At 47.0% G+C, this 213,351-nt stretch overlaps 1 protein-coding gene across 1 annotated transcript; it reads right to left on the bottom strand.

The window, feature by feature from the left end:
- Positions 1-61,435: 61,435 nt before the first annotated feature.
- On the bottom strand, positions 61,436-206,242 carry FAM3A (FAM3 metabolism regulating signaling molecule A). Its single transcript, XM_085629917.1, has 10 exons — positions 206,058-206,242; positions 197,892-197,970; positions 178,666-178,776; positions 174,133-174,156; positions 173,931-174,054; positions 171,504-171,562; positions 169,630-169,680; positions 162,252-162,336; positions 134,406-134,532; positions 61,436-66,396 (listed from the first exon to the last, which is right to left on the bottom strand). Exons 2-10 carry the CDS (start codon positions 197,902-197,904, stop codon positions 66,298-66,300), a joined length of 693 nt encoding a protein of 230 aa, XP_085486043.1. The 5' UTR covers positions 197,905-197,970; positions 206,058-206,242; the 3' UTR covers positions 61,436-66,297.
- Positions 206,243-213,351: the final 7,109 nt, after the last annotated feature.

The following is a 213,351-nucleotide window of genomic DNA, read 5'->3' as shown; positions in this document are numbered from 1 at the left end:
GTAGTGGAGGGAGGGCCTGCCCACAAAAAACCTCTCTAGGCAGAGCCTATGCTGTTATTATGCAGCCCTCAGCACAATGAAGCCTTGGGCGTCAGCGGGGGAAGAAAATACTACGGGGTGAAATTTGAATTTGCAAGCTTTCCCGCTCCGATCACCTCCGTAGCAGTAACAAGACAAAATTGACACCTAAAATGGCCACCACGCATGCGCGGTATCGGCCGCCCGTAGAGATAAAAATAGGACTCTGCGCGATCACAGATGCGCCGTCCTCACCCCCAGAACTCCCGCTCCACTGTAAACAGGCTCGGGTGACTCGCGCCCGGCCGGGGAGACTGACGCGCTCCCCAACCGCCACACACACGACCGGAGGCGCTACCAGAGGGGCTAAAGAGAGCACGGCTCGAGCGCTGCGGAGTACCACCGATTCAGGTACGCGCAAGCAGGGAGCCCTTTAGAGTGCGAGCGCTCGTCAAAATTGCTACAAACCAAGCTCACAACTAACCTACAATAAGGCATGTAATATAAGCATAATTATGCACAAACACAATACAGTGCCCTCAAAACCCATACACCACAAATACAAGAAAAGTAGTAAGGGAGAGGCACTTAACTGGCTGCGGAGCAGCAAAGAAGGAGGACGTGTGTGCCTCGGTTGGACATTATATAGGCACAGTCTCTATGGTTAAAGAGTACAGGGTGCTCACGGAATTTGTAGTTTATTGTGATTTGTTGAATAAAAAAGATAGTTTTTTATTGGCTGCTGTAATAAAGTAAAGAAATGAGAAGCATAATTGGAGCCTCCGGCCCTGACATAGAATTCAAACTAGGCACCATGAGATTCCTTTCTGACACCTAAGTAGAATGAGAAATTTCCTAGCACACATAAAGGAAATTTTCAGTTCTAATAAGGACGCAGAGGCAAGGATTAGGCATAAATGTATTCACTTTTTATTATTCAGCAGATTCAAAGTTAAACACCCACTCAGGAGCCCCACGGACCCATACCCCCCCGCACATCTTCCACGGAGCCTCAAGGATCATTGCTCAGCCCCACGCTCTTCAACATCTACATGGCCCCCCTCGCCGCCATCGTCAGGCAGCATGGGCTAAGCATAGTATCCTATGCCGACGACACCCAGCTCATCCTCTCCCTCACGACAAACCCCGAAGACTCCAGATTCTGCTTCCAGAAAGGAATGAAAGGCGTTGCAGCCTGGATGAGCAACTGCTTCCTACAGCTCAACTCTGAGAAGACAGAGGTCCTCATCCTCGGACCCTTCCCCACTGCTTGGGACAACTCCTGGTGGAAACCCTCCCACCAGACGGACCACGCCCGGAACCTCAGCATCCTTCTAGACTCCTCCCTCACCATGACTCGCCAGATCAACGCCGTCGCCTCCACCTGTTTCAACTCCCTCCGCATCCTCACTAAGACCTTCAAGTGGATCCCCCGCGGAGCCAGAAAGACCGTCACCCATGCACTCATAAATAGCAGACTGAACTAAGGAAACGCCCTCTATTTTGGAATAAAAAAATCCCTGCTACAGAAACTCCAGACCACCCAGAACACCTCAGCCAGACTAGGCCTCGGCACCCCACGACATGAGCACATGACCCAACACCTGCAAGACCTCCACTGGCTCCCCGTCGATAAGAGAGTAACTTTCAAGCTACTCACCCACGCCTACAAATCCTTCCACAACATCGGACCCAAGTACATCAACAAAAGAATCTCTTTTCATGCACCCAAAAGAAACCTCCGCTCCGCCTACCTCGCCCTAGCAGTGACCTGTACATCCGAAGAGCCAGAGGAGTGGAAGAGCCTTCTACGTTGCAGCCAAAGACTGGAACGAGCTCCAAGTCAACATCAGAAGGTCCCTTACCATGCACACCTTCAGGAACAGAGCAGGGGAGGAGTGGTTTGCCCACTTCTAAGCGCTCTATGACTGTTTTTTAAATTTCGATCCAGGACCGGAGGCAAGGATTATGCATTTTTTAAACTTACTTACCACCAGGGATGCAGCATCATATATAGGTTTAAAATAAAACCTTTTGAAGATGAACTGAAGACCAATCTAACGCACTGATAATGTCCTCCAGTCTGCTGTTAACCTGAACGCCCTTGAATGCCATAGCCCCCCTGCCTGAGTGGGCCCCAAAAAGTTGAGCATAGATCTCAGCCTCTGCCATAACCCATCTTACCCACCTGGCAATGGAGGGAGAAGCAATAGCCTTGAACGGCTTCTTCATTGCAATCAATAGCTGTTTTTTCACATGGAGATCATACCTCCACTGTCATGTCCTCGTAAGCCTTTAGGCACCTTACCACACAGAATTTAGGAGAACCTTCAAAAGAAGGGTAAGTTACTGACATGGTATTAGTTTTGGTCCTTAGCAAAATAGTGAATGTAACCCCTAACGGGGTGAAGACCCTTTCCGTGATGTCCAACACCCTACTATCAGAATCTCTCTTGCAAGAGATAAGGCACAATAGCATCACCAGTTTCACAGAAATTTCCGGAATACCTAGGTTCCAGGGGTTGTGTCATTCTGATACCCTTTAGCAGCTTACACTCCGATGGGTGTTCTCCCATCAGAACATTGTTGTTGGGTGTTGAGGTTGGGGTGCCCCACTGAAATCGCCGATCTGAACAGTGCACTGAATAAGCGAGCCCTGAGCAAGACAGGAAATTCAAGACGTCCGTAACTTGCTTCCCCACGGGATTCATGTGTCTCTCCATACACCAATGAACCCATCTTCTCCATGCCAATCTGTATCGCTTGGCTCTTCCTGGGGCCATGCCTCTTTCAGCCTCTTTTGAAAGTCTGCCATCCTGCAACCATCTCCTGAAATCCTCCATGCCATGAGATGCAGGTCACCTTGCAACACCATGGGATATGGACAGCTGTTGGGGTTCCGTAGGATCTAGGGAAACAACGGCAGTCATATCGGTTACGATCATGACAGCTCCAGAATGTAGGGGAACCAAGCCTGAGATTTCTAGATCGAGGTCATCAGCACCAATAAAGCTCCCTGACACCGGACTTGAGCCACCACTCTCAGAATCAAAAGAAATGTCAGGAACGTGTATGCTTGACCCGTTGTCCAATCCTGTAGGAAGGTGTCCACATCCAATGCCCCTGGGTCTGGTCTCCAGCTGACATTTCGAGGAATCTGGCCATTCAGTCTGGATGGGACAGGTTCACACAGCAGGGAACCCACCGGGCCATCAGCGTCTGAAAGGTCGCCGGGTCCAACTGCCAGTCGCTGGAGTCCGTGAAATGTCTTGCGTTCCAGACTGCCACTGAGTTCAGATAGCCCAGAAGGTACCTTGCCATCATCGGAATCTGCTGGTGGAGGCAGGAGTGCCAGAAGTCCTTGGCCAGGTCCACCAATGCTCTTGATTGGGCACCCCCCCCCCCCAACCGGTTGATGTATTGTATTGCTGTTGTATTGGCCATCTTAAGGAGGACACAACATGAGACCTTGTCGCTTGTCATTGATCTGATCGCAAAAGATCACGCCAGCAGTTTCAGGCAGTTATTATATAATATCAACTCTCCCTCCCTCCATCCATCGTCCTCCCATGGTTTCAAACTGCATCTGGCACCCCAGCACTGCTAGCTGGCATCCAACTCTATTACCAAGTCTGGGAGGGATCCGAAGATCGCGCGCCCGTTCCATGCCTCAATATGGTCTATCCACCATTGCAGTTTTGTCCTGGTCTCGCTTGTCAGGGTCACAAGTTCTGAGTAGGTGAGGCCCTTCAGGAGGTGAGTCCCTTTCAAATGTTGTAATGCCCTCTAATGCAGTGGGCCTGGAAATGTGCCTTGAATCGAAGACAATAAGCCAACTATCCTGGCCAATTGTCTGAGTGAGATCCTGTCTCAACTCTACCTTAGCCAGTTCCTTCTTGATCTCGTGAAGCCTTCAATACCTGAAGGCTCTGTGTGGCTGTGGTGGAGTGTATGAGAAACCCCAGGGAATTCATGGTCTGCATTGACGTCAATTCTGATTTCTGCAAGTTGATGACATAACCCAGATTCTGAAGGAGCGCAATAGTCGTGTTCAAATGTGACACCAGATGCAAGTGTGATTGGTCCATCATGAGGATGTTGTTGATGTATATATTCAGCCTGATGCCCTTCATCCTCAGTGTCTCCACCACTGCCAGAGGAGTTCTGTGAAGCACCAAGGTGCTGAGGACAGACCAAAAGGGAGAGTTGGGATTTAAAAAAACCTGGTCCCCCAACTCGAAGTGTAGAAAACTAAGATGAGGGGGGCAAATTAGGACCGTAAGGTCCGCGTCCTTGAGATCTAGACACACCATCCAGTCGCTTTGCCATGAAAGATCTCTGAGGAAGAGAATGGCGTCCATCTTGAAGTGATGGTAAACAAGCCACTTGTTGAAACTTCTTAGGTTTATCACGGGGCGAAAGCAGTTGTCTTTCTTTTCTACTAAAAAGAGGTTGCTGAGAAAACCCAGAGGGTGTAATACTGACCTCTGGATTAGCCCTTTGGTAAGCAGATCCTGTACCTCAGCATCTATCAGTAGCATATCTTGTTGCAAAAACACCAAGGGGCATGGTCTGGCCACTTGAATCGGAGTTCCGTAGAACTCTATCTGGTATCCCTGTACCGTCTGTAGGACCCATGGGTCCAGAGTGATTTCTGCCCACTTGTGTGCAAAGAAACTCAGTCTCCCCCAAGCCTTTGAGGGAAAGAAAGAATACTGCTTACCTTTGAAACTTTCAGGAGCGTTAGCCCGTCCACTCTGACGGTTAGCTCTGCCCTTTCCGTCACCCCGGTTGAGGTAGAAGGGTCCCCTGCCTGCCATCTTTCCACATGTTGTGGCAGCACCCCCAGTTTAGGGTCTACTTTGATTAGTAGGGAACGTGGTCTCTCCACCGCCTGGCACAGTTGGCATTGCCCAACAGGCACATCGCACTCTGAGTTCAGCCTGCCACTATGTCTCTGGGGAGGGGGGTCCCAGATTATCTTGACTGCTCTGCCAGTTCTAATTTTTTCATCAGCTTGCCTACCACATCAAGTAACTTGTCCTGAAGTGCTCTCCATGAGTGGTCGATGCCTTTCTAGGGGTCTTACACATACTTACCGATGAGCATGCAGAGTTTAGGGTCTATGTTTGGGAAGGTAGACACTTTTGCCCCCAAAGCTAACCTAGGGCACTCTGCCCGAAGGCGGTCTTGAACCTCCTTGTCTAGGGGCTGGCAGACTTTGTTGATCACATCGTCTGACACCTTTAGATTTGGGAGCCACTCTGAGGACCTCAGAGGGTAGCTCCCATCTGGTTTGCACATCCTTGTAGGGAAGGTATCACCTTCAAACGATCCAGTGGCATTTAATCTGGGATGCCAGGGCTTCCCGAAATCCTGTCTATCATCAGAGGACCTGACATCATCCGTGTCACCCGCCCATATCGCTGAACCCTTCTTCAGGGTCGAAGTTTGGTGCAACAGCGTTGCCAATTTCCACCAGTAGGCCTTCCTTCCGGAAGGGTAAATTTTTTAATGCGCACGCACTCTTACGGAAATTTTCTCTCAGTTGATCGAAGCCCCATGTCATGATTCAGGACCTTCTGGGTGTTAACTGTGGTAAAACCGCTAGCCCATGCCCCCGTGTCCTTGAAGATTCTGGCTCTGCTCGAGACCGAGAAGTCAACTTGTCCACGCTTTTCTGCAGGGGTGCCAGCGCGCTAGCTATAGCTCTGGGAAAGGAGCTTGTCCACTCCTGCAGGGCAGCGGTGTCGTGGATGCCATTCCTCCTCAGAGGCCAGCTCATGTAAGTAGCCGTGGTCCCTGAAGGATGCTATATAAACCAGGGGGGTGCGAGTACCAATATTAAATCAATACACACTCTGGGGCAGATTTACAAGCCACTTGCGACATCTTTACACCGCCATTGCGTCACTTCTGTGACGCAGCGGCGTCATAAACAATGTGCCACTATGCAACACATTTACAACTTGACGCATCTAGGGAGATGCGTCACATTGTAAAGCCCTGCGCTACAATATACCTGCGTCAGGTATAATGTATGCAGGATGGACGTTCCATCGCAAGGAAGCCTCGTAAAAGAGACGCAGTGAAATCTGCAAGATTTCACTGAATCACTTTCACAACGCCACTGCGTCAAAACCTTGCGACGCAGCATGTTAGAAATAGGCATTCCTAACCATTGCTGGAGTTAGGTCCTACTTGCGACACAACACCAGCAATGCGCTGCCCTTACGCCGAACAGATGCGTCATGCATCTGTATATCCTTGCACTACGGTGCACCGCACTGTAAATCTGCCCCTCTGTGGGTATTTCCAAGGGCATTCCGCACAACTGGCCCCGACAGGGGGTGGAGCTGGGGGACTCTTAGGGTGCTAGCATCAAGCACTGCTGCAAAAACACACCCCAGTGACTAAGCCGGCATGTCAAAAACCGGCCACCACCCTTTCGGCCTATGGGGAAAATGCCCGGGGCCAGCTACGGCCAGTCCGGCCCTGGGGGGGAAGCCCCAGCAGTCAGTCACTATGTATTTGAGAAGCTGACAAGCACCACAGCTCCCTAACGTTTGATGTGTGCCTGTGGAGCGCAGTAAACTCAAACGCGCTGCTGCACAGGCCGCAGCCGCAGTCCATGCAGGTAACAGCGGTGAGGCGGTGTGGCCAGGTAAGGGGGGATTTTGAGGGACGATTCAGTAGGAAAAATAAATAAATAATTAATTTTCCCTCGGCATCGTCCCTCGAAATCCCCCTTACCCAGCCCCACTACCCCACCACTGTTACCTGCACGGACTGCGGCTGACAGACCCTAATGCCCCTTGAGGGGGCTGCTTACACTGCGAAACAGTGCCCCTAGCAGACCCGCATGGAACTAGGACGTGCTTGAGACAAAGCCAGCTACGCAGAGAAAAATCACTGTAGAACAAATCACATTATCAACATAATAATAGCAGTCAACAAATCTCAGTCAAGAAGTGCTCAATATCCCACAAATCACCACACAACCCAAGAGTCGTCAAGGGACTGAGGGATTTAACCGAGGCAGCAGTGGAGAAAGAGGAAGGACTGCATGCGGCAGGGCCTTATGTGACAGTTACGGACAGTGGTACGGACAGTGTTACTATTGGTTAATGGTTGACATGGACACTATCCCTTGGACTCATGGGATTTGTAGTGTTTGATGTTTTTTCTGTTTAACTTTGGATCTGCTGAATAATAAAAAGTGAAGAAAGTTATGCATAATCCTCACCTCCGGTCCTGACATAGAATAAAAAAACTTTCAGAGGCAAAGACTAGGATTTTGTATTATTGTAAAGGCTTGGTTGTAAAAGTATTTCTTACGAGTGTTCTTGAAAAACTGTAGGAGGATGGCTTAGTATATGGTGCACACTTATGTAACTGTAAAACCCTGCACTAATCCAGACAACCCCATGGTGATTTTAGAGGTCTTAGACAACCGTAGAAAACTCTCTAAGTGGTAGCTGTGGAGAGCAGCCTTCATGCTCAGTCAAGAAGGAGTGTAAAGCAGCTTGTTTTACCAGTGCAGAATCTTATGGTGTAGGTTAAGTGGCAAAGAACCACACAATGTAGTTATAAAAATATGTATTTATTATAAACACTCATTAACACATTGCAATATCTCCTACACGGAGTTATAACCACAATACAGACAATACTTTGATAGTAGAACACGCAATTAGCACAAATACACAGTGGTCTCCAGGGGGAGACCAAACCATATACTAAAATAGTGGACTAAAATAGTGGAATGCGAACCATGACCTAAGTGGAGAATGGACCCAGGAGACGTGGAAGAGTTGAGGACCCAAGGAACTACCCAAGGTAAGTACCCAGCAACCCCACGGAGCCCGTGTGCAGAGTGGAAACACGACTGTATGCTCAATACAAGTCATTTAGGTAAATTGTGGTTGAAGTTTTAAAGGAGATGGACCCTTCCCACCGGACCCTGAAGAAACACTGTGGAAGATGGAAGGTTGGAGAGTCACCCCACCAGTGGATACCCCAGGAACCAGGACACCTACACCAGGGAAGCCAGGTGCATAGGTGCGAAGTGACGTCGGAAACCGCCGTTGGCCACAATGGAGAACTTCAGTGAAGATGTCACTGGCGAAGAAGGCAAAAGACTCCGGTGGAACCCAAAGGTGGATTCAAGATGAGAGGTACCTGCAAGCAGAGGGGACAGAGTCTATGCCACTCAGGAGTGAAAAGGAGGCACGGAAGACAAACGCCCACCGATGTCGGAGATGCAGGAGAGTTGACGGTGCCCTTGAAGTTACAGCTGTGTGGACCAGGCGACGCTGTGGAAGACTAGGAGCCGTTTACAAGCTGTCCCACATCAGATGTCAAGGGCCCGGGGGGTCAGTGTCTGGCAGGGGCACCAACAAACCTTAACAATGGCAACCAACGTAGTCATTACAAAAAGGTGCAGTGTCAGGACCAGCAAGGTCCAAGTGACTCACCACGAGCAGGTGAGTCAGAGCAGGCCCCGAGCAAGCAGCCTACTGGAGCCAAAGAAGACCCTCAAGAGGACCCACGGGCCGAAGGCACAGGAGTCGCTAGAGGACCTCGAGCAGCTCACCAAAGGATGAGGGCCCACGGTACAGCGGATGCAGAGCAGGCAAAGATCTTGGCTGCAGGAGATACTTGAGGGTGGAGCTTCTTTGAGCCTGAAGATCTCTGGTGAAGAGAGTCAACAAGCCTTGGCAAATGCACAGGGCTACTGCTCCAGCGGTTCCGACGAGGGATACTGGCTTCAAACTTGCTGTGAAGACAGTGCAGGCCTCAAGGGAGTTGCAGAACTATGACCTGTGTTGCTGAACCTTTCGGAGTCCATAGGAGCTCAGGAACTGCAGACTGGTCAGCTTTGTTGCTGTGCCTGCAGATGCAGACAAGTGACTCCTTCACTTCAAGGGAGATTCCTTTGAGTGTCTTGGTTGTCCACAGGTCTGTAGAAGAACCTGTATGGAGCATAGGCACAAACTACGCAGAAGACTGGAAGGACGATGAGACCAGGAGCAGCAGGAAGCTTCCCAGTTGCAGTCTCAGTTCCCAAAGCGAAGTCCAAAGAGCCCAGACGGATGAAGATGAAGAGGTTTCGGATCTGAATCTTGCACCATGACGAATCTAGGGACCCACCCATAAGTAAGCCCTTAAGTACCCTAAGGAAAATGTTGGGACGATTCAGGGGTCCCTCCCAGAGGAGGAGCTGGACAGTTGGGAGTATACTCCCATGTCCTTTGTCCAGTTTCACGCCAGAGTGGGAGCCAACGGCTCCCTGAACTGATTTCAACTGGAGTATGCAAGGAGGGCACCAAATGTACACTTCAAAACAGTCTAGTGGCACTGCCAAGAGCTCCACTCTTTTCCCTAAACACTAAGTCCTGTCTGGGAGGTGGTCTCACCTCCGTGTGACAGGAAACCTATTGTCCTGCCTTCCCCTGCTCGAGCTTGGCTCTGCAACAGGAGGGCAGAATTGTGTCTCTGGTCGGCAGCAGCCATAGTTTGCTGTCCCGGTCTAGAAGACTGGTACCGTGAGCACTGAGGGCCTCCCGGAGGAGCTTTAAAGTGCATTGAATCATACCTCCAACATGATACCAAACACGACAGGGTTAGTTCCAGCCAGTTTGGAGATAGCCATCGCGTAATGACGCATGGTCACTCTATATATCGTAATGGCTGATGCACTTACAACCCAGGAGAATGTACTCAGTGGATTATAGGGGTGACCTGCTCATGCAGGGGCACCCGCACACTTATAACCAAGCACCTGCCTTCGAGATTCAAAGGCCTGCCTTAGTGGTGGCTTATAGGTTTTAAGTGCAGTGACCTCAGATAAAAGTAAACCTGTATCTTTTGTAAGTGGTGCTAGCACCAGCGTACACAGGATGCAATGGCAGGCCTGTAGTCACACTTTGAGTGGTCTCATAGGTGGCATAATACATGCTGCAGCCCATGGGAGACCCCTGGTTTACCTATGACCTGGGTACCTCAATACCATATACTAGGGACTTAGAAAGATACACCACTAGCAAATCTGGGGTATACCTAAGTACTAACCATGTCCAATTTAGGGAAGAAGCACAGAGACTGGGGTCCTGATTAGCAGGATCCCAGTCAGACTAGTTAGGGAAACATAATGACACCAGCAAAAAGTGGGGGTGACCATGAAAGCAGATCCTACTTGTGAGAAGGTGGCCTGATATATTCCGTCCACTAGTTCTAGTGGGCACCTTGTATCAGTCCAAACAACCCTTATGGTGATAGGTTAAAGACAACCTTTATTGAAAGCTATCCTAGTGGTAGCTATGGAGAGCAGCCTTCAGGCTAAGTCTTGAAGGAATGTAAAGCAGCTTGTTTTACCAGTCTATAATCTCTTGAATGATCAAATGAAAGGACAACCACACCAGGTATATATTCAAAATATATGTATTTAGGTTAAAACACACCCCTCTAGTCTCTTTATGAGACTGGAGTTCAAAGTACTTTGTTTACAAGTTAGCAATTATCAGTAATAGCACAAATACACGTTTGGGCCCTAGGGGCGTACCAAACCATATACCAAAAAAGTGGTATAAGAACCACGACTGGAATAGACACAAGGCCTAGAGCCTGTAGAATCACTGGGACCCCAAGGAACCACCAAACGTAGTGACACAGGGGACCCACGGGGACTGTATGCAGTGTGTAAACACAACCGCGGGTTCCCGATAGCTTCCATGGGCAATGTCGCGGTTGGAATTTTAAAGATTAGGGACACTTAGAATCGAGTCAGGACCAAACCCTTTGGGACTTAAGAAGTTCTAGGGCTAGCACCCACGGGAGCACCGGAGTACTCGAGTTACCTCACCCAGGGAAGCCGGGTGCATAGGTGTCTTTTGGTGTTGGGTCACGTCGTCGATTGCAATGGAAGCCTGCAAAGAACTGCTGCTGCCGTGAAGTGGAGAACCTGAAAGCAGAGGGGACAGAGTCTGGGTCACTAGCCAGTGACTGAGGGCAGGATGGACCAATGCCCACAGATGTCGGGTGCATCAGGTGAGTTGATGGGTGTCTTGACCCTTCAGCCACGAGGTCTAGGAGGTGTCGTCGAAGTCCACGAGCTGGATTCGAGCTGTCCCACGAAGTCTGTCGAGTGCTGCGGTGTCGGCGACCAGAATGGACCCAACAAGCCTTGGCAACGGCAAGTCACTGGAATTCAGAGAAAGGACTGCGGTGCAGACCAGCAAGGTCTGAGGGACTCACCCAGTGAGGGTAAGTCAGGGCACATCTGGAGCAACCAGGAAAGCCCAAGCAGAAGAGGAGTTGCCTTCATGGGGACCTGCTAGCCAACGGGCTAGTGATCGCGAAGGAGCCTCAAGCGGTCGCACTTGAAACTGGCCCACGGGTCACTCGTGGAGTGAAGGCCAGCAATCTTCGGTGCAGAAGGTGCTCAAGGCTGGGGCTACTCGGAGCCCAAAGCACAACTTCGAGGAGGAGCAGGAAGATGCTGTTGCTGCAAAAGATCACGATGTCCAGGGGTCACAGTTCCACATCACCCACGATAGCCATGGGTCTCAGCTTTGCTGTGGACTCAGGGTAGCCTCAGGGAAGTCTGGAAATCTACATCTGGTGATGCAAAGACTTCGGCTTCTGGCAGGAGCTTCAGAGATGCAGTCCGGTCAGTTGCTTCTTTGGTACCTGCCAAGCAGGGGAGTCACTCCTTGACCCCAAGGGAGATTTCTTTAGTCTTCTAGTCAGGATAGAAAGTCGAAGGTCCAGGATTTATGTTGTAGAGTTTCGTCCAGGGTAATCTACAGTTCTAGGGACTGGATTCCTATACTTATACTAAGCTTAGGGGATGGACTAACTCTAAGGCCCCACCTATGGGTGGGCTTGGAAAGAGGGGTGGTTACACCCATTTCCAGTTTCCAGTTTCCAGTTTCACGCCAGAGCAGGGGCAGGTAGCCCCTGCAACCGGTTTGAACTGGACTATGCACAGGGACACCAAATGTGCCCCCAGTGCAGGACTTCAAAGCACCAGAGAGTGCTCCCGCCCAGCCCCAATACACATCTGCCTGTCTGGGGAGGTGGTGAAACCTCCCCTCAACAGGAAACCTATTGTCCAGGCCTCCCCTGCCGGAGTTTCAGTCAGCAGCAGGAGGCCAGACCCGTGTCTGTGGCATCTCTTTTGTGATGCCAGGGCTCAGGAAAGTCCTACCGGGTTTGACCAGAGTGAGCATGTCTCTCCCTCTAGAAGGGTGGAATGCTACCCCCGCCGCCAGAACTGGTGGGGGGGGGGGGGGTAGTATTACAAAGCGTTTGACACCAAACACGACATGTTTTGATGCAGCCATTCCAAAGTTAGCATTTACCGCGATGTTATAATGCACTTAAGAGTATATGGTATGGCTGTATAACAGCAATAAGGAAGTATTTCCGAAAACTGCAGAGGGGCTCAGCTCATGATTGGGCACCCTCTCACACAAAACCAAGCACTCTGCCTTCAGGATTGTCAAGGCCTGCCATAGGAGTGACTAGGTTTATATGTGTTTGTATATATATGTGGATATAGGTAGCCTATACCACTGTAAGGGGTGCAAGCACAGCCTTACCCAGGCTGCAGTAGCAGACCTATGGTGCCATTTTGGAGTGCTTCCCAGGGGTGGCATAATCCATGCTTCCGCCCCTGGTAGGCCTCTGAGGTACCTATGCCCTAGGTACATAGTATACTATATACTAGGGGCTTATAAGGCACTCCAGAATCCAATTAGATATGTACCTAATGTACATACAAACCATTTTAGAGAGGAAGCAGCTTGGCTGTGGTCCTGATTAGCAGGGCCACAGCCAGACTAAGGTCGAAAAACAGTGAAACACCAGCAAACCCATGTGAAGCAGATCCTACTTTCCTACCCAACCCCCCCCCCCCATACATAAGGAGACAAGACTAACCTTGCCCAGTTGAGTCTTCATTTTCTAAGTGGAAATATCTGGAGAATCCATCTGTGTTGGCATGGTTACTCCCAGGCCTATGTTCCACCGAATAGTCCATCCACTGTAGGGAAATGGACCACCTTAAAAGTTTGGGATTTTCACCCTACATTTGTTTAAGTCATAAGAGGGGCTTATGATCTGTCTGAACAAGGATGTGAGTACCAAACAGGTATGGTCTCAACTTCTTCCAGGCCCAGACCATAGCAAAGGCCTCTCTCTCTATAGATGACTAACGTTTATCCATGGGGTCAACCTTCTGCTTATAAAAAGCTACTGGTTGGTCTTGGCCCTCTGCATTTAGTTGTGGCAAAACAGCTCCTACCCCCATCTCAGATGCATCTGTTTGGACAATGAAGGTTTTGGAATAGTCAGGACTTTTCAGAATGGGAGCAGTGCACATGGCTTGCGTCAGGTCATCAAATGCCTTTTGACAACTTACTGTCCACTGAATTTTCTTAGGCATTCTCCTCGAGGTGGGATTATTAAGGGGAGTCACAATGGACCCATATCCCTTCACAAACCTCCTGTTGTACCCAGTCAGGCCCAAGAAAGCTCTGACCTGAGTCTGGGTAGTGTGAGCAATCCACTCCACGATGGTATGGATTTTGCTCTCTAATGGCTGAACGTGGCCTCCACCTACCAGGTGACCCAAGTATACAACCTTGCTCTGCCCGATCTGGCACTTGGCGGCCTAGATAGTGAGGCCAGCCTTTGGCAGGGCCTCCAGAACATTTCTGAGGCGATCCTCCCAGGTAGAGCTAAACACAACAATATCATATAGAAATGCTGCACTATAAGCTACCGGACCTGTTAAGACTTTGCCAATACCCACTAGAGGTTGAAAATGCTGTTTTTAGCTTTGAATCCTCAGCTAGTCGGATTCGCCGGTAGCCAGCAGTGAGGTCAAATGTACTCAGATATTTGGCTGAGGCCAAAGTATCTATGAGCTTTTTTTTTTTAAAAAACAGATTTTATTTGTCAAAATAGCACATATGATGCAGACCTCTGAATCCCAGAGACAACTGCCGCATGCAAGATACACATTTTTGACTTTGACCATTTTACATAGTTAAGGACAGGAGAATATGAAAGGCAATACAAATAAAATCAAATCCTGCAAACAACCAACTACCCCACCACCCTCCCCACCCCCCAACGCCCAGTCTACAAATTCCGGAACAACATATTACTATCCCAAGCTGCCAACAATCTACACTAGAGCTCACCATCCACAATACCATTGTCTACTGGGGAATCACGGGCCACACATAAAAAGAGTGCAGGGGACGGGAGAGGCCAGCCAGCTACTCTGGGCCTCGACCCCGTTCCTCCCGCCTGGACTTGGAGCGTCTGCCCCCTCTTCCCCTCGGCCCGTGTTGATTCCGGGCAGGCTCACCTGAAGAAGAGTCGGATTCCCTTCCCAGGGGAGAGTGAGGACGGAGCTGCACAATTTCATCTGTCCAGTGAAACACCTCATCCGGTGTGTCAAAGAAGTGGAAGCGGGATCGATACATTACCCGCAGCCTGGCCGGATAAAGTAGGGTGTAAGGGACATTGAGTTTGCGGAGGCGGGCCTTGGCGGCCAGGAACGACTGCCGCCGCTGCTGCACCAGCTTAGTGTAGTCCACAAAGATTAAGATTTGTGTGTTATTGAACAGAAATGGCTCCTTAGCCTGAGCTTGTTTCAGGATAGTGTCTCTGTCGTGGTAATTGAAGAGCTTGGCGATGACAGGCCATGGACGGGCACCCAGGGTGGGCTTCTGCATCAGAGCCCTGTGCGCACATTCCACCACAAAGCAAGTCGAGAGTTCCCCTGCGGGGAGCGAACCCTCGAGCCAGTCCGTAAGAAATCGCTCCATTTTCCCCTTCTCGCAATCCTTCGGAAAGCCAACAAAGTGCAGGTTGTTGCGTCGCGCCCTCCCCTCCGCATCTTCCACCCTCAAGGCTATGCCCCGTGGTCTCGAGGGACCACACCTTCTGCTGCAGTGTGGCGACCACGTCCTCCATGCCCGAAATTCGTGTCTCCGTTTCTGTAATGCCGGCTACCGCATTCCTCAGGTCCTGGCGCAGGAGCGTTACGTCTGAGCCGACCGCCCCGATCTTGGCATCCAAGGCATCCCTAGATTGCGTAATGGCGGCCAATAGGGCCGCATTATCTGGTATAGCATTTTGAGACCCCCCGGGCAGCGCCACCGGAGCCCCCTGAATGTATCCATGGTACTCTGTTTAGTAGAGCCACCGCCGAGCTTGTCCCTGGTCATAGTGGCCCGATCACTGCCACCGACCATGACCGGAAAACCCCCGGGAGGTGGGTATTTAGTCTTTGAGATGGAGAGCAGGGTCCCACACCCGGGACCGTCCAGATGGAGGCAGGCCGCCCCGTAAACCGACCTTCATCCGGCCAGCCCTGCTAGACCCCCCCTGAGACCCCCCCGGATTGGGATACCCCACTGCGGCCCGACACAGCCGCTGAACCCCTGGTGGCGCTACCCCTCAATAGGTTCCAAATGGGGGGGGGAGGCGCCGGGACTCCAAAGAGAAATCAAGGGCGCCAACCCAGGCGACGCTCCCCACGCGACCCGACTCGGTCGCCGATGTTCCCAACACGCCTCCCCAGTAATGCCAAGATCAGGAGGATTGCCCCAGCCCCAAGTTCTCACGCTGTCCGGCCGGCAGCCGGCCGATGCGATTGGGCAGTCTGTGGGGGCTGGAAAAGGAGCACAGGATCTTCCCTCTCCCAGTGATGCTTTCACCTGATTGCCCCCCCCTGTGGCCCGACCAGACCACTGACCCCCCAGGTGGTTCAAGCCCTCGAAGGAGGGGGGGAAGGACGAAGCAGCGGGGGGTGGCAGCTGCCGCCGGACCACCCCCCGAAACAATGCGACTGTACTCACGAGGGGCGCCCAAGTGACTCTGGAGGCCCCCACCCCACTAGGAGCTATGCAGGCAGAAGCTGTGGCTCGAAGATGGCGGCCAGCCGGCCGCGCCGTGAGCTCTTGAGGCCTTCACCACACTGCACCGCAGCCCGAACAGGCCGCCGACTTTACCAGCTCCCCCTACCGGGGACTACAGGGCACCAATGTTGCCGGGCGGGACCCTCTCCGCAACCACAACTGAGGCTCCCACCGCCACCGGCGCAAGGCTCACCTCCTCTGTGGCTGCAGCCGCAGCTAGGCTATACGGCAGGAAAGTCCAGGCGTCCCGCAGCTCGGAGTACGGCCGCGTCACAAGCAGGACGCCGCCACCGTTGTTCACCACACCTCCGCCTGCGACCCTCCGGTGACACCAAAGACCGGCTCCAGGGATAATGTTCAGCGGGCGACGGGACAGCCCTGGGACTCGATTCAGCGCCGAAGAGGCAGGATAAATGCAGGATCAGTGTGAGGCGGGACGGAGCGTGCTCAGCTCACGTCTGCCATGCTGGCCTGCCAAGCCACGCCCCCACTTCCAGCATCTTTTAGACCTCCGTCCTGATGCAGTCTCTGACATAGTCAGGCTAACTGTAAATTTTGTTATTTACAGGCAGACTGTCACATGTGTCCACTTCATGGGTACACCAGGTGGTTTGACTGGGTGTCAGAGAGAACATGTGTTGGTACTGATTGAGGACTTTCCTGCAATCAGCTTGCTGCTGATCAGTGAGGCTGCCTGCCAAGTCTACTCCTCTAACGGACCCATCAACAGGCTTCTGAGAGAGGAGATTAGAGAGGGTTTCATTCTCTTCTGCATGTCCCTAATCAGTGGCCATGAGCAAACTCATGTCAGCCCTGTGCACAAAAGGTTGCAGGCGATTTACATGAAGTTCCCTTTGGGGACTTCTTGGAATACCTAGGTCCACCAAGTAGGTGACCTCACATTTTTTTCAAGTATTGTGTGGGGACTACTTCATTTGTCTTGGAGAGCTACTGGGGCCACAGGCTCCAACATCCACTCTTTCTGTTTTGGCTGGTAAACAGTCAGTACAGCCTTTTGGCCATGCAAAGCTTTCTGAAGCTCCTGGCTTGCCTTAAGGTTTTTACTTGCCTTCTTCATATACTCAGCCATACGTGAACACAGGCCAAGAACATGGTCCACAATATCCTGTTTAGGGAGTTTGAGAGGTTGCTCCCATTCTTCTTTAACCAGACACAATGGACCCCTAACTGGATGTCCAAACAGAAGTTCAAATGGGCTGTAGACCACCCCTTCTGAGGAACCTCTCTGTTGGCAAAGAGAAAGTAGAGTAGTAAGACATCCCATTTTCACCCAAGCTTCTCTGGAAGCCCCATAATCATACCCTCTAGGGTCTTGTTGAACGTTGAACATTTCAACAAGCCCATTGTACTGTGGATGGTAGGGTGTGGTAAACGTATAGTTTACTACACGCTCTTTCCACATTGAAGTGATACAGCTAGGCATAAAGTTGGTACCTCTGTCTGTGAAGACCCCCTTAGAAAAACCCACTCTGGAAAAGATTCACAGGAGGGCTCTGGCCACTACATGAGCTATAGTGGTTCTAAGGGGAATAGCCTCTGGATACCTAGTGGCATATCACCACTAGTATGTAACTGTGTCCAGCTGCAGTTGAAGGGTTTAGGGGGGCCAAAAATGTCAATCCCCACCCTCTCAAAGGGAACCCCAACCACTGTGAGTGGAATTAAGGGGGCCTTTGTAGTGCCACCTGACTTGCCACTGGCTTTGTAAGTGACACAGGAGCAACAGAACTCCTTGGTGTCTTCTGACATATGGGGCCAGTGACAATAAGGGACAATCCTGTCCCAAGTCTTACTTTGCCCAAGATGTCCTGCAAGGGGAAGATCATGTGCCAGGGAGAGAAGGAAACCTCCGAACCTCTGATGTATTACCAACCTCCTGGTGGCACCAGGCTTGGGGTCTCTACCCTCAGAAAACAGGAGCCCATCTTCCCAGTAGATCCTATGCGACCCACTGACATTCCCTGCCACCTCAGCAGCAGATTGATATCTGAGCTGTTCAAGAGAGGGGTAGGATTGCTGCTCCAAACTCAAGTGTGCCCTGGAAGGGCCCTCTGCCCCCAATAACTCTGCCTGTCCAGGCCCAAGTTCCTCTGTGACAGTTCCTTCACAGGAACTGAGATCATCTCCCTCAGTAGACTGATCCTCACTGGGAGTGTGGAAGGAGGATATTCTAACCCTTCCTGCTCCTTCTCTTAAGAGCAATCTGGTCCATTTTTCCAGGATCCAGTGCTCCCTCAGTGCTGCACTGTTTGGCCTGAGACCTGGTAACAGCAAAGACACTGGCAGAGATGCCCATCATCTCTGCATGAGTTCTGAATTCTACTTCCGACCAGGCTGAAGTTTCTAAATCATTGCCCAACAGACAATCTACAGGTAGGTTTGCAGAAACCACAACTCTTTTAGGGCCAGTTACCCCTCCACAGCTGAGATTCACAACTGCCAAGGGATGATCAGTCATGGCATTGCTAGCATTGGCTACTTGGTACATCTGTCCAAGTATGATCTGTTCAGGGGACACAAGTTTCTCTGTCACCATTGTAACACTGGCCCGTGTCCCTGAAAGCCACAGCTTCCTTCCCATTGATTAAAGGCTGTTGTCTGGACTTGCCCAAGTTAGTGGGACTTACCAATAAGGTGGCAAGATCCATGCTCCCATCACAGACTAGAACAGCCTGAGTTGGAGTTCTGACTAGGCCAGAAACCACCTCAGAACCCAAGGTTAACCCTACTAATCCCTTGGTTGCTATACTTCCACTTGAACTGGTGCTAGGGGGAGCAGTTGCCTTAGGGGCAGTGGTAGTAGGTCCCTTGGCCTTTGGACAATCAGCATCTCTGGTCCAATGGGTCTTTACATAAATAACACCAAGGTTTATCAGACCTCCTCTATCTACTCCCAGGAGGAATACAGGGGACACCCTCTGTGCCATCTTCACTATTCCATGGGGAATCAGAGTTTGCCAGTGTAGAGTCTCCAGTGTTGAGGTCACTAGGGGGAACCCCTGGTGCCCCCTCTTCAGGAGCATTCCCACCCGCGTTCTCTTGTTCTTTTACTCTGTCAGGATTCTTGTCATCCTGGTAAAGTAGCTTTAAGAGGAGCTTTGTCATGGGGTTGTTACCTGCCTTTATCCTTCTAAGGCTACACAGGGTCCTTAGTTTCTGGAACTTCAGACCACTGTACTTAGCAAATGGGGGAACACTGAGATCCCCAACTAAAAACATGGTTACTAGGTGTAGTGTGGTGTAGCACCTACCTACCATAGTGGAAACTAAACTTACTAAGATTGGAGAAAGCGTTGTGCTAGACCCTTAAAAAACAATCTACAAGTTCAGTACAACGTGCTTATTCTATCAAATATTATCGGTGCCCAATGCTAGTGATGGTTTTTCGAATAATCCACACCTAGATTAGCTGGCAAAACAATGTAGGCTTGAATCCCAACCACTGCACACCAATATATGAGGCTGCCTTAGTATATGGTGCACACTTATGCAAGTGTAGAACCCTGCACTAATCCAGAAAACCCTTATGGTGATGTTAGTGGTCTTAGACAACCTTAGAAAGCTCTCTAAGTGATAGCTGTGGAGAACAGCCTTCAGGTTTAGTCCAGAAGGAGTGTAAAGCAGCTTGTTTTACCAGTAGTTAATCTTATGGTGTAGATTAAGTGAAAAAGAACCACACAGTGTAGTTATAAAAATATGTATATAATTATAAACACTCACTAACACATTGCAATATCTCCTACCCAGAGATATAACCACAATACACACAATACTTTGATAGTAGAACACACAATTAGCACAAATACACAGTGGTCTCCGGGGGAGACCAAACCATATACTAAAAGAGTGGAATGCGAACCATGACCTAAGTGGAAAATGGACCCAGGAGACGTAGAAGAGTTGGAGACCCAAGGAACTACCCAAGGTAAGTACCCAGAAACCAATACAAGTCATTTAGGTAAATCATGGTTGTAGTTTTAAAGAAGAAGGACCCTTCCCAGTGGACCCCGAAGAAACCACGTGGAAGATGGAAGGTTGGAGAGTCACCCCACCAGTGGATACCCCAGGAACCAGGATACCTACACCAGAGAAGCCAGGTGCATAGGTGCGAAGTGATGTCGGAAACCGCCGTAGGCCACAATGGAGGTCTTCAGTGAAGATGCCGCTGGCGAAGAAGGCAAAAGACTCCGGTGGAACCCAAAGGTGGATTCAAGATGAGAGGTACCTGCAAGCAGAGGGGACAGAGTCTATGCCACTCAGGAGTGAAAAGGAGGCACGGAAGACAAACGCCCACCGATGTTGGAGATGCAGGAGAGTTGACGGTGCCATTGAAGTTGCAGCTTTGCGGACCAGGTGACGCTGTGGAAGAACAGGAGCCGTTCACGAGCTGTCCTACGTCAGATGTCAAGAGCCAGGGGGTCAGTATCCTGCAGGGGCACCAACAAACCTTGACAATGACAACCAACGTAGTCATTAAAAAGAGTGCAATGTCTAGACCAGCAAGGTCCCATGGATAACAGACAGGATTTGGCAATAAGGTACACAGGAGATCTTGCCCCACCTCTCCCCTTTACGCACGGCACACAGACAGGACATGGGAAGAGCTATACGAGGGGGGCTCCCTGTGGGGAGCACAGCCCCACAGCTCCCCTCAGTGCGGCGAGCACAGCGGCCCCTCCCCTCACAGACACAGGCTCCCTCAGCCGGCTCACCACCGCTGCCCCGGTCACCAGTGCCCTCCCTGCCTGGGGAGAGAGCAGCGCCACGCCTGCCCTTCACCTCTCACCTACTTGGCATAACACCACAGGCAGTGGGGCGGGCCCTAGAGATGGATACCGGCGCAGAAACAAACGAGGCTCTGAGGGGGGCTGGGAGGGCCTCCTACAGGACACGGCACGGTGAAACCCCCAGAACCGGACACCGTGCTCCTGGCAGGAGGTCACAAGTCACAATACCTTGTTTGTTGTTCTAGCTCTGCCCGTACCTGCCTGAATCATTACAAATTAAAGACACGAGCCTGGAGGATGTCATGGAGGCCATCGCTGGGGTGTGCACTTCGTTGGAAACTCGCATTGACTCGGTGAAAGTAGAAGTCACTATCCTGCGTGCAGACCTGAAGAAAATGGACTCAAGTGTATAAGATGTAGAAGTCACCACGAAAGCTCTGGTATCGGACACCTCCACTCTGCAGGGCCAGGTGTCCCAGATTCAGGACCAACAGAAGAAGATGGAAGAGATCCTGGACGACTATGAAGTAGGGCGAGGCGGAACAACATTCGTATCCTGGGGGTCTCGGAAAAATCAGAAGGACCGGCTGTGGATCTCTCTGCGGAGGACTTGGTGCTCAACAAACTCCAACCGAAGCGCCTCTCTAGTTATTTCTCCATCGAGCGAGCCCATAGAGTCCCGGGCGCGCGCCCAAAACCTGGGGCCCCTCTTCAGACCTATAATCGCGAGGGTCTTTAACTTTCGGGATAGAGACATCACCCTCCAAGCAGCGAGAACAGGCCCTACGATAAAGGTTGACAATGCGACTATTACCTTCTTTCCGGACTCTACAGTTAAGGTTCAGGCCCAGAGAGACGCAGCTGTATGGTGGTGAAAAAAGCCCTCAGGGACAAAGAGATTAAGTACTCTCTGCTGTTCCCAGCCAAACTCAGGGTGGAATCCGAAGGGAAATCATGGTTCTTCTTTTCTCCGGACGAAGCCTGGGAATGGCTTGATGGATGGCGACGAGTGGGGAGATCGCTGGACGGTAACAACAAAAAAGATCCCAGACATTGTCAACGTGCCCCGCCGCTGTCCCAGGAACGAAGCCTGGGGTATGACCCCTTGGGTTGACACTGACCCTTTGCACTGAACTCGTCTTCTCTTCTGCGGACTTGGCTGGGGGCCCTTTTGTACCCTTGGATTGCATTCTCAGACTTATCTGTGGTCACTACGTAATATTCTACCGTTAATAATGATGTGATGTAATGGATCAAACTTGCAACCACGACACAGTAGTTGGGCTTGTAACGTGTTTGTAATCTGTCTTCGTTCAAAATTTGTTCGGCTACAGATTGGTTTACTAAGTGAGGATCTAATACACGCTAAAAAACACATTATCTCTGGTAAGGCGAGGGGTGATGGCGGCTGGCCAGACACCCTCTCAAGGATGGGGCGGGCGACAGGCACTCTGCCTAGTTGGGGTGTGGAAAGTTGTAATTTCACGGGTAGGGGGCGGGGAGGGGGGTCAAGTGTCTGAAGGTGCCAGATTTAGTTATATACACGCAGCCTGGATACACAATAGCTGGGGACAGGAACACAGATGTCTGCCGATGCAGGCCACGCTACCCCTCTCAGTTCAAGGTGTCATATACGGTGCTATTTCGCGCCTCATATATCCCCCCAGTTTTCTACTACCACCCACCATGATAGACGCCACATCTTCCAAGTTATCCATTATGACAAGGAATGTTAATGGGTTGGGCAGTTAGATTTAAAGGGGGATAGTCTTGCAATATCATAAGCGACAACTTCCAGATCATATCTTACTCCAGGAAACACACCTAGTCGGAAGCAACTGCAAGGCCCTCAATAGATGAGGATACACGCTTCTAGTCCACGCGAGTTTCACATCAGGATCTAGAGGAACAGGTATACTTCTACTTAAGAGCCTCGCCCTGACACCTACTAAGACATGGAGTGACCCGTTGGGTAGATTTGCGGTGCTCGAAGGGGTGTGGGAGGGCAGGCCTCTCAATGTAGTCTCAGTCTATCTCCCGCCCGCATTGGGTAATGGCTGCACTACAAGACCTTGGTAAAATTTTGGTAGATCTCACCCAGGGTACTCTTGTGATGAGTGGTGACTTTAATATGGTGATGGATGAGGCACTAGACAGACGCCCCCACAGACAGCCCCCCAGACAAACCACATATATGGCCGAGTTCACCCAAGCACTGGGTCTCATCGACATTTGGCGAACGCTGCACCCTAGTGCAAGCTATTTTACACACTACTCCAATGCGCATAAAAGCATGTCTCGCATTGACTATCTCTTTACCTCAGCAGACATAGGCCGGTTTCAAAACCCTTGCTGCCTCCCGAGAGGCATATCTGATCACTCGCCCCTAGTAACTGACTTTACCTATTACCACCATAGAGAACGTGGCCCCATAATTATAAATCCATGGCTCTTTATAATACCAGATATTAAGGACGACCTCCTCGAACATACAGAACATTATTTTAGCAAAATGTTGGCTCTGTCGACTCAGCCAATACCATCTGGGAAGCCTATAAGGCAGTGATCGAAGGGCGCGCACAGACACAAAAAGTAGGATACATTAGAAACCAGAATGTACATCTGATTCATTTAGAAGGTGAACTACTACAGCTCGAAACTGCACACACTTCCTCCCCCTCTGACCACACGGCCCTTGCTCTCCGCAATAAGCAGCTTGAATACAGAACTCTTGCCCGGGAAAAAGCCCAAGCTAGACTCCTCTATACACGCCATAGGGTATATGAATTGGGCGAGCGAGCCGGTAAGATGCTGGCATGGCTCGAGCGTCGGGATCAGGCGGCCAGGTGGGTCCTGGAGCTCCTGCTTGATGATGGGCGGCTAGTTACAGATCCACAGGAGGTGGCAGATTCATTTGCCGACCATCTTGAGCTAATATATTCTTCAAAAATGGTTGCCTCCAACGGCGACTCCCGTCAATTACTGGAAGAAATGACCCTCCCCGTAATCTCAGACAGCGACAGAGAGGCCTTAGATGCTGACATACCTCAGAAGAAATCAGTAAGGTGATATTTGCTATTAAATCCGGGAAAGCCATGCGGCCCAACGGAATTCCAATTGAATTCCTCATGGGTATGGCCCCCAAAATAGCTCCACATTTAAAAAACATGTATGATGAAAGCTTAGAGCTGGGTGCCCTCCCCTTGGACCAAAGACTGGCGTCTGTCGTCGTTATTCACAAACCCGGTAAGCCAGCGACAACTTGTAGTTCATACAGGCCCATTTCTTTAATTAGTTCGGAGGCCAAGGTCCTGGCTAAACTCTTCGCTTCACGCTTGCGGACGGTTCTCCCCTCCTTGGTCCATGAGGACCAGTCCGGATTTATACCAAGCCGCAACACGGCCCTCAATATTCGCCGAGTCCATAATGTCCTGGGCAGGCAACCATTCTTGCAAGAAGATGCAGTAATACTATCATTGGATGCCGCAATGGCGTTTGACTCGATAGAGTGGCCCTACCTATTCGAGGTCCTGACCAGGTTCGGATTTAGTCCTCGATTCCGACAATGGATCGTGCTATTGTATACCGCTCTATTGGCCCAGGTCCGAGTCAACAACAGCACTTCGCGAGTGTTTGCACTGCAGAGGGGGACAAGACAGGGATGCCCCGTCCCCCCTCTTGTTTGCATTGACTCTGGAGCCGCTTGCACACTGGATTCATAAAGATGCTTCCATACGTGGCCTGCGATGGAGTGAGGATGTAGAAGATAAAATATAATTGTACGCGGATGATATCTTAATTTATATGGCATCTCCACGGGCTTCACTTAATAGCCTATTCCACGTCATCACTAACTTTGGTAAATATGCAGGATATACTATCAATTGGTCAAAGTCGGTACTATATGTTCTTCATGGCCCCCCGCCTCGGCTGCCACGTGGATATGACGTCGCCGTTGTCACCGACGGTTTTAAATATTTGGGGATTTATATTACCACCGACCCCAAAACATTTTATGATCGTAATCTTCTTGACTCCCTTCGAAAGTTGCAGGATGATGTGCAGCATTGGAGGTCGCTGCCCCTATCCCTCCTGGGAGGAGCAGCCTTATTTAAAATGCTTGCATTACCTAGATTTTTGTATGCCCTCCAGAACTGCCCTTTCCCCATAACTGACTCATATTTTGCTGCCATAGAGGGAGAGATCCGGACTCTATTATGGGACGGCAGGGCACCTCGAATTGCCTTCCGCAAGCTGACGAAGGGGTGGTATGATGGAGGCATCGCTCTCCCTGACCTTCGCCTATATTATTGGGCCTCACAACTGGTGGCCACAAACCACTGGATTCACGGCTCCCCATTGAATCCAGCCTTTCATCTAGAGAAGTATCAGACGGGGAAGGAAGGCTATCTAGGCGCCCTGTATAGTAAGGTTCGGAGGGGCCGATATCTTGGACCCATGTCATTGACGGTGGCCGTCTGGCATCAAGCCACCAAACGTCTAGGCTGGGCAGATAAGCTCACAAAATCTACACCGCTCTGGTCCACGCAGAAACTGGGGTTACTCTGTTATGTTATGTTAAAATAATTTTATAATGCACACAGCTACCCAAAAAGGGTTTCCCAGCGCAGGACTGAAGGACCAAGGAAGTGAAAAAAAGAAAAGTTATTGATTAAATAACCAGGTTTTTAGTAGTTTATGGAAATTTGTGTATATTGTTTTTCTGTGAATCATTATGGGGAGAGAATTCCATAAGAGTGGGCCAAGAGGGGTAAAAGAACGACCACCCATTCTTGTAAGCTTGACCCTAGGAACCACAAATTTTTCCTGAGTGGTGGACCGCAACAAGCGGGAAGGTTGATAAAAACGGACTACCTTTTGCAGGTAATGAGGGGCAGTGCCTATCTTGATCTTACTCTGCCACCATACGGGCTTTGATAAATGGGACATGATCGGTATCACAACTATTGGCGACTTGGTACATCGAGGGAAACTCCTCACATTTAAAGAACTGCAAACGAAACACGATCTTGCTCCAAGCGAGGTTTTTCGGTATCTGCAAATTTGACATGCACTTCAGACTACTATCCTGGACTTGTCCTCTATACCAGATTCCTCTCCTCTGGAAGACCACATCCTCTCCGAACCGCATTTTAAAAAGGCGGTATCTAGCACATATTGCAAGCTCTGTAACAATTTACCCGACCCCTTCCAGACACTCCGGGACCAATGGCAGGCAGACATAGGGCCTATATCTGATGAAGACTGGCAGACGGCGTTAATGTCCCCCAGGGAAACGGCGATAAATCACCGTTTCCGTCTCATTCAATTGAAAATCCTACACCGCTCTTACCTTTCAGGTGCACTTCTTGCTAAACTGGGCCGTAGGACAAACACACTGTGCCTTAGAGGCTGTGGTCAGGTTGGTACTTTTTATCATGTTCTCTGGACATGCCCCATGATACACCCCCTCTGGGACAAGGCAACCCATAAAATGAAAGACACGCTAGGGAAACAGATTGACCTGACACCAGGTTTGGGGATCCTCAACATTTGGGAGACCACAGATTTGACTGAAACAGAACAACAATGGGTGGCACTGGGGTACGTATTAGTGAAGAGAGCTATCGCAATGTCCTGGGGCTCCGCCACACGACCCCTAACGATTGGCTGGGTGATGGAATTAGATCGCTGCATGATAGCAGAAAAGGAAGTTTATAAAATGCGGGGCTGCCCAAAGAAATGGGATCAAAAATGGAAAAACTGGAATTCCTTTAGGGGCGAGATCTGCACATCACCCACGGACGATATGGCAATGCACCGAAGAGTTGAATTATGACGCCCTTACTGATTGTGTTAAGTGATACTTAGCTGTTACAACATTGTGTTTTCGAACTGATATGTCTCTGATCTGCACTGATGACTCTGTGATTTGATTCAATAAAAAGTTTATATAAAAAAATAATGAAGACCCGAGCCTGGAAACTGCACTGCCCCGGACGACCAAGGCTGCATTCTGTATACACGACTTCTCCCTTTTCACACACGTGTGCGAATAGTTTGACTTTCTGTAACATGTGCGCCCCATGCTCCCAGGTGCTTATTTATGAGACGCAAGTAATGTGCATCAGAGTTGGGACTCCAGAAGAGACGATTTTATGACTGAAGCCTTTACAGCTCGGGACACTTCCACTAGTGAACATGGGAGCAGGGTGCTTGTGTTCCGATCAGATGGCGCGGGTGAAAGGCGGCGTCTTTAGAGGACGGCTCATGAGTATTGTGCCCGCTCATCCTAGGACTCTAAACATCCCCATCAGCCCCAACCAGAGCCGGAGTTTGCAGTGATAGCGCCCTGGCCGGTAAGACATGTTACCCCTCACTGCTACTGGAGAACTGAGCTCTGTGCCTGCCTGCCACCAACCAATCACAGAGTCGACTGCAACCACGCTGCCTTCATGCTCCAGGCGTGAAGGTAGCGTGGCTGCAGGAAGCCCAGAGCATTGGCTCATGTGCTTCACGACTGTTGTGAAGACTTTTCTTATCTGCTTGTTAAAATAAATAAGCAGATAAGAAAAGTCTTCACGACAGCCACAAAGCAGGCGAGCCAGTCCGGGTGGGCTGGCCAAAAAAGCAAAAAGGAAGCACCCTGGAAACCTTATTTCCAATGGCAGCGCACCGTTTAACATAAACGGTAACGCAAGCCAATTGGAATAAGGGGCGGGGCTTCAAGCCCTTTTCAGAAAGTACTCATCTGCAAAAAATCTCGCCCAGCGAGCTGAGCATGTGCGCAGCAACGCTAGATGAGACCTAAAAAGTCTAGTCACAACTATAGATTGATAAAACAGGGTACACTTCCAACACCACTTAATGTGTGAAGCCACAATAGGGATTTGGTTTCACTGTCAATTAGGGCAAGATTTGGGCACCGCTCGAGGTAACAGGACGAGTGCAGGACCTTACAAATGTCAAGGGACAGACCTAAGCCTTTGAGCACACTGTAGGTTAGCATGACAGTAGGGCCAAAAGAAACACAGAATACCAGATACACCCAGCCAGACACCAGGATAGGAGAACACACCTGTACACCATACAAGGTACATTCTTGTCCCATCACAGCGCTCCACCTCCAGGTCTCCACAATGTGCCGGAAGATGCACCCTCAGTGGCTCCAACTCAGAAAATCACATATGGGTCAGATTCTCACAGTATCTTTTCAGAAACCTTTCATTAGCGGTGAACTCCACAAACAGACCTGCTTAGAACTGCAGAAACACCAAATGAGTTTTGAGGGACTGGTTATATGCCTTTCTGTACGCTTCTCATCAGATTAGAAAGATACTAAACTGATTGCTCATACTTAGGCCAGACTGATCGGTTTGTTCCATGATTGTCTCAGAAGTGTTGTGGGCCAGATCTGTTCTACCTTTCACAAGAATGATACAAAGCTTGCTGTGCAGACCAGATCTTATTTTCAAGATCCAGTCCCATGTCCCCGATGTACATTGCTGAACTTGGCTACATGGCTCAAACTAACCTTAGATATAACTTGTTTACTTAGTGCTTTGTAACACTCTTTCTGCTGCTTACAAGTAGTTTAAATTGCAGGAGTTACTATTTCCCAATTTAATGGTGGTCAGTTCACTGACCTTGTAAGGATGGAAGGCGGAGTCTGTCTTGTAAGGATGGAAGGCTGAATCTGTCTTGTGAGGATGGAAGTGTTACGAGTCGCGCTCGAGCGCGCTCGAATAATCAGACGACACCTTCTTAGGAACTACATTACCCAGACGCCCCGGGCGCGCAGCACGCACGCCGAGAGATGCGTCATAACGCACAAGCGTCCGCTACAAAGACGCCGTTGCCACCACAGCACGCGTCGGAAATTCTTTCCTGCCACTGTTTTCCAGGGTCGCGATATCTGTGGAGCCAGTCAGTACCGGTGCGGAAGTCCTTTGGTGAAGGTGGCGGTTATGAGGAAATTCTCGTGAACATAGCGCCCCTTGTCTGGTGCAAGGTCCAGTAAGGGTGCAGTGCACCGAGTCCCTCACAGACCCTCAGCTCCCTCCAGCCCCTACTCCGTTGGAGAGCCTAGTTCCGGCTCATGCGGAGCAAGGGAGAAGTAGTTATTACAAGGTTTCCCTTGACGGCGGGGGTAACGCTGTCCCTGACTCCTTGACTATTGATCGATACGAAGGTCCGGAGGCTTCCGGCTCGTATCAGTATTACGGAACAATTCTAGATGTTAATCTCCTTGCTATTTGACATTGGCCAGTAAGGCAGCATTCTCCTTGGCATCATGGCTTAACACAGTATTCTTTCTCTAACCAACGTTAAAAAGCATTGAAAGGCATTATGTTGGGATTCTGACCTCAGAGGAGGCTAAGTACCCCCTTGGCGTGATATCCACTGTGGCTACTCATTTATTTTCGTTGTTGTGTTGTGTGTGTGCTCTTGACTCCATCTTTAAGGGATCCTCCCTAAGATAGCGGACAACGCGCTCTCCCTGTGAAGCAAGGTGGAGCATAGCCTTGGGTAGGTGCGGGGGGGGGGTAAACAGCTATACAGTATTGTGACATGTATTGTGGAGAGCCTGTGCCCAATGGTGACACTGTGTTATTGTTCTATGATTTCCTTGTTGCTGTGTATCCTTTAATGTAGCCAACCAAAGAGAACATCGGGTATGATCACACTTCGAAGAGTTACGCCATAAAGCTGCATGTTCTTTTATTTTACAGGTACACAAATATGGTGGTATGGTTATGAAGCATAGATCTAGGGAGGCATTCATAAGAGGTTAAGGAAGATAGGTAGGGTATTAATCGTGTCCTTTGTGTTTTGCAGATCTCCCTCCCTGCTGTCCCCTTCCTTTCCTTCCCTCACTTGATCCTCCTAATGACCTATGCCATTACGGCTATCTAGGCTTGGGTAGATCAAGGGGTGGACCACAATTAGCAACAATCCGATCCCGAGGGCTGAACCAACGTGACAGAATTTCCGACCCACGAATTGAGTCCTCCTGGTCGGATTGTGAGGATGGCCACGCTTGATGATGTTTTGACGGCTCTTGCTAGTGTTCAGGCAGAACTAACAGCTTCCCGTCAGGAAGCCCGCAGATCTTAGAGCTAGGGTAGAAAGCATGCAACGTAACCCTTTTAATGAAGGGGGAGCGTCGGCAACGGCAGTTCCCACCAGCGCAGTATTAGTGGAATTACCTGTTTCAGTACCGCTAGCCACACCAGAGAGGTTTCACGGGGAAGCCAGCAAGGTCCAGGTGTTTTTAACCCAGGTCCTGCTTCATTTCTCGTGCAAACAAAAGTCCTTTCCTACTAACCAAGCGAGAGTCGCCTTTCTCATTTCATACTTAGCTGGCGATGCCGCTCAGTGGGCGGTACCGTTGGTATCCCGTGACGATCCCCTCTTATATGATTGGGACGAATTCCGGGCTGAGTTCCTAAAAGTATTCGATAGGAGATCCGAGTCATATGTAGCGGATAAGGAATTATTAGAATTGAGGCAAGGTAATAAAGATCTAAATGCCTTTAGAAGGTTGGTAACGGAAACCAAGTGGCCAGAAACTAAACAAGCAGCCATCTTTCACCAAGGGCTAAGAGAAGACCTCGAAGATATCATAGCACAGATCGACCCACAGCCCGCTACTTGTGAGGATCTGATAAATCTGGTCTTACGACCAGACCACCGGTTAAGTGAACGCCAAGGCGATCACAAGAGGAAAGAAAGAAGGGTGCCTCAGTGGGATCGCCCAAAGACAACGGAAGCTCGAGTGGTGCAAGCCGGAGAGCCGATGGACATAGGATCAATACGAGCAGCTCTCACCCCAGAGGAAAAAGAGGCCAGACGCAAACAAGGGTTGTGCCTTTATTGTGGCAAAAAAGGGCACTTTGTCAAGGAATGTCCAGTAAAACCAAGGACCAATCGATTCAGAAGCAAATCAGCCTTGGCATTGGGGGATATGGCCCCGGAAAACTAAAGGAACCAAGAACGGAGGAAGGGACTTTTTGGGGAAAAAGGTATATCCCTTCTTTGTGCAGTCCCAGGACTGTGGAACAGGGACATTTGTTCATTCTTTTGTTATTGTTAATAAAGACGGAATGGATTAAAGTGACAGCCATGATTGACTCTGGGGCAACGGGTGTCTTTATGGATATCGGAGAAGCCAAGCGCAGAGATATGCCACTAGTACAGAAAGACAGCCCTGAACATATATATGCCGTTGATGGGCGGGAACTAATCACAGGACCAGTGGGATACAATACCGAAGACATCCAGGTGCAATATGGTGCCTCTCATCAAGAACATTTATCATTCACCCTGATTCACGCCCCGCAGTATGGCATCATTTTGGGTCTGCCATGGTTAATACGCCATAACCCCACTCGATTGGGAAGCCCGTACGGTGCTCATGAACTCGCCGTATTGCCAGGCATTCTGCCAAAGGAATCTTGAAGGACCCGCTACAGCATTAGCTTCAGGACAGGCGATCGCCACTGCAGCAGAGAAAAACGTCCAGTTACCCATGGTATATCAAGACTATCGTGAAGTGTTCAATGAGGGCCAGGCGAAAGAACTACCACCACACAGACAATACGACTGTCAAATCGATCTGGTTCCAGGAGCGGTAGTGCCCAGTGGGAGGATATACGCTTTAACCGAGCCAGAGAACAGGCACCTCAGACAATATCTGGACAAATATTTGGACTTAGGCTTCATCCGTCCCTCCAAGTCCCCAGCGGCCTTGCCGCTTTTCTTCATCCCAAAGGCCAATGGCGAGCTACGCGCCTGTATAGATTTCAGGGCGTTGAATGCCGTCACGATAAAGAATCATTACCCCTTGCCGCTCATCCCGGTCTTACTCGAACAGGTAAAGAAGGCCAAGATATATACCAAGCTCGACCTCAAGGGGGCCTATCATCTCGTGAGGATGAGGGAGGGTGACGAATGGAAGACGGCATTCAAGACACGCTATGGCCTATACGAATACCTGGTCATGCCGTTTGGGCTATGCAACGCCCCTGCAGCGTTTCAGTATTTCCTGAACGACGTATTAAGAGAAATTCTAGACCACTATGTGGTCGTCTATATAGATGACATCCTCATATATTCCGAAAACGCAGAGATCCACGTTGAGCACGTAAAAAAGGTACTACAAATTCTTCGTAACCATCACCTGTTCTGCAAATTGACAAAATGCGAATTCCACGAGACCACGGTGGAATTCTTAGGGGTCAGGCTCACCCCCATGGACAAGAGATGGCTGAACGAAAGATAGTAGCAATTAAAGAATGGCCGACACCATTGAATGTGCGGGATGTACAATGTTTTATAGGGTTCGCCAATTTCTACAGGCGCTTCATCCATCAGTTTTCAAACCTCGTGGCACCCATAACCCGATTGTTGAGAAAATCTCAGAAATTTCAGTGGTCAACAGAAGCGCAAGAAGCCTTTGAAGCCTTGAAAACCGCCTTCATTACGGCTCCTGTACTTTCACATCCTGATCCCGAGAAACCCTACATCGTCGAGGCAGACGCATCTGATGTGGCTTTAGGAGCGGTGTTATCGCAAAGACACCCCACCACTGGACAAATGCATCCAATAGCTTTTATGTCAAAGAAATTGAATGATGCAGTGCGGAACTATAACATCTCAGAAAAGGAACTATTGGCCATTAAAGTGGCATTTATGGAATGGAGACATTTCCTCATGGGGGCCAGACATGTGGTAACAGTGTACACAGATCACAGAAATCAGCAGTTCATGGCAGCGGCACGTCATCTTACACCAAGACAATTGCGGTGGATGCTATTCTTTTCAGAATATAACTTTATAATCACCTATAGACCCGGCGTGGAGAATCGCAAAGCCGATGCCTTGACTCGACAGACGTCCGCCTTGGAAGAGAACACACAGAAACATTCCATCATTCATCCCACGAAAGTAATAGGAGTAATCCAGCCGGATGTGTTCCTCAAAGGAGTACTAAGGGGAGTGAATACAGGAATATGGAGAACATGGTTGAAGAGCCATAAGGATTGGCAAACCAAGGATGGCTTCCCGATGAAAGAAGGCCGCCTATTAATCCCTACTCAACAACTCAGGAAACAAGCCTTTCAGTGGTGTCACGAATCTCCTAGCGCAGGACACTTTGGACTAGAGAAAACCCTCAGTCTGCTCAATAGACAGTTTTGGTGGCCATCCATAAGATACGACGTGGGATCATGGATCAAGGGATGCAACACATGTGCAACAATGAAATCAGACCATCAACGCCCACAAGGTCTATTACAGCCTCTCCCCACTCCTAGCAGTCCGTGGGAGAACATATCAGTGGACTTTGTAGCGGGATTGCCCGCAGATAACGGGTACACCGGGATAATGGTGGTCATAGACTTTTTGACCAAGATGGGACATTTCGTGGCTTGCAAGGCGGTTCCTACGGCGGGACACCTAGTCACAATGATAATGAAAAATGTAGTGCGATTGCATGGAATACCCAAGATCATTGTGTCGGACAGAGGCTCCCAGTTCACAGCAAGGTTCTGCAAACAATGGTGTTCAGCTCTACACATCAACACAGCCCTATCAACGAGTTATCACCCTCAAACCGATGGGCAAACCGAACGCCTCAATCAGACACTAAAGCAATACCTACGGTGTTATGTGCACCAAGACACAGAGAAGTGGGTAGACTGTCTATGGCTAGCGGAAATAGCATACAACAACGCCACCCATAGTTCCACGCACACTTCCCCATTTTATTGCACGTATGGGTACCATCCACGGTTCCTTCCATTTATTCACCCAAACAACTCCACCAGCATACCCGAAGTAGCCAGGAGATACCCTCAAAAACCAGGTCCTCTTGCGCGCTCTCGTTGAAGGGGGGGATGTACTGTTACGAGTCGCGCTCGAGCGCGCTCGAATAATCAGACGACACCTTCTTAGGACCTACATTACCCAGACGCCCCGGGCGCGCAGCACGCACGCCGAGAGATGCGTCATAACGCACAAGCGTCCGCTACAAAGATGCCGTCGCCACCACAGCGCGCGTCGGAAATTCTTTCCTGACGCTGTTTTCCAGGGTCGTGATATCTGTGGAGCCAGTCAGTACCGGTGCGGAAGTCCTTTGGTGAAGGTGGCGGTTATGAGGAACTTCTCGTGAACATAGCGCCCCTCGTCTGGTGCAAGGTCCGGTAAGGGTGCAGTGCACCGAGTCCCTCACACACCCTCAGCTCCCTCCAGCCCCTACTCCATTGGAGAGCCTAGTTCCGGCTCATTCGGAGTAAGGGAGAAGTAATTACGAGGTTTCCCTTGACGGCGGGGGTAACGCTGTCCCTGACTCCTTGACTATTGATCGATACGAAGGTCCGGAGGCTTCCGGCTCGTATCAGTATTACGGAACAATTCTAGATGTTAATCTCCTTGCTATTTGACATTGGCCAGTAAGGCAGCATTCTCCTTGGCATCATGGCTTAACACAGTATTCTTTCTCTAACCAACGTTAAAAAGCATTGAAAGGCATTATGTTGGGATTCTGACCTCAGAGGAGGCTAAGTACCCCCTTGGCGTGATATCCACTGTGGCTACTCATTTATGTTCGTTGTTGTGTTGTGTGTGTGCTCTTGACTCCATCTTTAAGGGATCCTCCCTAAGATAGCGGACAACGCGCTCTCCCTGTGAAGCAAGGTGGAGCATAGCCTTGGGTAGGTGCGGGGGGGGGGGGGGGTAAACAGCTATACAGTAGTGTGACATGTATTGTGGAGAGCCTGTGCCCAATGGTGACACTGTGTTATTGTTCTATGATTTCCTTGTTGCTGTGTATCCTCTAATGTAGCCAACCAAAGAGAACATCGGGTATGATCACACTTCGAAGAGTTGCGCCATAAAGCTGCATGTTCTTTTTACAGTTACACAAATATGGAGGTATGGTTATGAAGCATAGATCTAAGGAGGCATTCATAAGAGGTTAAGGAAGATAGGTAGGGTATTAATCGTGTCCTTTGTGTTTTGCAGATCTCCCTCCCTGCTGTCCCCTTCCTTTCCTTCCCTCACTTGATCCTCCTAATGACCTATGCCATTACGGCTATCTAGGCTTGGGTAGATCAAGGGCTGGACCACAATTAGCAACAATCCGATCCCGAGGGCTGAACCAGCGTGACAGGAAGGCTGAGTTCGTCTTGTAAGGATGAAAGACTGAGTCCGTCTTGAAAGGATGGAAGGCTGAATCCGTCTTGTAAGGATAGAAGGCTGAGTCCGTCTTAGAAGGATGGAAGGCTGAGTCAGTCTTAGAAGGATGGAAGGCTGAGTCCGTCTTGTAAGGAAGGAAGGCTAAGTCCGTCTTGTAAAGATGGAAGGCTGAGTCCATCTTGAAAGAATGGAAGGCTGAGTCCGTCTTGTAAGGATGGAAAGCTGAGTCCGTCTTGTGAGGATAGAAGGCTGAGTCCGTCTTCTGAGGATGGAAGGCTGAGTCCGTCTTGAATGGATGGAAGGCTGAGTCCGTCTTGCCAAGACTCAAACCTTCATATGGAGTCAGCGAGTGTTTAGCTGACAGAGCCACTGTGGCAACAGCATGGATATCTGAATTCAACCAGATTGTGTGGGGACTTTAAGAGGCAAGTCGACTTTCTGTCAGGACATTTCTGCTATTAAGTGGAATTGACTGTGTTTCTGTTGCCTTGAAATCCACTGATCTGAGAATTCCAGAAAGGATGGCAGTTCAACGGCATCTCTATTTGGCAAGATGTGGTTTACAGGTCTTGGCAATACGTCAGTTAATGCTGTTTCAGTATAAAAGAAGAGCTATATCTTATGTCTTTTTTCACAGTCCAATTGATACAATGTCTTAGGAAAGGTCCCCTTGTGATCAGAAAGCCCTCTTTCCTTTGGAACTCAGTGTTGTCCTTTCAAAGCTGGTGTCCTATGGACTAAAGAGACCTCCAGAGCCTATCTGGTGCTAATGGCTTCATTAGCTGCTCTCACCTTAGCATTCAAGGCCTGTGAAATGCAGGCCTTCTGACCAGCCAGATACAATTTTCATAGGAATAAGTTTGTTTTAAGAACGTGACAATCTTTCCTCCTAAATGTGACATGAGATTTCCATGTAAATGAGCATATATAAATTTCAAACTTCATTTCCACATTTGTCTTCTTCAGCAGAGGGCCCCCCACTACAACGTAAAGGAGCCAAGGATACAGACGGTCTTCAAATGGCTTCCCATCAACACCCGCAGAACTTTCACCCAAGCCCTCATCACCAGCAAGCCACGCACTCGATGCTGAAATCAAAACTCGACTGACCAGAAGACTCCAGACCGTACAACTCAGCAGCCAGGCTCATCCTCAATTTCCTGACCTGCACTCGCATCACCCGGCACCTCAAAAAGCTTAACAGTCTCCCAATCCACAAACGAGCACTCTCCAAACTCCTCATGCACACATGCAAGGCCGTACACTACATTCGCCTCACGTACCTCAACAACAGCATTAACTTTCACAAAGTTACCAGGCACGTCCACTTAGACTCCTACTCACACACAACCCCCACATATGCAGAACCAGATCTGGTGCTCGTGCCTTCTACTACCGTGCTCCTAAAGTCTGGAACAACCTGCCCCTGCAGATCAGAGCCTCCTGCGCGGTTCTTGAATTCTTCAAGGAAATGAAGACCTAGCTCTTTCCCTAGCCCCAACCCTGGCTCGGCTCATACAGCTCCTTCAACACCACGATACCCTACTGTGTGAGTTGTGCACTATACAAATACACAACAGACACAAACAGTCCTTTGAGAATTAGGTCTCCATCCATACAGGACAAAACAATCTGCAGCCTCTAGGATCGTGTTCAGTATCGCAACAGGTTTTTAAAATGATATGAAAACCCTTTTAGGAAAGGAAAAGCTGCATTCTACAATCGGCATGGCTGCTATGTCAGCCCTTCTTAGAAATACAAAAATTAGCAAGATTTACCAGGCAGCGACCTCATGATCCCTTCCACCGTAAAAGAGCAGAAACTATTATAAAGAATAGTCCATCGGGGCGATGAATTACTGCCTCAACTCACTCCAGGACGATACCGCTTTAGGCAATTGACAATTCTCTTTTTTCTCCCCAAATTTTATGGTTAAATTCCCATCACCTATGGTTGGGAAGAGCTTGCTAATCTATTCCTTGAATAGCAATGTCAATAACAATCCTCTAGTAGAAATTTTAAAAAAAGTCATTTCCTTGTAATTTTAGTTCTTCTATCATAAGAATCTTCATAATCCCCCAAACACCTCCCCATAACCTGAGGAGGATGAACTCGCTTGGAATCTACAATCCTGTTAGACACTATTGACTTCAGAATGAGTAGCCTCCAACAGACTGCTCTTGGGTGTCAGCTTGGCCTGCGTATAGCGACCTAAACGATAAAACTGTATACTATCTTTAATACCTATTTCTTTTTTAAAGAAGAGAATTACATGTTTGTACAAATTCTCCTAAACAACTTTTTAATGTTCAATTGTCTGTTTATTGAAGACCACGAAAAAGCACCTTTAGATGGGTGCTCTATTGAAAGATTGCTTGCTAAATACAGTTCCATGAACGTTGCAGAGTTATGCATCTGTTTCTCTAGTATTTTGTTGTCTGTAAGTCCTTGTAGCAGCTCCAATGTTTACATTAAACAGTTTCTGTTGAACTCACCGAAGCACATGCCTGAATGATAACGAGCAGAGAGGTCTGGCTACAGCGTGACATGACTTCCTGTTTGGTGTCAACATGTCCTTGATCAAGTTCAAGCATTTTTATGAGCCACTGAGAGTCTACATCAAGCAATCACACTTTGCATAATATGGGGGATGTTGGTCCCTCTTTTGTAGCTTTTGCAGTTTGGGTCATCATACTATCTGTTAAGGTTTTATGATGCTATTTTTGGCACCATCTTTGGTAGTGTGAATGCAAATTATCTCCCATCTGTATTACAATGCATTTCAAAAGGGCATTCAATGTCGTTCGGCTGCCTCCACGGTTTATGAATGTCAAATATATATACCAAGGTGTATTTGTGAATTAGTGAGTGTATGAGAGCCTGTATGGATGATTTAGTGGGTGCGTGACTGACTGTATAAGTAAGTGATTAGGTGTCTCAGTGAATGTATAGGCAAGTGACTGGTTATGTGAATGTCTGTATCAGTATGTTAGTTGGTGTGTAAGTTGCTGAATGGGTGTGTGAGTGGGGGTACATGTATGGCTGTATGGGTGACTTATAAGTTGTCTGAGTACTTGTATGGATGTATGAGTGTGTGTGGGTGGGTGAGGGGGTATGTGCCTGCCCGCATGGATGAGTGAGTGGGTGAGTCAGTGGCTGTATGGGTTAGTGAGTGCATCTGTGAGGGGCTGCATGGGGGACTGAGTGTGTGTATGACTGTGTCGGTGAGTGAATGGACGTGTCAGTGGTATATGGGTGAGTAACTGCATATGTGAAAGGCAGTATAGGTGAGTGTTGAAGTATATGAGTGTAAGTGTGAGTGAGTGATTGTGAGAGTGGCTGCATGGGTGAGTATGTACTTTTGTCAGCGATAGTATGAGTGAGTATGTGTTAGAATCTGTATGAATAAGTGAGTGGGTGTGTGTATAACTGTATAGGTAAGTAGGTGGCAGTGTGACTATGTGTAAGTGAGTAGGTGTGTGAGTAGTTCTGTGGGTGACTGACAGTGTTTGAGTGGCTGTATGTACATATGAGTGGCTATATCAGTGGCTGTATTAGTGAGTGTGTGCGTGTATGAGTGGATGTATATGTGTGTAGACCTATGAATCAGTTAGTGGGTGTGTAAGTACTTGTATGTGTGTCTCAATGGTTTTGAGAATGGTAGTGTTGGAGTGGGTGTATGAACGGTTATATTGGGGTGCGAGTGGGTGCATCAGATTGTCATCAGTGATGCCACTGACCATGTCATGAGTGATGTAATATGTGAGGTCATAAGAAAACGAGTTACTTACCTGTAACTTCAGTTATCCAGTATTGCTATCTTTCATAGATTCACATGCTTAGAATCATCCCCGCAGACGAGGTGGGAGTCTCGCGGTACCATAAAATATATATACATAATAGTCATAAAAAACACTACACAATAGGCTAGTATGGACAGTAAAGTCACTACATTAGCCTATCTTAGTCCTTTTGTAAAAATAACCAAATTTGGAACACAGACAATCAGGCTGCAGCACCCTCTTAGAACACTCCACAGAGAGGCAAACCCTCAGATTTTCGTAGCACAAGTGACAATAAGTATGTATTACCAATAAGGTAAGCCTCTCCGGGGAGGAGGGTGGGTCGCATGTAAATCTATGAAAGATACCAATACTGGATAACTGAAGTTACAGGTTAGTAACTCGTTTCCTTATCTAGTGTTGGGGTATCTTTCATAGATTCACATGCTTAGAATCAGAATAGTGAGCAGTAGAATCCTTAGTTATTTAGTGGATGGTGGGTATCATACGAAATACATAGATACCTCGTAATACCAATACAGTAATGCATAGCAATAAAATAGAAAAGACACACAATACATCTTGTATTAGTGAACATGTAATGACATAATCACCTCCTTACAGAGACTTACCTTATTTAAATAGGTTTCATAAAACTGTGTGACCAACACCTGATTCAGCCTCTGTCGCCAGATCCAGACAGTAATGCCGTGTAAAAGTGTGCACATTTTTCCAGGTCGCAGCACGGCAAATCTTCTCCAAAGGTACTCCGGAAAAAAGAGCAGTAGATGAGGACACTGCCCTTGTGGAATGAGACTTGGGTTTCATAGATAAATGATTTCCAGCTTTAGAATGGCAGAATTGGATAGTAGATGCAATCCACCTTGCAATAGTGGATTTTGTCACAGCTGTTCCTGGCATTTGACCACCATAAGAAATTAACAATTGATCCGACTTTCTGATGGACACAGTACATGAAATGTAGAATTTCAGACACCTTTTAACATCCAAGGTATGTAAAGTCTTTTAAGCAGAGGAAGACGGATTGAGAAAGAAAGAACGTAGTATAACAGGCTCATTAAGATGGACTTTAGAGGGAACCTTCGGAATAAACGTTGGATTAGTTCTGAGGAGGACATAATCGTTTGTGAATTTCAAATAAGGTTGTTTGGTAGTGAAAGCCTGGATTTCAATGACTCTCCGGGCAGAGGTTAGAGCCACTAGAAGTGCCGTTTTCCAAGAGTGGTACTTGAGTTCAGCTTTGTGAACAGGCTCAAATGGATGCTTCATGAGCTGTTGTAACACCAGATTAAGCCTACATTCTGGAGGAGGAGCTCTGACAGGTGGAAAAGTTCTGAAAATCCCCTTTAGAAATTGTTTGATCAAGCAGTTAGAGCAAAGGGATGCAGCTCCTGCAGTACGTCTGTAGGTCGATATGGCCGCTAAATGTAACTTAACCGATGTAAACATAAGACCAGATCTAGATAGCGAAAGAAGATAAGGCAGAACCTTATCTGGAGAACATCATAAAGGATGTAAGTCCCTGTCACTGCACCAGGCACAGAATCGTTTCCATTTCAAAGAATAAGTCTTTAAAGTAGAAGGAGCTCTTGCCCTAGCAAGAATATCTCTACAATCCTGAGGTAAATCTACCTCCTTGAATTCTGTGAATCCAGAAACCATGCCTGAAGATGCAATTGGACTGGACGAGGATGAAGAATCTGGCCCTTCCTCATTGATAACAGGGTCGGAACTGCAGGAAGGCGGTATGATCTGCGTTTGGACAGTAGGAGAAGCTCCGTAAACCAATGCTGAAAAGGCCACCGCGGAGCAATGAGAATCATGCAACATGGTTCCATCTTGAGCTTGCGTAGAAGTCTTGGGATCAATGGAAATGGGGGAAATGCGTAAGCAAAGATCCCTGTCCATCTCATCATGAAGGCGTTCCCCCACGAGCCCTTCTCCGGTTCCCAACTGGCAAAGAATGGGCACTTCCGATTGTTCTTGGAGGCAAAGAGATCCAGAATTGGTTTGCCCCACATCCGAAATATGTGTTCCATTACTGACTGATCCAACTTCCATTCGTGACAGGACTTCGAGGTCCTGCTCAGAGTGTCTGCTAAAGTGTTGTCAATTCCCAGCCAATGTTCCACCTTGATCGTGATATTGTGAGACAGCAGCCATTCCCAAATGCTTTGAGCTTCTTGAGACAGGATGTGTGAACGGGTACCTCCTTGCTTGTTTAAGTAGTGCATGCAAGTGGTGTTGTCGGTTCTGATAAGAACTGTTGACACTTGAAGCCTAGGGAGAAAGGACTGCAGCGCCAGGAAAACGGCTCGAAGCTCCAAGGAATTGATATGCATTTTCGCCTTTGCAGCGGACCACCTTCCTCTTATGCAAAGATCTTGAAGGTGTGCACCTCACCCTTCTAGGGAGGCATCTGTAGTGAGGATAAACTCCGGCACGGAAGGAAGAAAAGTGAGCCCGATTGATACATTCTTGGAGCGCAGCCACCAAAGCAACGCTTCTTGCATAAGTTGAAGTTATTTTCACTAGGTCGTCGAACGACCCCGAGATCTGCAGCCACTGACTGTCTAGTTCCTCTTGGATCGGCCGCATCCAAAGACGGGTGTGAGGTACCAACAGAATTGCTGAGGATAGTATTCCCAGGAATGATTTGATGACTCTCACAGAAGCGAACCTTCTTCTTTGGAGTTCTGAAGCCCGAGAAATCAGACGTGATTGCCTTTCTTTGGACAAGAATGCCTTGTCCTGGATAGTATCTAACACTACCCCTAGAAATTGAATTCTTTGAGAAGGACAAAGAACTGATTTTTGAATGTTCAGAGACAGTCCCAGGGATTGAAATAGTTGGAGGCATGTGGACGTTGCTCGAGAACCCTGCTGAAAGGAAGGAGCCTTTATTAGCCAATCGTCCAGATAAGGGAATAATTGTATGACTTGAAGTCTAAGGTGAGCCGCCACCGGGGCCAGGAATTTCGTAAAGACTCGGGGCTGAACGTAGGCCGAAGGGGAGGACTTTGAATTGGAAATGAGCACCTGCCACAGTGAAACGAAGGAATTTCCGATGTTTGGGCTGAATGGGGATGTGGAAATATGCATCTTGGAGATCCAATGTTGTCATGAAATCTGCATGGTCCAGAAGCTGAAGGATTTCTTGAAGCGTGACCATACGAAAAGATTTCTTTTGAAGATATTTGTTCAGCTTTCTTAAATCCAGGATAGGTCTCCATTCCCGTGACTTTTTCTTTATTAGAAAAAAGCGGGAATAAAACCCTTTCCCCACCTGAGAGCGAGGCACTCTTTCTATCGCTCCTTTCGAAAGCATGATTTTTGCTTCCTTCCTAAGAAGAGCAAGATGTGGAGGATGTTTCTTTAAAGGTGGGTGAGGAGGAGGGATACTGACAAATTCCAGGGTATGTCCAAAATTGAGAATATCCAAGACCCACTTGTCTGTGGTTAATTTTTTCCAATTGTTGAGATGTCGGGATACATTCGGAATCCTGTAAATAAGGTGTGGCAGAGCTGCTGCAGGTGCTAAAAAGTCGTCACTGTTTTCTAGCAGAATCTCTGCCTTGAGACTGTCGTCTTCTATTCTGCTGTCTATAAGCGGCAGCTGGAGGGTTCCTGTAGGACTGCTGCTGTTGCTGCTGTTGCTAATTATATCTTCCCCGATTGGCTTGGTTTTGGTATCTTTGATAGCCACCACAAAAGGAATACGATCCTCTGCCCCTAGCTCCCCGAAAAGGAGCCTTCCTATATTGTAAGGTACCAAGGGCTCTGGCAGTGTCAGTATCTTTTTTGATGTCTTGCAAAGCCTCATCTATATGTTTCCCAAATAACATATATCGCCATCGAATGGCATGTCCAAAATCTTTGTTTGGACCTCAGGGCGAAAGATGGTAGATTTCGACCATCCCTGACGTCTGAGGACTGCTGCTCCAGCAAGCTGACGAAAGCCCAAGGAAGCTAGGTCCATAGAAATATCAAGTATTTCTGATGCAGCCCTTTCTCCTTCAAAAAGAATTTTCTTTGCCTCCTGCTTCTTGTCATCAGGCAAGTAATCGAGATATGGAGAAATGTCCAACCATAGTTGTCGGTCATATCACCCCAGAATCGCCAGAGAGTTTCTAGCATGAACTGAAGCACCCGCCATGGTGGTAAAACGCTTACTAATATAATCAAGGCGCCTCCCATCCTTATTCGCCAGTGCGGTCACAGGAATGGATGGATTACGAGACTTACGTTGAACTGCCTGTGAAATTACAGAATCTGGTCTAGGATGTCCGGACAGGCAAGCAGGAGCATTATCTGGTGCTTTGTACTTTTTATCGATTCTAGGAAGGATAGCAGGGACTGAAAATGGATTTTTCATTATTTTAGTTCCTTCTTCCCAGATATGATCTATTCTAGGGATAGAACGTATGGACTTCCTACTCTGGTCCTTAAAATCGTAAAGGAAACACTCTGTTTGCTTCACAGATACAGGAAGATGAAACCGGGTTGCTGCCCTCTCCATAACTGCATAAAAACCTCCAATATCTTCAGGAGGGGAATCTACTGCCTGAGGAACTGGTGAAGATGGCGTAGGAATCAAGTATTCGTCCCATTCATCCACAGTCGTGGGCGAGTTTGGTAATTTCCCATACTCAGCAACAGTTTCGTCATCATCATCCTGGTCTAAATGTTGCACAGGTAAAACTTCCTGAGGTTCATTGATAGGGGCAGAAGGACCTGCAATCTGCAAAACAGGAGGCGTAGTAGGTTGTGTTGGAACAGGCGCTGCTGGTGGAAAGCGTGTATGATAATCCCTTAACATAACGGTCAGGTCCTGCATCAAGGCAATAGGCATTTGCACCATAGGTTCCTGCTGAAATAAAGTCTCTTGAGGACCTCGCAGAGACTCACAAGGCTCATAGTATTCTTCTTCATCGTCTTCATCCTGATATTTAATCCGGAGTTGAGAAGGGTTATGTGCTGGGCTAAAAAGTCCATCATCATCTGACTCCTCCAAATAGTGACTAGAAGGCAAGAGTGAAATATGAAAAACGTCCAGATAATAGTTTCTTGAAGATGGGAACGACGACGATAATTTTGACGTCAAAACTGGTGAAATCTGTAAAGATGTAGGTCTTTTAAGCTTCAGCGTCGACGAGATGTACATAGACGGTGAGTCAGTACCAGCCGAAATAGCCATAACAGAAGCTACCGTTGACGTTGTCATCTTCAAAGTCGTCGACGGAAAAACCATCGACGATGTTGTCGAAGCCGCTGTGGTCGTTGACGGTGGGCTCGTCGACAGAAGTAGTATAGTCGTCGACGGTGGACTCATCGATGGGAGTTGAATCGGAAGCGTCGACAGCAGGTGTATCGTCGAAGACGAGGTAGGCGTCGACGAGAAATAAGTAGTCGTCGTCGGTATCGTCAGCGGCGACAAAACAGGCAATGGTATCATCGTCGACGAAGCGATCGTCGACGATGGGATGTTCTTCGTGGACGACGAGGAAGCACTCACTGTCTGAGGAGATTTCGTCATCGACGGTGCTTTTTTCAACGTCGATGGGATCCTGACAGACTCAAAATGAGTTTTCTGCTGTTTTGAGGCAGTTTTCACTGAAATCTTTCCTTTATCACCAGATTTCACCTCTGAAGAAAACGAAAGCTTCTCTTTTCTAGAGGGAGAGTGACCAGTCTCAGAGTGAGGCTTCTTCAAGGTCTTACTCGGTCGCTCAGGGGGGGATCATCAGATCTATCCCTCTTCTTGGTTAGAGGGGTGTACACCTGAGGACTAACATCAGATGTAGCTTTCAATTTTTCCAGCCAAACCAGCAATCTTCCTTCTCGGTCTTTCAAAGTCTTAGCAGGAAAGGTTCTACAAATCCTGCAGTCTTTAACCTTGTGTGCTGGATAAAGACAGTAAATGCATTGCTTGTGGGGATCTTCAAAATGCAGTCTCTTCTTCCCACATGAAGAACAAGGCAAAAAACAAGCTTTTCTTAGAAGAATCAGACATAGCTACTCACAAAGTTCAACCAAAGGTGAAGAAAACTGAGCCGAGCTCAGGGAGACTTCCTGTCACACGAAGTGCAGTAGAAAATCTGAGGGTTTGCCTCTCTGTGGAGTGTTCTAAGAGGGTGCTGCAGCCTGATTGGCTGTGTTCCAAATTTGGTTCTTTTTACAAAAGGACTAAGTTAGGCTAATGTAGTGACTTTACTGTCCATACTAGCCTATTGTGTAATGTTTTTTATGACTATTATGTATATATATTTTATTGTACCGTGAGACTCCCACCTTGTCGGCGGGGATGATTCGAAGCATGTGAATCTATGAAAGATACCCCAATACTGGATAAGCAGTGCATTGCGGGGGCGCGAGTTATAGTTAGCTCAGCTGACTATAACTGCTGGATTTTACTGGTTTTGTAAGAGTGAAACCTGAACCTAATTATAATGTCCCTGTAACCTTTGGTTTTTTCAGCGAATTTCTAAAGGTTTTTTTAAATGCTAATTGCTAACTATAACGTCCCTGTAACCTTTGTTTTTTTCAGTGAATTTCTAAGTTTTTTTTTTTTTTTTTTTTTTGAAAAACCTTTATTGACATTTCAATCATTAACAAGTATGGGCCTACAACCCCCCGGGGCCGGCCGCTAAGCAATCAGAGCAATAAGAGCAAATGTAAACACAGGCGGCACCTCGGAGAGCAGAATCTTCATTCCAATATAGTCCGGCCAGTGAGCCGCGCAGGTAGGACACCAGGAGAAAAAGGGTTTTTCATTTTATAATGAAACAAGACAGTAGGATCAGGTGCCAAACAATTTCCCAACAGCGATAAGGGGCAAGAATAACAGACGTAAGCAATAAGCAGCAATCTATTGGGTCAATGGCGCAGACACGGGAAATTCCGGATGGGGAAGAATATCAAAAACAGTTGCGCCTGCAGGCCCCCGTACCCAACGCCCAGAGAACACCCCGGAAACTGTGGCACACATGAAGAGGCGACGATTCACAACAAAGGAGGTGTACCGCGCTGATCCCAGAAAAGAAAAAACAAGAAGAAGCGGAGAAGAAAAAGGAGGCCATGGAAAAAGAGATAAAGACTAAAGAGTCCCCTCCCCCAACCCCCCACCCTGCACCTCTGCAAATGAGTATGGCCCCCCCCCCCAGCAGTGTGCCTGTCGCCCTGGAACTAGACCCGAAATATAGAAGAAACAGGGAAAAAGGAGGAAGAAAGAACCCCACCAGACGGGGGGGTGGAGAAAGTATAGTAAACTGGAGGAGGGCCTTCAAAACATACCCCCGGCTTCTCCCTCCCGCACGGTGAAGTCTCCCCACAGCAAACAATAAGCAGCACCAAATCGACCAGATCAAAAAAAGGGGGATGGGGAGCATTATGCACCAACTATGCTAATAACCATGAGAGTACGCAACCATGAGTCCGCCCGTCTACTAGATGACCACCCCCGAAGGATCAGCCTCATCCTTGACCACTCTTTGCAATTCTGCCCATGCCTACCCCTCGACCCAGCACCATGTCCGATGTTCCAAGGTAAAGGAGTGTCCAAAAACAACCGGGAAGCGACGCACACAGGTGGGGTGGAAGACTCTGAGTACCAACACAGTCCACATCATGGAGGAACGTCTTTCCCAGTGCTGCCCCAGGATCTGCACCGCACACAAGGTCCAGGAAGGCTGAATCAGCCAAAGTAGACAAACGTTGCTGGAATTGTCCCTGGGTCGCCGGAGGCCGTGCACGGGACAAGGCCACCACCTTCCACTCAGGTCCAACACCTCCGGAACAGATCAAACCCTCAGTTAGCCGATCACACGGTAGCATACTGTCCGGAGTGTCCGGCTGTGCACTAATCGCAGGGGTGGCCGCGACATTATCCTCCTGTGTGCAGTGTGGGAAGCCCCTGTGTACCTGTGGACCAGCATGCCGCCACTGTCCCAACGCTGATGCCACACCATCGAGCTTACTCCCCAAGACCCCGGCGCCACGAGCCAAGGAGAAATGAAGGGCACCAAGGGCCTCTAGGAGGTCGCCGTACCCCAGCACAGCTCTCTGCGATCGCTCCGCCACACTCCCAAAAGTCACACACTCCCAATCCTGCTGCGACCCAGTGGACAGGATGGTAGGCTGCATCGCAACAAGATGGCCGCCAGGAAGGCCCGACTCGTATTGGGGCCGGGACCCAGGGACAAGCGCCTCGAGGTCCACGTCGCTGAAGACAGGGGTCCGGGGGCAGGCACAAATTCAGCCGTTGCGTGGTCACGGGCAACAGTCGTCCCCGCCACGGACCAGCTCCCGCGAAAATCCGGGAGCAGCCCGCAAGGATCAGGGCGAGCTAGGGGCGGCGTCCGGGCAGCTCACCGTCAAAGGCAGGGGCAAGCACCGAAGAATCTGAGAATTGCACCCCCGGGCATGTCCTCGGTCCGCTACGCTTAGCAGTGGGAGCAACTACGGCAAAATGCAGGCCGCGGGCAGCACCGCTCCGGTGGACCGACTCCACCCAGTCACCACAGGCCGCTGTTGTTAAACTGCCACCCGGCCAAGGCGTCCACTCGAGGTCCCGGCTCCGGGGCTGCACAGGCCGCAAAGTTCAACTGCAGATTTCTCCGGCGGTACGGCAGCCAGAAACCTCGGAGTCACACGATCGGTTGCCACTCTCATTTGCAAACACGATCTCATAGCGCAGACTGAGGATCTCGTGCAGGATATCCGTGCGGGATACGGAGGTTCACGGAGCCGGGAATCTACGCTGCCGTCCCGGTCGCCATCTTGGCTCCTCCTCAGTTTTTGTTTTTTTAATTCGATTTCTTAATTGTAACAATTTTTTTTTTTTTTAAGTGAGCCTCTAAGATTTTCATATTTTCTTTCTATAAGTGGTTATTGAATATTATATGTATGTCCTACACCAATCATTTATTAATAACTGGTTTTATTTGTAAGAATTTTTTTGAGTTGGCACAACAGTGTCGCATTTACTGTGGAGAATCTGTGATCAGCAAATGTATTTCACATACTGGAAAATACACTTCATTCCCAAGAGCCCAAAATGTTGTACATTTTCTTGTTAAATATTTTTTTCTTAGAATTTTTGAAAGCCGTGACGACATCGCGATCATCGTGTAGACATCACATAATCGCAAAACAAAAGCAGACATCCAACGGCCACCAACACAGCCAAAAATATTAACTAAAAAACATTATGCTACACATATTACTATATACATGCTTCTTTAAAAACATGTTTAAACTCACATTTTTGTACTAAGTTTCTTTAAAATCCATCTTTGAGATCTATTTTCCTTTTTCGCAGTATTCGGGGAGTCACGACAAGGCCATTAACCACGCCTTTTCCACAGAGTCAAAAGCACATTTATGCACACATATTACAGTATTTTACACACTAGAGGTTTATTACTATACACTTCAAACTCATGTTTTTCTAGTGTATTTCTAGACCAACCATCGCTAAAACCTATTTCCCGTTTTCGAGGTGAGGACAGAGATCGCAATGACGTTGGTACTCGTGTTCTCCGTAGATACGTCTTGAAAGCGGAAAGCAAAAGCAGGAATTCAATAGACACGACACCATCCAAAAATTCTACAGAGAAGCCACTGGGATTTCTTGGAGTTGGCTGGGAAAGGGGGCTCCTCTCTCTGAAGCATCTCTTCTTCGCCTGCCTGCATCCTGAGAATGAGATAAGACAGCAACAGACTGGAGTTCTTGGTCCTGGAGGCCTCGTCAATATGCTACGGGACTTCATCAGCTTCTGTTCCGTTGCCTCTGTGCTCAAATTGAGCATGAACTATTACTCTTCATGGGAAAAGCAAGACAGTAAGACAGAATAGCCGACAAACTAGTTTCAGTGCTGGAGATCATAGCTGACCATGACGATGGTGAACTAGCATAGGGAGAGAGTATGAGACCGGCACATCATCATTTCATTTTCCACCAGACACTTTGCCTCTGAGAGGCCAAAACTCTACCCTTTGGCGAAGTCATCGCCACCACAGACCAGGCTGGAGCTTCACAGAGACAAAGTCTGGCCGGTACATAGGGGTCCGGTACTCATACAATGACAATGAAATGACTCAGAAAAAGATTTTTAAATGGCCTCTGCCTTCGTGAGACTGTGGGGTTATATGGTTGGAGAGGATTTTGCCAGTGGAGCAGATGTGTCCGGCAGAGTATATTTTCTGATTTTCCAGTAGGGCAGAAGAGTCACACTGGACAGCTCCTCTAAAGTCTGTGGCAGTGACAGTGCAGTAGCATCTGGCTGGATCTAGGTTCTTGTGATAGCCAGAACCAGTCTCTGGGTCTTTCGGGTATTCACACTTGCAGACAGGGGGCTCATGAGTCTCATCAATGAAAAATCTGCCTGTCCATGAAGGTGTGACTGGCACCTAGGTTGTGACAATTACCACAACCTGGTTCTGAGGTGCTTGTTTGTGTCAGGGGTGCTGGGGCCATCCTCGGATCTTCTGGCCTCAGGGGTCACACCAGAAACTGCAGATGTTTCACTGGTAGAGGCGCGATCAACACTGGGACTTGAGGCAAAGGTGCAACAGAGGTCTCTATGGCCCTCAACTTTCAGTGTAGAGCATGCAGGAAGGAATCTCCGGAAGTACAGAGGACAGCATGGGGCACATTGTGCAGCCTGATCCACATCGGGGGGAGGTTGAACGGGATAGGGACAGCCACGACCGGTCCAGGGGATTCTGTTCAGAATGATTGGTCAAACTATCTGCCCAACATGGAGTCCACAGTCCCAAAGGGAAGGCCAGCTGCAGGAGGAGCCACTTGGGACTTTACCCTGCAGAGACTGGGCCGAAACAGGTCCACGCACCTGCGAGGCCAACTGCTGCTCCTAGAAAAGGAGTGCCAATTTCTGCCGGATGGTGCGTCGATGGGACTGCTCTTTTGTGAGACCCAAGGGGGTTTCACATCAATTTCCATCAAAGATGAAGCTGTCGCCTACATTGGTGCTTTGTAGGGTTGGAACTACTGTGGATGTTTCCCTTTAACCCATGAGGTCCACATTTGTCCTTGTTGTGCACGAGCCTCATCTTCAACCTCCAAGATGACCTATCCTGACTGAGGCCACAGCCATCACTAATATTAGAGTATAAAAATCAAACCACACACACCTTCTATTCACCACAGCACACCACAGCAGGTATCACTACAGAAGGAACACTGAGCCATTACAGTCTCAGACAAAACTGCTGACGAGGCTGTTTGTGAAAAAACAAAACCCCAAGTGTGTTTGGAACTTAAGAAAAAACACTTACACAGAGACACGAATGGGGTTGATTAAAACAAACCATCTGCTTCAAAAACGATTGTCAGAATTTAAAATAAGTGCGAAGTGTAGTTGTTCAGGGATCCTGGTTTCAAAAAGAACAAGCATTGAAAATGCAATAGGTCTCACCTTTGATTAAGTTAAAGCCATTTGCTTGCTAATTGTATAGCAAAGTAAATGGCTTTAACTTAATGAAATGTGAGACCTATTGCATTTTTAATGCTTGTTCTCTTTGGGAGGCGCAGCCAGGTGTTTAATTGACAGAGGCTATTTCCGAAGAGTGGAAGACGGGGATCTCCTGTGGTTCCGTTGTTTACAGCAAAGGTTCAGTTATATGACAACTGGCCAATTATGATCTAATTGGTGAACTGGGACAACACAATCGGAGGATGAAAAAAGAAGAACTCCAAGTAATCATAATGGAAACATTTCCGGTTATGTTACAGATGTTCAAGATAGGAGCAAAGGAAAACGCATGATAAAACTAAAAAAAATGGAAAGCACCCTGCTCTTAATATGACGCAGATTAAAGAGATTGCCCCATGAATGGAAAGGGGTGTTTCCTCGTGTAGCACAGTAGGACGCCACTGTTTATTATTTCACGCCTCCAAGTACCACGTCTGTTAACAATGTCATATTCAGTTAACGTGGGCGGCTCTGAGCAGATGGCTGAACGGTCAGCACTAAATTCGGTACAGAGTCAAGGGCTCCTTTCATTTACTGGCTGCATGACTCCCTAAATCAAATGAAACCTCGGTTCACATAGTGGGAGAATTATGAGGAGGCGTAGGCTTGGCTTACAGCTGAGCTGTCGGTTGCAGAACCACCAAGTAAACTCTAATCTTGGCACCCTCACCTTCTTAAACTGTGTGACCCAGGCAGATATTGTGTGCCCCTGTGTCACATTAACAGTAGGGTCCAAAAAAGGTGATGGTTTAGAAGTTCAGCACTAGAATTAAGCGTTTCTATTGCCCAACGGAACTTGACGTAATACAGGTTCTCCCTCACCTCACCTCCCCAGAACATTATTCCAGCTTTTCCAAAATATCTATGTAAAAGCGCAACAAACCATCATGCAGACTGAGTAAACACCGTTGGTTTTAACGGAAGGCACATTCAATAATTTTAAGGGAACATATTTACATTTTAAAACTTGGAAGCATTGTATGTGAATTTGTTTTTGGCCTAACCCTTCTGAAAAATGGTGCGTGTTTTTAAAATAATAATCTTGGGAAGAAGCAGGGCTTGGATTCAACATTTTCGAACACTAACGGCAACAGGGGCTACGGAAATGAAAGCCTCCTGATGGATGGACGTGGCTGTATAACAACCTACTTAAGTACACGAGGCTGTACCACAATGATAGTTTACTGGCAATAGTAAAGCGGCACACTTTACGGTTTCAGCAGCATTAGTCGCTCTTCATTTTTTTTCTTAGATACCACTCCAGTTATTCTCGGTTTCACATAAGAAGGAAAGTAACTTGAGGGAAGGAAAAGGACATTGAAAACAAACACTTCAGCATGCATGCGACAATGGTCTTCAACTCCAAACATTTGTCACTTCCGGATTTGCATAGAATAGTAAGCTTCTACAGGGAAGTGGTTTAACTCATCAGCTGTTGTTAATCTTAAATCAAGGTAGTTTTCCAGTCACAAACTCCTACAGTGCCACAGATCAAAGGACCGCCATCCATCAAATAAACACAAAACACACTTAATGTTAGTCTTTTCTACAGCGATTCGCAGATAAGGGGGATTGCGGGGTTCAAAGGCAGCCCTTTAGTGTGCAAGTCGAGAAAAGAAAAGTGCGTCAGCCATTGTTGAAGGCAAATGAGGTAATACGAAAAAATAGTGCTTAGCGGCTAATTAAGAGACACTGTCTTCCGCCGCAAGTAAAAGATCAAATCCCGGTGGGCGGGGCCAAAAGCAGACAGGGTGGCAACCCTCAGTGTAATGACTGCCTCCGGTGCAATCATTCCACTGTGTTTTGCATCATCCATGACGCAAAACAACGCGCATCAATCAAAATTGGAGGCGGAGCCGCGACACAACTTCTGGAACCGTATCGATTCCAAGAAGCCCTCGTATGACGAGAGCAGCTTTCGCCAGGCCGAGACTTAACAAGCATTTACAATGCAATGGTCTCGGCATTGGTAAAGTTAGAGCTATTGGCATTGCTCATGACATTATTTTTGTTATGTATTTGTTTTTAAAACATTTAAAGAAACGGCATGGTCATGAGCAATGCCAATAGCTCTAACTTTAACAATGCCGAGACCGTTGCATTGTAAATGCTTGTTAAGGTGGGCGGTGGGTTGGGCGCCGTTATTTTCACGCGGGAGCCTCACACTGCCTAAACTTTGGCAAATAGCGACTTGCAAGGTGCTGGCTAGTAGGAAATCGAGAGTAAGTCGGAGATAAGTAAGAGTGCATCTATCCTGTTGCTTGCCGTTGTTCCTGACCGCCTCTTACCCGCAGGTGCAGATCTCGCAGATACATTTGCGCTTCATGCTTAGGGTGATGTTCCGCACACAGGATTCGTCTGCGTCCTACAGCCAGATGAACACTTGTCGCTTGTGTGGCTGCAAGTGTACCATCTCCCCAAATTCCCTGTTACCAGGGACGCACGCCGTTGCCTGGCAACTTGGTGAGCGTCGACTGGTCAACATCGAATGGCTAGCGTGGTGACAGGAAACGTCAAGTTTGGGGCGGGCACTAAAAATGCTCCCACTCGATGGGATCATCCGAAGACTATTCACTCCCCATCAAAACGTCTGCGTGGAGGATGCGATGCATCGCAGAAGGCAACAGTTATTACAACTTTGAAGGGGCGTCACTGGTTTAATGAGACAGCTGCAAAACGTGAGCGAGCACAACCCGACCCTCCTCAATGTATTAGAATGTGTCACGAAACGGGGACAGTTCTTAATTGAAAAAGGAACTGCCAAGGCTGATCTGGGACTTCTGGTTGTCCCACTTTTCAGTCCCTCTGTCCCATTCAGGGCAGGCAGCCGCAACATTCCCAGACAGAACAGCGTAGTTCCCCGAACAGTTTGACTAACTCTCCTTAGAATACTTCAGTCCCAGACTAGCATAAACGCACCGTTCCAAAGTGGGCGGTAGCCGTCGACTGTCGGGGGCGGATCGGAGCGGAGACACGTGCAGGCTTCACGGCAAATCAGTACTCGGGATACTAGCCGACGCACCGTGATAGGGTGAAGGCATCCTTACACTTTAGCAGACTCAGAGTCTGGGAGCTGTGTGACTGCGCGACCCGGAAGTTCTAAAGTTATGGACAAGTGACATCCGTTAAACATAAACAACGGACAACGGATGTTAGACTGAATTCACTCACGGTCCGTGTAAGTAGCGGACAGGTGGTCACCTTAACAAGTAGATGTATAATGCTATTTAATCGATAGGTCATAGCTTCTTAATCTAAGTTACCGACCAGTTAGAAAAATACATACTTGTTCAGCCCTGCTTCAGAATACATGTACCTACTACCATGGAGTATCTTATCTGCTTGCTGCTGAGCAATTACAGTTATTTCCCGTCGAAAATATTGCACCAGTGTTGAGTAGTGCAGACGCACGACAATGAAAAGCACTCGTAGTGTCGCATTGTCTTCCGTGTGCTTACTTACTTTCAACGATGGCGCGCGTAGCCCTTTCATACCTGTAACATTTGGCCAGGTGGGTTCTGACGCGAGGCATGGTCACTCGTAGTATGGTCAAACTCAATTGCATTAGCAGCCATTTGGAGCTAAACTTGTAGTTCTTGTTGAAGTTAGCGGGTTGGCCGACTCTACCCTTAGTTCACTCGTTTCTCAGTAGATGGTAGTAGAAACAGTCGTCTAATGGACGGAATGTTGGGTAGCCTATATTCAGATGTTTTGAATGTGTATGACTTTAATTTGTACAGTATATCCCAATTTATAGGATTTTCTAGATGTTCTAGGTAGTTTTTTTCATTCGATATTGAGTTACTCATCGGCAGTAAGGAATATGCTACTTACCAGTATGCATCTGTTCTTGGCATGTAGAGCTGCAGAGTTGTACACTTAGCATAGATCGCCATCTGGTGTTGGGCCCGGATGTTTGCAGTTTGTTTTTGTTCTTTGGACAGTCTTTGGAAGTCACGAGTTCAGTGACTCCTCCTTCGGTCCGTACTGCGCATGGGCTTCGGCTCCATCCTCAGATTGTTTTTCGCCAACAGGGAAATGATGGAGCGTAGTAATAACAGTGAGAAACCCATGTGTGTTGTATCTAAATAAGATGGACTGGAACGGATACAGGTAGCCGGGGAGGCGGGTGGGCGTGTACAACTCTGCAGCTCTACATGCCAAGAATAGATGCATACTGGTAAGTAGCATATTCCGTTCGAGGCATATGAGCTGCAGATTGTACACTTAGCATAGATTATATAGCAGTACCCAACCTTAGCGGCGACCACCGGTATCCGTTGCAGCGGTTTGAAAAAGTGTCTTTAGTACAGCCTGGCCCACACTAGCTTGTTGCTTGGAATGCACGTCTACACAGTAATGTTTTGTGAAGGTGTGCGGTGTCGACCATGTGGCTGCTTTGCAGATGTCATCTAAGGGTATATTCCCTAGAAAAGCCATAGAAGCCCCTAACTTTCTAGTAGAGTGGGCTTTAGGTGGAACAGATAATGTTCTTTTTGCCTTTTGATAGCAAATTTGTATGCACTTTACAATCCACCTAGCTATCCCTGACTTAGAGATGGGGTTGCCTTTATGTGGTGGAGAGAAGGAAACAAACAATTGTTTAGTTTTCCTGAAAGGTTGCGTTCTTTGTATGTAGTACAGTAAAGCCCTCTTAACATCAAGGGTGTGTAAGGCCCTTTCTGCAACAGATTGAGGTTGCGAGAAAAAGACAGGTAATTCCACCGATTGATTGAGATGGAAGGGGGAAATGACCTTGGGCAGAAACTTCGGATTTGTACGAAGTATGACCTTGCTGTGATGTATTTTTAAGTAGGGTTCCTGTATAGTGAACGCTTGTATTTCACCAACCCTTCTAAGGGAAGTGATAGCTACGAGGAAAGCTGTTTTCCAGGTGAGGAACTGTAGCTCGCATTTATGCATTGGTTCGAAGGGTGGACCCATTAGCCGTGTAAGAACTACATTTAGATTCCATACAGGGGAAGGTGGTGCCCTGGGAGGAATTACTCGTTTAAGGCCTTCCATAAAGGCTTTAATAGCGGGCACTCTGAACAGTGATAAATGCTGTCTGTTTTGTAGATAGGCAGCGATCGCTGCTAGGTGTAGGCGTATGGATGAATATGCCAGGTTACACCTGTGAAGATGGAGCAGATAGCATATGATGTGCTGTATGGATGCATCTAAAGGGTTTATTGTATTATTACGGCAGTAAATTGCAAATCTTTTCCACTTTGCGGCATAGCATGCTCTAGTGGTAGGATGTCTGGCTTCCATGATGATGTTCATGCAATCAGGGGGAAGGTTAAGATATTCAAATTCTATGATTTCAGGAGCCAGATCGCAAGGTTGAGCTGAGCTGGGTCCAGGTGCCTGATTTCTCCATGGTTCTGGGTTAGGAGGCATGGGGATAGGTGCAGTTTTTGATGTGGTACCACTGATAGTTGTAGTAGTGTGGTGTACCACGGCTGCCTGGCCCACGTTGGAGCTACTAGGATGAGAGTGAGGGAGTGTTGTTGTAGCTTCCTTACCACTAATGGAATTAGTGGGAGAGGTGGAAAGGCGTATGCAAATCTGCCTGACCAGTTCTTCCATATCGCATTGCCCTTGGACAATGGGTGTGGGTATCTGGCGGCGAAGCTTGGGCATTTTTTGTTTTCGTGGGTGGCGAAGAGGTCTATGTGAGGATGCCCCCACTGTTGGAAGAATGGGTGAAGAACTTGTGGATGCAGTTCCCATTCGTGTAGGTGCTGCGTTTGTCTGCTGAGCAGATCTGCCATGGTGTTTTGTACGCCTGGAACGTGCTGCGCCAGGAGAAAGATGTTTTTGGGAATTGCCCATCTCCATATGCTCTGGGCTAAGCGGGAGAGCTGGGGAGAGTGTGTCCCCCCCCTGTTTTTGGATATAATACATTGCAGTCATGTTGTCTGTGCGAATGAGGACTGCTTTGCCTGAAATCTGTTTTTGGAAAGATTTTAGGGCTAGAAAAATCGCCAAGAGCTCCAGATGGTTGATGTGGAGCGATTTTTGCTGTGGCATCCATAGACCTTGCATTGTGAGGTGTAGGAGGTGCGCTCCCCAGCCGGAGAGCGATGCGTCCGCTGTTAGAATCACCTGAGGAACCGGGTCCAGGAACGGCCGCCCCTTGGAAAGGTTTGTGGTGTTCCACCACTGCAGAGAGTGATGTGTGCGGCCGTCCACCAACACCAGATCCGTCAGCTGACCCTGGGCCTGGTTCCACTGTTGTGCTAGGCACTCTTGAAGTGGACGCATGTGGAGTCTTGCATGGGGCACTATGAAAATGCAAGACGCCATCATTCCTATGAGCTTCATAAACACTCTTGCTGGAAGAGAGTGTTGAGGAAGGAATGTTTTGCGTAAGGCTTCAATGCTTGTGATTCTGGCTGAGTTTGGATAGGCAATACCCTTGGAGGTGTCTATAGTGGCCCCGAGATATTGCTTTGTGTGAGATGGTATGAGGTGGGACTTTTGGTAGTTCACCGTGAAGGCTAGCTGGTGGAGCAGTTGAATGGTGCTGTTTGTATGTTGCACACATTGGTGGTGGGACGCGGCTTTTATGAGCCAGTCGTCTAAGTAAGGGAAGACGTGAATATGTTGACGTCTGAGGTGTGCTGCTACTACCGCTAGGCATTTGGTAAACACCCGTGGTGCGGTGGTGACCCCGAAGGGGAGAACCGTGAATTGGTAATGCTGCCCGTCCACCACGAACCTGAGGTACTTCCTGTGAGAGGGGTGTATTGGAATGTGAAAGTATGCGTCTTTCAGATCCAAGGTAGTGAGAAAGTCTCCCTGACAGAGGAGCGGGAGGACTTGTTGTAGGGTGACCATGTGGAAATGGTCTGAATGTATGTAGGCATTTAGAGGCCGGAGGTCCAGAATGGGCCTGAGGGTCCCGTCTTTCTTTGGTATTAAGAAATATAGGGCGTAGACCCCTAGATTTTGTTGATTGACGGGGACCTGCTCTATAGCGTGTTTTTGGAGGAGGGAGAGTACCTCCTGTTTGAGCAGTGTGGAATGTTCTTGAGACATTGGACGGTGCCTTGGTGGGATATTGGGTGGGGTAGATGTTAGCTCGAGACAGTACCCTGACCGAATGATTTGGGTCACCCATTTGTCCGATGTTATGGACTCCCATGTGTGGATAAAGTTTTGTAGCCTGCCCCCGACCGGAGTGGGATGGTCTGGGGGGAGCGGAGGGAAGTCATTGTGTGGGTGGGGTGGCAGAACGGGTGTTGTTAGTTTTGCCCCTGCCCTTATTGTTGTTGCCTCTGTAACCACCCCTTTGATTGCCCTTTGAAAAGGTATTTTGAGGAGGGGACTTGTAGGAGGTAGAGGCGCTATCGGTGGAGAAGCCTCTGCCTGTGCCACGAAAGGATGAGCGTCGAAAGGAACGTTTAGAGGCTTGCGTTTGGAGTGCCCCCATAGACTTTGCTGTGTCTGTGTCCTTTTTCATCTTTTCCAACGCTTCGTCCACCTTTGGCCCAAAGAGAGTTTGTTGGTCAAAGGGGTGATTGAGTATGGACGCCTGGACTTCAGGCTTGAACCCTGAGATCCTGAGCCAGGGATGGCGACGAAGCAGGACACTGGTATTTATGGCTCTAGGAGCGGTGTCGGCTGCATCGAGGGCACACTTAATGGAGGTGTTTGTAATTAGTTTACCCTCCTGTATCAGGTCATGAGCCTTGCGCTTGTGTTTTTCTGGAAGGTGCTGCATAAGAGCCTCAAGTTCGTCGTAGTGTGCTCTGTCATAGCGCGCAAGTAGTGCTTGTGTATTTGCAATGCGCCACATGTTTGCAGCTTGGGAGGCGGTGCGTTTGCCAGACGCGTCTAAAAGTTTCGATTCCTTGTCTGGCGGTGGGGCTTCTCCTGAGGACTGGGAGTTAGCCCGCTTTCTAGCTGTGGAGACAACTAGGGAATCTAAGGGAGCAGGGCCCTTAATGTATGCAGGGTCTGTGGGTGCCGCCTTGTACTTTTTCTCTATTCTAGGGTTCAGTACCCTGGCCCTGACAGGGTCTTTGAACACCTCTGCAGCATGCTTGGTGACACCCTTAAGCATGGGCAAAATAGACGTGGATTTGTCCTGAATGTCAAATGTGTCCAGTAGGAAGTCATCTTCCACTGGTTCGCTGTGCATGTCCACCCCATGGTAGTGTGCTGCTCTCTGCACTAAGTGATGGAACCCTAAGGAGTCCTCTGGGGGAGACGGCCTAGATGGGTATAGGTCGTCTTGAGGCATATCAGGTATGTCAGGGTTGTGGTAGTCTTCCCATGGGTCTGGGGTCCCTGGTGGAGTGGGGTCCATTGGGGCGTCCGCCGGGTCATAATCCGGGTCCCCGTCGTCCGGATCTGGGGACGGGGTCGGGGAGTAATGAGGTAAAGGTGGCGGAGACCTGGGAGGGGGAGGGGGTGGAGGAGGTGGAGGAGGCAGAGGAGGAGGTAGTGGGGAGGGCACTCTGAGGGGAGAAGTAGCAGAGTCCTTCCGTTTGGGTGGTGGAGGAGGAGCCGGAGTGTCAAGGCGTCTTTTCTTGACAAGTAAAGTCAATAGCCCAGTCTTTGGATCTTTAGATAGAGTCTTTTGCAAAGGGTCTGGTGTAAACAGGGCCAGTGGCGTTGAATCGTCCGCTGGCGCCGATGATTTCGGAGCCGAGGGCTTCGATGGTTTCTGTGCCTTTTTTGGGGCCTCCGGTGTTTTCGGCGTCGAAGGAGTTTTCGGCGCCGGAGCGTCGGTGCCGACAGATTTTTGTTTGTGTTTGGTCGGCACCGAGAGTCCAGGCTTCGGCACCGGTGGCTTCGGAGTCGAGCTGGGTATTACTTTCTTCGGTGCCGGATGCTGTTTTTCGGCACCAGGCGTCGGCTGGCTCAAGCCCGAGCTGCCGTGAGACTTTTGGGGCTTTGACACCGGGCCCGAAGGTGGGGTGATAGAAGCTTTTTGCTTGGTTTTACCCAGGCCTGCAGGCGAGGGTGTAACCTGAGTCTCTTTGGTTTTGGGCGCGGGGGTGGGAGGGGGTACAGTACTCACGACCCGCTGCGCCGGTGTGTTGTCCTCCACGTCGGAGTCGTCGGCCTCGGAAGCGCTGACGACGTCGTCCTCCTGCTCGGTGTGTAGTTGCCCCGAAGCTTCGGCGCCGTCTCCGAAGATGTCCGGTGGAGCTGCGGAGGATGAGTGCGCCATGGTGCGTCGAGCTCTTCGATCCCGGATGGTCTTCTTTGATCGAAAAGACTTACAGGCGGGGCAGTCTCTAGCCCCGTGTTCTGGAGAGAGGCAAAGGTTACACACCTGATGGAGGTCGGTGTGGGGAAATTTAGACCCACATTTTGGGCACCTTTTGAACGGAGTCCTTTCCATCGGCCGGGACCGGAGTCGAGGAGGGCCCGAAGGCCGGTGCCGATGTACAGGATGGAGAAAAGTGCCGCTTCGAGAGATGAAGATGATGAAGAAAACTCGAAGAAACGAGGATTTTCCGTCGAGGCTGGAACCGTGGAAGTTCGAAGCCGGAGCACGAAGTACCACATCCGAGCCCGATGGCGGAAAAAAACAATCTGAGGATGGAGCCGAAGCCCATGCGCAGTACGGACCGAAGGAGGAGTCACCGAACTCGTGACTTCCAAAGACTGTCCAAAGAACAAAAACAAACTGCAAACATCCGGGCCCAACACCAGATGGCGATCTATGCTAAGTGTACAATCTGCAGCTCATATGCCTCGAACATTCTGTTAGGAAATGCACCTAGTCCTTGGTAAAGGGAACACAAATAGTTTCTCACATTTGTACCTGTACTTTAAGTGCAGATTATCACTGAGCCAACTCGAACTAACGGTTGGTGGTCCGCGGTACATTCTACAGCGCAAGGCACTACTGAGTTGCTTCGAGCTGCGGGAAAGAGGGGGGTCTTAGTGGAGTGCATTAGTCTAGCCTTGCTAACGGTTGGTGGTCCGCGGTACATTCTACAGCGTAAGGCACTACTGAGTTGCTTCGAGCTGCAGGAAAGAGGGGGGTCTTAGTGGAGTGCATTAGTCTAGCCTTGCAGTCCTTGTGGAGTTGATGATGACATCACATAGACCATGCACGAATATGTCATCGTGAGATGATTAACCCCGATATGATCAGACACCAGAGAAGTGCTGATTAGTGGCCTTTGACTCATGTGTCTTGAGTTTATAAACTTATGGACAAGAAGACCCTTGGAGAGGTGAGGAGACCAGAGCAGCAGCCGGACGCAGGGGGAGCGGACGAGCACACGACTGCCTTTCTCCGAGGCAGAGCAGAAATGCCTCGGAGAAAGGCAGCGGCATTTTCGGATTCGGGGGCGTGTTTTGCTGTTGTCTCCTCCTTGAGACTTCTTGCAAAAAACACGCCCCCGATCCGAAAAGGACGGGGCCTAATCTGAATGACTGACCTCTTCTCCAATGGCTGGCCAGCATTCAAGAGGCCAGCCAATGGAGAACAGGGGAGAAGAGGGGCGGGTTCAAGCCCCTCTTCTCCAAGTCATTAAATCTCGGAGCGAGACTGCGCAAGCGCAGCCTTCGCAGCCGAGACCTAAAAATGAAGAACCTCAACTGAGAGTGATGTCCGTTCTGGGCAGAGTAACTCACTGGAGTCTTAAAGAGATAACATCTAAAACATTTTTTAAAGTATTTCCTATCGGCATTGTTCATTTATTTTTTCAGGAAAAGGAATCGAATATTCACAGCTGAAGATATTGTAGCGTCAACACTGTAGTTTACTTGTATTTCATTTAACAGAATGCGGTCTTTAGACAGGGATGTGTTCGCCGTAAAACGAATTTTAAAAAATTAAAAAATTCCACTTCAAATGTTTTCAAGGAACTCTCACATAAGTGGCGAAGACCCCAACGAAGATAAGCAGCACAGTAGAGGCACTGCGAGGTGAAGGAAGTTGTGCCAAGCCACACTGCGAGACAGAGGAAGAGTCGGGTTAAACAGAGGCATGGGGAGCTCAACTCAGACAAGCACAGGTAGGCGACAGGACTCAACAGAAACTAGGCACACAGTATGCGGAGGGAGCTGTGGCTTTCAGGTCTGACACAGTGGATTCTAATTAAGCATACGCCCAACCCCACCCCCAAAATTCAACAAAAACAAGTTTGCTGCCAATGGTCGAATATCTGTCCTGGTCTTCAGCTGAAGTAAGAGTATTCACTCAACCACCAGGACCTCTGGCATCGAGAGGGAATGAGCAGCCACAACAGATGTGATTATGAAAAGTGCACACAGCTTTAATAAACCAGCATAGGAAGGCACCACATCACTTCTCGCTGCTGGGACCAGCAAGGTAAAGAGTCTCGGGCACTGTGCACTCTCTGCAGCTCCAGCCTCGGGCACTGTGCACTCTCTGCAGCTCCAGCCTCGGGCACTGTGCACTCTCTGCAGCTCCAGCCTCGGGCACTGTGCACTCTCTGCAGCTCCAGGCTCCTACAGTAGGGGCAGGTTCCACCAACCAGCCTGCCAGGGGGTTCATGTCAGAATACTGTGAAGAAACACATGGGGCGACAACAACAATGTCGTCAAAACATCGACTGCCGTTCTACTGGACTCCACATCAACATCCCTTGGAGATGTATGGACGTCATCCGTGGGCGTATATGTGGAGCTAAGAATAATACATCCATACTTCCATACATACACCCACCGTCACAGTGTTTAAATGCAACGTCTGGCAGAATATCCAGAGGGGCTCTATCCTGCCCTGTCCTGCCAGGGACCCCTTCCATTATGCAAACATGTAGAAGGGGACGGGGTCAGTGTCAACCTTTATTTTACATACCCCAGGAGAAGAAAGTGATCCAGTCTCATGCTGCTGGGGCAGCTTCCACCTGTAACCCTCAGGACACTTCTGCCTTACAGCCTGTGAGAAAGATCCTGCCAGCGGCGCTTTCACCACACAGATCAGGCCACTTTCACATCCCACCCTATGACAGCACTTTGGTCACACCCTGATAGGGCGCCTTCACATTACTGAGTCAGTGAGAGGGGCCAGGGGCAGGCGGCCTTGTACCCAGACCATGAGGGGCCACCTTAACTTACCACAGCTTGTGAGAGGCCTCAGGCCAACCGTGGCGGGTTAATCCCACCATGCACAGAGTATTAAAAGGGTCTGGTCCAACCGTCTGGGAAACAACGCGTTCACCTTCGGCCACAGAGGGACTAAGCTCAGCCCTGAGAGAGTAGAACCATCACAGACCACTCATAAAAGGGGCCTGGCCCATCCCGGTCCTGCAAGGACCACCTGCACCTTACACCGCTAGTTAGAGCCAGGCTCAGGTCAGCCACCCAGGAGCAGCGTAAACCACACACAACCCGTGAGAATGTTCAGTCCCAGCCTCAGGATGACAATGGCTGCTCCCCCCTTACAAAGGGCACCGACAAGGCCATATCCAGAGTGTACTGCAAGAGTACGCAAAACCCTAATACAACCCAAAGAGAGAGCCCTGGCCAATCTTTGGTCCTGCCAAGATTAGTGTACCATATACAACCCTTAAACAAAACAGGTGCAACCCCATCCGGTCAGCGGTGGCTTCTACCTGACACATCCTGTGAGAGGAGCTAGCTGCAACCTGTCGTACGTGAGGCTGCTTCTACCTCAACCACCATTCAAAAGGGGCCAGTACCTGCCTGCCCTACCAATACCACTGTCACCATACAGAGCCTGTTAGGCGGTACGCGAACTTCGTACGGTCAGCTTCCACACCATACAGCCTGAGAGCTCCAGTCCAGTCCATCCAATCAATACTACTTCCACCATACAGAGCCTGTAAGGCGGTATGTGAGCTTCGTACGGTCAGCTTCCACACCATACAGCCCGAGAGCTCCAGTCCAGACTGTCCTACCACTTCCACTGTACAGAGCCTGTAAGGCGGTATGTGAGCTTCGTACGGTCAGCTTCCACACCATACAGCCTGAGAGCTCCAGTCTACTCCATCCAACCAATACCAAGGCAGTATGCAAGCTTCTGCATCATAGAGTCTGAAAGCTCAGGTCCAGACTGTCCTATCACTTTCACCGTACAGAGCCTGTAAGGCGGTATGTGAACTTCCACATCATACAGCCTGAGAGCTCCAGTCCAGCCCATCCAACCAATACCACTTCCACCATACAGACCCTGTATGGCGGTATGTGAGCTTCATACGGCCAGGGCCAGGTTCTGCATCATACAGTCTGAGAGCCCAGATCCAGCCAGTCCTACTAGTGACACTTCCAGTCTATAGACACTGTAAGGAGGTATGTTAGCGTCACACAACCATGTTCCACATCATACAGTCTGGGAACCCAGGTCCAGAATATCCTGCCAGTGACACTTTCACTTTACATAGGTCATCAGCGTGGCTGCGCAAAGCCTCATCCAGCCAGAGGGAAGAAAGAGAGTGAAGTCAAAATCTTCATCTATCACTTGATCCCCCCTGAGATTGGGTGGCAGTTAGAAGCCTCTATCACGTGAGAACCCCTGAGCTTGGAGTGAGAGTTAAAAGCCTCGATCAGGTGAGACCCCCTGAGCTTGGGTGGGGGTTAAAAGCCTATCAGGTGAGACCACCCAAGCCGATCAGGTGAGACCCCTGAGCTTGGGTGGGAGTTAAAAGCCTATATCAGGTGAGACCCCCTGAGCTTGGGTGTAGGTTAAAAGCTGATCTGCAAGGGAACCGGATTAAAAGGACCCAGAGGGAAGAGCAGTTGGGATTAGGGCGCCAAGTAGCAGGCAACAGGTCAACAGGTCCCAGAGCTGGAAGAGCGTAGGAACGGAGGGTGCGTCGCTCAGGGATGAGTGGATAAGTAAGCAGGGGCCCAGGGATATAGAAAGGAGCATTGAGGCAGGGACTTTGGAATCAGTGAGAGAAGATTCTGGAGTCTGACTCATTGTAGATCCACAGGAAGGAGAAAAAGGGCCAGTAGATATGGTGAAGGAAGAAAAGCTTAAGGAATGGGGCCTGAAATCTCAGGCTCCTAAGCAAAGCTACCCAAGTACTTGAAACTGGAAACCACAGATGAGATAAACCCATGGTGTAGCACTTCAATACCTTTGACAGAGAGCGTAGAACTGGGACACTTGGGTCACAGAGGGAGAGGAGCCTAGAGTCAAACACTAGAGGCTGGAATCCATGGCGGGGGCAATCCTAGGGTCTGGGCACAGTGACTCCAGAGAAAGAGGATTCTAGGTACCTGATCTTACAGTTCTCTTGGGAGACCCTGCGCGTGGGGGATGGAGACAGGGATAGGAAAGGGGAGCTCTCATCATCAGACATCATCCGAGGTTGAAGGATACATGCACCCCAGAGGCAGGTGCACCCAAGACCCGGGGAGCCAGGTTGCTAGGGTCTGATAATGGAACACTGGAGCTCTGCAAGGATATGTTAACCGATCTGGTTGGAGCGGCATAAAGGTCATCACAGAAACAAAGCTCTTGAGCACTGTTCACAGAGTCTAAACTAGAGCAGGCATACAGTTTTTTGGGAGGTGGTGGTGAAGCGTTCAATGAATCGTGTAAGTCGGCCATTGCAGACAGCTCCAGAGTGGCTGTTCATCAAGTGTCTTTGGTTGTCACATGCACACAGCTATAGTGGAAGGAGAGTATCCATAGCTTATTTTTGCTCCTAGCAAATACACAGCTCCAGAGCGGGTGTTCACAGACGTTTGTCGCTCATCACAAGCAGACCACTCTAGAGTAGGTGTAGACAGAGTCTAGTTGGTCATCACAAGCACAGAGCTGCAGGGCAGGTGTTCAGAGGGTTGTTGGTCATCACAAGCACAGAGCTGCAGGGCAGGTGTTCAGAGGGTTGTTGGTCATCACAAGCACAGAGCTGCAGGGCAGGTGTTCAGAGGGATGTTGGTCATCACAAGCACAGAGCTGCAGCGCAGGTGTTCAGAGGGTTGTTGGTCATCACAAGCACAGAGCTGCAGGGCAGGTGTTCAGAGGGTTGTTGGTCATCACAATCAAAGAGCTGCAGGGCAGGTGTTCAGAGGGTTGTTGGTCATCACAAGCACAGAGCTGCAGGGCAGGTGTTCAGAGGGATGTTGGTCATCACAAGCACAGAGATGCAGGGCAGGTGTTCAGAGGGTTGTTGGTCATCACAAGCACAGAGCTGCAGGGCAGGTGTTCAGAGGGATGTTGGTCATCACAAGCACAGAGATGCAGCGCAGGTGTTCAGAGGGATGTTGGTCATCACAAGCACAGAGATGCAGCGCAGGTGTTCAGAGGGTTGTTGGTCATCACAAGCACTCCGCTCAGAGAGGTTTTCACTGGGTTTTGTTGATCATCACAGGCACCCAGCTTAGGAGAGGGTATTCACAGAGACTTCTTGATCATCACAAGCAGACAGCTCTAAAGTCTGTGTAGACAGAGTCTTGATTGTCAGCTCCAGAGAATGTGTACACAGAGTGATGTTGGTCGTCACAAGCACACATATCCGTAGTAAGTGTTCACAGAGTCTAGATAAGCACACAGCTCCGTAGTAAGTGTTCGCAGAGTCTAGATAAGCACACAGCTCCATAGTAAGTGTTCACGGAGTCTAGATAGGCACACAGCTCCGTAGTATGCGATCACAGAGTCTAGATAAGCACACAGCTCCATAGTAAGTGTTCACAGAGTCAAGATATGCACACAGCTCCGTAGTAAGTGTTCAGAGTCTAGATAAGAACACAGCTCCATAGTAAGTGTTCACGGAGTCTAGATAGGCACACAGCTCCGTAGTATGTGCTCACAGAGTCTAGATAGGCACAAAGCTCCATAGTAAGTGTTCACGGAGTCTAGATAGGCACACAGCTCCGTAGTACGTGTTCACAGAGTCTAGATAAGCATACAGCTCCGTAGTAAGTGTTCAAAGAGTCTAGATAACCACACAGCTCCAGAGAAGGTTCTCACAGAGGGTTGTTGGTTGTCACAAACATACAGCTCCAGAGAAGGTGTTCACAGCGGGTTGTTGGTCATCACAAGTCCTCCGCTCCATAGCAGGTGTTCACAGAGTCTTTTTGGTCATCACAAGCATAGATCTCTTGGGGTACTGGGGTGGCACATAGTCCATGAGTAGTTTTGCTTTTCACAAGTACACAGTTCAGAGGTAGGTGTTCACAGAGTCTCGTTGGTCCTCGCTGGCACACAACCCTCCAGCTCCAGTGCCTCGGGCCATCCTTCATACTTATTTGTGGCCTTGTTGTTCTTCATATGCTACAAAACAAAATAAGAAACAGGTGTCTGTTACATTAGTTTTACAGTATTTGACTTGAATAGGTGTGTTTTACATTAGTATTACAGTACGATACTTGAGCAGCCTTGTGTCACATTAGTATTAGCGTACGGTACTTTAGCAGCCATATGTTACATTAGTATTACAGTACGGTACTTGAGGAGCCGTGTGTTACATTAGTATTACAGTACGGTACTTGAGCAGCCGTGTGTCACATTAGTATTACAGTACAGTACTTGAGCAGCCGTGTGTCACATCCTTCTGGACCTCTCAGCTGCCTTCGACACCGTCTGCCACCACACCCTACGCACACACCTCCACGATGCAGGGATCCGCGACAAAACCCTGGACTGGATCACCTCCTTCCACACCGGCAGAACCCAGAGAGTCCGCCTCCCCTATTCTGATCCGAAGCCACCAAGATCACCTGCGGCGTACCCCAAGGATCATCCCTCAGCAAGACCCATTTTAAACTTCTACATGGCACCCCAACATCGTCTGATCGCATGACCTCAACATCATCTCATACGCCGACGACACCCAGCTGATCCTCTCTCTCACCAAGGACCCCGCCACCGCCAAAACCAACCTCCACAAAGGAATGAAGGCCGTCGCCAAATGGATGAAGAACAGTCGCCTGAAACTGAACTCAGACAAGATGGAGATCCTCATCCTCGGCTACACCCCATCGCCTGGGACGACTCCTGGTGGCCGGCCGCGCTGGGTGCTGCCCCAACTCCCACCGACCACGCACGCAACCTGTGGATCATCCTGGACTCATCACTCTCAATGACCCAGCAAGTCAACGCCGTCTCCTCCTCCTGCTTCAACACCCTCCGCATGCTCTGCAAGATCTACAGATGGATCCCCACCGGAACCAGAAGGACGGTCACCCAGGCCCTTGTCAGCAGCAGGCTGGACTACGGCAACGCCCTCTACACGGGAACCACGTCCAAACTCTAGAAAAGACTTAAATGCATACAGAACACCTCCGCACGCCTTTTCCGCGACATCCCCCGCCACAACCACATCACTGACCACCTAAAAGACCTGCACTGGCTCACCGTCAACAAGAGGATCACCTTCAAGCTCCTCACCCATGCTCACAAAGCACTCCACAATGCCGGACCAGCATACCTCAACAAACGACTCACCTTCTACACACTGAACCGCCAGCTTCGCTCCGCTGACCTCGTCCCCGTTCCACGCATCCGCCGAATGGCAGATCATTCTCCCACCTCGCCGCCAAGACATGGAACACCCTTCCCATCCACCTGCGATAGACCCAGGACCTGCTGACCTTCAGGAGACTTCTCAAGACCTGTCTGTTCAAGCAGTAGCAGAAGACCCCACCCCCCCTTAGCGCCTTGAGACCCTTATGGGTGAGTAGTGCGCTCTACAAATGAATTGATCGATCGATTATTACAGTACGGTACTTGAGCAGCTGTGTGTCACATTAGAATTACAGTACGGTATTCGAGCAGCCGTGTGTCACATTAGTATTACAGTATGGTACTTGAGCAGCCGTGTGTCACATTAGTATTAGAGGACGGTACTTGAGCATCTGTGTGTCACATTAGTATTACAGTACGGTACTTGAGCAGCCTTGTGTTACGTTAGCATTACAGTACGGTACTTGGGCAGCCACGTGTCACATTAGTATTACAGTACGGTACTTGAGCAGTCGGTGTCACATTAGTATTACAGTACGGTACTTGAGCAGCCTTGTTTCACATATGTATTACAGTATGGTACTTGGGCAGCCGTGTGTTACATTAGTATTACAGTACAGTATTTGAACAGCCGTGTGTTACGTTAGTATTACAGTACGGTACTTGAGCAGCCGTGTATCACATTAGTATTACAGTACGGTACTAGGGCAGCCGTGTGTCACTTGAGCAGCCGTGTTATATTAGCATTACAGTTCGGTAGTTGGACAGCCGTGTGTTAAATTAGTATTGCAGGGCCAATGCAGATGGAAAGGATATACAAAAATGGGAGTAAAGAGCCCTAGGTGGAAGATCGCTGCTTTGACTTACAAGTGTAATGTGACGGACCCAATACATGTGGCCTTGACAGCGGACTCCATCCCCCTTGCCTTACATTTCAAAGCTATAACCAAGAAGGGATTACATGTCTGCTTGACTTGTTGTCAGCTTGCTTGTTTCCTGCGCTGCACTTTCTTCCCTCCGCCAAGGGCCATTCAATGATTTTATCCACCTATGTCAACAAGCAAGAGTAAAACCTGTGGTTGAGATGGATATGGTCCGTGTAGTATTTATATTCTTTGACTGTGGAGGAGAATGCCAGAAAATCATGTACCCCTGCATGGACTGGGGTGTCTGGTAGGCTCCTAGATAAGATGCAAGAGTGATGCAGGTAAGTGGTCTGTGCATGGAGGACTCTCGAGGATCCATCTTAGCAAGTTGAGCATGCCCAATGTGAACTTAGCAGCGGTCACCTTTTCCATATGGTCAGACTGCGCCTCTAGTCATAGGCCCTTCTCGGCTGGTATCTGTAACCAAAAGAATGGGCTTTGGATCAGGAGGACCTGGCTATCTCAGAGGAACGCTCCAGTCCGAAGACACCCTCTCTTCTGGAAAACGAGCCTTATCAGCAGAAGTAAAAGTTACTAACTGGGGCACATCTGGTGTTCCTAACCCCACTGCAGTCATATGTATACAACATCTTTTTGGAGGGTGGAACTGGAGCAGGAGGAATCGGATGTCCCAACTACTATACCTAGTTTTTTTATTTTTTACTTTATTTACTGAACTGCAAGGTACGTCCAGTAGCATGCGTCGGAGCCCACACTACCTAGCAGTAATAGTAAGTCACATGATGTGCAGCCTTTTTATCCCCACCCTCATTGACCCAACAAACAAAAGGCAGATCAGATAAGGCACAATATACCATTTGCAACACAATTTATAGCAATGAGATCTATTAGATCTTACAAGCAGCGTACGTCGCATGTAACCAAATTTACCGCAGTAACCTATGCCATGTCCGGGTGCACTCGTAGGTACGTAGTGAGTGGCGCCCAAAAGTCCTTAGGCCTAGAAGCCTCTGGGAGCTCCTAAGCAGATGCGTCCATTTGTTATTTGCAGAAAGCAAGGTCTCTAATCCACTTTACCAAGGTGGGTACCGCCTTAGTGCTCCAATGCATTGCAACAGCACGTTTGGCAAACAAGGAAGTTATAGCTACACTTCGTCGATTAAACAGTTTAACCATTTTTAGAAGCACCAACAAACAGATCTCTGGCGTGCATTCAATTTTATCAAGTGTCATGTCAGGGAGAACCTTAACCACTCTCTGCCAGAAGCTGAATATAGCAGGGCAACCCCACGCCAGGGGTATAAAATCAGCTCCATCTTGCCGACTTCTAGGACATCTCACATACTCCAGCAGGCCAAATTTCAACAGTTGTGCTGGGGTGTAATATATTTGATGTAGATACTTAAAGTGGATTATCCGGAGATTACAATTAGCAGTCAGACGCCCAGTCAGTTCACAGCAGGCCTCCCAGTGTTCCCGGGACAGAGGGACCACAAGGACTTTGTTCCATTTATCTAACAAGGAGGAATCTGAACAGTAATTTTCCCTTTGGGAGGCATTATACACTCTAGTGATCAGCCCTCTACTCTCACCCCCTTTTAGCACCGCCTGTAGCGCTTTCAACACCTGAGGTTCTTGGGGGAAATCTGGTTTTAAGAGTGTAACAAGTAAAGCCTCTGGCAATATACCAGTCTCGTAGGCCTCAGCAAACACCTTCAGCAATTGTGGAGCCAAAAGCTCAACGTAGGCCTTGTAAAATTCGCTTGGTAGGGGGCGTGGCTAAGATGGCGGCGGAGTGAGACGCGTTTCCCTGTCTCTCCGGCGCCGCCAGACTTCCGCTTTGATTATCTGGCCCCCTGATTCCCATCTGAGCCTGCCGTGGTGCCCCGCTGTGTGTGCGGCTTGCCCTGTAACTATGGCTGTCCTCCTTTTGGCGAGGGACGCCGATCTGTGGGTTCCGCTGGACCATCCGGCCCCGGCCTTGCTGCGGCCTTGCTGGATCGGGTCACCTGCCGCGATCGGCTGCTTGGAGAGGCGTTGGCGGCAGCAGGGGCGTCCAGCGGTGTTGTGATGGAGGTGGCAGCGTAGCCTGGGGCTCACCTCTGGGTTGGCCGGAGTCGGTGCGGGGAAGGCGGTGAGGCCTGCTCCGAGGCCACCATTTCCATTTCTGGAGGACCCGGCCCGGCGACTTCCGGCCTTGCGACCTCTCGGCGCGGGACCGCACAACTTGATGCCCCGGCTGACAGCAGAGTCCTGGCAGCGACTTAGCGGTGAGTGCGGCCCGGTACAGCGGCACGGCTGAGAGGGGGAGTGCTCGCTGCAGGGTGGAGATTCTCGGTCCGCGCTTCGGCGGACGGTGGGCTGCGCGACTGTGGAGCGCGCGTTGGGCCTCTCTGCAGGGCCTCTCAGAGTATAGCTGAGTGGGACGGTCCGTGCCCCCCCTTTGGTGTGGCCGCATTGGGGCACGGGTTGAGATTGTGAGCTCCCCCCCTTCTCCGCCTGGATGGTCGCTGGGCCTGCTGGTGGTGGTTTTGGGCCTGGGAGGCCGGCGTTGTTGGCTTCCGGGGGCTTGCTCTCGGCCCGTGAGTCGGCAGGCGGCGTCTGCCTGCGTGCGGAGAGGCGTGAGAGACCGTCGGTGGAGTCTCCTGGGGCCTGCAGTGCGGGGTTGTCCCGCTCTCGGCGCGGGGGCAGTGCGCTCTGGCCTGCGGGGGCGCAGCTGTCCTCGTGGAGGTGGGGCTCGAGCTGTGTGTCGACGGTCGGTGTGGTGGTGGTGGGCCTGCTGTGTGCTGGAGAGCGGGCTTCGGAGGTGGCATAGCGCTGTCCCCCTCCCTCCCCTCCCTCCTGGTTTACAGGCTCTGCTGGACTCGTGACTCCGTGGGCGCTTCCCTTGACTGCCATGTCGTCCACCAAACATAGGCGAGATAAGACCCTAAAGGATGCCTTGCAGAAATCAAAGGGCCCGTCCTCATCCCAATCGGGCCCACACTCGCCGCAGTCTGAGGATAGTGATCATCCGGCCACTAAGGCTTTTATGCTTGACTTACTCTCAGCCATTAAGGAAGATATTCTGGAGCTTCGCTCCCAGATCTCCTCCGATCTCCGTGAGGTGCGGCGCGACAGGGACGCCCTTGGGGAGTGCATTGCTACTGTGGAGGAGCACGATTTGGGGCTAGAGGACGATCTGCATCAGCTCCAGCAGGATGTCATACACCTCACCGAGCAAAACCTTGATCTGCAAGCCCACGTCGAGGACCTGGAAAACCGCTCTCGACGGAATAATATCAGAATCCGGGCTGTGCCATGGAAAGGAGAAGGGGACAACCTACGCAAGTATGTTCTCCAGCTATTTCGGCAGATCTTGGGGGAGGGGGAAGAGCGGGAAATCCAGATGGATCGCGTGCACCGTGTTGGCTTGCCGAGGGGTGCTAAAGCTCCCCCGTCGGACATTCTGGTGTGCGTGCACGATTTCCAGCTTAAGGAACACATCCTTCGGAAGGTCCGAGATCTCAACCCTGTGCAATTTCGGGGTCACCAGACAACACTCTTTCAGGACTTAGCTGCTTCCAACCTGGTTAAACATAGGGAGTTCAAGCCCATCACTAGTCACCTCCGTGAGAAATGCATCCCTTATTCGTGGGATCACCCGTTTCGACTTATCTTCAAATACCAGGGCAAACTCCTACAGTTCTGTTCTTTGGATGCCGCTTACGAAGTCCTGGGGTTGGACTGGCCCTCTTCTCCGTCTGGGATGGCTGGCGCTCCCCCGTGGCGGCGCAGGTGCTCGGATGGCTGGCAGTGGGTTGGGAAATCTCCTCAGTCTTCGAGGCCCGACGTGTCCACTAGTCTCATGGAGAGGGAGGCGGCTGTCACATCAGTGGCACAGGTGACAGACAACATCGGCGTTCCATGAGATACGCGAGGCTGGCATCAGGTGGGCTCTTTCTCGGCGCCGGAGGAGAGAGGACCTTGGTTGAGCGTTCTTACCATCAACTGCCCCTTGGGGGTTGGATGTATATCGCCTTCAGTGAGCGGTGTAATTTTCAGGTCACGGCTCTTCCCTCCCCGACTTCTATGGGTAGGAGCCTAAAGGTGGTGAGCCTGAACGTTAGGGGCTTGAAAAGTCCTGTTAAGCGCTCCACTATCCTGTCCCTCCTGGAGAGCGCGGGTGTTGATGTGTGTCTGCTGCAGGAGACTCATCTCCTTTCTAAGGACACTAAGCGGTTGAGAGACAAGCACTTCCCTCTACAGGTGTGGTCTTCAGGCGCGGCTAAAAAGCATGGGGTTGCAATCCTTTTTAGCGCGCATGCTCAGTGTAAAGTTCTCTCCCAGATCGTCGAGATTAAGGGGAGATTCCTTGCGGTCCGTGTGCAATGGGGGGATATGCACTTCACTATAGGGTTGTTGTATGCCCCGAACGAACATCAGGAACCCTTCCTGAGGACGGCTTTTTCTGAGATTCTGGCTTCCCCAGACGCCCTGATTTTGGTGGGGGGGGACCTGAACGTGGTGATGGATCCGTGTATGGATAGGTCTGAGCAGTGTACCCATCGTACGGGCACCCTCTCACGGGGGGGGGGGGAAGCAATGGATGAGTGATGGCGGTTTGCATGATGCCTGGCGCGTACACACACCCCAGAGCGAGATTACACTTACTATTCAGCAGCGCATAAAACCTATGCCCGCCTCGACCATTTCTTCGCCTCCACATCCCTTTTGCCCTGCCTATCTGACGCGATCATCATCCCCGCTCGCTCTCCTACCATGCCCTCATATCGGTGCAGCTCAACTCTCAGGGTACGAGGCCCCCACCTCCCCGTTGGCGTCTGCGCGATTCTTTGCTACACTCGGAATCGGCAGTTACTCGTATACGGGACACGGTCATCGCTTACCTGGCAGATAATGACCAAGGGAGTACGTCTTTAGCAGCTGTCTGGGAGGCCCTAAAGCTGGTAGTTCGGGGAGAATTCATCGCGCTGACTGCCGCGTTCACGCGTTTGCGTAAGGCTAAACGAGCAGAGAAGGAGGTGGGAGCTTTAGAGTCTGTCCACAAAAGAACGGGTGCTCCTAGGGTGTGGAGGGAACTTGAAACGAAGCGGCGCATGCTGAAGCACTTAGACCTCGATAGGGCGGAGCATGCACTTCTGCGCTTGTGCCATAAACCTGTGTGGGGATAAAGGGGGGCGGCTGTTAGCCCATAGGTTGCGAACGCGCGCACAGCGGACAGCGATTCAGTCCATTAGGGACTCCCAAGCGGTTGAGCATACCACCGACGCCCTTATTGTGGATTGTTTCCGCCATTTCTATCAGCGCTTGTATAGCAGGGAGGTGACAGGACCAGTGGAGAGAGAGGATTATCTTGCATCCTGCCGCATTATGCCGTTGTTTTCATCCTCGGCTGACGCGTTGGAGTCCGCTATTCACATTGAGGAAGTCATATCTGCGATAGCCCGTCTCAAGATAGCCAAATCGCCTGGGCCGGATTGCTTTTCCGCTCTGTTTTTTAAAACCTTTTGCATTGAGCTGGCTCCGCTTTTAACGCGTCTTTTCAACTCTTTCCTGGATACTGGGGAAGTAACACCCTTCATGTCGGAGGCCGCGATTACGGTCATCCTTAAGCCCGGGAAGGATCCGAGGGATTGTGGCTCATATCGGCCAATTTACCTCTTAAATATAGACGCAAAGTTGTTTGCGAGTATCCTGGCGGCGCGTCTTAGCCCCCTGATGGATGGTATCATAGACCCAGATCAATCAGGCTTTATTCCTACACGACAGGGTGGGGACAACACCAAGCGCATTCTTCATCTCATAGACCTGGTTCATCGATCTCGGGCTCAGGCTTGTCTGCTTTCTATCGACACCGAGAAGGCCTTCGATCGAGTGAATTGTTTGCCGTTTTGCGGGTCTGTGGGCTCGGTGAGAATTTTATACGCTGGGTGCAATGTCTTTACGCAGCACCTAAGGCATCGGTGAGAGTGAATGGGTGTAGGTCTTCCCTCTTCCCCATCTCCAGGGGGACAAGGCAGGGGTGCCCCCTGTGCCCGCTACTATTCGCGCTCTATATGGAGCCCTTTGCCCAGCGCATACGCTCGAATCCGGATATAGAGGGAATCAAGTTTGGCGCCGACATACACAAAATTAGTCTGTATGCGGACGACGTTATTCTTTCACTTATCCATCCTCACACCACCCTGCGGTACTTGGCGAGGGAGCTTCATGATTTTGGAACAGTGGTAGGGTTTAAAGTGAATTTTTCAAAATCACAGATTCTTACTCTCTATCCCTGAGGAAGAGGTTCGCGACCTGCAGCGTGACTTTGACTTCCAGTGGGTGCATTCTGACATTCCCTATCTGGGTATCCGGTTGACCTCTTCCATTGCTAAAACTGTCAGCCTCAACTACAACCTGTTGGTGGATCAAACTATCAAGTCGCTATCCGACTGGTCTCGCCTTAATCTGGCCTGGTATGGGAGACTTGCGGCGATAAAAATGACTGCGCTCCCACTTGTCCTTTATTTGTTTCAGATGCTCCCTGCGCAGCCTCCACCGGGTACTCTCTGGAAATTGCAGGGGCTTCTTAATAAGTTTTTGTGGAATAACAAGAGACCGAGACTCACATTATCCCTTGTTACATCGCCGAAGGTCGCGGGGGGCTGGGCTTTCCGCTCTTGGGTGCCTATTACCAAGCATCTTGTCTGCGCTATATCACGGAGTGGAATAGACCGCTGTCCAGCAAACACTGGAACTTTATGGATCAGACGGTCGCCGGGTGTAATATATGGCGTGAACTCTGGATTCCACGGAAGCATAGGGCATGGGGCCTCTATTCGTCGCCAGTGACTTCCCCGACTCTCAAAGCGTGGGATCAGTTAGCTGGCCCTAAGGGTTGGACCACGTTTCCATCCCCTATGACCCCTATAGTGGACAACCCTGACTTTCCGCCGGGATGTGCGTCTCCTGTCTTTCAGCGATGGAGGGAGGAGGGGTGTAAGAGAGTGGGCTCCCTCTCTGATTTAGATGGCATGATCCCCTTCGCCCAACTGCGAAAAAACTATTTTGACTTGCCAAAGTCTGACACCTTCCATGACTCGCAATTGGCGCACCCAACCTTCTAATTTCGCTTTGATGTCCCATCCCCTGACCACTTTTGAGCGCTGGTTGGTTTGTAAAAAAGATGACCGGAAACACTTTTCAGAATTGTACGCAATGATAATGGCACGTCCTAAGCAGCAGCGGTCGAAGGCGCAGGTTAGGTGGGAGACTGAGTTGGGGCGCCCTCTGACGCGCAAGGAATGGGAGCATATTTTCTACCGAGCCCATCATACAGCGTCTGACACGGCGGGCGCGGAATCTGCTTATAAGGTGGCGGCATATTGGTACTATACTCCAGCGCGTATTCAGTCTTGGGACAACACTAAGTCAGGCCTCTGCTGGCGGGAGTGTGGTCATCCTGGCACCCTAGTCCATTTGCTGTGGCACTGCCCGAAGCTGGTGCAGTATTGTGCGGCGATTCTAGATGACCTTGATGAGGCGTTCCAGATCACGTTCCACCGGGATCCTGTGTACACGCTGTTGGGTCTTCCTCACCCCAGGTCCTTTCCCTTGCGCTCTTTGCGGGGCAGACAACTTGCGTTAGCATTGCTTGTGGCGCGTCAGGTTCTTCTGGCGCAGTGGGGCGCTCCGATTGCACTGGACCTGAGGGATTGGATACGGAGACTCTGGCACCTTCTCGCGATGGAGCGCCTATCGCTCAGCGTTAATGGGAAGGGGTCAGAATATGCAAAGCTCTGGGGTCCTTTCTTGCAGCTCCTGTCAAAGGAATTGAGGGAAGTTACGTGCCCAAAATATTTCCAAATTCTTCAGCTTATCCCTTTGGAACCGGCAGGGGCCGCTGGGGCAGTTTGACTCATCCCGGAGTAGGACTGCTGACCTCGGGGGGATTAGGCTTGAAGGTTCGAGACTGATGCGGAGAGGGTGGGGATTTTGGGGGGGTTGAGGGTTGGGGGTTTGTCTATTTGTCTTGTTTTCAATTTTTATAAAAGTGGTACATGAGCAGTTGCCCTGTAGGTCTGTTTTACACTAAATTGTTTTCTTGCGGGGTCGCCCTCCGGGCTGTAGACCTGTGCGCTGTGTACTGACCATCCGGTTTCGCTCTGCCGGCCGATGGTTGTAAGCAGTTGAGCTGTGTACTTTCGATGAGTATCACGTAATAACAAGCATTTGCAATGCAATAGGTCTCGCATTAGGGAAGTGTGAGGAGTTTGCATTGCTATTAATAATGTAATAGTATCTATTGGCATTCTAAATGATAATGGCCTGACTTTATGTGCCTTCTCTGGTAGACTAGAATTGTAATTGTGTGTATGATGGTGCCACCATGATTTTTAAGGACCACATCATCGTATAAATTTCAATGATGACCCCACAAACCTTTAATGGTTCAAGGGCTTTCTACAGACACATGACTGCACGCGTGTAAAATGGCTTGGAGTCTTAGCGTGGGCACACGATCCTGTGCTCTTTAGCAACTCACTGATTCTCAATGTCACTCACCAAATGAACAGTCGTGTGTAAAGTAAGGGATGGTCATATAAAGCCCTCTAATAATAGTTCCAGGTAGTGTTCCTTTGTTATAAAACTGCATAAAATAAAAATTGCTTGAGTATGGAGCTTGTAAACGGAAAACAGTGAGCACTCTATGGAGTGTTCCAAGATAAAGCTACAATACTTTTAAATCTTTAGAGTTCGATTTTTGTCCCAGCAGCGATATAGTTTTGTAAATCCTTCAATCTGCCCACTGTATCCTGTGTTATAAGCAGAACAGGAAACGGCTTTGCACCTACAATTCGGAAGGATGTCTGGCATTGTTTTCTTCTGGCGCCCGCGTTGTCTAGAATTGTAACACTTGCGAATGCCGCCATTAACCAAGGCAGAAGGCTTGGTCTGGTTTCAATCTCAGTGGCGCCTGTTGTCTGTTCTGTGATAGAACTCTTCCATGCAGTAAGGGAGGGGGAGGAGCGTGTGAAAGAGAGGGGGGGGAGGAAAGACTGCCATGCGAGGGCAGCTTTAAACCCCAAAAAACCCATCCTATCTTGCACTTTCATTGCCTGCTGACGTTAAATGTATAAGTACTGAATGCAAAAAATTTGTGTGTGGCACTTCGTCCTCATTGTAAACATATACTTTGACCTCAATTTTGAAAAAAAAGAGGGCTCACATGAAAGTGCCTTTGACGGCGAGCGCACGCCCCACGGTGTTTAAAGCCGGTGCCCCCCTTCTCTTTCGTGGGTGTGAGTGAGTCGAGGACAGCAGGGCGGGAGGGGTGCACGGGGGATCTTTGGCGCAGCCTGAGGCCGCGGGCACTCCATGTGCCACAACAGGGGGCGTTTGACAGACGGATGATGGAAAGGACACAGAGGCACGAGAAAAGCTCCGTCAGGTGTAGGCTGCTGTATGAAATATTGACAGCGCCAAAGCAAAAAGAAAATGCAGTGTTTAGAAATGGTTAGAGAGTGTGTGTAAAAGAGGGAGAGCATGGTGAAAGGGAGTCGATGCTATAAAGTATATGCCGAAGGCCAGAGTGAAAATACTGTGATGAAGTGGAGGGATATGACCCATGACGTGTCCTGGCTAAGGGTTTCATAAAGATAAGGGGAGAAAGAGTGCATGACAAACAATGAGAGAGTGCTTATAAATTGCGCAAAGAGGAATTTCAAGGAGGGGGAAGAGCGTGTGGGAGAGGGGGAGGAAAGGCTGCCATGCGAGAGAGGGAGGAGCGGGTGGGAGAGGCTTGTAAATTACTTCGAGCTCAGTTCCATGTAAGGGAGGGGGAAGAGCGGGTGGGAGAGGGAGAGGAAAGGCTGCCATACGAGAGCTTCTGGCTTGCAGCTGTGCGCGTGCACAACCATCGGGAACGCAAGCTGGAGGCCTGAAAAGCCACTGTTGGCACTTCCAAAACTCACTTACTAAAAGTCTCGCCAGAGCAGCGCTAAAGCGCTGGCTCAGGCGAGACCTAAAAATGATTGATTCTAAAATTAGCTTGGTAAACCATCAAGACCCGCCGCCTTGCAAGTAGGCAGGGACATTATGGCTTCCCTGACATCCACCACATCCAAAGGTTGAGTCAAATACTCACGCTGACCATAAGATAGCCATCCTAGCGCAATGTCATCTAAGTAGCCCTTGACTTCATCCTCAGTGGCTGTCTGTCTAGCCCCATATAGTTTGGAAAAAAACATCTATAAATACCTTACTAATCTCTGGAGTGGAGTATCGGGCAACAGCGTCCTCGTCCATCAATTCAACAATGTGCTCCTGTCCCTTAGGCAGCGACAATTTATGTGCCAACGAACGACTGGGTCTACCCCCCTCTCCTTAATAACGCGCTTTGCATCTCCTGGATCAATGCAGCACCACCTGTTCAGCCGTTTGATTATGTTCAAATACCAACTCTCTTATGTGGGGCAGAGTTAGGGTGAGGGGTTCAGCACATAGTCGCGCTCTAGCGCACTAATCAGCTAGGCCCCGAATCTTGTTACGAAGATCTTTCAATACACCCGCCGCCTGGGCTCCAATACACTCCCCCCATATGGTAACTTTGAAGGCTTCCCAAAGTGTACCTGCACTGTCCACCGACCTCTCATTCTCTGAGAAATAGTGATAGCACCATCAATTCTGGCCCGGAACACAGGATCCAGTAGGAAGAATGGCTGTAGACGCCATTGAAATGGGGGCCTAACACAGGCTGGCACCTTCAGCTCTAGGAGCACAGGGGAATGGTCAGACAGCGTTTTAGCTAAATGCTTCATGGAGACAGTCCAGGGGCCGCCTCCTTGGAGATCAACCAATAGTCCAACCTGGACCAAGAACCATGTACTGTAGATACAAATGTGTCCTCTCTCCAACTCAGGTTTCGAGACCTCCACATATCCATGAGACCCTCAGCCTTCATAAGTTCAGCCAGCACCTGTGCAGCCTGTTTACCCCGCCCCAACACATCGGTGGAGCGGTCAAATTGGGGGTCCACTAATATTTAAATCACCAACCCATATTACAACAGAGGGCAGAAAGGATGATATACGCCTCCAGACATCGTTAAAAAAAGCCAGATCATCGGTGTTGGGCCCATACGTGTTTACGAACAGCACTGTTGTGTCTCCTAGCTTGCCCATAACCAGAAGCACCCTCCCTTGCTCATCCGCCTCAGACTTGAGTAGTGTGAACGGAGTGCCCTTCTTGACCAGAATCATAACGCCTCTTGAATAGGAGGAAAACTATGATGACACATGCACCACCGCCCATCGGGCCCCCACACTGAGCTCCGTGTGTCTAGTGAGATGTGTCTTCTGCAGAAACGCAACCTGCACATTCTGCCTATCTAAGAAAGCTAGCACATTACAGATCTTTTTGGGGTTGTTGAGCCCACGCACATTCCATTTTATCAGCTTACCAGCATCACCCGGACCAGCACTAGCCAATATACTTGCGAAATTTCACTATATGGGTTACCTTGATGCGACCAGAGTATTAGAAAGTACACTGCATTTACAACGTTCCATAACTGCCAGATTCCCCCCCATCCCCACTACCCACTTCAGCACCCCCCCAACTTGCTAAAGACATAACAGTCTAATACAAATAAACATATCCATGCTCAAATAACCCAAAAGAACAGTCAGGGCACACCCATTGGGGGACACAAGTGTGCAATCAGCCTCCCACTTAATGGGGGGAGGTGGCCGAGTATGTCTAGGATTCGACATGGCAGACCATTAAGTGTTCAAAGTTCCTATTTCTACGGTCTGACTGGCCTCATACAACATTACCTTATAACAGCAGGACTCGGATCTGGGGTGAGGTCATCCCAGTACATTATGAATTACATGACAATTGTTCCAATCCTAAGAACATCCAGGCCCAATGCAACCAACAGAACGGGCAGGCTGCACGTTCAAGTCCTAGCTACACACTTACAATTTACAACGGTAAAGTGAGTCTCACTGTTCTTCTTCCTCTGGATCAGTAGTAGTTTCACTGCTGCGATTTTTCAGTAGTTTCGCATGTTCCTTGGCGACCCTTAGATTGGTAAGGATCTTGGAAGCTCCATCGGGGCCAATCCTTAGAAGCGCTGGGTAGAGCATGGCATAAGGATTTCCTCTGCCTGCAACAACGTTTTTGCAGGAATAAACTCCCTACTAGCAGCCTGGAACACAGAGGTGAAGTCCGGGAAGAACGCCAACACATTCCCCTGATATGTGATCTGACCTTTTTCACGGGCAAGGCGGAGGATCGTATCCCGATCTCTATAGTTTAGAAACCCTATGATGATGGGCCACGGTGGGTTTCCGGGGATCGGGCGTGCCGCCAGTGAGCGGTGGGCCCGCTCCACTATTAGCATAGGGGACAGGTTATCCACACCAAAAATATCTTTGAGCATCCCCTCCACATAAATCTTCATTTTCCCAACGGTGGTCGACTCCGGCAGCCCCATGATCCTTAGGTTATTTCGCCTGGACCTCGTCTCCAGGTCCTCATTCTTCGCTTGAATGACTGCAAGCATTTTCATATTTTCATTCCCATTTTTTTTTTACCTCCTGGCACTTCACTCCTTTTTCCTCCATCTGAAAATCAGATTAATTTGATGGACCGAGAGGAAAGTGGGAAAGTCGAGTGATGGAACAGGCTGCTGGACTATGAATGCTGGATTTACTTTTATGTGCAACCTTTACTTGTTCTTAAATCTCCATTCTTTCTGGCGTGTATGGGTAGATCCCCAGTATTCAGTACAGAGGGAGGCAGAGGCAGACGTGTCAGGTAAGTATGACCTAAACAAAGAGTGAGTCATGTCTGTAACCGGTAGTATTCGCAGTAGAAGTGAGGAGTACAACATACAGTATCTCTGAAGACAACCTGGATCGGACTACTCATCTAAAGTGTGATGAAAGCTGGCTTAGTTCATACTGCATTAGACATTACGTAAGACGTGGGCTTTCTAAGATAGTGGCCACTGTCCTACATGAAACTCAGGTTTTTCGTTGGCTCTTTACACTGGACAGCCTCTGACGGTAAAAAAATATGTACGAAACTTACAAACCCCTAAGACATGTGCACGTCTAAGTGAAAGGATATTTGACTGTCAAGATTATGGAGAGGCACTCTGTATCTAAAGACTTGGTAAGAACGTAGGTTAGTCAGTCTCTCAGGCTTCTCAGCTGACTCAGTCTGCACCTCACTAATCCTACAAGGGGAAAATTGACACCAGAACATGGAGGTGAAAGCTGCCAATATTGCCATATTCACAGTAACCACTCTGACTTCTGTAGATAGCTTTAGGACCAATAGATTTAGAAGCATATTGAGGTACCACAGAAGAGGGAAGTCGCCCACCAGTATAAAAAAAACTCTAAAAAAAGGCCTTCAAAACATAAAAACTGCAGGGGGGGGAAGCTTTTTCTTTGGTGCTTGGAAACGTTGCTTTGGGATGCAAAGAAGCCTCACAGGATACTCCCACATGACCTTACTCCAGAACACACTATGGATGTAATGAAAGAGAGACAGACTCTTTAAAGCCTTCTGATGATCATAGTGAAGCGATTTGCTATTGTGCTGCTTCCTGATGGAGCCGTTTCTTGATACCTCAATTGGTCTGAAGTTTTGGCATAGCCAGACTCCCCGGACCCCGTCACTCGAGGTGAGGAATTAAGGGGAAGTCAGAATAATAAGCCTGTCCCTCTGCGACTGTAGGTCCTTTTGGAGGCACATGTAGTAAGGAGGATCCTAGAGGTCTGGTCTTTTCTGCCTCAGAGATTCGTTGTTGCCTGTTCCTGGGCAGATTACAGGTGAGGGGCAGGCGGACGTCTATTCAGTCGGTCTTCTTGACTGAACTCACCTACCCGATGTGTTGATCTCCTAGATCGATCCCTTGGAGGATGACACAATGCCACACTTGAACTGCTATCTAGCACTTTAAGATGCTGGTCCCCTTAATTGTGCACATAAAACACTGCATTTACACCAGTCATCATTCTCAGTCCCTGTAATGATTGTAATATACAAGTCAGGCAGATTGATTGCTTTAAATTACAGCCAGAATTTTAAAGTGTGACATGTGAGAGCCCGTCCGGAGGGAAACATTGGGTTGAGAATCTCTTGTCTACGTGAAGTAGTACTATTTGTTATTTAAATAAATGCACATTACGGCCAAGTACAGCTATGGAACAAGAAAAGAGCGACTTGAAGAACGGCCAGCTCTTCACAACAGCATCAGAGGTTTTGTTTTGTTATCAGTATGCGTGTTTCTAACAGTAAGGGTCCTTGTAATTATCCCTGTGGTTGGACAAGTGCATTTGCACTTACCTGGAAACAATTGTGAAATTCAGAGCTATGGAGTACACAATGCCCTTACCATAAGAAGCCTTATGGCAAAGGCTTGGCTTCATATCTGGAAGTGGGACATTGGTTGCTTCAGAAGTAAAGTCTCGCTCAAGAAGGAGAATCTTCGTCAAAGTCCATGTTTGCCCTGCCACTATGAATTGGGTACTTTAAAAAGGAAGAAATGCGTCCTTGTGCTAAAAGACCAGGGCTAGAGAGTACCTGCAGAACTTAGAGGTAGGCACCTGAGTAGTCCGAGACTACCACTTGACCAAGCAGAGATGGACATGTGCCTGACCAGAGATGGCTACTTCACCGGTCGGAGATGGCTACTTCACCGGTCAGAGATGGCTACTTCACCGGTCAGAGATGGCTCCCTCACCGATCAGGGATGGCTACTTCACCGATCAGGGATGGCTACTTCACCGATCAGGGATGGCTACTTCACCGATCAGGGATGGCTACTTCACCGGTCAGGGATGGCCTATTAGTCAATCGAGACTGGCCCTTATCCCGGAGGGTCAAGGACCTAATCAGTCAGTCCATGAGGACAGGATTAAGATTAACTCACTACTTAACTTGATAGATCAATTGCAGATATAGCATTGTATGTATATGAGTTTACTGGTGTAGTGTGAGCAGAGTCAGCTCAGCCTCACCGCCACAAGTTATTTACTCATTGATTGGATGAAATGTATAGTGTGCATTATATGTAAATGGGTATCCACCACTACGTCAAGTAAATGGGCCAACATAGAATAGTTAAGCTGAAGAAAGCCAAGCCTTTAGCTTTTCTCCCAACACAGACAGACCATCCTCACAGCGAACATCTAAGGAAAAAGCATTCAGTAGTTAGGTACCAAGTAGGCAAAGAGCCACCCACCTCAAAGAGCCTAGAGATGGGGGGAGGGGAAGGGGGGGGGGTATCCTTACCAAGAAGCAGGAACCTGAGTGAAAGGATCGAACACGCTGGAAAAGGGTGAATCAGAGCGGTAGGAAATGTGAACGCGACTAATGGAGTGAGCGATGCATAATACTTCAAACAGTGACCATTCGGCCACTGGAAGCAAATCTAGTGCAGGAAGGTGTCAAGAAATAGACCTAGGCATAAGGCTCCCTAGGAAGAGATCGTAAACTACCCTTAGGATCACTTGCACCCTAAATACACCCTGTCCCTGGGTCTGAGAGGCGTGAGCCTGTCCCCGGTTCTGAAAGGCGTGAGCCTGTCCCTGGTTCCGAGAGGCGCAAGCCTGTCCCTGGGTCTGATCGTCGTGAGCATGTCCCTGGGTCTGACCGGCGTGAGCCTGTCCCTGGGTCTGACCGGCGTGAGCCTGTCCCTGGGTCTGACCGGCGTGAGCCTGTCCCTGGGTCTGACCGGCGTGAGCCTGTCCCTGGGTCTGACCGGCGTGAGCCTGTCCCTGGGTCTGACGGGTGTGAGCCTGTCCCTGGGTCTGACCGGCGTGAGCCTGTCCCTGGGTCTGACCGGCGTGAGCCTGTCCCTGGGTCTGACCGGCGTGAGCCTGTCCCTGGGTCTGACCGGCGTGAGCCTGTCCCTGGGTCTGACGGGTGTGAGTCTGACGGGCGTGAGTCTGTCCCAGGGTCTGAGAGGGGTGGGCCTGTCCCTGGGTCTGAAAGGGGTGGGCCTGTCTTTGGGTCTGGGAGGCGTGGGCCTGTCCGTGGGTCTGGGAGGCGTGCACCTTAAATAAAAAGTATTCCCCTGGTGCTTACGTTTCCTCGACATATGTAGGTAGCAAAAGTCGCAAAAGATCACTTTATTAATTTGCAGAGTGGAAGAAAGAGAGGAAGCCTAAATTCTGATCGTGGGTCACAGGCTCCAGCAGAGGTTGGAGTTCTCTCGGCCGCCAAGCATGGGACAAGATGGAGGCACAAGCTCAAGAATCAGAGGCTCGGTTCAGCAGGGGACTTTTCATTGAAATAAAAAAAACACTCAATGTATTCCTCCCACTGCCCATGTGCAGGACTCAGGAGCACTTTAAAAATGCCTAATATTATATATACATATATATATATATTACCTACTGGCGGTCGCCAGTAGGTAGTTATAGTTAGGACCACGTTTCCATAGGAAAACCTCAACATTCTATTTTGAATAACTTTGGCGCCGGTCGACGAATCCTCGCGAATTTCTCAAAATAGGTGGGGCGCTACGCTCCGCTCCTACCCTGAAAGTCTCGGGGGGATCCGTCAAGCGGGGGCTGAGATAAAAGGGGGGTCCCAAAACGCGTTTTTCCCATGCATTTTTCCATAGGACCTTTAGAACGAGCTACAGCCCGAACGGCTGAACAGAATTACTCAAAATTTGGCAGAGAGGTAGTCCCTAGGTCAAGGAAGTGCCTTTTGTAGGTTTGGTGTAAATCTGTTCAGTAGATTCTGAGAAAATAGCCTTTAAATCAATATATATATCTGAGCCCGCTTACGGTACGCTTACCGTACGCTTACGGTAAGCGTACGGTGGCGTGCGCGAGCGCGATTCTGATTGGCTCTTAGATCTTAGTAAACATTCGAATCGGCCGAAACCAGGAAGCGGCGGCCGCCATTTTCTGTGTTTCACTCTGAAAAAAAAAGAGTGAAAACAAGAAAAGGGGGCAATGAGGAGAGTTACAGACCCCCTTACATTTGTGAGGGGGTCAAAGAAGGACTGTAAAGTACAAAACAAACATTTATTGATTTTTAAAAAAAATCACGGGGTACGCGTACGGTAAGCTTACGGTAAGCGTACGGAAGAAACATGGCGTGCGCGAAGGAGATTCTGATTGGCCCATAGATCTTAGTAAACATTCGAATCGGCCGAAACCAGGAAGCGGCGGCCGCCATTTTGTGTGTTTCACTCAGAAAAAAAACAGAGAAAACAAGGAAAGGGGGCAATGAGGAGAGTTACAGACCCCCTAACATTTGTAAGGGGGTCAAAGAAGGACAGAAAAGTACAAAAAAAACCTTTATTGATTTTTAAAAAAATCACGGGGTACGCGTACCGTAAGCTTACGGTAAGCGTACGGTAAAAAAAATAAAAATAAATAAATGAAAAGCAGATTTAAGAGTTTAGAAATTAGGGAGCTCTAAAAAGAGCTGTTGTGTTTATGAAGTCATTTTTTAAGTGGTACCTACAAGTAAGTACCGATGCAGAGTCTAAGGTTCAAGAGGAAGACTCTGTTCCCTTCATCATTGAAGTGCACACCATCTCCTCTATAAATGTCTTGCATGTCATAACGCAAGTTGTTGTGGTAAATGGCACCCATACCATAGTCACGGAGGAAAGCAGAAACAGATTTGTTGACGTGCTTTCTTGCTTTGTCAATCTGCGGACAGAAATGATAGGACCAGTTCCATTTTTGCCTTTGGCATATGTTGGAAAACACAAAGGCAGTTTTAGGGAAAAGTGTAAACAGTTGTGCAAAGGTGTCCTTCATAAGCATTTCCAGACCTACCCCAGTCAAAGTGCCTAGGTCATTGCCACCACAGTGCACTATTATGAGGTCAGGGTGTTGGATTTGAATGAAGGATTTCACCAATGGCATCAATTGGTGCCACTTTAACCCTCTCTGACCAATCCATTTAATGTCTACATTTGGCAAAGCAAGGTCTCTCATCATACCTGTTTTCTCTGCAAACTTTTCACTCCAGAAGACATAGCTGTGCCCTACAATCCACACTGTGAACATCTTCAAAGGAGAACTGGATGCACTCAGGAGGTGTCTTTCAGTAGAATGGCAATATGAAAAGAAAGACAGTTTGGAAATGGAGGCATACATATTTTTTTCAAAACAAAAAGAACTGATTGGCTGTTTCATACCATTCTAGAATAAAAACTAGGCTGTATGTGTAAATTAATAGAAGCATGTTTTGTATTGGTACAAAAAAATGTGTAACCAAAGAACAGTACTATGGATTTGCTGTAAGGTTTGAAAAGTCAAGCACTCTTGCTCTGTGGAATTGAAACATTGTGTGTCGAACTTCTGACCTAACTCTACACAGCAGTGTTCCATGAGCTGTTGCTATGGTAGCAGGCAGAAGTCAAGTTGGGGGAAGGGTACTAGGCAGAAGTCAAGTTGGGGGAAGGGTACTTTTGGAAAAGGGTTGGTTTTCAACCAATAGAAATGTGTGATTACATTTGAAAAAAAGGGGGAAGCACTGAGATTTGAAACTTACATGTATATGTGTGGAAAAATAGAGGGAAAGTTTGCCATTATCTGGTTCTGCTGAGAGGAGAGAGGTGAACACAACAGAGATCCTGGCTCTGATAATCTGCTGTTTGAGTGTCACATTTCTTTCACAACTAACTAATTTTAAAGGTGAGTTTACAGTTTGAGAGGGGATGTATGTGGTAACTTAAGAAATGAATAATAGAAATGGGAATTGTTTTTGTTGTAGTTACACATGGTGGTTTCATAATGTGTCAGTCTGTAAAAGTGATTTACACTTGCCCCGAAAAAAAAAAGAGCAGTAAGTGTGCTTTCAAATTGGCAAAGAAATTTCGTTTTGGGACTAATGTGAAAACATGACTCTGTGTGCATAGAAGAATTATAGGCAGAGATTTATTGCGTCTTGCTCTGGTGATTTCACAGTTGCATTAGATGGAAAGGGGGAGCGAATGTTTGGGGGAAGAAGCAGAGTCTTAGCACACACCCATGTGCTTGCCATGTATAGTCATGCACAGTATTTAGAAGCGAGTGGGGTTTTCAGGTTTAAGTCTGTAATGCAAATACATTCAGCATCACTAAGGCTGGTTGCCCTTGCTGGACTGTAGGCAGTCACAGAGAATACACATGGTGGTGGTCTGAAAAAACAGCTTGGACATGTGCATTTAAATAAATCAAAAAAAGTGGTTTTATAATGTGTCAGTCTGTAAAAGTGATTTCCAATTGTAAAAAGTGATTTTCACTTGGCCCGAAAAAAAAAGAGCAGTAAGTGTGCTTTCAAAATGGCAAAGAAATTTCGTTTTGGGACTAATGTGAAAACATGACTCTGTGTGCATAGAGGAATTATAGGCAGAGATTTATTGTGTCTTGCTCTGGTGATTTCACAGTTGCATTAGATGGAAATGGGGAGCGAATTTTTTGGGGAAGAAGCAGAGTCTTAGCACACACCCATGTGCTTGCCATGTATAGTCATGCACAGTATTTAGAAGCGAGTGGGGTTTTCAGGTTTAAGTCTGTAATGCAAATACATTCAGCATCACTAAGGCTGGTTGCCCTTGCTGGAGTGTAGGCAGTCACAGAGAATACACATGGTGGTGGTCTGGAAAAAAACAGCTTGGACAAGTGCAATTAAATAAATTAAAAAAAAAGGTTTCATAATGTGTCAGTCTGTAAAAGTGATTTTCACTTGCCCCGAAAAAAAAAAGAGCAGTAAGTGTGCTTTAAAAATGGCAAAGAAATTTCGTTTAGGGACTAATGTGAAAACATGACTCTGTGTGCATAGAGGAATTATAGGCAGAGATTTATTGCGTCTTGCTCTGGTGATTTCACAGTTGCATTAGATGGAAAGGGGGAGCGAATTTTTGGGGGAAAAAGCAGAGTCTTAGCACACACTCATGTGCTTGCCATGTATAGTCACGCACAGTATTTAGAAGCGAGTGGGGTTTTCAGGTTTAAGTCTGTAATGCAAATACATTCAGCATCACTAAGGCTGGTTGCCCTTGCTGGAGTGTAGGCAGTCACAGAGAATACACATGGTGGTGGTCTGAAAAAACAGCTTGGACATGTGCATTTAAATAAATCAAAAAAAGTGGTTTCATAATGTGTCAGTCTGTAAAAGTGATTTCCAATTGTAAAAAGTGATTTTCACTTGGCCCGAAAAAAAAAGAGCAGTAAGTGTGCTTTCAAAATGGCAAAGAAATTTCGTTTTGGGACTAATGTGAAAACATGACTCTGTGTGCATAGAGGAATTATAGGCAGAGATTTATTGCGTCTTGCTCTGGTGATTTCACAGTTGCATTAGATGGAAAGGGGGGCGAATTTTTGGGGGAAGAAGCAGAGTCTTAGCACACACCCATGTGCTTGCCATGTATAGTCATGCACAGTATTTAGAAGCGAGTGGGGTTTTCAGGTTTAAGTCTGTAATGCAAATACATTCAGCATCACTAAGGCTGGTTGCCCTTGCTGGAGTGTAGGCAGTCACAGAGAATACACATGGTGGTGGTCTGAAAAAACAGCTTGGACATGTGCAATTAAATAAATTTAAAAAAAAGGTTTCATAATGTGTCAGTCTGTAAAAGTGATTTTCACTTGCCCCGAAAAAAAAAAGAGCAGTAAGTGTGCTTTAAAAATGGCAAAGAAATTTCGTTTTGGGACTAATGTGAAAACATGACTCTGTGTGCATAGAGGAATTATAGGCAGAGATTTATTGCGTCTTGCTCTGGTGATTTCACAGTTGCATTAGATGGAAAGGGGGAGCGAATTTTTGGGGGAAGAAGCAGAGTCTTAGCACACACCCATGTGCTTGCCATGTATAGTCATGCACAGTATTTAGAAGCGAGTGGGGTTTTCAGGTTTAAGTCTGTAATGCAAATACATTCAGCATCACTAAGGCTGGTTGCCCTTGCTGGAGTGTAGGCAGTCACAGAGAATACACATGGTGGTGGTCTGAAAAAACAGCTTGGACATGTGCATTTAAATAAATCAAAAAAAGTGGTTTCATAATGTGTCAGTCTGTAAAAGTGATTTCCAATTGTAAAAAGTGATTTTCACTTGGCCCGAAAAAAAAAGAGCAGTAAGTGTGCTTTAAAAATGGCAAAGAAATTTCGTTTTGGGACTAATGTGAAAACATGACTCTGTGTGCATAGAGGAATTATAGGCAGAGATTTATTGCGTCTTGCTCTGGTGATTTCACAGTTGCATTAGATGGAAAGGGGGAGCGAATTTTTGGGGGAAGAAGCAGAGTCTTAGCACACACCCATGTGCTTGCCATGTATAGTCATGCACAGTATTTAGAAGCGAGTGGGGTTTTCAGGTTTAAGTCTGTAATGCAAATACATTCAGCATCACTAAGGCTGGTTGCCCTTGCTGGAGTGTAGGCAGTCACAGAGAATACACATGGTGGTGGTCTGAAAAAACAGCTTGGACATGTGCATTTAAATAAATCAAAAAAAGTGGTTTTATAATGTGTCAGTCTGTAAAAGTGATTTCCAATTGTAAAAAGTGATTTTCACTTGGCCCGAAAAAAAAAGAGCAGTAAGTGTGCTTTCAAAATGGCAAAGAAATTTCGTTTTGGGACTAATGTGAAAAAATGACTCTGTGTGTATAGAGGAATTATAGGCAGAGATTTATTGCGTCTTGCTCTGGTGATTTCACAGTTGCATTAGATGGAAAGGGGGAGCGAATTTTTGGGGGAAGAAGCAGAGTCTTAGCACACACCCATGTGCTTGCCATGTATAGTCATGCACAGTATTTACAAGTGAGTGGGGTTTTCAGGTTTAAGTCTGTAATGCAAATACATTCAGCATCACTAAGGCTGGTTGCCCTTGCTGGAGTGTAGGCAGTCACCGCGAATACACATGGTGGTGGTCTGAAAAAAACAGCTTGGACAAGTGCAATTAAATAAATTAAAAAAAAAGGTTTCATAATGTGTCAGTTTGTAAAAGTGATTTTCACTTGCCCCGAAAAAAAAAAGAGCAGTAAGTGTGCTTTAAAAATGGCAAAGAAATTTCGTTTTGGGACTAATGTGAAAACATGACTCTGTGTGCATAGAGGAATTATAGGCAGAGATTTATTGCGTCTTGCGCTGGTGATTTCACAGTTGCATTAGATGGAAAGGGGGAGTGAATTTTTGGGGGAAGAAGCAGAGTCTTAGCACACACCCATGTGCTTGCCGTGTATAGTCATGCACAGTATTTACAAGCCAGTGGGGTTTTCAGGTTTCAGTCTGTAATGCAAATACATTGAGCTTCACTAAGGCTGGTTGCCCTTGCTGGAGTGTAGCACTCTGGACATGGGCTTTTTAAAAAATCTGAAAAGTGGTTTCATAATGTGACAGTTTGTAAAAGAGATTTTCACTTGCCCAAAAAAAAGAGCAGTTTGTGTGCATTCAAATTGGCAAAGAAATTTTGTTTTGTGACTATTGTGAAAAGAAATGTAGTAATATATTTAAATACAATAAAGGAATTTTTTTTTAGTTTTTTTCAGGTATTGCTGAAGAGCAGTGAACAAAATTTAAGATGCCTACAAAATCCAGAGTTCAAAAAACGCTAAAAAAAAAACTATATTTGAAGACAACTGGAGGACCAAAGTTAGTAGAAGATGCTCATGTTGGGAAAAAGAAAAAATCTTCTGGTAAGCAGAAAAAAGAATTTCTTAAAAAAATATTCAAAACAAAGAAAAATGTACAAAATGTCTGTCCAGGGAAGAATGTAACAAAACGAAGAGAACAGCAAAAAATTGAGAATTTAGTTAATGCAAATATACCTTCTGCAACTGAAAAGTTTTACATAAACAGAAAAACAGCGTTTAAAGAGATACGTAGAAAAATGTTTCAGAGAAGAGTTATGTCCAATTTGATAAAGGATGTGAAGAAATATAAGCAAAAGGCAAAATATTACAAGAGAAAAAAAGAAATTGAAGCCATTGCAGCAAAAGCATTAGAATTAAAAAGGAAACTATTCATATTAATTTTGAATAGGATGCGTACATTAGATAAAATGGTTAATGTACTGAAATCACAAAGCAAAAGCAAAAGAGTAGTGAACAGAACAAACTTTTGTAAAGTGTTTTTAGGAAAGTGGATGCATAGTTCAAGTAGTGAACCTTTTTTTAATGAAGAGAGCTATTTTCAAAGTAATAGTTTGCTGCATGCAGTTGACACCAGAGGTCGTTCATACGAAGTAAAAAATGGTTGCATAATGGAGAAGGAGATAATGGTTCCAAGAGATGAGGTACAAGTGATGGCAGATGAGGCAATGGGGAGACGTCCTAAAGCCCCAGTGTACACTTGGAATTGTAGTAGTATTTGCACTGTGCGTCAGGAATCTATTGACAGATTTCGAGAGTTTCTAAGAGAATATAGTAAAAAAAGTGTAAAACAGAAGATTAAGGTGCTTCAAAGTCTGGATCCATGCAGAGTGAGAGAGAATACTGGTTTGCAGGGTCATTCTCTGGCTTGTCTATCTAGAAAAGTGTGCAATAGTGTTTTCCATCATTTTAGGATGCTGGCTGTTCATCATACTGAAATGAGAAAGTTTGTGAGACGGTTGTATTTTGCCAAAAGTCCAGCAATAAAGTTAAATGAATTGAATAGGGCTCTGTTCCGAGGAACGGTATCAGATGTAGAGAAGGTTGTTGATGAAATTCAGTTTTGTTACTTTGGTCCTGAACAAAACAGTGCAGAGAAGGACACAGTAAATGAGGAAGAAGTGGAAGAGAATGTAGAACCTTCTGTAAGTAAGACATTTAATGATCACATAACAAAATTTGCAATAGTCTCTAATGAAAGACCAAATGTTACTTGTATTTGTTGCCGCAGAACTCATTATAGAAAACAAACTAGGAATGTTGATCTCTACAGAAAGAGTGAAAATGAAGATAATTATAAGTGGATGGATTTTGCCACATATATATTTCTTGAAAATTGTTTTGAATTGGGTGAAGATCAGCGTATTTGTAAATACTGTTACAACAAGTTAGAGGAAAATAGAATGCCGACCAGAGCTGTACATAATAATTTAGAATTGGATGCTATTCCTGCTGAACTTTCTGAATTAAATACATATGAGTCTATACTCATTCAATGTGTTCATCCGTTCCAGACCATAGTACGTATGGAGCCCAAAACTGGTAAATTACCTCCTTCAGATTTACTGAGAGGTTTAAAAGGTAGAGTGGTGTATTTGCCATTGGATTTGAAAAAAAATATGGAAACTATTGATGCGGATACTTTGGAAACTGAACCATTAATTATTCTGGTTAATGGTGTACCTACAAAGAATAAGAAGATTTGGCAGGAGCTGGTAGATGTGCGGAAAGTACAAAGAGCAAATTTGTATTTGAAAAAAAATAACAAATGGTATGAATCAATTTATATAGAAGAAGAAGACGAAGATTTTCAAGAAGACACCGAAACACCAACTGGACAAATTGAAAAAGTGGACAATACAAAGGAAGAAGAAATTTATGAACATTTTAGCATACATCCTCTTCATTCGAAAGAAGTTATGGGAGACAATATTGATCTCTTTCAGATGAAGAAAGCAAAAGGAACTCCCGTGAGTGTATGGGAGGAGAGCTTGGAAGCTCGATGTTTTCCCCAGCTGTTTCCTACGGGAAAAGGAGGACGATACGATGAACGTCCAGAACAGATTCCAGCTTCAGAGTATCGGACTACAAGACTATATGCTGAAGATCCCAGATTTCGACAAAGTATTCCTTATTTGTTTCATCTTTTATTTGAAAGCGACTTGTCTGCACTGTCTTATGCAGTAAATCACGTTTTAAAAAGTGGAGTACATTTACAAAATGTGTCTGCTAAGGATTTTATGGAGAAAGTGCAGCACCGAGATGATCATTTGGAAACACAACTGATCAATCTGATGGCTTGTCAGCGTGGGACAAATGAATATTGGTACCGACGCCATGGTGAACTAAAATGCATGTTACGCAATTTAGGAACACCAACATGGTTCCTTACCCTAAGCTGTGCCGAGTACGCTTGGGAAGATTTACTGGATTTTCTACGAGAGGCCAATTCAAACATTAAAAACATCGAATACAAGACAGCAGGAGAACTGTGCTCATTGGATCCGGTTAATGTTTGCAGATATTTCAATCATAGATTTGAGGCTATGATGTCCTTCATCTGCAATAAAAAAAATCCACCCCTTGGAGAAGTAGTGGATTTCTTTTGGAGAAAAGAGTACCAGGCAAGAGGTGCTCCTCATATTCATATGCTGTTGTGGATCAAGGATGCCCCAAAGTTTGGAACAGATACTGATGAAGCAGTGTTATCTTACATTGAAGAATATGCAACATGTGGTATACCAAAAAGCACAGAAGAGAACAAGTTAAAGGAGCAAGTTTTACGTTTCCAAAGTCATCGGTGTGGAAAATACTGTCGACGGAAATACAAGAGCAAAGAAAAATACTACACTAAATGTCGATTTGGATTTCCTAGACCTGTTCTTTCAAATGGAAGAGTAAACAGTTTTATGTCAGCTGTGAGACATACTATCACAAGAAAATCACCTAAGAATACCTACAACCTTAAAAGAAAAGAAGAATCAAAAAATATAAATGACTACAACCCAGTCATTTTATCCATGTGGAACGCTAACATGGATATACAGTATGTAGCTGACAATTCCATTGCTGTTGCACGATATGTAACGTCTTACATTACGAAATCAGAAAAAACAGAATTGAAGGAAATGTGGGAAGAGATTTCTCACGAGAAAACTGTCAGTAAGAAGCTGTACAGTTTCAGTTTAAAGATGTTATCGCATCGAGAAATTGGATCCTACGAATGTTCAGATAGGTTATCTTCTGCAAGTCTCTACTCGAAGTCAAGAAGAATAATTTGGGCAAGTTTAGGCCTTGCAGCAATGAGAAATCGGGTACTGAAATCTGTTGGAGAAATTGAATATTTGGCCGAGAATGACCCAGAAAGTACAGATATATTGAAAACAAACATGTTGGACACATATTATCCCAAGAGAAGTCATCATCTGGAGAACATGTGTCTCTATGAAGTGTTGCAGAACTACATTTATTCACGGAAAGCTGCAGAAGACATTAATAATGGAAAATATAAAGTTGTTGGTGAAGAAGGATGTTTGGTGAAGCAAAGCAAAGGAAGTTTAATAAATCATCGGAAGCTGAGTTGCGACACTACCGACAAGAAAGAATTTTACTACTTGGCTCTTTTACAGTTGTTTAAACCATGGCGTACAGAGGATGAACTACTGGGAGAATTTCAAAGCTATGAGGATTCATTTAATGCTTGCAAAGACAGCATACAATGCAATACATTGACAACTTATCTGCAAATGTTAAATGAAGAAATTGAACAGGAAACTACAATTGCAGCAGAAATAGCTAGAGACAGTTCTCAGGACAGCCAAAGTTCAGGAACACACAGTCAAGATCCCCTAGGACAACCAATCGTTGAAAATGAAGCATCAATAGCCATGAATGAAGTGGAAACAGCTATGAATCAAGCTCAAGAAGAATTTATAGACTTAGAAAATTTGGAAAGACAACTGAATCAAGAGCAGCAACAAATTTATGAAGAGATCAAAAACAAAATTGATCACGGATTTCTACATGTAAAAAAAGAGTGCTCATGCACATCATTTCATCCAATCAGGATGTATGTAAGCGGACAAGCAGGCACTGGAAAAAGTTTCCTAATTAAAGTCATCAGAAGCTATCTAAAGCAAAAAACGGATTCTACTTTGTCTTGTGTGGTTACTGCTCCAACTGGGTTAGCAGCATATAACATAAAAGGAATCACCTTACATCGTTTGCTAATGTTACCAGTGGAGCATGAGAACAAAATACAATTCAACAAGCTAACTGGAGAAGCATCCTTGGAAGTTTCACGAGTATTGAAGAAGATGCAAGTTCTCATTATTGATGAGGTGAGCATGGTATCAAACTTAATGCTTGCCTTTGTGCATTTAAGAATGCAGCAAATTTTGAAGACAGACTATGACGTGTTATTTGGTGGAAAACACGTCATAGTTTTTGGAGATCTTTTGCAACTTACTCCAGTTAAAGGACAACCAGTGTTTAATACTGTGACACATGAAGACACGAAGAAGTCATTGGGAAGTATCGGTAATACAAATATTTGGTCCTTCTTTGAGTACAAGGAACTTACAACTAATATGAGGCAAGCAAACGATGAAGAATATGGAAGTATTCTGAAAGATATCAGGATTGGACTACTCACAGAAGCTGGCAAAAAAGCATTACAGACTCGGCTGCTACATAATTTATTTCCAAAGGAAGAAATAGTTGCAGAGAAGATATACAAGAACATTGCAGAAAACAAAAGTGTCATCTGCTTAATGCCTACTCTACGTGAATGCTCAATATTCAATGAGGAGCTTTTGAAATTGGAAAAGGAAGAGATCAGGAAATTGGAAGCAGTGGACAAAATTGAGGATGGAAGAATTACTGTCACAGTAACAGGCAAACTGAAAAATAAATTGGACTCACTAGAGAAGAACATCTCCAAAACAGCTGGATTAGAAAAAAATCTATATGTTTGCATGAACTGTAGAGTGTTTTTAAGGAGAAATTTGGATGTTGAGAAAGGTTTAGTTAATGGAGCGATGGGAAGAGTTGTGGGTTTTATTAATTATCAGAAAAAAGAAGGAATTGAATGTTTAAAAATAAAATTTGATCAGATAGATGAAGTTAAAGATATTTGTCGTTGTACAGTTCGTTTTATGCTTGTGAAAGACTTATATGTACGTAGGAAGCAGTTTCCGTTTTCTCTAGCATATGCTGTAACTATTCACAAGTCTCAAGGATTGACTGTAGATTGTGCATTTGTGAACATTGGTTCAACTGTGTTCAAAGAAGGTATGGCATATGTTGCTTTGTCACGAGTCAAAACATTATCAGGTTTATTCATGATAGACTTTGAAGAATCAAAAGTTAGTGCTGATACAAATTGTGTTAAGGAGTACAATAGATTAAGAAGAAGCTATGCTCCTCATTTAGGTCAGTATCCTGTGTTGGAGAAACGTGTAGTTTCTCGTAAAAGAAAAAATGAGAATATCTGTAGTGAAGATGTAGAGAAGAGGAAAAAAAAGAGGAGTGATGTAATTGCAAGCAAAAAGAAAAAGGAAAATGAAGAACAGGTTGTAGGATGTCATTTTGAAAATAGCTCTGGTGTCAACTGCTACGCAAATGTAGTGCTGAATGTTGCATTTTATCTGGAAAGTTTGCAAGAGCAGATAATAGTAAATCAGGGAAAAAGATTCTGTTCAGAGCTGAGTCTCCTTTTTCAAAAGCTGAGTAAAGATAAAACTCAAATAGTAAGTGCTACTGACATTAGAAAACTTTTAGATGTATGTTCAGGACGAACACAGTTTTCTCAAAATGAACAGCAAGATGCACATGAATTTTTGTTGTATTTTCTTCAGGTAGTGGAAGAAGAAGGAGTTCCCATTGACATTTTTTTTGGTCTCTCTTATAAATGGGAACATAGTTGTGATAATTGTTATAATATATGTGGCTCTATTGTTGATAATGAAAGGTTTATTTATTTGACATTGCCAGAGAGTAAAACAGTTGCAAAATTAGTTAAAGATGCTAATCATAGCATGAAATGTGGCGAGTGTAATTCTGACATGTTTTCAACATTAATTTTAAAGGAATACGGACAGTATGTAATTTTAATGATGCAACGATGTAGAGCTGATGGTTCAAAATTGGATACTTTAATAAAGAAGTTTACAGGACAGCAATTATCAATTTCAGGAAAAACTTTTGTAACTGTTGCAATAATTTTCCATGATGGACCTACTGTTACTTCTGGACATTACACAGTTTATCTAAAATGTGAAAAAGGCTGGACACTGTGTAATGATTCCCAATTGATTTTCAAACAACGTTTGCCTTTTGATTTAGCAAATTCCTATCTAATCTTCCTGAAACCTAAATTTTAGAGAGACTTGGCAAGATCTGGACAAAATAATTTTACCATTTTACTGGATTACCATTGCAATTTTGTAAAAAAAAGATTTTTAAAATTATCATTTGGCCTAATGGAAAGATAACCAATTGTAATGTGGACTTTTTTAATTTTTAATGCAATTTTGAAAAACCAATAATTTAGAGATTATCGGTAACTTCTGCACATTTTAAATTTTGGAATGTTATTGGACTGCCATTGGAAATTTTTTCAAAAATGATTTAAAAAATTACTATTTGGCCATGTGGAAAAGTAACCAATTCTATTGTGGACTAAATAAATTATTCAAAAAATTTTCGTGAACCAAAATGTTACAGAGAATCGGTGAGATCTGGACAAATTAAACTTTAGAATTTTATTGGATTTCCGTTGGAAATTTATTCCAAAAAAAAAATTAAAATTACTATTTGGCCTAAAGGAAATGAAATCAGATGTATTTTGGAGTTATTTGAGATATAATATTGTGATTATAGTTCTGAAACAAACATATCAGACGGTATTTTAAAGAAATAAGTATTGGTATTAGATGATATTTTTTTACAATATTATGCATTTCTATAATGTTAAGTTTAATTAAAAAAAGAATCAGGGCTTTTTTAATACAATCTTTGTGATTGGTATTTTTTTTTGCCCGCTGTAAAATGATGAATGCAATTGCTTTCACAATTTATAGTGAAATGCAATATATTCTGAAAACAGCAAAAATAAGGCAAAAAGATTTTTTGGTAAAAAATGTAAATATGTGTACTGTATTATAAAATGTTTAAAAAATATTAATACTTTTTTCTTTTTTTCCAGATAGATATAGAAAATTTTCGAAAACTACAAACATTTTTAAAACTATTTTTAAAAAAAAGAAATGAATAAATATTTTTTCAGTGAGTATGGTAAGTCAATAATAATAATTGTAGTCTCTCAAGGACAATGTAATGTGATAAATGATTTTTAGTGTTTTTTTAAAAAAAAAAAAAAAAAAGTACGCGCACCGTACGCGTACGGAAAAAAAAAATAAAAAAAAGTTTTTAAAAACATATGTAAAAAAAAGATGAAAGATAAGGTTGGCTCTTAAAAGAACCGTTGTGTTCATGCAGGGACAGAGGAAAGGAAGCATGGGAAAATTATTCAAAGCGACAAATGCGCTGATCTATTTTGTTGTTCACTAGGGAAACACTGGTCTCCCTATGGCAAATTAGATCTTTACAAAATGTGCAATGAATATCAACCTTCCGAAATCGAGGGTTCATTTCCAGAGGGCCAGCAAAAGGAGATTCTCCCCCCACAGATGAAGGGCTCACCTGACCTGCAGAAGAAGGAGTAAGCCCTGCAGGTGATGGTCCAGGCTGAGCTGCTGTGGATGTACTGGCTCGTCTTTCTGAAGAGTTACCTCCAAAAAGATGACCATGTGTCCTTCTGTGTACATCCTGGAGGTGTCTCTTCATGGTGTGATTCCCAAAGGAATACTTCCTGTTAGGATTACCTCTAGAAAGTACACGCTGACACAGCTTGCAAGTAACTAAGGGTGCATTCACCTTTTGCTGGCCTTCTGGAAAAGTAAAATAATCCCAAACATAAGAAGGCTTTTGTTTCCTCGATCTCTGCCTCAAGACAGTGCTGCTAGTGCTAGCCTCACTCTCAGAAGAGCTCTGCTGTTCTGCCATCGTATCCCAAAGACAAACCAGCTCCTTCTCCCAAGGGATCACAAGCAGAAATGAGGGGAATGGGTGTGGTGTAGGAGAGTTCTAGAACTGAAAGTAGTTTCAACCAATCAAAAGTTGTGTTTCAAGATCACATGACCTACCGTACGCTTACGGTACGCTTACGGTACGCTTACGGCAAAAAGTACGCGTGCGCGTAAAAAAGACACGCGCTTGCGCGCATGCGCATAACAGTCACTCCCCGGCACTTCCGCGTAACGTGCGCGTGTGGCGTAAGCGCGCACGCGTCCCACGCGCAGTACGCGCGGCTACGCAAAGTGCGTAACTATACGCAAGCAGCGTAGATAGATTACGGACGTTGCGTAAACCGTACGCTTACCGTGAGCTTACGGTACGCGTACCAAAAAAAAATTAAAAAAAAAAAAAAGAACTGGAAATACATTTTACATGTTTATTTTAAAAAATATATTAAAAAAATATATTTAAGGATTTTAAAAATTAAAGCATAGTCTTTATAAAAGGTAAGTAAATTAAATTAAAAATATGTTTGAAAAAATTGAAGAATAAAAAAAAAATTAGCATTTAAAAAACCTTGCAAATTCACTGAAAAAACCATGGGTTTCACACACGTTATAGTTAGGAATTAGCATTTAAAAAACCTTTGAAATTCAGTGAAAAAACCATAGGTTTCACACACGTTATAGTTAGGAATTAGCATTTAAAAAACCTTAGAAATTCAGTGAAAAAAACCATAGGTTTCACACATGTTATAGTTAGCTGGACATTTTACTCGTAAAAAACCAATGAAATTGCCCCGTTATAGTTAGTTCAGCTAACTATAACTCGCGCGCCCGCAATGCACTGCTGATGACGTCACATATTACATCACTCATGACATGGTCAGTGACATCACTCATGACATCACTGATGACATCTCAAATGACATCACTGATGACATCACTGATGACATCATCCTTGTGATAGAGTGGCAGACCTCCTCTTCCCCTAATATAACCTTTGACACACACACTATAACGGGACAATTTCAATGGTTTTTTACGAGTAAAATGTCCAGCTAACTATAACGTGTGTGAAACCTATGGTTTTTTCACTGAATATATATATAGATATAGAGAATAGAGTGTATATATATATATATATATATATATAGATATAGAGAATATATATATATATATATATAGATATAGAGAATAGAGGATATATTACCTACTGGCGGTCGCCAGTAGGTAGTTATAGTTAGGACCACGTTTCCATAGGAAAACCTCAACATTCTATTTTGAATAACTTTGGCGCCGGTCGACGAATCCTCGCGAATTTCTCAAAATAGGTGGGGCGCTACGCTCCGCTCCTACCCTGAAAGTCTCGGGGGGATTCGTCAAGCGGGGGCTGAGATAAAAGGGGGGTCCCAAAACGCGTTTTTCCCATGCATTTTTCCATAGGACCTTTAGACAGGGCTACAGCCCGAACGGCTGAACAGAATTACTAGAAATTTGGCAGAGAGGTAGTCCTCAGGTCAAGGAAGTGCCTTTTGTAGGTTTGGTGTAAATCTGTTCAGTAGATTCTGAGAAAATAGCCTTTAAATCAATATATATATCTGAGCCCGCTTACGGTACGCTTACCGTACGCTTACGGTAAGCGTACGGCGGCGTGCGCGAGCGCGATTCTGATTGGCTGTTAGATCTTAGTAAACATTCGAATCGGTCGAAACCAGGAAGCGGCGGCCGCCATTTTGTGTATTTCACTCTGAAAAAAAAGAGTGAAAACAAGGAAAGGGGGCAATGAGGAGAGTTACAGACCCCCTAACATTTGTAAGGGGGTCAAAGAAGGACAGAAAAGTACAAAAAAAACATTTATTGATTTAAAAAAAAATCACGGGGTACGCGTACGGTAAGCTTACGGTAAGCGTACGGTAAAAAAAAAAAAAATAGATAAATGAAAAGCAGATTTAAGAGTTTAGAAATTAGGGAGCTCTAAAAAGAGCTGTTGTGTTTATGAAGTCATTTTTTTAGTGGTACCTACAAGTAAGTACCGATGCAGAGTCTAAGGTTCAAGAGGAAGACTCTGTTCCCTTCATCATTGAAGTGCACACCATCTCCTCTATAAATGTCTTGCATGTCATAACGCAAGTTGTTGTGGTAAATGGCACCCATACCATAGTCACGGAGGAAAGCAGAAACAGATTTGTTGACGTGCTTTCTTGCTTTGTCAATCTGTGGACAGAAATGATTGGACCAGTTCCATTTTTGCCTTTGGCATATGTTGGAAAACACAAAGGCAGTTTTAGGGAAAAGTGTAAACAGTTGTGCAAAGGTGTCCTTCATAAGCATTTCCAGACCTACCCCAGTCAAAGTGCCTAGGTCATTGCCACCACAGTGCACTATTATGAGGTCAGGGTGTTGGATTTGAATGAAGGATTTCACCAATGGCATCAATTGGTGCCACTTTAACCCTCTCGTCATAACGCAAGTTGTTGTGGTAAATGGCACCCATACCATAGTCACGGAGGAAAGCAGAAACAGATTTGTTGACGTGCTTTCTTGCTTTGTCAATCTGTGGACAGAAATGATTGGACCAGTTCCATTTTTGCCTTTGGCATATGTTGGAAAACACAAAGGCAGTTTTAGGGAAAAGTGTAAACAGTTGTGCAAAGGTGTCCTTCATAAGCATTTCCAGACCTACCCCAGTCAAAGTGCCTAGGTCATTGCCACCACAGTGCACTATTATGAGGTCAGGGTGTTGGATTTGAATGAAGGATTTCACCAATGGCATCAATTGGTGCCACTTTAACCCTCTCTGACCAATCCATTTAATGTCTACATTTGGCAAAGCAAGGTCTCTCACCATATCTGTTTTCTCTGCAAACTTTTCACTCCAGAAGACATAGCTGTGCCCTACAATCCACACTGTGAACATCATCAAAGGAGAACTGGATGCACTCAGGAGGTGTCTTTCGGTAGAATGGCAATAAGAAAAGAAAGACAGTTTGGAAATGGAGGCATACATATTTTTTTAAAACAAAAAGAACTGATTGGCTGTTTCATACCATTCTAGAATAAAAACTAGGCTGTATGTGAAAATTAATAGAAGCATGTTTTGTATTGGTACAAAAAAATGTGTAACCAAAGAACAGTACTATGGATTTGCTGTAAGGTTTGAAAAGTCAAGCACTCTTGCTCTGTGGAATTGAAACATTGTGTGTCGAACTTCTGACCTAACTGCACACAGCAGTGTTCCATGAGCTGTTGCTATGGTAGCAGGCAGAAGTCAAGTTGGGGGAAGGGTACTAGGCAGAAGTCAAGTTGGGGGCAGGGTACTTTTGGAAAAGGGTTGGTTTTCAACCAATAGAAATGTGTGAATACATGTGAAAAAAAGGGGGAAGCACTGAGATTTGAAACTTACATGTATATGTGTGGAAAAATAGAGGGAAAGTTTGCCATTATCTGGTTCTGCTGAGAGGAGAGAGGTGAACAGAACAGAGATCCTGGCTCTGATAATCTGCTGTTTGAGTGTCACATTTCTTTCACAACTAACTAATTTTAAAGGTGAGTTTACAGTTTGAGAGGGGATGTATGTGGTAACTTAAGAAATGAATAATAGAAATGGGAATTGTTTTTGTTGTAGTTACACATGGTGGTTTCATAATGTGTCAGTGTGTAAAAGTGATTTACACTTGCCCCGAAAAAAAAAAAGAGCAGTAAGTGTGCTTTCAAATTGGCAAAGAAATTTCGTTTTGGGACTAATGTGAAAACATGACTCTGTGTGCATAGAAGAATTATAGGCAGAGATTTATTGCGTCTTGCTCTGGTGATTTCACAGTTGCATTAGATGGAAAGGGGGAGCGAATTTTTGGGGGAAGAAGCAGAGGCTTAGCACACACCCATGTCCTTGCCGTGTATAGTCATGCACAGTATTTACAAGCGAGTGGGGTTTTCAGGTTTAAGTCTGTAATGCAAATACATTCAGCATCACTAAGGCTGGTTGCCCTTGGTGGAGTGTAGGCAGTCACAGAGAATGCACATGGTGGTGGTCTAAAAAAAAAACAGCTTGGACACGTGCAATTAAATAAATCAAAAATAGTGGTTTCATAATGTGTCAGTCTGTAAAAGTGATTTCAAATTGTAAAAAGAGATTTTCACTTGGCCCGAAAAAAAAAAGAGCAGTAAGTGTGCTTTCAAATTGGCAAAGAAATTTCGTTGTGGGACTAATGTGAAAACATGACTCTGTGTGCATAGAAGAATTATAGGCAGAGATTTATTGCGTCTTGCTCTGGTGATTTCACAGTTGCATTAGATGGAAAGGGGGAGCGAATTATTGGGGGAAGAAGCAGAGGCTTAGCACACACCCATGTCCTTGCCGTGTATAGTCATGCACAGTATTTACAAGCCAGTGGGGTTTTCAGGTTTAAGTCTGTAATGCAAATACATTCAGCATCACTAAGGCTGGTTGCCCTTGCTGGAGTGTAGGCAGTCACAGAGAATGCACATGGTGTTGGTCTGAAAAAAAAACAGCTTGGACACGTCCAATTAAATAAATCAAAAATAGTGGTTTCATAATGTGTCAGTCTGTAAAAGTGATTTCAAATTGTAAAAAGAGATTTTCACTTGGCCCGAAAAAAAAAGAGCAGTAAGTGTGCTTTCAAATTGGTAAAGAAATTTCGTTTTGGCACTAATGTGAAAACATGACTCTGTGTGCATAGAAGAATTATAGGCAGAGATTTATTGCGTCTTGCTCTGGTGATTTCACAGTTGCATTAGATGGAAAGGGGGAGCGAATTTTTTGGGGAAGAAGCAGAGGCTTAGCACACACCCATGTCCTTGCCGTGTATAGTCATGCACAGTATTTACAAGCCAGTGGGGTTTTCAGGTTTAAGTCTGTAATGCAAATACATTCAGCATCACTAAGGCTGAATGCAATTGCTTTCACAATTAATAGTGAAATGCAATTTATTCTGAAAACAGCAAAAATAAGGCAAAAATATTTTTTGGTAAAAAATGTAAATATGTGTACTGTATTATTAAATGGTTTAAAAATATTAATACTTTTTTCTTTATTTTCAGATCGATATAGAAAATTTTCGGAAACTACAACCATTTTAAAAACTATTTTTTAAAAAAACAAATGAATAAATATTTTTTTGAGTGAGTATGGTAAGTCAATAATAAAAATTGTAGTCTCTCAAGGACTTTATAATGTGATAAATGATTTTTAGTGTTTTTTTTAAAAAAATAAAAAAAAGGTACGCTTACCGTACGCGTACGGTAAAAAAAAAAAAAAAAAAGTTTTTAAAAACAAGTAAAAAAAAGATGGAAGATAAGGTTGGCTCTTAAAAGAACCGTTGTGTTCATGCAGGGACAGAGGAAAGGAAGCATGGGAAAATCATTCAAAGCTACAAATGTGCTGATCTATTTTGTTGTTCACTAGGGAAACACTGGTCTCCCTATGACAAATTAGACCTTTACAAAATGTGCAATGAATATCAACCTTCCGAAATCGAAGGTTCATTTCCAGAGGGCCAGCAAAAGGAGATTCTCCCCCCACAGATGAAGGGCTCACCTGACCTGCAGAAGAAGGAGTAAGCCCTGCAGGTGATGGTCCAGGCTGAGCTGCTGTGGATGTACTGGCTCGTCTTTCTGAAGAGTTACCTCCAAAAAGATGACCATGTGTCCTTCTGTGTACATCCTGGAGGTGTCTCTTCATGGTGTGATTCCCAAAGGAATACTTCCTGTTAGGATTACCTCTAGAAAGTACACGCTTACACAGCTTGCAAGTAACTAAGGGTGCATTCACCTTTTGCTGGCCTTCTGGAAAAGTAAAATAATCCCAAACATAAGAAGGCTTTACTTTCCTCGCTCTCTGCCTCAAGACAGTGCTGCTGGTGCTAGCCTCACTCTCAGAAGAGCTCTGCTGTTCTGCCATCGTATCCCAAAGACAAACCAGCTCCTTCTCCCAAGGGATCACAAGCAGAAATGAGGGGAATGGGTGTGGTGTAGGAGAGTTCTAGAACTGAAAGTACTTTCAACCAATCAAAAGTTGTGTTTCATGATCACATGACCTACCGTACGCTTACGGTGCGCTTACGGTGCGCTTACGGTACGCTTACGGCAAAAAGTACGCGTGCGCGTAAAAAAGACACGCGCTTCCGCGCATGCGCATAACAGTCACTCCCCGGCACTTCCGCGTAACGTGCGCGTGTGGCGTAAGCGTGCACGCGTCCCACGCGCAGTACGCGCGGCTACGCAAATTGCGTAACTATACGCAAGCAGCGTAGATAGATTACGGACGTTGCGTAAACCGTACGCTTACCGTGAGCTTACGGTACGCGTACTAAAAAAAAAAAAAAAAAAAAATCTGGTAATAAATTTTACATGTTTATTTTAAAAAATATATTAAAAAAAAATATTTAAGGATTTTAAAAATTTAAGCATAGTCTTTATAAAATGAAAGAAAATTAAATTAAAAATATGTTTGAAAAAAATGAAGAATAAAAAAAAAAATTAGCATTTAAAAAACCTTGCAAATTCTATGAAAAAACCATGGGTTACACACACGTTATAGTAAGGAATTAGCATTTAAAAAAACCTTGCAAATTCACTGAAAAAACCATGGGTTTCACACACGTTATAGTTAGGAATTAGCATTTAAAAAACCTTAGAAATTCACTGAAAAAACCATAGGTTTCACACACGTTATAGTTAGGAATTAGCATTTAAAAAACCTTAGAAATTCAGTGAAAAAACCATAGGTTTCACACATGTTATAGTTAGCTGGACATTTTACTCGTAAAAAACCAATGAAATTGCCCCGTTATAGTTAGTTCAGCTAACTATAACTCGCGCGCCCGCAATGCACTGCTGATGACGTCACATATTACATCACTCATGACATGGTCAGTGACATCACTCATGACATCACTGATGACATCTCAAATGACATCACTGATGACATCACTGATGACATCATCCTTGTGATAGAGTGGCAGACCTCCTCTCACCTTAATATAAGCTTTGATACACACATTCAAAAAAAGATACTAAAATTTTCAAAACAATGGACATACCAATACCAGTTACAACAACCTCTTCAGTAATTCTAAGATCAACATACACATACACTCATTCACCAACAGTCCTATACAGTCACTCATACATGTACTCACTCATCATATGTACTCATACACCTATACATCCTGTTACATAATGCCACTCATCCATAGAGTTACTCACACACATAGTCACTCATGCTAATAAAGAATCAAACATACATTCACCTGTATATACAGTTATACACACACCACCACACTTACTTCTACGGAAACTTACACATACTTAGTCTTTTAAACAATCACTTATAGAAACACATACTTATTCATACAGGAACTCTTTCAATCTCTCCCTCTCACATATACTCACATATATACACCAATAGTCACATATACTAGTTTAAAACATATGTAGTTACTCATAAAGACACTATTCAGACAGTCATTCACTCACTAACACACCAATACACACACGCATCCACCCATGCAGTCCTGCACACATGCTCTGTTCAACACATACAAACAGTGAGTCACTCATTCATGCACCTATGCACTACGTCATACCCCCCACCGAACCATGCAGACACTCAGACTAATACTCAAAAAAACCAACTAATAACCTATATAGCCACCCATGTAGCTACTCACCAACCCATGCAGCCACTTATACACAAAGTGAAAAAATGATACAGATATTTACATATTTAAATATTACTCACTAAGCCATGTATTCACCATGATACACTTAATCAGTCAGTTACACAATCAATTTTTCAAAAAGAAATCATCCATTTAGACAGTAATATACCCATTTATTCTTCTATCAACCTTGAGATATACATATATAAAACATATTTAATTTTCAGAAAAACACACATTCACTGGATGATGTCATGAGTGATGTCATCAGTGATGTCATTTGAGATGTCATCAGTGATGTCATCAGTGATGTCACTGACCATGTCATGAGTGATGTAATATGTGACGTCATCAGCAGTGCATTGCGGGCGCGCGAGTTATAGTTAGCTGAACTAACTATAACGGGGCAATTTCATTGGTTTTTTACGAGTAAAATGTCCAGCTAACTATAACATGTGTGAAACCTATGGTTTTTTCACTGAATATATATATATATATATATATATATAGATATAGAGAATAGAGGATATATATATATATATATATATATATAGATATAGAGAATAGAGGATATATATATATATATATATATATAGATATATATATAGATATAGAGAATAGAGGATATATATATATATATATATATATAGATATAGAGAATAGAGGATATATATATATATATATATAGATATAGAGAATAGAGGATATATATATATATATATAGATTACCTACTGGCGGTCGCCAGTAGGTAGTTATAGTTAGGACCACGTTTCCATAGGAAAACCTCAACATTCTATTTTGAATAACTTTGGCGCCGGTCGACGAATCCTCGCGAATTTCTCAAAATAGGTGGGGCGCTACGCTCCGCTCCTACCCTGAAAGTCTCGGGGGGATCCGTCAAGCGGGGGCTGAGATAAAAGGGGGGTCCCAAAACGCGTTTTTCCCATGCATTTTTCCATAGGACCTTTAGAACGAGCTACAGCCCGAACGGCTGAACAGAATTACTCAAAATTTGGCAGAGAGGTAGTCCCTAGGTCTAGGAAGTGCCTTTTGTAGGTTTGGTGTAAATCTATTCAGTAGATTCTGAGAAAATAGCCTTTAAATCAATATATATATCTGAGCCCGCTTACGGTACGCTTACCGTACGCTTACGGTAAGCGTACGGTGGCGTGCGCGAGCGCGATTCTGATTGGCTCTTAGATCTTAGTAAACATTCGAATCGGCCGAAACCAGGAAGCGGCGGCCGCCATTTTCTGTGTTTCACTCTGAAAAAAAAGAGTGAAAACAAGAAAAGGGGGCAATGAGGAGAGTTACAGACCCCCTTACATTTGTGAGGGGGTCAAAGAAGGACTGTAAAGTACAAAACAAACATTTATTGATTTTTAAAAAAAATCACGGGGTACGCGTACGGTAAGCTTACGGTAAGCGTACGGAAGAAACATGGCGTGCGCGAAGGAGATTCTGATTGGCCCATAGATCTTAGTAAACATTCGAATCGGCCGAAACCAGGAAGCGGCGGCCGCCATTTTGTGTGTTTCACTCAGAAAAAAAACAGAGAAAACAAGGAAAGGGGGCAATGAGGAGAGTTACAGACCCCCTAACATTTGTAAGGGGGTCAAAGAAGGACAGAAAAGTACAAAAAAAACCTTTATTGATTTTAAAAAAAATCACGGGGTACGCGTACCGTAAGCTTACGGTAAGCGTACGGTAAAAAAAATAAAAAAAAATAAATGAAAAGCAGATTTAAGAGTTTAGAAATTAGGGAGCTCTAAAAAGAGCTGTTGTGTTTATGAAGTCATTTTTTAAGTGGTACCTACAAGTAAGTACCGATGCAGAGTCTAAGGTTCAAGAGGAAGACTCTGTTCCCTTCATCATTGAAGTGCACACCATCTCCTCTATAAATGTCTTGCATGTCATAACGCAAGTTGTTGTGGTAAATGGCACCCATACCATAGTCACGGAGGAAAGCAGAAACAGATTTGTTGACGTGCTTTCTTGCTTTGTCAATCTGCGGACAGAAATGATAGGACCAGTTCCATTTTTGCCTTTGGCATATGTTGGAAAACACAAAGGCAGTTTTAGGGAAAAGTGTAAACAGTTGTGCAAAGGTGTCCTTCATAAGCATTTCCAGACCTACCCCAGTCAAAGTGCCTAGGTCATTGCCACCACAGTGCACTATTATGAGGTCAGGGTGTTGGATTTGAATGAAGGATTTCACCAATGGCATCAATTGGTGCCACTTTAACCCTCTCTGACCAATCCATTTAATGTCTACATTTGGCAAAGCAAGGTCTCTCATCATACCTGTTTTCTCTGCAAACGTTTCACTCCAGAAGACATAGCTGTGCCCTACAATCCACACTGTGAACATCTTCAAAGGAGAACTGGATGCACTCAGGAGGTGTCTTTCAGTAGAATGGCAATATGAAAAGAAAGACAGTTTGGAAATGGAGGCATACATATTTTTTTCAAAACAAAAAGAACTGATTGGCTGTTTCATACCATTCTAGAATAAAAACTAGGCTGTATGTGTAAATTAATAGAAGCATGTTTTGTATTGGTACAAAAAAATGTGTAACCAAAGAACAGTACTATGGATTTGCTGTAAGGTTTGAAAAGTCAAGCACTCTTGCTCTGTGGAATTGAAACATTGTGTGTCGAACTTCTGACCTAACTCTACACAGCAGTGTTCCATGAGCTGTTGCTATGGTAGCAGGCAGAAGTCAAGTTGGGGGAAGGGTACTAGGCAGAAGTCAAGTTGGGGGAAGGGTACTTTTGGAAAAGGGTTGGTTTTCAACCAATAGAAATGTGTGATTACATTTGAAAAAAAGGGGGAAGCACTGAGATTTGAAACTTACATGTATATGTGTGGAAAAATAGAGGGAAAGTTTGCCATTATCTGGTTCTGCTGAGAGGAGAGAGGTGAACACAACAGAGATCCTGGCTCTGATAATCTGCTGTTTGAGTGTCACATTTCTTTCACAACTAACTAATTTTAAAGGTGAGTTTACAGTTTGAGAGGGGATGTATGTGGTAACTTAAGAAATGAATAATAGAAATGGGAATTGTTTTTGTTGTAGTTACACATGGTGGTTTCATAATGTGTCAGTCTGTAAAAGTGATTTACACTTGCCCCGAAAAAAAAAAGAGCAGTAAGTGTGCTTTCAAATTGGCAAAGAAATTTCGTTTTGGGACTAATGTGAAAACATGACTCTGTGTGCATAGAAGAATTATAGGCAGAGATTTATTGCGTCTTGCTCTGGTGATTTCACAGTTGCATTAGATGGAAAGGGGGAGCGAATTTTTGGGGGAAGAAGCAGAGTCTTAGCACACACCCATGTGCTTGCCATGTATAGTCATGCACAGTATTTAGAAGCGAGTGGGGTTTTCAGGTTTAAGTCTGTAATGCAAATACATTCAGCATCACTAAGGCTGGTTGCCCTTGCTGGAGTGTAGGCAGTCACAGAGAATACACATGGTGGTGGTCTGAAAAAACAGCTTGGACATGTGCATTTAAATAAATCAAAAAAAGTGGTTTTATAATGTGTCAGTCTGTAAAAGTGATTTCCAATTGTAAAAAGTGATTTTCACTTGGCCCGAAAAAAAAAGAGCAGTAAGTGTGCTTTCAAAATGGCAAAGAAATTTCGTTTTGGGACTAATGTGAAAAAATGACTCTGTGTGTATAGAGGAATTATAGGCAGAGATTTATTGCGTCTTGCTCTGGTGATTTCACAGTTGCATTAGATGGAAAGGGGGAGCGAATTTTTGGGGGAAGAAGCAGAGTCTTAGCACACACCCATGTGCTTGCCATGTATAGTCATGCACAGTATTTACAAGTGAGTGGGGTTTTCAGGTTTAAGTCTGTAATGCAAATACATTCAGCATCACTAAGGCTGGTTGCCCTTGCTGGAGTGTAGGCAGTCACCGCGAATACACATGGTGGTGGTCTGAAAAAAACAGCTTGGACAAGTGCAATTAAATAAATTAAAAAAAAAGGTTTCATAATGTGTCAGTCTGTAAAAGTGATTTTCACTTGCCCCGAAAAAAAAAAGAGCAGTAAGTGTGCTTTAAAAATGGCAAAGAAATTTCGTTTTGGGACTAATGTGAAAACATGACTCTGTGTGCATAGAGGAATTATAGGCAGAGATTTATTGCGTCTTGCGCTGGTGATTTCACAGTTGCATTAGATGGAAAGGGGGAGTGAATTTTTGGGGGAAGAAGCAGAGTCTTAGCACACACCCATGTGCTTGCCGTGTATAGTCATGCACAGTATTTAGAAGCGAGTGGGGTTTTCAGGTTTCAGTCTGTAATGCAAATACATTGAGCTTCACTAAGGCTGGTTGCCCTTGCTGGAGTGTAGCACTCTGGACATGGGCTTTTTAAAAAATCTGAAAAGTGGTTTCATAATGTGACAGTTTGTAAAAGAGATTTTCACTTGCCCAAAAAAAAGAGCAGTTTGTGTGCATTCAAATTGGCAAAGAAATTTTGTTTTGTGACTATTGTGAAAAGAAATGTAGTAATATATTTAAATACAATAAAGGAATTTTTTTTTAGTTTTTTTCAGGTATTGCTGAAGAGCAGTGAACAAAATTTAAGATGCCTACAAAATCCAGAGTTCAAAAAACGCTAAAAAAAAACCTATATTTGAAGACAACTGGAGGACCAAAGTTAGTAGAAGATGCTCATGTTGGGAAAAAGAAAAAATCTTCTGGTAAGCAGAAAAAAGAATTTCTTAAAAAAATATTCAAAACAAAGAAAAATGTACAAAATGTCTGTCCAGGGAAGAATGTAACAAAACGAAGAGAACAGCAAAAAATTGAGAATTTAGTTAATGCAAATATACCTTCTGCAACTGAAAAGTTTTACATAAACAGAAAAACAGCGTTTAAAGAGATACGTAGAAAAATGTTTCAGAGAAGAGTTATGTCCAATTTGATAAAGGATGTGAAGAAATATAAGCAAAAGGCAAAATATTACAAGAGAAAAAAAGAAATTGAAGCCATTGCAGCAAAAGCATTAGAATTAAAAAGGAAACTATTCATATTAATTTTGAATAGGATGCGTACATTAGATAAAATGGTTAATGTACTGAAATCACAAAGCAAAAGCAAAAGAGTAGTGAACAGAACAAACTTTTGTAAAGTGTTTTTAGGAAAGTGGATGCATAGTTCAAGTAGTGAACCTTTTTTTAATGAAGAGAGCTATTTTCAAAGTAATAGTTTGCTGCATGCAGTTGACACCAGAGGTCGTTCATACGAAGTAAAAAATGGTTGCATAATGGAGAAGGAGATAATGGTTCCAAGAGATGAGGTACAAGTGATGGCAGATGAGGCAATGGGGAGACGTCCTAAAGCCCCAGTGTACACTTGGAATTGTAGTAGTATTTGCACTGTGCGTCAGGAATCTATTGACAGATTTCGAGAGTTTCTAAGAGAATATAGTAAAAAAAGTGTAAAACAGAAGATTAAGGTGCTTCAAAGTCTGGATCCATGCAGAGTGAGAGAGAATACTGGTTTGCAGGGTCATTCTCTGGCTTGTCTATCTAGAAAAGTGTGCAATAGTGTTTTCCATCATTTTAGGATGCTGGCTGTTCATCATACTGAAATGAGAAAGTTTGTGAGACGGTTGTATTTTGCCAAAAGTCCAGCAATAAAGTTAAATGAATTGAATAGGGCTCTGTTCCGAGGAACGGTATCAGATGTAGAGAAGGTTGTTGATGAAATTCAGTTTTGTTACTTTGGTCCTGAACAAAACAGTGCAGAGAAGGACACAGTAAATGAGGAAGAAGTGGAAGAGAATGTAGAACCTTCTGTAAGTAAGACATTTAATGATCACATAACAAAATTTGCAATAGTCTCTAATGAAAGACCAAATGTTACTTGTATTTGTTGCCGCAGAACTCATTATAGAAAACAAACTAGGAATGTTGATCTCTACAGAAAGAGTGAAAATGAAGATAATTATAAGTGGATGGATTTTGCCACATATATATTTCTTGAAAATTGTTTTGAATTGGGTGAAGATCAGCGTATTTGTAAATACTGTTACAACAAGTTAGAGGAAAATAGAATGCCGACCAGAGCTGTACATAATAATTTAGAATTGGATGCTATTCCTGCTGAACTTTCTGAATTAAATACATATGAGTCTATACTCATTCAATGTGTTCATCCGTTCCAGACCATAGTACGTATGGAGCCCAAAACTGGTAAATTACCTCCTTCAGATTTACTGAGAGGTTTAAAAGGTAGAGTGGTGTATTTGCCCTTGGATTTGAAAAAAAATATGGAAACTATTGATGCGGATACTTTGGAAACTGAACCATTAATTATTCTGGTTAATGGTGTACCTACAAAGAATAAGAAGATTTGGCAGGAGCTGGTAGATGTGCGGAAAGTACAAAGAGCAAATTTGTATTTGAAAAAAAATAACAAATGGTATGAATCAATTTATATAGAAGAAGAAGAAGAAGACGAAGATTTTCAAGAAGACACAGAAACACCAACTGGACAAATTGAAAAAGTGGACAAGACAAAGGAAGAAGAAATTTATGAACATTTTAGCATACATCCTCTTCATTCGAAAGAAGTTATGGGAGACAATATTGATCTCTTTCAGATGAAGAAAGCAAAAGGAACTCCCGTGAGTGTATGGGAGGAGAGCTTGGAAGCTCGATGTTTTCCCCAGCTGTTTCCTACGGGAAAAGGAGGACGATACGATGAACGTCCAGAACAGATTCCAGCTTCAGAGTATCGGACTACAAGACTATATGCTGAAGATCCCAGATTTCGACAAAGTATTCCTTATTTGTTTCATCTTTTATTTGAAAGCGACTTGTCTGCACTGTCTTATGCAGTAAATCACATTTTAAAAAGTGGAGTACATTTACAAAATGTGTCTGCTAAGGATTTTATGGAGAAAGTGCAGCACCGAGATGATCATTTGGAAACACAACTGATCAATCTGATGGCTTGTCAGCGTGGGACAAATGAATATTGGTACCGACGCCATGGTGAACTAAAATGCATGTTACGCAATTTAGGAACACCAACATGGTTCCTTACCCTAAGCTGTGCCGAGTACGCTTGGGAAGATTTACTGGATTTTCTACGAGAGGCCAATTCAAACATTAAAAACATCGAATACAAGACAGCAGGAGAACTGTGCTCATTGGATCCGGTTAATGTTTGCAGATATTTCAATCATAGATTTGAGGCTATGATGTCCTTCATCTGCAATAAAAAAAATCCACCCCTTGGAGAAGTAGTGGATTTCTTTTGGAGAAAAGAGTACCAGGCAAGAGGTGCTCCTCATATTCATATGCTGTTGTGGATCAAGGATGCCCCAAAGTTTGGAACAGATACTGATGAATCAGTGTTATCTTACATTGAAGAATATGCAACATGTGGTATACCAAAAAGCACAGAAGAGAACAAGTTAAAGGAGCAAGTTTTACGTTTCCAAAGTCATCGGTGTGGAAAATACTGTCGACGGAAATACAAGAGCAAAGAAAAATACTACACTAAATGTCGATTTGGATTTCCTAGACCTGTTCTTTCAAATGGAAGAGTAAACAGTTTTATGTCAGCTGTGAGACATACTATCACAAGAAAATCACCTAAGAATACCTACAACCTTAAAAGAAAAGAAGAATCAAAAAATATAAATGACTACAACCCAGTCATTTTATCCATGTGGAACGCTAACATGGATATACAGTATGTAGCTGACAATTCCATTGCTGTTGCACGATATGTAACGTCTTACATTACGAAATCAGAAAAAACAGAATTGAAGGAAATGTGGGAAGAGATTTCTCACGAGAAAACTGTCAGTAAGAAGCTGTACAGTTTCAGTTTGAAGATGTTATCGCATCGAGAAATTGGATCCTACGAATGTTCAGATAGGTTATCTTCTGCAAGTCTCTACTCGAAGTCAAGAAGAATAATTTGGGCAAGTTTAGGCCTTGCAGCAATGAGAAATCGGGTACTGAAATCTGTTGGAGAAATTGAATATTTGGCCGAGAATGACCCAGAAAGTACAGATATATTGAAAACAAACATGTTGGACACATATTATCCCAAGAGAAGTCATCATCTGGAGAACATGTGTCTCTATGAAGTGTTGCAGAACTACATTTATTCACGGAAAGCTGCAGAAGACATTAATAATGGAAAATATAAAGTTGTTGGTGAAGAAGGATGTTTGGTGAAGCAAAGCAAAGGAAGTTTGATAAATCATCGGAAGCTGAGTTGCGACACTACCGACAAGAAAGAATTTTACTACTTGGCTCTTTTACAGTTGTTTAAACCATGGCGTACAGAGGATGAACTACTGGGAGAATTTCAAAGCTATGAGGATTCATTTAATGCTTGCAAAGACAGCATACAATGCAATACATTCACAACTTATCTGCAAATGTTAAATGAAGAAATTGAACAGGAAACTACAATTGCAGCAGAAATAGCTAGAGACAGTTCTCAGGACAGCCAAAGTTCAGGAACACACAGTCAAGATCCCCTAGGACAACCAATCGTTGAAAATGAAGCATCAATAGCCATGAATGAAGTGGAAACAGCTATGAATCAAGCTCAAGAAGAATTTATAGACTTAGAAAATTTGGAAAGACAACTGAATCAAGAGCAGCAACAAATTTATGAAGAGATCAAAAACAAAATTGATCACGGATTTCTACATGTAAAAAAAGAGTGCTCATGCACATCATTTCATCCAATCAGGATGTATGTAAGCGGACAAGCAGGCACTGGAAAAAGTTTCCTAATTAAAGTCATCAGAAGCTATCTAAAGCAAAAAACGGATTCTACTTTGTCTTGTGTGGTTACTGCTCCAACTGGGTTAGCAGCATATAACATAAAAGGAATCACCTTACATCGTTTGCTAATGTTACCAGTGGAGCATGAGAACAAAATACAATTCAACAAGCTAACTGGAGAAGCATCCTTGGAAGTTTCACGAGTATTGAAGAAGATGCAAGTTCTCATTATTGATGAGGTGAGCATGGTATCAAACTTAATGCTTGCCTTTGTGCATTTAAGAATGCAGCAAATTTTGAAGACAGACTATGACGTGTTATTTGGTGGAAAACACGTCATAGTTTTTGGAGATCTTTTGCAACTTACTCCAGTTAAAGGACAACCAGTGTTTAATACTGTGACACATGAAGACACGAAGAAGTCATTGGGAAGTATCGGTAATACAAATATTTGGTCCTTCTTTGAGTACAAGGAACTTACAACTAATATGAGGCAAGCAAACGATGAAGAATATGGAAGTATTCTGAAAGATATCAGGATTGGACTACTCACAGAAGCTGGCAAAAAAGCATTACAGACTCGGCTGCTACATAATTTATTTCCAAAGGAAGAAATAGTTGCAGAGAAGATATACAAGAACATTGCAGAAAACAAAAGTGTCATCTGCTTAATGCCTACTCTACGTGAATGCTCAATATTCAATGAGGAGCTTTTGAAATTGGAAAAGGAAGAGATCAGGAAATTGGAAGCAGTGGACAAAATTGAGGATGGAAGAATTACTGTCACAGTAACAGGCAAACTGAAAAATAAATTGGACTCACTAGAGAAGAACATCTCCAAAACAGCTGGATTAGAAAAAAATCTATATGTTTGCATGAACTGTAGAGTGTTTTTAAGGAGAAATTTGGATGTTGAGAAAGGTTTAGTTAATGGAGCGATGGGAAGAGTTGTGGGTTTTATTAATTATCAGAAAAAAGAAGGAATTGAATGTTTAAAAATAAAATTTGATCAGATAGATGAAGTTAAAGATATTTGTCGTTGTACAGTTCGTTTTATGCTTGTGAAAGACTTATATGTACGTAGGAAGCAGTTTCCGTTTTCTCTAGCATATGCTGTAACTATTCACAAGTCTCAAGGATTGACTGTAGATTGTGCATTTGTGAACATTGGTTCAACTGTGTTCAAAGAAGGTATGGCATATGTTGCTTTGTCACGAGTCAAAACATTATCAGGTTTATTCATGATAGACTTTGAAGAATCAAAAGTTAGTGCTGATACAAATTGTGTAAAGGAGTATAATAGATTAAGAAGAAGCTATGCTCCTCATTTAGGTCAGTATCCTGTGTTGGAGAAACGTGTAGTTTCTCGTAAAAGAAAAAATGAGAATATCTGTAGTGAAGATGTAGAGAAGAGGAAAAAAAAGAGGAGTGATGTAATTGCAAGCAAAAAGAAAAAGGAAAATGAAGAACAGGTTGTAGGATGTCATTTTGAAAATAGCTCTGGTGTCAACTGCTACGCAAATGTAGTGCTGAATGTTGCATTTTATCTGGAAAGTTTGCAAGAGCAGATAATAGTAAATCAGGGAAAAAGATTCTGTTCAGAGCTGAGTCTCCTTTTTCAAAAGCTGAGTAAAGATAAAACTCAAATAGTAAGTGCTACTGACATTAGAAAACTTTTAGATGTATGTTCAGGACGAACACAGTTTTCTCAAAATGAACAGCAAGATGCACATGAATTTTTGTTGTATTTTCTTCAGGTAGTGGAAGAAGAAGGAGTTCCCATTGACATTTTTTTTGGTCTCTCTTATAAATGGGAACATAGTTGTGATAATTGTTATAATATATGTGGCTCTATTGTTGATAATGAAAGGTTTATTTATTTGACATTGCCAGAGAGTAAAACAGTCACTTTTGCAAAATTAGTTAAAGATGCTAATCATAGCATGAAATGTGGCGAGTGTAATTCTGACATGTTTTCAACATTAATTTTAAAGGAATACGGACAGTATGTAATTTTAATGATGCAACGATGTAGAGCTGATGGTTCAAAATTGGATACTTTAATAAAGAAGTTTACAGGACAGCAATTATCAATTTCAGGAAAAACTTTTGTAACTGTTGCAATAATTTTCCATGATGGACCTACTGTTACTTCTGGACATTACACAGTTTATCTAAAATGTGAAAAAGGCTGGACACTGTGTAATGATTCCCAATTGATTTTCAAACAACGTTTGCCTTTTGATTTAGCAAATTCCTATCTAATCTTCCTGAAACCTAAATTTTAGAGAGACTTGGCAAGATCTGGACAAAATAATTTTACCATTTTACTGGATTACCATTGCAATTTTGTAAAAAAAAGATTTTTAAAATTATCATTTGGCCTAATGGAAAGATAACCAATTGTAATGTGGACTTTTTTAATTTTTAATGCAATTTTGAAAAACCAATAATTTAGAGATTATCGGTAACTTCTGCACATTTTAAATTTTGGAATGTTATTGGACTGCCATTGGAAATTTTTTCAAAAATGATTTAAAAAATTACTATTTGGCCATGTGGAAAAGTAACCAATTCTATTGTGGACTAAATAAATTATTCAAAAAATTTTCGTGAACCAAAATGTTACAGAGAATCGGTGAGATCTGGACAAATTAAACTTTAGAATTTTATTGGATTTCCGTTGGAAATTTATTCCAAAAAAAAAATTAAAATTACTATTTGGCCTAAAGGAAATGAAATCAGATGTATTTTGGAGTTATTTGAGATATAATATTGTGATTATAGTTCTGAAACAAACATATCAGACGGTATTTTAAAGAAATAAGTATTGGTATTAGATGATATTTTTTTACAATATTATGCATTTCTATAATGTTAAGTTTAATTAAAAAAAGAATCAGGGCTTTTTTAATACAATCTTTGTGATTGGTATTTTTTTTTGCCCGCTGTAAAATGATGAATGCAATTGCTTTCACAATTTATAGTGAAATGCAATATATTCTGAAAACAGCAAAAATAAGGCAAAAAGATTTTTTGGTAAAAAATGTAAATATGTGTACTGTATTATAAAATGTTTAAAAAATATTAATACTTTTTTCTTTTTTTCCAGATAGATATAGAAAATTTTCGAAAACTACAAACATTTTTAAAACTATTTTTTAAAAAAAGAAATGAATAAATATTTTTTCAGTGAGTATGGTAAGTCAATAATAATAATTGTAGTCTCTCAAGGACAATGTAATGTGATAAATGATTTTTAGTGTTTTTTTTTAAAAATAAAAAAAAAGTACGCGCACCGTACGCGTACGGTAAAAAAAAATAAAAAAAAGTTTTTAAAAACATATGTAAAAAAAAGATGAAAGATAAGGTTGGCTCTTAAAAGAACCGTTGTGTTCATGCAGGGACAGAGGAAAGGAAGCATGGGAAAATTATTCAAAGCGACAAATGCGCTGATCTATTTTGTTGTTCACTAGGGAAACACTGGTCTCCCTATGGCAAATTAGATCTTTACAAAATGTGCAATGAATATCAACCTTCCGAAATCGAGGGTTCATTTCCAGAGGGCCAGCAAAAGGAGATTCTCCCCCCACAGATGAAGGGCTCACCTGACCTGCAGAAGGAGTAAGCCCTGCAGGTGATGGTCCAGGCTGAGCTGCTGTGGATGTACTGGCTCGTCTTTCTGAAGAGTTACCTCCAAAAAGATGACCATGTGTCCTTCTGTGTACATCCTGGAGGTGTCTCTTCATGGTGTGATTCCCAAAGGAATACTTCCTGTTAGGATTACCTCTAGAAAGTACACGCTGACACAGCTTGCAAGTAACTAAGGGTGCATTCACCTTTTGCTGGCCTTCTGGAAAAGTAAAATAATCCCAAACATAAGAAGGCTTTTGTTTCCTCGATCTCTGCCTCAAGACAGTGCTGCTAGTGCTAGCCTCACTCTCAGAAGAGCTCTGCTGTTCTGCCATCGTATCCCAAAGACAAACCAGCTCCTTCTCCCAAGGGATCACAAGCAGAAATGAGGGGAATGGGTGTGGTGTAGGAGAGTTCTAGAACTGAAAGTAGTTTCAACCAATCAAAAGTTGTGTTTCAAGATCACATGACCTACCGTACGCTTACGGTACGCTTACGGTACGCTTACGGCAAAAAGTACGCATGCGCATAACAGTCACTCCCCGGCACTTCCGCGTAACGTGCGCGTGTGGCGTAAGCGCGCACGCGTCCCACGCGCAGTACGCGCGGCTACGCAAAGTGCGTAACTATACGCAAGCAGCGTAGATAGATTACGGACGTTGCGTAAACCGTACGCTTACCGTGAGCTTACGGTACGCGTACCAAAAAAAAATTAAAAAAAAAAAAAAAAGAACTGGAAATAAATTTTACATGTTTATTTTAAAAAATATATTAAAAAAATATATTTAAGGATTTTAAAAATTAAAGCATAGTCTTTATAAAAGGTAAGTAAATTAAATTAAAAATATGTTTGAAAAAATTGAAGAATAAAAAAAAAATTAGCATTTAAAAAACCTTGCAAATTCACTGAAAAAACCATGGGTTTCACACACGTTATAGTTAGGAATTAGCATTTAAAAAACCTTTGAAATTCAGTGAAAAAACCATAGGTTTCACACACGTTATAGTTAGGAATTAGCATTTAAAAAACCTTAGAAATTCAGTGAAAAAACCATAGGTTTCACACATGTTATAGTTAGCTGGACATTTTACTCGTAAAAAACCAATGAAATTGCCCCGTTATAGTTAGTTCAGCTAACTATAACTCGCGCGCCCGCAATGCACTGCTGATGACGTCACATATTACATCACTCATGACATGGTCAGTGACATCACTCATGACATCACTGATGACATCTCAAATGACATCACTGATGACATCACTGATGACATCATCCTTGTGATAGAGTGGCAGACCTCCTCTTCCCCTAATATAACCTTTGACACACACATTCAAAAATAGAAACTACAATATTCAAAAAAATGGACATACCAATACCAGTTAAAACAACCTTTTCAGTAATTCTAAGATCCACATACACTCATTCACCAACAGTCCAATTCAGTCACTCATACATGTACTCACTCATCATATGTACTCATACACCTATACATCCTGTTACACAATGCCACTCATCCATAGAGTTACTCACACACATAGTCACTCATGCTAATAAAGAATCAAACATACATTTACTTGCATATACAGTTATACACACACCACCACACTTACTTCTACGGAAACTTACACATACTTAGTCTTTTAAACAATCACTTATAGAAACACATACTTATTCATACAGGAACTCTTTCAATCTCTCACTCTCACATATACTCACATATATACACCAATAGTCACATATACTAGTTTAAAACATATGTAGTTACTCATAAAGACACTATTGAGACAGTCATTCACTCACTAACACACCGATACACACACTCATCCACCCATACAGTCCTGCACACATACTGTGTTCAACACATACAAACAGTGAGTCACTCATTCATGCACCTATGCACTACGTAATACCCCCCACCGAACCATGCAGACACTCAGACTGATACTCAAAAAACCAACTAATAACCTATATAGACACCCATGTAGCTACTCACCAACCCATGCAGCCAATTATACACAAAGTGAGAGACTGATACAGATATTTACATATTTAAACATTACTCACTAAGCCATGTATTCACTATGATACACTTAATCAGTCAGTTACACAATCAATTTTTCAAAACCAAATCATCCATTTAGACACTTATATACCCATTTATTCTTCCATCGACCTTGAGATATACATATATAAAACATATTTAATTTTCAGAATAACACACATTCACTGGATGATGTCATCAGTGATGTCATCAGTGATGTCATTTGAGATGTCATCAGTGATGTCATGAGTGATGTCACTGACCATGTCATGAGTGATGTAATATGTGACGTCATCAGCAGTGCATTGCGGGCGCGCGAGTTATAGTTAGCTGAACTAACTATAACGGGGCAATTTCATTGGTTTTTTACGAGTAAAATGTCCAGCTAACTATAACATGTGTGAAACCTATGGTTTTTTCACTGAATTTCTAAGGTTTTTTAAATGCTAATTCCTAACTATAACGTGTGTGAAACCTATGGTTTTTTCACTGAATTTATATATATATATATATATATATATATATATATTACCTACTGGCGATAGCCAGTAGGTAGTTATAGTTAGGACCACGTTTCCATAGGAAAACCTCAACATTCTATTTTGAATAACTTTGGCGCCGGTCGACGAATCCTCGGAAATTTCTCAAAATAGGTGGGGCGCTACGCTCCGCTCCTACCCTGAAAGTCTCGGGGGGATTCGTCAAGCGGGGGCTGAGATAAAAGGGGGGTCCCAAAACGCGTTTTTCCCATGCATTTTTCCATAGGACCTTTAGAACGAGCTACAGCCCGAATGGCTGAACAGAATTACTCAAAATTTGGCAGAGAGGTAGTCCCTAGGTCAAGGAAGTGCCTTTTGTAGGTTTGGTGTAAATCTGTTCAGTAGATTCTGAGAAAATAGCCTTTAAATCAATATATATATCTGAGCCAGCTTACGGTACGCTTACCGTACGCTTACGGTAAGCGTACGGTGGCGTGCGCGAGCGCGATTCTGATTGGCTCTTAGATCTTAGTAAACATTCGAATCGGCCGAAACCAGGAAGCGGCGGCCGCCATTTTGTCTCTCGCACTGAGAGAGATTTTTAAAATCGGAAGCCCAAAAACATGTAAAGGGGCTGTTTTGACAACTCCCTCCCACATAGTCATGTGGAGGGAGTCCCCAAACATCCCCCAAGTGCAAAAACGGTTTTATTTTTTTTTCGGCAATTTCGCGGGGTACGCTTACCGTACGCTTACGGTAAGCGTACGGTAAAAAAATAAAAATAAAAAAAACACTATCCACACTTACCCCACCCCCTGTGCTTTTGGTGGCCGAAGGCCACCAAATGTGCTGGGCTTATTACAATGGAAAAAAACACTATCCACACTTACCCCACCCCCTGTGCTTTTGGTGGCCGTAGGCCACCAAATGTACAGGGCTTATTATAAGGGAAAAAAACTTAGCATTTAAAAAACCGTACTAATTCACTGAAAAAACCATAGGTTTCACACACGTTATAGTTAGGAATTAGCATTTAAAAAACCTTGCAAATTCACTGAAAAAACCATAGGTTTCACACATGTTATAGTTAGTGGAAATTTTACTGATAAAAAACCAATGAAATTGCCCCGTTATAGTTAGCGCAGGCAACTATAACTCACGCGACCGCAATCCTCTGCTGATGACATATGTGTCTTTATGAAAAAAAAATATTTGTAATATATGTATAGCTAAAAATGTATGGAAGAAGACATGGGCAAATAAGTGTCTAAATACAGTATTAGCATCAGCAGAGGATTGCGGTCGCGTGAGTTATAGTTGCCTGCGCTAACTATAACGGGGCAATTTCATTGGTTTTTTATCAGTAAAATTTCCACTAACTATAACATGTGTGAAACCTATGGTTTTTTCAGTGAATATATATATATATATATATATACACATAGGCAGATTACTCAGGCTGCGCCTCCAGGTGTGTTCTGCTTGGGCAGTATGCGGCTCGATGAAGGGTTTGGAAGAAACCTACTATATTTTGAAAGTGACTTTCAGGCAAAACCGAAAAAGCACAATTAGATTTCAACTCGAGAGGACTGGAATGGACAGCCCGTACTCACTAGAGATTGAAAACAACTTTCAATTGGAGGACTGTCAGTAAAAGTACTTTCAGGAATCCAAAGAACAATTTTGGGGAATGCTGAGAGATGCAATCTTTTGGAGCGGTCCCAAATTCTTTTCCAATGAGAATTTGGCTGGATGTTTCCTCCAATGACAGTGAGGCAGCATGTAAATGAAAGGTGCAGACAAACCTGGAAGTCATTAGCATTTGAAAAAGGTACACTTGCTGAAACGCGTCATGCACTTCGAAATAAAAGGAATTTCTGCAGCGCGGCTGTGTGCTCTGGTCTGTTTCCATGAAAGGGAACGATTTGTGGTTTAATTTATACATACACACACTTATATACATATGCTTACCAACACATTTTGAGGGGAACAAGGGACTTACATTAGCTCAAGATGGCCACATCGTCTTTGGGCTTTAGCTAGCCACTCAAATGTTTTGCCCAGCTGTCCTGGTCCAGTGGCTCTTGCATCTATGGAAGCCCAGAACTAATGTGGCAGTCACTTGGCTGCTTTGACCGATGTTTGGGTTCCCTGGCACCATGTGACTTGGAATCTCTGCCAACTCCAGATATCTAATCTGCAAATCCTGGGTGTGTGTTTGCCTGCGGTAGCAGATCTGGCCATCCGTCCCACTCCCCTCAGGGTATGGAGTGCAAGGCAGATAATGCTGGGAACTAGTGCCACCTTGGGTACCCAGGCAGACCATGGGGAACTGTGAAAGGCAAGCAATGCCAAGGCAGTCGGTAGGACATATGAGAGTGGTGACAGCGGTTGACGGGGTCACTGAGTTGGCATCATCATGGATAGACCACAAGCGGAACTCCACTCCTGATACTGGGAGCCTCCTTGTAGTAACAGGTGAACTTCCCTTAATGCCTCCGTAATCTGCATAAATGACGGCATTACGTGTTTCAACTGTTATTCATAATGCCCAAAATGTCATTATTATGCCTCGCTGTGTAAATGAGGCAAACAAACAACCCAAACATGAGGAGCAGTTCTTCGTGTCATTTTGCACTATTTTTAGTACCAAATGAATCCTCGTGTCCAACACGGAACAGCATGTAATTTGTTGGCATTTGGCATGATTTCTGCAAAGGAAAATATGAGAGTTTTGCCTTGGCTTACATCCCCGGACCATACATTGGTCACCCCCTCCCTGTACATCATGATGGATAAGAGAAGGAAGAAAGAGGACCTTTCCAGGCCCTGCCAGGCAGCACATGGCAAAGGACTGAGTGAGGAGGTGAAGCCTCCTGCCAGGCAGCACATGGCAAAGGACTGAGTGAGGAGGTAAAGACTCCTGCCAGGCAGCACATGGCAAAGGACAGTGAGGAGGTAATTACTCCTGCCAGGCAGCACATGGCAAAGGACTGAGTGAGGAGGTGAAGCCTCCTGCCAGGCAGCACATGGCAAAGGACAGTGAGGAGGTAAAGACTCCTGCCAGGCAGCACATGGCAAAGGACAGTGAGGAGGTGAAGCCTCCTGCCAGGCAGCACATGGCAAAGGACTGAGTGAGGAGGTGAAGCCTCCTGCCAGGCAGCACATGGCAAAGGACTGAGTGAGGAGGTGAAGCCTCCTGCCAGGCAGCACATGGCAAAGGACTGAGTGAGGAGGTAAAGACTCCTGCCATGCAGCACATGGCAAAGGACAGTGAGGAGGTAAAGACTCCTGCCAGGCAGCACATGGCAAAGGACAGTGAGGAGGTGAAGCCTCCTGCCAGGCAGCACATGGCAAAGGACTGAGTGAGGAGGTAAAGACTCCTGCCAGGCAGCACATGGCAAAGGACAGTGAGGAGGTAAAGACTCCTGCCAGGCAGCACATGGCAAAGGACAGTGAGGAGGTGAAGCCTCCTGCCAGGCAGCACATGGCAAAGGACTGAGTGAGGAGGTGAAGCCTCCTGCCATGCAGCACATGGCAAAGGACTGAGTGAGGAGGTGATGCTTCCTGCCTGGCAGCACAATGGCAAAGGACTGAGTGAGGAGGTGAAGCCTCCTGCCAGGCAGCACATGGCAAACGACTGAGTGAGGAGGTGAAGCCTCCTGCCAGGGACTGAGTGAGGAGGTGAAGCCTCCTGCCAGGGACTGAGTGAGGAGGTGAAGCCTCCTGCCAGGGACTGAGTGAGGAGGTGAAGCCTCCTGCCAGGGACTGAGTGAGGAGGTGAAGCCTCCTGCCAGGGACTGAGTGAGGAGGTGAAGCCTCCTGCTAGGGACTGAGTGAGGAGGTGAAGCCTCCTGCCAGGGACTGAGTGAGGAGGTGAAGTCTCCTGCTAGGGACTAAGTGAGGAGGTGAAGCCTCCTGCCTGGCAGCACATGGCAAAGGACTGAGTGAGGAGGTGAAGCCTCCTGCCAGGGACTGAGTGAGGAGGTGAAGCCTCCTGCCAGGGACTGAGTGAGGAGGTGAAGCCTCCTGCCAGGGACTGAGTGAGGAGGTGAAGCCTCCTGCCAGGGACTGAGTGAGGAGGTGAAGCCTCCTGCCAGGGACTGAGTGAGGAGGTGAAGCCTCCTGCCAGGGACTGAGTGAGGAGGTGAAGCCTCCTGCCAGGGACTGAGTGAGGAGGTGAAGCCTCCTGCTAGGGACTGAGTGAGGAGGTGAAGCCTCCTGCCAGGGACAGAGTGAGGAGGTGAAGTCTCCTGCTAGGGACTAAGTGAGGAGGTGAAGCCTCCTGCCAGGGACTGAGTGAGGAGGTGAAGTCTCCTGCTAGGGACTAAGTGAGGAGGTGAAGCCTCCTGCCTGGCAGCACATGGCAAAGGACTGAGTGAGGAGGTGAAGCCTCCTGCCAGGCAGCACATGGCAAAGGACTGAGTGAGGAGGTGAAGCCTCCTGCCAGGCAGCACATGGCAAAGGACTGAGTGAGGAGGTGAAGCCTCCTGCCAGGGACTGAGTGAGGAGGTGAAGTCTCCTGCTAGGGACTAAGTGAGGAGGTGAAGCCTCCTGCCTGGCAGCACATGGCAAAGGACTGAGTGAGGAGGTGAAGCCTCCTGCCAGGCAGCACATGGCAAAGGACTGAGTGAGGAGGTGAAGCCTCCTGCCAGGCAGCACATGGCAAAGGACTGAGTGAGGAGGTGGAGCCTCCTGCCAGGGACTGAGTGAGGAGGTGGAGCCTCCTGCCAGGGACTGAGTGAGGAGGTGGAGCCTCCTGCCAGGGACTGAGTGAGGAGGTGAAGCCTCCTGCCATGCAGCACATGGGAAAGGACTGAGTGAGGAGGTGAAGCCTCCTCCCAGGGACTGAGTGAGGAAGTGAAGCCTCCTGCCAGGCAGCAAGGAGTTATCTAAGTCTGAACAGACTGTACTGTGGCTCATATTCACTATCCAGTCAGACCTGGTACAAAAGACTTATGATTCTGAGGCAGCAGCAGAGAGAATGGAAGGGGTAACTGTTCATCGTTTTAGCTGCATACTGCACAAAGGTTTGTGAGGGGGTGGGCGGGGGGCGGGGGGAGTCGGGGTGAGGGACGGACCGCACCCAAACACTACGTCACTGGGAATGTCAAATGGTCAACACAGAAGTCCCGCAGACTCACCAAGGATGGAAAGTGAGAACTCTGATGTGGGCAGCGCAGTGACACTCATCATGAACTCTGCTGAAATCTGAGGGTAAGCCCACTTGGCTGCTATGCGGAGTGAGGCAACAGCCACTGTACCCTCTTTCCTGATTTGTAGTCCGACACTATGGCTAATATGAAGGATCTAGAGCCATTTAAAAATACTAAAGGTACAGAATGATCTGTTAATTTTCCAGTGCAAATTAAGTGTGAATTTGTAGGGGATAAGGTATAACTTTTTGTAGACTGAGGTGTTTCCTACATGAGCCTGGCAAGAGATGCCATGTGGACAAGGTGCAGGGGGAGATTCCTCTCCACAGCGGTCGGGGTAGAGCATTTTCTGGGGAAGGGGCTATGTGGAAGGGTGGGCTCCGCTTTGGACGTGTTATTTTAGGATGCTTTGTTTTTACATTGTGTCTTCTCTCACTGCTACTCCTTTCTTCCTCCTGTTGACATCTTTGATTAGATTCGCCTTTAGCAGATATCCTTTGGGTGAGATCTGTCTTTAATTAGATTCTCCTTTAGCAGATATCCTTTGGGTGAGATCTATCTCTTTAATTAGATTCTCCTTTAGCAGATATCCTTTGGGTGAGATCTATCTCTTTAATTAGATTCTCCTTTAGCAGATATCCTTTGGGTGAGTTCTATCTCTAATTAGATTCTCCTTTAGCAGATATCCCTTGGGTGAGCTATATCTCTTGATTTAGATTCTCCTTTTGCAGATATCCTTTGGGTGAGATCTGTCTTTCATTAGATTCTCCTTTAGCAGATATCCTTTGGGTGAGATCTAGCTCTTGAATTAGATTCTCCTTTAGCAGATATCCCTTGGGTGAGATCTATAAACTGAACATGTGATGGGACCGCATCTCCATCCGGCGCCCACACGTTAGCCTTGTTTCTGGCCGTTATCATATTCTTTGTTGATGTCTAATAAACCTGAAACTTAATAGATATTTTTCAATATAAATCAAATTTAGATGCCTGCCTGCAGGCTATACTGAGCGGACATCATTTTGTTTTTCATTGAAATAAAGAGCAGATTCTAATTTCAAAGCTACAAGTGCAAAACTAGCTGGCAGTGGGCAATTCCCTTTCTAAAAGGAAAGAGTAAAGACAGCCAGGGGAATAGAGCCAGATGGAGCAGCGCTGTAGCACAGACGGCCGTTGTCAGCAGCAGGATCCTGGATACTCCCGAAGAGGATGTGCGACTATCCCTGGAGTACGGGTAGGCAAGTTGTTTAGCACTTACGTGAAGAGTCCCGGATGCAGAAGGATTCAAGTAATATTCCATCTTCATCACAGGATCTGCATTAATAGTTGTAAACACTGAATAGAATAGCAAGCTCATTCCAATATTCATGAGAGTACTAATGGAATAACCCAATCAAAAAGAGGGAATAAGATATATGAACCCAATACACTGCATAAAGATGCACAACACCTGAGAACGTTCCAGTTTCAGACGTATGCGAACCAGTTACGTGACTCAAGACTGCTTTGCGTATGTCGAAACGGAAGCCTTGGTGGGCACTGATGTGGCAGCTGCCTTTCCCCTTCAGAAGTGTGTCCGTCATCTCCAAGGTAAGCCTGGTAAGGGATGTTTAGTTTTGACGATGTAGAATTGAGCAGTTTACCTGCAGTGGCCTCCATTGGAGCTGGGCCCGCAGTGATCGAGCCAGCATCTAGGAAGGGCTGGAGGAGCGCCCGGATACCCTCAGGGCTGAAGAGCAGCGCTTTCTAAATGATTTGATTGATTGGGGTGCGGTTATATTTTAGGAATATCTTGAGTCTTTTCTAGACAACACTCCTGGAACCTCATGACCAAATCCACCTGGGTTCCGGTTCAGGAAGCCTGGGTGTGTAATCAGAGCATTTTTCTTGTTTGTAATTGCAAATAATTCTATTTCTGAAAGACGCTAACCTATATCTGGCAACCCAACATTAAGGACTCATTTGCTGTTTTCCAGAAACATCCTGCTGAACACATCTACTCTGACCTTTGGCCTCATGGCTGATGAACGGCTGAGATCCCAGGCTCCTGCGAGTGGCCGATGTGAAAGAGTCTGAGGGATAGAGTCCTCGCTCGCAGACCTTCCTGCTTGTTCAGTTAACATGTGGTTCTTCGGTTTGCACCAGAACTGATTTATCTGGGAACAAAGGAATGGTTTTAGGACATGTACCACTCCGAAGTCCTGTTCCAGCGGTATTGTTTGATGAAATGGAGCCCCTGCAACTTGGCTCTTTTGCCAACACTACCCTGGGTATAACTAGAGCCTGCTGCAGTTTGGCTTCCTACTTCCCTTAGTTTGAAGCCTCTGGTCCTCCAGGCACTGCTGAAGACTCCTGAGGTACAGCCTCTGTTGGGTACAGTGAACATACAGGATGCTGTGGATCCCATTAGTGAAGAGATGGGATGTGCCATGGCGAGGCTTCTCATTTGGTGTGATCTCTGAAGCAGGTTAAACCAAAGAAGGGCAGATTTAGAATTTTCTGTTGTGTATCTGGTTGGATACAAGTGAAATGTAGACAAAAACACCTTTTACCAGAATCCCCAGACAAGAAGGCAGCGACTGCCACATTTGACAGAACAACAGGAGCAGGGGTGATCTGGTGGAAACCATGTAAGCGCTCAGAGGCAGCACCGACTAAAGCGTTGCGCAAGGTGCAGCGTCTAGAAGAGCGCAGGAACTCGAGTCATGAAGTCTTTGATAAACGTAAGCTCCTACCACAGGTTTACAGCTCATCAGGCCATTAAAGCTTGAGAACTAGAAGATTTCAAAGCCATGGAAAGGTCTAGATAAATGCTTTCATTCCAATGTCCAGAAAAATGCCATACTTGTCTGTGGAGTCACTAGCAGATCGCATCGTAGAGCCCTACCCTTACCTAGTAGGCAGGCCCCCACACAAACTGGCCGGTGGATGTGAAAATCACCTCCAGTTCTGTAAAAAGCTTAAGACTTATCTATTCTGTTGAACATCCTTCGGCTACCCGCTCTTTTTTTCCTAACGCAAGAACACCTTCGGGTAACAGATGCGCTATTCCAATAAATGAATAAATAAATACTTGAATTTATTGTCTAATGTTTTTTTGTAAAAGTTAGTCATGAACTAGATGTTCTATCCCAGTTTCATTAGTCAGCTGGCCGAACCCAATATCTGTGGATCTTGGGAAACTGCATGATCTCCCCCCCCCCCCCCCACCGTGACGCTTCCGGTAACATGCATCGAAGGACACGGCTTAGCTAGTGGAAAATGTGACTTCAGTGCCAGTGTTGGGGTAAATGTCCCTTCTGTGTGGGGCAGGACTGGCTGAAACCGGTGGCTGTAAACCGTGGCTACCGGGGGGTTGGCCATCGGATGGAGCTGGAAATTCTAGAGGCCACCTCATTATGGTGAGGAATAGGATTTCCACGGGGTGCAGACAACACTGGAGAAGAGGAGAAGGGGCTGGGGGCTGATCCTGGCCGAGGCATTGGCTTTGGGCATGGAGCAATAGCCAGCCTAGGAGAAGGGCTTGAGGGGAGGGTACAGCAGTGCTGCTGGACGAGGGCTGTGAGACTCACGAGGGGTAGGAAGCTGCAAGAGAAGGTAAAGCTTTGCTGGACTTGTTGGATTCCTGGAGGGTATCTAGAACAGAGTAACCAGGTTTAGGCCGCGGTGTCTTCGCCTTCATGGATGTACTGTCCCGAACTATCCACACTTTGACCGGGTGTAAATCGGGGAGTCAGAAAAAAAGATTATCCTCCGAGTTTACACACACTAGTTGGAAATGCTGACTTGGTAGGGTAGCGAAAAGATTCCGAATGAACGAGACTGCAGCCGTTCATGCACTGGCACAGCTAACACAGAAAGCCATGAGTCAGAACTGTAGGCAACATCATCCTGTCCGGTATGAGAGTGCAGATTGAGGACATTCAGAGAAACAAAGCAACTATTGGGAATCAAGAGCCGGATCTCAGAGGGCTTTCCCCGGTGCGCAGCATTGAATGCCTAGATGTGTCTGACACAGAGATAACACTCATGTACCTTTGAGGCAAGAGGAAACTGGCAGTACTGAGAGGACCCGTGACCTTCACCGGGCCAGGGGAGCCGTCTCCTTCACCGGGCCAGGGGAGCCGTCTCCTTCACCGGGCCAGGGGAGCCGTCTCCTTCACCGGGCCAGGGGAGCCGTCTCCTTCACCGGGCCAGGGGAGCCGTCTCCTTCACCGGGCCAGGGGAGCCGTCTCCTTCACCGGGCCAGGGGAGCCGTCTCCTTCACCGGGCCAGGGGAGCCGTCTCCTTCCCAGGTGAGGGGAGCCGTCTCCTTCCCAGGCCAGGGGAGCCGTCTCCTTCACCGGGCCAGGGGAGCCGTCTCCTTCACCGGGCCAGGGGAGCCGTCTCCTTCACCGGGCCAGGGGAGCCGTCTCCTTCACCAGGCCAGGGGAGCCGTCTCCTTCACCAGGCCAGGGGAGCCGTCTCCTTCCCAGGCCAGGGGAGCCGTCTCCTTCCCAGGCCAGGGGAGCCGCCTCCTTCCCAGGCCAGGGGAGCCGTCTCCTTCCCAGGCCAGGGGAGCCGTCTCCTTCCCAGGCCAGGGGAGCCGCCCCCTTCCCAGGTGAGGGGAGCCATCTCCTTCAGGCGTGTCAGATGGAAGGCAGCTGGGCCCCTTTCCAGATGCCTCCCAGACTATCTACACTGTTTTACAGGACCTTAGAGAAACTCCTGGGATTAGTGGTCAGAGAACTCATTCTGGAATGGATTTAGAACCTCGACATCCAGCCAGGAAATCATGAGGACGTTGTACTGGGGGGTCCGTCAGATCTTGGGCAATGTGGGTAGGCCTGCAAACAGTGATGCCGGTAAGCCAGAATCCAACAAACATTGGCCAAGACAACAGGTCTTGCCTATGTAAGATCTATTTATTGGTTTTGTTGGAGTGGAGTGTCATTGTGTGGCATGGAGTGGCATTGTGTGGCGTGGAGTGGCACTGGGTGGCAGGGAGAAAAGTTTTGTGGTGTGCGGTGGAGTAGAATTGTGCGGCATGAAGTGGAAATGTGTGGTGTGGAGTTGAATTGTGCGGCATGCAGTGGAATTGTTTGGCATGGAATTATGTGGTGTGGAGTGAAACTGTATGATGTGGAATGGAATTGTGTGGCATGGAATGGAAACTGAGTGGCATAGCGTGGAACTGAGTAGCATGGAGTTGAAATGTGTGGAGTAGAACTGTGTTGCATGGAGTAAAATTGTGAGGTGCGGAGTGTAATTGTGTGGAGTGAAGTGTAATTGTGTGGAGTGGAGCGGAATTGTATGTGGGGGGAGTAGAATTGTGTGGAGTGGAATAGTGTGCGGTGGAGTGGAATTGTGTGAGTGGAGTGGATTTGTGTAGCATGGGAGTGTGGCATGGAGTGGAATTATGTGGAGTGGAACATTTCTGCAAGAAGTGGTTTGTTTATAAATAAAAGTGTTTTAGACCGGGAGGGGCAAGGGGCGAAGGAGCAACATATATTGTACTGGTGGGGAATGAGATGAAGCCAGTTTGAGGCAGTGCTGTGGAGCTACAAATGTTAAAAGCCTTTTCCACAGAGGAGTAGCAAACATGCTCAGTACTAAATCATGATACAGAATAATAGTCCGTAACAATCACCTTGTCGTGAGAACAGGAGAACAGATCTGACTGTCTGGGTTTAAACCAAAGATATTCCAGAATTGAAAATCTGGAAGCTCTATGACAACTCTCTGAGACGTAGGGGAGGTGGGGGGTGGGGGGGAGCACCACGGACAAGGGGTGAGTGAATGGGGGAGGAAGAAGAAGAAATAGTCCCTCATACTCAGAGAGCGCTGTGGACAAGCCCTAATAAAGATGAATCAATCTGTGCTTGGTCCATGCTCCACAGAAAGAAAATGAAGTCATTTTGGGCACTTGCTGGCCAATTAGGAGGCAGCAAATAAGATTGACAATTATGTCAATGAATGATAAACAAAGGTTGGGCACCAGGCTGTTGGCAGGCAAGATCTAAAAATGGGCAGAGGTGACCACTGTGCACCTTTTCTTCAAATACTTAAAACAATGAGAGAGTGTGGTGAGAAATGGAAAATAAAAACAAAATGCAGATCTTAAAACCAAATATAACAGTCATGAGACCCACAAGGTGCGAGGAGTCAAGAATGAAAGTAATCAAAAGACTTTGCAATCACAAAGCAGAACTGGGTGCCCCCTTGTTCTATGGAAAACATGTAGCAAAGCAAATCTGAACCTCTGTAAAGGTTTAAAGTTAATTTACTATGGGTTTATGCATACATTTTGTGCAGCAGGTAGTAGCGAGATTGGTCAGCAGTTTAAAGAGGATATAATCCTCTCCTAGTCTCCACTGACATCAGCACTGTACTTTTACTACAGTGAAGGAAGAAAGGACTGAAGCGAAAAGAGCACAGGGCAGTGACAGGTTGGGGCCTGGGAGCACGATGGGCCTCCCGCTCTCCGGCTCCACAGGTTATTGCTAAGCTCTCTTAAAGAACTGGGACACTCTTGATGCTAAGACTCTCCACAGGACACCACATACTCAAGATTGGCAGGACCAGCAACACAAGAATAAAGTATTTGCTTTACATCTAATTTTTGCCTGTTTTTGTATGTCTACACCTGAAGCATCTTTTGAAGTAGGAGGATTTAAAAATAACAACTCACACGTAGAGACTATTCTAAAGACTTTGGACTGTGGCTTCACTTGTCTTAAGTGTATATTAATATTTTTAATTTATCTTACATACAGGAGTACTGTTTGGGGATTGGTGAGTGAAGGACAGGTGATGAAAGGGTGAGGAAACAGAGGTTGGGAAGCAGAGTTGGTGATGGGAACTGGTAACAAGAAGGGCTAGGGGGTTAGTAAGTAACGGATGGGAGACGACAGCACAGGACTTGGGGACTGAGGCTGGGTTTGTGATGAGAGGGCAGAGGATGGGTGAGTGGGGGCATGGGAAGTAAGGTGGAAGTATTCAGGTGAGGGTACACACCGTTGGGGAGGGCTGGTGACAGGGTGATGTGCTAGAAGTGATTGTGCAATTTGCACAGTGTTTGAGACTACACTCTTACAAAAGCAGTCATCCTATTGAGCGGCTGGATTTAGTGGAGGGCTCAGGTTGACTTTTGGTGAAGGACACTTGCAGTACCGCAGGTCAAGGTCCACAAAAGATGCGCGTCAGAGACAGAGAAGCATCTGCAGGGTTCATATGTTGTATGGTTAAGGGGAACCATGGAAGGAACACGACAGAGGAGTGTGTGATAAAGCGCTCTTGCTGTAACATTTTCCTGAACACAGGCAGCAATCTTAGCCTCTGGGCTCTGGTGGTTATTCAACATTACAGCCCTGTTCATGGGAGGCTGGTCAGTATCTGACATGACCAATCTTTTTGTGGGAGAGGTGGTTTACTACTGGCATAAATAAACAATCTGAACTCAGGGAGGTACAGCTATATGTTATAAGTACTCACCAGCTCGAAGGGACTTTTATCCTCAATACCCTTCGCTCCCACAAAGACCCAGCTGTCCCGAAAGGCCAGCTCCTTGGCTGCAGTGCTGCCCAGATCCATGAATATCTTGCGCGCCTCTTCATTCATCCTGCAGGGGGAGGTAGGTGGAGGAGGTGACTGCAGCTTCCTGGTCTACATTATACGCATGTTACGTCCTGCACTGCTGCACCACTCCCCACTAGACCCCTCACAACTCCACAACTCTCATGAGAACCTGCACAGCCTTTCTTTGCTCTAAAATGGAAAACATGCTCTTCACCACACGGTCTGAAACAAAATGTTCCCTGCCAAGGCCGCTTCGTGCCTCCCTGAACTATCCTACCGCAACCCCCAATCAGCACTGGCTTGCAGTCAACCAGTTCAACCGCCTCCAAAGAACCAGTCTGCATCAGCAATTCATGACGATCCAAAACTCCAGATCTACACTCCCCACTGAGCAACCTCCACCATACTCACATCCCCCTCACACACTGGGATCCCTCCTTACCTTAGCACCAGTCACCCTGCCCAGGTCCATCACCTTATCAAGGCATCAACCTGCCGCCTCGTTAGCAAGAAGGTCTGCCACCCCTCCCTACCAACCCTCATGATCACTGCCTCCTTCACTAGGTCACTCATGGCCATCCTCCTGTGAAGCAACAGCAAACACTCACACACTAAAGGCTCTCTGTAAAATTAGATTGCGTCACACTGAATCGAGCTCCAAGGACAAGCTGTAGAAAGCGCTACAGAAGGAGAGAGGGCCACACAGATACACACACCACCTCATCCTTCTTGCTCCCTCAAAGGATTCCAGTCTGTAAGACAGCAAGGTGTGCCCCTAATTACTGATCAAGAACGGACCATGAAAGGGCAAAGGTGGACCATATTTAATTGTGCGACCCCCAAAAGACCTGATGTGTGAAACAGCACAGCGTCATGATCCCTGGTCAGGAGTTGAAGGAGAGCGAGAACTAAAAGATGGAGTTTAACCCAAAGTACAACCCCTTATAGTAAAACTAACTTTCTTTGGTAAAAATATTACTGTTGGATCATTACCTGCCTGCAGATTTCTGAACTCAAGTATATGCTCCCAGGTGTTAGACTGCTGTAGCTGCCGGAACACTGGCATATAATAGGTACCAACCCACAGGTAGATACTCTTTCAGTGCTCCAGCAAGCTGCACAGGCAGGACCCAAGAAAGCATCAATGACAGCTACAATAACAGCAGATAACAAAACTACAAATCTTGGGAAGGAGGCTGTGCAGTGAGGGCTCTGCAGAACAATTATGCATCAACTAGAAATACTGTTGCCAAAGGTAAGGAATTCCTTCTGAGAGATACATCTTGCAGTATGCTCCTCACCTTAAGAATGAATCCCAAAGCAGTATCTCTCTGGGGAGGTGGGACTGAGGAGTGCCCATTATCCAAGGAAGACAGACAGCACAGCCATGGCCAAGTATCCACCACAGCGTGTTTGGGCTGTGAGGCAGGAATGTTTAGCAAAAATAGGCAGAGATGACCATGTGACTACTCAGCAGATGTCCGCCACCAGAGCACCTCTGGTGGGAGCCATGGAAGCAGCCTCGGTCCTTTCAGAATGGGTATGGATGTCCAACGCAAAAACAACAGTTGAGGGACAGAATGCAGAACAATGTCATACATTCACCCCAGTACAGAGATCTGGGCCTAAATCCATCGTTTTTTTGCTCACCATGCCGTTCCAGTTTGAACCCAGCCATATGCAAATCAGCCTTGACCCTGTGCCTCATGGGAACAGTCCAACCCGAACTGCCAAGACAGGTCCTCCCTGGACTGGAAACAAGCATCCTAGGACCGGTTTCGGGGTTTACCCGCTCTTCAGCCAGGATAACTGGAGTCAAGCTATCCTGGCTGAAGAGGGGTGAAACCCCGAAACCGGTCCTAGGATGCTTGATTACGGTCCAGGGAAGACATGGCTTGGCAGTTCGGGCTAGACTGTTCCCATTAGGCACAGGGTCAAGACTGATTTGCATATGGCCATGTCTGAACTGGGGTGGCGTGGTGAGCAAAATAACGATGGATTAAACCCAGATCTGTGACTGGGGGTGAATGTTTTGCCAATGTGCAACATTACGTCCATCATCTTGTGTGTTTTGCTGTTCGCCCTATGTGGGAAGGGTATGCCCAGACGTGGGTCCCGTGCTCACTACGCCACTGGAGTCAAGCTATCCTGGCTGAAGAGGGGTGAAACCCCGAAACCGGTCCTAGGATGCTTGATTCCGGTCCAGGGAAGACATGGCTTGGCAGTTCGGGCTGGACTGTTCCCATTAGGCACAGGGTCAAGACTGATTTGCATATGGCCATGTCTCAACTGGGGTGGCGTGGTGAGCAAAATAATGATGGATTAAACCCAGATCTGTGACTGGGGGTGAATGTTTTGCCAATGTGCAACATTCCGTCCATCATCTTGTGTGTTATGGATGCCCACCACCAGAGCACCTCTGGTGGGAGCCATGGAAGCAGCCGTGGTCACTGTTCCCGGTAACGTGCGCGCGCACCTCTGTTATCGAGAGCGCGCACTGCCGTATGGGCAGCGCGCACACACCCACGACATCCCGCGAGTGAATCGCGCCGCAGCTTTAAAAAAGCCAGCGGTGCGAAAATCACTCACTTCCTGGATGTGGTGTCGGGACTGGGAGTGAAGGTAAGGCGGGGTTGGGGGCTTGCGGCTGTCGGCACCTGCAGGGAAGATTGTGGGCTTTTAAGTATTCATGTTAATCACAGCCCCTTCACGAGCTGTGATTAACATAAATACTCATACAAAAGCCCACACTCTTCCCCACCAGGCCTGGTTCCAGCCAAACAGGAGCCTTGGCCCTCGCAGTGAGGGCTTGAAGGCATGCGCGCAACGCCATGGGGCTCAAAGTGCTCCAACTCCCCCCTCGTGTGTGTCAGCCCGGGACGAGACCGCTTCCCGGGTGCACACAGACAGCATTAGAGATTATCGCAGCCGCACCCAAGTACTTAACAGGTCTTTCAAAGACCATTTACAGGTTAACCTGGCTTTATTTTTTGTTTCACCCCTTTATCTTCACATGGCGAAAGGCGACAAATCCTTTCTTTAACAATGGTAACCATAGCCTACTGTTCTGCTGCGTGGATTTTTCTTTTTCTATGCAGCGCAGGAGAGGAACAATTGTTACTTACCTGTAAACAGGTGGTTCTCCAGTATTGGTGTCTTTCATAGATTCACATGCTTGAATATTCCCCGTCGTCGGAGTGGGAGTCCCACGGTAAATAATATAGCAATATATACAGTCATAATATATATATATATATATATACATATACATAAGTAATCATATAAAACAGAGATATAAGTAAGTGATAAACATCAAGAATGTCCCTATATGAAATCTCCATAGAGATACATGGAAAGAGAAAAAAGACATTCACAGTCTATCTCTGTCATTATGTTAGTCCAAACTACGGCCAATCAGGCGCCAGCTCCTCTCTAGAACCTTCTCCTCAGAGCTCCTCACCTCAGATTTTCGTAGCACCAAAGTGACTTTAGAGTGTATGAGGAGAAGAGAGCCTCTGAAGGGAGGAGGGAGGGTCGCATGTGAATCTATGAAAGACACCAATACTGGAGAACCACCTGTTTACAGGTAAGTAACAATTGTTCTTCTCCAGTATTGGGGTGTCTTTCATAGATTCACATGCTTGAATATAGAATAGCCAGCAGTAACAATTATCATTGTTTCCATAGTTATAACAGCACTAAACAGTTGTAATGCCAATCAATATCCTTATATATATATGATATTACTGAATATCTATATAAGTGTAAATGAACCATTATCTCAACAGTAAATGGAAACAATATGGAGGAGGGAAGGAAGAGGCTCACCTTATTTAAAAAGATTGCGAAGCACTGCCTGCCCCACTGCAGCATCCTCCTCGTTTAAAGTTGCCAAGCAGTAATGTCTTGTAAACGTATGTCTGCTTGACCACGTAGCTGCTCTGCAGATCTGATGTAAAGGCACTCCAGCAAATAATGCGGTTGAAGAAGACATCGCTCTAGTGGAGTGAGCCCTCACTGGTGACTGCAATGGCTTGTTTGCCTTTTGATGGCAGAAGACGATGGCTGCTGAAACCCAACGTGCAATAGTTGGTTTTGTCACCGGACGTCCCTTGTGATAGCGTCCATAAGCTATGAAGAGTTGATCAGTTTTCCGTAAAGAAGCTGTTCTGCTGATGTAGAATTTTAAACATCGTTTCACATCCAGGGAATGTAATCTCTGCTCCGCAGGAGTTTGAGGATTAGCAAAGAAGGTTTTCAAAATGGATGAACCCCATTAGCTGCACACCAGTGGCAGAATCTTTTCCACTTTAATTTGTACGTCTTTACCGTAGAAGGAGCCCTCGCCTGAGCCAAGATGTCTCTACAGTCCTGTGGGATGTCTAAATGGGCAAATTCACAGTGCTCAGGTTCCAAGCTGATAAGCTCAGTGAGGAGGGGTTCGGATGACAAATTTTCCCCTTGCTCATCGTCAGAAGATCTGTACGAGGATGTAGAAGGATTGGTTCGCATTGAGACATTAGGAGTAACTCTGAGAACCATGCTTGCCGAGGCCAACGGGGGGCTACTAGAAGTAGATGGCAAGGTTGCCTCCGCATTTTCCACAGGACCCGAGGTATGAGTGGGATTGGAGGAAAAGTGTAGGCAAACAGATTGCACCAGTTCATCAAAAGGGCATTGCCCCGTGATCCTTGGTGGGGATTCCAGCTTGCATAGTGTCGGCATTTGCGGTTCTCTGGTGTGGCAAAGAGATCCAGCTGTGGACGTCCCCATCGTCGAAATATCATCTCCAGCGTCGGCTGATGTAACTCCCATTCGTGGGTCGAAGAGGTGGACCTGCTCAGGGAATCCGCTAGGTTATTGGATACCCCTGGTAGATGAACTGCTGCAATCATGATGTGATGGTTGAGAGACCAATCCCAGATCGACTGGGCTAGACGAGACAGTTTCGGGGATTTTGTTCCGCCCTGCTTGTTGACGTAGTGCATGCAGGTTGTGTTGTCTGTCTGTATGAGGACTGATTGTCCTTGGATTAAAGGAAGAAAGGATTTGAGAGCCAGAAATATAGCCATGAGCTCTAACCTGTTGATGTGCCAGGCTTTTTGGCATATTGTCCATTTTCCCTTGATTGATAGATCCTCCAAATGAGCACCCCATCCTTCTAGAGAGGCGTCTGTTGTTATTGTCATGTCTGGTATGATTGACAGAAATTAAATGCCTTTCATTAGATTTAACGGTTGTGTCCACCATTTCAGTGCCGACTTCATCCGATCTGTGACGGTTACGAGATCGTTGAAAGAACCCGTAACCTGACACCATTGAACATCCAGTTCTTCTTGTATGGGGCGTGTCCGTAATCTGCAATGAGGGATCAATGCAATGCATGACGACGCCATCCCCAGAAATGACTTCAACAGTCGTACAGAAACGGATCTTTTTGATCTGATAAGGGTTACCAGACGGAGAATCCTTTGAAGACGGTCTTGGGAGGGAAGTGCCCTGGCTGGCACTGTCTCTAAAGTTGCTCCTAGAAAATCCCTGAAATGAGAAGGCTGTAGATGAGACTTCGCGGTATTTATGCTGAGCCCTAAGGCGCGAAACACCTCCTTGCAAAGACGTGTGTGCTGTCGAAGTTGAACCTCCGATTGTGATTTTAGGAGACAGTCGTCCAGATATGGGAAGATCTGCACACCCTGGAGACGTAGGAACGCTACGACAGGGGCTAGCAAATTTGTAAACATTCGCGGGGCCGAGCGTAAGCCGAATGGTAGTACTCTGAACTGGAAATCCTTCCGACCCACTCGAAAACGAAGGAATTTCCGATGTTGTCGTAGTATGGGGATATGAAAATAAGCATCTTGGAGATCTATTGTTGCCATGAAATCTCCTTGTGAGAGTAAGCGCAAGATCTCTACAAGCGTCAACATGCGAAAGGATTGTTTCTTGAGAAATGTGTTGAGAGCCCTCAGATCTAGAATGGGCCTCCATTCCCCGTTCTTCTTGGTGATAAGAAAAAAAAAAAAATCGGGAATAAAATCCTTTTCCTTTTTGAGATCTTGGAACTATCTCTATAGCTCCCTTGTCTATTAGAAGTTGAACTTGATGTAACAGTTCCTTGATATGAGCTGGTGGTGGTCCGGTAGGCGGTGTGGGTGGAGGGAATTCGGTGAACTCTAGAGTGTAACCTCTTTCTACAATGTCCAAAACCCAACGGTCCTTTGTTATGGAGGACCATTGAGAAAAGTACAGAGAGATTCGACCTCCAATTTTTTGGGACTGATACAAGTCATTGTCTCTTAGGGGTAGAACCCCTATAAGAGGATTTTCCTCTGTAAGTCTTGGAAGACTGTTGTCGAGAGGTTTGCTGTTGGTTATAGGAATAACGGTTGGAACCTTGGCTATATGATCTATACTGGTTGTTTCCTCGTCGAAAATTAGAAGAGGTGCCGCGTCCGCGTGCACCCCGAAAGGACTGTTTCCGAAATTGTAACGTGCCCAGATAGCGGGCAGTTTCCGTAACCTTCTTTATCGATTGGAGAGCTTCATCCACATGATCTCCAAACAAAGCCTCTCCATCATATGCCATGTCCAATATTTTTGCCTGTACTTCCTGACGAAAGAATGTTGAGCGCAACCAACCTTGCCTGCGCAATACAGCTGCCCCAGCAAGCTGACGGAATCCCATACAGGCGATATCAACTGCACAGTCTATCATCTCCGCAGATGTACTCTCACCCTCCTGGAGTAGCTTTAGGGCCTAACTCTTCGATGGCTCCGGCAGATGGTCAACTAACGCTGAAATATCCGCCCATACCTGACAGTCGTAGCGGCCTAAAATGGCCAGAGCATTAGCCGCTCTTACAGTGGTGGAAGCCATTGAAGAAAATTTCCGCCCTATGGCTTCCAAACGACATCCATCACGATCAGGTGGTGCCGTGATCGTTGACGCAGGGTTTCTAGCCCGACGTTGCGCGGCCTGTGTCACCACAGAATCTGCCTTTGCTTGACCAGTAAGACACGCTGGCGCTCCCGAAGGCGATTTGTACTTTTTTTCCAATCTGGGCACCTGTGCCGGAAGACTATTTGGGGTCTTCATAATCTTTTTGCCTTCCTCCCAAATAAATTCGATTATCGGGATTGTATGTGTTTGTTTAAAAGGCTGGTTTTTGAAATCGTAAAGGAAACAATCCTCCTCCTTATGCTCCGTAGTCAATTTGAATCTCTGTGCTGCCCTATCCATTAACTGGTGAAAACTGGCGATATCCACCGGTGGTGAGTCACCAGGTATCACTTCCGAGGGAGATGGTGTTTGAGCATGATAATCATCCCACTCCGTCATACCATCATCGTCATCATCATCATCACCACCATAATCGAGAATTTCACCATCCTCCCTGTCTTGAGGAATTTCTTCCTCTTGTTCAGTGACCTGAGAAGGTACTGCCCGAGTGGAGGAATGTTGCAGCGGTAGTGAAGGTGTTACCACAGATGGAATTGGGGCTGGTACCCGTTCCGATATAGTTGTTGGCACCACTGGAAGAGGCGGGACCACAGCTTCTTGCGGTGGTAACGGAAAACGTCTATTATAATCGTCCAACATGAGTTGAAGATTTGTTATGAGGGATAGTGGTAGCGTCGCAGTTTGTCTTTCTGTAGGAACTTCTTGCTGATAAAATTGTTCCTCATCCTCACTACTATCGTCTTGGCACTTTATTATTAAATCTGAGGGACTGCGGGCCGTCCCAAACGATTCAGGTAAACCTTCTTCTGAATCCTGATCAGAATCCGTGGCAAACAATGGAGAAGGAAGATGGGAATCCTCCAATAATATAACTTCACCCAACATATCAGGTCGAGAACTTGGTGGCAATGGAACCAAAGGAGCAGCGGCAAACGACGAAGTAGGTACTGTGGACGTGGAGGAAATCTGATCTGTTAAGGACCTCTGAGTAGCAGTCGTCCTTTTAATTTTTATTTGCACCGAAGAGATTGCCGTCGACGGTACCGGAAATATAGAAGGTACTGAGGACATCCTTGTAGATGGACTTGTCAAAGGAACCATCGTCGACGGGACTATCGTCGACGTAAACATAGCTGATGGAATTAGCGTCGACGGGACCATCGTAGACGGGACCATCGTCGACATAACCTTCGTCGACGGAACCTTCGTCGACGGAACCTTCGTCGACGGAACCTTCGTCGACGGAACCTTCGTCGACAGAACCTTCGTCGACGGAACCTTCGTCGACGGAACCTTCGTCGACGGAACCTTTGTCATCGTCGTCGGCAGAAACGACGACGAGGTCTTCTTCTTCGTCGACGGGTCACTCGAAGACGCACTCGTCGACGAGGACGATTTCTCAACCTTCGACGACGACGAAGTCAATGTCGACAAGATTTTTTCCTTCTTCTTCGTCGACGACGATGCAATAGGTACAATAGAGGATACAGTCTTGATGGTACTGATTAACATCGTCGACGCCGACAACGTCGACGGAACCGTCGACGACGATGTAGATGCTGTCGTCGTCGTGAGTGTCACCGTCGACGAGCAGGGAATTGCAGATCTCGTCGTCGGAAGCTTCGTCGACGACGAAGCCAGTTTTTTCTCTGAAAACTGGGTAGTGGAAGCCTCAGCAGCCTGAGAACTATGTCTCGTGGGCGACAAAGCAGTAGACAAGGCAGAAGAAGTGGCAGCTGTCATAGTCAAAGACATTTTCTTCTTTTTCAGAAAAGGAGAAGGTAATTCTTGTATGCTACTGCGCTTAGAGGCTGTGTGGGAACGGCCAGAAATAAGGCTTTCTACCTCAGAAACCACTTCATCTTTATCTTTAAGTCTCTGTAGTCACAACAAGAGACGGCCTTCCCTGTCCTTCAAAGTTTTTGTTGAAAAAGTTCTACAGAACTTACATTTAGCCACTTCATGGTCTGGGTAAAGACAGTAAATACACTTACTGTGTGGATCTTCTGAGAATAAACGTAGCTTTCCACACGAAGAACAAGGTCTAAACAAAGACTTCTTACTTGAAGACATGTTGAATAGAACAAAACTGAGCAGAGCTCAGGGAGACTGCGGTAGAAAATCTGAGGTGAGGAGCTCTGAGGAGAAGGTTCTAGAGAGGAGCTGGCGCCTGATTGGCCGTAGTTTGGACTAACATAATGACAGAGATAGACTGCGAATGTCTTTTTTCTCTTTCCATGTATCTCTATGGAGATTTCATATAGGGACATTCTTGATGTTTATCACTTACTTATATCTCTGTTTTATATGATTACTTATGTATATGTGTATATATATATATATATATATATATATATATATTCACTGAAAAAACCATAGGTTTCACACATGTTATAGTTAGCTGGACATTTCACTCATAAAAAACCAATGAAATTCCCCCGTTATAGTTAGTGCAGGCAACTATAACTCACGCGACCGCAATCCTCTGCTGATGACGTCAGATATTACATCACTGTATTTAGACACTTATTTACCCATGTCTTCTTCCATTCATGTTTAGCTATACATATATTAAAAAAAAATTTTCTCAGAAAGACACATATGTCATCAGTGATGTAATATCTGACGTCATCAGCAGAGGATTGCGGTCGCGTGAGTTATAGTTGCCTGCACTAACTATAACGGGGGAATTTCATTGGTTTTTTATGAGTGAAATGTCCAGCTAACTATAACATGTGTGAAACCTATGGTTTTTTCAGTGAATTTGTACGGTTTTTTAAAAGCAAATTTTTTTTTGAGATTTTTTGTAAACCTATGTATAAAATAATATATGTACTATATCCTGCATTATGGAAAGGTTTTTTTTTTTTATGCATTTTTTTCCGTGCGCGTACGGTAAGCTGACGCTACGCGCTCCGTACGTCATAAGTACGGTGCGCTTACGTGATAGGATGCGCGTACGGTAAGCTGACGCTACGCGCTCCGCACCTTATAAGTACAGCGCGCTTACGTGATACGTACGTGACGTACGCGTACACGCGGAAGCAACATCGCGGTTACGCAGGGGCGTGTAATGCGCATGCGCGTCTTACGTACGCGCTCCGTAAGCGCTCCGTAAGCGTCACGTTCGCGCATGCGTACTTTTTTCCGAGCGCGTACCGTAAGCTTACGGAGCGCGCACGGTAGGTCATGTGATCCACAAAGAACACTTTTCATTGGTTGAAACTACTTTCAGTTCCAGAAACTTCCCACACCACACCCATTCCCCTCATTACTGCTTGAGATCCCCTAGGAGAAGGAGCTGAATTGACATTGAGATACAATGGCAGAGCAGCAGACCTCTTCTGAGAGTGAGCCTAGCAGCACAATCATCAGACAGAGAAGGAGGAAACCAAAGGATTCTTGTGTGGGAGTATTTTACTTTTCCAGAGGGGCAGAAAAAGGTCAATGCTCCATTGGTCACTTGCACACTTTGTGACCGTGTTTTATCTAGAGGAGATCCAAGGAAGAAGTATTCCTTTGGAAATCACTCTATGAAGAGACACCTTAGGGATAGACATCCCAGGACCTTTGCTCGACATACTGGAGAAAACTCTTCAGTAAGTCACCAGAGCCCAACCTCAGAAGCTCAGCCGAGTACATCATCGGCAGCTCAGCTGAGCCCTTCCTCTGAGGTGGGAGCATCACCTTCTTCTGCTCCTCTGGACGTTAACCCTCGATTTGGGAGGGTTGTAAAGAGGTGTATAACGTGTTCTGGTCTTATTGTTTTTGGGGAGACCAGTGTTCCCCTTATTAACAATAAGATAGACCAGCACGTTTGTAGACGCTCATAATATTCCCATTCTTTCTTTCCTCCATCCCTGTATGAACCCAACGGCTCTTTTAAGAGCCAACCTTACCTCACAATTTTTTGTTATTTTTTTTTAAGCCTTCCTTTTTGGAATTTTTTTTTGCCGTGCGCGCACGGTACGCGTAATTACGCGAAGTTCGCGGAATTTTTCCTTGCGGAATTTCTCCGTTCACGCCGTGCGCGTACGCTGCGCGCATTTGGCGATTTTTTGGAAAATAAATTTAAATTAATTTTTTGCCCTTGGGGGTCCTTCTGAGACCCCCTGATAAAGGCTAGGGGGTCAGGAACTGTCCAGCCTGCCCCCTTTTCACGTTATCCACCTTTGTTTTTCACCCCCTCAGACTGCGAGAGACAAAATGGCGGCCGACACTTCCTGATTTCGACCGATTCGAATGTTTACTTTGATCTAACAACCAATCAGAATCGCGCTCGCGCACGGCACCGTACGCGTACGGTAAGCTTACCATAAGCGCACGGAGCGCGCCCATAGATATATATATTGATTTAAATGCTATTTTCTCAGGAAATACTGAACAGATTTACACAAGACCTTCAAAAGGCACATCCCTGACCTGAGGGCTACCTCTCTGCCAAATTTCACATAATTCTGTTCAGCCGTTCAGGCTGTAGCTCGGACTAAAGGTCCTATGGAAAAATGCATGGGGAAAACGCGTTTTGGGACCCCCCTTTTTTCTCAGCCCCCGCTTGACGAATCCCCCCCGAGACTTTCAGGGTAGGAGCGTAGCGTAGCGCCCCATTACTTTTGAAAATTTCGCAAGGATTCGTCAACCGGCGCCAAAGTTATTCAAAATAGAATTTTCAGATTTCCTATGGAAACACGGTCCTAACTATAACTATCTACTGGCGACCGCCAGTAGATAATATATATATATATATATATATATATATATATATATATATATTATGACTGTATATATTGCTATATTATTTACCGTGGGACTCCCACTCCGACGACGGGGAATATTCAAGCATGTGAATCTATGAAAGACACCCCAATACTGGAGAAAAGTAGTTTATTCACAAACATGAATGGTATAGTTAGAACTTGGCTTTTTTTGTTTTGTGATATAGTTCGAACTTCCGCAGTCTTTCATTATTCTAATGTTGCTAAAATGAGTATGTTCGGGCAGATATACATTTTTATCAGTAAAGCTGACCCCCATGGAATACTCTTTAAATCCCAAGGTTGTGTTTCCACAGACCAAACCCTCTTAAAATATACTGCCCACCAGTATGGATGACATGTGATTCTTACACCTTGTAATCCTCATTGGCTTATGTGACATTCCCTGTAGACTGATTTACATACTTGTATGATTCATTGTCTCTGTATGATGTGTGCGTGGTGTAAAGTACTGACACACACTACACTATGAGTAGCGCTATACAACAAATGAAATGCATATGAGAGAGAGGCTAAGTAAAGATGAGGGGTACTGTTGGAGGGTGGCAGTGAGGGAATCCGAGGAGGTGGTCATAAGGGGGAGGGGCTATGGGGAGATGAGGGGCACTTGTGGCATGTGGCAGTGAGGGAATCCGAGGAGGAGGTCAATAGAGGGGGCCATGGAGGGATGAGGGGCACTGTTGGAAGGTGGTAGAAAAGGTATTTACAGAGAAATAGGTTATTGGTGTGGCACCAAAAAATACTTTTGTATCAGCGCTGAAGCCGGCCCTGTCATGGCCTTTCTGTTTTTGTTTATTTAATTAGCAGTCGGATCATAAGGGCTACTGTGGAACATACTTTAAAGTGCGTGCTAATTATATTTACTGCTATGTTCAATGTTTTAAGTTTGTAGGCGATTTTACTAATGCTTTTACCGGGAAAAATGAAAGTGGAGTCCTATGGTGCCTGATATGGGGCTGGGGCCCAAGGTCAGCTGTGAGATAAGGTGCACTAGAGAGGAGCAGTGGATAGTCAAGCCTGTACATATCTTTTTAGCTGTGTGTGTCGTTTAATCCTGTGTAACTTTCTATGGCATTTTATATATATATGTATGTGTGTGTGTTTGAATTTAAATAGTGTTATTGTGCTACTTTTGGGTAAATAGTATTTATGTATTATGTGCAATACAAAACTTACAGTGGTCAACTACTGCACTTAGAAAGGGGACTTATCTGACATAAGGGGGGATTTTCTGGTGTGAAAATCCACGCAGTCTGGGCCCTTTTGGAACTTCAACCAATAGCTGCATTATTTTGCCACTGTGAGAAGAAAGTGGCAGATGTTTTTTCTTATGTGACAACACTTTGATCATTTTCTTATAAACACTATTTGTATTGCACTAAGTGTATTATGCAAACACAGCAGTGAAGCCTAATTTGGGACCCATTTATTTATTTATTCTTTTAGAAAGGTAAACGTATAAATATTTGTTTAAGTGTCCGACATATTGGCTGGCTGTCCTGTCTAATTTCCAAGACAAAACACATTACTCATAAATATTACTCTGTGGAGTTATTTCAAGTCTCTAGCAAATTACCTTTGCTCACCAAGGACTTCAGCAGCCAGTGAGTGCCATTTCCACCACAGCAAATAAATAAATATGATCTACATCAAGTTACAATTCTTCTACCTGGGGAGCCATGTTGTTTTTTGTAATCAAGGGATGTTTCAAATATTTGTATATACTTTTAAATTTGTGGGTAGTGTAAATTTGATTGGTCTCAAAAAATTCCTCTCACCTCCACTCTGATTTCCTCACATACCACATGCAAAGGTTTGTAATGACATTATTTAATTGAACCCAGACTATCTGAAATAGATTTTTTGGGTGTGAATCATTCCGCTTATCGTAAAATACGTTGTTCTCTTTAACACTGGTCTTGTCATAAAGATATGGCCATTGTTGAGGTTTTAGAGATTTTTCAGCTTGGAATAAGTAAAACCCTAACTTTATTTTATAGGTACTGTATATTTGTTGACCATGATTGTTATGGGTGAACCTCAAATTGATGACTCACTGTATACAATGTATGCACTAAGAGGTGGCAGTATGGAAGAAAATTTGTAAAGATTCTTTGGGCGAGGATGATCCACCGCCTGCTTTGGTCTGCTTTTGTTACTTGAGGGGGATGAACCATAAATGTGGCTTTGTGGCATATGGCAAAAGCCAAAGGAAATGATGGACGGAGTGTTGAACATTGCAAGCACTCACCCCCAGTCAACTGATCTGGGTTTAATCCATCACCGTTCTTTAGCCCACTCTGCCACCCCAGTTCAGACATGGCCATATGCAAATCAGTCTGACCCTGTGCCTCATGGGAACAGTCCAGCCCGAACTGCCAAGCCATGTCTTCCCTGGACCGGAAACAAGCTTCCTAGGACCGGTTTCTGGCATTTCAGCCGTCTTCAGCCAGGCTTGCTTGAATCCAGTGGCAAAGTGAGCAAGGGACTCACGTCTGAGCATACCCTGCCAACTTATGGCGAACAAAGCAAAGACCAAAGGAAATGATGGACGGAGTGTTGAACATTGCAAGCACTCACCCCCAGTCAACTGATCTGGGTTTAATCCATCACCGTTCTTTAGCCCACTCTGCCACCCCAGTTCAGACATGGCCATATGCAAATCAGTCTGACCCTGTGCCTCATGGGAACAGTCCAGCCCGAACTGCCAAGCCATGTCTTCCCTGGACCGGAAACAAGCTTCCTAGGACCGGTTTCTGGCATTTCAGCCGTCTTCAGCTTGCAATGTTCAACACTCCGTCCATCATTCCCTTTGGTTTTTGCTTTGTTCGCCATAAATTGGCAGGGTATGCTCAGACGTGAGTCCCTTGCTCACTTTGCCACTGGATTCAAGCAAGCCTGATAATGGTAATCGCTTTGAATTTCATGGCTCCGCCAAATCACACAATAAGCTGGTCATCCACTCTGTCCTGTCGAGTACGCTCTATGTGGTAGATAACAGCAACCCTGGGATTCAGTCTATGCAACTGCTCCTCTTCCTTGGTGGGTTGAGGAGGAGTGAAAAAAAGATGGACGGCAAAAGACTGGGCCACATGAAAGGCTGAAACCACCTGAGACAAGAAGGCTCAGCAAGAACAGAGGACCACATTACCATGGTAGAGCTGTGAAATGAAAGGGTCTGAAGTTCTCTGACGAGCTGCATTTATTGCTGCCAACAAAGCTCTTCAAGTAAGTAGATGATGACAACTGCATTGGCTCAAAAAGGGAATCCATTAAGATAGTCAACACAAGATTTAGATCCCACTGAGGAACATGCAACAGACTTGGAGGAAACCGGTAAAGCAAAACTTTGAGAAAAATGCACCACTGGAGGTGATTTAAGCAACAATGGCTGGTGAAGAAACACATTAAAGCAGACAGTGCATCTAGGGAATCCTTGGCTGTAGCCAATGCCAGTCCCAGTTGTGCAAGAGACAGTGTGAAATACAAGATAATAGAAAGCTTGATTTAGGAGCTCCAAGACTTCCGACTCATACCATTGCATAAATGTGTTCCAGAAACCACCATAAATTGATTTTATAGCAGGTTTTCTGACAGTCAAGAAGAAGTCTGCAATGTCATCAGGAATGCAAAAAAAAAAAAAGATTTTACTGGCACAGCTCAATCTTCATGTGTGCAGCCACAGAGTTTAAGGACTGAAGTAGGTCCTGATCATCCTACTGTGATAGAAGGACCAACCCGCACAGGAAAGACGACGGAGTGCCAGCAGATTGGCGCATCAGATACTCCTTGTTCAATCCAGGGTGATCAGGATCAACCGTGCCTGATCCTTTTGATTCTGCAGGACTTTCAACAGAAGTGGAATCCATTGAAGCCTTTACAGCAGGTCCTGGGACACGCAGAATCTGAAAGTATTAACCTAGGAAGCGTTCATAGAGTATGGGATGGCACAAAACTGAGGGCACTTCCTGTTGTGGACCGTGGTGAAGAGAGCCACAGATGGAGACCTCAACCATTGTGCCCACTTAGGGTCCTCCAGTAAGAGGCCTCTAAGCATCTGCTCTTCTACTCGGGAAATCTGACAGGTGGACCACTACAGGGAAAATCCACCATTGATGCGTCCACTTCCACTGGCAAAGGGCCTCCCGCAACACCCTATCTGTTGACGTAATGGGCAGAGGTGCTGTTGTCTGACAGGCTATGAATTGCACTCCGTTAGATGGAGGGATGAAATGTTTGTGGCAAGGAGAACTACCTGCAGCACAAGCACATCAATATGGATAAAAAACCCTGCATGCCGTCGTTTTGTCCAGATGGGCATCCTAGCCAAATGAGGAAGCATCTATGACAACAGCAGACAGTACTTGTGGAGGAAGGAATTGACGACCCACATAGAGAGTGGAAAGGTCCATTTTCAACAGCAGATCCAAGCAGGGCTGGACTGGGTACCAAAACCGGCCCTGGCAAAGTGCTCAGCCAGCCCCCCCGGGGGTAGTTGGGGGTGCCGCGGAACTGTTTGCAGGTCTGGTTTCGGACGATTGTGTTACAGGGGCCAATATTGCAGCTATACTGCAAAAACGTCCCTGTAACAAAAACGGCCCCCCGGGGGCCCAAAACCGACCCCCACACTGGCGGCCCACCGGGGAAATACCCGATGCCCAGTATGGCCAGTCCAGCCCTGGATCCAAGATGACCAAAAGGGAGATCTGTACTTTAGCCGAGATGCTCCCGTGATGTTGGCGCCACCAATGACACAGGAACCACTGGAAGGCCCTCATCCACGGCTGGCGTGCTGAACCGACAGGACGCACGAGGCAGGACGTCAAGCAGTCGTAAGGCCTGTAGGAAAGAGGGACGTGTTTCAGTCTGCCATCTCAAATCTGAATATCCAGAATCCTCTGAGGAGGTGTGAGAAAGTGGCTCTGTATATACTGTTCCCAAATAGGTACAGTGTGTACAGAGTCCACAGTCCCCAGAGGTTTGGCAGAGGCTAAAGTTAGATATTACCTTACCCTCTAAAGTGGTAGCTTGGTTGAGCAGTAAGGCAGAATCAGAGGACAGTGTAAAGCATTTGTTGTACACTCAGTCAGCAAATGGTCTCACACACTCAAGAACTCAACTCTAGGCCAATGGTTTATATAAAAAATATATGTTGGTTTTATTTTAGAACCAACAATAGGTATTAAAATATACTTTCTCAGGATGAGATGCTTTAGTTGAATACTTTTGCAATATGCAATTCACTTTTGTAGATAGTTGCAGGTTGTTGCAATAGGCAACACAATTTCAAACACAAGTTTTAAGTTATTTGCAATAGATTACTTTCAGGATTACTTTTCTAAGTCCAGGACTGGATCCTAGATTCAGTCCTGGGACAGTTCTTGGAAACAAGTGAGTAAAGTCGACTTAGTTACTGTTGTGATTTTTAGGCAATATTTTGCTATTTTAAAAGTTGACAGAAGAAATTTCATAGAAAAACAGTCAATGATTCCCTGTGGGAGAAAAATCAAGTTACAGGTATGGTATGTTCTCGTTACTTTTGTAATCCAGTACTGGGCTCCTAGGCTCAGTACTGGGACCTCAATCTAAAACAGGTAAGCAATTACGTTTTCAGAGTTGGTACGATTTTTAAATAATATTTGTAGTTTGCAAAAATCGACACTTAGAAAAAATTTCACAGAAAAACAGTCAATGATTTCCTATGGAATAAAATTGGGTTAATGGTAAGTACGGTTGTGAGTACTTTTCAGGGTCAGTGCTGGGCACCAAGATCCAGCACTGGGATCTCTCCTAATAGCAGGCGAGTATTTTCGTTTTCGTTACTCGGTTGATTTTAGGTGAATATTTTAAGTTTTAGAAACTCCACACTTAGAAGAAATTTCAGAAGAAACCAGTCAATGTTACCCTATGGAGGAAAATTGGGTTATCGGCTTTTGGGTCGGTACTCGACTGGCAGAGTTAAGGTTCTGAGCACAGACTCAGGGGTCTCCCAGGGTCAGGTAAGTACAGTTGTTACACCCTCAGCGGAACAGGAGCAGCCGGGTGCAGAGTGAGGCCCAATGTTATCCTATGGGAGGCAGGGGGGCCTTGGTTGGTGGCTGCTGACTAGCAGGCCACGCGGCTGTGGGAGCTGGGCTCTAGGTCACTTGCTCAGGGCAAATGGGGAATTAGATAGGAGTAGAGGTTACACTGCCAGGGCCACTCGGGCGGCTGGGTGCAGGGTGCTTTTGAGCCTTCGGGCGCTCAATGGATTTCAATGGGAAAGCTCCTGGATGAACAAAGGCTGCAAGCTCGGGGACGAAGATTCTTCAGGTGCCACCACCACTTCCAGAGGTAAGTTGGGTAGTTGGAGGATAGGTAGGTACCCGGGGGTTGGGCACAGGGGGCCACAGGGCGACGGGTGCAGGGGTGCCTTTTGGTGTCTGGAAATCTTACCCTCTGTTGATCGCGGTTGGGGGGCTACCTGGTTCTGAGGCTCCAGGCGTCGTCAGGAGCATCGAGGTGAGTCCTTGGGTGCCGGATTCGGGGTCGCAGTCACCGGTCTTTGTTCACTCCGGCACATGCTTGGTGGGTGCAGAGTGTGCATGGTTTGCGGTTACGGGAAGATGCCAGGGGTTAGAAGCAGGTTTTGAGCAGAGCCACTGCTCATGGGAGTCCCAGGTGCTGAGTCAAAAGGTAGCCAGGTCCTCCGGGGTTTGTGAGGTTGCTGGCCACAAGAGGTGCCGGGATGTAGCAGGAGCAGGTTCGAGGGTCGACAGGCCGGTAGGGCTGGGGCCAAAGCAGTTGGTGTCTTCCTCTTCTTAGCAGCTGCACGGCAGGTCTTCTTTCTTCTTGCTCTTCTTTGTTTTTCGGAATCTGGAATCTAAGGAAGGAAGATTCAGGGTGCCCTAAATACTAGATTTAGGGGTGTTACAGGTAGGTAAAGGGCAGGGACCAACGGGTCCCTGCCCTGGGGTGGGTACAACCCCTATCCTGTCACTCTCCTGTGGGAGGGGGGAAGTAGCCTAGTCCTGATTGGGCAGGGCCTCCCATCTTCAAGATGGCGTGTGCCCGGAGATGTGCTTCACCTCGCCTTCCCCACCTGAGGGGTGGGGTTGGCAGGCTGGCACATACCCTGTCCTTATTTGGGGTTTCCGGCCAGTCTTCCCGCCAGAGTGGGGGTTAGAACTGGTGGGGGCCAATTTGCTGGGTACAGCAAGTGGCCTGGGGAAGCTCACAGAGGCGGCCTGCCTTTGAAGCTTCCCCCTGTCCATCCTGGGGGAGGAGACCTAGCACCTCGCCCAGGATGTGCATTGCTGCAGGCCCAGGAGCGTGGGGGCTCTCCTACCCAGGGGTCCAGCAACATGTCTGCTGTGTGGCAGCCTAGGCAGCCTCCCAGACCAGACGTGGATTGTAGGTTAGTTTTCAGGGGGCATCTCTAAGATGCCCTCTGTGGTGCTTTGTACATTAAATGCCACACTGGCATCAGTGCGGGTTTAATGTGCTGAGAAGTTTGATACCAAACTTCTCAGTCTTCAGTGTTGCCATTATGGTGTCTGTGGTAGAGATTGAGGGCGGCATTGTCGGTCATGTCCTTGCTGATGAGCCATCTCCTTTCCAGTTATTTATAGTGTCATGAAGCAGTTCTGAGTTCTTCCGTGTACCAGATAGTCTGTTTGGTGGGCTCTTCTGTGGGTATTGTTGCTGATGGGAGTGATGCTGTCGATGCAGTTGGTGATCCAACTGTTGAAGTTTCTGACACTCTGGTCTGGGTTATTGGAGGAGATGGGATGGGTGGTGGTGAGGGCATTGATCCACATGTCCTTTGAGATTTTGCTCCAGCTGCAGTGGGGGTCGTTGAGTAGACTGGGGTGGAAGTCCATGAGCTGGTGATGTTGAAGTGAACGATGTAGTGGTCTGTCCAGGTGAGTTCCGTGATGTGGCTGTACCTAATGCTTTTGCTGGAGGTGAGGATAGGCCCAGTGTGTGGCATACAGTGTACATGGGGCCGTGGACGAATCGAGTGAGTCAATGTTTTTCTAGCTGTCGAGAAGGTTGGTAGTGTTGATGTCATTGTGGTTGTCAAGATGGAAGTTGAGGTCATCGTGGAAAATGTAGTTGTTGGAGTTTATAGAGAGTGGGGCGATGAAGTCGGAGATTAAGTTGCAGAAGGCTGGACGTTTATCCTGAAGGGCAGTAGGGGAGGGTGCCCCCGATGGTGGTTTTACTGTCTGTTTGGAGTCAGAAGTTAAGGTTTTCCATGGCTGGGGTGATGTCATTTGTGGGGGTGGTTTGGATGGATTTTTTGTGTATGATGGTGATCCCTCAGCCAGGCTTGTGGATGCGGTTGCAATGGGTAATTTTGTATCCCTTGGGTATTGCGATGGTGATGTCAGGTGCGGAAGTGGGTTTGAGCCAGGTCTCAGTGAGGAAGAGGACATTGGGTGTGAGGGTGGAGATGAAGTCTCAAATATCAGTGGTGTGTTTGCATAGTGAACGTGTGTTGAGAAGGGCGCATGCAAGTTGGTGTTTTTGCTCAGGTAGTGTCTGTGGTGTGTTCGGGGTGAGGCTGGTCGATGGGTTGGTGTGTATGCTGTGGCAGGTGAAGTGGCAGTGATTGCAGGTGAAAGGTCCTACTGTGGACAGTAGGTCGGCACGGTGGCAGTGTTTGTTGCGGCGTCTGGGTGTAGAGCTCGTCAATGGTATATCTGTAGGGGGAGGGAGGACCAGGGGTTGTGAAGATGGGCACGGTTCAAGCGTGGACGAGGTTGCTTTTGGCACACCTTTTGCCAGGTGAAAGTCCTCAACCTGTGTGGTGTCGGCAGATGGAGCAGGTAATTCCAACCAAGAGTTGGAAATGGTCTTGCGACTCTGAACCATCCCAGGAACATGGAGGTTTCATCAAAGATGAGGATTTTCTCCTGCAGATGGTGCTTCTGATGCTAGTGGGCCTTGGTCATAAATAACTCTACCTGCCACTCCCTTATGGCCTTATTAAGCATCAGAAAAGAAACAAGTTACTTACCTGTAACTTTGGTTCTTCAGTATTGGTAACTTTCATAGATTCCCATAGCTTGTATCATTCCCCGTCGTCGGAATGGGAGTCTCGGTACCCAAAATAACATAGCAGTAGGTACAAAAGAGAAAGAAAAAAGGCCTAGGCATCATTCCCTTTTGTAGCATATCTACCTCTTTTTGTAAAAGAGACCCAAAACAAAGCAACAACCAATCAGATTAGCCTCACCCCACAGAACCTTCCTGAGAGAACCTCAGAGCCTCAGATTTTCGTAGCCGTTGTGTAACAGTACAACCAACCCTGCCGAGGGCTGAGCTTTCCCAGGGGAGGAGGGTGGGCACATGGGAATCTATGAAAGTTACCAATACTGGAGGACCAAAGTTACAGGTCAGTAACTTGTTTCCTTCTCCAGTATTGGAACTTTCATAGATTCCCATAGCTTGTATCAGAGTAGCTAGCAGTAAGAAACACATTTTGCTTCCCTGAGACATCTCACTCTGCGTAACTATATATCACATTTCTTTATTTTTTTTTCTTTTTTCTTGAAAACATAAAAGTACCATGCAATCACATAAGAAAAAACACACAGCAACATGTGCAAGAACCATAAGAAAGGAAGGAGGGAAGAAAGGAAAGCTCACCACTCAATGGAAGAGGTTCCTCAAGACTGCCTGGCCCACAGCCGTGTCTTCCTGTGCCAAGGTCTCCAGGCAGTAATGTCTTGTAAAGGTGTGCACGCTGCTCCAAGTCGCAGCCCTGCAGATGTCTTTAATCTGGACCCCCACAAAGAGCCGTAGAGGAAGCCATGGACCTTGTTGAGTGTGCTCTAATTCTGCCCTCTAGAGGCTTGTCTGCTGCAGAATGACAGAACTGTATAGCACTGGAGATCCATCGAGCAATACCCTGCTTGGACTGAATGCAATGAACAATTGCGAAGATTTTCTAAAAGGCTTTATTACAGTCCAGATAAAATTTCAAGCAACGCTGCACGTCCAGCGAATGAAGTGCCATTTCCACTGGTGTAGACGGCTGAGGAAAGAAAGCCTTGAGAATCACCGGCTCATTTAAATGAAAGTCCGAAGGCACCTTTGGTATGAACTTTGGATTAGTCCGTAGAATTACTGTATTCCTTTTGAATTGGAGGAAAGGTTTCTGGATTGTAAGAGCTTGTAATTCCCCAATACGTCTTGCTGAAGTGAGAGCAAGGAGTGCTAATTTCCATGAGAGGAATTTCAAATCCACTCGATGAACCGGTTCAAAAGGAGGCTTCATCAGCTGGGTGAGAACCAAGTTCAAATGCCATGTGGGAGGCGGAGGCCTCATGGGAGGAAAAACTCGAAACAGGCCCTTGAGAAATTGCTTGACAATTCTAGAGGACCAAAGAGACGGCCCACAGGCAGTGCGTCTGTAGCGAGAAACTGCAGCCAAGTGAACCTTTACGGACGAATGAGCCAAACCTGATTTAGCCAAGGACAGGAAATAAGGAAGAACCTGATGATCCTTTTTTGTCTCAGCCTCCACACTTTGCTGATGGCACCAGATGCAAAAGCGTTTCCTTTTGAGACGGTAAGTCTTGTTAGTGGAAGGGGCTCTAGCCTGAGAGAGAACATCCCTTATTTCGTTCGAGAGAGGAAGATCTAGGAACTCTCGCTGCTCAGGAGCCATGCTGAGAGGTGTAAGGAACGAGGATCCGGATGCTAGATCTGGCCCTGGGACATCGTGAGAAGATCCGGAATCATCCGTAGAGGACGTGGAGGGACCAGAGAAAGAAGGTGAAGCTCCGTGAACCAAAACTGCCTCGACCAAGCCGGGGCTATTAAGATCATTTTGCATGGTTCCGTCTTGATCTTTCTGAGTATCCTCGGTATTAACGGAATGGGCGGGAAAAGCGTACACAAATAAGCTTGACCAAGCTATCGAAAGTGCATTCCCCAGCGATCCGCGATGGTGAACTTTGCTTGCGTAGGACTGCCATTTTCTGTTTTCCCAGGTTGCGAAAAGATCTATTGAAGGTTTGCCCCACTGGTGAAAAATGTCTTCCAAGGCCATCTGGTTTAGTTCCCACTCGTGGCTGACGGATGAAAGCCTGCTGAGCCTGTCCGCCTTTTCGTTGAGGACTCCCGGGAGGTGTTCCACTGTGAGCGATATTCCGTGGAGGATCGCCCATTCCCAAATCCTCTGGGAATCCTGCGACAACGGAAGAGATCTGGTACCCCTTCTTTGTTGATGTACCATGGCCGTGGTGTTGTCCGTGCGGACGAGAACCGCTGAAACCTGCAACTGTGGCAGAAATGCTTCAAAAGCCAGACGAATCGCTCTGAGTTCCAGGAGGTTGATATGAAGGAAGTGGTGCTTGGGTAACCAAGGCCCGCTGACCTGCAAGTCCTGAAGCACCGCACCCCAGCCGTCCAGCGAGGCATCTGTTGTGACAACGTGAGGAGCTGGATTGCTTACGAAGGATAGACCTTGGGATAAATTCTCCTCCTGGCGTCGTCCCTCATTGCCGCAGTAATCACCACCTTGTCGTCGAAAGAGCCGTGAACTTGTTGCCACTGCATGTCTAGTTGCTCTTGAAGAGAACGCATCCGTAATCTGCAATGGGGTATCAGAGGGATGCATGAAGAGATCACTCCTAGGAGGGATTTGTAACGGCGTACTGAAAGACACTTTCTTTTTCTCAACAAATGAGCCAAGGACTTCAGTTTTTCTTGCCTTTCGAAGGCTGGAGAAGCCTTGTTGAGAGACATGCCCAAGATAGCCCCTAGGAACCGTGCTCTCTTGGACAGACAGAGCGACGACTTCTCCCTGTTGAGAGTCTTGGACAGACAGAGCGACGGCTTCTCCCTGTTGAGAGTCAGACCCAGATTGCTGAACAGAGTCGTACACGGCTCCACTGTCTCCTCCGCTATTTGCCTGGACAGAGCCTTCAGCAACCAATGGTCCAGGTAGAGGAAGATTTGATAATGCTGCTTCCTGAGGAAAGCTGCTACCGGTGCCAACACCTTGGTAAAGATCCTCGGGGCAGAACGAAGTCCAAAGGGTAAAACCCTGAATTGGAAGTGGCTCTTGGCTACTGTGAAGCGTAGAAACCTTCTGTGGGCCGGATGAATAGGGATGTGAAAATACGCATCTTCGAGATCGAGAGTGGCCATGAAATCTCCCAGGTTGAGGAGACGTAAGATATCCTGGAGAGAGACCATCCGAAAGGATTGACTGATGAGATAGGTGTTGAGCTTCCTGAGAACTAAAATGGGTCGCCATTTCTCCGGCGTCTTCTTGACCAGGAAAAACCTGGAGTAGAAACCGTCCCCCCTCTGAGACAGGGGAACCGGTTCCACTGCTCCCTTGAGGAGCATCTGATGAACTTCGAGCCTTAAGAGACGCAGATGTTTTGAAGGCATAGCGACAGGGGGCTTGGAAGGTGGTATATGAAGAAACTCCAGCGTATGACCATCTCGAATGATGTAGAGCACCCAGCAGTCTGATGTTATCCGGGTCCAGTTGTGGAGGTATTGAGACACCCTGCATCCCACAGGTGGCAAAGGGGAGGAGGGTACAGTAGGCAGAGCCAAAACGCCGCTATTGTCTCTTGGAGGTGTCACGTCCCTGGTGATTGTTTTCGTCTAGTGTTTGAGCGAGAGAAAGAAGAGGTCTGGCCTTGACGTTGTTGGTACAGTGGGCGATACAACTGAGATGTCGAACCATAAGAAGAGTACTGTTGCTGTTGGTATGAGCCTCTGTAGGACGTGGTACTCTTCCCTCTGGCTCCACGGAAAGGAACTTTACGATACTGAAAATTGCCTAGAGACCTCGCCGTCTCCGTATCTTTTTTAATGTCCTGGAGGGCATCGTCGACATGTTTCCCAAACAATGCCTCACCATCAAACGGGAGGTCCAGGATCTTGTTCTGAACCTCCAGTCGGGACCAAGTCGCCCGGAGCCAGCCCTGCCGACGAAGAACAGCTGCACCTGCCAGTGCACGGAAAGCTGTAGTGGCGATGTCCATGGCGCAGTCAATCACCTCCGCCGACGTAGCCTCCCCCTCCTGAAGAATTTTCTTGGCCTCAGTCTTGGCCTCCGGAGGGAGCTGTTTCAAATAAGGCGAAAGGTCGCACCACATTTGGCGATCGTACCTGCCAAGGATCGCCAACGCATTAGCTGCCCGTACTAAAAGACTCGCCATAGAGGAAAACCCGTTTCCCCGCATTATCAAGGCGCCTGCCTTCTTTATCGGGAGGGGTGGTGAGTGGTGCAGAAGGATTACGTGACTTACGTTGCGCCGCCTGGGATATTACCAAATCCGGCTTCGGCTGACCAATCAAGGATGCTGGACTATCCTCAGGCGCCTTGTACTTCTTTTCGAGGTGCGGCAAAACCGGAATAACCGTAGCCGGGTTCTTCATCGCCTTCAAACCCTCGTCCCAGAGATGGCCAACAATGGGAATGGAACGAACCACTTTCCTGTAGGGCTCCTTAAAATCATACAGGAAGCATTCCGTTTGAACTGACGGCATAGGAAGCTGGAATCTACTGGAGGCTCTTTCCATCGGCTTGTGAAAACCCCCAATATCTGCCGGGGGAGAATCCACCGTATCAGGAGTGGGTAAAGCAGGATCCGGGATTACATAGTCCTCCCACTCAGCACACTGATTAGACGTGTTGCCAGTATCCTGATCCTTGTCCGAGGAATCATCATGAACATCCGGGACCACTGGAGGAAAACCTGGACTTGAAATTTGCGGTTGTGAAACCATCTGAGACGGTTGTCCCGGTGAAAATTCTGTAGGAGCCGATGGAGTAGTCACAGTATACACTGCAGAGAAAGTTGAAGGTGGAGTAGGAGGAGCCTGAGAAAACCTCTTCCGGTAATCCTGCAACATGCCCTGGAGATCTGCCAGGAGCGAAGAAGGAACCGCAACCATACCCTGGCCTGCGCTGTACTGACGACCATAGGATGGCTGATAGGAGTACCCAGGCTTGTAGTCGCCCTCTGAATCAGTGTCCTGACATTTAACCAATAGTTGTGAGGGACAATGGTCATAGCCACAAGAATCCTGATCATCCCCATCAGAGTCCTCTTCTTCTTCAAGCAACAGTGCGGGAGGCAAGGGGGCCACCCTACTTGGTGACGTCATATCAGGTGTTATGCGTCTTAAGGAAATTGTAACCCTCTCCATCGGCGAGGTCATTGACTGTACCGTCGGCGTTGAAAGTGAAACCATCGTCGACGGAAGCTGCACCGCCGACGATTCAGCCGTCGACGATGAAGAGATGAGCGTCGTCGACACTGCCGTCGACAAGACCGTCGACACTCCTGCCGCTGTCATAGCTCTCGTGGACGACACCGTCGTCGACACCACCGTCGTCGACACTCCCGTCGACGCCGACGTCGATGTTTGAATAAAAGGCACCGTCGACGGCAAAACTTTCTTCACTGGAGGTTTTGAAGTTTTCGTCGACGGAGTCTTCAGCGGCGTCGACGACGATCTAGAGTCCTTTTCCGACTTCTCTGAAGATAGAGAAGAGGGTTTCTTGAACGCCTTAGTGGATTTCACCACTGCTGGGGCAGCAGATAGTCCTTCCCTCTCCTTTGCACCGTGGTGAGGCGATTCGCTCGGACTCCGGCCCACAGACTCACGGGAGGCCTTAGCAGGACGTTCAGAGGATGGTGAAGGGGAAACCCTACCCCTTTTCACTGACCTGCGAGAGGAGGTGCCAGATGAGGAGTCCTCACTGTCACTGGACAGAGCACCCTTCCTTGACTTCACCTTCTGGAGCCAAGTGAGAAGGCGACCCTCACGGTCCCGGAGGGTCTTCGTAGAGAAGGTGCGGCAGATCTTGCATTCCGCTGCCTTATGATCCGGGTACAGGCAATAAATGCAGTCCTTATGCCTGTCCTCCACGTACAGCCTCTTTTTGCCACATGTGGAACAAGGCTTGAAAAGGGCTTTCTTCTCCTTGTCAGACATTCCTGAAGGAAAAGAGCAACAAAGTTGGAAGAAAAATATTTTGAAAAAAGCAGTTAACAGAGTTGAATTGAGCAGAGCTCAAACGCGACTCCCCAAGCACAACGTGCGGTAGAAAATCTGAGGCTCGGAGGTTCTCTCAGGAAGGTTCTGTGGGGTGAGGCTAATCTGATTGGTTGTTGCTTTGTTTTGGGTCTCTTTTACAAAAAGAGGTAGATATGCTACAAAAGGGAATGAGGCCTAGGCCTTTTTTCTTTCTCTTTTGTACCTACTGCTATGTTATTTTGGGTAACGAGACTCCCATTCCGACGACGGGGAATGATACAAGCTATGGGAATCTATGAAAGTTCCAATACTAGAGTAACATAGGAGACCCATTGCAGTGTTCTTTAGAGGAGCATCCCCCTGGGTAATATCACAAAGTCGTTTCAGCTGGAACAGAAGCAGGTTGTTCTGCCTGCATTAACTAGCGCAATACATCTTTTGCCGGTTACTACTTATCTAAGCTTTGACAATTCATGAGTGCACAATGAGGTTTGCCAGCACCAGTGCCAGTCATGCACAATGTCTGCTCCTCCCCCTCCCAGCTAGAGCTCTACTACATACAATTGACCTCCCTGTGTGGTCATTCTGCCTCTGACCACACACATACCCTGGAGTTCATCCCTTTTCAACAGGTTAGCCACTGCCCTCAGCAATGCATTTTGAGCCATCAATTTATTCTCTTCACTCTCCTCTTCCAGTGTGCCGCCTAGGCTTGCCTGCCTCGTTCAGCATCTCCCAACCCTGGGCTTCCATCTGCCCCAAGTATATTATGCCCCAGTATATTATGCCCCAGTCTTCAATCCTCCTTCACCTCCTGCCGCAAAGTACCCTTCTCTCTTAGAATGCCTATCTGTCAGAGGGAGTCCCTTGACTCTCAGAGGTCTTTTCTTCCACTGCCTCATTCTAAAGAAGAGTTAGTCCTGTCCTGCCCTGGGTTCCCATCATATCTCTGCTCATTAGTCTTCCAGTCTCTGTTTACCCATTACCCCAGATACAGGTGAAATTAGTCATGTAACTCACTTTGTTGCCGGGTCATCATAGGAAGCCACCATGATCAAGGTTCCATCATATAAGGGACGAATGAACTTCAGTAAATCATTGACATCTGGAAAAGAGAAGCACAGCGTCTGTTCATGTGAAACCCCAGAGACAGCACCAGAGAGATGAACAAGTCCACCACCCATTGGTCCAGCAGGGACTCAAACTCTTAAGAGACTGCAATCTGTCCACCATAAACAGGACCAGCAAGTACAGTAACCCCTACACTGCAGCAATCACACCATCCTATTTAGGACCAGCAATTCTTCCATCCCCGGAAGAGCAAGTTAATATGAATTCACTAAAGATTTGGTAAGTACTCCGTTCTCCATAAAGTCAGAGAATATTTCCTTCTTCTAGAGAGGGAGTTAGTGTTCTACACCTCAGAAGCAGCCAATATTCTATTCCTCACAGAACCAACTACCTTTGTATCCCCCATCGAGCCAGTAAGTGTCCCATCCTATATAAATAAGGCGAGTGCCCCAAACTACACAGAGCCAGCCAGTGTCCTTTCCCCCATAGAGACAATAAAATAAGCCAATTATAGCACCTAGAATAATTCAAGTTCTACACACACACACACAACCACACACACACACAGCACACCTGATAAAAGGCTTCCACTCTACTGCCCTGCACTCCGTTAGAAAGTCAGCAAGTATTTCACCCCCTGGAGCCAGGAAGCATTCCTCCTCTATAGTTACAGGAAGTATTACACCCCAGACAAAGGAATGAGTCTATCCCCCTGGAGTAGGAAGTACTCACTAAGTAGGGTACGAAGTACTCCACCCACTACAGTCAAAGTATCCCAGCACAAGAGGAAGGCAATACCTCATGTGATACAGTTACAAGACATATCCCACTTCTAGAGATGCTGAAAGTACCCCACCCCCTTCGGGCCAGGATGCATCACACTTCTATAGAGTCCTGAGTATCTATCACTAATAAAAACATATTTTATGCTGCCCTCTGTTGAGGTTGCCAGTATTGCACAACCCATGAAGCATAGGTTAATGCTGCAAGAAGGGTTTCTCAGTTTCTCTTGACTGGGGTGAATGTTTGATTTGTTCCACATTCCGTCCATCATTTGTGTGTCTTTTGCTTTATTGTCCTAAGTGCGCCAGATATGCCCACATGTGGGCCCCGGGCTCACTGTGCCACTGGGTTCAATCTAGCCTGGCTGAGGAGGGGTGATACCCGGAAACCGGTTGCAGGATGCTTGTTTCCGGTCCATGGAAGACCTGGCTTAGCAGTTCGGGCTGGACTGTTCCCATGAGGAGCAAGGTCAAGACTGATTTGCATATGGTTGGGTCCAAACAGGGAGGCATAGTGAGCAAAAGAACGATGGATTTAACCCAGATCTCTTGACGGGGATGAATGTTTGATCTGTTCCCCCTTCCGTCCATCGTTTGTGTGTCTTTTGCTAAAATCATGCACTGGCTCACAGAATTAATGTAGAGTCAATTATTATTATGTAATGTAAACAAACTCTGTATGGAGAGAAACTGAACTCAGCTGAATGTCAGGAAAGGTCAAGGTAGATCTGTGGCTCGTAGGCAAACTGTGGACGTCGGGCAAATTACCCACTCAAATGTCTGTAAAACAAGATGCACTCTCTGCCCTTCTGGCCACCCTCCACATACAAAAGATGTTCACCCTGGAAGATGAATGACTTTAGAAAGGGTATTCATGAAATCTTGCTTCAGCCTCAAACATATTTGATTGATCATTATGAGCTTTGCAGTCCCTTGGCTAAAAGGCAAGTGACCTCTACCAGCCCTTCCCTTACCTACCTTTCCTCTGCAAGATCCTTGAAAAAGTAGTCTCCTCTCGGCTGCAAAACCACATTAATGCTAACCATCTCCCTCATGCCTACAAACTGGTTTCAGATTACACTGCATTATTGAGGCAGCTGCCTTACACATCGGAAAAGATGCCATCTTGACCGCAGAAGATGGCCCCTGCTTCCCGATATTGCCCTCCTGACCGCAGATGAAGATGGCCCCTGCTTCCCGATATTGCCCTCCTGACCGCAGATGAAGATGGCCCCTGCTTCCAGATATTGCCCTCCTGACCGCAGATGAAGATGGCCCCTGCTTCCCGATATTGCTAGACCTCTCTGCTGCCTTTGACACAGTCGACCATTCAACCCTCATCCATACCCTGGAGTATCGAATGGGATTCACTGACAAGGTCTTTCACTGGTTCCCCTCCTATCTTTCCAATCAACACCAGTTTGTTCACTTTGGCACCTCCAGGTCCCAAAAGATCCCTATAATCTGCGGAGTCCCACAGGGTTCCCTGTTGTCTGCTGTCATGTTCAATCTCTCAATGGAAACCCTTGGGGCTCTATTCACAGACAACAGTGCCACCAATATGGACATGATATACAACGGTAACTGAAAGTCTCTTCTGTTCCAGACATGCAAGGCCTCGAACTCTTTGTGCACCTCATCCAGACCTGGGTGTCCAAAGCCTCAAGTGAGGTCTATACCTTACCCAGACGTGGATGTCCAGTGCCTACCTGAAGCTCAACCCATGGATGAGTGGCAAAGGTGCTGTGTGGTAAAGACTGTGTGGTAAAAGCTATTCCCCCTTCAGAACTGCTGTTCAATCCCTCGTACTCTCGCATTTGGGTGATGGCAACACCCGTCTCTCTGACTCCATGGTGTCACCCCTTAAAAGCACCCTGCATACTGAAACAAGAGTGATCCAAGGCCAGAAGACATAGGATACATCACTCCCTTTGCTATACAATGTCATTGGCTCCTCTTGCCGACCCGAACCCTCTTCAAAACCAGCTGCATCATTTACAAAGCCATCATGACCGGCACCTCTGTTTATCTTGCAGACAAGCTCACCACCTCTGGTGGCTCTAAGAACACCCACAGCCAGGCCACTATCAGACTGCAGACTAAGAAGTGAAACAAACATGGCAACAGGCCTTTTCCATCTGTGCACCTAGAATCATGGAACAACATCCCTTTATCCATAATGAAAGCCCCAATGTTGCTCCAATAAGGAAAGAGTTAGAGACTCACGTCTTTAAAGTGCCCTACAACACAATGCAGTTACAGTCCAATAACCAGCTACCTCTTCAATCACTGGTTGACTGTGTGCTTACCTTTGACACTACACAGTATTCTGCTGCATTTTTGGCTATGTTCACGCTATCCAAATACCACATACAGACACACATACATCATCGTAGAGGGTCAAGTTGGACAGAGACCCATGTCGAGGGTGCTCGATGTCACTCACTTTGTTTCCTTCACTCCTTGAGTCCTTAGTTTAAAAAACAAAAAATCAGGAGCTCCATGATCCCGGGGAGTAAGATACGGTGTCCAGTTGAAGGGAGAACCGACGTGCCGAGCGGGTGCCTGGCTTTGGAGTACGTGCGACTACAAGCCACCGCCCCCCACTGCAACCCATGGTGTGAGGCTATTCTACACTATATAATCAATTTGGTTTTCAGAAACTCTGATGGCCCTACGACTTAAAACTGTAAGTTGCAGCAGTCATTTTTATATACCACAGGTCAGGGTGCGCCTTAGCGTGTGTACACCGCCGTGGTACCTGGTCCTGACGAATGCCTCACTAAGGGCGTCTGGAGGCACAAACATGTTGACCACACTCCTTTTGACACACTGGATGTAGCTGGCCATTCTAACCCAGCCCAAACATCCACCACACTGTTTTTTAACTGTGCCCGATTTTCCACTAATAAACATTTTGCTGGATAAAATCAAGGCATTTTTAATTTGAACTTTTTCACCATCACCATTCACATTCACAAAACACAAAAAAAAACGCTCCGCTGTAGTCAGGCGTCGTAGCACACCAGGCAGGCACTCGGCCTCTCTGGTGAGAACCCAATGATGAAGCATGTCACCAACCAGGTTGGTGAGTGAGGGTTCTTTCAAAAAACACGAGAGTGACTCCTCCTGCTGGCTCTTCTTCAGAGTGACTCCTCCTGCTGGCTCTTCTTCAGAGTGACTCCTCCTGCTGGCTCTTCTTCAGAGTGACTCTTCCTGCTGGCTCTTCTTCAGAGTGACTCCTCCTGCTGGCTCTTCTTCAGAGTGACTCCTCCTGCTGGCTCTTCTTCAGAGTGACTCCTCCTGCTGGCTCTTCTTCAGAGTGACTCCTCCTGCTGGCTCTTCTTCAGAGTGACTCCTCTTGCTGGCTCTCCTCCTGCTGGCTCTTCTTCAGAGTGACTACTCTTGGTGGCTCTTCTTCAGAGTGACTCCTCCTGCTGGCTCTTCTTCAGAGTGACTCCTCCTGCTGGCTCTTCTTCAGAGTGACTCCTCCTGCTGGCTCTTCTTCAGAGTGACTCCTCTTGCTGGCTCTTCTTCAGAGTGACTCCTCCTGATGGCTCTTCTTCAGAGTGACTCCTCCTGCTGGCTCTTCTTCAGAGTGACTCCTCCTGCTGGCTCTTCTTCAGAGTGACTCCTCCTGCTGGCTCTTCTTCAGAGTGACTCCTCTTGCTGGCTCTTCTTCAGAGTACCTCCTCTTGGTGGCTCTTCTTTAGAGTGACTCCTCCTGCTGGCTCTTCTTCAGAGTGACTCCTCCTGCTGGCTCTTCTTCAGAGTGACTCCTCCTGCTGGCTCTTCTTCAGAGTGACTCCTCCTGCTGGCTCTTCTTCAGAGTGACTCCTCTTGCTGGCTCTTCTTCAGAGTGACTCCTCCTGCGGGCTCTTCTTCAGAGTGACTCCTCCTGCTGGCTCTTCTTCAGAGTGACTCCTCCTGCTGGCTCTTCTTCAGAGTGACTCCTCCTGCTGGCTCTTCTTCAGAGTGACTCCTCTTGCTGGCTCTTCTTCAGAGTGACTCCTCTTGCTGGCTCTTCTTCAGAGTGACTCCTCCTGCTGGCTCTTCTTCAGAGTGACTCCTCCTGCTGGCTCTTCTTCAGAGTGACTCCTCCTGCTGGCTCTTCTTCAGAGTGACTCCTCTTGCTGGCTCTTCTTCAGAGTGACTCCTCTTGCTGGCTCTTCTTCAGAGTGACTCCTCCTGCTGGCTCTTCTTCAGAGTGACTCCTCTTGCTGGCTCTTCTTCAGAGTGACTCCTCCTGCTGGCTCTTCTTCAGAGTGACTCCTCTTGCTGGCTCTTCTTCAGAGTGACTCCTCCTGCTGGCTCTTCTTCAGAGTGACTCTTCTTCAGAGTGACTCTTCTTCAGAGTGACTCCTCTTGCTGGCTCTTCTTCAGAGTGACTCCTCTTGCTGGCTCTTCTTCTGTTGGCTTCACTATTCCGTTGTTTATTTGAAATTGAAAATTGGGGGACCAGGAGTGGTTCCTATTCTCCTCTTTCCCTCCCTCTCCTGTTGATTAACTAGGTTACTAGACATAAAACAACTTGCATGGAAGATGTGACAGTGAACACAACTCTAACTAGCTTTTCTCTTTTGAACATCGATGCAGATCAAATCAGTTTTGAGATTTAAGACAAAAGTGAAAATCTGAAATACTTAATGCGGAAGCAGAGGGTGAAGAATAACTGCCTCTAGTGACATATTCTATAAATGCTACATTAAAGTCTTCAAGGCACACCGTACACATCTATTGAAGACATCAGGAGAGGCCTAAAGAGGTTTTTAAGATGGCAATCTAAAGGATCGAATTAATTTATTTCAAAACTACAGAAATACCATAAATGGACATAATACATGCACAGTGAGGAAATGTCCAATCGTTAAGGAGGTACCAGTACTCCATGCTGACAGATGAAGCCTCTAACTATTACACAATATAGAACATCTATACTTCATTCCCTGTATGCCTAGCGAGCATCTCATGCTCTACAGAGGCAACTGCAAGGCAACTCCCCAAAAAGCCAACAAGTAGGTTGACTATAGATCAACATCCCCAGTTAAGGAAGCTAGTACTCAACTCCTTGTAGAGCCCATGTGTATTGCATCCCCCATACAGTTCCGTAATCTATAAAGGTAGCACATATTCCAAGTACCCTCATAAGAGACAGGGGCAGCATTGAGTACATTATAGAGCCAATAAGGACTCCTTGTCTTGCCCTTGTATACTAGAACCAGTAGAGGCCACCCACAGAAGCATCATTTGCTCTATCGTTGGTAGAAGGAGCTACTATTCGGTTGCCAGTAGAGGCATCAGGTATTCAGTCACCGATAGAGGCAGAAAGTCTTCAGTCACCGGTAGAGGCATCAGATATTCCACCACCGGTAGAGGCATCGGCTACTCAGTCACTGGTAGAAGCCTCAAATATTCTGCCCACTATAGCTGTAGCTAGGACTGAACTCTGAGTAAAGCCAGCAAGTATCCACTCGCTGATGTATCTTCATCCAAATAAAGGCAGCATGTATTCCATTCCTTATAGAAACAGCAAGTATTGCATCCGTAATATACCTCCGTTATTATGGAGGTCAAACATACAGGGTTCCTTATATAGCAGTTGGGATACTTGCTAGTTCTACATCTTCACCCATTAGTGGCAATAGATATTCCTTCTCTTATGAAGCCAGCAAGCAATGAAGCCCTTCTGGAGCCGGCAAGTACTGAAGACCTTTTGGAGCCAGCAGGCAGTGAACCCCCTTCAGGAGCCAGCAAGCAATGACCCCCTTTCTAGAGCCAACAAGCAATGACCCCCTTTCTAGAGCCAGCAAGCACCAAACCCCTTTCTAGAGGCAGCAAGCCGCAAACCCCCCTCTCTAGAGGCAGCAAGCCGCAAACCCCTCTCTAGAGGCAGCAAGCAATGACCCCCATTCTAAAGCCAGCAAGCAACAAACCCCTTTCTAGAGGCAGCAAGCCGCAAACCCCTTTCTAGAGGCAGCAAGCCGCAAACCCCCCTCACTAGAGGCAGCAAGCCGCAAACCCACCTCTCTAGAGGCAGCAAGCCGCAAACCCCTCTCTAGAGGCAGCAAGCAGCAAACCCCTCTCTAGAGGCAGCAAGCAATGACCCCCTTTCTAGAGCCAACAAGCAATGACCCCCTTTCTATAGCCAGCAAGCCGCAAACCCCTTTCTAGAGCTAGCAAGCCGCAAACCCCTTTCTAGAGGCAGCAAGCAGCAAACCCTTTTCTAGAGCCAGCAAGCAACAGACCCCCTTTCTGGAGCCAGCAAGCATCGAACCCCTTTCTAGAGCCAGCAAGCCGCAATCCACTTTATAGAGCCAGCAAGCATCAAACCCCTTTCTAGATCCAGCAAGTGCTTTATCCATTATAAAGACAGGCAGTACATCAGCCCCAGAGAGGCAGCCTGTACAGGTCTTTGCTGAGGCGAGAACCATATATAAACTGCGATCTCTGGTCATGCTGGGATCACAGCATTTTGTTACTGGTGGCGAGGGGTCTGACCAGCGGTCTAACCTCCTAGACATCGGGGCAGTGTTACCCTCACTTACCTCCTGCCCACAAGTCAAAATTTTGAGCATCAATCAGTTCTCCATTGACTCCTGGAAACAGAAAGGCAAGAGTTAGAAGAACAAATACACACAGTTTATAGCATGGACGTACACACTGAGCACAGACAGACTGACAAAGCCCACAGAGCATTTACAAAGGCAGATACAGTCAAGGAGTATGGTGTGGAGCACACCTCACAACGTTTCCACAACACTGAGCATGGACATGCAAACATGCAAGATAAGCCCATGGGCTTGGACAAAGACAGCCAGAAGAAACAGAAAAGCAGAGCTCCCAAAAATGGACAGACAGACATACATACATACACAGGCAAGTGAGCATGGAAAGGCAGATAACCCCAGTGTATGGGCTTGGTAGATATATCCCCCTAATCAAAGGTAGACAGACAGAGCAAATACACGGGCAGACAGACACAGACCCCTAATTTTAGTTAGGAAGATGCACCCTCATTTCATTAGTAGGCAGATACAGTCTCTGATCATGGGTAGACAGACACAACTCCTGAGTGTCAGCAGGCAGACACAAACCCCTGTGACGCTGGTCAGCAGACACAATCCCCGGCTATCAGTAGGCAGAGCCCCTGAGCATAGGCAACCAGACATAGCCGGGAGGAACAGAATGGCAGAGCTTCCTTACCCCCAACCAGGGACAAACTGACCTGGCTCGTGAGCATGGACAGGCAGAGATCTAGCCAGATCATGCAAAGCTGTCACAACCCCCTCCTCCCGTCCGCCCCCCCCACCCCCATCTCCGGAGCAAGGACTTGCAGAGATAGCAGAAGGCGAATATAGCTACAAGCATGGACCAGTAACGTTTTACTGCCCTTCTTCCACATCTTAGCCAAACCTCAAACCTATGTCTTTCATTTACAGAGAACATGGCAGTTAAAGGTACCAACAATGCAAAAGACATACGGTCACAAAGTCTTCTGAGGCCGAGATCCAATCCTTTTAATCAATTTGGAATTACCCACCGCAGGGAGAAGAGGAAACTCTTCAGGTCTCTCTCAGACTAGAAGATGGGCAGACATATACCCATGCACAGCGAAGGACAGAAGTGATAGTCTGTGCGTGATCCACGCTCACCACATTCACAGGCCTGAAAGGCTCTCGGTTTCCTTTCAACCAAATGATGGTCCAAAAACCTCTTGGGTCAATTCTGGCCAGCAGGGCTACAAGGCCGTCTGAATGCTGGGCAACTCGGTTTCTACTGACTGTCAGGGTGCCTTTCTTTGTCCCACTGACAGCAGCTTTGGTTTTCCCCTTTGTCTAGGGGCCCTGAAGTGCCCCATTTCACAGGGGTCTCAGTCGGACCTCTTGCCCAAGGGCCTTGGTTTGTTGTCTGGTACAGGGGTCTTTTCCTACCCACAGCAGACAGCGCAGCCTTCTCTTCTTCCGAGACATGCTGCAACAGTGAGACTTTCTATAGGGACTAACCCGGGTCGTGGCCTTGAAAATGTTTGGGGGGGCGACTAGAGGAGTCCCGTAGCGTCCTGCCACTGGAAAATATCTATCTGCTGCACATAATCTACTTTCAAAGTCCAGACGAAGTACAGGCTCCGGCTCGACAGGACTCCTGTTTATCATCCACTGGGGGCACGGCTCGGAGGCCAAAGCTGAACAAAAGGTAAATGTTTGTTAACATTTGAAGATTGTTCCAGCCAGGACAGAGAGCATATTTCTAGACTTTTGATCAAGAGTTGCAGGGTGCTACAATATTCAGGTAAGGACTTTTATCCTTAACGCTCCCTCCTTTCCCACTTAGCCTCAGGTAAGCCAGGCAGCCTTGAGTAGTTTCCCGGCTCCAACAAGAAGGTACACAAAGCCTTTCACGGGTTCTGGGATTAACCTACCATTCAGCAGCACCACGTTGAGTCCTCGTCCCACGTTGTTCTGCACACTGCTCATCACCCTGTGTTTGAGAAGAGAGGTGATGTTAGCTGGTTTCGGCATGCACTAAAAACAAACGAGGGACAACTACAACTGTCCCTTTGTTGTGCTCACTGGAACTTACTAGGTAGGATGAGACCTTAGTTGTGAGGACGGATGAGGAGCAGTGAGCAGGTGGCAAAGATGCTAGGGGGCATCACCAGAGCCTGGGGAAGATCTCAGATATGAGGTACCGTGAACATCATGGGCATGTACCAGGAGTGAGAGTCAGCGAGAGGGAGCAACAGAGAATCCAGGAGACTGGCATTGTAGGTAATATGCAGTAGGAGCTTAGGGGAGGTACAATGTAGTGATTATGGAGAATGCCATGGACCTATCCAATGGGTGAGGTCCGATGAGAAACAGACACCAGGAATGAGGTGCCGAAAGGCGTATACAGACACCAGGAATGAGATGCCAAGAGGCGTATACAGATACCAGGAGTGAGATACTGAGAGGCGGATACAGATACTAGGTGGAATGTGAGATAAGTCAGATACCAGGAATGAGGTGCCGAGAGGCGTATACAGATATGAGGAGTGAGGTGCCGAGAGGAGTATACAGATACCAGGAGTGAGGTGCCGAGAGGCGTATACAGACACCAGGAATGAGATACTGAGAGGCGGATACAGATACTAGGTGGAATGTGAGATAAGTCAGATACCAGGAATGAGGTGCCGAGAGGCGTATACAGATATGAGGAGTGAGGTGCCGAGAGGAGTATACAGATACCAGGAGTGAGGTGGAATGTGAGAAGGGTCAGATACCAGGAGTGAGGAGCCGAGAGGCATATACAGATACCAGGAGAGGTGCAGAGAGCCGTATACAGATAACAGGAGTGAGGTGGAATGTGAGATGGGTCAGATACCAGGAGTGAGGAGCTGAGAGGCGTATACAGATACCAGGAGTGAGGTGCAATGTGAGATGGGTCAGATACCAGGAGTGAGGAGCCGAGAGGCATATACAGATACCAGGAGAGGTGCAGAGAGCAGTATACAGATAACAGGAGTGAGGTGGAATGTGAGATGGGTCAGATACCAGGAGTGAGGAGCGGAGAGGCGTATACAGATACCAGGAGTGAGGTGCAATGTGAGATGGGTCAGATACCAGGAGTGAGGAGCCGAGAGGCGTATACAGATACCAAGTGCAATGTGAGGTAAGTCAGATACCAGGAGTGAGGTGCAGAGAGGCGTATACAGATACCAGGTGCAATGTCAGATGGGTCAGATACCAGGAGTGAAGTGCAGAGAGGCGTATACAGATACCTGGAGTGAGGTGCAGAGAGGCATATACAGATACCCGGAGTGAGGTGCAGAGAGGCATATACAGATACCCGGAGTGAGGTGCAGAGAGGTGTATACAGATACAAGGTGCAATGTGAGATAAGTCAGATACCAGGAATGAGGTGCAGAGAGGTGTATACAGATATGAGGAGTGAGGTGCTGAGAGGAGTATACAGATACCAGGAGTGAGGTGGAATGTGAGAAGGGTCAGATACCAGGAGTGAGGAGCCGAGAGGCGTATACAGATACCAGGTGCAATGTCAGATGGGTCAGATACCAGGAGTGAAGTGCAGAGAGGCATATACAGATACCAGGAGTGAGGTGCAAAGTGAGACGGGTCAGATACCAGGCACAGTGATGCAAGTTAGAGGCTGAAAGCAGGTGACGAGGATCGTCAGAAGATCAGGAGTGAGGAAGTCACAGCCAGGGACAGCAACAAAAGAGGTGCAGTGAGAGTCAAGGCAGATGCCAAAGTGCACTGAGAGAGTGGATCGGATTCCAGAGGTGAGGTACAGCAAGAACCATGGGCAGATTCCAGGTACAGTGTAGGGGGAGTCTGGGGTAAATACTTATGTTGCGGGGCAGTGAAAGCCAGCCAGAAACCATGTGATGGGAAGTGAAAGTTTGGACCAGAAAACATGGGTGAGGTCCAGTGAGAGCTGCTTACAGATACAAGCTGAGGTGCACTGAGAAAAAGGGGCAGACAGCGTGTGAGGGGAGGGGCCATTATTGAGCAGACGCCAGGGCTGAAGTGAAGTGAGAACTTTGGGTAGATACAGGGGTTGAGAGGCAGTCAGAGTCGGGAGAAGGTGCCAGGGGTGAGGTGAAGTGAGAGCTAGGGGCAGGCACTGAGGATGAGGGTATTGAGTTAGGGCAGATGTCAGGGCAAGGTGAAGTGAGATCCAGAGGCAGATATTGGGAGGGGAGGCCGTGACAGGCCAAGTTGATCCTGGGGGTGAGAGGCAGAGGTAGCTACTAGGTGAGGTGAAGTGTGAGGGGAGAGCAGGATTAAGGTGCAGTTAAAGGTAGGTGTCTGGGAGAGGTGCCTGTGTAAATAAAGAAACTTACATTCTATCCTCAAAGCAGATTTTTGGCCCAATGACATTAGCTGCCCCACTCACGACCCGGAAGGAGAAGTGCTGATCTGGGCAAGACTGGGGGAGGCCACACTTGTGTCTCTTTGGCTTGGCATCTGAGGGAGACAAGATGGTCAGAAAACACTGAAATTCAAGACAGAGGGAAACATATCTCAGATGCACTGCATGCTCACCTGGAACTGGGGAATTCTCAGGCCCTGTGAAAGAAGAAAAGAGGAAGAGTTCAGAAGAATGGTTTATAACAAGAGGCAGGTCACACGCAGCCTCAGATAACCAGAACCAGATACAACCTGCTTTAGATACAGAGACGCACATCAGTTTCCTGGCAGAACCAGGGCCGTATCACCCACTCTCTAGGACAGAACCAGGGCCGGATTATCCATCTCTCAAACAGAACCCGTCATATCACCCACTGTCTGGGACAGAACTAGAGACATATCACCCTCTATCCGGAACAGACCAAGAACTGTACCACCCACTCACTAGGACAGACCAGAACTGTTTCCCATGCTTTCTGGGATAGGACAAAGGCAGTGTCATCTGCTTTCTGGAATAGAACCAGCGCTGTGTCAACTCTCTGGGACAGAACCAGAGCCGTATCACCCACTCTCTGGGACAGAACTAAGGTCATAAAACCCAATCTCTGGGCCAAAACTAGCACCCTGATAACTACTCTCTGGGACAGAACTAGGGCTGTATCACCCGCTGTCTGGACAGAACCAGAGCAGTATGACCTACTCTCTGGGACACAAGCACACAATCTCTGGGAAAGAACTACAGCAGTATCAACAACTCCATGGGAGGGAACAGAGGCTACATCACCTACTCTCTGAGACAGAACAAGAGCCGTATCATGCAGTCTCTGGGACAGAACCACCATCTTATCACCCCGTCTCTGGGGCAGAATCGGGCCGCATTACCCACTCTCTGGACAGATGCACAGCCTGATCACCCAGTGTCTAAGGGAGGAATCAGAGCAGCATTACCAAGCCTCAGACAGGATCGGAGTTGCATCACCCACTGTCCGGAACAGAACCGGCACTACATCACCCACTGTCCGGAACAGAACCGGCACTACATCACCCACTGTCCGGGACAGAACCGGCACTACATCACCCACTGTCCGGGACAGAACCGGCACTACATCACCCACTGTCCGGGACAGAACCGGCACTACATCACCCACTGTCTGGGACAGACAGAACAGTTTCACACACTCTCTGGGACAGAACATGAGACACATCACCCACCCTTTAGGACAGAACCGGAGCTGTATCACCTAGACTCTGGGATCGAGTCAGAGACATATCGCCGACTCTCTGGGACAGAACCAGACCTATAGCCCTGCCTCTCAATGTGACCATACATACCCCATGAATTAATAAAAGATACACTACACACAGAGCCACATCCTTCTCACCTACAGAGAGATATATAGAGAGCCGTTCCAAACATGAGCAAAGCAATATCAGAAAGGAGGGCACAGCCAGGGCAAATCACACATACTCTCTACAACACAGTTGGAGCTGTACAGCCTATCAATTGATAGAACCAGTCATCTTTCTCAGCATCTGACATATGGAAAGGTATATCACCCACTATCTGTGACATGAGTAGAGTCCTACACCCTGAGCCACAACATAAAACACATCAGTGACCTACCTACATCACATCATTTCACCCTGGAACATAACAAGAACCACTGCACACATCAGGACACTACCAAGCAGTGTATCGCTCAACTAATAGGAGCCATATGGCCCCTCCTTGGACATAACAATGGTCATATTACACACCACAAAGCATAAGAAGAGCAACATTACAGATCAGGGCATGACCAGAGCTGCATCACCGATGATCCTGGACACAACCAGAGCCACATGCCCTCCTCCCTGGGCACAATCACATCACAAACACGCCAGGACATAACTAGACAATCATGCACCACCTGACATAACCAGGACATTATGACACAACTTTCCACCCTCAGTTATGCAGGGACACCGGTCATCTGCAATATGACATAATAACAAGCATTCCTTATTTTAGCTGGTTTCTTTTCTTCTTCAATTATTGACTCATTTCCCAAAATGCATTTACGTAGGTGGCAATCACTCACTGCGCTTATAGGTGTCACTTACAACCAAAACTATACACATCGGTGGTAGTTGGCCTCATGTGATTCATAGTATTTAGAGGTACCAGTCACACACGCTACACTGCCCCTCTGTATTAGTTCAACTCACAGGGTTCATGGTATTTCCAGGAACCAATCAATCAGTATTTGTTAAGTGCGGCTACTCACCCGCTAGGAATATGTTCCTGATAAGCGGATGAAACAAGATTATAGTATGTTAGGGGATGCTTGTATATCCTTGTTAAATTATTTGGGATCCTATACCTGAAAGAGCTGTGGAGATGCTTTGCTTCTTGTGACCCAAACCAAATTACCAGGTAAATATTGATATTTCTGTCCCACAGGATAAAAAGTTAGGTCTGATTAAACACCGCTGCGGGTCAGGCACTCTCTGTCCTCCCAGCAAACGGGGAAGCAACCCTAGAGCCCACAGCAGTTCCTCTCATCTGGCTGTAAATTTCTCCTTTACTACTAACACATTACTGTGCTGCTTGAAATGATTCACACTCCGCTTTACAGAAAGAGATTTAAAGCTAACTTACCTGCCGTAAAAGAAAAGCTTTACCGCTCAATGGAGGTGCGCAGATACGTCACATCTTGACTAGTTTACACTCTGAGGACCCTGAAACTACATGCATCATACTACATGTCTTTTTATTCTCCTTCACAAGCAAATGGAATAGCTCTAACAAAGACAGAAATGCTTACATACATGAACTCCGATAGATTTAAGACTCTAGCAACAGCTTAATTTGATACCATGGTGGTGGCGAGCCATTCGGATCTCAATCTCTGCAAAATAAGTATTGTGGGAATTTCAAATATTATCCACAATGAAAATCAGAGCCATGTCACGCACCCTAGCAAAGCCACCTCAAATCACAAAATGCAAATTATGCACCCTATCATTCCTCAAATCAAACTGCTGACATAAGCAGAGCAATATCTCCGCAGGGAGATGTCGTAGACCGATGGTGGTTAAGGGACACAACACATTTACGGGCGTAGGAACATAGAGACGCAGATAAACAACCTGGACCAGGGAGATCTATGCACATAACATGGGTAAGGAAGACGATGACATACAGGCTAGGCCAGGGAGACCTTGGCTCACAGGTAGGGCCAGGAAGACTTGGACACACAGACTGGGACAGGAAGACTTGGACACACAGACTGGGACAGGCCAACACAGAGGACAACAATGCTGCCTTGTTAGGCGCAGACAATAACAGAGTAGTAGACAACCACAGACATTCCACACGGGGTCAGAACACACAGTCACTCTGGGAAAGGGAAACACACACAACCACACATGAACGGAGAGACACACAGCCACAAGTGGGGTGGGACACGGGCACAGCCATGGGTAGGAAGATAAAACCACTGCCACACAGCCAGGGAGACAGGAAGCCAGACAAGCAAAAGGAAACACACACACAGCCACATGAGGATAGAACACAAACAGCCAGGCTGGGGCAGGACAGTGTGAAATGGATACCCAGACTGTGTCAGGGAGATTTGGACACCCACACTAGGGCAGGGTGATGTGGACGCCCACACTAGGGCAGGGTGATGTGGACGCCCACACTAGGGCAGGGTGATGTGGACGCCCACACTAGGGCAGGGAGATGTGGACACCCACACAGAAGCAGTGAAACAGGGACGGTTGTATGTCACACTATCGAGTGCCAAAATATAGACCTGCATTAATATGGAGTGTAGAATACTGTCTACCACTGTTTCAGACAGGAGTATGTGCCGGCAAGTGAAGACTTACTATTCTTAACTTCACGTCTCGGAACCTTGAAAACATATGTATTGTCAAGGTAAGTAGATGTGAAGTTAAAAATAGTAAACTTATACCAACCTGTACATACTTGGATTCATTAACTAGCGGTAGTTGGTAATCTGCACTTGATGTCATTGAAAAGCCGATGCCCTGGTATAATCTGTGACACGGACATCATTACCTTACTGCCCATATCACCGTCCACAAAACCCTTCTCAATCTTCATTGCTCCAACTCCTTTGTCCTGTTCCGCTATGATGCATTGCCACCAAATGTCTGCTGCAAACTGGTTTTGACTGGACACTGGAACTGCAAATTGTTTTCACTCTTCAAGCTGTGCAACCCTCTTGGTCGCCTCTCCGTGCCTGAGGTAACTATGCCTTCATCTACTGTTGTAGACCCCTCTTATTGAAAGCTGAGCCCCTCCACGAAGGCCTCTGCCCATCTTAGAAGGAGCAACTGCTCCAGACGGTCACTTCCTCCTCTGCAGAGATCAGATGTTACAGGCTCCTTCCAGAGGCACGTCTTTCCTACCAGGCTTTAAAGACTTCCCTTTGGCTCAGACTGATGTGCCCTCTGTAGCACAAGATACCCCTAATCTGGAATGTAACCCACCAAAATCCGCTGTTCCATGCTTTTGATTTATTTTTCTTAAGTATTTTTAAATGCATTGTGGCAAGTACATTAAAACACAAATCACAACATCCCTTGAACACCCAAATCGCGCCAAAGTCCGGGCACTGTATAACCACACATGCTTTATTTCTTAATGGTACTTACTGGTCAGCAGCTTTTGTATTCGGGGGAAAGCACCCTGGTTCCCCAGCATCACGCTAGCCAAAATCCAGGTCAGACCCACACACAGGGCTATCACCACAATACGGAGAGAACCTGCACGAAGCAAGAAGGCAAGCTGAGAATCATACTCAAGCACAGAAAGCGTGATGGATGGAATGCTTGCATTAATCTCAGGCATACTTTATGCTGTAGATTTTAGGAAATCATGGAAGGCACAACTACATCATACAAAGCTCAGGGGATCAGTGTCACGAGCAACTTTGAGCTAATATGTGCATAAGAGAAAATACTTATATAGCAACTTTACACTAGACTAACTGCTGACACACAAGGGGCGACTATTTCAAATGCAGATTGTCGTCAGATTTTTGAGGCAAACACAAGAGTAAGTAGATTTGTCTTTTAGACCACTGCCTTTACATGCCTCCTTTGTGGCTATCCAGACTATCTGTCATGGATCCAACCGTCCTAGACCGCCTTAGGGAACCCCTGTTATAGAGGCTGGTGAGTTACGCTGGGACATAGAAGCATATAAAACATAAAACGTGAACCAAGTTAGCACAGGTAACTTGTGTCCAAACCTTTCCAGAAGGTCAAAACGAACGAGTTTATCCAAAAATTAAAAGTCTACATGCTGCAAATTGGGTTTGGAATTTTCTAATCTAATTCCACATGATGTTTGTCCTCTGATAAAGCATATGAAGCGATTCAAGGGGTGCCCTGCACAACTGCTATCCAAAGCAGAGAATAATCAGGGAGTCATTCAAGTGATTAAAAGGAGAATACAGAGAACTCCCAGGTTAACCCACAGTTTTACGTCGAGTCGAGCGAGGGCAGCTGATCCCCAAATACTGAACTTGTACAATATTTTACTCACGTCCTAAAGCAAACTGATTCTTCACCAACAATGATGTCAGACTTTGCTCCCAGGCCTTTGGGAACACACTGTATTTATAACTCGGGCCCCCCCATGCACAGTTTTGTCATCAATAGTTTATTTGCCAATGTTGCATTGATATTATCACTGATGTCATAGAAGATATCATGAGTGATGTAATATGTGGGGTAATTAAGAGTGCATTGCGAGGGCACGAGTTATAGTTACTTGAGATGACTGTAACTATAACTAGCGAATTTCTGCTTTAGAGTTTAAAAAGTGACATTGTTACTGAACATTTAAACTAACTATACCGTTTCTTTAACAACCGTTTTTTTCAGTGAATTACTAGGGTTTTTGTTAACATGAAGTAATAATTTATTACGATACCTAAACCCAACCCCCTGTCGGGCATGGCCTGGCCTGATGCCAGGCCCTACACAAAACATCCTGCATACAGCCAACCCAACACTGCGTACGGCCTTTGGCTCCCCCCGCGGCCCCCAACAAGTTTATGGTGGGTGTTCTGGGTGGGCACCCACCTTTAAGTATGAGGGTTCCTGGGAGGGGCTCCCCGGGGTCAATAACAGCTCGGGAGGGGGCCGCATAGTCCCCCACCCCTGTATTTAAAGGAGTGTCCCTGGGGGATGAGGGCCCAATAAGGCCCGGGAAGGAATTACGCGGAGCTTCCATCCCATTTATTTTAAGTAGTGGTCCTGTGGGATGGGGTCCCCACGGCCTACTTAGGCATGGGGAGGGGGGCACACAGTCAACGTGGGATCCAGAGAGCACACATGTGCCTTCCAGCACAGGATCCAGGAAGCAGATGGCAGCACAGGATCCAGGAAGCAGATGCCAGTACAGGATCTAGGAAGCAGAAGGCAGCAGAGGATCCAGGAAGCAGATGGCAGCACAGGACCCAGGAAGCAGATGGCAGCACAGGATCTAGGAAGCAGAAGGCAGCAGAGGATCCAGGAAGCAGATGGCAGCACAGGACCCAGGAAGCAGATGGCAGCACAGGACCCAGGAAGCAGATGGCAGCACAGGACCCAGGAAGCAGATGGCAGCACAGGATCCAGGAAGCAGATGGCAGCACAGGATCCAGGAAGCAGATGGCAACACAGGATCCAGGAAGCAGATGGCAACACAGGATCCAGGAAGCAGAAGGCAGCACAGGACCCAGGAAGCAGATGGCAGCACAGGACCCAGGAAGCAGATGGCAGCACAGGACCCAGGAAGCAGATGGCAGCACAGGACCCAGGAAGCAGATGGCAGCACAGGACCCAGGAAGCAGATGGCAGCACAGGACCCAGGAAGCAGATGGCAGCACAGGACCCAGGAAGCAGATGGCAGCACAGGACCCAGGAAGCAGATGGCAGCACAGGACCCAGGAAGCAGATGGCAGCACAGGATCCAGGAAGCAGATGGCAACACAGGATCCAGGAAGCAGAAGGCAGCACAGGATCCAGGAAGCACATGGCAGCACAGGATCCCGGAAGCAGAAGGCAGCACAGGATCTAGGAAGCACATGGCAACACATGATCCAGGAAGCAGATGGCAACACAGGATCCAGGAAGCAGATGGCAGCACAGGAAGCAGATGCCAGCACAGGATCCAGGACGCAGATGCCAGTACAGGACCCAAGAAGCAGATGGCAGCACAGGAACCAGGAAGCAGATGGCGGCACAGGATCTAGAAAGCACATGGCAACACAGGATCCAGGAAGCAGATGGCAACACAGGATCCAGGAATCAGATGGCAGCACAGGATCCAGGAAGCAGATGCCAGCACAGGAACCAGGAAGCAGATGCCAGCACAGGATCCAGGACGCAGATGCCAGTACAGGACCCAAGAAGCAGAAGGCAGCACAGGAACCAGGAAGCAGAAGGCAGCACAGGAACCAGGAAGCAGAAGGCAGCACAGGATCTAGGAAGCAGATGGCAGCACAGGATCCAGGAAGCAGATGGCAGCACAGGGTCTAGCCAGCACACAAGCAGATGTGAGCACCAGATCCAGTCAGCACACAGGCAGATACAAGCATGAGATCTAGCCCGAACACATGTGGCTGCCAGTGAAGAATCCGGTGAGCACATAACCTGCTGACAGCAAAAACTCTAGCCAGCACACACGGGGCTGCCTGCACGGGATCCCATCAGCAAACTGATGGCTGCTATCATAGGATCCAGTGAGTACACTGGTGGCTGCCAGCACAGGATGCAGTCAGTACACTGGTGGCTGCCAGCACAGGATGCAGTCAGTACACTGGTGGCTGCCAGCACAGGATGCAGTCAGTACACCGGTGGCTGCTATCATAGGATGCAGTCAGTACACTGGTGGCTGCTATCATAGGATGCAGTCAGTACACCGGTGGCTGCTATCATAGGATGCAGTCAGTACACCGGTGGGTACCGGCACAGGATGCAGTCAGTACACTGGTGGCTGCTATCATAGGATCCAGTCAGTACACTGATGGCTGCCAGCACGGGATCCCACCAGCACACATACGGCTACCATCATAGGAACCAGTCAGCACACATGTGGCTGCCAGCACAGGACCCTCAGCACACCGATGGCTGCCAGCACGGGATTTCATCAGCACACTGGTGGCTGCTATCATAGGATGCAGTCAGTGAACCAGTGGCTGCTATCATAGGATCCAGTCAGTACACCGGTGGCTGCTATCATAGGATGCAGTCAGTACACCGGTGGCTGCTATCATAGGATGCAGTCAGTACACCGGCGGCTGCTATCATAGGATGCAGTCAGTACACCGGCGGCTGCTATCATAGGATGCAGTCAGTACACCGGCGGCTGCTATCATAGGATGCAGTCAGTACACCGGCGGCTGCTATCATAGGATGCAGTCAGTACACCGGCGGCTGCTATAATAGGATGCAGTCAGTACACCGGTGGCTGCTATCATAGGATGCAGTCAGTACACAGGTGGGTACAGGCACAGGATGCAGTCAGTACACCGGTGGCTGCTATCATAGGATGCAGTCAGTACACCGGTGGGTACCGGCACAGGATGCAGTCAGTACACTGGTGGCTGCTATCATAGGATCCAGTCAGTACACTGATGGCTGCCAGCACGGGATCCCACCAGCACACATGTGGCTGCCAGCACAGGACCCCATCAGCACACCGATGGCTGCCAGCACGGGATTTAATCAGCACACTGGTGGCTGCTATCATAGGATGCAGTCAGTGAACCAGTGGCTGCTATCATAGGATCCAGTCAGTGCACCGGTGGCTGCTATCATAGGATCCAGTCAGTACACCGGTGGCTGCTATCATAGGATCCAATCAGTACACCGGTGGCTGCTATCATAGGATCCAGTCAGTGCACCGGTGGCTGCTATCATAGGATCCAATCAGTACACCGGTGGCTGCTATCATAGGATGCAGTCAGTACACCGGTGGCTGCTATCATAGGATGCAGTCAGTACACCGGTGGCTGCTATCATAGGATCCAGTCAGTGCACCGGTGGCTGCTATCATAGGATCCAATCAGTACACCGGTGGCTGCTATCATAGGATGCAGTCAGTACACCGGTGGCTGCTATCATAGGATGCAGTCAGTACACCAGTGGGTACCGGCACAGGATGCAGTCAGTACACTGGTGGGTGCTATCATAGGATCCAGTCAGTACACTGGTGGCTGACGGCACATGTGAAGATCAGCACAATGGTTGCTGCTAGCACAGATTCTGTTCAGTACATAGGCTGCAGAAAGCGAAGGATCCTCAGTCTGAATGAGCAAGACTAGGTGACAGAGGCCGACTCTAAGCAGATACTCTCCGTGAAGGAGTTAGGATTCGAGGCATGCAAGGAATGTGTGAGGCTTCAATCCAGGTGGATGGATTGCTGAACTAGGTGTGGTGAACTAGCGAGGTAGACAGATATAATTACAAAGACTCTAAGAGACCAACAAAATAATTTAGCATGCTATATAATGATCTCGCCTATTACAAATAAGCAATGGTCTGGTACCGTCTTCCAGTTAAAGAAATTAAGCATAACTGGAACAAAGCTCCTGGAACAAAGCTTATAACGGAGTGGAGAAGTGTGGCTCAATGATTAGAGCGGCAGACCCTGATGCAGAGGTCTAGCCCGGGACCAGGGTTCAATTCCCTGCCTCGAGTTAGACAAACAGGGGTAACCCTATAACCAAAGGAACCTGGGCCTCGTCAACATAATATAAACAATGGTTCCATAGGGAAACAGTTAATTTCAATCGCAATAAATCAAACAACAAAGATCAAAGAACACAGCATTGGTAAATCAATCAAATAATCAATATTAAACAATGAATTACAGTTTGAGAGACAACAATTTATTCTTAGTCTTTTCAGTTAAGTATCAACTCATTTGAATATAAGCAAAAATGAAAAGGCTGTATATACAATATTTTAGAAAAACGACGCAGTGACCAAGTGAATAAGGTGACTCAGTGCAATAGTGAAGGTGTAAGTATTTACAGTATATGCACGTGTTTATAAATAAAATCAAAATATAAAAAAAATACAAAAATTACAAAAACTTTTTGTTGTAAAGAGTCCTCAACTTCCTTATGGGTATATAATAAACCTTGTAAGACACATGTCCTATCTTTTTTTGTTATAAACAAGGAATTCCAATTGGTAAGGGACTGTGGAACAGTCAACGTTTCGACCCTACATCAACCAGTCGTTGTAAACAGTCATATCAGTTCTTCTTCAGGACACAGGAGGTGTATAACAGCCTAGATTGCAGGTGGTGGGACAGATGTTCACACAAATGTCGCAGTTGCCACTCGTTATCAATCAAAAGGGACTGCCAAGATCGTAGAGAGTCTTGACTGCAAAGGAGATTCGTCTTAGTCTAACCGATAAATTCTTTCTTTATTTTCTGTCTTTTTACGCTTCGATTAGCGGGACTTGTTATGGATTACTGGCTTCAAGGTTGAGACTTTACGTGTACCACTGCAAGAGTAGACACAGCGGGTCTTGGGCTCAAAAATTCCACGGACCTGATAATTCTCGCATCGGTGCCATTCCAATCATGGAGTCCCACTCTGCAACTCTGGGCAATAGCTTGCTTAATCACCACAACTGCCCCCACAACGCTAAGGATACCTGGCCTCCACCTTGGGGGTGCCCAGGAGTGGACGCCTCACAGGGAAAGCCAGGATGGGTTCCACAGCGGTATTCATACAAGCGCCTTGAGACCCTTGCGGGTGAGTAGTGCACTATACAAGTATCAAATTTACAATTTATTTATTTTTTATTTAACGGAGCAGGCAGGGTCCTGCTGTACTTCATGCATACTGCCTTTGGGGGCTACCGGCAGCAAAGATAGCAAAACCAACAGGCAAGTCAGGCAGGGGAGATGGGTCTGCTTCTATTGAACGGACAATGTGCTGTGATTAAAAGAATAAATACGACACCCTATCCAAGAGGTTGCAGCAAGATCTTAAGTAAAATAGAATGTGAGTCTACACTCACTAAGAAGCTTTAGGGGCTGGGGATTTAAGTAAATGGCATATTGCCCTGTCATCTTAACAAGGTTTTAGAAGCACACTGTGATAAGCACCTGTTTAAGTTCTATAAATAGTAAAGGTCACAGACTAAAGAATATATAGCCAGACATTCAAAGAGGTTGTAGCTCCCCCTTATAGCTGTGCCAGATACATACTGGGAAATTGTTTTAAGAATATTCCTCCCAGCAGTTTTCCACATCATGTAGTGTTGCATGCACACTCTGCATGTGTGTAGTGCAATCTGTGTGTCTGTGGATACAAGTATGGAAGTGCATGAGCATCTGTGTATGGCTTTATTTTTCACAATTCGTAGCTGTTCTTGGGGGGGGGGGGGGGTGGACGTATGAACCTGCGAGCATTTGACTAACCCTCCCACCCTGGCTTCTCCATGCGAGCCTTGGTGGCACCTGAAGGCCACCTGCCCATCACTGGAGCAGCAGGTACACTTCCCTGGCTCAAGGAAGGTCTGGTTTTGCAGAAACTGGGAAACATTGGCTGTGAGTGGCAGAGACGTTGATCCTTGCATCCTTGTGAACTCCTCCATTGGCACCCTAACTATATGGCCTTAGTCCTGGTTGGAACCCTCTCTTTGGTCTGGTTCGTGAGTTTGAGTTACTTGATTTTGGGGGGAGTATTCTTTGAATCTCATTCACTAGGGCTCAAAGCCACTGATGTTCAGCTGTGCTCCAAAAACTAATGAGAAACAGGAGAGAAGTAAGACCAACCTGTCTCCCTCTCTCCCTCTCTCCCTGTCTCCCTCTCTCCCTGTCTCCCTGTCTCCCTGTCTCCCTCTCTCCCTGTCTCCCTCTCTCCCTCTCTCCCTGTCTCCCTCTCTCCCTGTCTCCCTCTCTCCCTCTCTCCCTCTCTCCCTCTCTCCCTCTCTCCCTCTCTCCCTCTCTCCCTGTCTCCCTGTCTCCCTGTCTCCCTGTCTCCCTGTCTCCCTCTCTCCCTGTCTCCCTCCCTCTCCCTCTCAATCTATCGCTCTCTCTCTCCCTCTGCCTCACTCACTGTGTTTGTCTCCCTCCCTCTCTGTCTCCCTCCGTCCCCCTGTCTCCCTCCTTCCCTCTCTCTCTCTCTATCCCTCCCTCTCTGTCTCCCTCCCTCTCCCTCCCTCTCCATCCCTCTCCATCCCTCTCTCTCCTTCCCTCTCTCAATCAGTTTGTCTCACTTTCTCTCTGACTCCGTCCCTCTCTGTCTCCCTCCCTCTCCATCTGTTCTCCCTCTGTCCCCCTCCCTCCCTCTGTTTTCCTCCCTCTCCCAACTTGTCTGTCTCTCTCTCGCTGTCTCTCCCTCCCTGTCTCCTGCTCTGTCTTCCCCTTCTCCCTCTCTCCCTCCCTCTGTCGCACTCTGTCTTCCTCCTGCTTTAAACTCACCAGCTGCTCTCACTAGCTGCTGCCCCCCTCCTTCACCTCACCCGGCGCTGAGTCAGCTTCCCTGGAATACAAACAGCCGCCGCACCCAAGTACTTCACAGGTCTTTTAAAGGCCAAGTCACTTGTTAATGAGGCTTTGTTGTATTTCATCTCTTCTTAGCGCCCCTGCATCTCCACTCATTCAGAGTGGAGATGCAGGGGCGCTAAGAAGAGGTGAAATACAACAAAGCCTCATTAACAAGTGACTTGGCTTTTAAGAGAATCGCCCGGCCCCCATAGCTCCGCGCTGCTGCAACCGGCGGTGCTTGCACAGGTACAATGTCTGCAAGGTCCGCGGGCCGCCAGGGAAGGCTTGCCGGGCCGCTGGCGGCCCGCGGGCCTTACTATGAGTACCCCTGCTGTAGACCCTAGAAGTACTTGGGGTAACATCTAGGCCTCGGAATGAGCTATACTCATCATTTTTTGTGTTTAACATAATTTTTTACTGCCCTAATAGGATTAGATTCATGGGGGCTAACAAAACCCAAAACCAATCCTGGATTGACTTCGTAGACTACTCAGTTAAGACACTAGATGGATGTTTAACTGGAAATAATGTGCATTATTTTAATGGACTTTACAATCTTTTTATGAAAGAACATATTTTGAGCAAGTGTACTACTGAGAAGTTGCATCAACATACTTTCTAAATGGGTGGCCGACCTAGGAGACATAAGTGATGGGGAATGGCAAGAAGTACTAGCATCCCCCCCGAGAGGTGGCCATACGCTCCCGATTTAGATTAGTACAATTAAAGATCTTGCATAGGACATACTATACAAGCACACCACTAGTCAAAATGAGCATAACTGACTCGCCACAATGCCCCAGGAAGAGTGGTCAAGTGGGTACGTTTTTACATCTGTGGTGGGTCTGCCCAATGATACGGAAATACTGGAACAGAATTATTAAACAAATATTGAAACTGTGTGGGAGGGTAGTAGTGGCCTCGTCCCAATGGTGTCTTTTAAACATCTGGGAGAAAACTGACCTAATGGCAGGTGAAAGAATCTGGGTCTCACTATGCTTTATGGTAGCAAAAGGTAACATCGCAAGGAATTGGAGGGTGGAGACGGGACGTATATATTGGGAGGCAGAAATAGACTGGTGCATGCAAGCTGAAAGGGTGGTCTACGAAGAAAGAGGTTGCCCACATAAGTGGTCAAAGATCTGGGGAGATGGAACAAAAGCAGAGGGATGATCTGCCTGCCTCTTGATGGAGTTTCCCCAACCGGGGGGCACTAAAGACATAGGAATACAAGCTATGCATTTGATAAATGTGACAATAACCAAAAAGCGATGGGGGGCAAAACGTACAATATGATAATGATAATAGAAGACTGTCTTGATGTATGTAAGAAATGTAAAGTGTGAACTTGTGCTGGTTTAAGTGTCGATTATGGTACTTGGTTTTCTGCCAATTCTCAATAAAAAGATTTATTAAAAAAAAAAAATTTGGGGAAGAAGGAAGACCACTGGGTCACGATTAGGGTAACAAAAACAGCCACAGCCACTGGGGGGGGGGGGGGGTGACCAAAAGAAAGGGATTACCAAACCTTCCCATGGGAAAGGGGGTAAGAACCCCCAAAGACAACAAGGCAGAGTTTTCTAAAGGGCCCCAAAAACCTGCTCAGGCGGTTGGGTCTCAATACTCTTCCCTGTTCAATAATAGGTACAGGGGAAAGAACTTTGATCCTTTAAAGGCCAGGTGTAACAACTGTAAGAAGTTGGGACACTTAACTGGAGATGCTACTTGTCCGAACAATAAGCCCCGTAGTCCTCCTCCAGTTACAACTGGTGTAGCCAGTCTCCAGATGCGATCAACAGTGTGCCCAGAGCAACTCAGGAGTCGCACTGAAGCGGTTCTAGTCACGGAGGGTGAAGTTGAGTTTGCCACTTTAGCTGTGTGGCCACCCAACTTAAATAAGTACTTGCAATACCCCTGCATAAATGGGACTAGGGTAGAAGCCCTGAGGGATACAGGTGCCAGTGTCACCATGCGGAGAGACACACTGGTTTCCACAGAGCAATACCAGATTGGAAAATCTTATCCAGTCACCAACGTTGACAGCGTTACTACTAACCATGCCATGGCTATGGTAACAGACTGGGCAGGGGGTTTACTGGCCTTAAACAGGTGGTGGTCTCTTCAAAACTTCCAGCTGCCTGTCTGCTTGGAAACAACCTGGAGAACTCAGCATAGGCTGAGGTAGAACTAAAAACCCATGCAGCAATGCTGGGCATCCTTGAGCTTGTGTGTGGCAAGACTGGAGCACGGAGTTGAAAAACAGGGTGAACAAGAAGTGTTGGAGCCTGAAAGAGTGGCCCAACCTTCCAAGAGAAGGAGGTAAGAAGACTGGGAAACCAGCTTCTGAACAGCAAAAGATTCAGGACCCCTTTCCTCAGGGTGTGGACTTGATAACCACAGAGGGAACTGAGCCCATGGAACTTGATTTTTACCAGGTTGAGCTCTTAGGCCCAGAGGGACCCACTAGGGAACAGTTGTGCCTTGGACAGCAGACCTGTCCAACTGTTGAAAGACTGAGGTAGCAAGCTTCTGCACAGGAAAAGGGTGATGTTAGTGATACCCAGAGACCCTATTGGGAGGAGGGACTCCTTATACTGAGGCCAGAGACACCAACCCTGCTGCCACTAGGAGAATGGTAGTGCCTCGGATGTACAGAGTTTCTAATCACTTTGGCTCATGACATCCCCCCTAGCTGGGCATCTTGGCCAGACCAAGACTTGGGACAGGCTAGTTAGCCACTTTTACTGTCCCCAGATGTCCCAGAAAGTTAAGGAGTTTGTCAGCTCCTGTGCCACCTGTCAAGCAAGTTGCAAGACAGGTGGAGACCCAAAGGCCCCCTTAATTCCAGTGGTTGGGGTTCCCTTTGAAAGGATAGGTGTGGACATAGTAGATCCACTTGAACCTCCCACAGCCTCAGGGAACGCATTTATACTGGTGGTAGTGGATCATGCCACCAGGTACCCTGAAGCAATTCCACTTAGGAATACTACAGCTCCCGCAGTAGCCAAGGCCCTCATTGGTGTCTTCAGCAGGGTAGGGTTTCCTAAGGAGGTGGTGTCAGACAGAGGCTCTAACTTCATATCTGCATACCTCAAACACATGTGGAATGAGTGTGGACTGCAGTACAAGTTTACTACACCTGGTCATCCACAAACCAATGGAGTGGTTGAAAGGTTCAACAAGACCTTGAAGGGAATGATTATGGGGCTCCCTGAAAAACTCAAAAGGAGATAGATATCCTCTTGCCATGCTCGCTTTTCGCCTACAGGGAAGTGCCGCAGAAGGGAGCAGGGGTTTCCCCGTATGAACTTCTGTTTGGTCACCCTGTTAGGGGACCACTCTGTCTTGTTGAAGAGGGTTGGGAGACACCTCTCCAAGAACACAAACAGGATATTGAGGACTATGTCCTAGGCCTAAGGTCCAGAATCGCAGAGTACATGGAAAAAGCTTCCAAAACATCTTGAGGCCAGCCAGGAGCTCCGGAAGCACCGGTATAACCAAAAAGCTGCACTGGCGGAATTCCAACCAGGCAAAAGGTGTGAGTTTTGGAGCCTGTGGCACCAAGGACACTCCAGGACAAATGGAGTGGCCCTTGCTCATCTTGGAAAAGAAAAGTGATGTCACCTACTTGGTGGACCTGGGCACAAGCAGGACCCCCCAAAAGGGTGATCCATGCAAACCACCTAAAGCTTTTCCATGACAGGGCCAACATAACCATGCTGATGGTTACTGATGAGGATCAGGAGACAGAGAGTTGGACCTAGCCCATTTTGCAAGGTCGTCCCTGAACTTTTTGCCTTCCTCCTAGTATTTTTTCTGACCTGGTGTTGGTGGTTTTAGGACTCTGGGCACTTTAGCACTGCTGTTCAGTGTAAACTGTGTCTACTCTCTGTGGTAAACATGGTAAGATTGGTCTACACCTGTTTGGCGTATTTAATTTACCTGTCAGTCCCTTGTAAAGTGGTATCTCAGATACCCAGGGCCAGTAAATTAAATGCTACTGGTGGGCTTGTAGCGCCTATTGCGCCACCCACCAAAGTAGCCTTTCAAACTTATCTCAGGCCTCTGCCATTGCAGGGCCTGTGCGCACAGTGTTACTGCCGCTGTGACGTGACACCTAAAGTGTGTGCCACGTCTGTGACCCCCCTTTTACTGCATGTCAGTCACCCCTAAGGTATGCCCAGGCTAGCCCTATGGGCAGGGTGCATTTTAGGTAAAAGGTAGGACATGTACCTTAAGTGCGTGACATGTCCTGGTAGTGACAAACAGCCATTTTGGTTTCTCACTGCTGTGAGGCTGTACTCTCATAGGAATGAATTGGGGATTCCCTGAAGTGTTTCGGTGGTAATTCCTGATATGAGAGGAGCAGTGTGGTCAAGGTTGGTATATTTGGAATAGTGATAATAAATGCTGCGCAATTGTGTGCGCAGATTTATTATCACTATTTTAGAAATTCCACTTTTAGAAGTTGGAATTTCTGTGTGCTATGTGCCTACCTACCTGATGTGTATTGCATGTCTGGCTCTGGAGTGACAGGGGCTGGTGAGGTGTGTGGCTCCAGGGAGGGCAGGGTGAGTCAGCGCAAGGCTGAATAGGAGATCTGCATTTGGAGTAGTGGGAGGAGTAATCCCCTGACCCTGAATAGGTCTGTGCCTGCCTAGGTGAATGCTGGCTCCGCCCCCCTGTGGTGTGTCTGAGGAACGAGCCCCATCTGACAAAGGAGGGTGGAAGCCTGGTAACAGATTGCTTCAACCCCCACCCGAACCAGTTGAGGTTGGTTCCTCAAGCCCTGTGCCAGGGCAGAACAAAGGGAAAATGTACTATAAGTACTGGGGCTGTGACCCCATGAAAGTGCTTCCTTGTGCTACTTGCTGCTGCTGGGCCCCAGGAGGAATCGCCACGAGGGACTGTCTCCCTGCTGGAGGGCCCTGTGAGCTGGCCTGCCTGGGCCCAGCCTTTTGTCCTGGAACTTGGGGATCCCAGCGCCTCGTGAGCGCTGTATCTTTCTCCCAGAACAGGAGGGACTTTTGTGGCCCGCTGCGCTGGGCTGCTGTGTGTCTGGAGGGAATCCCGGCATGGGGATTCCCCCATGCTTCCAGAAGAAGCGGGAGCCTACCCCGCATTGCGGTGTCTGAGGAAGTGGAGCGGGAGCCCACCCTGCACTTGTGTTTATTTAAAGGCGGGAGCCTACCCCGCACTTTTGACCCGGAGACAGAGCGAAGCCGCCGCCACGAGCGACCCAGGAACCAGACACCTGCTGCCTGACTGTGGGCGGGGCCAAAAGAGGGAAGCAGACGGCCAGCCGAAGATCAGGAAACGCGACGCGGCAACCAGGCAGACCGTGCTTTGCGGGCTCCATTTCCACCTTGTGGAGAGAGAGAGAGGCGGGTCCCAAAAGGCCCCAGGATAGGGGTCGGCCAAGGCACATTGTCGGTGCCTGTCCCCCAGCCTAGACGGAGATCGGAGGAGTCCACGGAGAGCCCCGGTGAGTGGGGCTCAAATTTGCCCATTGTTGGTGCCAGTGCCTGTTTTCACCAGCTGCCCCGCAGGAGAGTGGGCAGCTGCAACGTTGGGGGCATTGTTTCTGGTCTCTAGAGAGACCCGGGTGGATCGCACCCTTACCCTCATTGCTGGTGCTGGCCTGGTGGGCCTGCACTCTGCTGCAAGTGGCAGCCTAGCGCCCTGACTTTCTGGACAAAGAACATTTGGGCCCCAGAGGAGGCTAGTTGGCCGGGGGTCATTTTGGTGATATTGGTAGAGTGCAAGGCTCTACCAGGATGCATAATGTGTTATGCTTGAGGTGATGTATGCACCTGGGGAGTGCTACTGTGGTGCACTTCTAAATGCGATTTATGCCAAATGTGCTTTTGCATAATATGTTTCTACTAAGTACATTATCTTACCAGTAGTTACTGAGTGTGTTATCACTTGTGCTTTGTGATGGTCCTGACAGTGGCCCGATTGGCCCTGTCATGTATTTAATCCCCTGTAAATTATTACCCGATGCCAGTTGGCACAGTGTATATGTGTGATTATGATTCTAATGTGTTTTGGATAATACAAAGGCTATTTTTTATATAAACATGCGTGGTGTTTCTTTTGTGGTGTGTCTAGTGTGTTGCTGCTGTGTGTGTGTGTGTGTGTTGCGCAAGCGTGTAACTCCCTTCCCCTGACTAGGGGGGTGGTTTATGCCTGGCTTAGGCACAAGCCCTAGCCAACCAGAAATACCATTTCTAACAGTGACCCTCTCCCTGACCTCCTCTATTACAGCCCCAAAGATGGGTCAATAGGTGGGGTTGTCTATTCAGAGATCCTCACTGCCCAACAGCAGGCTGATTGCAAGAAAGTATTACAGCAGTATGCTAAGGTCTACTCCTTGACCCCTGGTCAGACAAAATGGTGTACCCATGATGGGGACGCTGGGGACAGTGTACCTGTCAAAAACAAAATCTACTGACAGTCTGATCAAGTTAAGGAGAGCATCAAAGTTGGGGTTAGCAAGATGCTGGAGCTCGAGATGATTGAGCCCTTTGAGAGCCCCTGGGCTAGCCCAGTGGTCTTAGTCCACAAGCCTCACCCACAGGGTGGAAAGAGAGAAATGAGGTTCTGTGTGGACTATAGAGGGCTCAACTCTGTCACCAAGACAGATGCTCACCCTATCCCAAGAGATGATGAGTTGATAGACAAATTGGGTGCAACCAAATTTCTTAGTACCTTTGACTTAAATGCAGGGTACTGGCAGATTGACATGGCTCCAGGTGCCAAAGAGAAAACAGCATTTTCCACACCTGATGGGCATTATCAGTTTACCATTATGCTCTTTGGTTTAAAGAATGCCCCTGCCACCTTCCAAAGGTTGGTGAACCAAGTCCTTGCTGGATTGGAGACCCTTAGTGCAGCATATCTTGATGATATTGCTGTCTTTAGTTCCACCTGGCAGGATCACCTGATCCACCTGGGGAAGGTTTTAAAAGCCCTGCAAACTGCAGGCTTAACTATTAAGGCATCCAAATGCCACATAGGGCAGGGAACAGTTGTATACTTGGGCCACATTGTGGGTGTAGGCCAGGTACAGCCCTTACAACACAAGATCCAGGAAATCCTGGACTGGGAGGCTCCAACAACTCAGACTCAAGTCAAGGCATTCTCCTTGGCTTGCCTGGGTACTACAGGAGGTTTGTGAAGGGATATGGGGCCATTGTGACACCCCTCACTGAACTCACCTCCAAGAAGATGCACAAAAAAGTAAAGCAGACAGTTAGCTGTCAGAAGGCATTTAGCACCTTGAAAGAGGCAATGTGCTCAGCAACAATTCTCAAAGCTCCAGACTATACCAAGCAGTTCACTGTGCAGACTGACGCCTCTGAGCTAAGGATAGGAGCGGTTGTATCCCAGACCAATGATGACGGTCAAGCCCAGCCTGTTGCTTTTATAAGCAGGTGGTTACTCTCCAGGGAGCAGCGCTGGAGTGCCATTGAGAGGGAGGCCTTTGCTGTGGTTTGGTCCCTGAAGAAGCGGAGACCATTCTTGTTTGGTGCTCACTTCACAGTTCAAACTGACCACAGACCTCTCACATGGCTAATTCAAATAAAAGGTGAAAATACTAAACTTTTGAGGTGGTCCATCTCCCTACAGGGAATGGACTTTGTAGTGGAACACAGACCTGGGACTGCCCATGCCAATGCAGATGGACTTTCCCGGTTCTTCCACTTAGACAATGAAGACCCTCTAGGGAAAGGATAGGCTCATCATCTTTCGTTTGGGGGGGTGGGGGGGGGGTGTAGGAAAGTGCCCCTTTGTGCATGGTTGCCCTCCACCTTTTGCCTAATGTTGATGCACTTGAGTGTGCCCTAGGTTCCTGCCAACCAGGTACCATGGGCCTATGTTCTTTCACTAAACTGTACTGTTGCAAAACCCAATTGCCAACTCTGGCCTCTTGTAAGTCCACTGTAAAAGGTACCATAGGTACCAAGGGCACTGTGACGAGGAAGGTCTACTAAGGGCTACAGCACTTATTGTGCCACCCTTAGAGGCCCTGTACCTTTACACAGACACACTGCCATTGCAGGCAGAGTGTTTTGGTGCAGAAAAAGTGAAAAGTCGACCTGTCACACATCCGTGTGTGCCATGCCAACAAACCACTACCCTGGCATAGGTAAGTCACCCCCTTAGCTGGGTGCACTATACCAGTGGTGAGGGTACAGGTGCTTGAGCCCTGTACCCCTACAGCGTCTAGGCCAATTCTTAGACATTGTAAGAGTAATAAAGCCATTAAGAGTATATTGTCTGGGAGTTTGTCATTACGAACTCCCCTCCAGAGCACCATAATGGCTTTACTGAAAACTGGGAAGCTTCACATCAAACATCTCATCACATTAATCCCACACTGATGCCATGTGGGATTTAATGAAAAATGCACAAAGAGGGCATATTAGAGATGCCCTCCTGAAAAACGACCTAACTCTAGTGTCCTGGCTGAGTGGCTGCTTACCAGCTGCCACCATCAGACATGTTTCTGGAACCCTGTGTCGAGGGCCTGCCGGTCTCAGGGTCCTGTAATAAAGCATATCCTGGGTAGAGGTGCCAAGCCTCCTCCCCCAGGATAGGCTGGGTCCACGAAGGGGAAGATTCAAAGGCATGCCAACTTTGTAAGCTGCCCCAGCTATTTGCTTCTCCCAGCAACTGTCCCCCACCGGTTCTGACCCCCCCCCCCCCCCTCTGGGCAGGAGAATCGGAATGAAAACCAAGTTAGGAGGAGAGGTGTGGCCATCTTTGCCAACCCACTCCACAAGTGGGGGAGGTGAGGTGAAGCACAACTCTCAGTCACTGCTGTCTTGAAGATGGGGGAACCAGCCAACCAGAGTGAGGCTTATGCCCCCCTCCCACTGGAGTGTGGCATAATAAGGGGGTGTACCCACCTCAAGGAAAGGCCCCATTGGTCCCGACCTGTACCTAGCTGTAACGCCCCTAAATTTAGTATTTGGGGGCAACCCTGAACCTTGCCTCCTCAGACAAGAAGAAGGACCGAAGAGCCATGCTGAAGGAAGAAGAGAAGAACACCAACTGACTTGGCCCCAGTCCTACCGGCTTGTCCAGACCTTGACCTCCCGGTGTGTCTTGCAGTCAGCAACCCCCAAGAACCCGAAGACCTGCCCTGCCTTCCCAAACCAGACTTTGTCTCCAGTGAGCACCAAATTTGCTCAACAATAGACTGGCTCCGGCAAAATCCGTGAGTATGCACCACTCGGCACCAGACGTCTATGGCCCGAGTTCGAGTGGCCCAACACCACGAGGAGGTCTCCCCGGCGATCCTGATCTGGGATCTGGTGATCCCCGACCTACGTCAAGTCTCCAACCAACCCCTGAAGCCTCTTTCTGGAGGATTACCCCCCTGACCACGACCGGAGCTGGAAAGGAAAACCTGACACTAAAAGACACCCCTGCACCGGACGTCCCACGGCCTTGGGTGGCTCAACTGACGGTGTCCTCGCATCCCAAGACATCCCAACTTACCTCTCCAACCGGTGGTCGCCTCCTGAAGATCTCTGTCCCCGAGCCTGCAGTGTTTGTTGCAACCAGAGAATCCCCATTGAAAACAGGGCACCTGACGCCAAACCAGCCCTCTGCACCCAGCCGACCCTGCACAGCTGCCGGTGCACCTTGTGTGCTTCATCGGATCCCCCTTAGCCCTGAGCCTAAGTCCAGGAGCTTTGCTCCCACAACCTTGTGGCCTGCTCGTCAACAGCCACCAAGCGGAGGCCCCGATCCCCCATCTTAGCACCCAGCCGCCCTAGTGCCGCTGAGGGTGCTTTGAGAGTGCATCATTGACCCTGGGGGAATCCTTGGTCTAACTCCAGAAACCCAACTCCCAAACCTAAGTACTTACAGTTAAACCGATAACATTGTTTCTCCAATAGGACTTCATTGACTGCTTTCTTGTGAAAATTGTTGTGTTTGTGGATTTGGTTAGTATAAAACCCTAAGAAAATGCATATGTACAAAAATGGATCTATTTACCTTTTCTCTAGGAACTGTCCCAGTGTGATAAATAGGCATATCACACTGAGTAGAGAAAGTAATCTGAAAAGTAATGTACAAAGTAATCTCAAAAGTAACTAAAAATTAATTTTAACTATTATGAACCAGTGACTTACATGTAACCAATCCAATTGCATTCAAACCGTTTTTAACTGCATTATTCTTGCAACGTATTATTACATTGACCTGTACCAGGCCTGGCTTGGTTCTAGAAAATAAAATACAACTAAATACTATTTTTATACAAGTAAATTGGTCTGAGTTCAGTCTTTGAGTTTGCTTCATCATTTCTTGCCTGAGTTGGTACAATAAATGCTGATAAAGCCTTTCTGCTCGCCCACACAACCACAAAAAGAGAGTAAGGTGCTATCTACTTTTACCTCTGCCTACCTTTGGGGATCCACTGGACTCTGTGCACGCTATACCTTACTTTGGTATAGTATATACAGAGCCAGCTTCCTACAGCCAATGACTGTGACTGGACTCAGAGAAAGAGCCTCCCAAGAAAAGATCCTCGAGTAGTAACCTTGTATTAAGGGTGTGGTCTCCTTTTAAGCAATGGAAAGAACCTTTTCCCCAATTCTTCCAATGTCCGACCCCTTTCCTTCCTCCAGTCCCATCCTGTGGACTCTGCAGGCTTTTAATTAATACCCCAATATTGGGCAGCCTGAGTGTCATGAGACACTTGGGGTCTGTGAAACCTTACTTGGTGAAACTCCAGGGTGTCACGAGATACCAAGGATAGTGTGATCCACCTCCGCAGGCCCGGATATGAAAATGTATTTGCAGCAGTAAACCGGAGTCCAGACTCCTTGAAGCTAAGTCCTGCAGACTTATACGGACTTGTCATTTGGAACCATAGGGAACATGGGACCAAGGTTAGGGACACAAGTGTTCACCCATAAGTACTTGGCACGTTGGATTTTCAAAGTAATGCCTCCTGCTGGGCATTTGCCTTTACTTCTCTTGAGATTTAGTGTGCTATGAATGAGCCCGGCGTCCAAGCACCTCCCACAGTAAGTACTTAGGGTTCAACAACATCTACTGCTGGGAAGTCTGGAAATTGATGGTCCCTGGGAAAGGAGGAGATACATTAGCACCACTCATTGGTGGGGCCTGGAACTCTCAGTCAGCCCGGGACCTGAAGAAAGGGCCTGAAGCAATGATGCAATAGGACTAGGCTTTCCATTGTGCCTCGAGAGGCGTTCTGGTAGTCTAGGTGCATGGTGCATAAGTGTTACAGAGGAGGCATGGACTCAGCAACTCAGTAGACAGACAACACCCACAGACTCTTATCAGAAAATTCAGCTTTAGTAGAGTGAGTGACTATTACCTGCCAGCCGCATAATGCAAGATGGGTCAGTACGTGCCTGGCCCAAAGACACGTAGCCACATCAAGGACAGACGTATCTCTGCAAAGGGGGAGAAAAAAAACAAAGTGAGCGAGCAGCTCATCTGCGCAGGAGACTCCAAACCTAAAACACGTCAGGAAAGGATTATGGAAAAACAGCTGGCACAGAAGACAGTGAAATTCTGCTGACCCTAATCTGTACCCTCCATGACACAGCTCTGGCCCATGTCTACCTTCCAAGACAAAGCTCTGTCTCCACTGATACAGCTCTCCCCGTGTCTGACCTCCACTAACACACCTCTGCCCCATGTCTTCCCACCACCGACACAGCTCTGCCCCATATCTGCCCTTCACTGACACAGCTTTGCTCTCCACCGAAGCAGCTGTGCCCCATGCCTGGCCTCCACTGATACAGATGTGGCCCTTGTCTGACCTCCATTGACACACATGGCCCATATTCGACCTTCGTTGACACACATCTACCCTATTCTTGCTCTCCACAAACCCATCTCTGACTCATAGCTGTGCTACTTGTATACCCTCCACAAACACATCTGTAATCCATAAACAGAGCTCCACCCCATATCTGTCCTCTGGCAGCTTAACTCTGCCCAATTTATAAACTCCAACCACACATTTAAGTTCCATCTCTTTTTCTCACCCAGCACAGATGTAATAAAGGTCAAAGCCAATAACCGTCTTCTCATTTCAACTGATTTCAAAAATAATTCCTTAACCATTACCACTACAATGATCAGTGCAATTCTAGTGTACGCAAAGTATCCAAAATGACTGGATGGTGCTAAAAAAGTACAAAGCAGCGGGTGAGGAGCAAACACTCACAGGTTAACATTTCTCTCACATCAGAGAACTATTGAAAGCCTGAGGCTCTCACCCCAAGGGGCTGATTCAATGTGGCCTCCTCTCCTCATGTAGAACACACCATCTGCCCGACTGAGCTCACCTCGTAGGAGCGATCTCAACGTGGGGTCCTAAATAGAATTATGTAAAATTATCTAGTAAGTACCACACTAATTTATTTCAGAGTACCAAAGATAAGATTAAAACACACAAGATCTTTGGAATAACTTGTGCTCTTACATCTTGAAAGGCCAAAATGTTGCGGCATCTATTAAACCAAACTGGTTCAATGGTATTCTTCAGGACTGGAGCTCCCTCCAGCTTTCCCTACCATAAATGATGTGTGTTTAATATGGAAGAGTGTAGACTACAAAGGAATTCAAAATGGAATACTCCCAATCTAAGTTGTACTGAGATGCATAGTTCCTAGGGGAACAAAGAACATACTCTCATGTTAGCCAACATGATTCAATCAACTGGTAATACCAACAGTAAGTAACCTACCAAAAATATACCTCTGCGTACGCTGTGTATTTAGTCATATGAGACGTAAACTTCTGCAGATTAAGGGGTTAATTGTTTGGGTCTGAAAGCACAACGTTTTACCCGTTGTAATAAATAGCAGGTAAGCCTGATGTGTCACCTCAAAACTGCCAGCCAATCACCTGAGCAACGAGAATCAGAGGATGGGAAAGACAAACACAATAACGTAAAGATGGTTTATTGACTTAAGCTGACAGGACAGAGAATTATAAATATAGTTGCACGGATATTTTATTAAATTCCAATCAATTGCACCCAAGGTAACTGCCCAATGGGCAGATTTTTTTGAAGAGCCCAGGGACGGAAGACTGCTTCTATGAGTTGGTTCATGGTTCATTGTGTTGAAGGTCATCCTAAGGTGAAATCTGAAAATCTAAGTTGGTCAATTAATTCTTATAAATAGTGTGTGAACCGGAGGAATTGGTTGCTTCTCTTAATTCAATTCACAAATCGTATGGCTGGTCCCTGGTCAACGACCCATTGGCACCTCAACGATCACTGCAATTCTGGTATATGCAAAGTAACAAAAATGTATTGCATAGTGATCAGAAAGTCAAGTGTGCCAAAAGGGCACAACAGCGAGTGTGTGACGACCATTCACAGGCCAATGTTTCTGCCACGTCCATGTGTTTTGTCGCGGTCACATGATACAATCATGAGCTTGTATTCATAATCACACCGCCAACCTCGTTTAGGTTCCGTTCAGTAGAGTGCAACAATGTCTGAGAACAGTCATAGGCACTAGAAGGAGTGGGGCGTGGGTGCTGTGGCACCACCAAAGCAACTATACTGGAGTTCAGAAAGCGAATGAGCAATAAAGATGCCTTTAAGTTTTCTTTTCTTCTTCTCGCTTCTTTTTCGGATTCAAATACAAAGAGAGGTCAAATTTCAGGCTATGTCTTCTTCCAAATTGCAGCTTATTCTTTTAACATGGAGACTGGAGTTTACTTTTCTTCCTCTGACTGCTAAGTGAGAGCTTTTTGTTAAGTGAACTATGGGACAGTCTTGCTGGGGTGCAAGAAGTGCAAAAGTAAAGACTTCTGGGATGTCAAAAATGTAAATGTACAGTACACATTCTTCAAAAAAATTCAGCAATAAGGAAAGCACAATTGAAGCACTTTTTTTGTAATTCTGAAGTGTGATGGAAACATGGACTTTAATAATTTCAAAATAATTCAAGGAGTTCACTTGGTGATGTGCAAATGATAAATGTGTGTGAAACCTGATATCCACGCATTTGTGTGTGGAATAAAATGTAGTCATTAAAACGGCATGTCTGTACAAATCTAGTGCCCATTTCAATGGAATATGCGCGGTCTGTAAATAACAGTGGCTACACCACCATTCTTTTGTAATAAAAGTGTGATGTGTGCTCCAAAGTGCTTCACCAGCTATATACCGCAGCCTCACCACTTCTATTGCTGAATACGCTGGCTCCTTTTCTATATTTGTTTTTAGTGTGAAGCTTTATTTTTCCACAATCCCTTTGACCTTAGTGACGCAACATTTTATGGAAGCACACTCTGAAAATTGTTTCAACACCACTGAAAACCGAGCATTACCATACAATTGTAGTATAGAATATTGAGCCCCAGACGGACAACCCGCAAAAAACCCGTGTAACCACAGACATAGCTGCTTCTGAAAGCCTTTTTTTTTAAATAGAGTTTTATACAGCGAGAACTTGACCCGAATCGGGTATCAGAGCGCTTTACATAGCACCAGTTGCGTTACATTAGGACACATTCATTTTTGTTAGGCACGGGGAGTTTAAGTGATTTGCCCAGAATCACAGGATGTTCAGCGTCATTGCCGAGACTCGATTCGAGGTCGACCGCCCTAGCTGTTAGGCCAACTCCTCTTCCATATTGCCTCATAGTGGAAGAAAGCAAGTGTGTGTTTTTTCTCGTGTCTATAATCATATGTATGCAAAATATTGACATTGAATCTGGAACCCTGCTATTTCCTTTCACATAATCAAAGTCTGCCCTTCACCAACACACCACCAACCCATCTGCCCTGCACTAACATCCTCCCAACCCATCTCTGCCCTCCTAAAACACAGAACTGCCCCAGCTCTGTCCTCTAGCCCCCTAGCTGTAACCTATCACAGCCCTTCACCAGCACGGCTCTAACCAAACTCTACCTTTCACCACACACCTCTATCCCAACTCTTCCCTCCACCACACACTTCTAGCCCATCTCCACCCACCAACACGCCTCTAACCTAACTCTACCTTCCACCACACACCTCAATCCCCACTTCCCTCCACCACACACCTCTAACCCCTCTCCACCCTCAAACACGCCTCTAACCAAACTCTACCCCTCCACCACACACTTCTAACCCATCTCCACCCTCAACACACCCTAAACCTATTCTGCCCACTACCAAAACACAAATGCCTCTAGTCTAACCCAACTCTGCTCTCCTCCAAAACGCCTCTTACCCAACTCTACCCTCCACCGGCACGCCTCTTAACCAACTCAACCCTAACTCAACACGTCTCTTACCCAACACTACCCTCCACCAACACTCCTCCTACCCAAGTCTATCCTCCACCAACACACCTCTCACCCACCGCTATCCTCCACCAACACACCTCTCACCCACTTCTGTTCTCTACCAACACATTCTAACCCACCTCTGCCCTCCACCAACACACACCTTCAGCCCATCTCTGCCCTCCAATTCATCTCTAACCCACCTCTTGCCTCCAACACACACCTCTAACCCACCTCTGCCCTCCACCAACACACACCTCTAACCCACCTCTGCCCTCCACCAGCACACACCTCAAACCCACCTCTGCCCTCCACCAACACACACCTCTAACCCACCTCTGCCCACCAACAACACACACCTCAAACCCACCTCTGCCCTCCACCAGCACACACCTCAAACCCACCTCTGCCCTCCACCAACACACACCTCAAACCCACCTCTGCCCACCAACAACACACCTCTAACCCACCTCTGCCCTCCACCACCACACCTCTATCCCACCTCTGCCCTCCACCAACACACCTCTAACCCACCACCAACACACACCTCTACCCTCCACCAACACACACCTCTAACCCACCTCTGCCCTCCACCAACACACCCCTCTAACCCGCCTCTGCCCACCACCAACACACACCTCTAACCTGCCTCTGCCCTCCACCAACACACACCTCTAACCCACCTCTGCCCTCCACCAACACACCTCTGACCCACCTCTGCCCTCCACCAACACACCTCTGACCCACCTCTGCCCTCCACCAACACACATCTAACCCGCCTCTGCCCTCCACCAACACACCTCTAACCCGCCTCTGTCCTCCACCAACACACACCTCTAACCCACCTCTGTCCTCCACCAACACACACCTCTAACCCACCTCTGCCCTCCACCAGCACACCTCTGACCCACCTCTGCCCTCCACCAGCACACCTCTAACCAACCCCTGCCCTCCACCAGCACACCTCTAACCCACCTCTGCCCTCCACCAACACACACCTCTAACCCACCTCTGCCCACCACCAACACACCCCTGACCCACCTCTGCCCTCCACCAGCACACCTCTGACCCACCTCTGCCCTCCACCAGAACACACCTCTAACCCGCCTCTGCCCTCCACCAGCACACCTCTAACCCACCTCTAACCCACCTCTGCCCACCACCAACACACCTCTAACCTGCCTCTGTCCTCCCCAGCACACCTCTAACCTGCCTCTGCCCTCCACCAACACACACCTCTAACCCACCTCTGCCCTCCACCAGCACACACCTCTAACCCGCCTCTGCCCTCCACCTGCACACCTCTAACCCACCTCTGCCCACCACCAACACACCTCTAACCTACCTCTGTCCTCCCCCAGCACACCTCTAACCCGCCTCTGCTCATCACCAACATACACCTCTAACCCGCATCTGCCCTCCACCAACACACCTCCAACCCTCCACCAACACACCTCTAACCCACCTCTTCCCTCCACCAATGCACCTCTGACCCGCCTCTGCCCTCCATCAGCACACCTCTAACCCACCCCGCCCTCCACCAGCACAACTCTAACCCACCTCTGCCCTCCACCAACACACACCTCTAACCCACCTCTGCCCACCACCAACACACCCCTGACCAACCTCTGCCCTCCACCAGCACACCTCTGACCCACCTCTGCCCTCCACCAGCACACACCTCTAACCCGCCTCTGCCCTCCACCAGCACACCTCTAACCCACCTCTGCCCTCCACCAACACACACCTCTAACCCGCCTCTGCCCACCACCACCAGACCTCTAACCTGCCTCTGCCCTCCACCAACACACACCTCTAACCCACCTCTGCCCTCCATCAGCACACACCTCTAACCCGCCTCTGCCCTCCACCAGCACACCTCTAACCCACCTCTGCCCACCACCAACACACCTCTAACCTGCCTCTGTCCTCCCCCAGCACACCTCTAACCCGCCTCTGCTCATCACCAACATACACCTCTAACCCGCATCTGCCCTCCACCAACACACCTCCAACCCTCCACCAACACACCTCTAACCCACCTCTTCCCTCCACCAATGCACCTCTAACCCGCCTCTGCCCTCCACCAACACACCTCTGACCCGCCTCTGCCCTCCACCAACACACCTCTGACCCGCCTCTGCCCTCCACCAACACACCTCTGACCCGCCTCTGCCCTCCACCAACACACCTCTGACCCGCCTCTGCCCTCCACCAACACACACCTCCAACCTTCGAACACACGTCTTACTGATCCCTGCGCTCCACCAACACACCTCTAACCCGCCTATGCCCTCCATCACACCTCTAACCCACCTCTGCCCTCCACCAAACACCCACCTCTGCCCACCACCAACACACCTCTAACCCACCTCCGCCCTCCACCAACACACCTCTGACCCGCCTCTGCCCTCCACCAACACACCTCTGACCCGCCTCTGCCCTCCACCAACACACCTCTGACCCACCTCTACCCTCCACCAACACACACCTCCAACCTTCCACCAACACACGTCTTACTGATCCCTGCCCTCCACCAACACACCTCTAACCCGCCTATGCCCTCCATCACACCTCTAACCCACCTCTGCCCACCACCAACACACCTCTAACCCACCTCTGCCCTCCACCAACACACCTCTGACCCACCTCTGCCCTCCACCAACACACCTCTGACCCACCTCTGCCCTCTACCAACACACCTCTGACCCACCTCTACCCTCCACCAACACACACCTCCAACCTTCCACCAACACACGTCTTACTGATCCCTGCCCTCCAACACACCTCTAACCCACCTCTGCCCTCCACCAACACACCTGTGACCCGCCTCTGCCCTCCACCAACACACCTCTGACCCACCTCTACCCTCCACCAACACACACCTCCAACCTTCCACCAACACACGTCTTACTGATCCCTGCCCTCCACCATCACACCTCTAACCCATCTCTGCCCTCTACCAGCACACCTCTAACCCACCTCTGCCCTCCACCAACACACCTCTAACCACCTTTGCCCTCCAACACACCTCTAACCACCTTTGCCCTCCACCAACACACACCTCTAACCCACCCCTGCCCTCCACCAACACACACCTCTAACCCGCCTCTGCCCTCCACCAACACACCTCTAACCCACCTCTGCCCTCCACCAACACACACCTCTAACCCACCCCTGCCCTCCACCAACACACACCTCTAACCCACCCCTGCCCTCCACCAACACACCTCTAACCCGCCTCTGCCCTCCACCAACACACCTCTAACCCACCTCTGCCCACCACCAACACACACCTCTAACCCGCCTCTGCTCACCACCAACACACCTCTAACCTGCCTCTGCCCACCACCAGCACACCTCTAACCTGCCTCTGCCCTCCACCAACACCCACCTCTAACCCGCCTCTGCCCTCCACCAACACACACCTCTAACCCGCCTCTGCCCACCACCAGCACACCTCTAACCTGCCTCTGCCCTCCACCAACACACACCTCTAACCCGCCTCTGCCCTCCACCAACACACACCTCTAACCCGCCTCTGCCCACCACCAACACACCTCTAACCCGCCTCTGCCCACCACCAACACACCTCTAACCCGCCTCTGCCCTCCAACACACCTCTAACTCACCTCTGCCCTCCACCAACACACCTCTAACTCACCTCTGCCCTCCACCAACACACCTCTAACTCACCTCTGCCCTCCACCAACACACCTCTAACCCGCCTCTGCCCTCCACCAACACACCTCTAACCCACCTCTGCCCTCCACCAACACACCTCTAACCCACCTCTGCCCTCCACCAACACACCTCTAACCCACCTCTGCCCACCACCAACACACACCTCTAACCCACCTCTGCCCACCACCAACACACACCTCTAACCCGCCTCTGCCCACCACCAACACACACCTCTAACCCGCCTCTGCCCACCACCAACACACCTCTAACCCGCCTCTGCCCACCACCAGCAGCACACCTCTAACCTGCCTCTGCCCTCCACCAACACACACCTCTAACCCGCCTCTGCCCTCCACCAACACACACCTCTAACCCACAGACCTAGCTCATCTCTGACCCTATCCCCCTTTCACGGTCTCCATGGTGATACTGTGCTTGGGGTCCTCTCTCGTGCACCCTGCACTTCCGTCACCCCGTTGCCATGGCGACACTATACGGAAGCGGGTCTTCAGTGCGCCCTCAACCCCTTCCGGTTGCCATGACGACAATACATACCATCCCTATGGATGAGGCAGGGGGTCCTTCCGTTAGGTACAGAGGGTCTCGAACCTTCGACCCTCGGCTCCTGTCCGGGCGGCGGTAACCTTGAGTTAACGACAGCGGAGAGGCCCTCGAGCGGAGGGGCGGGGCCGGGGTGATTGATGATAAGTGACAGCACGAGGGCGGGGCCGCAGCTGCCTTGGGATGAGTGACAGCACGAGGGGCGAGGCTAGGGCTATCAGGTGATGAAAGACAGCACGAGGGGCGGGGCCGGGGCTGCCTGTTGATGAGTTTATTTATTTATTTAATGCGTTTTTATATAGCGCGGACTTTATCCGAAGGTGTCAGAGCGCTTCACAATAGGAGCAGTAATGATACATAAGGAGAAAAATTACAAGTGAGCATGTTACAAAATCAAACGTTACGTTACATGATGCAATAGTGACAATTGTGCAGGTATCAGGAGCAAACAAAATACAAGAGGTAGCAAACGGTACTTACAAAAGGAAAAAGTGACGTGTGCAGGTTACAAGAGCATACAAAGTACACAGAGGTAACAAATTGCAATAAATGGCAGACACTAAAACAAAAGTTACGTTACATGAGGCAGTGGTGGCCGTTGTGCATGTATCAAAAGCAAACAAAATGCAAGAGGTAGCAAACGATATGATACAAAAGGAAAGGTGACGTGTGCATGTTACAAAAGAGTACAAAGTACAAGTAGAGGTATAATACTGCACTAAATGGCAGACACTCAAAACACAAAACACACTGGGAAGGCACTTCTATAGGCATGGAGAACAGAATTTCCTTTAATGGAAGGACTTCCTTCAGAAAATAGAGGGCGTGGACAGCACGAGGGGCGGGGCTGGGGCTGCCTGGTGATGAGTCACAGGATGAGAGGCAGGGCCGGGGCCGTTTGATGATGAGTTACAGCACAAGAGGCGGGGCTAAGGCTGCATGGGGCTGAGTGACAGCACGAGAGGTGGGACTAAGGGGAGGCGGGGCTATCACACTCTCAGGGATAGGTGAACAGGAGGCGCCGGAAGAGCAAGCGCGGCCTCTGCTCCCGGAAGTAATAGTGGTAGTGTGCATTACCCGGAAGTGGCCAGTTTCGATGCTTCCTCGGCAGTGTCAAGGGGCTTCGAAGTGCAGCGGATGGTCGGGGCCGCCGGTGGGGACCCTGAGGGATTATTGGGTTATTAATGAATCTGCCCCCTCCAGGTCGGAGGCCACTGTCCGTGCGGGGGCGGAAAATAACAAACCAACCCTGCAATGGCTCTTGTACGCAGGGCCGGCTGTTGGGGGGATTACTGGACACTGACCTCGGGGGGCACTGGCTTGGAGGGGGGTACTGGCCTGGAGGGGGCGCACTGACCTCGGGGGACACCGACCTGGGGGAGGAGAATGACCTCGGTGGACACTGACCTGGAGGGGGCGCACTGACCTCGGGGGACACCGACCTGGGGGAGGAGAATGACCTCGGTGGACACTGACCTGGAGGGGGCGCACTGACTTCGGGGGACACAGACCTGATGGGGGGGGGGGGGTGCGGCTGGCCATAGCAATAACGTACGACGTGGAAGCACCTGCTGCAGAGTTCCTGGTGCGTCCAGCTTGCAGGCAGCAATAAAAATGTCAAGATAACACGGTAGTGATTAATGTTCTGCCGGTGAGAGAGATGGGAGTTTTGTCTACTGGCAGTTTTGACTCGCCATCATTTAATTATCACGCGTGTTAAATATGCTTGCTGCAAAGAACAGATCAGTATCTTATGCGGATGGCTGCGTGGAATATTATAGCCAGCCTTTCCCAGCGCTTTAAAACAATGAAGTGCATGTGAGAGAGGGGCTATAGAGCGGTATGAGGAAATCCGAGGATGAGTTAATATGAGGGAGGCGCCAAAAAGGATTGTCACACTGGATGCAACCCGCGCTAAATCTGGCGCTGCTTGCTCATGTAAGAGGTGTACTTACGATGTAGGTGCCACACCCTTTCCAGTGGTGAGGGGATGCTTCACTCGCAAGGCCTCCAGCTCAGACTGTGCCGCCCTGTGTCACAAGGTATCTGCTCCCTTCACACGGTGTGCTGGATCCCTGGCGAGAGCAAGTTTCCACTTTTCAAGAGAGGCTGAGTGCAGGACTTTTCTTTTTTTTGTTGCAGGTTAACATAGCGCAGACTCGACCCGAGGGTATTGGAACGCTTTACATAAGCTCCAGTTACTTTACACAAGGACACATTCATTTTTTAGGTACAGGAAGATTAAATTAATTGCCCAGAATCACAGGAGGTTGAGCAGACTTCGGAACTCGAACCTGGTTCCCCAGTTCGAAAAGCCGCAGTTGTAACGCCACATCTCTCCCCCATTTCCATTTTAGGTTGTGAAACTCCTTTAGGACATCAGTGGCAACCTCAGAACCTTACTTTTGGGGGGCGTTCAAGGTGGGGAGGGATAATTAATTTAAAGTACCAAGGGCTTGCTGGTCAGGTCCATCCTTACCTAGATACCCATCCTCACAACATTCATACCACACACCACCTCATTAGGTGTGAACCACCACCACATGGGTTGAGAGGTAGTGAGGTCGTTGGGGGGGCTCAAGTTTATGGTCTCTTTGTGCTTATATAAAAAGTTCATCTGCGAATTATGGACCAAAAATGAGCATCTTTCCCAAGGCACTAAGGGATGAGTGCATAACCCCTGAACTTTGAAGCAACTGGACTGCAAATGGCTATCTTATTTGCTCAAGGGGCTTGCATGCTCCCAACACCAGTGTTACATTTGATTTTTGATGCCTTCAATGAAAACGAATTTTGACAAAAAATAGTACAAAGGGCTGTGCACTAAGCCTCACACCACCAAGACTTCACCTCACCGCTTTTCACACGATTAACATTTTTCACAAGTAAGCAGGTCTGCAACTCACATGGTGCTGGCATGTGACATGAAGTTTCTTCACTCATTAGATAGTGAGCAGTAGAAGAGGTGCTATCACATGTTTAGCTGGATTCCCTAATAGGTTTCTAGCTTGGGCATTAAAGCTCTCCACAGCTGACCTCCAATTAAAATCTCCCCAGGACATGAGAGGTGGTTCCAGGTAATTTAGTTCTTGCTGTGAGGAAGCAAAGGTGTGACTGCTTCACGCAATGCAAGGGCTCAGATACACCATTCTCCAAGGCCTGGCTCTTTCTCACTGTACGATAACAGTGAAAATTGTTCTAAGGTTGGCAGGTCTGAAACTGGATGATCACTATGTGTCATAAAAAAAACCCACAAGACCCAGCCATGCTAAATTCAGCATAAGCACATCAGTCTTGAAAAGAAGCAACAAAAGTCACATATTCATATATATGTACTTGATAGTGCGAGGCTGTCTGGTGTCAGGGAAAGTGTTTGAGGAAAAAAATGCACAGCATGGGGAGAGTTAACAAAGATCACACATTTTGTCAAAGAGACAGGGAGCAGGAAGAATCATTGGTGCAAAGAACAGTAAAAGGCACCCAAAAATTGGAGCATTATACACTTCTAGATTGTGCCGCACAATAGAGGTTCAGTTAAAAACAGATTACTTAATTCATATAATCAACATCAAGGTGACATCTATGTAAAGATCAACATTAACCCAATTGGAAACGGGTGCAACAACAAAAAAATCATATAGTCATATACACAGAGCTTCTGACACATATCCCACAGCAGAGGACAACGAGGTGGGAGGACTCGACAGACAAAGTACCTGCACAGGCTGGTATAGAGAGCTTGATGGGGGTGCTTATACCTGTGCTTGAGGCAAAGTGACAAGCTTAGCAGCACGTTTTTTCAAATAGTATGTCCCTATCAAGAGTTTCATTTGAGCCTTTAAATGTCACTTGTTTCCATAGTTTTACAGCATAACCGTAATGTAAATATGAGTTACCTTTGTGCGCACTCATTCCAACCAGGGCGCATACATTTTGGTTGATTTGAATTGGGGCACAAATTGTGCAGCCAAGGCTTTTCACAACACACTTTGCAACTAGTGAAAGTTCAGAACTTAGATAATTTATTAATGTTTGATTAATTAAAATCATGATGTGATGAACCAAATTACTTCAAACCCACCCACTTGATTCCAAGCCACATTCTTATGACAGTTTTAACTCCATTGCTGACCCAGCAGATGACCTCAGAGTCCGTAGTGCTCTAAAATGTAAGAGGATCATTCATAAGTAGATCTGTTCAATCATTGGCCTTTTACCACAAAGTTCTCATTAGAACCAGAGAAAGGAGTCCACCAAGAAATTATGTTGCCTTTGCACGATTCCTACCCCGCCCAGATATTCCCAAAAACATGATCAGCCCAGAGTTTACACACCAAATACCCATAATTGTATGAGCAATCCCCAAAATATAGTCCGCATTGACATGTTGCACAATTGAGTTAGATCATTACAACGTGCAAAATGGAAGAAACATTTGTGCATCACTACACTAATATCTGTAAGACATAAACTATATTGGTAAATTAAGCAAATATATTTAAATATATAGAAAAATGAAACAACTAGTCAGTCCACAACAAAAAGTACAAGTTCATTAGTCAATAATTATTCAGGAAAGCAATCCACAGTCTGGATACCGATCCTTTAGTCATGAAGTCATGAGATGGCGGATTCCTCCTTCACCTTTAATTTCTATCTGGCTTTTATTAAAAAAAGTTGGTGAATTGACAGTTTAACAGAGTGTCCAGGGAAACGAAGCAGGCTAAAACTGCTTGTCTACATGATTGTATACCCCAGACATGAAAAGATGGTCTCAGGACACCCCTCCTTTCAATTAAAAGAATGGGGCAGATACATAAAATGTGGCTCAAGTCTCTGGCAGCTATCCCACCTAAACGACGGGCTTATCGTCTCTGGCTGGAGCCAGGGTAGGGTGGGCAACTGTGCAGGAAGATGACCAAAGTAAAATCCCATACATTTCCTCTTCAAATACTGAGTCCAACCAGCAGTTAAATAGGCCTGTGGTTTGAGGGTTTTATTGTAATTTAAAATCATCCAGCTGCGGCAATCGTTTTGCTAGAAGCGATCACTGCAGATTGCTTCCTCATTAAACGATTTATAGATTTTTTAGAGAACTTTAGGAGTGATCTTATCTCGTAGTGATTGATCCCCAAGAGTGGATATTGCAGATTCTAAGTAAATTGGGGCAGGAGCACTTTCATTTCTTGAGAGCTCTAACCATGACGTTTTGCTTAATGTATTGTCAAACAATGCTCTTGGTTTATGCCAAGATTTAAGGTAGGACCCCGTCCGTGCTATCAACCAGTGCTGGGAATGCATCGACCAGTGCTGGGAATGCTTCAACCAGTGCTGGGAATGCTTCAACCAGTGCTGGGAATGCATCGACCAGTGCTGGGAATGCATCAACCAGTGCTGGGAATGCATCGACCAGTGCTGGGAATGCATCAACCAGTGCTGGGAATGCATCGACCAGTGCTCGGAATGCATCGACCAGTGCTGGGAATGCATCGACCAGTGCTGGGAATGCATCAACCAGTAAGTTAAAGAGGAATCTGTAGGTTTTTGAAACAGCTGTTGTTGCAAGGATTCTTCTCAGAAACAGAACTATGCTTGGGACCATAGAGCACCAGTAGTTAGGGACTGAGTCTTCATGCCACCTCAGTACCATGAGCATGATTCCAACAAGCTAGAGTGTCTCACTTGCCTGCCCTCTTTCCCATAACCAGAAGAACAAGTGAATTGACACCCAAGAACACAACACTCCCGACCCTCTCAGGAATCGATGTGACAGGACACTCCCTTTCACCCACACGCTCATACTCGTCCACAATAAGATGTGAAAGAGACATGAAGGAAGTTTGAAATGTTTATTTAAACCATCGTGCTCTTAAATGCAGTATACGTGCCACCATTAGACCCCCAAACCACAAGCACCACCACCCATACACTCCCTTCCAGGGGTCCTTCCCCGCTCAGACCCCCGCAGTGCCGTCTAGCGCCTCAGGGTCCTTGGAACAGGGCTCTGTTCCCCCACCTCGACTACCACCTGCTCCTTATAGTAGCCAGGTTCGGAATCATCAATGCCCTCCCTCACAGCACCAAGCAGCACATGTAGATAGTTTACCTGCTCTAAACAGTAACAGCTTGCCAGTTTTAGACCTCCCTCCAGCCTGCTGCCCTTACACAGTGGTTCTAGCAGGGGTACCAGGCCTCAGTACCCTCAGGGACGAGTCTGCCATTCAGCTAATAAGAAAGGCGTCTCATTGGTTGAGCAAACTCTCTAGGTTTAACATGGCAGATTATGGGCACATCTTGATGGCTAGGCCGGTCTCTTGGATTGGGGGCTCTACAAAATATTTTTATTTTATTTTTTTCGTTTTATATAGTGCGAACTAGACCCGAGGCTATCGGGTATCAGAGAGCTTTACATGAGCACCAGTTTCGTTACATGAGGACACATTCATTTTTGTTAGGCACAGAGAGATGAACTGATTTGCCCAGAATCACAGGATGTTGAGTGTCGTTGCCTCACCGCTATCTGGTTTCTGTGAACTGCTGCTACTCGTGCCTGGCGAGGGATCTCTACCTCTGCTCACCGATTGTGTCCTGAGCTGCTGTGCCTGAGCTGACGCTGTCTCTGTTTGTTGCTCCGTGGCGCCCCTCCCCTTGACTCGCTGGTGTGAGCGTGAGCTGCAATTCGCACGCTCTGCCTATCGCTCCCAGCTGGAGTCAGAAGGGTTGAGGCTGGGCGAAAAACTACAGCGCGCCTAACCTGGGGGACTGCGAGGACCAGAATTCCAAGCTGGGATCAGCTGGTTCCTCTTCCCCCAGGCGACACGCCCACGGACACGCCCACTGACGAGGCAGGACAAGTATTCGTGACACCCGCTTCGCGGGTGCCACTCACCGCTATCTGGTTTCTGTGAACTGCTGCTACTCGTGCCTGGCGAGGGATCTCTACCTCTGCTCACCGATTGTGTCCTGAGCTGCTGTGCCTGAGCTGACGCTGTCTCTGTTTGTTGATCCGTGGCGCCCCTCCCCTTGACTCGCTGGTGTGAGCGTGAGCTGCAATTCGCACGCTCTGCCTATCGCTCCCAGCTGGAGTCAGAAGGGTTGAGGCTGGGCGAAAAACTACAGCGCGCCTAACCTGGGGGACTGCGAGGACCAGAATTCCAAGCTGGGATCAGCTGGTTCCTCTTCCCCCAGGCGACACGCCCACGGACACGCCCACTGACGAAACGTAGAAAAACCAATTGGCCTTCCGTGACGCGGGACGCGCGCGGGACCAAGCGCGGAACGAAGACCG

The sequence above is a fragment of the Triturus cristatus genome, chromosome 10 (genome assembly GCF_964204655.1).
Source record: "Triturus cristatus chromosome 10, aTriCri1.1, whole genome shotgun sequence".
Classification (NCBI taxonomy): domain Eukaryota; kingdom Metazoa; phylum Chordata; class Amphibia; order Caudata; family Salamandridae; genus Triturus; species Triturus cristatus.
The sequence above is the reverse complement of the archived record's forward strand: the minus strand, read 5'-3'. Positions and strand labels throughout refer to the sequence as shown.

What these genes read in the sequence shown, in the direction of transcription:
- FAM3A (XM_085629917.1), bottom strand. An exon ending in ATCTGCTTTGAGGATAGAAT is followed by an intron (nt 171,563 to 173,930) that starts GTAAGTTTCTTT and finishes TCTCAAACACAG; the next exon opens with GGTGATGAGCAGTGTGCAGA. An exon ending in CAACGTGGTGCTGCTGAATG is followed by an intron (nt 169,681 to 171,503) that starts GTAGGTTAATCC and finishes TTCTGTTTCCAG; the next exon opens with GAGTCAATGGAGAACTGATT.